Source organism: Prionailurus bengalensis, chromosome B2, assembly GCF_016509475.1.
Source record: "Prionailurus bengalensis isolate Pbe53 chromosome B2, Fcat_Pben_1.1_paternal_pri, whole genome shotgun sequence".
Lineage (NCBI taxonomy): Eukaryota > Metazoa > Chordata > Mammalia > Carnivora > Felidae > Prionailurus > Prionailurus bengalensis.
In genome coordinates, this window is record NC_057349.1 from 51,989,729 (window position 1) to 52,230,672 (window position 240,944).

Consider the following 240,944-nt stretch of genomic DNA (forward strand, 5'->3'; position numbering starts at 1 on the left):
CATGAGCTTGTTCTCATGGAGCTTATGGTATAATGAGAGAGACAGTTACAGAGTGGTAAGTGATAGAAAAGAGAGATGATTTCAAGAGATTTTGTAATGAGGAAGTCTTACCAGAAACCTAAGTTTATATAAAAATATTTATAAGTTAGATTAACTCATATTGCTTTTAGAACATGGTGTCACCATGACGAGTGAGAAAAGGGATCTGTTAAAGACCAAGTTCAATGTTTTTAATGAGAGGTTACTAACAGTATAGGTAATTGTCATTTTGAATACAGTACAATAAATTAACAGTAATTTGGTCTTCATTTGTCATTTACCTGTGTATCTGTATAGGTATGTACATGTGTATGTGTGTATATTTAGTGGTGCTTCATTTACTACAGAACCTCTCAGCCCATCTTCTCTTGTCTAGCATTTCTCTGAGTAAGAAAAAAAAATCTTCAACAATTCCCTGTGCCTGTATAATATGTGTTCTCCCTTCTCTGACCCTTTTGAGAAATTATTTGTAAAATGGGGCTTCCTCACCCATGTCATCAGAGTTTACAGTTCTTTTTTTTTATTTTCAGATTTTTAAAAATCTTTATTTATTTTTGAGAGAGACAGAAACAGAGCGAGAGCATGGGAGAGGCAGAGAGAGAGAGGGAGACACAGAATCTGAAGCAGGCTCCAGACTCTGAGCTGCCAGCACAGAGCCTGATGTGGGGCTCGAACCCACGGACCATGAGATCATGACCTGAGACGAAGTCGGAGGCTTAACCAACAGAGCCACCCAGGCACCCCAGACTTTACATTTCTAAGCTAATGACTTAGCGTGGATCTGTGTAGTTTAACATTGTCTCCCTGAGTTAAAGCTTCAGTATTAATTTTATGCTAGATTGCTCCACATAAGTGGGATCCTTTGGAGACCTTAAACTGAAAATACCTGAAACTGGACTTATTACTATTCCTGATTGCTCCGTTTCTCCATGTATTCCAGCTCTTGGTGAATGTCATTGCCATTCATCTTGATACCCAGATCAGCGTTGTGGAGGCTATGCTACAGTCCTTTCTTTTCTTCTTCACTTTATATTCAAATACATTTTAAGTTTATTTATTTATTTTGAGAGAGAGAGGGAGAGGGCACATGTGTGCCAGCAGGGGAGGGGCAGAGAGAGAGGGAAAGAGAGAATCCCAAGCCGACTCTACACTGTCAGCATGGAGCCCAATGTAGGGCTTGATCTCAAGAAACGTGAGATCATGATCTGAGCCAAAATCAAGAGTCAGACACATGAACACTGAGTCACCCAGGAGCCCATATATTCAATTTGTGAACAAGTCCTGTCAATATCCTCTGTAATTTTATCTTATTCTCTATTCTCACAGCTTCTGCCTTGGGTTGGCTCTAAATCTTCTCTCACCTACACTGATTCACGAGTGTTCTAACTTTTCCCCTCCTCCAATTCAGTTAGCTCTCCATGTTGTCCTCCATATTAGACCAAACTTCTTCATTTTCAACATCCATGTTGTTTTCATTCCCCATTTTGAAGCCCTCTGACTTACTTGCCATTGCTATTCCCAGCACTGTTTTGTCCTAGTGATTTCAGGTGTTTGTTTTGTTTTGTTTTTTTCTTGTTTCATGACCTTGGGTAATTTCTTCTTATGCATGTGCAGATTACTACTCCAGTAAGAGTCCTAGAGAACCTGCTCCTGCCTCTGAAATTCTTTGTGTATCTCCTATTATTCTGCCTCATAAATTCTAGCTGCTTTGGCCCTTCTGAAATTGAATTTCTTTGTTTTTATTTCTTGAAATTCAAATTAGTTAACATATAGTATAGTATTGACTTCAGGAATAGAATTTAGTGATTCATGACTTATATACAACACCCAGTGCTCATCTCAACAAGTGCCCTCCTTAATTCCCATCACCCATTTAGCCCATCCCCCCACCCAATACCCCTCCAGCAACCCTCAGTTTCTTCTCTGTATTTAAGGGTCTCTTATGGTTTGCCTCCTTCTCTGTTTTTATCTTATTTTTCCTTTCATTCCCCTATGTTCTTCTGTTTTGTTTCTTAAATTCCACATATAAGTGAAATCACACGATGTTGGTCTTTCTCTGACTGACTTACTTCACTTAACATAACACACTCTAGTTTGCTCCTATCTCAAATCTGTGAGACTGCCATACTCTGGATTTCCCTGCTCCGAACTGTAGCAGGGAAACTGCCCCCTGGTGGAAAGCAGAGGAAATCACTGGGCTCCTCTCTCTTAGCTTGTCCCACGATCACAAGACCACGCTTCTAATGTCTGCTGTCTTCCAATGTTTGCCAATGTCTAAAAATTATTGTTATCATATATTTTATCCAGTATTCTATATGTTTAAAATCCAGGAGGTTGAATACATTTTTTGTTAATCCATCATGCTCAGAAACAGCAATTCAGAAATACGAAATTTCAAAAAGAAAAGTAATGAGTTTACATTGATATTGCCAATTCATATTTAAGGATATGGTGTCTTTTAAAAAAAATTTAGCTTTCATCATTTACATAATTATTTATCATTCAATATTAATATAATTTCAAAGTAATATTATACAACAAAATATACATTTTCTTAGCATATGTCCCATTGACCAGGATTTAAGTCAGATGAGATTATTCTTTACTCCTCTGCACAGACATGCAGACATTTTGCAATAGATCTGACCAAAATTGTCAAGGTGATAAAAAACAAGAAAGTCTGAGAAACTTGCACAACCTGGAGGATATTAAAGAGACATGATTACTAAATGTAATGGGATGGGATTGTGGAATACAAAAAAGATAATAGGTTAAACTAAGGAAATCTAAATTATGGATGTTAGGTAATAATATGAGTGTTGGCTCACCAATTGTAACAAATGTGCCATACTCATGTAGTATCTTAACAATAAGGGAAATCATGTAAATGGAAGGGGCACATATAAAAACTCCAATATCTCCTCAATTTTTCTGTAATTCTAAAACCTTTTAAAAACAGTCTGTCATTTTTTTGAAAGACATTTTAAAAAGTATTAGCTGTTAGCAGTCATGGGTTTGTGATTTTCTCTTGTCTCATCAAATTGTTGCCTAATTTGAGATAATTCAAATGAAGGTGGTGCATATATTAATTTCAGAGTAAATTTGTTATTTATGCATAAAAATGAATTTGTGTACATTTGATTTTTCAAAATCTGTAATAGTGGGGTGAGGGTAGTTAAAGCATTTTAAATATCAAAACAACTATATATTCCATCCACTAATTGAGATGCCTTTTTTTTTTTTAAGTATAAAAATTTCCATGTGTTCTTTGGTCTCCTTTTTGGACTTTCTATTCTCTTTTTGCTTTGTTCATCTCAATATCATACTGTTTTAATAATTTGGGTTTTTTATATGTTTTCTTATTTTATTTCCATGGTAGCTTTTCAACAAAATTTTCTAGCCAGGAGAAAGGGTGGCAGAGAGACCCCTCAGTAATTTTAATGACATTACATTAAATTACAAATTAATTTAGGAGAACTAGCATATTTGTGATGTTGAATTATTCTATCAGGGAGCATAAAAATTTTGTATATACACATACATTCATTTGTTCATACCCAAAGTTAGGTCCTACAGGAGTAATTTAAAGTTTTACCTCATAAATTACATCTTAGTATTCTGTCTTTCTTGTTGCTGTTACAAATTAGATTACCTCTTTCATTATATTTTGCTTTATAAGTAGCTTAATAACTTCAATATGTTAAATTAAAAACCCAGTGTGTTCCTAAATTTCCTTATTATTTGAGTAGTTTCAGCATTCACTTTTTTGGGACAGTTCAGATATAAAATCGCATTATCAGAATATAGAAATAATTTTAATTTTTATGCCTCTGCTATCATTTATCTAAATGTGGTTGGCTAAAACTTGATTAAGACATTAAATAGTAGTTGTGATAGTGTACATTAACAAAAACTTATTCCTGGTTGCCTGTTTCCTCTCTTTTTCTCTCTCTCAATGACATGATTTGGGGAAAGTAAGATAAAATTGCCTGCACTACATGTTTCAGTCCCTTGACCTTACACAGATTTATCTACGTTTCTCTTTCTTTTTCTTAAATTCCAACTTCATGAGTATGAAGTAAAACTTGAAGCAAGGACCATGTCTACTGTATCTCTATGTTTCCATCACCCAACAATATTGTCAAAACAGAGATATGTTTGTGTGCTTTAACATCTAGCAAAGTCCTTAAAATATCAGTTACTGAATACATGCTAATTGAAAGCATAAGGCATAAAAGACCCAATTCTAATTTATTAAACTCAAATATTCCAGTTATTTAAAATAAGCTACATTTCGGGGCGCCTGGGTGGCGCAGTCGGTTAAGCGTCCGACTTCAGCCAGGTCACGATCTTGCGGTCCGTGAGTTCGAGCCCCGCATCGGGCTCTGGGCTGATGGCTCAGAGCCTGGAGCCTGTTTCCGATTCTGTGTCTCCCTCTCTCTCTGCCCCTCCCCCGTTCATGTTCTGTCTCTCTCTGTCCCCCAAAAAATAAATAAACGTTGAAAAAAAAATAAAAAATAAATAAAAATAAAATAAGCTACATTTCTATTTACCAATTTTACAAAGCAGAAATGGACTTATAAAGATGCAAATATTATGAAGTCCTGACAATAAACTTTGACTTCATTTGTTATAATTTTATAATTTTTTAAACTAAAATAGTGTTGCCCTTCTAATTTTCAAGATTTTGGACAATACAGTGACTCAAACTTATTTTTAAAAATTATTTTTGGTAAATATTAACCTTGTGAAATATACCCAGTGCTTGAATAGAGGTGCAACATGTCTGTCATTCTGTGTTCTAACACCATAGCACAAATGTAGCATAGGTCTAAATTGTTAATAAGTAGCAAAACCAAATTTAGTTAAAAAAACAAAGTGGAGTAGACTCAGTACACAATGAAAAAAAAATTTTAATCTTAATGCTCTTAAATGTACTCATTTCATTAGAGTCCAACTCCGCCCCAACATAATCTGTGTTTCTGCAATAAAGATGATTACGGGACGAAAGAGATACATAGAAGTGTATCAGAAGACATGCATTGTTCATGGAAGGTATTTATGAAGGCCTAATATTTTTACAATATTCTTTAGGACTCTTAGGGAGTAGTGGATACTTTGGTGTGGGTGAAGTAGAGGCTGGAGAATATTTAGAATTTAATTTCAAAAATAAAACTGACACTAAACAGCACAAGGTCATATATTTTATATTAAGGAATTCCTTTAAGGTGTGTTAGGAGAGCCATTAAAGCCTGTGAGCTAGAAGCATGGAATTTTCAGATGCATAATTTGTAGAAGCAGTTTATCTTTCACTGTGATCTACCAGACCTCCTAAATGAGAGCCATGCCTGGAAATAGAAAGACCTGTTGAAAGGCAGGAATATGGGAAGATAGCTGGATGCATGGCATTGCTAGTGGGATAAAAAGGAGACGACTGCTAAAAGTATTTTTGAGGTAAAAGAAAAATAAAAAATAAAAAAAGGGCCCTGACCAACAGCAATTTGTCATCTAATAATCAACTTAAGAAACATACGAATCTAGTGATGAACCAGAGGAGTATGTTTAGAGTTGCATTTATGATTGTAGAATGCTTTTTCATTCTTGCAAAACATCAGGGAGGAAGTAGTAGGAGCTAGAGAATGATATATTTGGCTACTTGTTGTTACTCTCTTTTTACTAGTATCATTTCCTGTAAGATTTATGTTGTTAATATCTAATAATCAAAAGGCATTTGGTGCTTGCTGCCAACAAACACAAAAACATTGATATTTAAGGACTGTGGTGTCTTTATACAAAGTTGTGTTCTTATGAGCCAGAATTATATATACGTCAGTTGATGCTGAAACTGTCGACTTAGAAAGAAGAATTCAGCATTATTGAAACAAAACTTATTTCTTGAAAAACTTGGCACTTAACACATCTTCGATGCCCAATGTATTACTGAAGCATTTATTTTTAGTTTAATATTTACAATGGCTGTATTTGAGTTCTCTACAAAGGAAATTCTGTCATTCATGTGAGTTTGTTGACACATTTAACTATTAAAATATCTTGATATCCAGTCTCAACTAGATGGGTGTAAAATTGCAAGTCACTTTATAAAGGCTGTCTCATTAAGTGGATATCACATTTTTACATTGTGAAATAAAGTGTTACTAGCTTGGAGAAAAGTCTCCACTCATCCTTAAATTGAGTAATACAACTAACATTATTAACGTAGTTTCTCATGCTGTAAGCTTGCCTGCTATAGGACTTGCATCACATATGATCAAATAAAGTACATTCAAGAAGATCATCTTGAGTATCGAGGCTCAGAATGAAAAAGAAGTTGAGGGAATAGCTCTCTGAGCTGGGGATAAATGGATTTGTAGCAGCTGTTGATAGCTATTAAGATGTTAGCTGTGCCTTTGGAATATTAAAGTGCAAGCCTCACATTCTTGGTGAATATTAAAAAGTTTTCGAGTAAATTAATGGTGCAAATGTATTTAGCAATTAGCAATGCTGAACATGTATCACTGTTTCTTCTGTGTTGTGTATTTTACGGTAAAGTTTTAAATTTTAGCACCAAGGTTATTCATATTTTAACTTACCTTAGGCAGACGCAGCAGTTTTTTGGAATACATAGCCTCCTTCTGGTTGTATAATAACCTTTCACTGATACCAGCCAGACTAGATTTTTACCAAGCTTCTGTTACTGAATTTCAGAAATTTTAGGTCTTGCTATGTTCATGTTTTCCTTTAATTTATTCATAGTTGCCTTCCACTGTTCATTTAACGAAAATATAAGCCAGCTGGAAGTCCTTAGTGTTTCTCTCCTTCGAAAAATCAGCATCATGGGTGGACTGGTATGGGAAGGAATATATTCTTCCAGAACTATTTCAGCATAATTGGAGGACATATACATAGACTGTAATCTGGTATAATTAAATTGGCACCTGATTCAGTGTATTAATAAACAGCAAAAGCCAAATCAATTACAGAGTGGAAGAAGAGGCACAAGAGGGACCAAAGGTGGTTTGAGAAGAATGCATCTGAAAGATGCTCCTGCCCTCGTCATCTTCACTGATTCCTGAGGTGTGCCTTTTCCAGCTCTAAACTCTAAACTGTAGACTCTAAACTCATTATTTTGCTCTGGGTTGCTGTAATGAGCCAGTGAGGTGACCAGACAGCAGATGGAATGAATAAACAATTACACACCTCCTTAACAAATCTGTCCCCTCTGCCTCTTGAGTAAGAATTTTAGCGGAGGTGAGATAATGATTGAGGTGGAAAATGTTTGCTCCATGCTATCCACATCATTAGCTGACCCTCTGGCCCCGCCAGTGAGCCAAGTACAGTGACCTATCTGAGCTCTGTCCTTTTTGTCCAGCATGAAATAAAAACTTAATTAACAACTTTGTGTTTAATTTTGTGACCTGGATGCAAAAGTGTTTCGTAGATTTTTTTTATAGTACTGATAACATAGAAAAGGACACTAAGTACTTTGTAAATATTAAATCTGACATGCTCGTTGTTTAAAATATCAGTGTGAGTATACTCACTGAAAGATTATGCTGTATTAAAGACAGTTACTGCCAAAGAAAAGTTGGCCTTTGTTATAGTTCCTAGATTTGCCACCCCCTTCAAAATTTACTATGATATCTAAAACTTTAGAATTACTATTTAAATAAATATTTATGTTTAAATACTTAAATATTTTTTAATTAAATATAAAGCATTTATTAAAACATATACAATAAATGTCTAGTATATCTAATATAAAGCTTTTATTAAATAGATAATGATTTAATTTATTTATATAAATTAAATAAGATTTATGGGGCACCTGGGTGGCTCAGTCGGCTAAGTGTCCAACTTAGGCTTAGGTCACGATCTCACATTTTATGGGTTCGAACCCTGCGTTGAGCTCTGTGTTGACAGCTCAGCTCAGAGCTCCTTCTGTCAGCTCAGCTCCCTCTGTCACTGCCCCTCCCCTGTTCACACTCTGTGTCCATCTCTCTCTGAAAAAATGAATAAATGTTAAAAATTTATTTAAAAAATACATTTTTAAATACATTTATTTAAATATATAATTTTTATTAAAATTTAAATAGAGTAACATTTAATTATATAGCAAGTTAAGTGTCTCTCAGTGATACTTGTTTCAGGGTCTAGGTGGTCACATATTGGCAGGTAACAGGAGACACTCATTGCCTTTATACTCCAAAAATTGCAGGTACTAATACATTGAAAAATATGTTACATTTTCATAAGCAGTAGATTCATGGACCCAGTTTATTGAATTAAAAATCCCAAAACACTAAGTTTTCTTGTATCTACTGTATACTTTTTTAAAATTACTTTTTATGTAGTTTTCAATGAAATATTTACATTAAAATTTCCACATTGTTTTCTTGCAGCCAGATTATAACTAAATCTCACATGCAATCAGGCAAGGAAGAAAATTTTCTATACACACAATAAAATACTTGACAATAAACTGAATCTTAGCTAGTCTGTGTATATATATATATATATAGTTACTACAAGTCACTGGGTAATGATTAGCAGTTTACCTTCTTGTGCAAGAAAGAAGAAATGTTTAAATTATTTCTGTGAAATACATAACATATTTAAGGACTTTGCGTTGATAAAAATCTGAAGGAAAAAAACAGAATTATCAGAAATTATGTGTCCCCTGCATAGAAATCTAGAGTGCTGGAGATAAAGCCCTTTTTCTTGGTCCAGAGTGCAACAGATTTAGAGAAAACCTTTGTAGACTCTTTGTCACATACCAAACTTGGAACTGGTAAATACTCCTATCTACAAAGGTCAGTGTGCAATGAGACTAAGAACTCTCTCTGGTAACTAAAATGGAGAAAAGAAAAATAACACAGAGCAAGCATATTGTCATCAAACCAATTGTGTTGAGGAACAGTTGTGATCCACACCTTTAATGGAGTCTGATGTGCATTTTCTGTATGCGATGTAGACCGATGGTTATAAAAGAAGTGAGCTATAGATTTTGTGCTCAAGAAGTCAAGATCTGTTTGTACAGTGTCCCTCACACCTGATTGCACCATGCATATATGGTGAGCATTCTCAAATTACCATCTCCAGTCTAGAGATCTTTCCTGAACTTTAGACTCAGTATCTGTCTACTTGACACTTGAGGGTTTAATGGCCCTAATTAATGTCTTCATATTCCCTTCAGGACCTTCACCTTGAGACTTCCCCATATCGATTGATGGCAACTCCATCTCTCTAGCTGTCTCAAGCCAAGAACTTTGCAGTCATTCATGACCTCTCCCTTTCTCTCACACTGCACATCCAGTCCATCAGATTTCCTTTGACATTAGTGCCTCTGAGTGAGATTATTCTGATAGCCTTCTAAGTGTCATGACTGCTTCCATCGATACTGCCCACCCCCAGCAGTCTTTTCTCAACACAGCACTAAGAAGGATTCTTTAAAAATAATTATTGCATTATGCTATACTTCAACTCAGAATCCTCAACATGCTTCCATGTTACTTGGAGTAACTGCTAAATTCTTTAAAATGGCCCCAGGTCGTACAAAATGTGTCTCCCCATTTCTTCTTTTAAAATTTAGTACAAGAGGGGCGCCTGGGTGGCGCAGTCGGTTAAGCGTCCGACTTCAGCCAGGTCACGATCTCGCAGTCTGTGAGTTCGAGCCCCACATCGGGCTCTGGGCTGATGGCTCAGAGCCTGGAGCCTGTTTCCGATTCTGTGTCTCCCTCTCTCTCTGCCCCTCCCCCGTTCATGCTTTGTCTCTCTCTGTCCCAAAAATAAATAAACGTTGAAAAAAAAAATTTTAAATTTAGTACAAGAGTGTCCATATACACCCCCCCAAACACACACAGTTTCCTTTAGTGTTAACACATTACTATGTGTACATTTGTTACAATTAATTTACTAACATTGATGCAGTATTACTAGTTGAGTCTATATTTTACTCAAATTTCCTTACTTTTTACCTCATGTTCTTCTGTTCCAGGATCTTATCCAGCATACCACAATTACATTTATTTGCAGTACATTTATTTGCTTAAATTCTTCTGGCTGTGAGAGTTTTTTCAGAATTTCCCTGCTTTTGATAACAAAAGTTTCGGTTTTGAACAGTTTTGTATGTATATCTTGTGGAATGTTTCTCAATTGGGATTTGTCTGATGTCTCTCTCAGGGTTAGGCTAGAGTTCTGGGTTTGCGGGAAGAGGATCACAGAGGGGATGTCTAACACTTCTTATCAGTGATATATGTTATCAGCATCATATCACTACTGATGGTAAACTTAATCTCAGAGGTAGTGTTTGTTGTATTTACTCACCACAAAATTAATGTTTTGAACTTCTTTCGATACTATATTTTTGGAAGGAACCTAATATGTGCAAGCCACAACTAAGAAATGGGAAATTATGCTTCCCTACCATGAGGGCAGAAATCTATGTCATTTACTTGGAATTCATCTACAGGGAGTTTTCATCTCTTCTCTCTCATTTGTTCATTAAATAACTTCTATCTGTGGATTCTTGGATGTTTGTTTCATATATTGGATTATAATTCATTATTTCTTTATTTTATCACTTGCATTGTTTCAGCTTTGTCCTTTGGGTGCTCTTTCAGTTGACTCCTATTCCCCTTCGATGTACCCCTTTCACTGTGTGTGTGTGTATGTGTGTGTGTTAGTGTTTTCTTATGTTCTGGACACTACAGATTTCTCCAGTATCATGTATTTATTCACTTCTCTAGCTCTAGAATCAACTGTTTCTCTAAAAAACTCTGATACTTTTCATTAGAGAGTTGTATTAGAAAACAGTATCTGGGTTCTGGGTGTGCTCATTACTATTGGGGTGGCATTGCTTCTAGTCCCAGTCTCGGCTGACAGAGCAAGGCAACTGTGTGTACTAACCGTTGTCTATACACATACTTATCAACATTTCTATAGGTATCTATATGTATTTATATTAAGCTAAACAGAAGTTCATATTAAGGTCTTAAACTCTAATCCATCACCACATGGATCACTCTAACCTTTCCAAGTGCTTCTCTATAAATTCCTACTCTTACTCCCTATCGTTTACTTAATTGCTCAGTTCTAGTATATATGCATAGCAGTAACAGAGTTGTTGAGTTGACCTCTACTCCCCTGAGAACTTTATCAACCAGAATAAAGGCTTGTGTGTACTTTCTTTTACATTTAGTAACATTGTCAAGTGAAAATAAAAAAAACAACCTCAAGTTAGGTTATCAAGTGGTTTATCCATTGTCTACTGATATTGCTCTGAAGAACTGCTTTGAAGCTAGTTAACTACAGGAGATAATATATACAGAGAGGGTAGAGGGGTGCACCCACCTACAAGCACTTCTCCAAATATTTGCACATCACAAGGTATAATGTGTCCACTTATAAAAAATTATGGTGTTCTGATTTCCACATAGACATAAGGAAGACCCTTATGTCATCTTAATACATTATGTTTCTGTCATATCTGATTGTTTAAAAATAATGCTTTCATGACTTCACTTAACTGGTTTTCTGGTTCTTTATGTTCCTGATTTCTCTTTGAGCTCAGTTGAAATGGTTATATAAGGCTGACATCAGTCACCTACTGCAGTTTTAGTGCAAAACACAGACTCCACTCATTTTCTTTTCTCTTTTTTTTAAATAATGTTTGTTTATTTTTGAAAGAGAGAATAAGAGCAGGGGAGGGGCAGAGAGAGAGAGGGAGACACAGAATCCGAAGCAGGCTCCTGTCTCTGAGCTGTCAGCACAGAGCCCGATGTAGGGCTCGAACTCACAAATCACAAGATCATGACCTGAGCTGAGGTCAAACGCTTAACGGATTGAGCCACCCAGGCGCCCTTCCACTCATTTTCAAAGTTACTTAGGTCAGTGGCTTCCCCCCACATCATCCCTTTCATTGAGGTTATTTCTGTATATTTTAAATACAGCTAGTGTTCTCATAGTGTGTACTTTTTTCTCATAGTGTGTACTTCATTCTGGGGATCACCAGACTTCCCAAATTATTATTATTTTGAATTGGTCTACTCTTTGTGCTGTACATTTCCATCACTGTGGACAAATGCAGAGTGTCAGGTATCTTGCATGACAGTCTTGGACTTAGTAGTTTCACTGCCTCAAAACCCTCTGTGCTTCCTTTGCTCTATCCTCCCAAATTTCTGGCAACCACTGATCAAGTTACTCTCACCACTATTACCATAGTTCTGCCATTTCCAGATTGTTACATAAATGGAATTATGCAGCCTTAGCCATTTTCACGCTGTGTTCATTGAACCGTGTGCATTTGATACTAGTCCATGTGTTGTTATAGCATAATAAGGGCTCATTCATTGTTATCACCAAATAGTGTTCCATTGTACGTATGCACCACAGTTTGCCTATTCACAGCGAAAGAAAATGTGTGTTACTTCCAGTTTCGGGTGATGATGAGAAAAGCTGCTCTGAGCATTCTTACGCAGGCTTTGTGTGGGTATACGTTTTTGTATCATTTGGGTAAAAACCTAGGAGTGTGACTGCTGGATCGTAGGGTGAGACTATTTTTACTTTTGAAAGCAACTGCCACATCGCCTTCCACATGGGCTGTGGCATTTTGGGTTCCCATCAGCAGGGCGTGAGAGTGCGTATTGTTCTGCCTCACGCCAGTTAATCTTTTGGACCCCAGCCATTCCAATAGGTGTCAGGTGGCATCTTATTTTCATTGGTGTTTCCCTAATCACGTATGATTTTGTTCATCTTTGCCCATGCTTATTTGCCATCTGTATATCATCTTTGATGAGGTGCTCGTTCAGATTTTTTGCCTACCTTTTAAGTTGGTTTATTTTTCTCAGTTATTTTTAAGTGTTCTTTGTGTGTTTTGGATTCAGGTCCTTTATCACATATGTGGTTTGCGAATATTTTATCCCAGTCTGACTTGTCTTTCTCTTGTCCCAAAACTGTCTTTTTTCGGAGGAAATGTTTTAATTTTAATGGAGTCCAGTTTATCAGTTTTATCAATTTTCTTGCACCATGCTTTTAATGTTGTATATAAAAGCTAATCACCACACTCATGATTTTAAAGCTTCCTTTTTAAATTTTCATGAGCTCTGTATTAAGGATATTAAGTATTTATTTTATAGTTGATACGAACATGTTTCCAATTTTGTTCCTTGCCTTTTAGTTTATGATCATTTGACAAGAAGCAGTAAATTATGTCAGTCCTTTCTGCTGTAATGTCTTATACACTTTCCATTGTTTTTAAGCTTAATATGGTTTTATCCAACGTTACCCATCACTTGTATTTTCTTAGCTTTTTAAAAGTAGCCTATCAAATAGCCTCTATAAAAATAGATTTTTGTATTTTTAAATCAAAATTTATTCTAAGGTAAAGATTTAAGTTTTTAAAGTAAATATTTAACCTGGTATCTGAGCAGTATTTATGGAATAAATGTCAAATTTTATATATGTGTCCATGAATGTGTGTGTGTGTATATATCACTATTCTAGTCCATTAATTTGCCTGTTCATTTTCATATTGCTACTATGTTGTATTAGTTATTATAACTTCATAAAGTAATATATTTTAATATATGATAGGTCACGATTCCCGTACTCTTTTTCTTTTGGTACATTTTAGCATTCTTACCTATTATTCATATGGATGAATATAGATGATATTTACAGTTATTTAATCATCTCATATGATGTATCATACTGATATTTAAATGGGAAATGTGTATTCTAAGTGGGTAAGAAAGCTTTTTTTTTATTTTTGCTTATTCATTTGTTTATTCATAAAATACATTTATACCAAGCACCTGTTGTGCATGTATGCATGGAGAACCCATCAATTAAGATTACAGATAGTTTTTGCAGTCATGAAGCTGACAGTCTAATGGGTTATATCTTTCAGTTTATCCAGGTTTTTATTAGTATTTAAGAATGATAATTGTAATTTATTCTTATAGGTACCTCATGTTTGATAGTAATATTCTTTTGTGCCTTTAAGGTGTAAGCTATAGTGTAATTGATAACAATTGTAAGTTACCTTTTTCCACTTTATCTTTATATAGTAATTATTTTCAACCTTTTCCATTATTTTCTAGTTTTTGGCATGTGAACTGTAGAGTAGGTTTCGTTTACTTTAATTTATTATAGTGGTTTAGAAGTTGTTTATTTTCAATTTGTCACCTTTTTTAAAAAAATGTGCACTTTGTCTGGAAATGGGGATTTGCTACAGTTTTATTTTCTCCATTAATCATGACCCTGGCAGCTCATGTTTATTTTTATGCTTTCTATGAATCTTCACACTGTTGGCAATTTACCCTCAGTTTGCCTTAGCTTCGGTGTGATTTATTCACTTATCCAGTCTTTGACCAGGCAGGAAATATGTAGACTGAGTTTGCTAACAGATTGAGTTCATGATATTTTGGAAAGATTGTCTTTGAGATATTAATTTTGTCTTTGTTTCAGTGTTGTAAGTGACTTTAAAAAGAGAAATAGGTTGTATTTTGCTCTGTCTGACTCTGGAGTTGTTGATTGGTTTCTGGGTTTCATAGGTAAAGTGAAACCTGTGGAGAATACCAACTCCAAAGAGAGCTGTTCAGAGGTCTAGTACTACTGAAAAAGGTAGAGTCTATGAACTCAGGAGGATGTAGCCATGTCCCAAAGTGGGGAATGGATGGTGTTTTGCTTTTCATAATTATGTAAGCATATGGCATTTCATAGATATGTAAACACCTATATCCATGTTTATCTAACTTAGTTGTGATATAATAAAATAATATTTGAGGAGCCCCTGAGTGGTTGAGTCAGTTAAGCATCCGATTCTGGATTTCAGCTCAGGTCCTGATTTCACGATTGCTGAGTTCGAGCCCTACATCAGGCTGTGCCCTAATGGAGTTTAAAAATAAACTTAACGAAATAATACTGACATAAAATTTTCCCATTAAAATGGATCTGCACATTATTCTCATGAGAAATATGATCCTAAATGTTCTGAAGACAAAGTTTGAAAACACACATATTGTTTGTCTTTTCTGTGTCAAGTGGGATATTTTTCTACTTACAAGTCCAGATTCTCCTTATCCTGAGGGATTCCATCTATTTGAGTGTATTGGCTGCTGTATACTCTGTTTGTCTGATCTCTGTTCTCTGGTTCTTGTAGGATCCTAAGGGCTGGAGAAATGTGGGTTGGCGGGGATGAATGGGAGGAGGAAGGAAGAAGCAAGGAAGCACTTGAGCAGTGATGTGACTTCTTCCTATTTTCCTAATGAATAAATATATTTGGATCAATGAGTCAAGAGACAACAAAAAAACAACAAAAAATAACAAAACCCACTTTTCCTCTCTTTTAGTAATTAAGATTTCTCTTTTGCATGTTAATACTTAATATTTGTACTCTTATTTATATACACATTTTCAACTTCTATTGATGAAATAGTATCCTATTTCATATATTTGTGTAGTTATACATTTATATATATGCATAAATGTACATAAAGATGTATATTTCCATACAGCTATGTATATGTATAAATAAGAATATTTTATCTTAAATAGATATATATTTTTATAAGGAAGAGTTCATATTGGCACCTGCCAATACAAGATGAAGTCACACTGTTACTCTATTACAAATAAAATTACTTATGTAAAAATACTCTGATAAAGTATGGAAAAAAGCTCTGAGATTTGTGAGTTTCATAAAAACAAAAGCCCCAGGGAGATCTAGTCCACTGGTCTGAAAACTATTGAGAAAAATGAAATGGAGGCATGAATGATAAAGAATAAGTGATAGAACTAAAAAAAATATTTAAATTCTATAAATTTATGGAAGATTTTTAAAAACATTCCAAATATAATAACTGTCTTACAGCAGACTTTTTTCCTGAATCTCTGGTCTACAAAGTTGCATCATAGGCTTTTGGATTTTTTTTTTCTTTTAAAAATAAAACTATGTGAGTCAGTATAATGGTAGTTGTCAGTAAAACCAAAATCAGTTTCACAATGACAATTAATGAGCACCTTTTATATGCATGGGTATTTCTAGAAGTTGGTGACACAAATATAATGAAGAGATGGTGTCCACATTAAAAAGTCTTACAGTTTAGTTGAGAAAACAAGCACATGTGAGGAAGTCAAAACACTATAAATATGGCCCTTCTGATCACTTGAACTGGAACAGATTATTCCTTGGAGGCTGGAGGAAACTTTTACTCTTAAAACTCAACATATATCAGCCTGTACTGAATATTTATACTGAAGTAACTGATGAAGTAATCTCCTTTCATGCTTCTTTCTCATTTTCTTCAGTTACTGAGTCTTGCTTTAATCTAAAATTTCCTTTCTAGCTGTTGCCATCATTTTATCTCTCTGAAGTTTCTTTCAGCCTTTCCTTCCTTATCAGGACCACATATGTCAGTCTTGGCCTTCCTCTGCGTTTCTTCCCCTCCAAACTGGCTTTTCATATTTGCCTCTTTGTTCTGCATATGCTTTCAAAGGAAAAGCTTTAATATGTAATTGTTGCCTGCATTTTCTCCATTTGTTTCATTGTCATTTCATACCTATTTTCCTGTTACTTCTTATAGCCCACGGGCATCCCTAATTTCAGCTGTGATCACGTCACATACACCCTTACATCAATGATTCATTTCTATTCATTACAGAAGGATGAAGGACTGAGCTCTCTCTTGACCTTACCTGCTGTGCTTGATTGGGTGTGTCCCCTGTCTCCTGGGAGAAGACCCAGAGAGGTGTGAGGAACAATGCACAGGGACTCTTTGTTCTAGTTCTGGCTTTGCCACAAATTCATAGTTGAATCTCTCTTTCTCTTGCTCCCTTTCTAGTCTCTCTTTCCATTAGTTTTTCTGGCTTAGATTTTTTTTTTTAATATAAAAAAACAGTTAATGAACACTTTCTGTAATAGTAAACTAGCATTGAGATTTATAAGAAGTAAGTTAATAATCATTTCTATCCCACCCCTACCTCACTTAAATTGATTTTTCACTTGTATGCCCATCTGAAAATATTGCTATATTTATGCAAACCTAGACACACGTAAGTATACACTCATAAGGCTTATCTTTTGCTATGTTTTTCTTAATTGAAATGTCCTCTTTATTTGTAAGTAGTCCTTTTGTTAAAGAAATAATAAAAAAAACTTTGATATCCCATCATGGCAGTAAATAGAAGTCCATTTTGCTTTAAAAAATATCTTAATTTTATTTAGGATGTATGCACCATAGCTACTATTTCCAATTGATCATGTTTAGGTGGGTTTTAGCTTTTTACCATCTATATAATGTATAATACTTTATAGCCTCAAATGTTTTCCTTGTTAGAAGACAGATAAGAATAAAAGATTTAGTATCTATTTTAATAAATTAAAATAAAATTAAATACACAAAAACAAATATATATATATATATATATGGGAAGATGTTGCTAATAGAACCTGAAGTGATTGAAAAAGAAAAAAAAAGTAGAATAAATGAATGCAGAAGTGGAATTATAAAAAACCCAGCCAACAACAATACTTAGGAATAAGTAGCAACAATGACCTAAGCTCTTAATGAAGAGCATGGTAAATCAGTGGAAAGTACCAGGTCACTGGATGGGAAAACTTAATGGCAAAAATTAAATAATTTCATATTATATACATAAATTTAATAAATTATAATTGCAATCCAAAACAGTATCTTGGAAAAAATCGAAAAACATTAACTGATAATTCTTGTGGAAAAATGAATTAAATCAACTATGTGTTGTCTTATAAATAGATGTACATACCATTGGAACAGAATATAGAGAAATGGTATTCATTATACCAGGGAATCTAATGTACAACTATGTACGTGTGTGTGTGTGTGTGTGTGTGTGTGTGTGTATAATTTCAGTGAGTAAGAGATTGAAGAATGGCATAATCTGATGCTAGGTTTATCTAGATCATTTGACAGCTTTGGAACCAAGAATGCCTGGTTGGAGCCATAAGTATAATGCAGACTTCATGCATTTTTGGCATTATCCATGTTTTTTCATTACTAGAATTAGGGTATATGTGGAGACACAAAGTTGTTTGGGAAACTGAGATCTGGATCAGGAAAACGTTACTTCTAGAGAATGAAATATCCTCTGTGGTAAAAACCATCTATATTAGATGGAGAGAATTAGTTAATGTGTTGCTATGGACACTTAAGAAACATTATTCCCAGTCAAGCTGGACTCATTATAGGTCAGCACTAAAAGAAAATTTGTAATAGTTGTATATGAATTATTATTGTACCCTTTCTTGCTGAAGAAAGAATTACTTGGATTTTCTTCAGAGAGTAGAGATACAAAGAAACCAATCTTCAACTTTTTGCTTTATTTCTAAGACTGTGAGAGAGCAAGGGCCCTAAGAAATTATGATAACATATACAGTATGCATATGCAGAGTAGTGGCATTGATCTAGGTGTTAGTGTGACAGATTTGAGTTTCTTTCTTTGTTTTAAAATAAACTTTATAGAGGTATAGTTTTTAAACAATAAAATGCACTCATATGAAGTTTAGAATATCACGAGTCTCGTTTTTTAATGTTGATTTGAGAGAGAGAGAGAGAGAGAGAGAGCGAGCATGCATGCAAGCAGGGAAGGGGCAATGAGAGAGGCAGAGAGAGAATCCCAAGCAGGCTCCATGATGTCAGCACAGAGCCCAACACAGGGCTTGATCTCATAAACTATGAGATTATGACCTGAGCCAAAATCAAGAGTCTGGCACTCAACCAACTGAACCACCCAGCTGCCACTAGAATATAATGAGTCTTGAGGAATGTATGTGCCCTTGTAATTATTACCACAGTCAAGATACAGAATATTTCCCTTACCCCAAAAGGTGCCCTTGTGGTCCTTCTCTGTCCCCACTATCAGCCTCAGCTTTAGGCAACCATTAATCTGCTCTCTGTCACTAAATATTAGATTTGTCTTTTCTAAACAAATCAGATAACATACGAGAGGTTAAAACTTTAGTACACACTAGCTTTTCAATAATGTGTATTCATTTCTTATTGTATTCAATATGTTGGCCTACTAGTTTAACAACCAGTCTGTTGAGGTTGGAGAATTTGAATCAGTCCCTCTGTCGTTAATTGCTTTAAGGGAATTGTGTTATAAGTCTCTTAAAGAGCACTGAGGAGGTCTCATTCATTCATTCAGTAAATTTTTTCAACACGTATTTATCAGGCACCTCTATATATCAAACAACATTTAATTGTTTGAGACATAAAGAAACAGAGAGGGCAAAAGTTCCTGGTTTTTTATTAAGCTTATGTTATGATGCAGGTAGACAATAAACATAATAGTAAAAGAAAATTGTTAGATTTTTGAAGGTGATAGTACTATTGGAAAAATGAAGCAGAATAAAAAGGAATTGGTGGTAGTGGTGGGGGAGAAAACTGGATTATAAATAGGGTGGTCAGGGTAGTCTTCTCTGAGAAGACAACATTTGAGAAAATCCTGTAGATTAGGGAGGGAGCCGTGAAAATATTTGGGAGAAGGTTATTACAAGAAAAACTTGACACAGACACAGGAATGAAGAAGAAACCACAACCCCCAAATGCATACTGACTTGTAAAATGGAAGAGCATGGTAAATTGGCCTATAACACAAAACTAAGTTCTGATTGTTTGAACATCAATTAGTTCAGACTCATACATTCCAAGAGAAAATCATAGACAAGCTGATTTAACAGGATTTACACGTTCCAAAGTCCACTGGTTGGTAGGCAACTCTCCTAGTTTACAAATTTTCATGTATCTCTGACCTTTGCCCTAAAACCTGTGTATGACTACCCCCAGCCTCCACATCCCTGACTTTCCCATTTAGAGACATTTCTGAGACTCTGTCAAGGGAGTACTTATGCACATTCAGCAAGTTTAATAAATCCAGCTTCCTGAGATCAACAGATACCACTGATGATCTTTCTATGGAGGTGTCCAAAAGCCTGAGGCAGGAAGTCGCCTGGAATTTTAAAGCCACAAGTTGTTCAGTGGCTGATGCTTAGCGAGTGAAAAGGAATATAGTGAGAAATGATGTGAGAGAGGCTAGAGGGCCACAGCCTGGGGCGGGGGGTTGGGGGACGGCTAGTGGCAATTCTGAGGATTTGATGTTACTCTAGATGATAAGTGACACACTAAAACTTTTGAAAGGAGGAGTGATATGACCTGACTTCATTTTAAAAGTTCTCACTCTGCTGTGTTGAGAGTATAGGAGGGCAACCTTGGGAGCAAGGTGTTCGATTAGGAAGCTATCAAAATAATCAAAGCAAGTGATCTTGTTAGCTTGGCCTGCCTGATAGCAGTAGAGATAGTGAGAAAAGATTGGATAATGGATATATTTTGCAAGTGGAGCCAATGGCAGTTACTAATGGATTGGATATGGAGAAAGTAAAGAAAGAAAAGTCAGGGATAATTCCAAAGATGCAGCAGTTAGAAGGATGAAATTTTTGATTCCCAATTGATAAAGACTTGCATCATACAGGCCTGTGGGGAGGTCTGAGTGCTTCAGTTTTTGGACCTTGCTTACGGGATGAATTGTGTCCCCTCCAAATATGGTATAGACACATAGAAGGGAAGACCATGAGAAGACACAGGGAGAACATGACTATATACTAAGGCCAAGAGGCCTGAGAAGAAACCGAGCCTGTTAACACCCTAATCTTGGACCCGAAGCATCTAGAATTGTGAGAAAATAAGTTTCTGGTGTTATGATAGCCCTAGAAACCGATCCTGTTAACACCCTAATCTTGGACCCGAAGCATCTAGAATTGTGAGAAAATAAGTTTCTGGTGTTATGATAGCCCTAGAAAACTAATACGGAAATGTTAGGTTTGGTGATGTCTATCAGACATTCATTGGAGATTTAAATTTATGAACAAAATCTACACTGGAGTTACAAACCTGGGAGTCATGTAGCTGTACTTAAGAATATTAAACTGTGTGGGGGTGCCTGGGTGGCTCAGTCGGTTAAGCATCTGACTTCGACTCAGGTCATAATCTCCCGGTTTGTGGGTTCAAGCCCCGAGTTGGCTCTGTGCTGACAGCACGGAGCCTGGAGCCTGCTTTGGATTCTGTGTCTCCCTCTCTCTCTGCCCCTCCCATGCTCACACTCTCTCTCTCAAAAATAAACATTAATAAAACAATTTTTAAAAAAAGAATATTAAACTATGTGAGATCATCCAGAAAGTGACTTTAAATAAAAAGCAGAAGGGATCCAAGAAACAAGGAAATCCCACTTTTAGAGGTGGGAGATAACAGGAACAAAAGAGTGACCAGTCAGAAAATGACGAATGTAATATCCTGGAAGTGAAGCCAAGAAATTAGAGTAATTAGTTATGCAAATACCCCTGATAGGTCCAGTATATTGAAGATTGAAAATTATCCACTGTGTTCAGCAACTTGGAGCTCATTAGTGACATCATCAAGAGAAGTTTGGATTCTATTGGGAAGGAGGTAAAAGTTTGATTGGAACAAGTTTAAGAATGGGAGATGAGGAACTGAAACATATACATCTTTTTCTGTGTATGTTTGTGTCTGGCATGGAAGAAGGCACACTGAATCTGTTTGTTATATATTTTTCGAATAAATAAAGGATTAAATTCAATTTCCAGGTCTTCAAAGTTAAAGCACAAACTTTAATGAAAGTCATTTCCCGGGGCGCCTGGGTGGCGCAGTCGGTTAAGCGTCCGACTTCAGCCAGGTCCCGATCTCGCGGTCCGTGTGTTCGAGCCCCGCGTCGGGCTCTGGGCTGATGGCTCAGAGCCTGGAGCCTGTTTCCGATTCTGTGTCTCCCTCTCTCTCTGCCCCTCCCCCGTTCATGCTCTGTCTCTCTCTGTCCCCAAAATAAATAAATGTTGAAAAAAAAATTAAAAAAAAAAGTCATTTCCCAAAGTACCCTAAGAAGTTTTCTTTATTCCTCTTTTTTTTTTAATTTTTTTTTGACGTTTATTTTATTTTTGAGACAGAGAGAGACAGAGCATGAACGGGGTAGGGGCAGAGAGAGAGGGAGACACAGAATCGGAAGCAGGCTCCAGGCCTTGAGCCATCAGCCCAGAGCCCGACGCGGGGCTCGAACTCACAGACCGTGAGATCGTGACCTGAGCTGAAGTCGGACGCCCAACCGACTGAGCCACCCAGGCGCCCCTCTTTATTCCTCTTAAAAGTCTCTCAAAATTCTAGTCATGATACAGTTTTTATAGATATATGTATAGAACATCAACTCCATCAATACTATAATCTAAGGACATGGATCTAAAATTCACATACCATAAAGCAGAAATAATTTATTCAGAGAGCTATTTATATTTTTTGTTTGACACTATAATGGATTTTATCAGAAATTAAGATTTTACATTAAATAATTTCAACTGAATAGTTGTTTTTATAAATTACTAGTGAAATGAATCAGTGTACTCTTTTATATCAAGACATAAGGACATTATTTTAGAGATACAACTTTTAAAAAGAATGAAAATGTTTTATAAAGGCATAGAGAACTTTTCTGTAACCCATCTGACTTAACTGTGTATTATGTTGAAACAACTGATTATTTAAGGCATACGAATACCAATCTGAACAGTGAGGTTTTGGTTAATACAATTTGGGGCTAATAAAAAGTAACTGATTTTTGGTTTATTTTTGTTTCTTAGAGGTTATAATCAACTCAAGACATGGATACAAACTGAGGACTTATTAATATTTAAGGGAGGGATGAGGCTATGTGGTAGATGTTACTATTTTATCTTAAAGATTATCTTTTTATTCAACATGTTTTAGTAGGTGGTTATTCTAGGTCCTATACTGTGCTAACTATTGGAGATAAATAGGTGAATCAAACAGACATGGTGCCTGCTTTGTAAAATGAAAAAGGCAATACAAAGTAAACATACCATTAAAATTTGTCATAAGCTCTACCATGATACTGGTATTAAGAATGCAATTTCTAAGGTTATATGATAAACATAATGATACAGTTGCTATTATGAAAACATGTATGAAAGACTATAAAGAAAATACTGTATTTATATTAAAAAAAAGGAATACTTTAGACAGCACAGTCAAGAAAGAACAGGTGGTAATTAATGTGAGATTTGAGTGATAAGAGGAAGTCCCCCAAGCGAAGAGCTGGAGGAAGAATGTTCCCCACAAAAGTTCTCATCAGAAAAAAGATTAGAGCTAAGATAAGGATAGTGTGGCTGCAGCTGAGTAAAAGCACGGGTGGTTTGAAATAAAATTATGGAGACCGGAAGCAGGATCTGACTCGTCTTTGGAGGATTTCTTGCTGAGTACAATGAGAGGCCCTCTCAGGACTTTATGTAAAAGAGAATAGTGTTGCAGAAAGGGCATTCTGCTTTCTGTGTGGAGAATGAATGGGAGAGTATAATCAAGGAGACTGGTTAGAAGTCTCCAGAAATGGTCCAAAGAAAGAAATGGTTTTGTGGAGGAAATGATGGTAGGGTTTAGTAATGGGATGAGTGATTTTTAATGTTAGAATTAAAAGGACTTAGTGATTAATTAGACATGGGGAATAAAGTTACATTAGGAATTACAGAACCTTCCCCTGAAGATTCCCATAGTTTGTGCGCTCTTCCAGTTCCCTGTTCTTTTGGAATCTGTCCAAATAAATGATACTTCGGATGCTAGTGCCTTGATCTTCAGTTGTCATTTGCTCACATTCAAAACCTCTTAAAACATTAAGAAGTGAATTCAGTATCTAGCTGAGAAAGAAGCATTTATCCAATTAGTCAAAAAGGGAATGAATGCTGGAAAGAGCTCTATTAAAAAAAAAGCCTTTAGAATGCTTCCTTAAATTTTTATTTTCGCTTTTAAGAAATATACTAACTCAACATTAGAATTTATTTCATGATTAATTCAGCATAGTGTCCCAAAGTCATATTCTATTTATAAACAGGGTCATAACTAAAAATTTCTTCTTGGATCTCATATATGTTCCTAATTAGTTTATGTATTATCAAAAGCTTAGATCCATACTGTTGTACAATTGACTCTTGACCCATGCAAGGGTTAGAGACAATGACCCCCATAGTGTTAAAAATCCATGTACAACTTTTGGCTTCTCCAAAGCTTAACTACTAATAGCCTACTGTTGACTGGAAGCCTTACCAATAGTCTAAACAATTAGCACATATTCTGCATATTATTTCTTTTATATACTATATTCTTACAATAATACCTTTTCCTTAACTTTTTTGGCATTTTTAGGCTATGCTGTTTATCTGTGAGTTTTTTCAAGTTGTCAAAAATCTTCAAAACATTTTATAATGTATTTATTGAAAAAACTCCCAAGTATATGTGGACTCAAGCATATCAAACCACTGTTCTCCAAGGGTCAATTGTATTATGATGAGAAATATTATTCCTTATCAACTTTGGATTTCACTTGACTTAACAGACCACCTAAGTAAAACCTTAGAGAAAGTTTTACTTAGTCAACAAAACTGCATATCAACTTTTTCCTTCAGGCATTTTATTTTTACCTAAGACTGAAAATCATGAATTTTGAATTACCTCGTTTTTCTCCATCTTTGAAAGAAAATAAAAAGAAACATCCTTTTCTAAGAAAAGAATGTAGAATAGGCAGAACAAATATAACCATTGCTGTTCTCTTTCCTTTTGTCTTCAAATTTAACTCTTACCCAGTTCCAGGGGAGATAATCTCCCTAGAAATCTAAGGACTGCATTAATAGTTTTTATCCAGATTTTATAACTCTTCCTACATGTCTCACCCCACAGAGAATCTAGTTTCTGTCTTTTTAAAAAATGGATTGTATTGAAATTAGTTTTAAATTCATTCTTAATTTTTCATTCTCTATTCAACCGAGCCACAATATACATCAGTTGAAGATGCAAGAGATTTTAAAATATGGAGAAATGGGTGTTTACTCTAGAAATTTTGGTGCATATTTCAAATACCAGAAATAATTTGTGGGAGAAGTCAAGAAAGGAGGGGGGGGCACCTTAATTCTGATTGTGGAAATAATTATTCAAATTTTCATAAAGATAGACATCATCAGGCTGTAATGGCATTTTTATTCTTCCTCATTTTTACCTTGGCTGGAAAATAAACAAAAGAATAGTTAAAAAAGAGCTGAAGAACAGAAAATTTGAAAGAACAGATTAGGTATCCTTTCTTTTGAAACTTCTTTGAAAGGCAGCTATAGCTCTTTAGCTGAGGGAAGGTAGATGGGTGTGAGGGACAGGGGTAAGTTAAAGCCTGAAGTAGAAGACACACAATCAAGGCTTTTTATGTCAAACTCCATCCAAGCTCTAAAGTTGAAATGTCATACCTCATCAATACTCCACAAGGTCATGGCAAGAAAAAGTATCATTGAGCTCTAGTGGCTGTGATTTCCAGTAGGACTATCAAGATGGTGTAGGTGTCACTGAGTTGATCATAGTTTGGAAGATTAGTGTCACAATGAGGTAGCCAGACACAAATCTAGGTAGGATACTAAGAAGTTTGGATTTAAAAATAGTTCAAGCATACTATATATGTACAAATTCTCAAGCTCTGCAATGCTCCCAAGGCACTTAGGTAAAAATTAGGCCAGCCCAGGAGTAAGTCCATCTCAATTTCAATGTTGCTTCTTAGAGTAGCTCTGGTTCCCCAGTGTCAGAAGGCAGATTCTTATCTTGCAGGTTACTCAATCATCATCAATAGTGTCCTCTTGGCACATGTTGGGAATACAAATTCTTTTTTTTTTTTTTTTTAATTAAAAAAAAAATTTTTTTTTCAACGTTTATTTATTTTTTTGGGACAGAGAGAGACAGAGCATGAACGGGGGAGGGGCAGAGAGAGAGGGAGACACAGAATCGGAAACAGGCTCCAGGCTCTGAGCCATCAGCCCAGAGCCTGACGCGGGGCTCAACTCATGGACCGCGAGATCGTGACCTGGTTGAAGTCGGACACTTAACTGACTGCGCCACCCAGGCGCCCCGGGAATACAAATTCTTGAGCCCCAGCCCTACCTGAATCAGAAACTCTGGGGCTGCGGGGCCCAGTAACCTGTTGTTTTAAGAAACCACCGTAGTGATTCTAATCAAGCTAAAGTTTGAGAAATAATTACACAGAAATTTTTTTCAACCCTGACAGCCTTAAAAAAAAGAAAACAAACAAACAAAAAAAACCCAACACTTATTCGTAGATCCTACCATTAGTGATTTTTATTTCATTGTTCTTGTGTGCTACCTGAGCCCTGACTTCTTTTTTACATTTATTTATTATTATTATTATTATTTTTTGAGAGACATAGAGCACAAGTTGGGGAGGGGCAGAGAGAGAAGGAGACACAGAATCTGAAAGAGGTTCCAGGCTCCAAGCTGTCAGAACAGAGCCCGACACGGGGCTGGAACTCAAAAACCATGAGATCATGACCTGAGCCGAAGTCGGATGCTTAACCGACTGAGCCACCCAGGCACCCGAGCCTTGACTTTTCTTTAAATCTTCTGAAAGATTTTTAGTGTTCAACAGGGGTTAAGAATCATTGACTTAAGGAAGACTTGGGTTTTCTAGGGACCATATCACCTTAATGGAGCTGGCCCCATAAATCACTGTAATAACTAAAAGAATAACCATCCTCTATCCGAACATCCCCACACAAGCCCAATTTTCACCACTTTGGAAACACTATTTGTATAAAGCTGAAAAATGTAACTCTTTGAAATGTTCTGTAGTTTTTTCAAACCCAAACGAGAAAGGTGCCTGCAAATGTCACGAGTCTTCAGGACTCTTTCTGAGTCAGTGCATTCCCTTCTCCCTGGTACCTTTTCCATTACAACTTGATGTGACTCAATCCTGAGTCTATTCTTGGTGTCCAAGTTCAAGTGTGTTAATAGGTTTTCTCACATGGTGGCTTTGTGGCTTTCTGAACTATAGGGAGTCACTTTTCAGTTATATTCTATTTTATATCTAGAAAATCTGGCACTAGATAAGATGATTCATCCTTCTAAGTTTTAGTTAAAATATTAAATTACACCGCAGTCAATGGTATTCTGTGACACTCTTTTCCTCTTAGAGGTTACTCTCAGTTTTCACATCCTTTGTCTTTGCCCATACTGTCCAATTTATATACATATATATGTTTTTTCAATTGTCCATGGTTCTACTTATAATGCTTCTTTCCTTCATTTGATGAAAATCACCAGGATTTATCAATCATTTCTCACATGAATGACTCAGCTATTTATACAGATACATTTGCTTCATTTAAAAAACACTTGTGGAAATGTCACTTTAATAGAATGATGAGGTGGCAGCAGATAAATGGAGATGTGATGGACATAGCCTCTTCTTTGTCCTCTGAAATTTCCAATGGAGGTTTTGAGAATATGTAGAAAATAGATAGAGGTTAGCTGGGAATGACTATTCTCCTTAAAATGTCAGTTCACTTAAAAAATACATACATACATATATATATATATGTATATTTTATAATGTATAAAATTTTATATGTATAAAATATGTATAAAAATACACACACACACACACACACACACAATTTAGCAGTAAAGAGTGTAGATTTAGAGCCAAACTGAATGAGTGGGAGTTTGAAACCAAAGTGTGTCATTTACTATTTACGTGACCTTAGATAAAATATTTATCTTATATTGCCTTTTATTTTTCATTTGTAAATGATTGTTGAAAATTGTATTCTTTCTTATGACACTGTTATACATTAAACCAGTTAATGTATATAAGACACTTAGAACAAGGCTTTTCACCTACTAAGATCTCAATAAATGTCCTAGTGTGTGTAAAGATCTTGCTGTCCTCATTTTCAGATTCACTAATCTAATCTTTTAAAAGTTATCACTAAATAATATGATGAGGCTAAATAGGAGCTCAAATTAGATTACAATCATTTTGATATCTTTGAGAACGTAAAAAACTAGTGGAATAAAAAAATACTGGTTTTAACTGATGCATTCATACATGGCTTGCTTGTTCTTGTGTTGGACTAGTCACTGCATGGTTTCCTCCATGCTCTTCCCTAATTCCCAGACAGGAGTGAAACACCCTCCTGTGTGGCAGCAGGGAAGGAAAGAGCTGATAAAAGTGTACAGTTCTGCCTCTGATTTTAAGCACTTATTATGGAAAGAGTAATTACTATAATAGAAATTTAAATACCAATGGTAACAGCTGAGAATCACCTGTTCAACAAGAGTAGAAATTCGTAGCTGAAATTATATGCAAAGTATTAAGCTGATATAATTATATGGAGTGCTAAAAAATGAGAACACATTTCTTGCATGGATTACAGCTCATAAAATATTCGTATAATAATAATAATTTTACTTTTTGATTATACTGTGTTGTATAAATTATTTTCATAGGTATTTCATTTAATCACCCCAGCAGCAATGTGAGGATAGAAATACTTATATCCATGGGGCTCCTGGGTGGCTCCACCGGTTAACTGTCTGACTTCAGCTCAAGTCATGACCTCACGGTTTGGTTTGTGAGTCGAGCCCCATGTTGGGTTCTGGGCTGACAGTTCAGAGCCTGGAACCTGCTTCAAATTCTGTGTCTCCTTCTCTCTCTGCCCCTCCCCCACTCATGCTCTGTCTCTCTCAAAAATAAATAAACATTAAAAAAAAGTAAAGACACCCACAACAAAGGCAGCACCAGGACTAAGCTTTAGCAACTATATGTTGTAGTCATCTTTTTCAGTCAGTGCATCAATGTTATCAGTACTGGCAGTTCAGAAAATATGTAAAGATTTCAGGATATCTGATTAGCATTAGCATTAATAGTTTTGTATTATGCAACATACATATTTATAATTTGCTATTAAATGATGTATTTAAAATTTTTTGATAGTATGAGCCCTTCTGAAAAGTCAAGAACACGATTTGTATCATAGAAAGGGAATTCTTAGCTTTTGTTTCTAATTCTTTTGAAATGTCTTCAGTGATACATAAACTTTGGAGGAGAGAAACACGAATCTTATGGGCGAAATGTCCAAAACTTAAAAAAGGGTAACAACACAAATGACTAGTTTTGTTTTCAGAGATCTAAGTGAATTTTAACTATATCCGTACACACAGATATGTATCCTAAGATATTTCTTAGATATTTAAACCTGGGTGTTATTACTTTAGCTTACTCCTCTTAAAGAAGAGGAGTAACAACCTTCTAACAACCTATGGTTGGATTTTCAGTGGATTTCATATTGGTTTGTGATCATGTATAGCATTTAAAGAGACAGTAAAGGAAGAGTGATTATTTCCCTTAGGGCCATGTGTGAAGGAAAAAAAAATACATAACCAAAGAAAAGACTAGGAACATGTATCATATATGATGCTATTTTTGTGATTGATTAGTCAGATCTAAAGGACCAGATCACATCCGTGTGTGGCTATGGGAAAGGAATAGAGCTACCCAAAAAGAACAAATTTTTTACTTTCACTCCTACTGGGAAGAGGTTAAATGTGGGGCAGGATTAAGGTAAACAGAATTTAGACTGAGAGTCAAGAAAATAAGTGGGGGAAAAAAATAATACTTTTGGCTGAAGAAAGCATTACTCATATCAGGAGCTGAAAGATCTAATGTCATTGGTGATAGTGGTGAGTTTCTCTTGGTTATGCAGGGAAGCCAGGGTACAAGGCAGGAAGCTATTGAGCTTAAGACAGCCTATGAAGGCCTTGGGTCCTAGTCAAGTAACAGTGATGGTCACCAGAAAAAGAGAGATTTAATGAACAGAAACAAAGTTATCAGCATGGCAGCAAGATGTCAAAATGGTACCAAAACACTGAGGGGCTTACTGCTGAGCTCATGAAAGAAAAATCTCTGGGAAACCCCATAATTAGCTTAAATGCACTTTGGTGGGGACTAATTTTTGTAGTTAGGGTGTTTCTGTGAAATTTGGGCATAAAGAAGAATTAACTTTGTGTTCATGGGTTTGTAGGCCTGTGCCATAGAGGCTGTGGAATGATGGAGTCACTCTTTCCAGAAGAAACAGAGGAACAACCCATCTCACTTCAAATGATCTTGCAAGTCTGGCAGAGCACACATCATTTTTTAGGTGTTGTGTCTAGAATGCAGGGTGTGGACTGTACATGAACGTTTTCTCCACTCGTGGAGTGACTAACAAAAAATACAACATATATACTCCTCCACAACTTACCTTTAGTATTTTTGCATATTTGTTATAACAACAAAAGACTGAAAAATGAGAATTCAAAGCCTGGAAATATTACTTATTCAAGGTTTCAGATTAGTTAAGATAAATGTTAACAAAAATACTTTATCTTAGATAAAGGGATATAAAGAATTTATTATCTGATTTTTAGATTCTTCACTAACATTATAAAATCATTAATTTTCAATTAGTCATTAGGACATTGTCTCATACTTAAATAGGTAATTAGTCCAGTTTACATTTTTCAGGTGGAAATGTGTCCAAAGGTAAGAAAATAAATCTTTTAAATAAACCTTAGTTTTATTTTCTGTAGACTTAGGCTAGGGAAAGGAAATCAGGACCATTATTATCTGGAGCAGGCAGGAGGATGAGTGGATGAGCTTTTGGCCTGTTACAGTCCAGAATTCTTCTAGGAGATCCTCGCCTACGCTGCGGTATCTGCACAACTGAGTCCCCTCTAAGCCTCATAATGTATTTTCAGAAGGTCTGGGGCAAATTGAACATCTGAAGAATAGCACAAATTCATGAGAGAAACTTAACCACAATCTGATTGGTTTTCTGGTCTCCCCCAAATGCTAAAGAAATCTGTTATCTGCCAATAGCACTCTTGCATGCACTATGCTCTTTCTCTCTTTCTGTCTCCACTCCTTCCCCCCTCTCTTCTTCCCAGTTTTCTTCTCTTTGTTATTAAGAAGGAGGTTGACAACAAGTACAACCCCAATTGGCACTGTATCCTGGGAAGACATTTTGGTAGTTATGTGACATGAGAAACCAAATATTGTATCTACTTCTACCTAAACTAAGTGGCCAGTCTCCTATTCATATATGGTTAGAAGCATATATGCCCCAAGGACTGTAGCTTAAGTGCCAAATACAGGGGACTCAATCTTTAGGCTTGCTTAAGGGAACATCTCAATCTTTGAACTTTTATTTATTCTTATGTACTGATTTGCTGTGGTTATGAAACAAGTAGCAAAACAACTTACATTTGTATTTATTTTCTATTCTGAATTTCTCTGCCCCCAGAAACTTGGGGGGTGGGTTCCAACACCAACTTAAAATGCCAATAATTTGACAGAATGTCTCTGTATTCTTGGAGGAGACCATTTCTTCGTGCCTCTCTATTTCTTTTCTCCTTCCTAGATTCAACAAATATTTATTGGGTAATACTATACATAAAGTATTGAATTCAGTATTTAGTCTCCTCACCCAGAAGAAATAGAAAATTACTTTACATTATTATCCTGGTTCTTCCAAGTGTGAACAAGGTTTGATCTGTTTTGGTCCTGTTTGGTACAAATTTGGGATGACTCCCTTTTCCCAAAGAGATCTCTTCTGGAATATTCTGTCTCAAATCACTGTATAATGTGTGGATATAATCAACTTCAGCCTTCTTCCTTTTGCCCACTGATCACCAGCTAGAAGAATTTTTAGTTGGTGTGTTTTTAAGCCATTGTTTCATTTTATAGCTTTCTGAAATGAGTCCTTCCCTCTAGTATATCTCTTTGGGGCATGGAGCAAATAACTCTTTTCTTCTTTTGTTACTTCTTTTACCCTTACTGTTCAAATTTTTCCTAAACCCACCAGAGAAGTGTGGAAGTATACATTTTGGTCTTTGCTGATGATTTCTCACATGTGCAGATAAAGCTTCTTTTTGCACATATAGCAACTACTACTGGCTATATGCTAATCACTTGGAACACACTAGCTGCTCTAAATGCTTTTTATTGTAAATATTTAAAAATTTCAGGAAATCAAATAAGTCATTTTCGTGCTCTTAATATTTATTTTTAGTTTTTAAGAGTCTGTCTGCTTTGTCCCATGCTGAACGTGAGGAAATTCATTAGTTTTCTAGCACAATTTTATTTAGTGATTTCTTCACACGACACTTGTCTACAAATCCTCCCACGTTGCCTTTCAGCATCTGGTTCAGAAGGAGTTGTTATCCACTGGTCATGTAGAAAAGTTAAGTATTCAAGGCAAAATATATTTGCAATTTCAGAAAGTTGTCCTGAAATATACTTCTGAGACTTTTCTATTTTAGAGTCACAAAACAGGGCTTCTGCTCCATCTACCATATGGACATAGGACATTGTATCAACCTCCCCAGTGTGTCTTGCCAGTGCTCTTGCCTGCCATGCTTAGCGTCGAATGACTGGACGACATGTCAGATAATGAGGTCCTGGAGCTGTCAATCTGTTCACTGGCATCTCAGGTAGGCTCATTGGAGCTTGGATTCACTGTGTGCTGCTCTTGAGAGGAGGAACAATGACAACAAACAGCAGCTGTAGACATAACTAGGGTGGAATCATCCAAGAGAAAATGGAAGTGGTATTATATGTAAATACTGATGCTCAATTTCATGTACTGCTGTTGAGTGACAGTCATGGAAAATATGTTGTCATAAGGGAACTAGAGACGGGGAGGCTAAATCTGAGTGAAACTTAAAAGCTATAGGGGGTAACATTTTTAAATGGCAGAGAGCTTTAGTAGCTTTACCAAGGACCAGCACAAGTTGTGTCCAAAGTTAGAGAACCCTGAGACAATTAAATGTGGAAAGCACTTCTAGACTTCAACTTGAGAAAAAAAAAATACTTTCAGCACCTGTAAAGGTGTGTGTGTGTGTGTGTGTGTGTGTGTGTGTGTGTGTGTGTGTGTGTGTAGGAGGTTTAGTTGACTGTTTCTGGAGGTAGTTTGGGCAGTGATTGTATCCAAGGTCAAAGCCAAATGCATAGTCATTTAATTTGACAAGTGCTTAAAATTACTCACTGGCTTTTTAGTTACATTTGTACTTGTAATGTTCAACCCAAACTACATTTGAGGCCTCTGGGTGAATACTGCAGGTCAGTCCATGAAAAATTTCAGTGGTCATGCAAGGAAGAGAGTCAGACAAAAAGCAACACCTAATATTCTAGACTTGGCAGAGGCGGGAGGACAGGTGGCAGAAATCTTTCATGCTGAAAAGCAGTCTGAAAGGTGACATTGAACATGGGTAATAGAGAAAGGTTTAACAGTCCAATTCCCCAATTTAGAAATGCCACTGAGAACCCAATGTTCCATAGAACAAGGATCAAAACCCTCAGTTAACGGTGGTTTTGTATGTAAAAAAAAAAAAAGGTCATTGCTATAAATATCAGGTGGTTTATTGCATGTCATGCCAGAGGGAAGATAATGAGAGCAGTATCATATTCTGTAAGGGTGAAAATGAATCTGGGGTACATAACTCTCCCAGAATGCCAGAAGTCTGGGTGTTAAAACATAAATGTGGGGTCTTTAGCGTTTTACAAGTGTAATTACCTTTACAATTCAGACACACTGTATAGTACTAATAACAGAAATGTATAATACAGGGAGAAAAATGGTCAGATTTTAGGACACTCTTGGTGACCTTCTTCTGAGCTTCCTGTAGGTGATTTTGTTACTTAAGAACCTTGAAAAGATAGCTAAGAAAACTTAAAAAGAGAGAAAGCAAAAGAATTGGCAACAGTGATCTGGAATAGGAAGGAGGATTACAGAAAATTCAAGGTACAGAGTCAAACAGCCAACCCAGTAGTCGTCAGGGGGAGCAGAATAGACTTCTAGGATGTGTAGACTAAAGAAAGGTAAGACGGAGGAATCAGAGTCTCCTAGGGCTGGAGCTGTAAGAATCCATCCAAAATACCAGACTGGAGGTCCCCAGTGCCAGAAGAGGCAGAAACAGGAGCTCTGGATTATATTCAAATGCTGCCAGATAGCCACTGACTGACGTGACGTTTATTTTTCTTCAGTCTGGCTCCTTTTTATGTCTGGATTCTATTTTATTCCCCCCATAACTTGAGATGATTTAGGATTTTACACCCTACCCCCCCCCCCCCCAAACTCCATTGTCACTTATTTTTCTTCTGTTCCCTTTATAGTTTCTCAGCCCTCGGTCTAAATAAACATCCTAGGACCACTTCTACTCTTTGGTGCTCAAGCAGCTTCCAATTCTGCAAGTGTTATTTAAATTTTTGTAATTTCTTTTTTTTTTTAATTAATGTTTATATAGTTCTGAGAGAGAAAGACTGTGAATAGGGAAAGAGCAGAGAGAGGGGGAGACAGAATCCAAAGCAGGCTCCAGGCTTTGAGGTGTCAGCACAGAGTCCAATGTGGGGCTCAAACTCATGAACTGCAAGATTATGACCAGAGCCAAAATTGGACATTTAACCAACTGAGCCACCCAGGTGTCCCTAGATTTCTGTGATTTCTGCTCCAAGACATTTCATTTAAAATGCTAAGAAGCCACCAAGTGCCCTCTCTTGCCTGGACCCCTGGACCTTTTGCTTCGCCTACACTGTGATGCCCTCACCACATTACCATGGCTCTTCCTTAGCCCAAGTGAAGAACCCAGAGATTGGTAACTGTCTTCTTCAGGAATTCTGTTCCAGGCCTACTGATGATGTCCTTTATTCTGGTCACCTCCCCCTCCCTCTAGTGTTCAGCCCTTTGGTGGTTACAAACTGCCTTGTTCCTTCCATTCACTTATTTGGGATCCAGTTTCTTTTAAACATTTGTTTTTTATTTTTTTTTTCAACATTTATTTATTTTTGGGACAGAGAGAGAGCATGAACGGGGGAGGGGCAGAGAGAGAGGGAGACACAGAATCGGAAACAGGCTCCAGGCTCTGAGCCATCAGCCCAGAGCCTGACGCGGGGCTCAAACTCACGGACTGCAAGATCGTGACCTGGCTGAAATCGGAAGCTTAACCGACTGCGCCACCCAGGCTCCCCTTAAAAATTTTTTTAATGTTTATTTATTTTTGAGAGACAGAGAGAGACACAGCATGAGCAGGGGAGGAGCAGAGAGAGAGGGAGACACAGAACCCAAAGCAGGCTCCAGGCTCTGAGCAGTTAGCACAGAGCCCGACGCGGGGCTCGAACCCACGAGCCATGAGATCATGACCTGAGGTGAAGTCGGATGCTTAACCGACTGAACCACCCAGGTGCCCCTATCTGGGATCTAGTTTCTTAACATCAACAAATAACAGCAGTAACAAACAGTAACAAACCACCACATAGATTGTCAAGTGGTTATGAACAACACACAGAAAAATCTCTTCTATTACGGAACTTACCCTAAATTATATATCCTCTCACATCAAGATAACTGGTAACATGGAGAATGGTTAAAGTAGGGAAGGACGTTAATGTCCAGGAGGTTAAAGTGCATGGAGTAGGTAGTGTCGGCCTCTCTGAGGAGGTGACTTTTGAATACAGATATGAGGAAGTGAGGATCCCGCGATGTGGCTGTCTTAGGAAGAAGCATTCCAGACAGAGGACAGCAAAGGCTCTGAGTTGGTGGCAAGCCTGTTCAAGGAACAGGAGGGAAACCAGTGTCACAGGAAGAAGCAATAGTGAAGGTTTCGAGCAGTAGGAGAGGATTTTAGTGTGAACACGGGGACCAGAGCATAGGGCTTGCTTGGTCACAGTACACACGTTCGCTTTGATTCTGCAAGAAGTGGGAAGCCACTGGAGGGTTCTGGGGAAAGTTCTGTTACATTTTAACAGACCTGGTCTTGTTGCCTTACAGAAAATATAATGTGATTTAGGGATATGAACAGACTTCCTTAACATTCTGAGACTTAAAACCCAGGTGCCTAACCAAAAAGGTATCTAAGTATACTATTCAGGTGGGTCACAAAAATGGTTTAACCCGGGCCTGTGGGTAAGACCTGTGGATTTTATAGAATAATTGTGCTCCTTAAAGTATTGGAAGAAACTTTATTTATTTTTTTTAATTTTTAATTTTAATTTTTTGGTTTTTAGAGAGAGCGCATGAGTGGGTGAGGGGCAGAGAGAGAGGGGTAGAGAGGTTCCGAAGCAGGCTCTGTGTTGACAGCAGAGAGCCCCATGGAGGGCTCGGACTGACGAACTGTGAGATCATGACCTAAGTCAAAGTCCAGTGCTTAACCAACCAGGTCACCCAGGCTTTAAGAAGCTTTAAACATGCAACTTAAACTCAGAGGTTCAAGTAGAATGAATGAGCCAGGTCAGGTCTTTCTTAGAAGTAATGCCACTGTAGTAGCAGTACTCAAGCTTTTTGATCTTGGGACTTAGGACTATTTGATATTCTTAAAACTTACTGAAGCCTTCAAAGAGCCTTTTGTTTATGTGGGTTAAATCTATTGATATTTGCTATAATGGAGATTAAGATACTTTAAAAATATTTCTGTATTTATTCATTTAAAATGACAAAATATCTGTTGATATGTTCATACAAATAGGACATTTTTATAGAATGGCTGTATTTTCCAAATAAAAACTTGAGTGAGAAGAGCGGAATTGTTTTAAACGTCTGAAAATCTCTTCAGTGTCTGGCTTACTAGAAAACAGTTAATTTCTTGTATCTGCTTTAGAATTTCATCTGTTGAAATACCACACACGAGGTGGCTTCTGGAGATGAGGCTGTATGATCATGAGAGTATGAAGTGAAAAACATAGCATCGTTTTCTTTTTGTTAAATTATTTTTGATTTTGTGAAATTAGTGAAAATAGGTCTTTAGATCACAATTTTAGAGCCTCTGTTGCAGAAAAAAGATACACTGTGTAGATAAGGATCCCCTTGCTTCCTTAAGCCTAGGCCAATGTCTTTAGTTACAAGGGTAAGATGTACCACTTTACATCTAAGTAAAACGGTATGAATATAGTAAAATTATGCTTGAAAATGTACCCTAATCATGGGCAAGTCCAAATTACCTTACAAATTATCTTTAGTTTTATACATTCTTTTTCTCAAAGTGTGATATTTCTGGTAGCAGATAGGGAGAGAAAGGGAAATTATGAAAAAGTCAAAAAGATCTGGGTAAAGGCCAGTTCCCTGGGGATAATCATAGATGAAAGATATATATATATTTTCCCGCTTTTATCCACGACTTAGAAACAAAAGTTTAGCTGAGAAGGTGGTACTTCCTATACTTCAGTGGATATGATGAAGTCCCTAAACAATTTCTATTAGACCTCTGGGTTCTGGCTTAAAGTCATATTCTGAGGTCTCACACCAATGACAAAAATCTGATCTTTAATTCTACCTCTATGAATTTTTGAGGTAAATTTCAGCAAATATCCTGTAATTAAAAAAATAAGTATGATGCTGCTTTAAAAATAAGTTTATGGAGGTGCCTGGGTGACTCAGTCAGTTGAGCACTGGACTCTTGGTTTCGGCTCAGGTCATGATCTCGTAGTTTGAGAGATCGAGCCCCATATCACCCTCTGTACTGACAGCGTGGAGCCTGCTTAGGATTCTCTCTCCCTCTCTCCCTATCCCACCCCCTTGCCCCCTCTCCCTCTCCCTCTCTTCCCCCCCCCCCCCGCCCTTCCCCACTTGTGTACCTGCCAAATCTCTTTAAAAATAACTTTTTAAATAAGAAATATATAAGAAAAATTCTTCTACTTCAGAGAAAAAAAAGAGCTGCTATTGTAGAACGATCTTTAGTATATCAAGTTTCAAGGTATGTTTTCATTTAGAAAGAACATTTTTATTATTTTTTGTAATATTAGAACTATTTCTACTTTATAAAATATTTTTTGTTTATTTATTTATTTTGAGAGATAGAGTGAGAGTAGGGTCATGGGCAGAGAAAGAGAGGAGAGAGAGGGTTGACAACACAGATCGTGACATGGGACTTGATCGATCATCATGAAATCCTGACCTGAGTCGAAGTCAAGAATTGGATGCTTAACCTACTGAGCCCCCCAGGTGCTCCTATTACTACTTTTCATTGTAAAAGTTTTAAAACAGTAACTATAATTTTTCAAAATTATAAAAATGACTAATATTTAAATATGTAAGATAATCAGAAGATAGTCAAAATTAGATCATGTTTATAATTTTTGTATCACATAGTGGCTCTCCCCACACAACTTGATTGACATGGAAGTTAGTTTAATGCTTACTTGGAGTTTATACTAATTACTTTTAATTCTTTGGTTTTATATTATATAGGATATATAAGCAGATTATGCATTGTTTAATATTGAGGCAATATTGTAATAAAAATAGTTGAATTTAGCATTGGAGAGAAATTTGTCTTACAATATGACAGATCACTGTAGAGCTTATTTCTTTAAGCACATGCCAGCACATGACATGATGTACACATATGTAGCCTCACATGGGTCTTTTAAAAAAAAAATGATGTTTATTTTTGAGAGAGAGCTCAAACTAGGGCAGGGTAGAGAGAAAGGGAGAAATAGAATCCAAAACAGGCTCCAGGCTCTGAGCTATCAGCACATACCCAATGCAGGGCTCAAACTCACAAACTATGAGATCATGACTTGAGCTGAAGTTGGATGCATAACTGACTGAGCCATCCAAGCGCCTCTGTATGTATCTTTATTCATCATCCTCCCAAATCTTTGTCACTCATCCTTCCACACTTCGTGTTTCCTTGTTCTTACAGGTTGGGATAATAATAACAGCATTACTGTAGACCATGTTACTTTCTGAGAAGCCAAAAGGAAATCACAATGGTGATCAGCAGGCATTTTAGCAAGAAGAAGGGATACTTGGAGTAGAAATGCCTTTGCATGTCAGAGCTGGGTCTTAGGAAGAGGAAGACAGCAGAAGAATAAAAGCTGAGGGTGGATATTCAGAGGAATTGATCCCTTATCACAGTGACTGTGACAGAGAGATTTGATTACAGTGATGTCTGGCTGGCTCAGTCAGTAGAGCATGTGGTTCTTGATCTTTGGATTGTAAATTCAAGTCTCATTTTAGGTGTAGAGGTCACTTAAAAAATCCTTTAAAAAATTCATTACAGTGCTTGACTTGAGTACATTTTGAATTTATCAGGAAATGACTTGGCTCTGTCATATGTGAGTCTGTTCGACCTACCCTACCCTCAGTCCTCAAACACTTAGGATCTTTTCCTGATATCTTGAAATACTGTTTTGTGTTTAAGAATCCATTGCTCTTTTTTTTCCATATTTCAAATATAGAATCCTTATCTGTTTTTGTTTTATTGTTATTGTTCTTGTTATTATATTTTTTAATTTAATTTTTATGTAGGCTTCATGGTCAGCATGGAGCCCAGTATGGGGCTTGAACTCATGACCTTGAGAACAAGACCTGAGCTGAGATTGAGAGTTGGATGCTTAACTGAGCCACCCAGGTGCTCCTGTTGTTGTTTTAAAATCCAAATGTTTAAGTAAATCAATTAGATTAATGATTTTATTTCTACACCATTAAGATGTAATAAAAACATGGACTTCTGGGTTTTGCTCTAGTGTTTAAGGAACTTACAAGTAGCCACTCTGTTCCAGATGATATATGCAAAAAAAAAAAATCAAAACACCAACACCAAACCAAACCAACAATCTGAAAGAATCAGAAAACAACACCAACCAACCAACCAAAACAAACAAACAAAAAAATCCCTGTAATTAGCAAGAAATCATAGCAAGTTTGCAGGACACAAAGTTAATGTATAAAAATCAGTTGCTTTTACATATGCCAACAATGAAAAAATGGAATTTGAAATTAAAAATACAATACTATTTATATTAGCACCCCCTGGAATGAAATTATTAGGTATAAATTAGATTATGTATAAGATCTATATGAGAAAAATGTAGAACTCATGAAAGAAATCAAAGAACTAAATGGAGAGCTATTTTATGTTCATGGATAGAAAAACTCAGTATTGTCAAGATATTGATTCTTCCCAATTTACAGATTCAATGCAATACCGATCAAATTCCCAGCTAGTTTTTCTGTGAATATTGACAAACTGATTTTACAGTTTATATGGAGACAAAAGACAAGGAATAGCCAACATAATATTGAAAGAGCAAAAAAAAATCTGGAGCACTGACCGTACCAAACTTGAAGACTTACTGTAAAGCTACAGTGATAAAGACAGTGATGTATTGGTGAACGAATAGGTAAATATATTCATACCCTTTACAAAAATTAACTCAAAATTTATCATAGATATAAATATAAAATGCAAACTAATATAACTCCTAGAAGATAATAGATTAGATGACATAGATGACCATGGGTATGGTCCAGCTATCATGCTTCTTGTTATTTGCCCAAAGAGGTTGAAAACACTTTGTCCACACAAAAACCTGCACATTGATGCTTCTAGCGGCTTTATTCACAATTGCTAAAACTTGCAGGCATTCACAACGTCATTCAAGTAGGTAGGGTAAATAAAGTGTGGTATATCCAAACAATGGAATATTATTCAGTGCTAAAAAGAAATGAGCTTAGAAAAGCTTTGTAAAGACATGAAAGAAACTAAACTATGTATCCTAAGTAAAAGAAGCCTGTCAGAAAAGGCCATGAACTACACGATTTCAACTGCAAGACGTTTTGGAAAAGGCAAAAACTATGGAGAGTAAAAGCGTAAGTGGTTACAAGGTATTAGAGAAGGGACAGGTGAATAGGCAGAGCATAGAGGATTGTTGAGTGAAATGATTTCTTTGATGCTGTGATGGGAGAACATATCCCTGTACATTTGTCCAGACTCATAGAACGCACATCAACAGAAGTGGACCATACAGTAAACTATGGACTTTGGCTTTTGATGATGTGTCAGTGCAGGTTTATCAGTTGTAACAAATATACTAATCTGTAGGATGTGGTTAATGAGGGAGGAATATATGTGTGTGGGGCTGGGGACATGTGGGAAACCTCTGTAGCTTCCACTCAGGTTTGCTGTGAACCTAAAACTGGTCTAAGAAATAAAACCAAAAATTTAAAAAAATTATGATAATTCTACATGAAAATATCCTAACATCCTTTGCTGAGCTCCGTGTCACAGATTTCCCAAGAGACCCACAGTCCACACTGAAAACTCCACCCAAGAAAGCTGAGTTGGGAATCTGTACCTGCTATATGAGATCTGCCATCATACTACTCTGCTTTCTATTCGATTCCAAAACTAGCTTTCCTATGTACTCAGTCCTATCATGTTAGGAAAGACTTTTCTTCTAGGTATACCAGTAGAATACTTGACTGCTAGCAAAGTTTCCATGGAAGGTCTTATGAAGTCTTGGCTAAGGAGACCAGAGGCTTAACCTTCTCTTGATAGGATGAGTGAGGCATTGTTGATGATGACAGAACTTAACATAGCATCTGTAGCTCATGGGTTATAGATGCAGTGTTTTCCTCCCATAAAATACTGAGACCTCTCTCTGTCTCTGTCTCCATCTCTCTCTCTCTCTCTCTCTCTCTCTCTGTTCTGTTAAGGTTGAAAGCATATGTGACATTACCTTGTTTTCTCAGCATGTAGATGACCACAACATATTTTTGTCAAGTTCTCAGAAATGGTTCGCTCTGGGTTCCAGTTTAAATGGTTCCAGTTTAAAGAGTTAATGCAGGTCTCCAGGGCATGTTGTCAATTTAGGGAAATTAAGGCAGGCAAACAAAGAAGGCTGCATTAAAATTGTACCTACTAGACTATAAGTTTGGTGAGAACCAAAAAGATGTTTATCTTATTCTCCTGAAGTATGTATCTGGAATAGTGTCAAGAACATATTAGCTCCCAGTAAGTTGGTACTGAGTATATGTATGGTTGATTAGGCAACCAATAATAATTATAGTTTTTTGTTTGTGTACTTTTTTACCACCCTCTTGCACGAAAGAAATAAGGCAACTAAGTACATAACATGGACTTTAGCAAATTAGAGCTTTAGTATCCTAGAAGTTGGAATATTTGCTCTCATCATAGTTTCATACTACTTGCTGGGTTGGAGTAGACTAGGTCCACAGGTAATAAATGTAGATAAAGGGTTCTCTAAGGAATGTCAATAGTAGTTGAATCAGACAAAGTTGCAGAAACACAGTAATCAAAAGCAGAATAAAGAATGTTGAATGACAGAACCTAAACATATTTGTGATAATAAACTGTTTTATTATAGCTACTCTTTGGTGGTTCTTATGGCCCATTGGCTTTATTTCTCATTATGGAATTTACATCATGTCATATCATTATTCCAAACCCAATAGGCAAAATAAGATGAGCTTAAATAGCACCAAAATGTTCTGAGACAAAAAAATTAGGTGGTGGCTAGACACCTATTTAAATGTTTGTGCCTGGAGACTGATACTATATTGAATTTAAATGGCACATGAGAAAAAAAGAAAAAAAAAAACCTAAGGGGATTTTAATGACAAGTGATACTTGTTTGAAAATTTAAAGCAAAACACCTCTTTAATTAAAACATTTCCTCCAAATACAAATAGCATGTGAGTTTAGTAAATTATATATAATTTCTAAAACTAATGAAATGTAATTACAATGCTTCTCTTTTGTGTAATACTTCTCACTTTGCAGATTTACTTATTACACACTTAATAATCTTTCCAGAAAGGCTGTTTTTTATTATTCATCTTTATTGAGGTATAGTTAGTATACAGAACACTGTACATAAATTAATGTTTACAATTTGATGAGTTTAGATATATGTATATATTTGTGTGAATGAACATCCATTACCTCCAAAAGTTTTTTTGTCTCCCTTTTTGTTTTTCTTAAAGTTTATTTATTTTGAGTGATAAAGAGAGACAGCGAGCAGGGGAGAGGCAGAGAGACAGGGAGAGAGAGAATCCCAAGCAGGCTCTGTGCTATTAGCACAGGGCCCAACGTGGGGCTCTAACTCACAAACCATGAGATCACGACCTGAGCCAAAGTCAAGAGTTGGATACTTAACCGACTGAGCCACCCCGGTGCCCCTTTGTGCCCCCCCTTTTGTATAAAATGAAAGAACATGTATACATACACACCACACACACACACACACACACATACACACATACACACACACCTTGGTTCCGGGTACAGGGCCTAAAAACCCTTGTAATTTCCTAAACGATAAAGAACGCTAGGAACATCTTTTTGTTCTTTTTGCTCTTTGAGCCTGGTTCCTGACACAGACTCTGAAATCTTTGGGACTTCTTAGATGATAGGAGCACCTTTTGTTATAATGAGGTGACTCTTGGTGGGCTCTAGGACAGGTACACGGGATATGGGCTGGTAACTGGAAAGACCAAGCCACAATTAAAAGGTTGAACCTTTCAGCCCTACCCCTATCCTCTGGGAAGGGAGAGGGGCTGTAGATTGAGTTAATAGTCAATTGTGCTTACTTAACAAAGGTTCCATAAATATCCCAAAATTATGGGATTCAGAGAGCTTTGGATTGGTAAACACATCCATGTGCTGGGAGAGTGGTGAGTTCCAACTCCATAGGGACAGAAGCTCTTGGGCTAGGGACCCTTCTGGCTTTGCCATATGTATCTTGTTATCTAGCTGTTCCTCTGTATCTTATTATATAATAAATAAGTAAACATAAATGTTTCCCAGAGTTTTGTAAGCAGTTCTAGCAAATGTTCAAACCTAAGGAGGGGGTCCTGGGAATCTCCTCGATTTATAGCTGATTGGTCAGAAGCATGGATGACAACCTGGAATGCGATTAGGCTTTTGGGGCTGGGGAGGGGAGTCTAATGGAACTGAACCCTTAACCTGGGAGGTATGCACTCACTAGTGTCAGAATTAAATTGAACCTTAGGACACCTAGCTGATAACAGAGAATTGCTTGCTGTAGAAAACCCACACATAAAAGTGTTGCAAATGTGAGTAAAAGAAAAGCATGGAGTTTTTCTTAGATGATGAGATCTACCCTCTTAACACCTTTTGAGTGCTCAAAACCTTATTGCTAACTAGGCACTATATTGTATAGCAGATGCCTGGAAATTTCTCATCTTATGGTACTAAGTTTATACCCATTGAACAACTCCCCGTATACCCTTTCCCCCATTGACTGGTAACCATCATTCTATGCCTAGAATGCCTCATTAGGAGGAATCACGTAGTATTTATCCTTCTGTGACTGGCTTATATCATCTTTCATATCTTCCAGGCTCATCCATGCTATCACATATTGCAGATTTCCTTCTTTTTTTCCAGACTGGATAGTATTCCATTGCATGTACATACCACATTTTCTTTATTCATTCATCTCTTGATGGACATCTGAGTTGTTTCCGTACCTTAGCTATTGCAAATATTGCTTCCAGGAACATCAGAATGAAGATATCTCGTTGAGATCCTGTTTGCACATATTCTGGATGTATATCCAGAAATGGTATTGCTGGATTATGTGGCAATTTTATTTTTAATTTTTTGAGGAGCTTTTCATAGGAGCTGAATTATTTTACAGTCCCACTAATAGTTTACGAGTGTTTCCTTTTCTCCCCACCCCCAGCAACACTTTTATCTTTCTTTTTTAATAGATATCCTAACAGGTATAAGGTAACACCTCATTGTGGATTTGATTTGCAATTTCCTGATGATTAGCAGTAATGAGCCTCTTTTCATATATCATTTGGCTGTTTATATGTCTTCTTTGGAGATATGTCCATATAAGTTCTTTATCTGCTTTTAAAATTTGGTCATTTTTTTTTGCTTTTGATTTGTAGAAGTTTCTTATACATTTTGAAAATTAACCTCTTTTCAGATAAATGGTGTGTAACTATTTTCTCTCATTGTTTTATTTTGTTTTGCATCTCTTTTATAAATTTGTGCTCCTTGTGACTGTTCTTAGAAATTTATTTATAACTTTTTTTGGTATATTTGAGTTATTTTTTTTTTACTCACTGATATAAAGATTTTCTCCCTCCTCCACTGTCATTGATGTTCTGCCCACCATCTCTCTCTTCCTCTGCATCTTTTTTTCCCTCCTCCTCCGTTTTTTCTTCATAGGCTTTATTTTCTTTTTTCTTCCTCTTCTATTGTGGCTATTGGCAATTTTTGGTGTTCCTTGACTTGTAGCTGAACACCTCCAATCTTTGCTCTTTTTTTTTTTTTCACATCGCCTCCTACTGTGTTTCCCTGTGTGTCACATCTGTCTCTTTTTTTTTCTTTAAGGGCAGCAGTCACTGAGTTAGGGCCTAGTGTTGGTTCACAACCCTCCTGAGCTTCCCTGGTGTAATCTGAAACCTGCCTTATTTTGAAGTCTGACTCAGAGGGATGGGGCCAGTATAATCAGTATTTCAATGCCTCACTGGTTGGGAACTCCAGTGGATGGCCTCAGGTTCTTTTGGCCATTGTGTAAGGCAGTGTTTAGAACACACCGGGCATGATAGGACTGCATTATCTGAGTTACTATACTTCATAAGGACAAGTAAGCATCCTTGGCAATTTGCCATCTACTGGGCATAGTGGTAGCCATTCTTTCTACGCACCCAATCTTCTGTATCTATTGAAGGGTGTACTAAGGCTTATACCTGAGCTAAGGCATCAGATCGTTTATCATCAGGACATCTCTTATAAACTGATACATAAAAAACAGGGAGTATTGCTTTATGTTCTTGCAGACAGACTCAAATGTCTTTCCATTTACATTCTGACCCCCCCATGGGCTTATTCTTGATCATCCACACCTCAGTTTCCCATTGTCTGAGACAAAGTACAAATCCCTCTAGAACAGCCCAACTGTAACTGCAAAGGGTTAATGTCCAGTGCTCATGAGTAGTCATCAGCCAGCCTATTCTGAGCTCAGCTCACTGGCTGTTGCACTGGCTGCTGTGTGAGAGGCTTTCCCTGAAAGAGTGCTGGTATACACTATTAGGAGTTCTTGCTCTATGGAGGTATGTCAAGGTTCTGCCCCCTTCCAGAGCTGGGGCCAAAATCCTAGGACACTCTCCTCTTTTGTTGGCTCTGCCACAGTGCCCGACTCCTGACCTTCCAGAGTCATGGACAGATCTAACTCAAATGGTAGCCCTACTTAGGAGATGCCCAGAGCTTTAATCTGCTTCTCTAGTATTTTTGCCTTCCCAAAGATCGCTTGTTGCTCTGATTCACAGGACCACATATGCCCTTTTTTTACCAGGCAGTATAAGGGATGCAGGCACTGAGCCAGATGAGCATTAAAAGTCCCCCCAAACCCCAAAATACCTACAAAGGTTTGCACCTCCTTCACATTCTTAGGGATTGCATAGGTTTGTACCTTCTGAATTACAGCATTTGAGCCAACATGAATCTTACCTAACCAGACAACCCTAAAACTTTGCAGCAATGCCTGGGCCTTGAATTTTCTGTGGATTCACTGTCCATTGTCTCCATCACAGATGTTCCAGTAAAGCCTGGAGGCTGTCCTGAAGCAGAGGCAAATCTTCACATGTTAGTGTTACATCATCAATGTAATGGGTCCATTTTGTCCATGGGAAGGAGAACAGGAACAGCTCTCAGGCTGCTACTTCAGAACATATTGTGGGACTCTGCAGGTAGCCTTAGGAAAGTACTTGAAAGGTTTATTAGTAACCCTCCCACATGAAGGCAAATTGATCTTAATTATCAGAAACCTGCACTTGTCTTTTCCATGAATCTCCTTGAAGATGAAGCACTTTTGCAGGACCTTATTTTTTGCCAAACCTTCAGAGTGAAACAATACCCATCTGCAAATGACAAAAGACTTTAAAGTCGCCATGGTGAAGGATCTGATGAGAGTTCATTATACTGCAATTGACCAGAGAATTTGGTTATTTCTTTGAAATACATTTTCAAATGATGACTGATAATAGGACACCAGGACATAACAGGTTTTAAGGAATTTTGTACAAATACAATCTAAAGAAAGTTTGACATTATTTCATATTTGGCAATGCTTCCCATGAAATGTAATATATACAAAGGTCACATAGTTGTAAAAAAACTCAGCTCTTTTAATAGAGAAGACTCAGTTCCTTAGGTAATCAAAGACCCAATGAAGACAAACACAGAATCTTTGTTTCCTAGGCAGATTGCATTAAAAGTAAAGAAAGCGTTTGTTTATAATTTCTTATAAGAGCAGTCCAATAATCTAAAAAAATACTTTTTAACAGAAAGAAAACCAAATTCTAATTTTGTAAGAGTGTGCATTTGATATTAAAACCCTTTTTATCTTTTTTTTTTTAATTTTTTTTTTCAACGTTTATTTATTTTTGGGACAGAGAGAGACAGAGCATGAACGGGGGAGGGGCAGAGAGAGAAGGAGACACAGAATCGGAAACAGGCTCCAGGCTCTGAGCCATCAGCCCAGAGCCTGACGCGGGGCTCGAACTCACAGACCGCGAGATCGTGACCTGGCTGAAGTCGTATGCTTAACCGCTTAACCGACTGCTCCACCCAGGCGCCCCACCCTTTTTTTTCTTTTTAACTTGTATAAATCCATTCCCATCTTGACTTAAAGTCACATAAAATCTTTTTCTCAGTACTTCTTTTCTACAGACTTTCTGTAACCTCAGCTCTCCTTTCTTTTCTTTAAAAAAATTTAATGCTTATTTATTATTGAGAAATGGAGACAAAGCATAAGCATGGGAGGGGCAGAGAGAAGGGGAGACACAGAATCTGAACCAGGCTCCAGGCTCTGAGCCATCAGTACAGAGCCCGACACAAGGCTCGGACTCACAAACCGCGAGATCATGACCTGAGCCAAAGTTGGATGGTCAGCTGGCTAAGCCACCCAGGCGCCTCAGTTCTTGCAACTTTCTAATTTGCGCTTCAGCCTCTAGTTGGGCATCAGTGTCTACGTGAATAGCCCACAGTAGAAGCCAACCCACTGCAGCTACCATGTGCTGCTTTGCTGCTGAAGTGACTCCGTGTAGTTTCTCCAACATGTGCATTAGACTGGCTGACATTTTCAGATGTCTTTGTATTCACTAAGTGGTCCACAATATTGCACATATGGGCCACCCTCCCCATATAAACAGCCATGGCCAGTTTGGGATTTCCCTTTTGGATGCCCTTTCCCAAGGCCAATTTTTTAAAAATTGTTTATTTTTGGGGGGTGGGGGAGGGAGGGAGGGAGGGAGAGAGAGAGAGAGAGAGAGAGAGAGAATGAATATGAATCCCAAACAGGTTTCATGCTGTCAGCACAGACCCCAATGTAGGGCTTGATCTCATGGACTGTGAAATGATGATCTGAGCCGTAATCAAAAGTTGGATGCTTAACTGACTGAGCCACCCAGGCACCCCACAAGGCCAACTTTTTTAGTCTCCTGCCTGGATCACCAATTACTGGTTTGTAACCCTCTCAGGAGCTTCATGGGCATACAGTGTGAAACCTTTCCCTGTACTCAGAGGGCAGAGACAGACAGGGGAAGGAGGCAGACCACTCCAGGTTTGTAGGTGGTAGTTTTAATAAGCAAAGGAAACTTGCCTATGAGATCTAGGGTGGTTGCAAGAAGAATGGATTCTCCCACCCACCTGCCAAGTCTTAAAAGGTTATAAAGAGACCTTAACTGGGTTCAGTCACATACCACTGTGCAGGTGTTCTCAACACCACATCACTGTCTTCTTGGAGCAGCCTCTGGGAGCAGGACAGGCCAGAGGAACCCACTTTCCAAGATGGGGGGGGGGTGGTAAAAAGCCTCTGAGTACCTGAGTCCATGTCACAGGTCAACTGGTAGTCATGTCTTGTTTTGTTTTGTTTTTTATGTTTGTTTATTTATTTTGAGAGAGAGAGAGAGTATGAATAGGGAAGGGGAAGAGAGAGAAGGAGAGAGAGAATCCCAAGCAGGCTCTGTGCTGTTAGCACAGAATCTAACACAGGGCTTCATCTCATGAAACAGAGATCATGTCCCGGGCTGATATCAAGAGTCGACACTTAACAGACTGAGCCGCCCAGGCACCCTGGTAATCATGTCTTTTCACTGATCTGCAACACCTACCCTAAATCGAGAATAGTTTCATTCCATTATCCTTAATTATATATGCAAAGGCCTGTTTCCAAATAAGGTCACATTCACAGATATCAAGATTAGGATTTGAGCATATAATTTGAAGGAATACTATTCAATTCACTACACACGTGTAAACCCTTATTATTACTATTATTATTAGATTATTTTATTCCCATAGGTCAGTACTAATTCAAAACATGTATCACTCAGTCTATATTGGATTTTCTTGCTACATGATGTAATATTAGTCTACATATGCAGATTCTGCTTTAATTCAGAAAAACATTGTTCCATCATTGTGCTGAGTATTTTTCTCTTCTGATTGCTTTTTCAGAAAAAGTACCAATTATGTGTTTGTCAGATACCTTTTCACTTTTATACTGTTTTTTTCTTCCTGTCCTCTATTTTATTGACTTAATTGCCAACTATGTATTTTATGTGTTTACCTACTCCTAATGATGTTTGTTTGTTCATTAAAATTTACTAATGTGTAGTTATGTACATTAACATGAGCACATGTGTTGTTTTTTTCATGTCTTTTTTTTCACAAATATATACACCTGTATGGCCATCACAGTCAAGATATAGGACATCTCCATCAACAAAATTTCCCTTTTGCTCTTTGCTAATCAATCCCCATCTTTCAGTGCCCATTCTTTCCCCATATAAACACTGATATACTTTCTATTACTCTAAATTAGATTTATCTTTTCTAGAGTTTCATGGTTTTGTGTTTGACTTCTTTTAGTCAGCCTAATATTATTGTGCTCATCATGTTGTCCATCAGAAGTTTGTTCTTTGAGGGGCTCCTGGGTGGCTCAGTCAGTTAAGCATCCAGCTCTTGGTTTTGGCTCAGATCATGATCTCAATGGGTTTGTGGGATCAAGTCCCACATTGGGCTCTGTGCAGAGTGTGTAGGCTTCTTGGGATTCTCTCTCTTTGTCTCTCTTTCTGTGCCCCCACCCCCTCTCTCTCATACACACACAAAATAAATAAATAAGCTTTGAAAAAAAGTTTCTTCTTTGATACTGGTGAATATATTCCATTGCATTGATATGCTGCATTTTAAAAACCCAGTCCAGTTTTGGGTCATTATGAATAAAGCTTTTATAAACATTTGTGTTCAAGTCTTTGCACGAACACAGTTTCTCATTTCTTTTGAATAAAATCTAGAAGTGAAATTGCTGAGTCATAAGCTAAGTGGATTTTTAATTTTATAAGATTTTGCCTATACTGACGTTGTATAGTTATTCTATGTTTTCTTCTAAAATTCTACTTTTTAAGTTACAGCATATAGGTTTATAATCCACTTGGTGTAATTTTGGCGTATGGTGTGAGATAACTGTTGTGGTTCCTTTTTTTTTTTTTCATTTGAAAATCCACTTAATCTAGCATCATTTGTTGAAGACTGTCTTTCGACATAGAATTATCTTCGCAACTTTGTTAAAAATTAGTTGACCATATTTGTGTGAGTGCATTTCTGAACTCTGTGCTTCCCATTGTTTTCTTATGTCTATGCCACTTTACACTGTCTTGATTACTGTAGCATTGTAATAAATTTTGACTTCAAGTAGTTTCTTGAAGGTGATTCTTCTTAAAGTGTTTTGGCTCTTCTTGTCCCCCTACATTTCTAGATACATTTTATAAATAGTTTGTCTTTTGGGAAACAAACAAACAAAGTGCTTGCTTTTTGAACGGGTTTCTATTGAATCTGGAGAGGAGGTTTAACATCTTAACAGTTCGAAGTGTCTGACCCATGATTATTCATTAAGTCTTATTAATTTTTCTCATCAGTGTTCTTTTGCTTTCAGTGGATAATAATTACATCTGTCCTGTTAACATTTTCCTAAAGTTTTATGAATATGAAGATTCTGTGATAGTTCGATTTTTAACTGCTGTTATTTGTGTGTGTGTATATATATATATATACACACACACATATATGCATATATATGTATACACACATATACATATATATATATACATATATATATGATTTTATACATTATTCTTGGGTCGTGTTACATTTGAAACTTCCCTTAATTGTAGTTGCTTTTTAAAAGATAACTTAGGATTTTCTATATACATAGTCATGTTGTCTTTGAATAAAGACAGATTTTACCTCTGTGTTTTCAAGTTATATGTCTTTCATTTATTTTCCTTGCCTTACTGTACTGATGAGGTCCTTTAACAAAATTTTGGATCAAAATGAGGAGACTTTACATCTCTATGCCTTGTCAACAGTCTTAAGGGAAAAGGAATTCAGTGTTTGGCCATGTAATATTTTTTTCTTGTAATGTCTTTGCCTGATTTTGTTATCAGAGTAATATTGGCATAGTAAAAGGTATTGAGAAGTGTTTCTTCCCCTTTTTTACTGAAAGAGTTTGTAGAGGATCAGCATGATTTATTTCTTATATGTTTGAAAGAATTCACTAATGGAGCAGTCTGACACTAATTAATTCATGGTAGGAAGATGTTCCATTATGAACTGAATTATTTTCTTTGACACAGATGCATAGATTTTCTATTTTTCTTGAACTAATTTTGATAGGTTGTCTTTTACATAATTTGTTCATTTCATCTTAGTTGTGAGATTTATTGGCATAAAGTTCATAATATTTCTTTATTATCCTTTTAATACCTTTAGAATGTGCAGCAATATATTGGTAATTTCTTTTTTCTTTTATATTGGTAATTTGTAGTTCTGTTTGTTTTTATTTTTTAATGAACAATCTTTCCAACAGTTCATTAATTTTATTGATCTTTTCTGAAGACCACTTTTCAGTTTCATTAGTTTTCTCTAGTGTTTTTGTTTTCCATTTTGTTGGTTTCTGCTCTTATCTATATTATTTACTTTGTTCTACATACTTTGTGTTTAGTTTGCTCTGACTTCTTAACGTTGAAGTTGAAGACATTGATGTTCTTTTTAAAATAGTTATTTAAATCTACAAATTTTCCTTTGAATGCTCCTTTAGCTGTATACCACATTTTTGAAAGTTTTTTTAAATCTATATTTACAGTATTTTCTTATTTTCCTTATGATTCCTTTTTAATCAAGTTCCTATTTTGAAGTGTGCTGTTTCATGTCCACATATTTTGGGGTTTTTTTCCCAGATATTTTTATGCTATTCATTTCTAATTTAGTTTTACTTTGGGGCAAACATGTTTGGTGTGATTGCAGTTGTTATTAAATTTACTAAGACTTGTCTCATGGCCTAGGATACGGTATGTCTTGGTGAATGTTCTGTATGAACTAGAGCACAATGTGCATCCTCCTAGCATTGGACTGTCCTACAAATGTTGTCTGGGTCAAGTTGGCTGAGGGAGGATTACTAAGGTTTTCTATATCCTTAGAAACTTTTTGTCCACTTGTTCACTAAATGACTGACAGGGAAGTGTTGATGTGTCCAAACAGCTTTGTGGATTTATATATTTCTCCTTTCAGCTCTGGCAGTTTTTGCTTTATGTATTTTGAAGCTGTTTTTTGGTTAGATACCTATTTCAGATTTCTTCCTGTTAATAAATTGACATTGCAACAATTATGAAATTTTTCTTACTCTTGGTAATATTTTTGATTTTGAAATCTATTTTGTTGATATCATCCTTCTTAGGATTAGTGTTGGTATGTTACATACTTTTTCTTTCTTTCCCTCAATATCTATCATTATGTTTGGAGTAGATTTCTTACAGATACAGTTTTATATCTGTGAGTTCATAAATCATATCAAATTTGGAAAGTATTTATTGCTTTTTCAATCTTTTTCCTACTCAAACCCTACATTTAAAAAAATGCTTATTTATTTTTGAGAGAGAGAAATAGCTAGAAGGGGAGAGGGAGAGAGAGAGAATGCAGAGCCCAATGTGGGGCTTGAACTCACCAACCACAAGATCATGACCTGAGCGGAAACCAAGAGTCAGATGCTTAACCAACTGAGCCACCCAGGCACCCCCTCAAACCCTACTTTTTGATCTCCAATTACAAATATATTAGATCATGTGAGAATGTTCCATAAGTCACTATTACTATTTTTAAATGTTTTTTTCCTGTGCTTTATTTTTAATAGTTTATATTGCTATGTTTAAAGTTCACTGAACTTTTTCCCCCAGTAGTATCCTATCTGTTGTTAATCTTACCCAGAGATTTTTTGTTTCAGATATTATCTTTGCCATCCTAGAGATTACATATATATCTTTTATATCTTTCATTTCTATCCTCACTGTGTTCATGCTTTCCTTACCATACTTAAACATAGTTATAATAGCTGTGCTAATATCCTTCTATGTTAATTTCATCATATTTCTGAGTCTGTTTTTTTTAAATTTTTAAAAATTTTTTAATTTATTTTGAGACAGAGAGGGAGCATGAGCAGGGGAGGGTCAGAGAAAGAGGGAGACACAGAATCCGAAGCAGGCTCCAGGCTCTGAGCTCTCAGCACAGAGCCCAATGTGGGGCTTGAACTCATGGACTGTGAGCTCATGACCTGAGCTGAAGTCGGATGCTCAACTGACTGAGCCACCCAGGCGCCCCTCTGAGTCTGTTTTTATAACTATTCTCTTGTGTATGGATCACATTAAAAAAAATTAATGTTTATTTTTGATAGAGAGAGAGTGAGCACAATAAGGGGAGGGGTGGAGAGAGAGAGGGAGACACAGAATCCAAAGCAGGCTCCAGGTTCTGAGCTGTCAGCACATAGCTTCACGTGGGGCTTGAACTCATGAGCTACGAGATCATGACCTGAGCCGAAGTTGGATGCTTAGTCAACAGAGCTACCCAGGGGCTCCTGGATCACATTTTTATGCTTCTTAATATGCACATTAGTTTTGATTGAATGCTGGGCATTACAGATTTTATGCTGTTGAGTGTCTGGTTTTGTGATCTTATTTTCAGAGACTTGGCCGGTTACCTGGTTGATGATTTGTTGTTCAGTTTGAGCCTTTTGAATCCTATTTCAAATTTTGTTCAGAGTAAGTCTAGACTAGTTTTCTGCACCAGGGATAGGTTAGATGCTCTGATAGGTGTGCTCTGAGTGATCCACAGAATCATTTCAATCTAGTTGATGGGAATTCAAATGATTCTGGTTCTGTGTGAGTTGTGTGGATTATTCACCTTGAAGATCAGTAGTTGCCCATTGTCTGACCTTATAGAGTTGAACCCATATATGTATTAATTTTGATACAACAGGAATTCTATGGGGTTCCATGAAGATTTATGGGGTTCATTTTTTGTTTACCTCCTTCCAATCTGGAATTTAGTTTTGCAGTTTTCAGCTGCATCACATTTCCTGAAATCTGATCTACATCCACTCTACTCAGTGAGACCAACATGCTCTGCAGTGTGAAATTTGCTTTCAGGCAGAAAGTTGGAGTGATTGTAGGTCTGTTTTTATTTTCCTTCTTTTAGAGATCACATTTCTGCATTGGTTGTTATCCAACAGATAAAAACTGTTATTTCATTGATTTTGTCTAGTTTTCTGTTTAAGATTAGACAGTATATTCATTCCTTGTTATCTCATCATGGCTGGATATAGAAAACCCTAGTGTCTCTGTTGCAGATGCTCAACTTTTATTTCTTTCTTTAATTTTACTGTAAATTTTTCAAATTCTATACATGTTTAATTTTGTCTTTTATCTCTGAGTTTTCAACTTATTTGAACTTGTGTTTTCTTCAGAAAACCTTTCACTAAAACACAATTTATTTGTCTCGTTATTTCTTTCTACTTTTTTTGTGTGTGTGTGAGAGGGTAGGCAGATGGTGTAGTATTTAAGCTTTTATTTTATATCAAATGTTTCTGTTTGTAATTAATAAAAGATAAAAGAGATTCTGTTTGGCATGTCTATGTTTTTTAATGCGGACTTGTATAATGATGATAAGAGGTATGATGTGGGATAGCAGTGAACTTGCTTATTTAGTCTTGAAACAACACTCTTTTTTTTTTTTTAATTTTTTTTTCAACGTTTATTTTTATTTTTGGGACAGAGAGAGACAGAGCATGAACGGGGGAGGGGCAGAGAGAGAGGGAGACACAGAATCGGAAACAGGCTCCAGGCTCTGAGCCATCAGCCCAGAGCCTGACGCGGGGCTCGAACTCACGGACTGCGAGATTGTGACCTGGCTGAAGTCGGACGCTTAACCGACTGCGCCACCCAGGCGCCCCTGTTTTTTTTTTTTTTTTTTTAATTTTTTTTTTTTTTTGAAACAACACTCTTACTAACTTTGCCATGTTCTCTGGTTTGGGGTTCACTTCTTGCTGCATTTCACTTTATGTGTTTTGATGTATGTGTTAGCAAATCTCACAGGTAGTGAGTTCGCAGTGAAACTTATGTCTTACAAATTATGGGTGTTTAGTTTGCAGTTTGTTCATTTCTGTTCAACTCACATTGCTCATTAGTTGCAAAGCTAATTTCCTCTCATTTTGATTCTCCACCCAATTTAGAGGCATCCAGCTTATCTGATTTACCTGTCCAGACTGAAAAATCTATTCAACGAAATGGTAAGATAAAGACTTAACCTCCTTTCCCTGTCCTCCATTCCTACCTGCCATAGATTCTTCAATCAGGTAACTTACTCACTTTTCCCATGGATTACTTGTTATATGTCTTTTTACTCTGAATTAAAAGATTATTGGTTGGGGTTCTCAGTTATTGCTTGCTTCATTAATAAAAGCTAAATCCTATTGAGATTTGGAGAGGTGAGTACAAATTTTTCTTTCCTTTCGCGTAGTTGGAAGTCTTTTATTTCTGTGGCCTATGGAGATATATATATCTATATATATGTATCTTGATTATATCTTGATATAATCCTGAGGGGTATGTGTGTGTAGGTATATGTATATACTTTAGATATATAATTATATATTATATATTAAAAATAAACATTATAATGTATAATACAGATATAATGATATATCTGTAGAAGTCAAATATTGAATTTTTGTTTGCTTGTTTCTTTGGGTTATATCTTTTAATCTTTGACATTTATTCCATGTTAGGACAAATGTGAGGTTATATGTTTGTACCACAAACTGCTGTGTGTATAATAGATGAGAAAAATCAAGCTAGATATAGAATATCTTTAAAATATGACTTATTTTACTTTTATCAGATAATCTTTTCTGAGCCACATAAATTGGTAGACACATGCAGAAAGTGAAGTTAACTGCTTTTCTTGATTCTGAGATATTATCTTAACAAGGGCAAAGCTGTACTTGAATTTATCTTTAAAAAAATATTTAATGTTAATTTTTAAGAGAGAGAGAGAGAGAGAGAGAGAGAGAGAGAGAGAGAGAGAAAGAAACAGAACATGAGTGTGGGAGGGGCAGAGAGAGAGAGGGGGAGACACAGAATCCGAAGCAGGCTCCAGGCTGCTGAGTGGTCAGCACAGAGCCCGACACCAGGCTCAAACCCACGAACTGTGAGATCATGACCTGAGCCAAAGTCAGACTCTTAACTGGCTGAGCCACCCAGGTGCCCCAAGCTGTACTTTTAAATGAATACTGTATTTGCGTGTGTATGATTAAGAATAAGAGGGGCTCCTGGGTGGATCAGTCTGTTAAGCCTCTGATTCTTGGTTTTGGCTCAGGTCATGGTCTTGTGGTCATGGGTTCGAGCCCCACATGAGGCTCTGCGCTGACAGAGTGATGCCTGCTTGGGATTCTTTCTCCCCGTCTCTCTCTGCCCCTTCCCCACTTGTGCTCTTCTCTCTCAAAATAAATAAACATTTTTTAAAAAGGCTAAGAAGTGGGGGGTGGAAATTGCCTCAACTGCATTAGGGAACTTGTGAGTAGGGCTGCCCTTTAAGGCCTGTGGTTCTTATTTGTAGTAGTATCACAGGCTGTGAATCCACTCTGATATGTTGTTTTGAGACATGACAGAGTCACATTTTCTGTTGTATACTGTAACAACCTCTTTAGCATGTATTAAGCATGCTGCCTCTGTCTAGGAGGACTGAGTTTCTTGTACCCTCAACTCTTGGGGTCTCTTCAGAGAATATCATGGGACTCACAGGTTATTTAGGTGTCAGAATCTTAGGACTGTTTATTATCCAATAAAATATCTGCATGCCCTCATTGAGGGGATTTGTCCTCATCTGGCATTACTCACTTCCAAGGGACTTTTTCTTTTTTACTTCTGAAAAGGCCTTGGTCAGCCGTGTTGGTGACTATACATCCTATATCTCAAATCATAAATTACCTAGATTCTGTAGTTGAGGTAAGAGAAGCTTCTATTCTTCTATTCCATTTATATATTTGTTCCCAAAAGAAGCTAAACGGTCTCTAATTGATATATCTTCCAATGGGAGTTTTATAATGGAAGCTGTTGGGTAAACAAAGAGAACTGGAAAGGAGAGAATATCCATTATGCTAATGCCTAGCAATGCATAGCCAGCCCACATTAAGGATCTTGAGCAATGGCCAGGGGAAGCAAGTTGGAAAGAGATTTTGCTAGTGTTTGAATTCCCTTGCAATTTTGTTTTAACTTTCAGCATATTCATATTTACTGTCATGCCTAGGTTTAGAGTGAACAAAATTTAAACGATCTGTTACTAGTGTTCCACAATTAGATACAAGTGATGGATTAACGGTGGATGATTTCTGTTTGAATGTAGAATACAGTATAATACCGAATGTAGAAAGGGGTTCCGAGGAAGAAGGAAAACAAGGAAAAGGGAAATGTAGAGGGGCAAGATTCTCATCTTCCACAGGAGGATTGAGAAACGACTAACCAAGTTGATTGAATAGGGGCCCTTTGGTGGCTCAGTCGTTTAAGTGTCCAACTCTTGATCTCACTTCAGGTCATGATCTCATTCATGGTCATGAGATTGAGCCCCATGTGGGTCTCTGCACTGAGTGTGGAGCCTGCTTGGGATTCTCTCTCTCCCTCTCTCTGCCCCTCCCCTGCTCATGCCCCTCACATGCTGTCTGTATCTCTGTCTCTGTCTCTCTCTCAAAATAAGTAAACCTTTGAAAAAAAAAAGTTGGGGCACCTGGGTGAGTCATTTGCTTAAGCATCAGACTTCAGCTCAGGTCATGATCTCATGGTTTGTGGAGTTGAACCCTTCACTGGGCTCTGCATTGACAGTGTGGAGCCTGCTTGGGATTCTTTCTTTTTCCTTCCCCCACTTGTGCTGTTTCTCTCAAAATAAATAAATAAACTTTAAAAAAATGAAGTTGATGGAACAAAAATAGAGCTATAAGAATACAATTTAAATACAGTTAAAAGAATAGCTATATATATTACAGATACATAATCCCTATATACCTGGAGAATGATAGGTTAAGAATGTAGTAAGAGAAATTCCTCAGATTTTCTAATGGAGAATCAGTGACCTGTTTTAAATTTGATGACTTAAAACAAACACACGCACACATACACATACACACACTTAAATGATGGGACCAATTGTTTCAGTCTCTGAGAGTGAGATTTTTTAAATTTGGTGACATTTTGTTTATTAACCTTGTTAATATATTATTTTAATAAAACTTATAAATTGACTGTGATTTTACATTTTTAACATTAATGTGTGCTGTTTATAGAGTTGGCATTTTAAGTCATATATGAAGATAGAAAAAGATACAATCCCTACCTCTAGATTAAGAATACATTTATAAATATAAATATACATATTTGCATCAAAATATTTACCATCAAAAGTATCAAATGTGAAGAGAGGAATTAGGTGATTTTGTCAACATAATTTTACCAGATGGAGAAAACAAATATTTTGAAAAATTGAAAACAAAATTAAAAAATTGCTGCTAATATGTTAGATTGCCATTCTGTAAATCCATGCTAAAGGAATAAACTAAGTCATGAAGAAGCCCTCCCAAATCTCCAGTGTGCACTTTATTTTGAAATCTTAAATATCTCTCTGTGTTTTCATGAGTGCATTTATTTAAGTACAGGTTGAATGATTAACTTTGGCTTTTGATGTAAAAATTAGAAACTATGAGATCAGACTACATCAACAAAATATATTTGCAGAATTTTATAAACCCAATGGCCCCCCTTAAGAGAGAAAACATATGTAGCACATTGCCTGAAATATGTTTTATTTATTAGGATGTAAGTTTGGTATTATAGAAATAGTGTAGGTGATGGATTAAACTGATTTGAGCTCAAATACCAACTGAAAAACTTGGTATAGCTACCTCATGGTGTCATCCTGGGGATTAAAGGAGATGTTTCATTTAGATGTCCGGCTTGGTGTCACAAAGGTAGCAATTAACATTAGATCTCTTCACCCAAAATACAAAGCAGCACATAGTAAAGGAATCCAGTTGGATGAGAATCTCATTTATTTTTTTATTTATTTTTTTTTTTAAATGTTTATTTATTTTTGAGAGAGACAGAGATAGGATGGAGTGGGTTAGGGGCAGAGAGACGGGGAGACAGAATCAGAAGCAGGCTCCAGGCTCTGAGCTGTCAGCACAGAGCCCGATGCAGGGCTTGAACCCACGAGCTGTGAGATCATGACCTGAGCCGAAGTTGCACGTTCAACCGACTGAGCCACCCAGGCGCCCCGAGAATGTCTTATTTAAATGCAGATAAAAATAAATTGTATAGTCTCCTGGAGATCAACTTTTGGAAAACAAGATGTATATTAATATTTTGCCATGATGCAAAAGCAATTATGAAAAATGCAAAAACTTAAGTCAACAAAAACAAAGTGAGAGGAAAATAAGAGGTACATCTTTTTCTCTTTTTCTAAAATACAATTTAATGTGAATGAAGATAGGATATCTATTTGAATATATTTTGTTGCTTTTGATGAGAAATTTTATATAAGAATTTAAGAAAATAAAATATTCAAATATGTTCCTTTTTGTTTTCAGTACTGAAATTATGTTTTGTTTGTGTCTCATTTTATTTGAAGAATTATATCTAAAGGCACAGTTGGAAAGAAATTTGATATTTTTACTTTGAGGATGTTGAGTTTAACATGATGGATGGGTGTATACATTTGCAAGTGTCCTTTTGACAGAAATAGGGAGCTGAACCAAAGTCAGGGAGAACTAGAGGTGGGGGGGGGCGGTGAAGTATGCACAGCTTTGAATAGAATCTTGTGGCTCATAGAACCTGAAGGCAAAAAACAAAACAAAACACACACACACACACACACACACAAACCAAAAAACAAAAAACAAAACAGAGAAATGAAGTGTCAACAGTGCAGGAGAAGCAGAAAAGCTTAGAGTCATAGAAACTGAAGGGAGAAACTTTCTCCAAGTGGTAGAAAAGAATGTGAATGTGTTATTCAGGAGCCCAATAGCTAAGAAAAGTCTATAGTTAATAGGCAATCACAAATCCTTACAAAAGTTCTTTGACATTGGAGACTTTGAGACTTAATCCAGTAAGCCACACTCTACTAATGTGTTGTCCCTCTTGGAAATATCAAGCTCTAAAATAAAGGAAAATGTAAGTAGCTTCCATTGGTATGCTTACATACAATTTTGTCCATTTCCCATGTCATCAGACTAATGGAAATGTGTTTAAAGAAAGCATCGCATTGTTGATGAAATTGACCAGATCTAGGTCCTGGTTATTCAGTCTATTTTAAAATCATTCTGCGTTTAGCATGACTTCTTGGAAAAGTGTTGCAGATATGACAGAGTTTCGATACTACTTAAGAATATCACTTGTTACTGAATGAACTCACCGAGTTCATCATTTCAGAATCAATAGAGAGTGATTGACAAACCCAACAAAGACCAGAGCCATGTAGCAGCAGCCTGCCATGAGAATGCCTATATATAGAATGAATCCAGAAGTGTCATCGGGTTCTGCCACCTGGGGAGCACACTACTTCAGAGCTGTGCTTAGAGACAAAAAAAATAGAAAATAAAATTGTGAACACCATCTGTGCTTTGGAAATCTATGGCTCGACATTTTTATACCATGTTTATGACAGAGTTTTGGTGACAAAATAAATTGCTACAAATATTCTACTTTTCATTTCTCATTCTTCATCAGAAAAAATTCAACAAACATGTGTAAGTCTTGCATGTGTCAGTCTTCTCACGTGTACCTAATACATTAGAGTCTAGCTGTTTTCACTAAATGCTAAGAATGACTTTATATCTTTTTAAATTCAGTTTTATATAGTATATTGTTCTGTCTTTTTCTAATTATCTTCATACCATGCTGGTTTTAGGATTTTGTAGTTTTCAGTGACAGAAATCCAAATTCCCACTTAGCTATTCTTTGTGCTGGGTTAGCTTTTTAAGCTTGTTCTTTTTGTGCTATGGAAAAGATGCCCCAGCTTGGACTTGCATGATCCTTAGCATCGGCTTCCCCCCAAGAAGAAAGAACTTTTTCTTGGCATCAATATCAGCCCCTCATAAAGGACTGGTTTGCCATGTTTATTTAATAATATAATTAGGTGCATTATTCACTCCAGGGCCAATATAGTGATGAGAAAGGTGGCTAATCTGAGCATCTCACCCCAGGAAAGGAAGAATAACTTTAGATTCAAGCACAACATTTAGATTAGGAACAAGAATGGGATGTCCCAAAAGAGAGCAAGGACTAAATTAAAAATATACTCACTATGTATGAATCACCATGCTAGTGTCTCTACCCATCTCTTCACATCCAGTTTTTCTCTTACCTGATCATTTTCCAAGAAAAAGTCATGGTGACTATTATCTAAAAATAAAAACAAACCCCAACAAACCTCAAAAGACCACAATAAAAATTAATATGACCACATTATTCCCATATTTGAAGTCCTTGAGTGGTTTCCTATTATCCTTAATGATCATATCTGAAATCCTGAATGTATTTAAAAGGCTTTTATGATGTAGCCTCTGCCTCTTTAGTTTTTCTGTGTGCAACTCCTCCGGTCCAGGCTTCCATTCAGCCATGCTGGTCTTATTTCTGTAGTGTCATATTCTACCAAGCATCTTCGTGTTCACTTTCAGAAACATTCTTCTAAATCCATCTCATTCTTCCATTCCCATGTCTATTCTTTTCTCTCCACTCCTCTCCCCACTTTGCCCGTTAGCCTGGTCAACATGTGTTGATTTTCAGGTCTTAGAATAAAAATCACTTTCTCAGGAAAGCTATATTAGTCAGCGTTCTCTAAAGAAACAGAGCCAATAGGATATATACAAATATAGAAAAAGAGATTTATTATAAGAGATTGGCTTACCACAATTATGGATGCTGAGAAGTCCCACCAATGTCCATCTGGAAACTAAAGACCCAGGAAAGCTGAAGGTATAGTTCCATTACAAACCTGAAGCCACAAATAATTGGGGACAGTGTGAGTCCCAGGTGCAGTCTGAAGTCTTAAAAACCAGGAGCACTGATATCTGAGGGCAGCAAGAGATGGATGTCCTGGCTCAAGCAGAGAGAGCAAAGTCACTCTTCCTTTTCCTTTGTGTTCCAATGAGGCCCTGGATAGATTGGATGATATCCATCAGCACTGGGGAGAGCAATCTTCTTTACTCAGTTTACTGATTCAAATGCTAAGCTCTTCTGGAAACACCTTCACAGATACACCCAGAAATAATGTTTTATCAGCTATCTGTGCATACCTTAGCTTTATCAAGTTGAAACACAAAATTAACTATCACAGAACCCCTTTCCTTCTGTTACATTCTCTGGCTATGTTACCATGCTACTGTGAATTTCTTCTTTCTAATGCTCATATTTGTTATTATTTTTAAATGTCTGTCTCTATTTTACCAGATTATTAACCCCATGAGGTTAGGAACTATGTCTAGTTTTTCTCACTACAGTATCTTCACTGTCTAGCATAGTGCTGAGTGCAGACTAGGACATGGAAAAATATTTATTTGATAAATGAATATGTGAATCAATTTTAATTCTCCTCCTTATGGGTAGTTAGTCCACTCTTTTTTGAAGATGCTTTTACTTCTTTGCCTATAAAACTTAGCTCTGTGATGAGTTCTATTTGAATGACCTTACTTTGGTTTCCTTTTCTGAAATACAATTCTAATAAGGTACTCCGTGTATGCCCAGTGCTATCTGTCCTCAGGTAGTGTAAATGGCATGTTAAATAGGTAAATCTGTTTCATTCTTGCGACACCTTTGGGAGGTTGCTATGATATTCTCAATTGCTATTTTCAGCTTAGAGCTGAGGACTGTGGCATTCTATCCTTAAAGAATTTGATTCTGATCTCACAGTTAGGTGGTGGTAGGGATCCAAATCTTGGTGTGTTGCTGGTTCCTTCCCCTGTTTAAAGATTCTTTATCTTGATTAAAAATTAGACTATACAAGGTTGGTATTTTGATTTATACAATTCACTTCATTTAAAAAAATATGTTTATAAAATATCATGTCCTGCCCACCACATTGCTGAATATACAGAAGAAAACATAGTTCATACCATGGAAAGGTCTATGATCTATGAGGAGACAGAGAATTAAAGCTGGAAAAATAAAAGCTTAGAGGAAATAATTAGTATTGTGTCATTAGATAATCAGCACTAAAGGATCTTGAAAAAGGGAGATGTCATTGGTCATTGAGGGCAAAGGAAAACCCCAGGTCTTCCAAAAACCCCAGGGGGGAAAAAGAGACCCAAAATGTGTTACGGTTCTATGGATACCCTGACAAGACTAATAGATATGTGTTAGTAAATAAAAAGGTAAATTTAGGAAAATTAAGTTGGGGCTTATTATGCAGAGAGAGAGAGAGTCAGGAACTAAGCTAGGAGTCTACTCACAGCTATGTGGGCAGAAAGTCTTAGGTCCTAGATGAGGTCAGTAGTAGTATGTCTTATGGACATTTAGACTCTGACTGATTGGAGATGAATAAAAGATATAAATAGGTTGGAAAAAAAAAGACTGAGAAATTATTTGAGCTTAAACTATGGAAATAGGCATTCCGTGAACAAAAATATGAAAATTGGATGGTAGAACTTGAGGAAAGGCAAGAGTTGTAAATTCAATGCCTGTAGGAACCAGGCAAAAAATAGACAGAAGTAAAGCAGTCTGGGAAGAAGGCATAAAGAGGACAGTGGGGAGCTTACAGAGGCAGTTGCTATTTAATGGCAACAGCCCAATGGAGGATCAGAGTTACCAGATCACCTAATGGCCCAAGAAAACCTGAAATATCAGAAATGTCCTCATTTTAAATGTTGATAAACAATTCCTTTTTTTTTTAAAAAAAGCCAACACTGTGTAGTCTAAATAAGTTATTTCCATAGGTTTCCACAAGCTTCGGGGAATAGTTAACAATGTCTGGCATAGAGAATAAAGTCTTTTCTCTAGGATTCTATGGTGCTACTACTAGTTCAGTGGTTTTTAGGCGTGGCTCCTGACAGCCTCATGAGTTCCTATTTCACAACTCAAGGAAACAAGAACAAAGGAAAACAAAGCCATTTATATGCTTTTTCCTTGTCCTTTGAAGTTCTACAATGTGTTGAGTGGTTTTCCAAGCCTTTGTGTATAATCTCAAATGGAATATATTATACAACCTAAGCTTCTGAGATCTTTTTTTTTTTTTTGTATTTTTGACACAATTTCAGTAACGGCTTTGATATGTATGGTTTGTGTTGATCTGCCATATATATTTAGTGTGTGTTCTTTAATTATCTCAAAATAATAATCCTATGGTGTGAGGAATGCTTTTCTGTTGATGATTAAGTAGAAACAAGTAAAAGGACATGCTCAGGAAAAAAGCTTCTTGACTAAGTAAACATTTACTTCATAGAAAGGAGGATGAAAAGGCCATGAGGTTTTTGTGTTAAAAGAAATGCCTTCTTATTTTTCTGTAATAATGGTACATCTGAAAGGCATGAATTTGAGGGAAGGATGGCTTTTACTTTATATAAAGTATCATTGTATGTTCTTAGTACATGCTCTTACATATTTATACTACCTTTTAAATGCAGCTCAGACTCGAGGTTCATATGGTAAACTCACGTATGACACGTATTTTCACATACCCCATGAAATTATCCATGTCTTGATACCCTCCTCCAAATTTGAGATGGGTCGGAAAGGAAGATAAAAGATAGTTAATAATCATGCAAGTAGCAGTGCTTCTCAATCTTTTTACTGAAGTGCTAGACTGCAGAGTAGAAACCACGCATATCCCTCAATATTTTTCTAAGGCTTCACATTTTATCATAGAACTTGTAGTATTTTGTAATCTCCACAATAGGACTTTTAAAAAATTTAAGGGAACACCTGGGTGCCTCAGTTGGTTGAGCATCCACTTCGGCTCAGGTCATGATCTCAAGGTTCGTGATTTTGAGCCCCACATCCGGCTCTCTGTGGTCAGCTTGTCAGTGCGGAGCCCGCTGGAGATCCTCTGTCTCCCTCTCTCTGCCCCTCCCCGGCTTGTGCTCTCCCCCAAAATAGATATTTTTAAAGATTAAGTAATAAAAATTAAGAATTTGAGCAAAAATCAACTGGAATTGGGCAGCAGCAAACCAGAACTGGTTAGGAGTATTCTGCCATCAGGAGCTCAGGGAATTTTATAGAGGAATTTTATACAGAAGTAAGGACATTATTGGTTGGCTATAAAGTCTAGTTGGCTGTGGTTAGTTGTCTTTGTATTTTGATTCTGAAGTCTTGGGGCATTTACAGGACTAGGTTTTGGTTTGCTTACTTAGGCTGCGGTGGCATTATAGCCATATCAGTCTAATGGATTCCTTGTTTAATTAATTTAACAATTCGGGCTTTTGGTCACCCTCTCATGGATGGCAAAACGTGTACATGACAGGAAGACTAAAAATTTGGTATCAGCACCACTTGCAGTCATTAAAGGTAGGTTGCTCTTGTCTCATTGCGAAACTCATAGGTTATGATGTCAGATATGTGGAAGAATTGTTCTTTCTACTCATCTCATTGCTCATCTTGTTTCTGATTCTCCTAACACAGTGAAGCCATCTGATGTACTGCCAGTGGCTTTGACAGTGAATTTAAGACCTTTGAGAGGATATTGGATACTGAAGAGGCTATAACAACTATTAGCATAATCCCAAGAGACTGAAATAAAGTCCTTAGCCAGGACCCCATGAGTAAAACCAGCTGGTATCAATTAAGCCAAATAACACACCTAAAAGGAGATCAACTCTTTTTTTAGCCAAATGGCTCATTTGTTAATGTGCTGTGTTCACTACAATACCAGAGGTGTTGTAGCATAGACTCCTCCTTGTTAAGCTAATATGTAATCTTAAACAGCTCTGTTATTGAAAACCACTTTAGCAGGAGAGCAACTATGGCCTTCACAGTAGATTCAGCTGATAGTCCTCAGGGCTAAGAAGCATCCTCTTCCCATGCACTCAGGGAAGAAGCAAGTAGTAAAAAGGCAAAAGGAATAAAGGTTTCATGTTGGAGATGAAGATCTTGATCTGTGATCTTGAGAGAGAGCTGTCCACCTCAAGATGCCATCTGCTTCTGGGGACGAACCTCCTTGGTCAATCGTAATTTTAGATCTCCAGCTGGTAAGCAGTGCCCAGAGTCTAGATGAGCCTTTTTTAACAGAGCAATGTGGACCCATGATTCAAGGCCCTGAGGTTTGACTGCAACTAAGTATGAGGAGGACCTGGTGTGGTCTTTTCCAAGGAGGCTCAAGGACAGTCTTTGTTCTTAGTGATTGAAATCAGAAGAGGGAGAAAATTGGAAGCATTAGTCTGGAGAGCTGTAGCCTAATATTTGAGGAAAATAGAAGAATTCAGGGTCCAGTTCAGTTTATAGATATTTAACAAAACCACAAAGACAATGAACAGGACTAGAATCATATATTCATAAGGCTGTGTTATGATTTTCTACTGAAACATTATTTCCTCTACAATTACCCTCATTTTTATCAAAGATAATCACAGTAAGGCTAATTTGTTTGCAAAATAAATCTAACTGCATTAAACTTGGACTGATTACTTATATAATGTGATCTTTTCCAATTGGATTGGGGCCTGAGGTGTGAGTAGTGAAAGAATTTGCCCAAGGCAGAACAAAGGAGATAGAAGTTTATTGAATACATTGCAAGGGAGCAGCCTGTAGGACAGGAAAGGAGAGACTGTCTGGCAAGAGACAGTGGGGAGGGGCTATAGGTATAGGGTGGAGTGAGGAAGTATGGGAACATAGGGAATTTTCCCTTTTTTGGTAAAGGTGCCTGGTTGTAAGTAGCCCACTGGTGAGTTAGGGCCTATGGCTATTTCGAGGTAGGTCTGCTTAATGGGTCTGTTTGCATTCAGCGCTAGAGTCCCTGTGGGCCCTTTTGCCTTGCTCAAGTTTCTATTGTTCAAGACTGTTATGCAAAAGCAGCCTCTACACATAAGTGTAGCAAGAATAGTGATTGACCACTTGGATTCTTTTAAGTCTGCTTTGCAGACAACCCTTCATAAGAAACCTTAGCTTGAGTTTTTAAAAGCCTATCCATCTCCAGGTTAAGAAGACAGTCCAAGAACTCACCATCAGACTTCATCTGCAGTACATATAGATTTGGGTGAGTTACTCTTTTCTTGAGAGTCACAAGACTGAGGCTTCTGGGCCTACCAGGAAGTGACCTTCCTTACTTACCTGGTAAGGCTGCTCAGAACCTCTTAAGCAAGTTTCCAGGCTGTTTTCTTCCAAAGGGATTCTATTCGCTCTGTAAAATCAGCCTTAGTTCCTTAAAACTATCTGGTCATATCTGATTTTACTCAGATTCTCAGATATGACCAGTCAAAAGCCTTGGTTATCTAATGTCAAATATTCTAGTCAAAGCCTTGATAATATAACTGATGTTCCCATTTCTGTCCTTTTACAGAGGAACATGTTTTTATTGAACTTATGCAATAATTGTATTGCCATGAAAATAATAATAGTAAGTTTCCAAATTCCAGAGGGATCAGGTAGGGAGAAAAAGTAAATGTTTCAGTTCTGTTGACAGAGGTATACTTTACAAAATAACTGTAAGTCACGATAGCTTAAGAAAAAAAAAGTTATCCTTAAATCTGGAAAAATAAAACACTAAGGAACTAGCAATGTTTCAAAGGAAAGGTTGTAAAAAACTGTTAATCATCTTCATTAGTTTGTTCAATCCCACCATATCATTATTAATCTTTTTTTCTACTTGAATCTAGTTTTTCCACTTATTCTGGAAATTCTTACCCAGTTCAGTTTTATGTTCTTAAAGTTATCAGAAATTTATATATTGGTAAGACACAAAATTTTTGTTCCCCAGGTATATTACCCAAAACGTAAAACAAACAAACTGCTTTCACGATATCAAAAGAAAACTAACAGTTTAAGAAAACTTTGTCCTTTTAACAGAGAGAAAATAAAATTCTTTTTTTTTTTTAATTTTTTTTTCAACGTTTTTTATTTATTTTTGGGACAGAGAGAGACAGAGCATGAACGGGGGAGGGGCAGAGAGAGAGGGAGACACAGAATCGGAAACAGGCTCCAGGCTCTGAGCCATCAGCCCAGAGCCTGATACGGGGCTCCAACTCACGGACCGCGAGATCGTGACCTGGCTGACGTCGGACGCTTAACCGACTGCGCCACCCAGGCGCCCGGAGAAAATAAAATTCTAATTCTGCACCAGTATACTTTTAATATTAAAACCCATTCTTTAAAAACTTAAATAAATCCATTCCAGTTTTAGGCCACTTGACTATGCATAAAATTACTTTTCTAAGATTCCATTTCCGCAAACTTTGTACAACTTTATAAGTGTATATCTATTCAGGTTTGTGCTATGAGAATCACCGCCCTGAAGTTTGCACTGAAGTACAAGACATAGCCCTTGGGCCCTAGAAAAAATCGGGAGAATATCTACATCTCATAACCAGAGAGAAATGATTTAAGTTTGTCCAGAAGGGCTGTGTCCCAAATCCAGATATTTTATAATACCTGCTTACCTTTTGAGATGAATAGGAGAGGTTTGGGGATTGGCAAAAAGGATAGTTGGAATTGTTTCTAGAGTCACATTTCTGTTCTTGTAAAAACTTCTTTTGTAAGACAAATAGCATTTGTTTTAATTCCTCAGAGAATTGAGTTGCAACCTAAATGATCAGGAGACTGACCAAGCCATTCAACTACGTGATTTGGTTTATTTCTTTATATCAGGGATAAGAATTTCAACTAAGATGCAAATCAAAAGATCACTTTGTTCCAGATTTAGAGCTGCATGTCTGACATATTTTAGTAAATTCTTCCACAATGGCTTCAGAATGTTTTTTCTTTCCATCTGGGTACATAGTTTTATTTTAGCTTGGAGGAGAAGACCTAGAAAAAAGTTTGTATCAGTCTCTGAATATCAGTTTCTAATTTAGCCAACTTCTGACCATAGAGCTGCTTAAGAAAAATCCTTTTTTATATCTTGTCAGGTTTCAGTCAGGACAAACAATAAATATTCCTGGCAGCATTGAACAACCCCATGGACATAAGAGGAGTCTTCAGAGAAGATGCAAAACATGTAACCCTTCCAAGATTTAGAGCAACTCCCAAAGATAACCAAAAGAAAGAAAGACCTTTAAAGCCCTGACAACCGGCAACAGTCAGTAGGACTCTACCTGTAAATGGAGTAGAATCCACAGTTCTGTGTAGCCATATCTGACCATAAATGGAAAGTAACCCCCAGTTCTGTTACAGGGGCAGAAAATTGTTCTCTTTTTCTCTTCTTCCCTTTTAGGTTTTTTGGCTGGTCTAATAGTTGAATTGAGTTAAGACAGATTAACAGAGTCAAATTTTGTAAATACGGTAGTCCCATAAGTATATGAGACTCCAACGGCAGCCAGGTAACATGATGTATATAACATCCTGAGCTAAGAAAAGGTGTAGTGTGTAGGTGTATGTGTAGGTGTAGGTGTATGGTGATAGAAAGGGAAGAAAGGCCATTGACAAAAAGGCAAGAGATGTTTGGAAAACAAAGGTTAACCTGTTAGGCAGATAAAGTCTTAGGTAAAAAGGTATCTCTAGTAATAGCTCTTTTGCTAATATAGGCCCCCTTTCCAATGTGATCTTAGGTAGTTGAAGGTGAGAGAAAGAGCTTTTCCTGAATCTGTTGGGTTTTGCGTGTTTTTAGCTCAAAAGAATCCTAATGCTAAAGAGACCTATTTTGAGGTGACGATATCTGGTCCCCTTTACTGCCTGGCCACATTTTGAGGGCCCCCAACCTGACAGTTATCAAGTCATGCTCTCAAGACACAAATGAGACAAACAAGAAGGCATGCATGAGCTATTCCTAAGAGAGAAAAAAAGGTCAATAACTAATGTTGTTTTCTTGCCAGTCTGAATTTTGAAAGGGCTGTTATAAAATGTTACCCTTCACTATCAACTAGGCACAATAGGTAGAGATCTGGGAGAGCAGACTTTGGTAAAAATTCTTACCCTTTGCTGGCTTTTCCCAGGATACTGTCTGCAGGCTCCAGAGCTAGTGTATCGTGCTGGAGGGTCTCACCCTGGTCACTAGAATCTATAGAGGAGGAAAAACAATTTTCCCTTTACCCTTTGTGATGAGTGCCTGGCTGAGATGCTTTTTTTCTCCAAGGTACTTTGTAAATGCATATGTTTATCTAATAGGGTTAAAAGTTCTCTACTGTGGCTACAGAAATTCAGGATTACTTCGATAAGTTTAAGGTTAACCTACCTGTTCGGTCTTAAAACTTCATTTACCTGCAGTCCTACACTGGCCCCAGTCTAGTTTGTGAGTTGGACCCAGTCTGACACAGACATAGTTGGGTTTCTAAGTCATACCCGGGACCCAGTGGACACTGACTGGCTCCTGGATACTGTCCAGAAAAAGAGATGCTCAAATTAAGTCTGAAAGCTCATAACACAAAACCTGGGGAGCTAGGATCCAGGATCCTACAGGGACTTATCCACCACCTCCAGAGGCAGTGAGGAAACAGAGAGCTTAAATGGCCCAACAATTAATGGTGTCTGGCTGCTTGTTGCTCCTAGGGGTTGCCTGTGGGGGCAGAAGGGTCTCCTTTGGTTCTCCTTTCTGACACAGGAACTGTTAAAAATAAACTGAGGCATATTTAAAATTTTAAGAAATTTTTTGAGCCAAAATCAATTCCAATTGGACAGCACCAAACCAGAAGGGGTTAGGAATGCTTCTTTATTAAGAAATCCTTGTCTTAAATTATTTACCATCAGAGCAAAGAGTTTCCTATCTACCTCAAGGGTTTACAGAGTTGCAGGGTTTATAGTGGTTAGAATAGGTAGTGAAATTTCCTTGGTTCAAATTTAGGCAAGTCACTTATATGATGGGGGGTTAAATAGTATGCATTACATAGTGTTGCTTTTGCTCATGGAATTGGGAGGAAATGAGCATTTACTACATAGTAAGTGTTGCTTTCAACTTTGAATGGAATGCCACATGCAAATACCTAGCACACTGTCTAAAACATTGTTGAATCCCCCTTAGAATCAAGTAATATTTCATATGCAGATAACTGAGCCTTCATCACATGTCAGATGCTGCCTCTTGCAAACTCCTATTATCTGCCTTGGTGTCATAGTATTTTAAGAATTCTGATGCATATAAATGTATGGATTCAAATGATATTTTCCACTGATGTATGAGTATATCATAGTAATCACTGTTCAGAATGGCATGTACCAAAGAATAAAGCAGTGGTTTTAGGCAGTTGTTGAAAATGTCATTAAAAATATGCTCCTGTTGAGAAAAAATCACATATATATAACAGAGTAAAATGGTATTTGAGCAGCCGGTTAGCCTTTTCTATTGGTACAGAGAAATCCCAGTCCAAGTGTTTTTCTCAACTAAGTCACATTACTAATTATGCTGTTTTTTAGTGTGCGAATTAAAACAAATTACTTATAGCACCACAAAGAGCATTCTAGATCTAAAGCTAAAGTTTTATTTTCATTGGTGTGATCTTGTTAAGTGTAGATTAAAAAGAAGAAAAGAGAAAAAAATATTATAGTGCCTTGTAGTGTCGATGGAAATTTAGTACTAAAAATAAATCTGCTGAGTTTGTCAACTCTGGGCCACTCTTTATTCTTAAAATGTATGGAGTTCCTAACCCCTCAAAGCTCTTATCTCTTTTCACTGGTTATTTCCTTCAGGGAGATAGATAACAATTCAACCTTGAGTTGAAAACTCTTACCAGCACCTTCTCCCATGAAGCCAGAGCAAAGTGAGATTTCAAGGTCCCTGTTCATGTAAAGTACAAAAGAGCTCATTAAATATAACAAAAGTTACTGTCTAACCATTCTTTTTGACTCACTGGAAAAACAACAACAACAACAACAACATCAACAACAAGATACCAAGCAAGGTCCAATAAAACAACACCAGGTGAAAGTCAGCCCTCTATTGTATTGCACACATGTCCCTCGCACACATTCAGATGCCCCTTTTGCTGGCATCATTCTAATTAAGGCATTAAAAGAGCCTGTGTTCAGTTTGGTGATTAAAAAGAAACCTGATTTTTTTTCCCCAGTCCAAAACAGATTTGACCCTTTTCACAGCTCAGGGAGTCATCAAAGTACCTTTTATAGTACTCATTTTTCCTTGGAAGGTGATCATGCAAATGACTGAAAAGAGCACTTAAAATTATTGATTGTTGGCTTACTTGTTTTGGTCATTATCTTGCTTTCAGTATAGATGTCTTGACTGTAGGTACAAAAATGCTTCTGGTGAGCTTTCTTCAAAATTTTATGATTTTGTTTATGTGTATGGTTTTATTTATTATTGTTGAAATGGAAATTAGCATGATTTCTAGAATGTTTGAACACTATAAAAGGATATACATATGATGCAAAGTGTCCATCTCACCTGACTTGCCTCCCAATTTTCTCTCCAACACAACTGTTGTTACTAACTTCTTAGTTTTTGTTGCAGAAATTATACATCTGTGAACACACAAATTTCTCTCTTTGTCACTCTTTTTCCATACATAAGAGGGGTATACGTAAGTAGATACATAGATATATATGTAGATACATACATACATATATAAACTGCATGAATATATTTATTACTTCTTTTCCAGGAGGTACCAATGCAGAGTAATGTATGCTCTTTCCCCCTTCATTTTTTTTTTCACTGAGAAATATACCTTAAAAGGGCTAATTAAAAAATAATATTATAGGGGCGCCTGGGTGGCGCAGTCGGTTAAGCGTCCGACTTCAGCCAGGTCACGATCTCGCGGTCCGTGAGTTCGAGCCCCGCGTCAGGCTCTGGGCTGATGGCTCAGAGCCTGGAGCCTGTTTCCGATTCTGTGTCTCCCTCTATCTCTGCCCCTCCCCCGTTCATGCTCTGTCTCTCTCTGTCCCAAAAATAAATACGTTGAAAAAAAAATTTAAAAAAAAATAATAATATTATAGATTAGTGTTATTGAAGGAGGATAGCTTTACAAAATTTTTGCTTTGTTTCAGATTTCTCTTTAAGATCTCGAATTTTATGTGCATTTGAAATTTACAATAATGAAACCAATATTTTAAATATTCGTTTTGGTATGTCCTTGACTTTCTAAATTTACTGTTGATTTTTAATAAGTACCTGCTCATTGTGGTTAGGAAAGTACTTCCATCTTTTTATTATGCACATGGTTTTTGCAACATTCCATGGGTTTTTCTGAATCTCCTTTATGATTTTTGTGCATTTCCATTTATTCAAATCTATGCTTAAAATTTCCTATTTTAAGCCACCTATCCATATTTTCAGTTGAAAATATAATTTTAAATAATTTTGCCTAAAACATAAATGCTAAATAACACTAAAGCCAAAAGTGAAAAAAAGTAGATTGATGTAAACGTTTACATTATTATCAAAAAATCCATGATGATGAGAGGTAAAATTAAATGTAGTTGCATTTAAAAATACGATTTGCGGAAAATTGCTATATGAAATCAAACTACTTCATGGCAGTCAGTAGTTTTATTTTGAGGGCAGCATTTTTTAAATTGCTTTACAAAATGATAATCTTATTTTTCTAAGTTTTTAAATTTTAATTCCAGTGTAATTAACACACAACGTTATATTCGTTTTAGGCATACAATATAGTGATTTAGCAATTCTGTACATGATGCAGTGCTCATCATGACAAATGTACTCTTTAATCCCCTTCACCTATTTCACCCATCCCCCCACCCAACTCCTCTCTTGTAATCATCAGTTCTGTGTAGCTAAGAGTCTGTGTCTTGGTTTCTCCCTCTCTTTTTTCTTTACTCACTTGTTTTATTTCTTAAATTCCACAGGTGAGTGAAGTCATACGGTATTTGTCTTTCTCTATTTCACTGACCATTATGCTCTCTAGCCCCTCCCATGTTGCTGCAAATGCCAAGATTTTATTCATCCCTACGGCCGAATAATATTCCATTGTATATATACCACATCTTCTTTATCCATTCATCTCTCCATGGACACTTGGACCACTTCTGTAATTTGGCTATTGTAAAATAATGCTGCTATATACATAGGAGTGAATGTATCCTTTGGAATTAGTGTTTTTGTATTTTTGAGGTAAATAACCAATGATGTGATTACTGGATCATTGGATAGTTCTATTTTTAACTTTTTGAAGAACCTCTATACTATTTTCCACAGTGGCTGCACCAGTTTGCATTCCTACCAAGAGTGCAAGTAGCTTCCCTTTCTCCACATCCTTGCCAACATTTGTTGTTTCTTACATTTTCAATTTGAGCCACTCTGACAGATGTGAGGCGATACCTCATGGAAGGTTTGATTTCCATTTCCCTGATGATTAGTGATGAGCATCTTTTCATGTGTCTCTTGGCCATTTGGATGTCTTCTTTAGAGAAATGCCTGTTCATGTTTTCTGCCAATTTGGGTGTTGAGTTGTATTAGTTCTTTACATATTTTGACTACCAACCTTTTATTGGATTTGTCACTTGGAAATCTCTTCTCCCATTCACTAGGTTTCTTTTTAGTTCTTTTTAACTGTTTCCTTTGCTGTACAGAAGCTTTTTATTTTGATGTAGGATAAACTTAGTTTTTCAAAAAATTCAAATCATACCAAAATAACCACCTAGCTAAGTGCACTGCAAGCACTCCCTCACACGCTCATAAATCCCTTTTACCCCTGGTGACTTCGTGTTAGTTAATGATTTTTTGGCATGTTAGCAGTACTCTCTCCTCAGTAGTGATCCCTGATCACTGTGATTTGGTTACTGATCAGAAGACAGTGCTTTCACCAAATCTCAGGTTATCCAAACATTGAGAACCCACTCAACATTTTTACTCTCTTTATTCACAACACCCGATGCACAAACAAACAAACAAATGGATGTGGAAAAGGAAAATACCATTGGTTTTATTGTGCATAAATAAAATCTTTAAAATGATTTCTAATTTATTTTCCCAAATCTGTAAATGATGATGGCAAAGTGGTGGTGTTATGAGGGGCACTCCACATTCCATTAAGGGAGAGTTGATTCCTTCATACTTTGACCTGTTGGATGGTTTCGTATAGGCTGGATGTATAATACAGAAACACAAGACCTGCTCTGCAGAGAGTGCAAGATATCCATCCACTCAGGGTACAGAATATAGGGGTCAACTCAACTGTTCATCAGAGAATGATGGGTAGGGGACAGTAAGGCTTTCACAACCTAAAGGACCATCTTTTCCAATGACAATGATGCATTTTCAGAGGCAATAGCCTTACAAATTAGAAATGTGCATGTCACAGCCTTTGAACTGTAGTTAGATGGCAGAAGTAAGAGCTATGAGTGAGAATTCTCCACTAGTGTCTGCAGAACTAAGGTTTACTCTATCAGTATACTGCCTCCTGCCTTCTGGCTATATACCTTATCATGTAAAATTTTCTATGTTGCATTTATCTACATATACTTTATTGATTTTATTGGCTTATGAATATGTAGCCTGCCTGCTCAATTTTGAGTGTGAATGGCTTGAACACAAGATCTAGGTGTTCATCATTTCCATAGTCTTAGTTCCTAGTACAAGGTAGCAACTTTTTTTTGTTTAAAAGAATAATCAGACAAGCCAGTGTTCAAATCAATTTAATCATTTTTTCTGACCTCAGCTTAGTTACCTGTAGCGTAAAGATAGTAACATCAAGCTCATTGTGTTGATGAAATGTGTGTGTGTGGGTAGTAGGTGAATTGCCTTGGAATCACGCCAGTCATATTCTCTAAAATGGTAGCTGTCATTTTTGTTAGTGTTGTTATTATTCAGTAATCGTTACTAAATTAGATGGAAAGTAATTGATATATCAACCTTGTTTATATGTAAATTTTAGTAGATTTATATATACTTCAGCTGTTGCTTAATCTGAAAAAGGTAACTAAAGTCAAGAGAGCATAGAGCATAAACAATAAATAGATTTTGATTGAAAATATTATTCTAACTTCAAACTCCGCTCTTTACATTTTCAGTTTAATTTTAGGCCAATATTGATCGTTTCTGTGAGGTGTAATTATTATATTTTTTAGGTCTGTGTTCCCATACAGCTTCAAAATGTCTCAGATGCCCAAAAAGCTTTTTTAACCTACTCATATTCTAATTTAAAGCGATACATATTTTTTGTCTCCAGACGTGTTTCCATTTTTTTTTTTTTTTAACTTTTAGTAAATGTTGACAGTGTGCTTGTGCTGTGGTAATGGAGATGTACTGATTTCGGAGAGAAATGAAGTACCAAGGGAAGCTTGAGAAACTCGAGACTCTTTCCTCCTCCACCATCTATTGTTTGAATGCAGGGGTTCTTCTATTTATGTGAAATGGTCAGTGAAACAGATAGAATAGAATGTGTAGTTCACTGGGACATAGAGACTCAGATTATTTTGTTGATGCAAATTATTTTCCTTATAAATCTGACAACTTTTAAGTCTGCATTATCTTGAAAATACATGATGCATTTACATTTAACTACAGGGAGTAAATATTTTTTAATGTTGGTCCTTCATTAAAAAAAGTTTAAAGGGTTAAAAGGCCTCTGAAAGGAGAGAGAAAAGAGAAGAAAGAGTGGAGGGGGGAGAGGAGAGAAAAAAAAAAGAGCAAGGAGCAAAAAGAGAAGAAGCAGGAAGAGAAGAAAAAAAGATGAAGAGAAAGAGAATAAAAGAGAAGTGGAGCGAAAAGGAGAGGAGATAAGGGAAAGGGAGAAAACTCCCAGTTTGTGATTACAATTGAGATTATTACCCAGAATGCAACTGATCTGAAAGGAATTCATAGTGCTATATTCAATTAGAACTGGACATCTCCTAAATCAATTATATCAAAAACTGTAATTATTCCAAGTACTACTATAAAGAGCAAAAAGTTAAGCTCTTCTTCCAGTGGCACTGGTTTAGAAACTCAAAGGTCATAATTATGAAAGGTATTAACAGTCGAAGTGATATGATTTCCAAGTGATTAAGTTGGTTCACAAACCTCTCAGAACTATAATTCTGTGAAAAAAGGAAAGTGTGAAGAAGTCACAGGCCATAAAGAGCAGATTCCCATCATTGCTAAATGGGTTTTCCTTGCTCATGAGACATGGAGCTTTAAATGAAACACCTGACAGACAAAGACTGGGACACTACATCTACACTTGAATATAAAGGACAGATAGAATCAAGGAAAAAAAAAAAAACTACATTTACAGTATGATGTCAGCTGATCAAATAACAATCACATTAAATGCACTGAGATAAGCTAAGTCATGGTAATTATTTGAACTTGAACACCAGATGATGTCCGGAGTATGGACCCATATTGTAAAAATGCCGGAGGTTATAAACCAATAGAAATATAAATCTGATTAATAACATATTTAAATACAAGTTTATGATCATTTAAAAGCCCTTTTGAGCACATTGCTATATTTGACATTTAACACAGAGAAATTAAACAGAAAAGTGTCATGTTAGCCATTTTTTTTCATAGAATAATGCAATGACTTGAAGGGGTTGAATCAAACAGATCTAAATTAGTGATCCACAGATTAGAATTGGGTCTCCTGAATCTCACATAAAGGCTCTTTTCAATGATGAAGAAGTTGAACCTGTTATAATCATTCTCTGCATACTCTCCATACACAGGGGTCCATTTCCTGGTTCTTGTAGAAGGTGGAGTTTCTATTGGGGTTTTAGCTGTGCCGCTCTATGACTAGTGCCTGTGCAGTGGGATAAAGCCTGAAAACAAGAAATGTAAAACTCACTCGCTTGTCACTGCTTCTCCAAATGTTGACTCCCTCTCACAATCTGCCTGTTTTTATTGTTCAACTACCTAGGTAGTAGATGTTTTGATTTTTTTAACAGATTTTTTGTAGTTGTAATCCACAGGTGGGATAGGACGTGCTGGGTTTACACCAGGATAGCATACTAGAACTCCCCATCATTGATTTAACAGAATAATATCATAATAAAAACATTTAGAAACGTCCAAAAAGACAAGATATGTCAGGTGTCCTCCGCCCTCATTCTTTCAAGGCCATTGCTTCTCTTCTGCATCTGACACTCTTGACTTCACGTTCCTGGAAAATTTTTGTTTTTCCAGGGCTGTCTTCAACAGCTCTGATTTTTGTTTCATTTTGTTTTTATTTTGTCATCTCTTTGTCAGCCTAACCCTTAAAATCCCTTATAAATTGTCTTTTACTCATGCTCTCTTGATGCTAGTTCTATAGTTCCATCACCTCTCTTACTTTTGAAAACTGTTTATATGCTAATGACTCATAAATATGTCTCTCCAACCCAAACCATGTCCTAAGTTTACTCACTCAAGTATCACAATATTGGCTACCCATTAACCCTTGATTGTACCATATTCATCTCAAAATCATCATGTCCAAAATGGAAACCCCACCTCATATGTTCCAAACTCTATAAATGGCACCATAATCTGCTTAATTGTCAAAACTAAAGACCTATAAGTCACGCCACAGTCTCTTCCTGTCACTCCCCATACCCTGACATGCAGTATCCTGTTTTGTGAGTATTTTTCAGTCTGTTTTCTATTCCAATATATCCCTTCTTTCAGTATGTTGTCCAGATGAGTTCAGTAGATGCTTCTCAGGTTTTCCTCATTCCACTCTTTGGCTCTTAAATACATCCTTGAGGTGCCCATCAGTGTCATGCATCTTTCTCAGCCAATATTCTTCAATCACTCCACTTTGCCTGCAAGATGGCATTCAGACTCCCACACGAGTTGTCTTTGTGAGCAAGTTCTCTTCAACTTTAACTCATTAATCTCCTTACCCACATCTAGTTTTAGTCCTTTTCCCTCACTTTGTATTTTCATAATGCTAACCCACATGTATTTTGCTTGACCCATCATGGAGTTTCATGCTACCATGTCTTCATTTGATTAACTCTTACAAATGTTTCAAAGCCTGTTTAAGGTGTCAAACAGAGTTCAGATGCAAGTAGGGTTTAATCATAACCATCAGGATTTAACCAAGCCTAGGTACTAGGGGAAACTGGAAAGTACTAGTGCTAGCTCTATTTCAAAATGCAAAATAAAATTCCAAAGGGTGAGTTTAAGCTGAGGATTCAGAAGGGGTGGGGTTACCCGAAGCAACTAGCACCATACCATTAATCAACAAGGTTTAAGGGATAGTCTATAATATATCTAATGGTATGTCAGCATTTTATGCATCTAAAAATCTCTACTTTGATAAGGTCAAGAAATCTATGCCTTTATGGATGGTCTGTAAGCAATTTTATAGTATTATTGATAATAAATACATAGTAATTCACCTTTTATAAGATTCTGACTTTTCAGATTTTTTCTGTTATGGAAATATATTTGGGTTGTAAAGAGAAGAGTGAATGTAATCTATTTAAAATATTTATTTTATTAAAAATTCAAGTTCTAAACACTTCTCAGAAGGCTCAAAGATGATTTAATTAATTTGAAATTGGTTTTGAACTCATTCAAAGAAACTTTTAAGTTCACATTGTTGTGTATGATAACCTTTACAGCCTCCTACGTCAATATAATTACTTTTACAGTTTAAGGATTATAGCTATTAAACACTAATTTCACAATTTAAACTAATTACTAGCAATACATTGACTGTTTAAAGAATGAGCACAGGTCAATTTCTGTAATATTGTAAAAAAAAAAAACAAAGTGGGGGGGTGATTTTCCTAAGGTCAAATATACATTTGAAAATAGGCATTGCACAAAATTTCACTGGGATTAGAAAATTAAAATGCTATCAAAGTGCTAAGAATAGAATTAATTTCATGACAGCAGAGTAATATAAGACTACTGGTTAAAAAATATATTATGCATTCAATCAGTTATTTATTATACAAACAGTTGTCACACCATTATTATGTGGAAAAATTTAATAGTGTGCTGACAATACAAAGAGAAGTGAGGCTCTCCTGCTTCTAAGGAGCTAGTCAGTGAAACAGGAAAGGAAGCAATTAGAAAGCAATGTGGCAAGTGTTATAATCAAGCTAAGTACAACCCATTTGGGAAACATAAAATAAAGCATGTTGCCTTAAAGCTGTACTCTGGTAGTTTTTGGTTTTTTTTTTTCTGTAGACTAAGTTGTTACTTTTTGCACCTGTATTTATGGCTATTAAAAACATATATATATATATCCTTAATATCATAATATATGTATCCTTAATATCATTATATATGTATATATATATATATCATCCTTAATATCATGATTATCCATTTCATAATATTCATTTCATAATATTCAATTCATTTCATAATATTTTTGAGTAAACATGAACAAGAGTCAATGCCTGTCATAAGAATGAGCCTGTACGATAATTATATAGATACATACATATATATATACATATGTAGTTAACTTAATAAGGATAACTTATAAAAATAAATTTGAGATCCATCATTACTTCTCCTGAACTTTTATAACACATGTGTCTTAAAGAGAATGAGTAACCCAGGAGTAGCAAGTAGGTTTTAGCCATAATTAACTGTTGAAGACTATCTGAAGTTCAATGAGGTAAGAATTCCAGAGATGTCTAGACTCAGTAGGAAAGAATGTGGCTATTGATTATATGTGCTGTGGGCACAGAAAAGGGGAATGTTGGCTCACTGCATGCCATCCCTGGAGTGGGTTAACAACAGAGATACTAAATGATTAGCATTAGAACAAGGAAGACGAGGGAATGTAGCACATTAAAATTAAATGCTGCTAGGAAAATTAGGTGTGAACAGTCATTCACAGATGAGGTACTCTGATAAGACACCTGCTACCAGCTAGAATCAGCTCTCCTGGCTGAGGGAAGGAAAAAATGATTGAGGGACAATGGAAGGGGTCAGTGGAACTCTGCTGCAGACTATCTCCATTTTTCACTCATTTGTGTTCAATTTACAAATCATGAGGAAAAACAAGAGCGTTTGGAATGCATTGTTTTATATTTGGTTGAGGTTGATTTTCAAGAGTCATGCTTGTGGGGAAGGGGGAGTTTTTCACCTGGAAACAACATATTAATGACAATAACTTTTAAGGCGCCAGAGACTTTTGGGCAGCACTAAGCCACAGATAGTGTATTATGTAGTTAAATTCGTACAATTCTTTAAATACTTCCCTGAAAGACAATCACAGATTAAGAGCTTTGAGATACTCAGCTCAGTGAACAACAAAAGTCTTAGCTTGATAGAATAACAATCTAGATTTAATCGCTGATAGAATATTCCTGCTGAATATAAAATCAAATTAACACCAGCAGGTTAAATGGTAGGACTTATTTTTAGAGTAAGTCTTTTCCCTCAGCATAACCTATCAAGCTTGACATTTCCTGTCCCTTTGCTCCTACGTTTTCATCCCCTTGTCTCATGCATTTTTATCTATACAAAATTGAAGCTGACAAGCACATTTCTCCCCCTTGTTTGCTCTCTATAAGTGTGTGTGTGTGTGTGTGTGTGTGTGTGTGTGCGTGTGTGTGTGTGTAGGTAATGTGGAGGCCCTTATAAAATTCAGAAAGGGAATGCATCAAGTCAAATAACAAATGTCCAATGTAAAAATATGATACCCATTTCAAAGCTTTCTTCAAATGTATAGTAATCTGAAACTCAGGAATTTCTTACTGGATCTGAATTCATGACTCACATCCATTTTCATGCTAGCATAGATACCCATCTATTGGTGAAGAATCATTGTGCCTTCTAAGAAGGAAGACATTAAAATGTATATCGTGCGCATATATATATATATACACACACACAAAACAATGCCACATTATATATACAAATATATATACATATGTATATGTACATATGTGTGTATGAGTGTGTGGCCATTCAATTTATATGCAGTATATATAAAATGGAACATTGCTATTGTTATAAATTCATATGTGGCTTACTATATTGGGCAAAAAACCTACCACTTCATTACTTTAATGATTTCTTCCTTAAATAATTTAATACTCTTTGTGGTAGAAATGAGCCCAAATGTCTATTTTTTCAAAACTATATCTTTGAAGAGAAATATAAGACTAGCTCTTCTATCCACTCTAGCAAGGGCGAGGTGAAAGTCACTGATAGCAGAATGTGTGGTAGAAAGCCCAGAGCATTAAGGCAGTGGGAAGATGAGGGCTTGGATTTGTGAATGGCGACAAAAAGGAAGTGGAAGAGACTCTATTGTGACAATATTTGACCAGTTTGGGCTACTGGTTGGGTTTGAAAGGAGATGTAGGTGCAGCATCAAAAGCAAAAACCAACCAACCAACAACAACAACAAAACCCACATCACATAGAGTTCTCCTATTTGAGTAACAAGAAGAAAAGACTTTTACCAGAAATAAGGAAGGATAATTTTGTAGCAGATTACATTTCAATTTAGACATAAACCATAATTGGTCCACTTAAATGTGGTATTCCGTAGAAAGAAACACAGATTTGGACCCATTAACTCTTAAACCTACTGTGTGAGTTATGTGCTATTTTTATATCACGTTTATAGATGAAAAACAGGTATAAACAAGTTGCATGCTCAAGGTAATTCAGTAATCAGTGGAGCCAGCTTCAGAGAGCCTACTTTTAGCCGTTACCTAGAACATCTAATGATTGCACTGTCTTTGCTTATTCAATGGAGAGATTAGGTGATAACGTCACGTCACACCATATTCCCATCATCTTTTATGTGGGCAGAACACAAAGCGTGGTCAGATTTCATAGTGCAAAATGTAGAAAGCTAATTGTATGTTGGTTTCTCTTCTTAGTTTTGCCCATTCAGTGAGTAAAGGAGATGTTCAGTCAATGCCTACTAGTTTTCTTGGTCTCTTTGTTTTGTTGGACTGGGCAATCTGATTTAGGAATTCAAGAACTAGTGCTCACTTTGGCAGCACATATACCAAAACTGGGGCAACACAGAGAAGATTAGCACGGCCCCTGAGCCAAGATGACACTCAGATTCGTGAAGCGTTCCATATTTTTTGTGCTCAATAAATAATTTAAAGCATAAAAAAAGAATGTAAGAAATAAGAGAAACTGGTTTGATGCTCTTTGAACACATAGTTTACTTCGTACTCCAACTTGTGCTAAAAGAAATCGAAGACAGGGTCTTGGTTTTCTGATGCTCAAAAGTAAAGAGGAAAGCATATAGACAAATTTGAAACAGCTGGATGTCATGAACTTGAATCTGGAATACTTAACTCTAAGAAATCTTGAATTTAATTATCAGAGCCACAGTATGCCTGTAATAGATTAAAACAAATAAAGAATGGCATCTTGTTCATTCCTATACTCTAACTTTGGTCTTCTTATCTACTTTTTCTATGGATATGGAATGTAGGTGATTAGGAAAAGAAAGTCCCTTAATCAGAAAATCACAATATCAAAGAAATCAAAATTGTGTCACCACATTTATGAATATATATTGTAGAGTGACTCAACGTACACTATGCAATTTGATCTTCGTAGTCACTCTTTCAAGTAGATACAGAATATTTTTTATCATCTCTATTTTAGAAAGGAAGCATAAGAAACTCAACAAATTTAAGGGACTTACCCAGGTTGACAGAGCTATTAAGTTGGATGTCAACCAAATCGTCTGAATCCAATTCCTATGTTCTTTTGATTCTTAGCGTTTTTAATTAAGATAGGCAGCAACAAAACACCCCCAAATCTCAGCTTACCCCCAAAAGTTTTTCATTCTTGCTTACATGGCCCACATAGTTTCGCAGGGTGTCGTCTACATGGGGACCCTGGCTATAAAGCTTCTGTATCTTGTAGCTACACCATCTGGAACTTGATGTCTCCTGAGTTGCTGAGTCATAGGAAAGAGTACAGAAGGGTCTCACATCAACAATTAAATGCTTCATCATTTCTTCTCGCAGACCATTATCCAAACATAGTCACATGGTAGGAAGTCTCAGCCTTGTGTGAACCCAGAAGGGGAAAAGAATTAGATGTGACTCAGCACTGGAAGTCTTGTGATATGGTGACCTTGGATAACTAATATTCACAGGTAGGAAAATGAGCTTTAAAAACAATAATGAAACAATTTCCCATACCAGGGGTTTCTGCAATTTCTATTTCTATAAATGACAGAATGAAAAAATAATATCCCTTTAAATTAAATCCAAAACACATCATGTATGCTAGCCGCATTTTAAAGTGCCAACAGTCTGAGAGGCAGCCAGCTACAACATTCCTTACACTCTGTGAAAAAAGCAGCCTGTATTGTCCTGATTACTGTCACGTCTTGTTTAGGAACTTAAATCTTAGGGGGATACAACCTAATGTAAAAATGAGAGAAGAAATAAATAAAGCAGCAGATTTGCTTATTAATTATTTTTTTTTATTCATAGCAATGTATGAAAAACTCCCAAGATATGCTATATTACTTCACAGAGGTAGAGTTGTGATATGTTTTTTATAGCTAGAGGTCTCTGACAATTATAGGGAAGCATAATCATTCAATATTGCTCTGAACTCAGGAAGCCTGAGAGAATAGCGAGGTAAATGACCAGAGCAATTTTATATCTTAGAAATAAAAGAAACAGCATGATTTAATGGAAAAGAGAGTGAGCTGCTGAGTCAAATGTCCTTGCTTTGGTTTTTGATCATACCATTCATTGAGACTCAAGCTTGTTGACTGCAAAAATGATACAAATATTAACACCTGCCTTACTGGGTAATTGTGAGGAACCAATGGGACAGTCTTTTATGACAGCAGTCTCTAAACTGTAAAGCACTGAAATCAAACTTAGTTGTTACTGAAAATTTGTTGGGTTGATACAGAGGAAATGAAAGACCAAATTCTGTGGCACCTAAGAACCAGGGCTGGGCCATTGAAAATGTAGCCAGAGGAACTTTCTGCTCTCAACTTTCTTCCTTTGCTAACTCTTACTGCTGATGATCTAAGCATGGTATACTCTGTTCTTTCTTCCTCCATGAAGGTACAAGAAACTTAGAGCTCTTTTTATTGTTAGAAACAGTCATCATTTTTAAAGCCTTTTTTTTTCTAAATCCATTTTACATGATCAGTAGAAAAGCATGCGTGTAGAAAAAAAACAAGCCTTAAATTTTCAAGCATGCTGAAAAGATGAATTTTTTTCCTAAAACATTTTCCAGTTAACATATTGCATATGATCAGTATAATGAGACTTAATCCACTTAAGCAAGATTGCATATTTGTCTCCAAATAACACATGCCCGTTTACACGAAATATATGTGGATGAAATGCTACAATTTAAACTGTAAAGTTAAAATTGATCAAATAAATGAATACCTTAAATAAGTGAAGAAACTGATCATTAAAATTTAATTTCCACTGGATAAAATGTGTGACCAGTGTTGCAAAGCAATATGCTTATGCTACCATAGTACTAGTATTTTAGTTCAAGCTAGCGTGTTGAACACCTGATGTTGAAAAATGGTGCTTTTTGGTTATAGACACTACTTGATATGAACTAATTTCTTCTGAAATATAATCCTCATCTTTAATTTTTTTTCTAGTACCAGAGTTTTAACCTGTCTAAATTTAACTGTCTAAATAACCACATAGAAATCTCCTGGGAAGAAAGTGCTTCAAAAGCAGGGGCACCTGGGTGGTGCAGTTCAGTGAGCATCCGACTCTAGATTTCAGCTCAGATGGTGATTCTAGTGTTGTGGGACCAGCTCTGATCAGGCTTGTGCTGAATGTGGAGCTTGCTGAGATTCTCTCTCTCTCTCTCTCTCTCTCTCTCTCTCTCTCTCTCTCTTCCCTGCCTCTGCCCCTCTCCCCTGCTCACGCTTGTGCTCTCTTCTCTCTCTTAAATAAAATTTTAAAAATTTCAAAAGCAGGTGGTTCCTCATATCTCTACTATACTTATGAATATTTTCTTATAAACAGCCTACTATGGATAAAAACCCAATCTTGCTATATCTCTTCCCTTTCACCTGGATGCATCCATGTATTTATTCTTTTTTTCATTTAACATATATTTGCTGAGAGTTATTATTGACAAGCACACTTCCATGTGCCTGGAAGACAGACGGTAAGAACAAAGAAGGTGAGTGTGGGTGTGGGATGCTCTTTAGATTTAATCTCTCTGAGGGTGAAAGTAAGCAGAGACCTGAATCAGTTAGCCATACAGAGTTGGACAAATTTGGAAGCACAAATTGTATTCGTGTCTGGAAGGAGAGCATTGCATACAAAAGCCTGAGGTTATAGAGTATCATTGGTGTTCTTTCCATTTGGGAAAGAAGCACATGTGGCTACCTTTGCATGAGGAGTTAAAAGAAAAGTCCTTGAAGCTAGATCCTGGATGGCTTCATAAGTCAGAATGAGAAGTATAGATTTGCATTTGGCAGAATGGCAGCTGTTGGAGATTCTGGGTTAGGAGGGAAGGACATGATTCAATTTGTGTTTTAAGGACTTCCCTGGCCACAGTCTGGAGACTAGTCTACACAGGCTTAGTGTGCAAGCAGAAAAACCACTTGGGACATCTACAGCAAGCCAGATGCTCACCTCCATGTACCAAACATGTCATGATTGTCATTTAAAGAGCAAATTAATATACAAAATTAAAGACTGGAAGTCCAGTTCCGATATGGCTGAATTTTGTGATTGTTGTGGCTGGTTTAATACTTCTTGATGAAGTTGACAAGTTCTGAACTCTTTAAAGTCTCAGTTCCACTTATCAGTAAAATAGAATGATACCTGACTTCCCCTCCACATGTAGTGGGGGCAGGATCAAAGGAGATAATGTGTGTTGAAAGCACTGAGAAAACCATGAACTTCAAAGCATGGTACTCTACAAATGCTGGGTATTGTTATGCATAATTATTGGTCCTGATTTGATTTAGCAAAGGACTGTTTGTTTTCTCTAAATTGGTCAAAGAGGAACCACGCTTCATTCTAAACTACAGGTAAATCTAGTTGTACCCCAAGTAAATTAAGTGGAATCTAAAGATAATCATTTAAGATTTTTTATTTAGAAATGGAGTTTTTCCTTGAAATTCGGGTGCCCACAATTGACAAACTTGAAATACTTAAAGCTGGTAGGGTCCCTTTTAAAAAATATCTGGGCACCTGGGTGGCTGAGTTGGTTAAGCATCTAACTTTGGCTCAGGTCATGATCACATGGTTCGTGCGTTTGAGCCCCGTGTAGGGCTCTGTGCTGGCAGCTCAGGACCTGGAACCTGCTTCAGATACTGTGTTTCCCTCTCTCTCTGTCCCTCCCCTCCCTCTCAAAAATAAACGTTAAAAAAGAATTAAAAAATATATCTCTGTGAAGGGGTGCCTGGGTGGCTCGGTCGGTTAAGCATCTGACTCTTGGTTTCAGCTCAGGTCATAATCTCACTGTTTGCTAGTTCTAGCCCCACATTGGGCTCTGCACTGTCAGTGCAGAGCCTGCTTGGGATTCTCTCTCTGTCCCTGCCTCTCTGCCCCTCCCTCCCCCCCTCCCCTCTCTCTCTCTCTCTTTCTCTCTCTCTCTCTCTCAGAATAAATAAATAAACTTAAAAAAAAACTCTATCCAATGTCATTGTTAACATTATGAAAATAAGCCATCGTGGTTTAATCAGCCGTATTGAAGTTTATAGCTGTATCTCAGGACACTTAGACACCTGTCTATATCTGGGGAAGCTAATGTCTTGTTCAGGCAAATCACAAAGCAGAATGAAGGAGTCCTCCTGATTTTGTAGATTTAATCTAACTCTTTTGGAGTGACAGGAGAAGCAACAGGATACCTCCCCCAATCTTTCCATCCTTTTATCCATCTTACTTGTCTGTTCTTTTTTTGTCCTTATATTGAAAATATTAAGGCCTATAAAAAAGTTACCATGACTGATTAAGGAGTTCAAGCTTGTTTTTGAAAAGTTTTTGTCTTCATTCTAACCTACATCATTTGTCTATCTTGACATATTTGACTAATTTCTCCCTCCCAATTCAATTCAGTCCTTTTTCTTAGCCCCTCACTCAGATCTTCTTGCCATGGTTCTCTGGGACATGACTTCACAATCAAAAGCCTTTCTTTTCAGGAAGAGACAGAGGATAGAGGTAGGGAAAGGAAAAAAGAGAAAACCACTTTTTAAAATGTTGCCCTTCCTTCCCATCAAGTCTTTTTTTCGATAACATCGCAACACATTATTTGTGATCACAACTAGTATTTATAGACATCTAGATTTTACAAAATGCTTTTTGTATATTATGTGTTAAAAAAACATGTACACACACAGACACACATAGTGTGAGAAAGCTAGCAGCACTTTATGGGGCAGAAACTGAAGCATGTATGCAAAAGCACATTCTGGAGCAAAGGAATTGACCAATGTCTTTTCAATTTTAATTTCACTTTTCTTCTCTCAATTCAGAGTTGCCTAAAAAAAGTATGTGAGTGTAGTTTTGCAATATATACTCACAAGGACTCTTATATGTTAAATCAGAAACGAATGTATCTGTCCTGACGGGTTAGGAGCACAGAGGAAAGGAGGGTTTTAGAAGATGGACCCTTGTAGGTTGCATTTCTCACTAGCTTGTTTTTTAGTAAGTGCCCATTTAGTCAGCAAGTATTTATTGATTTATCAAGTGATGGGCACTGTGACAGAAATATGAGAAAACCGGGAGAGAGAAGCAAATGACCTACATTTACAAAGTGAATGTGGGAGAAAGAAGTACTCCTGAATTCCAGTTTAATTCTCTACACATTATGTCATACTGTGTTCCAACGGCTAATAAATATACTGATTTTGTTTAAAGAATATGACTTTTGTAAAAACTACTTCTGTAGAAGAGGTTTTTGTTTCTCTAAAGGAAGATAGAATTCATGTGGGTAAAATAGCTTATGAGATGTTTGGATCAAGCTGTTGGATGTTTAAAAATCTATCATACCAGGGTGCCTGGGTGGCTCAGTCAGTTAAGTGTCTGACTTCGACTCAGGTCATGATCTCATGGTCAGTAACTTCGAACTCTGCGTTGGGCTCTGTGCTCTCAGCTCAGAATCTGGAGCCTGCTTCAGATTCTGCGTCTCCCTCTCTTTTTGCCCCTCCCCTGTTTGCGCTCTGTCTCTCTCTTTCTCAAAAATAAATACATCGTAAAAACATTTTTTTTAATATAAAAAAGATATAAAAATCTATAACACCTATTTCTAAACAACCACTAGTTGACTGAAATTGGACAAATAAGGAAATAAAAAAGATTTTAACAGATAGTGGTAACTATGAACTTATACATACATCTTTAGAACATGACAAATGTGAGATAGGTACAAAGAAACTATTGCCAAAAACAAGAGTAAAAGCTATCAAAAAACATACAAAATACAAGTTTTTTTCTTCACAACTTATAAGGAATAAAATAACAAGCATGGAAATAATTGTATTGTACAATTATGTCAGTGAAACATTTCACATTATAATCATCAGAGAAAGGACAGAAAAATCTAGTGTGGTTAACTAAAGAGTAAGATGTAAAAACAGATTTATTTTCATGAAATCTCAAATAATTTAACAAAAAGAATTAAATAACCTTTTTTTTTAAATTTTTTTTCAACGTTTTTTATTTATTTTTGGGACAGAGAGAGACAGAGCATGAATGGGGGAGGGGCAGAGAGAGAGGGAGACACAGAATCGGAAACAGGCTCCAGGCTCCGAGCCATCAGCCCAGAGCCCAACGCGGGGCTCGAACTCACGGACCGCGAGATCGTGACCTGGCTGAAGTCGGACGCTTAACCGACTGCGCCACCCAGGCGCCCCAAGAATTAAATAACCTTTAAGAGAAATGATGGCATGTATTAGAGTACATTTCAGTTCACTATTTTTTTTTTCAGTGACGTGAATGGCATATTTATTTTCTTGAACAAAACCTATGTGTCAAGGACTTTTAAAAACATCAATATATAAGTAGTTGATAGAGGATGAATACGTCATTTTTTTCTTGTTTTTTGCAGCATAATTCTCCAGTTATTAGGTTTTGCATTTTTTAAATTAAAGAAGTAGCACCAAGCTAAAATGGACACACCAAGATTTAATAATTATATTTTTCCAACTGTGCACATTACCAGACCCATCATTCTGAGTCATCCACATTTTTCCTACTCAAGGAAGCACCTATGATTCAAGCCCATTAAAAGCGGTCAACAGAAAGAGTATTTTGAGGTATGGAGATGATATTTTGAAATACACATCTATTCCTATAACATCTCAGAACCTGGCATAATTTATAAATAAATAGAGGCAGATGATAGATAAGTAGATAGGAAGGTAGGTAGGTGGATAGAGGAATAAAGACATCCTTGCATTGTATGTAAATGTTACATATGAAAAACTATTAGGCAAAATGTGCCACTTTAAAATTAATTTTTTAAGTTAGGAAACTAGCAGTTTCCAGTATTTAGTAATTACCATCTAACTAAAGGATGTGCTAAATTGCTTGAAAGTTCATCTCATAAATTCTCTTGAAAAACCAGCTATATTGAGGTACTATTGATTACAAAAACCGTACATGTCTCATGTGTACAACTTGATGAGTTTGGGTTTCTTGACTTCAGTGTGTTGAGGACATTTGGTCTTTGCAGTTTAGATACTCTGCCATTTTTATCTACCAAGTCTTCTTCGGCATTTTTCCTTAGAAGGCAGAATAAAATTCTCTCATCCAGTTTCTGTAATTATTTTGGAAGACACAGACTCACCATGTGGGCCCTGGTATTGACACTGCTGTGATATTTCTGCCTCTCCGAATGCAAGGTTAAAAAATAATAATAATTAGTTCAAAAAGGAGGGTTTGCCAGAAACTTACCAACTTACCGACTTGCTTAACAAATGCCTTTTTTTTTTTTTTTGGCTTGTTCAGAATTGTTTCCTTGACTGATACCACCTTGGGATATCCTAGCCAAGCTAAAGAACATTTTGTTTAACAGCTACCAGTGATTTAATGCCTATGTTTTGTGCCAATTCTTTTCAAATGTTTGGAGTTTAGCATCTCATTTAATCCACACAATACTTGTATGGGGCTGGGAAGCAATCATATTCATTTAACATGGGAAAAGGGGTCATACAGAGAGGTAGGTTCCATACTCAGGATCACTTACACCGACTGGGGAGAGCCAAGCCAAGAATACAGGTAGCCAATCTTCGCGCCTAACAACCTCACTCTACCCATCCTGTGACGTGGAGTAAACCCAAGCTTAGGCAGCATGTAAGTCATTAGCACTTGAGTCAGTCATTAACAGTTTTGGTTACATCTAGACTCTTGTATTTGATTTAAGTAATTTTCAGTCCCTTCAGAAAGGAAAAAACTCACGTATTAGTCATGTATCATGTTGGAAAAACTGAACAGCAACAGATCTTGACTAGAACCCATTTCCTCTGAGTTGTCTTCTAAAAATTCACTTGTGACATTACTCTGTCCTCTCTCACTTCATCGCAGCTCCTTCTCAATATCATCTGTAGAATCCTTTTCTTCCACATGCTCTCCAAATATTGATGGTCTATAGGATTTTAGACTCAGTCTCCTTTCTATCAATTTCTGAGTGATATGAGCCATTCAGCATGAGTGACCACCTGTGTGTGTGTGAATAACTTCCGAATCCTCTCGGCTAGGCCATGTTTTCTGTGTACTCTGGATTAGTATACACCATTGTCTCCTTAAGAGCTATGCTAAGATTTTCCAAAGGGATAAAATGTCAGTTAAACTCACCAATGTCCTTTTTACTCAAATGCCTTTCCCCCCTATTTTTATGTATTGTTAACATCATCATGAGCCACAAAGAGAAGCCACCAATGTATTCTGGTGCCTATCTCATGCTCTCTCCCTTTCATATTCTCCCAGTCACTAAGTCCTGTAGATTTTATTTCCCAAATGCTGTTTAAATGTGCTTCCTCCTTCCCATTTCTTTTATTGATAATGTACTTTACATGTTTATATTCTGACTTATAGGCTGTTATGATAAACCCCTACTTGGTCTTCATTGATTTTTTTCATCCTGCTCCATTTACCACTTTAAAACCCAGTATTCTTTCCAAAAAACACACTCTCTTGATGTTGCTTACATGTTACAACCTTTGACAATTCCACACACCAGTGGAAAATGGCTGGCTCCGTAATGTATTATATAAGGTCTCATAACAATATATTTTTCTAATTTTTTTAATGTTTATTTGTTTTGAGAGAGAGAGAGAGAGAGAGAGAGAGAGAGAGAGAGAGAGAGAGAGAGAGAGAACAGGGCAGGGGCAAAGAGGGAGGAGGGAGACAAAGAATTTGAAGAAGGTTCCAGGCTCTGAGCTGTCAGCACAGAGCCTGATGCGGGGTTCAAACCCATGAACTGTGAGATCATGACCTGAGTCAAAGTCAGACATTTAACTGGCTGAGCCACCCTGGCGCCTCAAGGGTTTCATAACAATCTTGCCCGCTGTCCTTTCCTGCCTCTTTTATTACCTATTTTCACACTATACTATAGCCACCCCAAACTTTTTTCTTTCCCCAGACATATCTTTTCCTCATTAAAAACAAAACAAAATAAAAACTGGTATTCATTCTCTCTGAGCTCTCTCCCTTGGTTACTTAAACCAGAGTAATCCTACATCTTTCATCCATGATATAAATTGCAACCATTTCATAGAAGAATAGCCATTGGTAGGGAAATCATTCCCTCTCTCTGTTTGATAACACTCTTCTTATATCTACTCTTGTGTTGGCATGCTAATTTTTTTTTTTTTTAGTTTATTTATTTTGAGAGAGACAGAGCACAAGTGGGGGAGAGGCAGACAGAGAGGGAGACAGAGAATCCTAAGCAGGCTCCATGCTGTCATTGCAGAGCCCCATATGAGGCTCCAACTAATGAAACTGTGAGATCACGACCTGAGCTGAAATGAAGGGTCACATGCTTAACTTACTGAGCCACCCAGGCACCCCTGAATTTTATTGTTCTTAATAGTTTTCCAACCTAAATTTCTTTCTTTCTTTCCTTTTTTTTGGTCTATATTTATCATGGATATTGGCATGTAATTTTCTTTTCTTATAGTGTCGTCTGTTTTTGGTATCAGGGTAATGCTAGCCTCATAAAATGAATTTGGAAGTGTTCCTTCCTCTTCTCTTTTTTTTTTGAAAAGTTTGGAAAGAACTGGTATTATTTCTTCTTTAAATATTTGGTAGAACTCACCAGTGAAGCCATCTGGTACTGGTCTTTTATTTGTTGGTAGGTGTTTGATTATTAACTCAGTCTTCTTACTAATAATGTCTGTTTCTTCATGATTCAGCCTTGGTAGGTTGCATATCTCTAGGAATTTATCCATTTGTTGTTGTTGTTGTTTTTTTTTAGGTTGTCCAAATTGTTGTCCTATAATAGTTCATAAGATTATATTTCTTATGACCCTTTGTATTTGTATGCTTTCCAGCAATTACAGTACTAGGTATTTACACAGAGAACACAAAAACACTAATTCAAAGGGATACATGCACTCTGACATTTATAGCAGCAGCACCTACAATAGCCTAATTATGGAAACAGCCCAAGTGCCCATTAATTGATGAATGGATAAAGAAGATGTGATATATTTGTATGATGGAACATTACTTATCCATAAAAAGGAATGAAATCTTAACATTTGTAACAACATGGATGGAACTAGAGAATATTATTCGAAGTGAAATAAATACATCAAAGACAAATAGCATACACTTTCACTCATATGTGGAGCTTAAGAAAAAAACAATTCATTTCTGATTTTATTCAAGTTCTCTTTTTATGGTGAGTTTGTCAAAATAGACTTCCTCTATATTGTTTATATTTTAAAAAAGATCTTAGCTTCAGTGATCTTTTCTATTCTCTTTTAGTCTCTATTTAATTTATTTGTACTCTATATATACAACTTTCCCTATATTAACTTTGGGTTTACTTGTTATTTTTTTCCTAGTTCCTTGAGGTATAAAATTAGGTTGTGTATTTGAGATCTTTCTTGATTCTTAATGTGGGCATCTATCACTACAAAGTTCCCTCTTAAAACTACTTTTTCTGCATCCCATAAGTTTTAGTATATTTCCATTTTCCTTTGTCTCAAGATATTATTACATTTATTTTCTAATTTATTCTTCAACTCATTGGTTGCTCATTAGTATGTTGTTTAATTTCTGTGATTTGTAAGTTTTCCAGTTTCCTTCTTATGATTAACTTTTAGTTTTATACCATTGTGGTTGGAAAAGATGCATGGTATGATATCAGCCTTCTTAAATTTATTAAGACTTGTTTTATGACCTAACACATAATCTATCCTGGGGGGGAGTTTCATGAGTGCTTCAGAAGCATATGTATTCTGCTACTTTTGGAAAGAACATCTATAAATGTCTGTCAGGTCCATCTGGTTTAACATGTCGATTAAGTCCATTGTTTCTTCATTGATTTTCTGTCTGGATGATGTATCCATTGATGAAAATGGGGGTACTAAAGTTCCCTAATATTATTGCATTGCTGTCTATTTCTCCTTTTTAGGTCTGTTCATATTTGCTTTATATAAACCCAATTTCAAGATGAATAGCATACGATATTAGTTGTACAGACTTTATAAAAATGTCCCCTGTAAAATGTTTTGGTACATAGTAGACAAACAGCAAATATTGCCAAGCTAATAAATGATTGAAGAGTAGAGAATAACTATGAAATTTGTTTGGAATTGAAAAATATTCAATATTTATCTTAGAAAGCAAAAACATACAACATAAGATGTCTAGTGTGAATGCCATACAACCTGAAAGAAGGATACTTGCATTAATGTAAAGCCATGATTTATTCACATAATAGCAAAAGTATCACATTGTTACAAAATTCTTATTACTACACTGAAAAAGACTTTCAGACATTAATTTTCACAATACAGATCTGTAACAAAACTGACATTTCAAGGTCAAAAATGCTAATTGAGTCTTGGGCAAATGTAAAATGGCTTATTGGAAAGAAGTTGGAATAATTAATCTTGGAGATGATAAAGTATCTGACATTTGATTAATAAAATCATAATATCAGGTTAGGTTAAAGGTTACTAAAAAAAAATGAAGGCTTTTCTTTTCTCCTTAACATTACTTTACAGACAATTTTGATGCCAGTAATTTTGCCCATACTGTTTCTACATATATTATTCTGCTCAGGAATTTTGTTCAATTTATCTTTTAAATTTCAAACACTATTTTTCAAACTTCAGCATGCATATGAATAACCTAGAGATATTGGTAATGTAGGCTCAGATGAAGTGGGTCTGGGGTAAAGCCCATGTTTCTATAATGCTAGAAAGCTCAATTTCAGTGCTGCTGGTCAGAGTACTATACTTTGAGACAGTATTTATGACAGTGTCTCAAAATGTTGTTGCACAGTGGTATTATCAGAAGACCATTGATTATCAGGGAAACAGAAATACAAAACTACAATGAGATATCACCTCACACCTGTCAGAATGGCTAAAATCAACAATACAAGATACAACAGGTGTTGGTGAGGATACGAAGAAAGGGGAACCCTCTTGCACTGTTGGTGGGAATGAAAACTGGTGCAGCCACCCTGGAAAACAGTATGGAGGTTGCTCAAAAAGTTAAAAATATAATTACCCTACGATCCAGAAATTACAGTACTAGGTATTTATACAGAGAATACAAAAACACTAAATCAAAGCGATACATGCGCTCCAGTGTTTATAGCAGCATCATGTACAATAGCCTAATTATGGAAACTGTCCAAGTGTCCACTGACTGATGAATGGTTAAAGAATATGTGGTATATTTATATAATGGGATATTACTTGGTCAAAAAAAGAATGAAATCTTACCATTTGTAACAATATGGATGGAACTAGAGAGTATTATACTAAGTGAAATACATCAGAGAAAGACAAATACCATATGCTTTCACTTATATGTGGAGCTTAAGAAACAAAACAAATGGGCAAAGGAAAAATAAAAGAGGCAAACCAAAGAGAACACCAAAATGACAACAAGCACATGAAAAGATGTTCAATATCACTAATCTTCAGGGAAATGTAAATAATAACCTTAATGAGATATCACCTCTTACCTATTAGAATGATTATCACCAAGAAGACAAAAGACAATAGGAACTGGTGATGATATGGCGAAAAATTTATACATTATTGGTGGGGATGTAAATTGGTCCAAGAAATATGGAAAATAATATGGAGATTCCTTAGAAAGTTAAAAATAGAACCACCATACCATCCAGCAATTTCTCTGTTGGGTACAGGCATCCATTGCTTTATTGGGCTTTACTTTATTGAACGTTGAGGATATTGTGTTGTTTACAAATCAAAGGTTTGTGGCAACCCTCAGTCAAGCACATCTGTCATCCCCATTTTTCTAAAAACATTTGTTTTTGGAAGAAAACATTTGTTCACTTTGTATCTGTGTCACATTTTGGTGATTTTTGCAATATTTCAAACTTTCTCAGCATTATCTTATAAGGTATGGTGATCTCTGATCAGTGGTCTTTGATGTTACCATTGTAATTATTTTGGGGTGCCAAAAACCACACCCATATAAGATGGTAAACTTAATCCATAAATGTTAATGTGTGTTCTGACTGCTCCACCAAGGGCCACTGCCTCATCTTTCTCCATTTTCTCAGGCCCCCCTATTACCTGAGAGAGGTAAATAGGCCATTTAATAGTTCTAGAGTGGCCTCTAAGTGTTCAGATGAAAGGAAGGGTTGTGTATCTTTCACTTTAAATTGAAAGCTAGGAATGATTAAGCTTTGTGAGGAAGGCATGTGGAAGCCAAGATAGCCTGAAAACTAGGCCTCTTGGGTCAAGTTTGAATGAACGCAAAGGAAAAGTTCTTGAAAGAAATGAAAAGTGCTACTCCAGTGAACAAATGCATGATAAAGCAAATAGTCTTGTTGCTAATATAAAGAAAGTTTTTGTAGTCTGGCCAGAAGATCAAACCAGTCACAAAATTCCTTTAAACCAAAATTTAATCCAGAGCAAGGTCCTGATTCTGTTTAATTCTATGAAGGCTGAGAGAGGTGAGGAAGCTGCAGAAGAAAAGTTTGAAGCCAGCAGAGGTTGGTTCATGAGGTTTTAGGAAAGAAGCCATATTCATAACATAAAATCACAAGGGGAAGCAGCAGGTGCTGATGTAGAAGCTGTAGCAAGTTACCCAGAAGATCTAGCTAAGAGAATTCATGAAGGTCAGACTCAGTAGCAGATTTTCATTGTAGACAAAACAGCCTTATACTGGAAGGAGATGCCATCTAGGACTTTCATAGCCAGAGAGGAGAAGTCACTGCCTGGACTCAAAGCTTCCAAGGATAGGCTGACACTCTTGTTAACAGCTAATGCAGCTGGTGAGTTTAAATTGAAGCCACTTTTCACTTACCATTTCAAAATTTCTAGGGCCCTTAAGAATTATGCTAAGCTGACTTTACTTGTTCTCTCTATATAACACAAAGCCTGGATGACAGCACATCTGATTACGACATGGTTTACTGCATATTTTAAACCCACAGGAGCCCTACTGCTGAAAAAAAATCCTTGAAAATATTACTGCTCATTGACAGTACATCTGGTACCCCAAGTGCTCTGATGGAGATGGACAAGATTAATACTGTTTTCATGTCTGCTAACCCAACATCCATTCTGTAGCCTATAGATCAAGGAGTAATTTTGACTTATGAATCTAACTTAGAATGTAAGAAATACACTTCCTAAGTCTATGCCTGCCATAAAGAGTGATTCCTCTGATGGAATTGGCTAAAGCTGAAAACCTTCTGGAAAGGATTCACTATTCTAGATGCCATTCAGAATAGCTGATTTATGGGAAGAGGTCAAAATATCAACACTAACAGGAGTTGGGAAGAAGTTGAATCCAACCTTCATGGATAACTTTGAGAGGTTCAAGACTTCATAGAGGCAAGATGTGGTAGAAATAGTGAGAGATTTAGAATTAGAAGTGGAGACTGAAGATGTGACTGAATTGCTGTAATCTCATGATTAAACTTACATGGATGGAGAGTTGCTTCTTACAGATGAACACAGAAGTTGGTTTCTTGAGATGAATCTACTCCTAGTGAAGATGCTGGGAAGATTGTTGAAATGACAACAAAAGATTTAGAATATTAAATAATTTAGTTGAGAAAGCAGTGGCAAGAGTTGAGTGCATAGACTCCTTTTTTGAAAGAAGTTCTATGGTGGGTAAAGTGCTATCACATAGCATCACATGCTACAAATTGTTCATGAAGGATAGAGCCGATTGTCATGGCAAACTTCAGTGTTGTCTCATTTTAAGAAATTGTCATAGCACCTCAGCCTTCAGCAATTACCACCTTGATCAGTCAGTCACATCAGTATCAAGGCCAGACCCTTCACTGGCCAGAAGATAATGACTTGCTGAAAGCTCAGATGATGTTTAGCATTAAGCATTTTTAATTAATGTATGTACATTTTTTTTAAGAATTAATGCTTGGGTAGGGGTATACTGTAATCAACCTCATAGTCTTTTAATTGCCTATCCAGTAAGCTTATATTTCATGAAACATTTGTTACTCAGATTAAGATACTCTTAGAACCTAAAGTAGTAGCTGATGGCTATCTGTGGAAAAAAATTTTTTTTAACTTGAAGTACATTGTCTAAAATAGGCATCCTCATCTGTAGTATCCAGAACCTCGCTCATGGTCGTGTACATCACAAGTTGCAATTTGGAAAACCTGCTGTATTAAAATTCTTCCAGGACATAGTTCTTTGAATACAGATGTTCTCTTCCATACACTGATTACTGCAACAGCACTTATCATGTATAAAAGAAGAAAGGTCACTAAGGCCTAAGAGTTTTAAAAATCAGCAAAGCTTATTTTAATTTAACATACTGTTTTCTCTTCAATATGTGATGGCACAGGAATGTTGTTAAACGAAGGGGTAGCAGTAAGGGGAGCATTTAAATTGCAGAAGTAAAAGAGCTGTTAGATTTATAATTTTGATGCGTTTACTTTTATAGAGAAGATACTTCTTCCCTACAATTATTTCTGGAATGTCAAATCACTTCCATTATTAAAAGGCAATATTATTTAAAAAAACTTAATGCTCTTGCACATTTAATTAAAAGACTACAGTATGTAATATGAACAGAACCTTCATATGTACTGGAAAACTGAAAAATTCACTTGGCTTGCTTTATTGCAATATTTGCTATATTGCAGTGGTCTGGAATCAAACCCATAATATCTCTGAGGTACCCCTGTATCATATTCATTCAGAAAATGAGGGAAAGTAATAGCATTGGGGTGCCTGGGTGGCTCAGTCTGTTAAGTGTCTGACTCTTGATTTCAGCTCAGGTCATGATCTCATGGTTCGTGAGTTCAAGCCCTGCGTTGGGGTCTGCGCTGACAGTGCAGAGCCTGCTTGGGATTCTCCTTCCCTCTCCTCTCTCTGACCCTCTCTTGCTCATCCTTTCTATGTCCCTCAAAATAAATAAATACACTTAAAAAATAACAGCATCTTCATTTTGATGGAATGAGGAGTAAGTAAGTAAACAAATATCGGGCAATATGCACTCATTATATACACTATTAATATATCATTTTACCATTATAGTTATTATTACTATAAATGTGGTTATCATAACACAAATAGAATAAATTTAACTTATTTTATGGATGCTGTAATCAAAACCAATAGAACTAATCAGTATATAATCCTAGTTAAGTTACATATTTCTAGTTCAACCCTTCCACACACTGCTGGTATTCTTAATTCCTACACCAGCATTTCTTATACAGTTTGTATTCTTACAGTATTTTTATTGTCATTGACAGTTTACAAAACACACACAATAAGTTCATTTAACTCTCACAACAATTTGTGTGGAATTATCATTAACCCAGAGATGAGGATTCTAAAGCTTTAAGTTGTTTAGCAACTACCTCAGTTTCAAACAGCTGGTAAATAGTAAAACTGAAGTCAAAACCAGAGTCTCTCCATAAGGCTGGTGTTACTCTGATATCCGGACAAAAATATCACAAGAAAGAAAACATAGACCAATATCTATTATGAATGTAGATGCAAAACTCCTCAAGAAAATGTCAGCAATTTATTAAGAGTATTATATACTGTGAACAAGTGAGATTTATGCCGTGAACACGAGATAGGCTAAACTTAACCAATACAGTACACCATAGTGATAGCACAAAGAGGAAACAAAATAAAACAAAAAGCATCACACATAATTATCTCAATACATGTAGAAAAAAGTTGACAAAATCTGACACATTTTCATGATAAAAATACTCTGTGATCTAGGAATAGAAGGGAACTTACTCAATTTGACAGCGAATGTCTTTGAAAACCCACTGCTAACATGGTACTTAATGGTGAAAAACTAAAAGCTTCCCCCCTAAAGTCAGGAAAAAGACAAGGAGGTAGACTCTCACTTATTCTCTTCAACATTGTACAGGAAGTTCTAGCCAATTAGGCAAGAAAAACATAAGGCATCTAGATTTGAAAGGAGGAAGCAAAACTATCTGTGCAGATGATATGATCTTATATATAGAAAAATGCAAAGATTGCACACACACAAGACTACCAGAGTTAATAATGAGTTCTGCAGAGTTTTAGACTAGAAGTCAATATGCAAAAAGTAGCTGATTTCTATACACTAGCAACGAAAAATCCAAACATGGAATTAACAAAACAATTCCATTTACAATAACACCAGAAAGAATAAAATGCTTAGGAATTAGTTTAACCAAGTAATTGCAAGTTTTATACAATGAAAAAATAAAATATTGTTGAAAGTAATTCAACCTAAACAAGCTGAAAGACATGCCATGTTTGTAGATTGGAAGACAATATTAAGATGGCAACACTCTTCAAAATGATCTACAAATTCAATTCAATCTCTGTCAAAATTCCAAAACTGCCTTTTTTTCAATCTTTTTTTTTTTAATGTACAGGTTGATCCTAAAATTTACATAACTCCAAGGGATTCCAGATAGCTGAAATAATCTTTTTATTTTTTTTTCAATGTTTATTTATTTTTTTGGGGACAGAGAGAGACAGAGCATGAACGGGCGAGGGGCAGAGAGAGAGGGAGACACAGAATCGGAAACAGGCTCCAGGCTCTGAGCCATCAGCCCAGAGCCCGACGCGGGGCTCGAACTCACGGACCGCGAGATCGTGACCTGGCTGAAGTCGGACGCCTAACCGACTGCGCCACCCAGGCGCCCCTGAAATAATCTTTTTAAAAAGGAGAACAGAATTTGTGGACTCACGCTTCTCAATCTCAAAACATACTTCAAAGCTACAGTAATCAAAACACCACTATTCTGGTATGAGAACAGATTTATAGATCAATGAAAGAGAATTCTGAGTCCAAAAATGAACCCATCATCTATGGTTAATTGATTTTTGAGGGTACCTAGACCATTCAATGGGGAAAAAAAGTTTTTTGTTTGTTTTTTGTCTTTTTTTTTTTAACCACTGGTACTGGGACAACTGGATATGCACATTTAAAAAAACAACTTTGAACCTCTTTATCACACTGCATATGAAAATTAACTCAAAATAGATCAAAGACCTAAATGTAAGTGCTAAAACAATAAAAAAAATTAAAAAGAAACAGGTGTAAATCTTTGTGACCTTGAATTAGGCAGTGGCTTCTTAAATATAATACCAAAAACAAAAATAACAAAACCTAGATAAATTGAACTTCATTAAAATTAAAATCTATTTTTTTTGCATTGAAGGACACTATTAAAAATATAAAAATATAATTGATAAAGAGTTGCAAATCAAGTGTTTGATAAAGTTCTAGTGACCAGACTATATTTTTAAAAATGTTTACAAGTTAAAAAAAATACCAAAAAATATTTAAGAGGTAAACAATTTGAATAGCTATATCTCTAAAGAAGATATGCAAGTGACCAAAAAGAATGTGAAAGGGTGTTCAGCATCATTAATCATTAGAGGGATTGAAAGTTAACTCACAGTGAGATACCACTTAACATCCATGAGGATAGCTAGTATTTAAAAAAAAAAAAAGGAAATTACAAATATTGGTAAGCATGTGGGGAAATTGGAAAACTTGTACATCGCTAGTCGTATTGTACAAGGGTATAGCCATTTTGGAAAGCAGTTTGGCAGTTTCTTAAAAAATAGGGTCACCATATGAAACAGTAGTTCTGCTAGGTATATAGCTAATATAACTGAAAACATAAGTTCACACTAAAACTTGTACATGGATGTTTATGGTAGCATTATTTATACTAACCAAAAAGTGGAAACAACCCCAAAGTCCATCAACTTCTGAACTGATAAATAAAAGTTATATATCTGTACAGAATATATTCAGTCATAAAAAAAAATACTGGCATAGGCTATAACATGAATGAACCTTAAAATATTATGCTTAATACAAGATGCCAGAAAAAAAAGCCCACATGTATACTATGATTCCATTTATGGGAAATTTCCAGAATAATTAAATCCAGTTTCCAGCATGTAAGAGGATAGATGAATGGGAAGGTATGGGGTTTTTCTTTGGGGTGATGGAAATATTCTGGAATTAGGTAGTGGTGATGGTTACATATTATAAATGTATTTAAAACCACTGAGTTATGTACTGTAAAATTTTTAAAATGGTGACCTTTATGTTATGTGAATTTTATCCCAATTAGAAAATAAGAAATAAACAATAACAACAAAGGAGATTCTCACTCAATGCAGGTTTTCACAATGGCACTATGCTATTCAATGACTGCATTTTTACCTGAGTAAAAGCTTGTAGAGTTGCTTTTAACATTGGAATTCAATACACAAGTATCTTTTACCATCACTATATAGAGTCATACCATGTATATTTGTTGAAATAGCATTCTCTACAATCTCTTTCAGAGAATAAAAGCATAGAAAACATGTCCTACCTCATTGTGTGAGGCCAGCATTACCCAAATTAAAAAACTAGACAAAGATATTACTAGGAAAGAAAATAACAGACTAATGTTTCTCATGAACTTAGATGCAAAAGTACTAAAAAAAATAGTGAATTAAATACAAAAAGTATTTTAAAAATATGCTACAAATAAGTGGGGTTTGTCCCAGGTATGCAAGGCTGGTTCAATATTCCAAAATTCAATTAATGTAACCCATCACATCAACAGTCTAAAAACAAACAAAAATCACATGGTCATATCTATAGATGCAGAAAAAACATTTGATGAAATCCAACATCCATTCATGAAAAAAACCCTCAGTAAACTAGGAATAGAGAGGAAATACTTTAATTTAGGACTGCCTATAAAAAAAAAAAAACTTAGCACCTAACATATTCAATGGTGAGAAACTTGAAGCTTTTTCTCTAAGATCAGGTACAAGGCAAGGATGTTCCCTGTCACTTCTCCTTTTCAGCATTGCAATACAAGTCCTTGCTAACGTAATCAGACAAGGTAAGGAAATAGAATGTATACAGATTGGGAAGGAAGAAACAAACTGTTACTGTTCACTAATGTTCATAGATGACTTTGTCTACATAGAAAATGCAAAAGAATCAACAACAACAAAAAAACCCATGGAACTAATAAGCAACTACGGCACAGCTTCAGTATATGAGTTTAATATTCAAAAGTGATTACTTTCCTATATGTCAACAATAAACAAGTAGAATTTGAAATTAAAAACATAATTACGTTTATATTAGCCCTCAAAAAATGAAATATATATATATTAGCCCTCAAAAAATGAAATGAAATATATATATATATACATATATATATATATAACAAAATTTGTACAAGATTTATATAAGGAAAACTACAAAACTCTGATAAATGGAATCAGAGAACTAAATAAATGACATTCCTTGTTTATGGAAATGAACCCAATTGGGGAAATGAACCAATATTGGGGAAAACCCAATATTGTCAAGATGTCAGTTCTGCTCGACTGGATCTCTACATTCAATGCAATCCCAATTAAAATCCTGGCAAATTATTTTATGGATGTCAAAAAAAACTGATTCTAAAGTTATAGAGAGGCATAAAGGGAAGTATATCCAATGTAATATTGAATAAAAGAACAAAGTTGGAGGACTGATACTACCTGAATTCAAGAATTACTCTAAAACTACAGTCATTAAGACAGTGTGCTATTGTTGAAATAGTAGAATCATGGAACAAAATAGCCCAGAAACACCCTTTGATCTTTGACAAAGGAGCCAAGGTGAAACTTTGAAACAAAGACAGTTTCTTCAACAAATGATACTCAACAACTGGACATTCACACGCAACACAAGACCAAAAAAAAAAAAAAATGGATCTAGACACAGGCCTTACACCTTTCACTTAAAATTAACTCAGAAATCTATCACAGATCTAAATATAAAATTTAGATCCATTAAACTTGTAGCAGATAACAGCAGAAAACCTAGATGACTTTGGTTGTATCTATGACTTTTGGGATACAGTACCAAAGGCATGATGCATGAAAGAAATAGTTGATAGACTGCATTTTGCTAAAATTAGTTACTTCTACTCTGTGAAAGACAATATCAAAAGAATGAGAAGCCACAGACTGGGAAAAAATATTTGCAAAAGACACATTTGATAAAGGACTGCTATTCAAAATATACAAAAAATTCCTAAAACTCGACAAGGTGTAATAACATGATGACAGATGGCTCTGTGTTTATTGTGGTGAGTATCGAGTAATGTATAGAATCGTCAAATTACTATGATGTACACCTAAAACTAATATAATAACATATGCCAACTATACTTCAATAATATAAAAGAGTAAACACATAAACCTGGTGGGGGAGGGTGGGGATTGCAGGAAAAAACAAAACAAAACTCAACAAAACAACATGCAACCTGATTAAAAAATAGCCCAAACAACTTATCAGACAGTACACCAAAGACAATATACAGATGGCAAAAAAAAAACATATGAAAGGATGGCCCACATCATATGTTATTAGTGAATTGTGTATTAAAATAATTAAATATCACTACCCACCTATTAGAATGGCCACATTCTAGAATACTGATAACACCTAATCCTGGTGAGGATGTGGAACAACAGGAAATCTCATTCATTGTTGGTGGGAATACAAAATGGTACAGCCACTCTAGAAGAAAGTTTAGTGATTTTTGTAAAACTAAACATAGTCCTACTATATGATCCATCAGTTTTGCTGCTTGGTTCTTACCCAAAGGAGTTGAAAACATATGACCACAGAAACACCTGCACACAGATGTTTGTAGCAACTTTATTCAAAATTGCCCAAACTTGAAAGGCAAACAACATGCCATTAAATAGGTAAATAGGTAAATGAACTGTGGTACATCTGGACAATTGAATATTTTCCAGTGCTAAAAAAATAAGTTACCAAGGCATAAAAAGACGTGAAAGAACCTTAAATACATATTCCTAAATGAAAAAAAAAAGTCATAGTATATGATTCCAACCACAAGGTATTCTGAAAACCACAAAACTATGAAGAAAGAAACTGAATTAAAGAAGACCTGTGGTTTCCAGGAATTAGGGGTAGAGAAGGATGAATAAGTAGAGCACAGAGGATGTTTAGGGTAGTGCAAATACTCTATATTATGGTATATTATGGAATAATGATGGATACAGGTCATTATACATTTGTCCAAACCCATAGAATTTACAATGCCAAGAGGGAGCCCTAATGTAAGCTATGGATTTTGAATGATTATGATATATCAGTGTAGGTTTCTCAACTGTAAATAATGTACCTCTTTGGTGGAGGATATTGATAAGAGAGGATGCGCATGTGTAAGGGGACAGAGTATAGAAATGTTCTGTACTTTCAGTTGTGCTGTGAACTTAGAACTACTTTAAAAAAATGAAGTCTTTAAAAATAAATAATCAAATTAATTTTGTGACACAGTAAAATGGATAATGTATTTTATATAGAAAATCAGATCACGTGCCTTAATGATTACATGCTAAATCCACTGCTTACCGAAGAGTACATTTCCACTATTTCAGCCAAGTATTATTATTTTTAAGGAAAAGAAGCCCAGTCAAATGAGCTCAAGAAAAAAAATAACATTCAGTGAAAGAACATAGGGATATTTCAATGAACTCAAGCCCAAGAGTGAGATCTCATGTAGCCCAGCGACTGATGTTTGGAAAGGCGGGTATTGCACTAGTGCTCTCATTCTTCATAGGCCATCTTTCAGAGTGACTGAGAGTAGTGTGGTTCTCAGTGAAGGATGCCTAGATTGGGCAAGCACCCCAAAAGTTATAGTCTGTACTTTATTATAGGATTGCATTGAAACTCATTATCTTTCTCTACTCCCTATTTTTCTGTTTTAGCCATTTGCTACTGTAAAGAGGAAAAATAACCTTTAGGTTATGGAAAGAAGTGAATTAATAGTGTAGTACAATAGACAAAATGATTATGTCCTTTCTAAGCTAAAGATTTAGTAACAGGCAACAATATACTTATGTCTTCAGGAATTTCCATTGTTTTCCATAAACCAAGATGACACATATGCATAATTTTTCATAAAAATCACTTTTTTTGTAAAGGACTCTCTTCTACAATTCAGTTCAGTCCTGATCAACTGGTAGTGATTGACCAATAACTACATGAAAAGTGCTGTTCTAGGTTCTAGGTACAAAAAATGAATTAGACAACATTTATGCCTTTAAGTGTGTAGTAAGAACATTATGTATAGCATTCATACTTAAGAGCACATAAAAGAATATTGATTTTCTTTGGGAAAGATAACACCTTGAAGGGTATAACAATTTCCATTCAATTCTGCTCTTACACTGCTTAAAAATATAATCGGAATTTTTAAAATATATGAAGTATATGTAATTTTACAAATATGTTCTTTAAGAATCAAAATTTTATAGTATTATTACTAGTAACAAAGGAAAGAGTTGCCCATACTGAAAAGTTTTTGGTTCTTTACTGTGGGAAAAAAATAGAGTAATGGTAAAAAAATGAATGCATATTTCTAGAATTGGATCATGACCATTCTGCTCAAGGATTCTGCCATTTTCTAGCTTTGTGACCATGGGAAAGTTAACTTAACTTCTCCATGTCTCACTTTCTTCGCCTGAAAAATTGGTGTGATAACTAATAAGACCTACCTTATAGAGTTGTAAATATCAACTGAGTTAATACTTGTAATGTGCTTGGTACAGGGCTTAGCTCACTTAAGCACGCATCAAATGTTGACTCTTAGTGTTGTCTCACCAACAAGTTACTTGCTTCCATTCTGTTACCAACTCTCACAACCCTTCCACTGGAGGCTATCACTCTCCATTCTTCAGTTCTGAGCTTAGATAACATCCTCCTTCGCTGACCCCACTTTGACAGAGTAGATGTCTCTTCCTGCACTTTCAGACTATTTTAGATGTACACATAAGGGCATTTGCTTTACTGAATTGAATTACTTGCTTAGTCCTCTATGCTTTTCATGTGATAAAAACTGAATAAGAGAACGGTGTTTGTCTATGGTCAACATGAGATAGGAATAGAGCGTGACTTCCATAGATTGTTGAATAAAAGAACCATGAAGGGAACATACCCGATATGATCATACAGGTTAGGAGGCAAGAAGGGACAGAGAGAACCTAGTCTAAAATAAGACATAAGTAAATAAATGAGGGAGTAATAAAAGGATGGGAAGAAAAACAGTCAGAAAAGTTTTGGGTAATTTGCATCATGTAGTTTTGATTATTAATGTCTGAGTCGTCTAGGCATCTGAGTTTCATCTCAGTAACCCACTCAAGAGTTTCTCCTAAGAGGAACATGTTATCAGAAATACATTTCCCCCTTACTTCCTGAAAAATAGATTTCTAGCCCTTTCCATGATTCAAAGACTTTTCCAGAAAGATTTAGCAAGGCCATCTTAGAAGAAAATGTAGTGTTTGGAGTTGAGAGATGTCAGATAACTTCCTGCAAAACTATTGCATTTATTTGGGGAATATGTAAGCTCAGTACAGTCATTACCGAGAGTGCTTAGACTTGATTTTGTTTTCATTCCGACAGAAAAGAAGGAAGGAAAACAACTTTTTTTCAGATACCTGAAAAGTCAACACAGGGACACCTTTCTATTCCTTTCTTCAATTTATTCTTCAATCTACACAGCAAAATAGAGAAATAAACTTTAAACATACTATTACCATGTATTCAGCCTTCTTCAAGAAAGTAATAAAATTTCTGCCTTCTGGATGATGTCTGTTCAAACCATCATTTTTTTTTTTAATGACACCCATCTCCTCTCAATCCTTACAACTGTTGCCTGCCTTCTGACAAAAGGATCTTTATACTAGTCTCCTATGTGGTACCCTATCCTCAGTCTTAATCATTCTGTACTCCCATTTTCCACATCATTGCCAGAGATGTTGTGAAAGTCTGACCTTGTTCACTTCACCTTGCTTTTGTCTGTGCACTACCTGATTTCTCCTGTTTCCAAGTTCATGAAATGCTGCCCACCCCGCCACCCCCCACCTGAATACCTCCCATTCCTAACCATCTAGTAATCTTCTCTTTCTCTTCAAGGAGTCAGCACAAGAGTGACTTTCCCTGTGGGGAGCCATTCATTTTGGTTTTCTCCAGCCTGAATTAGGTGTTTTTTCATGTTCTTGTGACACTCTGCATCCTTCTACCCTAGAAACTCACAGAGTGATTCTATAATCATAACACTGCTAATTTCGCTGGTGCACTATGCAATCATTGAGGCTAGACTATGTCTTATTGATCTTGATGCCTCCAGCTCTTAACTAAACTCCTGGGAACATAGGGAATACTCAGAAATATTTAATGAACGAATTCATAAAGTTATTATAGGCTTCAAAAAGTGTGGTCTGGCATCAGGAATAAGAATATAAAAACTGGGACAGCCAATGTAATCTGTGATCTCCGAGCAACTTAACTACAACTGCTGAGGTGGGGGGGATCTGTTTTGGGGTTTTATTTTCCTTTTCGTTCTCATTTTTAATATATTCAGAGAGTTAGTCGGAGAGTTAAAAGTGACAGAAAAAAACTTAAGATAGGTAGTTAAACAGAATTACTTAGACTATTGTGAGCCACATTACTTTTTCTAAATATATATTAACACTTAGAGGAATTGATATGTAAAGCAAATAATATTCACACCAGGAGACCACATCATTCTAAATCTTATTCAACATTTTCAAATCCCTTCTGTATACCAGAGACTTTCTAAAAATATTAATTCATTTAATTCTTATAACAACCTTAAGAGGTCATCACTAGACAAATTTAGAACTTTCTATACTGTCTTGTGATATTGAGCTGACTCCTTTTCTCTTCATGTAGCAGAAAGATTCTGAATTGAAGAAAACAATATCTTCAGATCTAAACATTCTTTTCAAATGTCCTAAAATATATCAGAGGATCTAAGGAAAGGTATCACATCAAAATGAGTACTGCAATATTTATCCTCTCTAACGTGCTTGTAACAAAATAAAATAATAATTTGAAGGTTCGAGTGGAATTTTTGTATGGCAACAGAGTACCACATATTTAAAATAAATCACCTATAAATTATGGACAGAAAAACTGGAACGCTTTTCAAGGTAAATCCAGGCTTGTCACAACATAAAGCACACATCAGAACAAGATAGGTTTTCATTTCTCCTTATTTACACTTCTAGTAAAGAGTGATGATTAATTGCAGGTAGAAAATTTAAAAAGAGTGGATTGAAGTATAGGTGAGTTGAAATATCACACACGCAAAAACACTGAGTACTTAGAAAACAGCATCCAGGGTCCTTATTTGTGTTTTGTCAATGACAAAAAATTTGAAGATATCACAGAATATAGATTGCAACTAAAGTAGCAACAGCCTTTCCCATTTTGAAAATAATAGTACATGGAAGAGGAAAACAACATACATTAATCAGAGGGACACATTATGCCACAGAATAAAGTTAGCACATTTGTATCGGAGAACATGACTGAAACCACAGAAGGCCTGCTTGTCAAATTCACTGATGACAAGAGGTCTGGTGAAATGGCTAATTCTTTGGATAATAGCATCAGTATTTAAGATCTGGTGAAACCTCAAATTAGAAAAATTAAATTAATATGTGCATACATCATGGGAGTATCCTACTTACATGTTACCTCTTCGCACAGGCCTTTTGACCATCTGTTTCTAACATGGCCTTTGGGACTCTCCACTCACCATCACTTCACTGGATTTTGTTTGAAAACATAAGATTTATCCCTTCCTAATATTCTTCTTATGTATTTATTAGTCAATTTGTTTCCTTTCCGTCTTCCCTAGAAAGTAAAGTGCATGAAAGCAGTAACCTTGTTTAACTTGTATCACTGACAATAGAATAGAAAAATTAAGTAAATATTTGTCAGGCGTATCAAATGCCCATTTATTTTTCTTCTCTGAAGTGACTAGTGCAGACTGGGAAAATATAATAATAGTATTTCTTGTGAAATATGACATCTGTAGAATAACGGAAACCCCAAGCTGGGATCAGAAGAACAGAAAGGTCTTGCTGCAGATTAGTCACTTGACCTTTGGTAAATCGTTTAACTTCACCAGAACCGTTTCCTCGGCTGTAAAACAGGGCTAATCATAGTCAACTCCTCAGTGGTTTTAAAATAATGTGTATGAGGGAATTTTGTCAGATGTAAATTAGAAAACAGATGTGAAGAATTATGACTATGGTAGAGTCAGGAGGATTGACTTAACACTAAATGTGAACTAACAGTGTCTTGTGACATTTGAATAAACAAATTAATGATAGGCGTTGGTTGCATCCACATGATAATGTACATTTTGTACCAGCAAAACCCATCCAAATTACTGTATCTCCTAGTTTACTATTATGCAAGGCATTGACAACTGCCTAAAGGAAGACCAAATGACCGGAGGTCGTGGGGTAGTGTCATTTGAAAAACAGTGGAAATAATTAGAGGAAAAGTGGAGGAAAGGGAACGGGGCTGTTATACTTATTTTGAGTATGTGAAGGATTGGCATATGGGAGATTTATTCCATGTAGCACCAAGATGCAAACTAGGAATTGAGAGTAAAAGACTAAGAAAGTTGTATATTGGTTTAAAATCTTATCGTAATGTAACGAAGAGTTCTCTAAACCTTAGAACAGCCCCACGATGGTGGAAGTCAGAAACTGAGGTGGTCCATCCAAACTAGGTGGGAGAACATCAGCAAAGTTATTAGAAGGCTTTTAATATTAAGCTAAAGTTCAGGCTAGATGCTGTCTGAGGTCCTTCCCATGTACAAAATTATAATCAAATGCAGTATTCCTATCACAGTTATTGAGAACGAAAGGGTCCTGAACTCATACTACGACAAATCCCAAAATACTATTCTTAGAGACAAAATCAGTTTCATTAGAGAGTGGCAGGTGACATCAGTCCTGGGTCAATAGGAAGAAAGACCAGTGGGGTGTGGTATTAACCAGAGAGCATTTGTGTGCACACCACTACATCCTTCTAAGAAGTTCCTTTCACCCTGTTTGATCTGTAACGTTGCTTGAACAACATCAACTATGAGCACACATATGACCCTAGCGTCCTTCAAGGAATCGCTGCTGTTTTTCCTGTGACACTTGGTAGTGCAAGTACAATGCCAGCTAACTATATCCTTCCATTCAAAAATGGTCTCCTTCTCCACTTTGGAGAATGGGGAGAGGAGGTGCTATGTTCAAGTTTCAGCAAGTGCTAAGCTGGCAAAGCCAAACAAACGTTACAGTGTTTGCCTGAGATGACTTTTGCATGGACCTACTTGAGGAACACAGTGCCCCCCCCATTCCTTTTATGTTTACATTAAAAAGACAAATCCTATATTAACAACAAATCCTATATTAGCCATGTGTTCACATGACTGTCATGTCAATAGACCTACACGTGTCTGTGTATGGGTCATGGGAACTGCACGTGAGAAATGGAGGAGAAAAGTAGAAAAGGGGGAGAAACAGGTTAAAAAGATTTTCAGGACTACCCCCACCCCCACCCCCACCCCCCCCAGCTTCGGCTCTCCCTCAGCGCGGGCGGAGGCTGTGGGCTGCGGACTCAGTGCTGGAATGAGGAGTAATTGAGCCTGAGCCGAGCCCGAGGTAGCTGTCTCCTCCCGGTGTCATTGCTGCAGCCTCCAGTGCCGGGTCCCCAGTTCCTCAGCCGCCTCTCTTCAAAATCGTCTGCAAAGACAGCGAAGCCGCCGCAGAAGTTGCCGGGCACAAGACTCCGGAGGCATTGGCTCAGTAACTTTTCACGTCATTTTCTGCTCCGAAGCCCCTTCTCGCGTCTCCGCGCCGCCTTTCCCACCGCAAATCACAGGGCTCATGGGGCAGGGGAAGAGCGGCTTGCGGCACTGAGCGGAACCGGACTCGAGCCCGTGATGTCCGGTACCAAACTGGAGGACTCCCCCCCTTGTCGCAACTGGTCATCTGCTTCGGAGCTGAATGAAACTCAAGAGCCTTTTTTAAACCCCACCGACTATGACGACGAGGAATTCCTGCGGTACCTGTGGAGGGAATACCTACACCCGAAAGAATATGAGTGGGTCCTGATCGCCGGCTACATCATCGTGTTCGTGGTGGCTCTCATTGGGAACGTCCTGGGTGAGTCTCGTCCAGGGCAGCCCTCCAGAGGGCTGTCACGTCCCCTCCACCCCTGGCTGCAAAGGCTCAGGAGACCCCTCCCTCCCCTTGGGATGCAAACAAAGAGGTCGCTGCTCTCTGGGTGGGGTTTGGTTTTTAAAAAGAGAAAAAGAAAAAAAAAAGAAAAGAAAGAAAGAAAGAAAGAAAGAAAAAAGTTTTCTGATTTTAGGAACCAGGACCCAGCCCTGGAGTCGTAATTCCTTTTTGCATCTGCAGGGAGAAGCAGGGAAGCGTGTTTCCTTTGCAAACACCTAGGTTATAAGCCCCAAGAGAGGGGCAGCGACTGGGTCTCAGGTGGATTTTGTTGAGTATGGGGAAATTAGTCATCCTTTTGTGTAACGTAGCCGGCTGTTTGGGGGCTTTCCGGAGAGGTGAAGCTGGCAAAATGCAAAGCTCTGCTCCTGAGGAGCAAGCTGTCTTTGGCCGTTGGAGTCACAAAGCATTTGTGAGCTAGGTAGAGTGCCCTTCCTTTGGCGCGGAGGCTTCGGCTCTGTCTAGAGGTGGTAATGAAAGGGCAGTGAGTGGAGACAGAGGCAAAACATAGAGATGCACTCACACGCTGAAGCTGAATTAAACAGAAACCCTGCCAGGAGCAAGCAAGAAGGAGGGGCATCTGAGAAAAGTACCAAAGAGATCGCATTCATCCACCTATCCATTCATTCATTCATCCACTCAACCTGTGTGTGTGTGTGCGTGTGCATGTGCGTGTGTGTGTGTGTGTGTGTGTGTGTATATATATATATATATTCCCCCCCCCCCCCCCCCCAGAACATGCTTGTTGTCAGGCTTGGAAAAAAAAATGTAATTTTTTTTTTTCCCCTTTTGAGAGGAGATAGTGAGCTTAATGCTAAGCTCTATTTTTTCCTGTCTGGGTTCGTATGCAGACATAGATTTCCTCGCCCATTTCCCACCTTAGCGTAATTTCTGAATGTTGCAGGGGGAGGGGGGTGGGGTCGTGGGGGTGGGAGGTGCAGTGCTGTATGAGACTGGTGGTGGAGTTTATTAGGGCAGCTGGGGAATCCACTTAAAGAAAAGGAGCTTTGGAAGGGAGGGACGACTTAACATAAATTGTGAATGGAAGGAGCATGTACCTTGATGAATGGAGAGTGGGAGGCGTTTCAAATGCAGAGGGCAGTGTGGAGGCAATCTCTGTTGAAAATGACAGGAGCAGATGGGGGAGGCTACAAGATTGCTGCTCTTGATTTTCAGTTATAAAAAGGGAAGAAGACAGGGTGAGGTGAGATAGGTTGAGTGGCTTTGAAGTCCAAAGCAAAGAATTTGTAGCTGCAAGGGAGGATGATAAGGAACTTATCAGGCTTTTAGTATTAATCTGATTTTTACCTTCTCTCCCCAAGTGTGTCATTCTGGGTAGGAAGCATTCAAAGTAGTCTCTCACCAATTCAAAAGACAGAGTAGTTGCTAAGTATGTGGCTGAGAAGCATTCTGGAGAGGGTTGGTAAAATGTTATTTTTGAAGGGAGATAAGAATCCTCTGAAAACTTTGTAGTTGTTTTTTTTAATGCTTACTGTGTTATTTTCAGGCTACTCTCCTTTTGTTGATTTTTAAAAAGGTAAACATAAGGGGAATCTTTGGGTGATGCAAATAAGGTGGATGAGGGTGAAAATACACACACTTGGGGTACTTTGCTATAAGGATAAGTCTGTTAATAATGATGCCTTTCTTGTTTCCCTTTTTGACATCCCTTCTTAGAGTTTACAGCTATTAAAACATCTGGCCACTAGCATAGAAACCTATCACTGTATTATGCCAATGCTTAATGAAAAGTAAATAATCTAAATTGAACATCCATTGAGTACCTACCAGTATGCCAGACCTCTCTGCCTACATCCTCATTTAAACCTCAAAGTAACCCACATTTGACAGGAGGAGAAACAAGACTTAGAGAAATGAAATGACCAATTAAAGAACACTATTCAGATTCAACTCCATTTCATCTGATCTCAGATCCAGAATTCTCCATTGATATTCCACTCTAGAGCTAGAAAGCATAGAGAGAATAAATTCTCTGCTCTTTGCTGTCTGCAAGCCTATTAAATGTACTTCCTGTTCTCTCTTGCATCTATGTCCACTGTTAATAAATTACCATGAAGGGTTAATGGCTCTGTCATTGTCTGAAGCAAAATCCTATCCAGAGAGGAATGTTATTGCATTGCAGTAAAAATTTGACCTGTTTTGCAGGAATAGCTGCAAATCATAACTAATTCCCTTCCTTAATATTTATTTCACACTTAATCTCTGTGATAAAATTTGTTTCCCTTTGCTGTTACTTCATTCTGACTTTACACAGGATGTTGATACATAGTCTCCATATTCTAATTGCATAGTTTAGGAGTATAGGTTTGTTAGCCTGGATAATGTTTTAGTTTCCAAAAGGAAACACCTCTACAGTAAGACTATGTGTTTCATAATACAAGGAAGAGAACACTGTCCACAACCCCAAGTGCTGAAATGGCCAATTCCATTCAGCTTAAAAAGAAAATTTTACTCAAAGCATTATGCTCTCAAGATACTAACAGCTATTTTCTTCAGGACTAAATAACGCTGAAATCCTCTCTGGCTGAACGGAAACCCATTCTTTATGGACATATTCCCTGAAAGTTGACGAAGTTTGACATTTAAACAAATGATCAGTGTCATTACTCACAGACAACTTCCTGCTCTTTAATGTCACTGTCAAATTTGCAAAACGGATTAGATTGAGAATTGCTTTTTTGCCCCTTTAGTGTAAGTAATTGTATGCATAGAGTGGCAGGACAAGGAATCACATTATTCATGTAAGATAAAGAGGTAACATTAGGCATGAAGGTGAAAGACCACAGTGTTGGCAGCAGATGTAATCCCTGACCCTTTGGGTCCATTCACCATTTTCACTTTTATGTAACTGACTACTTGGAAAATCTCAACCTTGTTGAACTTACAAATATAATGTGATCAGTTAGAAGTCATTTCTCCCACACTGTCATTTTGTGAAGTGATGTAACAGGATATGCCCTGAGCAGAATGACAAATTCTTGATCATCTCTACCTCTTTTTCTTCTCTCCACAGCCCATCTCTTTCATTGTGTCCCTTCTCCCATATGTATCAGATATTTCTTCCCTGTGATGGAAAGTAGTTTTCTGGAAAAAAAATGCAACACAAGTCATTCAAACTAAGACAAAAGTTACTCTACATTAAATTTCATGAGTATATGCATTCTAATAAAAGACATGTGCATGTCTACTTATAGAATTTTAGGTCATAGGAAGAAAGGTAGGACAGAGTTCTTTTTGGAAGCAGTGTTTTTCCAGTATCTTCAAAATTATGCCATATATAACCTATTCCTAAGTATGTCTTGTACTATAGCCAAGTAGATGCATTCAATTATTTGACCAGTACATTTTGAGCAATGTTTTTAAAATTAATGTGTGTTGAGGGGAGGGCTCTTAGGGACACTCAAAGTAATATAGTTGATGTTATACTTATTTCTTTTCTCTTGAGTTGAAACTGGGTGGAGTGATGGTTTCTGGTCAATTGAAACATTAAACATCTGGAGGAAATGAGCAAATCTCTGCCTCCCTTAATTTTGCATTCAAAGATATGATTTTTCACCTGGAATGCTTCTATCTTCCCTGTTGCTGTCTCCATGTGAAAGATGACGAGAACATTCAACACATGACATCATTCCAGCTGTGCTTCTTGCTTCTTGTGTGATCATTAGCAGGTTATTGAACTCTATGTCTGTTTTTTCTAATCGAAAATTAAGGTTAATACTACCTGCCTTGTAGAAATCTTATGAGAACATCACATATACAGGGGTATATACACACACACGTGTGTGTGTGTGTGTGTGTGTGTGTGTGTGTGTATTTTACCTGACATATAGTAGACAATAAATGCCAATTTCTATCTCTTCATTCCCACTATTGAGATCTACCTCTGATGTAGTTTACAGCCTTCCTCTGCCTACACAGCCAGTCTGTAGCTTACAGAGCTCTTTATGACCTCTGCTCTAGCCTTTTTATCATTTGAGAGGTTTCCTAAAAGCTATTAGTAAAATGGAGTTTGCACATGTTGTTCTCCTTGTCCATACCAGTTCCACCCACTCACCCTAACAGGTGTTTAGTGCGCTTATATTAACTATTTAACATTGCCTTCTCAACTCTCAGTGAAGGGCATTGCTAACTATTATGATAATTTTCTGTCTTTTAGTTTAAATTTGCTTGTATTGGGTCCCATTTAGTGAGTTATGGGTTGTAGTTGGGTTGTTTTGGTCTATTAATGTTTTACATAGCATGTGTGTGTGCGTGCATGTGCACGCACGCGCACACACACACACACACACACACACACACACACACACAGAGGTAATATGTTGATTTAACTTAGTTGAAGCACAGTGCCTATTACAAAATTTACCCAGTAACAGTTAAGCTAATTTGGGTGGATAGATGGACGGATATCTGTAATGGGTTGCTTCTTACAGAGCTAATCATATGTCCCAGAGATGGAACTGGCAGAGTTACAAGTTCCCACTACTCTTAAGCCTAAGAAACATTTCTTTCCTGCTTCTCCTAATGCCCAGTTCACATTCATGGGTGTTTCTAAACCCACCCTTTCCTTCACAGGAGACAGAATAGGTTAGAGATAATACATTACTCATTTCTTCCAAGACCTGATAAGAAGTCATGAATGATGCGTACAAAAGCTTATACTAGCCACTGAGCTTTAAACTTGTGTGTTTTTAGTTACAGAATGTAAAATATGCTTATCTGAATATGAATTAGACAGATGCCTCCACACTTTTACTAAACTCATAACTACCGAGTTTTATTGGGTAAAATAAATCATGTTTTTGATTTGAACAAAATCCCAGTGATGACTTTTTAAATGGCTATTTCATAGACAACAGCAACATTTATCATGTAAAGAAATAATGAGATAACATGTGCTACTGATAATTTAAATGTAATGAATTCTTCCTATATTTGAAAAAAAATGAAGAAAATTAAATAATGAAAATACCCATTTTCAAAAGAGGTGAAATCTAACACTCAAATAAAAATAGAATATTCTAGTTTTTACAATTTTTATTGGTTTAACTAGGACATATATATTTTATATCTTTACACTAATTTTCATCATTTTATATTCTAGAATATATTTGCAAATCCTCATGTACTACAGCTATGTTAGCAGTTCAAAGTTCCTGAATTCTCATTCGGCTCCCCAGAGTATCCATTGCTTGTGTTATTTTATAGGTGAAAGAAGATTTTGCCATCTTTCTTCTTATAGCATTATGACATAGCCCACTCCCATAGGCATGCAGGTTCTGTTAAGTAGTGGCTCATTAATAGGAGTCAGTCAGTGACCTGTGTTGGGGGAAGATGAGGATTCATCTCTAGTTCCCTTTCTCACTGCAAAGAAAAATGAAGAATATTTATTGAGTACTATATGCCAGGTTCTGAATACTAAGCTCCGCAACAAATGTATGTATTTTATTGATGCCTCATAACAAACTTGTAAGGAGAAGATTAATAGCTTCACTTTACAAATGAGTAAAATGAAATTCAAAAGCTATTTTAACTTGTTCCAAAGTATATTCAGACAATAAGTGGCAGCGCTAAGTTTCAAATCTGGATTGAGCAGGTCCCATGGCCCACCTGTTTTCCATTACTTCATCCTGTCTCCCTTACTTCTAATCCTGACTCAGAAACACAGACGAAAAAAGAGTGGAAATGATGCTTAGATGTGCCCTCTAGACGATTTACAGAGTTGTTCTGGCATGTTGCCATGCCATATCTCTGGTAGACTACAGTTCTTCAGCTATGGGGATGAGCTCATTTGATAAGCTAATCAAGGTCAGGCTAGGGTTACTTTACAAGAGAAATTTTCAAGGTAAACTAGGTGATGCCAAAAACACTTTTGCCTGTTCAGGGTGTGTGTATGTGTGTGTGTGGGTGGGGGGGTGATTCACTGGATAAATGTTAGATAATTGTAGCCAAGGATTATTTAGTTATTGGGTGTGCTGTCTTTAGACACACACACATTCGGTCTTAAGACAGAATCTAAATATTTAATGTGTCAAATAATCTAATTTTTTTTTCTTTTTTGGTTTTCAAACCTACTCATGTATTTTATTTTTTATTTTTCTGATATAACTGTTACTTTTTTAAAAATCATACACTTCTACTGATTTAACTGAATAGGTCAATCTTTATGTCAAATAATGATGTTCCTAGAGCATAATGGTGTTATATATGTCCAAAGAACATTGCCCTTCACACCAGGCATGAAATGACCTTTAAACACAGACAATAGAACACTTGGAGATGCTACTGGATAAGACACATGAAATATATGTCCAGTGTTGAATTGCTGACTCTTTGGGCTGCTTTTATTCATTTTACTTTTGTTCTCAATGAGACGTTATCTTTTAACCAAGTAAATGGATATAGGATATATATTTTAAATAGCATTAAGTTTGTTTACAACAGAATATGTATTTTATTCTTAAAAATATTTTGAGTTTATCATCACTGAGCTTTTTCTAGTAATGTTCTTTAAATATATAATATATATGAACAATGTTTAACAATCATATAGTATTTTACTCTTCAGAAGACATTGTTACATTTATGTATTGTCTGATTTATTCTCCACAACATTATGAGGTATGTCTTACTTAGTGGATCAAGTACTTGAAGTGAGTTATAATTACTTTAAAAGAAAAGTTTGCATACATGGAAATATCAAGGGGTCATGTGCCAGCTTGGGAAAAGCTTGCCAGTCTTGTATTCCAAGATCCCAGGATAAGACATGCTAACTAACTTTGTCTGACTTTCAGCTATGATGTCTTTAATATCTGATTTTGTCAGTTTTCTGAATAAAGATTAGCCAAATTCATGAGCCTGGCAAAAAGAAAGAAAGGAAAGAATTCCTGTGTTTTGATTTAAAATAAGAACTTAAATTTACAAATCTTAGAATATTTGAAGTCCTTTGAATCATCATAGTCTCTTTCAATAGTCATATATACAGAAAGAGCTTTATTGGTTGGAATAGCTAGGCTATGCCAAAGTAGCAAATAAACCCTGGATTTTCATTGGGTTATTGTCACAGAAGTTTATTTATTGTTTGTTTAACATTTGATATGGATGGGAGAGTCTGTTTCATACAATGACTCCTGGTTGAGGGGTCCTTCATGTTTCATGCACCACTTTGACATGTGGCCTCCGTTGTGACCAGCCTCTAAAATGGTTCCCAATGTTCCCCCATCAACTGATCAACTACAACCCTGTGTAGCTCCCTTTCACATTGTGCAAGAATTGATCTGGGTGACCAACAACATACAGCAGAAGTGATTGTATATCGCTTTGAATATTATAAAAGGTTGCAGCTCCTGCCTTGAATTCCCATTCTCTCTCATTCTTGTATATTTTGCACCCTGGAGAAAATAAGCTGCCTTGTTATAAGCAACCCACATGGTGGGAAATTAAAATATCCATCCAAAAACTGTACAGTAAATATGCCCTGCAAACAACCACATGAACTTGGAGACAAATCCTTCAGCCAGAGTCTGAGATAACATAATAGCATCCTCCCCCAATCCCCTAGCTTGACCGAAACTTACTGACATGCTCTGAGACAGATCTCACTAAACTCTTCATAGACCCTTTAGAGGCTGCGAGATAATAAAATTACCTTGTTTAAAATTTTTCAATTCATGTATGAGTTATTAGGTGGCATATAAAGTATCTAGCACCCTCATGGTAGGAGAAGAGTGAATTGGAAAAATATACTGGCTCTAAACTACCTTTGCCTAATGTCAACACATGTCAGTTATGCCTTATGATCATTTGGCCAAAACCAATCAAATTTTGTCAACCTAACTCCAACTAGTACTGGAAAGGGTAAAGAAACACTGTCTCTGTTACAGAAACCATGCAATGGTTAAAAATATATTTAATGCACATAGACTGAGAATAAGGAAAATTAGAGGAATCAAATACCTATTGGCATAAGCCTAAGAGAAGCTGATAGGTATATCCATTTCATATTGTGGATCTCTGCCAGTGGAAATAACACAATATTGGGAGACTTTGTGCCAATTACTGTGCTAAGAATCTAGGGTACAAAGATAATAGAAACCAAGGAACCTACACTTCAGCTAAAGACAGACCTATTAACAGATAATCTCAATATAATGTGACAAGTGCTTGATAGATGGGTTACAGGATACAGTGGAAGCATACAAGAAGGACACTTAGTTCCATTTGGGGGATTACAGAAAGATTCAGGAGGAGATGTCACCCACACTGAGTATTAATGCATGAATTCAAGTTGCACAGGTGAAGAAAAGTGGGTAAGGATGTTCTAAGCAGAGGAAACAACACGAGCAAAATCAAAGAGGCGTGAAATAGCATGGGCTATGAAAAGAATGCTAAGTAATTGAGTAACTCCAGTGTAAGTGCAGATGAGGAGAGTCTAGGGATAAAGCTGAACAGTCGATGGGGATTGTGTACCATACTGAAGATCTCAGCTAGTTTTGACACCGCAGTTTAGAGGGAGCCCTTTGAAGATTTAAGGAGAGCACCATCTTAGTTGGCATTTTTCATCAGAGTATTGCAGGGATAATGTAAAGAATAAAACCAAAGGGGGAGATATTTGTGAAGGTTTTCACAGTGGGATTTCTGTCCTTTTTGTGTCTCATTTAATGAAGCTTCCTTTAATGAAAACAAAAATTGATAATAAAAGACGTGATCAATATTTTCTAGATAATTACTTCTAGGTGACTAGAAATGCCACTTTCAAGATCATGTTCCAAAACATTACAGCTCCTGTCTTGAGTTCCCATTCTCTCTCTTATTCTTGGATTTCTTGCTGTTATGTTGCATAAGGAAAGAAAAGGGAAAAGGAGAGAGTGAGAAATGAAGAAACAAATAAAGGGAAAAGGAAGAAGACTAAAATATAGCAACTGTTGCTATGTTTGCTTTGTAGAATATTTCAATTTGAGAAGTATTTCTCTTTAAAATAATTTTCATGTCTTTTCTGAAATCAGTACTTATGATTCTTTTTTTTTTGTACCTTATGACTCTTACATGCCATAGCACTATTAGCATTTTCCAGTATTCTGTATAGCTTTTCACTAAAATAATGTTTGTAATAACTTATTTTTGAGATTTTGGTTGGTTGCTGTACTCCCAGCTATCCATCTTTTTGGACTTTAAATCATGTTTTGACCTCACACTGAGGTCAAAAGATAAAAAATTAGGAACATAATGAAAATGTTTTATATTTTCCAGCTAAAACCTCCAAGTTTTACTCTAAGTTAGTTGCAACTTTCTTAAGATGTTCATTTGAAATTTTATCTTAAATGGGCGTTTTTGTCATTCAAATAATCAAAGATGATAATACACTGACCCCAGGGGAGCCCTTACGGAATTACAGGGAATATTTTTCCACAAGTTGACATGGTAACATTTCAAAATTTTTAAAACTGTGGTTAGTTTAAAACCTTTTATTTGCTATTCCTAGCTCCACAATGGGAATACGGCAGTGATTATAAATTATAATATCCTTTCCTAGATTTTCAGTGAGTTTTCATTACTACTCAGTGACTATATAAGATGAATTTATAAAGCACACGGGTTACAACCATGTGGGGCTTTGATTTTATCACTACATTGCTAGAAATGGGGTCAGAAAGCCATTGTCTATAATAATTTATTTTATCAATTTAGAATGAATTTAATGAGTCATCCACTTTGGTAGAGAACCATGTTCCTCATAAATATCATTTTGAAGCCAATTTGTCTTTCTTAAAATGTTCAGATTGTGCTAATCTTTCAGAGACAGAAGTAGAGAGATATGGTTAAGTGCTTATGAAACAGTTTTGTCATTGGGTGAAACTAAGTCAATTTTTGGTTATAAAAGAACAGCTAAAAATCTAGTCTCTCTGATGAAAATACTTACTATAAAAGTTTCCCAGTCTTAGAAAGCTCAAAAAAAAAAATACATTAACAAATTTCACCAGCTGGTGCAGGAAAAAAAGACTTCATAATTATTGGAACATTTTATGTACTTGGGCTTGATTTATATTTTAGACATAGGAAAGCCTAGAAAGACCTTGTTCTTTGAAGTCATCAGAGATGGTGATGGTGACTCATAGATTCCTGAAAGTAAATAACAGTACCTAGTATATGAATCTATGTGTGTTTTTTTTCCCCCAGACATAATGAATTTTGCAACTGGTCACTGACAGGAAGCAAAACTATCTCAGTGGAAAAGGGGAAAATAAGAATTTAAGAACTTAAAAATACATACAAATTAAAAAAACCACATAAATCAAAAATAAAAACACTTGTATATACACACACAGGTATTTGCATTATATGACTAATATGATTTCAATACACCCTAGTTTTTTCATGCAGGATTAAGAAGCTACCTTTGAAATGTGAAGAATTCTAAAAACTTTGTATAAGGCCTTTACTTTGACAAAGTTAAGAGATACTTTCAACTACCCCATGAGTAATTGAACTAGCCTTTAGGGAAGCAAAAAGAATAAATACACAGACATGAGTAAGTCCTTGAATGAACATTCATGTAAGAAGGAATATCCCTTGGGTGATTGATCATTGTAGCATAATTTCTTTTCCTTGAACTGATTCAGGTTATTCTTGCTTTAGAGTCTTCTCAATTTCCAGCCCCCTGTGACCCTCTCACAGCTGGCTCCTGCTAAGTTCACCTGTCACATCTTCAGAGAAGGCTGTAAGAATGCCCATTCTATATCACTCTGAATCCCTCTTCATATTATGATACCGTCCCCTTTTATTTTTGTCATAGAATTTACTACTATTTGAAATTATAGTGTTGGTTTGTCAATTTTTCCATTGTTTCCCTCAAGTAACATCTAAGTTCCATGAGAGTATTTCTTTTTTTTTTTTTTTCTTTTTTTTTTGCAAGTACATGATCAGTTTCTAGAACAGTGCCAAGCATATGATTTTTGGCTACCAATTAAAGTATTAGATTTCTATCAGGAGAAACACTTTACATATAAGTGTATATATGCTTTGTAAATTAAACATTGCAGGTTTTAATTTATTTTATATAAAATTAAAATTAAAAACCTTAATAATTTGAGTTTTCAAATATCTTAAGGAGCATACACATTAAAATAAATATATAATTATGAAATTAATGATTATGAGAGACCAGTGATAAAATTTCTCCCCAACACTGGAATCACCTTGATATCACAATGAAACTATTTTGCTCTTCCCATGAAAAGCAAATGAGATTTACAAACTGTGGCAGGTTTGTTCATTTTTTCTCAAGGTAGTTGTATCAAGATCCTTCCAAATAACATGCTATATTTCTGTGATAACTGAGAAGAACTTGTAATATACAAAATCCTTACTTAAGCTGTGTTTGTTTCAAAGTAACTTTTAGTTATTTTTATATTTAATGAAAGTCTAAGGAAACATTTGACCATTTGCACCCCAGATGAAGTAAGAGAGCTGTGACTGAATGTTATCTTGATTCCATATTTTCTGCTATTAAAAGGACCAAGCATATCCCCATCTGAGCCCAGGATACTTGGGAAATGCCCACGAGGTCTCAGGTTTAGGAATCCTTTGTCATTCTCTTCCATTGCCAGTGACTTATGCCAATTCTGGTACACTCTCCTGTCCAGACAATTTAAAAAAACAACAATTTATAGTTTTCGGTGGAGTGCAAAAGCATTGTTGGGAATAGCTGGATAGTTCTAGATATTTCATTTAATAGGGGAGTAAGGGCAACAATAAACCCTTTGGACCAACTTCAGTCTTCAGTTTCCTGAACTAGCCATCAAATTACACATTGTAAAAGATCGAAGTTCAGTCTTGCCCGAAGTTGGGAGGTATTGCTCTTCTAGCAAACCCTTGACCTTTTGAACTGACTTTATTAATATTTCTCATGAATGAAGTGAATTGCAGTAGAATTCACATTTTAGGCTTTTTGGAATTGTCATATTGCCCTAGTTACATAACTCTTCCACAAAAGTATTTGCTATCCATTCTCTTAGTTAATGCTACAACAACCTGTGCGATAGGGTTACTATTTGCTCCTATTTCCCAGATAGTGAAGTTTAGTATTAGAGAGCTATCATGTTAGTTGTTTGAATAGCTTTATGTATTATCGCTTGGCTTGCCCACTTCTGAACAGCAGGTAAATACAAATCTTTTCTCTATTTCTATTCCTCCTTTTATAGCACAGCTCTGCCAGTATGCATACCAAGTTGAAGATAGGTGCATAATATAAGGAAAATGAAAATTCTCATGTACGTTATTTTGTAAAGTCAACTGAAGTTTCAATGTCTAATCAGCACTGCCTTAGTGATCTATAATTCGTTGTCAGTACCTGGCCACAGACACTAGAGGGGAAGAAGAGCAATAGCAAGTCAAGCTTGGCATAGATTTTCTCTCCTGGAGTTTACTTAGCCTCTCTAAGTGCTGAGTCACCATCGGCAACAATGGCAGTATCTACAGACAGTTAGTTTGAAGTCACACAAATACATCTTTATGATCCAAATGGAGGTAAAAGCAGCATAGAAAATCCGTGGTCTCAGTCCAACTATAGCTGCAAAAGTTACATACACCAAAAAATAAAGCCTCCTAAGCCAACACACTGGTTTTCTAAGGCTTATCTAATTTGAAGCTATTTCCTTTTCTTATTTCATTCAGCAAATATTTATTGAACATCCACAACGTGTAATCTGTTCTATTACATTCTGTGGAGGAAATACAGAAGTGAATGAGGTATGGTCCTTACCTACAAGGAATTCCTAATCTTGTAGGAAAGACTAACATGTAAGCAATAGACTATGAGTGTTACTGAAGAGGCATATGTTAAATGTTAGAACGTAGAAAATAAAAGTTGGATCTTACTTGGGATAGGAGGTACACCTTCACTGAGGAGGTAGAATTTGAGGTATTTTTGACATGTGAGCATAATTTAGAAAATTCCAAAGGATTAAAAGGAAGTTGGGGCACCTGGGTGGCTCAGTCGGTTGAGTGTCCGACTTCAGCTCAGGTCATGGTCTCACAGCTCGTGAGTTCGAGTCCTGTGTCGGGCTCTGTGCTAACAAATAGCTCAGAGCCTGGAGCCTGCTTCGGATTCTGTATCTCTGTCTCTCTCTCCGTCTCCTGCTCATTCTCTGCCTCTCTCTGTCTCTCAAAAATAAATAAATGTTAAAAAAAATTAAAAAAAAAGAAAATACACCTAAGTTGATGATGTAGTAAGAGTAAATTTATGATTGCTTATAGATATATAAATAGCTGTGCTGAAATGTCATTCAGGGAATTCCATTAAAACACAGGGTTTCATGAACTTTTCTGGGTGGTTTCAAAAAATAGAAACTTTAAGTAATCTCCTTTGATGCTTTGCATTACTTACATGGTCTTCTTTATTTGGTACGTATCTGCCACAGTCTTACCTGCAGTGTTATATCATGCTGAATTAGATTTAAAAGTGTGAAAGCTCCAAAGTTACTTGAAAACAAGTTCTAATATGTCAGAGCTTCCTGAAAGAAAACTAACCTGGGGCAATGGTAAGAATGGGTTGAAGATATGAAAGACCAGATACTAGGAAGATAGAAGTCTGTTGAGACTTTTCAGGAAAGTGGTTATGAGGGTAAAACCAAGGCAGTAGAATTGAATATGGGAGAAAAAGGAAACAAATCTGAAAGACATTCTGGAGATAGAAATTAGCAACTCATCAGATGCAGAGGTTGATAGGAACAAAAAAGAATCTTCTGATTAATAGAAGTTTTTAGTTAAAGAAAGTACAGCGATTGGGGCACCTGGATGACTCAGTCAGTTAAGCATCTGACTTACGCTCAGGTCACAATATCACGGTTTGTGGGTTCGAGCCCTACCTTGGGCTCTCTGATGACATCTCATAGCCTGGAGTCTGCTTTGGATTCTGTGTCTCCCTCTCTATCTACCCCTCCCCCCACTTGCACTCTGTCTCTCACTCTCTCTCTCTCAAAAATAAATAAACATTTTTAAAAAGTACACTGATTATCCTATTTGTCTTTTTCTTAACATAGAATATGTGGAAAGAAATTCAAGTGTCTTTAGTGAGAGGACATGATGAATTTGGCAAAAGCAGGTCTGAGTTTGAATTGCTAGAGGAGTATTCACGTATAGCTGTTCAATAGGAAGTAGGGCTTCCTCCCCCACATGCCATTCACAATTAGTTTACTACTCTGAGTGCTGTTTTTCTTTGTGCTATGCAAGCAATGTGTACAGTTTATGTGAGAATTTCTTAGACAATGTCTTCTGGAATAATAAAAGTAATAATATGCTTTTAATAAAATATGCTTTTAAATAAATGCCTTTAAAAATAATAGTATGCTTTTAATAAAAGCATACACAGAATATAAACTTCTCAAAGGGTATATTGAGTGATAAGACCTTTTTTGCAATACTAGTTAAATTCACTGGTTCAAAAAATATTTATTGTGTGCCTATAGCAACAAACAAAATAGACAAAGCTGCTTCTCTTAGGAAACTTACATTCTAGTGGTGATATTTAGGGTATATATTGATAATAAAATCAACAGGATTTGCTGAGGGATTGCATATGAGAGTGAGTGAAAGAGAGGAGTCAACATTTTCATATCACGATGGAGGATGGTACTATTTATTGAGATATGGAACCCTAGGGGAAGGGGCAGTTTTAAAGCAGGGAAGGAGAATCAAAAGTTTGGTGCCACACATTCTAAGTTTGAGGTAATAAAGCTAGGTATATGATGAGCACTTGAATATGAAGTCAGGAGGTTAAGTAAGTCAAGCCAGGTGAGATAAACCTGAGATTTATAACCAATATAATTTTTTATGCCCATATCTTTTTACATATTCCCCATAGATATGAAAGACTATGGAAGGAACTGCATTAGGGAATAAAAATTATGTTTTACAGATTATTTTACTCTTGGCTTCCTCTTATTTGAAATCATCACAGCTGTGTTTTCTGAAATCTTGAAAAGGATCACTTTGAATCATGCATCAAAAAACAAAACCAACAAACAAAAATGGGTACATGGTAAAAAATTTTTATTTTAAAATCTGTGTCTGACTTATTAAGTCAGAATTTCAGGGGGTGGAGACTCTAGAATCTACATTTTAAATAGGATTCCAGTACACTGAATATGAGAATGCTTGCCATGGAAAAGGTGAAGGTAAGCTTCCTATTATTTGAGGCCTCCTATTTTTGGAAGCCAACTCGAAAGCCAGGTGCATATACAGTTGACACAAATATCTCTATAAAGAGATATCAGAGGAGAGAAGATTAAAAGACCTGCTTTGAAATGAGATTAAGCAGAAAGACAAGAAAATGTAGCTTGATGGCCAATAAGAGGAATTAGAGGAGAAAAAGGAAGGGTTAAATGTGCCAGAGCCTTCCAAATTCTGTCAGTGAAAACTTTGAAATTGTAGGGGTGGAAAACATTTCCCTTCCCCCCTTTTAAGTTCTTCAGCTGTTCTAATAATTAATATCACATAAAACAGATTAATAAGAGAAAAGCAAATTTAACTTCTTATGTATGAGAGCCCCAAATATACGTGACCCAAGGGCATGTTGGGCAATTGAGGCTTGTATGCTGTCCTGAACTAAGGAATGGGATAGGGGCCCGAGGCTTCACAGGGGAAGAGGGTGACTCACAGGGCAATAAGAAGAACAGATGTCTGGAAATTAGATGTTTTTGCTGCCATACAGATAGGCCTTTCAAATAAAAATTTATCTCTGGTCATAGATCTCTTTCTGAGCCTAGCCCCCTATCCAAATTCTTTTAGGTATTTAAGGAAGAGGTAAAAAGTTTTTACGAGTCTTCCGTGTCTTGATTGTCTTTAGCTCAAAAGAATCCACATGCTAGTAGTAGCCACATATTTGGGGCTACATATTCTGCTCCTCCTCAAAGTGATATTTAGTAATGTAACATTTTAAGCAGAGATATTAGTGGGTACACTGGCTTAATTTATTATTATAGTAGTTAGTATGCAATTTTTGTTATACAGCTTTTCCAAACAAGAACATATCAGAAATCTGGCATGTTGAGCAGAATTCACTACATATAGAATTAGTAATGCAAAGTTCTGGAAAATATCTAAAGAAAGAATTAGTAATGCAAATTCTTTTCTGTAGTTTCTAATTTATGATTTTCTATATGAAGTCATTGCTTCAGGATTAAAATGAAATTTATTTTCTCCTGCTGTGTGTCCCTTGAATCATTAAACAAAATCCTCACAAATATTGTTAAATATAAGAAAGGTAGTTAATCAATTATGTCATGGAAAGAACTGGAGGGTTGCTATGAGAATAAAAGGTGTTTGACCATGCAAATGCATTCAGCAAACTGGCTCTGATTTAGATCTAGTGGTGCTGATTTTTAAATAATAAATACCAGGAATTGCTCGTCACTGAATAGATACTAGGATTATGTGAAATTCTAAAATCATCAAAAACATTTTGGCAGTAATATCAAAGATATGGAAATACTGGATGGATATGGATTAAGTCAAGGAAGAAAAACTCCCCTCCAAGGACTTGTCCATACGGTGGTTTTAGAAATACAGTTTTTCACTGAGATATCCTTAATCATCTGAATGGAGACAACGAGTAAACCTAAGACTCTAGCAAGCTCTGTCTATCCATTGTAGCCAGATGCTTCCTACCTTTTCCTACAATATTCTAGTTTATAGAGATCCCACCTCCAAAGAATAGGTGTCACAAATATTGGAAAAAATTTATAAGACTTGAGACATATTTGGCTATAGTAGGTTAGAAAAGAGACATTTTTTTTGCACTATAATAATTCAGATTTGGAATATGTAAGTCTAATTTTTTTCATGTAATTGCGTATGTATTATATATATACATAAAAACTTGTGTACCCTAATATGTATTTTGAAGCGTTATTGATGTCATTAGTTGCAGATAATTTGATTCTCCCTTATATTCAGCTCAAGTAACTCAATTTTAAAGCTTCCACTTTCATTTCAAGAAAATATTTTGGATCTTTTTAAAAAAAAACTATCTTGACTTTATCAAAGAAGGAGAAGGAGAAGCAGAAGAAGCAGAAACAGAAGCAGAAGAAGAAAAGAAAAACAGATAAAAAGAGAAAATTTTCTGCAACTGGGTTCCAAGTTATTATTTTGTGGTTACTTAGAGTATTGATAAGTAAGATAAGTACAGATTGATAGAACATCTTAAATTCATTCTTTAAAAAATCTAGTTGTCCTCCTCTTTTGTAGGTAATCTCTAAGTATTATATAGTCATCTATATACCCTGAATATAACACAGGAACGGGATATATGTTTTAGTATTAAGCTCATTTTTCTATTTAGAATTAAGTGCCAAAAGTTCTATTTTTAGCATTGTGTGAATATAAGAGAATATAATCTGTCCCCGTATTTAAAAAGTGAAGAATTTACTGAAGGCTTCTGGGTAATGATTGCAAGTTCATAAGGGCTAATTCCTTTGGAAGGTCATGGACTACCATTTTCTCAAAAGAAAATGTCAGTATCCTACAGCCTGGATACCCATGTTCTCCAGAGATCTAATCTGGGTGGTATGCTACTGTTGAAAGAGTATAATTAAATCTGAATAACGAGAGAATATTCATTCATTTGGTCATGAAATAATTATTGAGCATCTGTTTGTTACCAGTCATTCTCCTTGACACTAGAAGGAACAAAAATTAAAAAAAAAATACTATTATGTTCCTCAGAGTTAATGGTCTCCTAGAAAGGACAGAAATGCAGTATATTACATAAAAACACAAGTGTTATGTCCTATTAAAGAGATATGAATAATGTACTGAAATATAGAAGCATATGTATAAAATTAACTTAACGGATAGGAAGGAAACAATAACACAGAAGACGGGGCATCAAGAAGTAAATAGCGGAATGACAAAAGATGAAGCAAAAAGTGCTATAGAGAGACAGCACAAACAAGCAAACCTCTAGCAACCTTTAGCCTTTAGTGTCCTCAAAAACACCCTTGTCCTTGAGAATTTTTTAAATTAGTTTATTTAAATTCAAGTTAGTTAACATGCAGTGTAGTATTGGTTTCAGGAGTAGAACCCAGTGATTCATCACTTACATATAACACCCGGTGCTCATCCCAACAAGTGCCCTCCTTAAGACCCATCACCTATTTAGCCCATCACCCCCCACCTCTCCTCCAGCAACCCCCAGTTCTCTGTATTTATGAGTCTCATATGGTTTACCTCTCTATCTGGTTTTATCTTATTTTCCCTTCCCTTCCCCTATGTTCATCTGTTGTGTTTCTTAAATTCCACAAATCACGAATAAGTGAAATCATATGGTATTGATCTTTCTCTGACTTTTTTATTTACCATAATACCTTTCAGTTCCATCCATTTTGTGGCAAAGGGCAAGATTTCATTGATTTTGGAGAATTTTTTCCCCTTCCACCCCAAGTGGTATATCCCGGGATTTAATTACCTCTCAGGCAAACCACAGTCTATGGAGGAATTCACACTGTCCCTATCCTATCTTCCTGTTTACCCATGAGACTTGATCCAAGTATCAGTGTCTCCAAATTTCTCAAACTATGACTAAAATGAAACAGTTTGGTTGTTTTATTATAACTTTTTTAAAACTTGTTTTTTTTTAAAATAAGTCATTCAGAATTAGTATCACTAATGTTATCAATGTAGGCCTGCAGTAGTACAAAGGTAATTCCTTTAATGGATACATTAATACCATTTGTTTTCTGACTTTTGCATGTCCTTTCCTTCTCTATTGCTATCTTAATATGGGTTCTCAGCTTGTTATCACATCAGCAATGGAACATAAGTGAGTGCAACATCTCAAATTGATTGTCTGCCCCTGTAACACTGGTAAAGTTTTACTTTTTTCATAACAAAATTTAAAATAGTGTCATAAAATTTTTATTTTATTTTCTAAATTCCCTTTGTTTTTCATGGTCATAGAGAGTTGAGCTAAAAGGACAATATCTCCTACGTTTGTTATTAGTAACAACATTAGTAAAGGGAAGTAAAATCTCACAAATCTTAAAATGGGTGTCTCTATAGCTAGCTTAAATGAATAGATTTTCCTTCTTTGCAGTAACTTTAGGAATCACATGACGTTATTGGAGACATTGGCCATTTGCAAGTTCATTTAATTGAAATTCGAGTAGGAAAAATATGTTGCTAAGTTTTAAGTCACTCTGTGACTTCTCTTTAAAATCAAATAATGCTTTATATTTGAACAATAATAGTAAAAGAAGTAGAACTTGTTTTAAACATGTACTTTTATATCCTAATGCATTCTGTTTAAAAAATAATGAGTATGTCATGTGAAGACCCTACTCATGTAGTGGAATTTTGAAAATTATTCAATATATAATTAAATAGGGACGTTCATTTTCAAGTTTCAATTATAAAATATATCTGAGATGATAACTCTACTATCAACACTATAAATCTTAAAATATTAATATTAGAATCTAATTTTATAATAACCACGTTGAACAAAGTCAGAAATAAACTTGAGATTTACTTTGGGAGATTCTGTTCTGTTCAACTTCATAATATTCAGTTTCTGAAAGTTTGGTATTTAATTATGTGTCTGTGTCACTGAGTGGGCTGAAATGTGACTTTTGGGACACCAAAACAATGAGATATTAATGACAGTTCTTTATCATTGAATCTGGGTCCTTTTTAATGAAAGAGACATTGCTCTCTTGAATTTCTATAAAACTAAAAATTTTATTGCATTTAATGAAAATGTAATCATCTGGGAAGACAAAATTAGATTAAAAACAAACATGGAGTGATTCATGTGAAATATTTTAAAATTTAATAATGCAGAGACACATTGTTTCTAGCAGTCTTGTTTTCCAGTAAAATTATCACCAAAAGCACTGTGAAAATGGAAAGTTTGAAGTCATTAACTTTCAGAATAAATGGAAGGAAAAGAAAAGAATGAATGAAGAAGATACCCAGTAACAATATAGAACAGAAAGGGTAAATGAAGAGAAAACAAAAAATCAATAGGATATTGACTTAAAAAAAAAAAAACAAAACAGAAACATCACAATATAAAACACCTCAGGGAGGGAAACACACACACACACACACACACACACACACACACACACACAGAAAATGAAAGGGAAAACATACCAAAATGACTTGAAGACTAGCTTAAAACTTTTAAAATGTATTTAGGTAAAGATATCATAGAAAAACGTGTCAAGTTGTTCTAGGTACCTAATGAAGATGAAACAAGAGGAAATCCCTTAAATTAAAATCAGAGAGAATGAAAGTAGTGGAAATAGGCATAGAAAGAATATTGAAGTTAAAAAAGGAACACAGTCCTATGTATCTCAACAATGCCTAAAATGGCAAAATTTTTAAATTTTACCGTATCATAGGGATCTTTACTTCGCTTTTTGTAATAGCAAAAGATATTAGCTGCTTTTTGTCTTCACAATAACCACATTTGCCCTTTATTGACATATCAATATTACTCCTTCCTTTCAGAAACTGTCCTTCTTCTGTTTCATGTAAATGTGGTGGGGAGAGGGAAGAAACTGTCAAAGTACTACCCGGCCCTCAAGATCAGAGAAGGAATGGGCTAATCATTTCTCATCCCCCAACTACAGTGCTTCGCAAAGGAATGATAATTTGATCCAAATGGAAACAGAATTTGTCTGTTGGACTTTGCATGTCACTTATGAGAGATAAATGAACTTTTTTTTACCTAAGATTTTGCTACTTGGGATGATTAGACCTAGAGATGCCTAAGATCTTCCCTTTTGCCACATAGAAAAAAAATTATCTACAGTTGGACAGTTAGGCTATCTTCCAGAGATAGAGACCAGGAAATGGAGAGAACCCTAATGATGTTGTTGGAATTCCTAGAACTAGTGAGACCACTCCTTCCCAGGTATATGAGTTTCATTTTGTTTATATTCATTAGAATTGGATAATCAGGACTGGAAAGTACTGATTAAAACAGGAACCAACCTGCATTATATTAGTAAGTGAGAAGGAAGAAGGAGAGAGAAAATGAAAGTAAAAGGAGAAAAAAAAGGAAAAAATGGAGAAGGAAGGTGAGAAGCCGTGATGGCCTTTATTCTCTGACAGTTTATACTCCTCAGAGATTGTTCTTCTCTGAGTTTCTGTAGAAGGATGAAAATGATACATGTGCTTGTAGCTTGGGTGGTCCTCCAAGGAGTCCTGACTGTGTCAAGGAGTATGTTGTTTCTTCAGGAACCTCAAATCTGCCTTTAAACCTAACCATACTGTAACATTAACAATTAACCTGAACCTTCCTGTATACCTATCTGTATCGTAGTGTTAACAATCCTACCTCTAAGTGTAACCTAGCATTAAACCCCAAACTAATCCTGATTCTGATTATAGCCATAACCCCATCCTAACTGTAACCCCAAAACCACCTATAAAATTAAACCCAACCTTATGTCTAAAGCTAAACCTGAAAATAACCACAAATCTACCTCTGTACCCAGTCATAAAACTGGCCCCAACCATATCTCTTACCCAAACCCTAACATCACCCCCATACCTATCTCTTAACTTACCACTAACCATAACCCTCATATTAACCCCAAACCTACCTAACACAAGCTCTAACCCTAACTACAATCTTGACCCCAAACTTACCTTTGATTCTAATTATAACTCAAACTCCAACCTTAGTTATTGGCTCAAAGAACTATAAAATCCAGGATTGCATTTCACAGATACCTGGATTCAGAGGTCCCAATGCTGCCATCAGGAACTGGTCTGTCTCCAACTCCAGACTCTTCTCTCTTCTCTTTGGCTTCATTTCCACGTTCCCCGTGACAAGATGGCTGCCAACAACTCCAGTCCCATAACATAGTAGGATCAACTCCAGTGGAAAAGTCTTCCTCTTCTTCTGGTTGCTCAAGCTTAAATCCCAGGATTGGTTTAGACAGAACCTAGTTGACTTTACTTGGGTCAAGGTGCAATCCTTAATTAATGAAGACTAAGTTGAAATGATGCTGTGATTGGCCAGCTCTAAATCACATGTCCACTTCCAGAGATAGGAACAGAGAGAAGCAATGCCACTGGATCCAGTTAGTTAAAGAGGGAGGAGTGTGAGGGGTTCCCCCAAAAGAAAAATCAAGTCACTGTTCATAGGAGAAGGGGAAATGGATACTGGATAGCAAAAAGCATGAATGTCCAATACAAATTTTGAGAAAAAATGTCCCTTCATTATCATTCAGCCTAACTTTCTAGTTTTAGGAATGAGGATATTGTATGTTTTACCTTTTTTTTTTTTTTTTTTAATGCAATGTGCCGCAAAGTTAGGGATGGATCAGCATCTTCCAAATGTAAAGACTGCTAACTAAAGATTTTTAGAAAGGGAAACATTGAATACATTTAGGAATGTGAACCTTCTATCTTGGGCAACACGGATGTTTGCTAGGAAAAACTGATTGATGACTTTGTTTTGTTTCTAGCTCTTTAATACTAGTTATGATTTTAAGTCTGTAAAGCTATCTCCTTTTTGTCCTAATATATCTACGCTGAGTACACATATCCAAATTAATATATTCAATTGATTTTTCTAATAATATATTGCATCTTAAAAAAAGGCAATGGGAAGAAAATACAAAATGCAGTTATGCATTTAAGGATAATAGTGTCAAATGCCTCTTATGTGCAGTTTAAAATAATTACATTTGTCTTATTTTGGAAAAAAAAATTAGCAGGAACATGTAATTTGGCTATAATTTAAACTATGAAAAAAACATTCAGGATAATTGATGATGTGGGAAAAATACTAAAATTTCAGGTTTCTCCCATTTGTGTGGATGAAGTGAAAAATTCGTAAGGGAAGGATTTAATCAGTCAGTCAAAAATCTAAAACCATCAAAATGTTATTCACTGCATACTCTCAATGTGTTCAGGACTTGAATGAATACATTAAAAAATCTACATTCTGAGTCGTGAATGTGAATGAGTACGGCATAAGAGTTAAGGTTGGTCTTAGGTACCTGGTAAACATGGGCTCTGGCACTTACTGCTACAGGTGAGCATTTCCATCCATCTGATTTTTCCACCTGGAAGAGCCACTTTGATTGCGGCAATCAAGATGAAAATGCATATAATTTAAGGTAGTTTTGTAAAAAATTTTAGCTTAATCTAGGTGTTCTTTTACTATTTATTCCTCTCTACTTAAGACGTCTTTTTCCCTAATTTTACTGTATATGTTTTTTATGCTTGTTTATTTTCTTGTTTTTAAAAAAAAAATTAGTGATTTGAAAGCAGGTCTCACAAGCTTAATTCTACAATGGTTATTTTTAAGTCTATCAATTGTTGAATTAGTAAAGCCATTCACTGTTTCCTCTCCTTCTTCCCTGCTTATAATTTTTCATGATTCCGTATACTTCTTTATGATTTCCTTGATCCTGTTCTCAAAATTAAAATCTACAGAATAATTTTTAATTTTTGCCATTCATGACTAGACATGAAGTACAATTTTGATTCTTCTTGTCTGCAATTACAGGCTTACTATATTTTATACAATATTATTTTATATTCCATAAGTCTTATTTTATGCAGTAGTTTTCATTTTCTTTTATGTATTTATTTTCATTTTTTTAATACTTATTTTCAAGAGAGAGAGAGAGAGACAAAGTCCAAGCTGGGGAGAGGCAGAGATAAAGGGAGACACAGAATCTGAAGCAGACTCCAGGCTCTGAGCTGTCAGCACAGAGCCTGACACGGGGCTCAAACTCACGAACCGTGAGATCATGAGCTGAGTCAAAGTGTACAGTTAACCAACTGAGCCACCCAAGCACTCCTAGTTTCTTTTAAATTCTGTATACATTTTTATAAATTATTTGTTATTCTATGATATAATTGGTTTCAATATTCAGGTTTAGTTATTCATACTTTGTTTTTCGAGTGTTGATGTCTTGATTTTAATATCTGTATCAGTTTTATGAATCCAAATTCTCCTTTCCCTGCAGAGCATAATTTCACTAGCTTTGCAGATGAACATAAAAAATTGATCAGGCATAAAGTTTTAAAATCTAATTGTATATACATTTTTCCAAAGGTCTTTGCATGTTAGTTCTGTGAAGAAATAATTTTAGTCAAGTCCTAATCATTTTTCTTTTTGAGATGCAATATGTTTTCTTCCCTCCCTGGTAACCACTCATATCTGAAATCATAGGGACATATTTCATCTGATTTCATTTTTATACTTAGAAAATGTATGTATTATTTCATATATTCTATATGTTTATTCTTGAATTTTCTTCAGTAGTATATACAATTCTTAAACTGTTTATCTGTTCTATTTATTATCTTGTCTTATATAGGTTTTGTTTTTCTTTTGAATTTTGGGATGTTTCTTTGCACCGTGTTGGTTCTAGTTTCCAGTACCTCTTGCTTTTGAAGTCTTCCACTGAATTTCAAATTTCATTGCACTATTTTATTTTTAATTCATCTACATTTTGTTCAACCTATTTGTGAGCCCTTTCTCTTCTTCCAAAGAGGCCACCGTACTTTTCCGTTTTGGGAAAAATTCAAGCAAAATGTTTCTCAAGATTTTCTTCTGCTTCTTGGAATAACTCTTAACTAAGCTCTGATTTTGGTCTTCAGTCCATCTTTACTCATGTACTCCCCCCTGCCCCCACATACACCCTTGTCATTCATTTTTAATTTTGAGGAGTGATATCCAATTCCCCCCAGTGGTGAGTTCCAGACGAGTGCTATCTCCCCTTCCTGCCCACTTGAGTGCTGGCAGCTCTTCTTTCTCAGATTCAATCTATAGTGTCAAGTTTATTAACACAGTAACCATCTAAATCTAGGCAATACATAATGCCGATTTGGGGGGGATAGTATTGAAATTTTTTCTCTACAGTCTATGACATATTCTAACTCAAGTAACATTAGTTATAGTTTTTAACTCTTGAAATAAATTTGAGCCTAAAAGATAAAAGAGATTAAATCACCCAGCAAACATTGATTCTACTTTACTCTTCTTTGCTCTATACCTATTTGCAATTTTTTACTTCCGTAAATAAGAATCCTATCTTCCTTCTGCTTGCTTACATGCTGTGTGTTTGCATGGACATAGAAAGAGTTGAGCTGATGACAGGAGCAATTAAGGTAGATGTTTGGTGAGTTTTCCCAAATTTTAGAGGATGACCATCTTCATTTCCTTCTTGGTCATTGAAGCTCCTTGTATATTGGAATTAGATGCAGGCAGAACAGCCCTATCAGACTTTCTCTGTCTTCCTTGGTGTCATTTGTTCTTTGTTTCTGCTTAGGTCATACTAGTAATTATGGAAACCCTGAACAGAAAACTAGAAAGGTGCATCAAAATACACATACGTTCATTTCTAAAACACATATGTGTGAAATTCTAAAAGTAAATTTCAGTGACACAATTCTAATTTACAATGGAAAAAATGAGATGATTTTTTGGTGCATTTCTAAATACATTTTTTAATTATAGATATAATTCATAAATTATCCTTTTTCTTTTTTAGCTGCACTGATTTATTAGTAGCAAGGAAAAAGCCACACAAAACTAATTTTTGAAGAGAATAAATAAACCCCTATACAGCACATACACTGTTTAGGCAGAATTTACATAAGTCTAAGAGTTACATTTCACCTTCTACCTAACAAGAATTTAAGTTAATATCCTATACCTTGGGAAAATTTTGGGTAGAACCTAGGGTTTGCAGACTATTTAGATCCACATACCACAAACACATTTTTTAGCAAGTATTAAAAAATTAAGCTAGAAACGCCTACTAACATCTGCTTATATTGTTCAAATTTACGATATGATTACTGTTTCCATTGATTTCAAAATGTTTCTTGACTACATATCTAAATAATAAATTTATTCAAGAAGCAATTTTAAGAATCAAATATTAGAAAATAACTTGAAATAAAACAAAATTAAAAAAGTAATTGAATGTCCCTGCAATTACAACAGGGGTGAGTTCAAGGTTATATGAAAGCCCATAGGCACTCATATTTGGAAAGAAGAGTAAACTTTTCAAATCAAATAACATATTAATTAAATTTTAAAGAAAAGCTTTGATAATCTGGATAATTTTCTTTTTCATTTCTATGTTTGCTTTTAGGCAAGAAATGATAGCTACTAGATACTTAGATTGGTTTCTTTTCTTTCTACCATTAATTCTTGCTAATTCTTTTTTGCCTTTTCACAAAATTAAATATCACTGGAAATAGTTATTGAATATTCATAAGTAAGATACCTCTTTTTTGTGGAGGTGATAGACCTCATTAAAGGAACAATCAATCTGAATCCTAGACTTCATGATCTTTGCCTTATATATGTCTAACTTTGGGAGCTGATCCATCTTCCTAGACTGACTTTTTCTTTGGATTATGGCCCTGTCAAAAACATGGTGAGGAAATATAGTATGGAAGGCAACATCCCTATACACACTCAAACATCAAAGTTGCTTAAAATATATTTGAATTTCTTTAAAATGTGAAAACAACTGGTTTAGAAGGAATAGTTACCTTTTATTATTCAGAATTCTCCAGGTTTTAGTGGTATGTCAAAATCAGAACCAGGAGGGGCACCTGGGTGGCTCAGTCACTTGAGCATCTGACTTTGGTTCAGGTCACGATCTCACCGTCTGTGAGTTTGAGCCCCACATAAGTCTCTGTGCCAACAACTCAGAGCCTGGATCCTGTTTCAGTTTCTGTGTCTACCTCTTCTCTTTCTTCCCCTCCCCTGCTCATGCTCTGTCTCTCTTGCTCTCAAAAATAAATAAAACATAAAATTTTTTTTAAAAAATCAGAACTAGGAAAGCAACATAATTAGATCAAGGTATGCTAAACCCTCCTCTAAAATCATCTCTATAAAGGGGTGCCTGGGTGCTCAGTCAGTTGAGCATCCAACTTCAGCTCAGGTCATGATCTCGTGGTCTGTGAGTTTGAGCCCTGCGTTGGGCTCTGTGCTGACAGCTCAGAGCCTGGAGCCTGGAGCCTGCCTCATATTCTGTGTCTCCCTCTCTCTCTTTGCCCCTCCCCTGCTCATGCTCTGTCTCTCTGTCTCTGTCTCTGTCTCTCTCTCTCTCTGTCAAAAATAAACATTAAAAAAGGTTTTTTTTAAAGTTGCCTCTATAAAGAGATAAACTATGTGCCCTAAGCTTTATGAAGATAATATCTATATGAGTGTATAATATAAAATTTTTCTCAAGGATGGAATTTTTCCCTGTCGTGTGTGTGTGTGTGTGTGTGTGTGTGTGTGTATACACAAAAACCCTTTGACAAATAACCTGCATAGTTCACACTTGAGAAATATTTCATTTTTCTTGATTATTGGCTATCTCTCTTATTAAACAATGATATTCAATAGTATTCAATACTGTAGTCATGGTTGAGGGTTTTTGTTTTGTTTTTATTTATGTCATGGTGGATCTATTATGTGCCCAGTTGTATTAGAAGTGTGGGGAGTAGAGAAATGAGCTAGACAAAATAGTTGCTGTCCTTGTGGAACTCATTTCTTTTGAGAGTTGAGAGAACATCAACAAATGTGATAAGTAAAATATGTACATTAAAATTTTAGATGCAGTTAAGTTCTATGGAAATAAAGAAAATGGGAGAAAGTTTAGGGAATACATAGGAAGGTATGGGCTCCCTTCAAGATTGGGTGGCCAGAAAAGTTCTCTCTGAAAAGTAACATTTGAGCAAAGATTTTCAAAAGCGAGTGAGAACCTATGAAGATATCCTAGGAAAGAACATTACCAACAAAGGACACATCTGTTGTAAAAAGCCCTGATGTTGAATCAGGTTATAAGGGTAATATGAGGAAGACTAAGGAGTTAGTGGCAGGGAAAAGAGAGTTAGTTTGGAAACAGATGGAATATCTGATAAGAACTTACAAGGCATTGTAAAGACCTAAGATTTTTTTTCTCCAGGTAAGATAGGAATCCATTAGAAGAATTTGAGCAGAAAAGTGAAGGATCTTATTTACCTTTCCCAGGATCACTCGGTGGCTGGGTTGAAAATATACTTTGAGGACATGTAACAGATGCTGTATTGACTCTACTTTTGTCTGTTCAATGCTTAACTCCCAAACCTGACTTTCAATTCCTATGATGTTTTGCATAAAGGCTTTTTCTTCGTTCTCTCATAAAGGCTGTAGGAGCCTAAACTCCCCACATATCTAGTAGATACATGGTATCTTACTCCATGTCATAATTTTTAATTAATTTTCCTCTTTCCAACTCTACCTCTTTATCTCTCAACAGTTTTTCTGGGGAATATGTCCCAAATAAACTAAATGTGTTTGATTTCTTTTCTTAGAATCTTCTAGGGAAACCTGAGCTATGACTAGGGCCAGGAGTGGTAGCAGAGAAATATTTTGTAGGCTTTTGGAATGATATAGGAAAAAGCATGTTAGCTTAAACGAAGGTGGGAGCAATGGACATGGAGATAGTGAGAATTATCATACTGGACATATTTTGAAGGCAGAGCCAACAATATTTGTTGACAAATGGATGGTAGAAAATGATTTAAAAAGAAAGAAAGAGAATTAAGAATGTTACCAAAGTTGTTGTCATAAGCAAGTGGAAGTTTGGATTTGGGAGAGCTCTGATCAAAAATACTAAAATTTTATCTTCACATATTTGAGTTTGAGATGTGTATTAGCTATCCAACTGGAGAACCCGAGTAGGTACTTAAATGTATGAGCATGGAATGTGGTAGAGAAGTACAAGTTGAAGATATTTTTAGGGAAATATCAGCAGGCACTTGGTATTTAAAGTGGCGAGCTTGGATGATGAGATCACTAGGTGAATATAAAGCAAAGAAAACATGTCAGGACTGAGATAGGAAATATTCCAAAAAATGTTAGAAAAACAAGGAAACTTTGAGAGGAGACTGAGAAGAATGGTCAGTGAAGAAGAAATCCAGGGGAACCAAGATCTTTAACTATTTTAAGGAGAGAGTAATTGGCTGTTTTAAGTGCTACTGATAAGTCAAATGAGATGGGAGAAGAGAATGAACCATGAGTTTCATTGATGACCTTCAGGAGAATGTTTTTGGTGCATCATGGGGTAAGGAGGAGGATAGGTAGAGTGGATTTAAGAGAGAATAGAAGAGAAATTAGAGGTATTGATATAGAAAATTCCTGTAAGTTTTACAATTAAAGAAAATAAAATAAGAAATAAGAGGTGCTTGCAGAGCAGAACACCCTCAAGAGTGATTTCTTGATTTGTTGTTGGTGGTGGTGGTGGTGGTAGTGGTGGTGGTGGTTGGTTCATATGTTTGATTTTTAAGTAGGAGAAATATCATCATTTGTATTCTCATCCATGTGCTTATCCTTGCTTTGGCTGCCTGGTATAACACATCTCTATTGTTCATCTGTTGTCGTTTACTTAGCCTGAATTTTCTCATATACTTATTATTATATTTGCATTTTCAATTTTAAAAAAATATGGCCTTTTTATATTTGCTAAGTAAATATAGCAATATGAGTGTTGCCTAGGTGGCTCCATCGGTTAAGCATCTGGACTCTTGATTTCGGTTCAGGTCATGGTCTCACAGTTTGTGAGTTCAAACCCCTCATCTGGCTCCACGCTGTCAGTGCAGAACCTGCTTGGGATTCTCTTTCTCTTCTTCTCTTTCTGCCCCTCCCTGCTTACTCACTCTCTCAAAATAAATAAACATTAAAAAAAAGACTTTGAGGGGCGCCTGGGTGGCGCAGTCGGTTAAGCGTCCGACTTCAGCCAGGTCACGATCTCGCGGTCCGGGAGTTCGAGCCCCGCGTCAGGCTCTGGGCTGATGGCTCAGAGCCTGGAGCCTGTTTTCGATTCTGTATCTCCCTCTCTCTCTGCCCCTCCCCCGTTCATGCTCTGTCTCTCTCTGTCCCAAAAAAAACGTTGAAAAAAAAATTAAAAAAAGACTTTGAGAAGTGCTTAATAAGGCTAAAAGAAGGCCATGTATTGGTTGAAGAAAATTACAGATATTTTGATGGTAGTAAGGACTAAGTTATGGCTCACACCATTTTAATACAAAGATGGGTGTAGTTATACAAATTAACAATTAGTTTTTATAAAGAAAATATTTGAATTCATAATATTTGAAACAATTTGAAAATTAGAAAATCACTATGAATAATTATAATTATGTAAAATTGCAAGATAATTATACACAAGAAATGATCTCTTTACTGAGGTTACACCTGAACATTTTCTTCATCTTTGAAAGAAAAATATTTAATCTCCTATTTATATTTATTTTATGAGCTAAGGTAGAGTGTGGGAAAAAATACAGATTTTCAAACAGAAATTGGAGGTTATGGAAACTCTGTGAAGCTATTAAGAATTTAATAAGCATTTGATATATTTTAAAAGAAAAATGAACACAAGGAATATGCTGAAAAGTAACATCTACCTATCAGGATTTGCAAAGCCACTGATGTTTTTAAAATAGCAACAAACTGAGAGTTAAGTTTCATGTCCTTGCCTCGTCATAATTATACTAAAAATAATGGCTGCAAAAATATGATATGTAACATTTACTGAAAACATGAAAGGTTTTATATGCATTATTATGTCAGAAAGATTTTATCATTTAATTAATTTCAGAAACTTTTAACATGACCTATTCCTCTTAAAAAGATCACATCAGAAAAGGCAAAAATAATTGAATGATTATTATAAAATAAATTTTGTATGTGTGAGAATTATCATTGACTTGGGATAATATTTCAAGTTCAGGATTTGTCATGCAGTAAGAAAAAAAATCTGGTTGAAAAGACAGGAGATTTCATGGTATTCCTGTCTTTAACAACTAATGGATGTGTGATCGTATATAATATGCTTCACTTTCTTGGCCTTGGTTTGCTTTTCTATAAAATGGGAGAACCGAAGGTAACTTCCAAAGTATCTCATAAGTCAAATAACCTTTGCATTTAAATATAGAAATTTGTAGTGGCACCTGACTGGCTTAGTTGATTAAGTGTCAGACTCTTGATTTAGGTTCAGCTCATGATCTTACAGTTCATGGATCTAGCCCAGCATCAGGCTCTGTACTGGCAGCACAGAGCCTACTTGGGATTCTCTCTTCTCTCTCTGCCCCTTCCACATTCTCTCTCTCTCTAACTAAATTTAAAATCTATTAAATATAGAAATTTTTAGATTATGAATTAAGTCCTCTTACCAGATTTTATAGCAGTGTTGAAAATTAGTTCCGAATTCTCTCCAAATTACATTCGTGAATAAATAAATACATTTCACTAATAACATAGGGACAGATGATTTTACAAGGATGTGCTCGTAGTCTGTAAAATAAAAACACTCAATTTCAAAGCATTTGTTGGCATTCTTAATGAAATATATATAAAACAAAATGTTTTCTTTGCCTTGAACTCAGTTAAATGTAGAAATTAATAAGTTAAGGATTTGATTTTCCATGAATTTAATGGTTCTCTCTCTCTCTCTCTCTCTCTCTCTCTCCCTCTGTCTAATGTTTTCCATATCAAGTCTAAAACATATGCAGGTGATTTCTTTTAAACTTGACATTTGCGGGTGCCTGGATGGCTCAGTCTGTTGAGTGTCTGACTTCGGCTCAGGTCATGATCTCACAGCTTGTGAGTTCGAGCCCCACGTCAGGCTCTGTGCTGACAGCTCAGAGCCCGGAGCCTGCTTCTGCTTCTGTGTCTGTCTCTCTCTCTGCCCCTAATCCACTCACATTCTGTCTCTGTCTCTCTCAAAAATAAATAAACATTAAAAAAATTTAAAAAATAAACTTGACATTTGAAATAAACCTAAAAGTCTTATTAGATTATGAGATGTAGGAAACAAGGACCATATTAATACTCTTGTGGAATTGTAGTAGGACAAAAGGGAGAAAATTTTAGCTTACAATAGAGAAGAACATATAAGAATTGATGATATTGATAGAATAGTTTGAAATGATGACATCATTTCCTAAACACTTAAAATGTTTAAACAAGTCACTGTAATAGGGCTCTTGGACTAAAGATTTTTGTCTTGAGTGGAGGTCAGACCAGGTAACCTATCAAGTTTCTTGTAACAGTAAAATAGCACAACTCACTTTTTTTTTCTATCCTCTAAAAGTATCTACTATTAAGAGAGAGCATGCAATAAACTATTGCTGAATGTCTCTCTGTATTCATTTAAAAAATATGCTATAACTCCAGGTATTAAAAGCAATAGTTTGTAATCTGTGTGATCTTAGAACAAATACAGCTTTTAAAATCATGCTACCCTTTCTTGTTTTAATGTATCTTCCTTGGATCTAGGTGAGCTTTAATGGCATTATCTTGGGATATGGCTTAAGATTTATATTTGGAAAACCTGTGAACAACCATGGACTGCTACCTTAATGAGGTGACATTCAATCTCTTTAACAAGAGCTATTTTTTGTTTAACACCCCCCATTTAAGAATGTATTACTCATAAATTTGCCTCATTGTTGATAGAACTGATCCTGCAGAGATATGTATTTTGATGGAAACAGTAAGGTTATTCCAGGGTGTTATCCATGTCATCTCTTGATTTCTGCTCTGATTCATATGGATGAAGTTGCACCTCACATTTTAAGCTGGTAGCAGTCTTGCCATTTTCTGCTGTGATGTGCCTTTCAGGACCTCCAGATTAAATCTGCAATGGAATTCAGCCGTGATAAATATGTATAGGTGTTTTTAGATGGACTCAGTGATGAGCTGTGTTTTAATCAACATCAGACTTAGATGAACTACGTAAATGAAAGAATCATGCATTAAATTGTCATTTGTGCAAAAGCATTACTTGCTAGGGTCCTCAATGAGCTAAGCAGCGTACTTAGAATACAAGACTATGTTGAATTACACGTCATTTTAATCATGTCTTTTGGGCCTTGACTCAAAGCCCCAAAACAGGTACTGCTACTGAAGCATGTCTCAGCAAAAAGATGTGAAGTACTGAAAAATATTTGCAAATTGAAAAATTGTTTTTATGTTACTCACCATGATTCTTTTATTATAGATGTATTTTTGAAGTTAACTCTTTGCATATTAAGTTTTGTGCTGTGCTAACATAATCATAACATACATCAGACTGTTTTCTAAATCTATTACAGTAGAGCCCCCCCTCAGGGAGTTCTAAACAATTATATTCTTCAATATGTCATTGGCATGCTTCATGAGATAATGATTTAATCTCTAGGCTACCTGAATTTATGTACTAATGAGTCAGATAATAAAGGATACTTCATCATGTTATTTAACTGCCAGTGAAAAAGGTTTAGTGATCAAGAAAATTGACTTAGAGAAAGATTATAGAATACCTTATTGAATGTAGCAGTTCTCCCACAAATGTCCTTTGGTTTATCTTTCAGCATGGCAACTTTCAAAACTATCTAACTCAGGATAGCTTCTCTTATTTTAACAAGTAACATACATAGATACAGAGGATTATTAGAAATATGTTGTATCGTAGGCAGGTATTATCATAGGTATAGTATGGCTACATAATTTAAATTATTAATGTAATTAATAAAACAGTTATTAGAATATGAGAAGTCTTTAGTCTGTTAATGCTATAATATAATTTTGTTTTGTTTAATTCCTAGCTCAAAATGACATATTTTGGGGGGACTTCTTCCCCAAAACTGTAGGCCCTGGATGGCCAGCAGATATCAACTCTGTAGCCCTGTAGTTCTGATCTTCACTGAATAGACCAGGGGTGAACATCTGCCATGGGGCCACTCAGATGGTTTCTTCTTAAAATTTATCATATGAACTGAGAAGCTGTAGCTTGTCTCTGACATCAGTTATATTAGAATAAGACAGGTACTCATATTCCGTTGTTGCAGGGGGGATCTGAAAAACCCAGTCCACAGAGAGAACAAAGAGAAGAATAAAATAGTTAAGTAAGAACTGGGTAGAGAATAAGATATGCAGAGATAGCCCTGATGGTTTTCCATTTTCTGAATACAGTCCCTCTTGGTGGCCAGATATGAACATGTCTCTGGATTCTGTATGACATGCTTGCATTCTTACAACACATCTCTACTTCTTTTCATATGCTAGAATTGGTTTCCTTTATTTACAACATAAAGACCTTGACTGGTAAAACCTGATTTTGCCACATTCTTCTGCATTTGAGAGACCTCTTTAACATTGATTGACATTGTTTTTTTACTTCTTAAGAATATTATTATCTATTTTATTTTATAGAATTTTATCAGGAAGTCATAAAAATAAATAAAAATTTTGAAGGTATTTTAAATTTCAAACTATGAATATCCTGGGCCTTCAATTTCACGAGTATCTTGCAAGTGATTATAATTCATATCACTGCTAAAATGCCTGCAAGTAATACCCTGCTTGTTTCTGGAAAAGACATATTGTCTAAATATTGATAGAAAAGATGGACCATTTTTTTTTCCTATTCCTACAATCTTCATTTGGCTCAGTGGTTCATTTAATTCAAGGCCTATGTGTTGCCTGTCCCTTTCTTTTGTAGGTGGGGACCAATTACAAGTGCCTTGTTATTTTTGAAAGCCCTTCACGATCTAGTCCCATCTTTTATGACTTTCCTTTCCAACTCTTCCATCCAGCTTTATCTGGTTTCCCTCAGATCCTTGAATGCACCATTTTCCCCTGATGTTAAGCCTTTGCACATACAACGTTCTTGATGTAGAGCTGCTTGGCCAACTCCTATTTCTTCCTTAGGTCTCAAATTGAATATAACTTACTCTGAGAAGCTTTTTTTTAAATGTTTATTTATTTTTGAGAGACAGAGACATGGCATGAGTGGGGGAGGGGCAGAGAGAGAGGGAGACACAGAATCTGAAGCAGGCTCCAGGCTCTGAGCTGTCAGCACAGAGCCCGACGTGGGGCTTGAACTCACGGACAGTGAGATCATGACCTGAGCTGAAGTTGGACACTTTACTGACTGAGCCACCCAGGTGCCCCTGTGGGAAGCTTTGGTAATCCCCCAAGGTACTGGGATGTGTACTCACACAGCATGCTGAACTGTGTACCACAACAACACCTACTTTATTTTATTGTTATTATTTGTTCAATGATATCACCTGGCCCATGAGTACTGTGAGAGTAGAAACCATGGTTATCTTATCTCCTTTTAGTACAAGTTCTCTCTATAAGTACTTAACAACAAGAACAACAAACAACAACAACAACAACAACATGTTAAATTAATCCCTGACACAGAGAAATACCTGTCTTTACAGGTATGTCTATGCTAAATGTCCATCATTTGATCATAAATTCCTATGCCAGTACTGAGGATGGAAGATGAATATGACATGTTGTAAGAAGTTCTCAGTTCCTGCAGTTCTATCTTGATTATAAAGTTTGCTTCTAATGTGAATGGAGAAATTTTGACCCCTCAAAGCAATACATGTCTGGAAATGACACTGAGGTGGACTTGGGTAGATAACTACTCATGTCATTCCCCATTTTTCCTTACTATAGATAGGCATCCCAACTTTGTTCAAGTAGCAGTACACTCAGTTTTGGTGATGAGTCATGAGTTTTCTAAAGTAACCATATAAATCCTGTTTCCCTTTCCTGATGATAGGTATGGAGGTGGACATGACAATAACTTTTAGCTAATGGGATTTAAATTTTGGAGATTGTATTAAAGGTTTTCCTCTCTAACAAAAAGCAAAAGCAGCACCAGGAGATGATCCCTTTTTTAATGCTCTTCTCTTTCTGGCTTGGCTGCAGTTATAAGAGAATATGATACCAAGATTTGAGATAGGTATTTTATAATTATCCGATGACTAAGTTTAGGATAAAAGCCATATGCTGAAATGGTAGAGTGGAAGAATAGAAAGACACTGGGTCCTTTTTACTTTACAAAGTGTTGGCCCAACCCTGAGACAGAATTTGTCTGGATCCTTGTTAAATAATAAGTGTCCTTGTGCTTTAAGCTATTCTCTCCTAACAAACATCATAACTGACACTATATTTCCTTGGCCTAGTCAAAATTACCTGAGAAAGGATTACCTAGTTTAAAAGTTCAACTATTTAGGCATCTTAAATAAAGTCAGTTCCTCAAAAAGATACTACAAACATGCTCATTTGTTCAATGGGGATAAGTTTTCATGCTCTTTCATTGTCATTATAACTGTGAATCTTGGTTTTCATTACAGTCTGGATCAGATTATACCTGGGTGATTATCAGGGCAGAGAAGAAAATTAAAGTACAAGAAAGGAAACAGAGGTAGGAGGAGAGAGGGCAGACAAGAAAAAAGAACAGCAGAATATGGTCAGACCCTGGGTAGGAACAAGAAGGTGCCAGTATAGTACACAAAAGCCTGATATATTGGAGAACTTGGGAAGGTAAAATAGAATAAAGAAGAAAGAACATGAAATGACAACATGTGGAGTCTTGGAAGATACAAAGGGTACTAGCTGCTTATTAAAGGTCAGATTTCATTACAGTGATAATCTTATGACATCTTAAGATTTTTAACATAGAAAGAAAACATTGGTTATTAAATTTTTTTGCCGAGTGTTGCTACTTACTAAAAATGTGAGGAGAATTTGATATGAATGATTAACTGTATGGTGACATCAGCAGGTTGTAAAATAGAAAGCCCCAGACCCTCCTTCTTCATCCTACAGACATACCAACTCAACAACAACACATGGACCAATTCCCTTTGTGAGAAATTCAGAGACCTGTTAAAAGACTCCTGCATCCCAGACAATCATGAAATGAGTCACATCAATACTGATAGGAAAATTTGTGGCACTCACTGACCATAGCCCATCTTCACAGTATGCCACAGAGCAATTGGAAAATAAATTTCTTGTTCAAGACTTTTCTTTGGGAGAAAAAAGGAGACTAAAATATATGTCTAACATTCATACTTCAGGAGCCTGCTCCTTCAGGAGCAAGGGACATGTTTCTGTCTTGCCTAAATCTAAGCACGGACAGGAAATGGCACCAGGTTGAGGGCCACTGAAAAAATAGACAATGTTTGGACTAGCATCCACTTACTCACCAGAGTCCCTCCCCGTGGTTTAGTGTGGAATGAGCAGGAGAAAATTTCAAGCACCCAGTTTCTCCCTGAGGAAAGAAAGAGTTGGGGCATGTGTATAAAGTTCCAGATTCTCTGGGGACTGCTAGAGGCACTAGTTTTTGCCTCACTTGTCTAAGAGCACTGATGGAGCCCCACATACTCTAGATGCCTAGGGATCACTGAGAACAAAAGAGAGGTGTCAGCCTGCTACTGCTCCAAAATACCCAGAGTACCATAGATAGGCACCAGAAAGAATAAGAGATTCCAGTCACCTGAAATAAAAGCGGGTTGGATGGGGGGGAGGGAGGCAACTATTTCTAATCAGGAATTTACACACAAAGTCCAGAGAAGACTCATACATATGCAAGGTTTAAGAGGTCCCCAGAGTCTCCAGTTTGACTGATGGGTGAAGGCCATTTCCTGTACAGAGCCAGTCCATAAAGATTGGATGAGATGGATTGTTTTTTGTTTGGTTTTGGTTTTGGTTTGTTTTAATGTGTGGATGCCAACACAAATTTACAAGACATGAAGATACATGGAAACTTGGTCCAACCAAGGGTTTTAAATAAATTTCCAGAAACTGACCTTAAGGAACCAGAGGCATATGATTTATCAGAAAAAGAATTCAAAGTAACCATCAGAAAGATGCTCAATGAGCACAGGAAAACCATGCATAAAAAATGATAATATAAAAAAAGGGTTAAACTTTTAAAAGAACCAAACAAATTCCAGAGATGAAGAAACAATAATTTAATTAAAAATTGTTAGAGGTGTTCAGTAATGAACTCAATCAAGCAGAAGAAAACGCTAGTGAACTTGAAGACAGGTCATTTGAAATTATCTAATCAGAAGAGCAAAAAGAAAGAATAATGAAAAAGAGTAAAGAAAGCCTAAGGGATTTATGGGGCACCATCAGACAGATCAGTATATGAAAATGGAAATCCTGGAGGGAGCAGAGAAAGAGACAGGCAGAAAGCTAATTTAAAAAAAAAAAATGATAGCTTCAAACTTCCCAAACTTCACTTTCCTCTGGGGAAGAAAATGAACGTCCATATTCATTATGCCTAAAGGATTTTAAATAGGAGAACCCAGAGAAGATAACACTAAGAAACATTAAACTGTCAAGTCAAAGGCAAAGAATTTCAAAAGGATCAAGAGAAAAGTAACTCATCATGTAGAAGAAAGCCCCCATAAGACCATCAGTGGATTGCTCAGGAGAAATCTTGCAGTCCAGAAGAGTGTGATAATGTATTCAAAGTATAGAAAGATAAAAACTACCAAGAAAAAATGTTATACCTGGCAAAACTGTTCTCCAAAAATGAAGGAGAGATAAAGACTCCCAGAGAACCAAAGACTGAGGGAGATCTTCACCACTAGACACACCTTACAAGAAATGCTAAGAGAAGTTCTACAAGTTGAAAGAGCATTAGACAACATCACAAAAGTATGTATAAACATAAAACTCACTAGAAAAGATATATAAGTAGGCAAAATGAATAATTCAATACTGCAGTAGTAGATTGTAAATCATATTAATTCTAAGTTAAAAGATAAAAATAATAATAAATATAACTACAAAATATGATAATGGATACATGATGTAAAAAAGATGTGTAATATCAACAGCAGAAAGTGTGTGTCGGAGGGGAGAAGTAAAAATATAGAGTTTTTGCAGGCAGTTGAAGCCATTATCAGCTTAAGATGGACTTTAATAACCATAAGCTGTTTTGTGTAAGCTTTATAGTAATTGCAAAGAAAATACCTAAAGAAGATACATAAAAGAAAAACAAAAAGGAATCACAATATATCACTACCAAAAAAAATCAACAAATCAAAAAGGAAGTCAGAAAGAGAGAAAACAGATAAATAAACCCTATAAGACAGAAAAAAATAATCATAAAATAGTAGTAGTAAGTCCTTCCCTATAGCAGTTACTTTAAATATAAATGGATTAAACTCCCAACAGAAAGACTAGCTGAATGGATTAGGAAAAAAACAAGATGTCTACAAAAGACTCAATTTATATTCACAGATACACATAGAAATGAAAGTAAAGGATGGGAAAAGATATTACATGCAAATGTTAACCAAGAGATCCTGTGTAGCCATACTTATATCAGACAAGGGGCTTTCAGTCAAAAACTGAAGACAAAGGACGTATAATGATAAAAGGGTGAATTCAACAGGAATATGTAACAATTATAAATATGTATAAACCCAATATCAAAAATAAAAATATATGAAAGCAAACAATGACAGAAATAAAAGGAGAAATAGATAGCAACATAATAGGGTATTTCAGTACCTCATTTCAATAGAAGTAGAACATGAATAGAACATCCATAGAGAAGATCAAATAATAAAGCAGAAGACTTGAACAACACCATAGATCAAACGCACCTAACAGACATATACAAACAATTTCCCTGACATAGCAGATCACATATTCCTCTCAAACACAATTTGGAACATTCTCCAGGAGAGAGCACGTGTTAGTCCACAAAGCATGTCTTAACAAATATGAGATTGAAATCATACCTAGTATCTTTTCTGACCATGGTGGAATAAAGCACAAAATCTAGAAGAGATATTTGTGCTCACATTTTTATTGCAGGATTATTCTCAATATTTGCAGCATTTATTCTCAATAGCCAAGAGGTAGAAGACATTTAACTGTCCATTGATGGGTGAATGAATAAAGAAAACGTGAATTATATATACATTCATTCATCCAACAATGTTCGAGGAGCTGGTAATGCCAACACAGTATGTTATGATTCCATAACGCATGTATTTTTCAGATGAATGAAGAATGATGCTGTAATAAAAAAAAAAAAACTGTAACTGCATTTAAACATTTTAGCACAATTAAATTGAAATTATAATTATTTTCTTAATCAACAGAAACTAAAATATAATTTCTCTTAAGTATAATGACTTAAGTATAACTACTATTAAATGCTTTTGACATTCTTTGCCTGATATAAGAGTTTTTATACTCAAAATGCTTGGTGAGCCCTACTTCGTCTGCTTATCATTAACGAAACATTTTCATTTGGTGCCTACCACACTGAGAGAGAGACAGGCCAGACTGTTTTGTCATTACTTAATTGTGCCTCAGTGTGTAATGAGAAGGGTAAACAAGATGATTTTAAGTTCAGGGACATTGAGTTATGGGATCCTTGGGAGATTTATAAGAGCAGCAGTTATCAAATGTCACCATGCATATATCTTCAGAGACTGTGCTGATCCTGTGCCTCCTCCCTTTATCTGGATTTTCTCCTTTCTTATTCTCCTCCTTTTTCTTTTTTCCTCTGTAGTTTCATAAGCGTCACTAAGCCCATATTACAATATAAGATGAATTAAAGTGCTCTAAAGTGCTTTCTATTTGTTCAGGATGGAGTCAGAAAGAAAAAAAAAAAGATCGATATGCATAAGGGAAGTTTAAGGACACCTAAACTCATTGTACTTATGTTGAGTCTCTGAGCTATATGAGCATATTGGGTGATATCAAATCCCAGAAGACTGTGTGCAGTAGCAAAGAACTCATGAAAACAGGATGTATCTATTACTGAAGCATTTTTTTCATTTTAAGAGCATTAAAAAATGAGCTCTTATTTCAAATTTAATGTATCTATTTTATAAAAGTGATAGAATTTAGATTTTAATTATGGGTGAAGTAAAATAAGGAAAAATTATCATAATCTAATAATAATTATAATTGATGTTTACAGAGTATTTCTTTTAGATACCAGGCATTGTTCTCTTATTTGGATTTCCTCATGTAGCCCTAACAGCATTCTATGAGGTCAGTCCTATTTTTATCCCAGGGTTACCTTTAGTGCTTAAGAGATTTAAATGATATGGTAAGATTATACACTAGTAATAAGTGGTTGATAACCACTCAGCTGGCAAATATTTATTGACTGTTTACTGGGAGTCAGGCCCATGGAGATATCAACAGGTGTTATATCCATTAATTTTTATATTAATTCTATGTGGTTGGAATTGGTGGCCCCACTAGTTTTAGCTCTTTGAAATATGTTGATTGAAGTCACAGAGATTACATATTGGAATCAGAATTGGAATTCAGTTCTGTCTGATTCTAGTTTCTCTCTCCCGTTTCTTGAGTGTGTGTGTGTGTGTGTGTGTGTGTGTGTGCATGCACACACGTAAAACCCAGCCCAATTTTCTGTAACATAAAAAGCATTAATGTTCTAAGATGTGTGTTTGGATTGGGAATTTGATACTGCATGGAAAGCTGTTCTTGTACAATATATGTAGCCAGTCACACAGAACTAAATATTTGAATATTGATTGTATGTTTCTATAATTGTTTTCTATTCCTATGGAAACTGGGTTATTCTTAGGACAGGTACTGCATCATATGCATCTCTAGTTTCTCCGTGGTGCATATTACTTGGTTCAAAACACACGCTCTTAGTTATACTTGGTGACAAAAAATGGAGGAATTAAAACTGGAGCGTCAATTTCTATTGTGAACAAGGAAAGGAGAAAAAGGAAAGATGAACAGAATTAAAATTAAGTTGAGATTTAGGAGGATTGATAAATCCATATAATGAAGATATCAATGTCAGACCGTGAGTTCAGAGAAGATATATAAAGGTGGACATAACAATTATTATTTATCTAAATAAGTAATAACTTGATAACTGGAAGACAGGAGGTTATTTAGTCGCTGGTTAGAGTCTGGAAGAGGTTTCAGTAGGTTAGTTTGTTTGGGCCTAAGGCACTGTGGTGCAAAGAGACAGTGAGGGAGGGGTCAGTTAAGACTTAGAACAAGTGCAGAAGTCATGGTTGAAATAGAGGATTATCAGGACAGTGATGAATAACAGAATTATAGCAGAAAGAGCATGTGGACATGTAGCATAAAATGAGTAATGATAGACCAGGGGAAGGTAAGACAAGCAGAATGGGGGCAAAGGCAAGGTTTGAAATTTGTATGTAAGAGTCCAAAGAAGTTAAAGCCTGGAAAATGAGAATTTTTTACTTTCAATTTGGAAAGAAAATAAGAGAGTTTAATTGGCAAAAATCAAAATGCGGAAGTTCGATATATGTGATATTGTAGGGTTTGGCCACCCTTAGCTTGTGAATTCAGTTCGTGATGCTGTTTAAAGCATCTTTAGCTTGAGGTGTAGATTGAAATATAAGACTTCCCACGTTGTATAGTCTGTGACTGTTGACAAGTCAGGGCCATAACATTCATGACATCCATTATTTTTTCATCAAAACCTCAATGATTTCTTCAGTACACCACTAGTTATAATGTTGATAGACATTATAAGTGAACCAAAAATTTTTCCAGTAACATGTCCTGATATTCTCCTGCAAACAAATAGCCCTGAGGCCGCATCTACATTCCACTTTCTATTTGAGATCTCATTCAATTTGCTTTATCAAGTAAAAACAAATTTATTACACACTAAGTTCATTTGTATTATTAAACCTTTTTAGATTTAATAATTTAATTTCTTCATCTTTATCCTAAAGTGACACCTTTAACAACAAAACAGCTAAAACTTTTTCAATATCTCTCCATTCCACTTTAAATTCTGTAGGATAGATCTAGATATAACAAACAACTCAGATTTGACCAATGGCCATAAATTTCATAATTTATAAATAATATATTAGTGCAATATTATTGTAATAATAACAATGGCAACAACAAGGAAGAGTTTGAGATGACAGGATCCTAAGAGCTTCACTGCTCACAGTCTAGGTCATATAGACCAGCAGCAGTCATGACTTAATGCAGAAGTTTCAAGAATTTTTTCAAAATTCATAAAATAAAGATGAGTTTATGCATGAATTTAAAGGGAATTCATTTAAAAGAACTAAAATGAATTTAACATTTACAAGATAGTTTACAGAGATGAGTTAGAGAAATTATATTAGTTTTCCTGAATTGAACTATCCCAGCATGTGCAGGGGGAAGGAAGTATTGAAGGAATGGCATCAGAACATTTTCACCAGCACCCGTCATAGTGCCTAACACATAATAGTTACTCTATAAATCTTCACTTAATATGAATGTATGCACAAATTCTTGAAAACAGATTAAAAGAATTCAAGCCACAGTACATAGTTTTGTATTTTCCACAAAACGAATGATCATATGGCAAAACATGTGTAGATTATTTCTGCACACCGAAGTATTATCTTTAATAAATACATGCTGAAATAATGAATTAATGAATAAGAATTCAAGCAAAAACTCCAGTATAGTGCAATCATCTGAATGCTATTACCCAGGGAAGTAGTTCAAAGACTTCCTTTCTAGTTCATTTTTAGCCAACAGGACCAAGGCCCATACCACATATTAGCCTCTGTATCTTTTCCTTTTTCAGAACCAATCACTCCCTCTTACTCTAGCCTATGTCTGGAATGGCAGAGAATTTGCTTCAGTCCTGTGCATACCCTGTACTGGGGACTGTGAGTTGGTGAGAGAGATCAGGTAATCTCATATTTCCATGATTAGTCCAGGCAATTTCTACTTCTGCATCTAGGTTCTTTCCCATGACACTTCTAGACTATAGTGTCATTCAGAGATGTGGTATAGGGAAGCCCTGAGAAAAAGACACAGTTTTGTTGAAAAACATAGTTTCCTCAATGGTCTACTTATAGTGTCTACACACATTTCAGTAACTAAGCAAAATGCATGAAATTATAAATAGCACTCACTTATAATAACTGGCATAGACTTAGGTGTTCTATAAGTGCCCTTTTAATCTTTGACCATCAGAAATTTCAATATCCATTTTCATTTTTTAAAGTAACTGTAATGAAATTAAACGTGTGGAGAAAATACTCTGTTGTAAGAAGAGATGCAAGAACAAAGTATCCGTATGAAATTATACACTGGATCCTTCTCTTAGTTTTAATGGAGAACAGAATTAAAAGAAACACCCACTTTAACAATTAAAAGTGTCAAGGTTGTTGGTTTAAAATTTAAACTATGGAACTTACACTTTTTTAAGTAAAGGAAGTAAGAATTTGTAATGACAAATGTCTATTTCGTGTCTTTTCAAATTAGAAATGTACGACCCTAATATAGCAGGTTCAGTTATTATGAAGTATTATTTGACCAAAAAAAAAAAAGAAAGAAAAGGAAAGAAAAAAAGAAAGGAAAAGAAGAAAAACCAATAAACTCAGGCATTAAAAGGAAAAGATGGCCAAGGCGTGCAAAATTATGAGGTGGGGAACGACAAACTGTGAGACAAGACATTGTGGGCTTATTTTGACAAGGCTTCCGTGTAATAAACGTTGTATCATCTTAGGTGACTCTATCTTCAAACACTTTTTGTTTGTTGTTGCTCTAAATTTAACTACACCACAGCACATTTCCTGATGGATGATCCTTCCGCACATCAAATTTAACGTTTTCAAAATGAAACTCATGATCTTCTCACCTCTACCCTGCTCCTCCTACTGTGATTACTTTCTCCATCTTTGTTAATTGTCCGCCATCTTCCACAGAACAGATATGTCCTAACCCATTTCACTAAACATATTTTTGTGTATCACATTATTTCCTTTCTATATTTTCAAAGTTCCATTCTGACAGAAACATTTAGTTTCAGCATATAATTAAAAACTTAACAATACTAATAGTTGCTTCAAAGAGTATCCTCTCTTCGTCAATGTGCAACTATTTACATTAATTTGCATGTAATTCACTTTCATATCCATTCACTGGGGTATGAATATTACTTAGTCAAATGAACAATTAATTAATTAATACACTCTTTACATATTCACTTATTAAAATGCACCACACAGTTCTCATTTTCGTGGGAGTTCTCCCCGAATCCATGGGATGTGAATTTGGAACAGCTGCAGGCATTTATGCCATTGTTCTTGTCTAGAGGAGCCAGGTCGACATTCTTTTTTTTTTTTTTTTTCTCACATTGAGTTAAAATAAAAAAGAACTTTATCTGACATGCTGTCTAAAAGTATGTCATCTCACCTTACCCGGTGTAAGCTCTAATACTAGGAAATGTTTACCGATCACTGATTACAGGTCAAGTTTTATCTCCTCAGTAAAGAGTAGATTCTCTAATGAAAATTTAAAAATACCCAGTGTTAGAAGTCTTTGTTTTTGGATAACAGAGATAATTTGGGGAGAATTTTATTAAGCTTCCCTCTACTGAAAACCATCTAATTTTTAGTGAACATCTATTGTGCATTTATGTTGTAAGCTCTGTGCCAAGTACATTCATGTTCATTAAAATAATCCTATGAGATAGAGAAAAGTATCTCAATCTTACATATGTCAAAACTGAAGCACAAAGAGGTTGAAAACTTGCCAAAGGTTAAAAGGCATTGAAGCTGGGATTTGAATTAGGTGTTTTAATTCTAAAATGTGTGACCTTACCTTCATAACAGTATTTTTGTTTGAAGAGAATAATTTCAATACAAATAGACTGATTATTTAAAAAATAGGCTATTTTCTTTCAAAAACAGTATTTTATACCACACCAGACTTTTAGCAGGGATTTGGATAATTCAGTGTCTTATGATCGAAGAAAAGTGAGATACATTTTATATAGCCAAGTGGGCGACAAAGATACATTCTTGAGTATTAATAAATCTGTTCTTTTTTTCAAAAAGTTATTATACAATATTGTCAAACTTCATCTGAATGTCATAATCTGGGACAAGCAGAAAATTAGTAATACTTGAAAAAGATGCAAATAGTCCTTCTTTCCACTTCTTTGCTTAGTTATTGCGGCTATATTCAGTGGTGGCAAGTGAAATATGGTTTTAAATTATTCAGTAAAGTTAAATATATAGTAATAAGTAGCAGATCTACATATGTTCGTTAAATAAAAATTACTATAAAGTACAAATCAGTATGCTTATAGCAGAGAATGGCCTTTTTATAATTATAATGTATCTATGCCTCAACAGAAAGATTTTCCTTCCGTCACTAGCTTAGGTGAAAACATAGTTAATGTAGTCCACCCTGTTATCCAGAAGGTCATTCTATTGTTTTCAGTCTCCATCTAAGACACTCTCAGACGCTAACTCTTCCAGGGATTTATGTGAGCAGAATGAGTGTCAAAGTAGAAGTGCCAAAGTGTAAGTAGGTACTATGATTTACCTATATTGAGTTCTTTTTCTTAATATCCTCTTCCATTTTCAAATAGCCAATAAACAGATAAAAATGTATTACACCTGACCCAATGGACATCTAACATGAAAAAAGACTGACAGTACCAAGTGTTGGTGAACATGTAAAACAACTGAGACATTCACACCTGCTGGTAAGAGTAAAAACTGGTACTGCAACAAGCATTTGGGAGAACTCTTGGGAAATTATGTGGTAATGGTGGTTATATATATGCATATTCTATGATTGCAATTTCACTCTTAGATATGTAACTGACAGAAACCCATATGTATGTCTGTCAAAAGGTATATACAAGAATGTTAATAGAAGCCTGCTTTATAATAACCCTGAATTAGAACCAACCAAAATATCCATCAATAATAGAGAAGGTAAATGATAACCTAATTATGCATTGGAATACCATACAGTAATGAAAATTATATAGATATAGTTACACATACAATATGAATGAACTTGCAAACATAATGGTGAGTGAAAGAAGTAAGACAAAATATAACACATGCCTCTTGATTCCATTTTAATCAAGTTAAAAACAGGTAAAATTATTCTCTGGTATTACAAATCTTTTTGGTTGCAGGGGCATAGTGGTAGAGAGGAAATGTGAATAGAGCTTCTGGGATTTGAGTCTGAGTAGTAGTTACAAGGGCATGTACAATTTGTCTTGTGATATATTTACAGTTTGTTCATTTGCATATTTTAAGACGTGATAGTTCAATAAAATATATATTACAAGCAACAACAAAAACAGAAGCAACAAGAGACCTCATTAACAACAAGGAATAATGAGGGGCGCCTGGGTGGCGCAGTCGGTTAAGCGTCCGACTTCAGCCAGGTCACGATCTCGTGGTCCGGGAGTTCGAGCCCCGCGTCAGGCTCTGGGCTGATGGCTCAGAGCCTGGAGCCTGTTTCCGATTCTGTGTCTCCCTCTCTCTCTGCCCCTCCCCCGTTCATGCTCTGTCTCTCTCTGTCCCAAAAATAAATAAACGTTGAAAAAAAAAATTAAAAAAAAAAACAAAAAAAAAAAACAAGGGATAATGATACAAATTGACCTTTTACAATTAAATGAATTGGAAATGTCCACTCTTACTTTGTGGCTCTTTATGCTCTTTTGAGCATAAAGGGTTGTTTAGCTGATCAAACTTTTCCTTTATGTTTAATATTTTTAAGAGAACCTTTTCAGGACATGCTTATCTATCTCAAGCTCATAATGATGGGAGATTTGTTAGTCTTCAACAAAAAATGATGAGATTTTGATAGGAGTGCATTTCAACTATACAAGTTTAGGGAGAATTGACATCCTTATAATAGTTATTCTTCTATGAATATGGTTTTATCCTCCATTCATTTGTTTTTCAGTCATTCTCATGATATTTTATGATTTTTTGTAGAAGTTGTATGTATCTCTCACTAAATCTTTCCTAGATTTTCAATACTTTTATGCTACTATAAATGTTTTCTTTTTACATTGCATTTTCTAGTTGTGGGTGATTTATAGAAACAAAATTTATTTCTCTCTATATGTTTTGTATGTTGATTTACTATATTTTATGTATTACTTCATGCCCAAATGTGATAAATTCATTTAGTAAGATTATTAGTTTATCTTCTGATTCTTCTACCCTTTTACTTATAAAATTATGCCCTCTGTAGATAACAGTAGGCTTTATTGCATCCTTTCTAAATTGTATGCCTTTTATTTCTTTTTACTACTTTATTGTACTTGCTCCAGCACAAAGCTGAATTGATATGGCCATTGGAAGGAATTATTTACTTATTCCTGATTTGGGGGAAAGCCTATGAGAATTAGTAAATTTTGTTGTTGTTGTTGATGGTATTTTTCCGATTGAGGGAGAGCCCTTCTATTCCTACTGTGCTAAGAATGTATTTATTAGTGGATGCTGAATTATAGTAAATGCTTTTCCTGCATTTATTGAAAGATCATATAAATTCTGTGCATTTTTTCTATTAATATAGTGAATTACATTGATTGAATTTTGTTCATTAAGCCAAATTTATATTCCTGCAGTAAGCCCATAATTGGTAGTAATGGATTATTCTTCTTACACATATCACTAGATTTGTTCTGTTGGTATTGTGTTCACAATCTTAAAATTTATTTTCAAAGGATTTCATGAGCTCATGACTTTCTTTCCTTGAAATATCTTTTTCAGGTATGTAGTACCAAGATTTTATTAGCCTCATAAAATATGAGGCTTTAATTTCAAAATATTTAATTTATACTTTTAATGTTTAAAAGAATTCATCAGTGAAGCCAAAGGGAGTTTTCCTTATGGAAAGTTCTTTTTTTTCTCATTATAGATTCAATTTTTTCAAATTGATAGGTCACCTCAGATTTTCTTTCTTTTTGTGTCAGTTATGATGGGCTGTATTTTTAGGGAAAGTATCTAATTGATCTAAATTTTTAATGACATATTTTTCTTACATTTTCTATACTTTAATGCTCATAATAAGTATAGTAAAGTCACATTTTTTTAAACCCTGATTTTATTATTTCTGACTTATTTCTTTTTATTCACCTTGATATGAAACTTTTAATTTTACTAGTTTCCAAAAAGAGCCACTTTTGGCTTTTGGTTCTAGTTCTTGTATATTTATTCTATAATTGATTATTTCAGTTCTTTTTTTTCTACTGTCTTTGGCTTTAGTTTTCTGTTTTCCTTTCCCATTTTGAAATGGACACTTATATCATTGACTTTCAGCTTTTGTTTTCTAATAGATTCATTTAAGGTTATTAATATCCATTCCATGGATTTTGATAGTTTGTACAGTATTATTCAGTTAAAAATATTTTAATTTTATTTTGATTTAGTTTATGTCTCATGCATTATGTAGAAATTCAATATCTAAAATTCAAATATCTGTTTTTTTTCAAATTTTTGTTTTTGAGTTTTAGTTTAATTTTACTAAGTTCAAATATGATATCCGTTATGATTTTCATTCTTTGAAGTGTGTTGAGACTTACTTTATAGTCACAAATATGAAAAATTTTGGTTCAGATATAATTCATACTTTAAAATAATGCATATTCTTCAGTGTTGAGATATAGTATTACAGATTGAGATTGTGATTGAAATTTATAGATATATTAAGTCAAGTTTGGTATTTATTTTTTTATTTAAAAACAATTTTTATTATTTTTTTAAATGTTTTTATTTATTTTTTAGAGAGAGAGAGAGAGAGAGAGAGTGTGTGTTTGTGACCAGGGGAGGCACAGAGAGAGAGAGAGAGGGAGACACAGAATCTGAAGCAGGCTACAGGCTCTGAGCTGGCAGTGCAGAGTCTGATGCAGGCCTCACACTCATCAACCATGAGATCATGACCTGAGCGAAAAGTCGGCACTTAACAGACTGAGCCACCCAGGAATCCCCCAAGCTCAGTATTGAAATGAATCTGAAATGGATTTTGTTTTGTTCTATCAGTTACTTAGAAAGATATTTTGTAACATCCCTGAGTCCCACTTTGGCTATATTATCTTTAGCTTTTATATATCTTTGAAGTTATGATAGTGGAAATGTTGTATCTTTCTGGTGGATTGACTCATTATTATAAAACTTTCCCTCTTTCGTAATTCTTCTTGTCTTAAAATCTATTTTGTTCAAAATTGATTTAGCTACATCACCATTATTTAAGTTAATATTTGTAAAGTAAATGCTCTCCCCCATTGCATTTCCAGTTTTGTTGCTTCCCTTTATTAAAAGTGTGTTTCTTGGGGCGCCTGGGTGGCGCAGTCGGTTAAGCGTCCGACTTCAGCCAGGTCACGATCTCGCGGTCCAGGAGTTCGAGCCCCGCGTCAGGCTCTGGGCTGATGGCTCGGAGCCTGGAGCCTGTTTCCGATTCTGTGTCTCCCTCTCTCTCTGCCCCTCCCCCGTTCATGCTCTGTCTCTCTCTGTCCCAAAAATAAATAAAAAACGTTGAAAAAAATTTTTTTTTAAAAAAGTGTGTTTCTTATAAGCAGCAGATGGTTGAGTTTTCTTTTTATCCTCTTTAATAATCTTTGTCCTATAACTGGAGTTTCAGATCCATTTATATTTAGTGTAATTACTGGTATATTTGGATTCAAATCTATCATCCTATTCTTTGTTTTCTCTTTGTCCCATGTGTTCAATTTGTTTGGTTGACTTTTACCATTAAAAATTAATTTTCTCCCATTTAACTTGTTAGTTATATATTCATTTGTTACTCTTTTAGAGATTTCCTAAAGATGACAACACTGTCACTGATAATACGTTTAATATAAATTAGTACTTTTAAAAATTATTAAACACTGCAATAAACTTGGAACACTCACCTAACTTCATTTACCCCTGCTTCTTTTATCCTTTGTTATTAAAACTTCACAAAACATGATGATGATGATGTGATGTTTATTATTATTTTATATAGTCAATCATGATTAATGTTTATTCACATATTTATCACTTCCGTTATTCTTAATTGCTTTCTGTGTTTTTATATCTCCACCTGAGATGATTTTTCTCCTCACTCCCTTTAGTTTTCTTCTTTGATTTCAGAATGTAGTTCACAAATTCTTTCAGCTTTTCTTTGCCTGAAAACAATTTTATTTCACCTTCATTTACTAAGTATATGTTCATTGAATATACAATTTTAGTTTTAGTTTTTTTTTTACTTTGCACATGCTGATGATGACATTTTATTGTCTTTAGCTTCTTATTTTTTTCTTTTGAGAATTTAGCTGTTGATATAATTATAATGAATTGATGATGATGCATTTATTTCCCTTGAATTAAGATTTTTCCCTTTGTTGCTGTTTTCAGCAGTGTTGCTATAACTGTGTGTACTTTAATATTTACTGTGTTTGAGCTTTGTAGTACTTCTGATATCTATGGATAGATGTCTTTAGTATTTCTTTTCTTTCTGGGAAAATACAATGTACCTAAAATGGCTTTTTGAACATAAATTCGGGACTAGTTATTTCCATGATAGCTCATATTAAGTTTTCCCCATTATTCCACCCTGACAGGAACTTTTGAGTCATGTGGAATCCAAAATATTAATTATCTCTCCCAGATTTGTGCCATCTTATGTCATTTTTTAAGTAACTGTTTAAAAGATTGAACAATAAGATAGTGTAATATTGATTAATTACTAATTTAAATCTTGAATGAGATCTCTAGTGATGTGTCCCAAAACTCTACCTTTGACTTTTAATTAGTTTTTTTTTTTTTTAAATAATATTTTCTTGGATAATTATTTTGTACATGCTTCACCTTACTTCTCTTTTCACATATTGAAAACCCAATTACATTGTTGTAGAATTTGCCCTATGAATTACTCATACTTTCCTGTATTTTCATTTTTCTCTAGTTTTTAGTTTGGATATTTTTCTGTTAGATTTAGTTTGGATAGTCCTATTAGGTAGCTCTGTGTATCTAATCTTCTGTTAAATCCATTATCAGTTAATGTATTTTTTAAGTTCTTCAGGTCCCTTTGAACATTTTCCCAATTCTTTATTAATATTCTATACAATATCATGTAATTTCTTGAACTTATTATTTCAATTCTTTTAAAATTTCTGGAAAATTTATCATTTACTTATTTTTGTATAGACTTGGGTCAAGTGGTATTGCCTTCTTGCATGCCTGATGATTTTTTTTTTATTAAATGAGTAACATTTTATATGAAAACTTATAGAAATGATTGGATGTTATAGATAATATTTTCTTCTTCCATAGGGAATTTGCTTTTTTGCTTTGGCAGGCTGTTAGTGTTGGAACAAAAAAAAAACTTCTATCTGGTCAGTAAATGAAGACATTTGAAGTTAGGCCTCATTCTTTAAGAGAGCTTATCTCCTTGAGGTTCATCCAGAGTAGAGTTTGCACTTTGGGGTTGTGTCTGAAGGTCAGAGTTGTTTACCTAGTTGATAGACTGAGCTCCAATGTTGCTGTCTGTTTAGAGGACTATTCAAGTTCCTGCTCAACTTCTCTTATTATTGGTTGCTGCTTTTTCTTCTGTACTTAGCTAGTGGTTGCAAATTGCCAAAGGCTTTGAAAAGAAAAGACATGCTAAATGTAAGGGGAACATCTGTCCTCTTTTGTCTGGGATATTGTCCCTTCAACTCCTTATTGCAAAGGTAGTGTCCAAAGTCTTAAAGGCATGTTGGTTGTTTTAGAGGAGAGGTTTGGTCTACAGCGAGGTTATCTGTCATTATCAGAAATGTGAACTATTTTGTAATAGTAAAACCAGTGTTTTCTTCACTATTATATTTAGTACTTAAGAGGAGAACTGACACTTCCTGGATATTTGCCATCCAAGAATATGTGGCTAAAATTGCATAGTCTCTAGACATGACTTAGGCCCTTCCCTTCTTATTCTAGTTCAATCCTTGATTGATCTTATTTACTCATTTGGCTTTTATTGCTATCTCTATCCTGATTAATTCCAAATATTTATAACTGAAATAGATCTCCTGAAATATAGACCCGCACATCCAAATGCAAAATGGATATTGACAATGGGATAGCTCACAAGTGTTTTAAACTCACATATATAAAAGGGAATTCCTCATGTTTTATCCATACTTCCAGGTGTATCCACCTTATTTTCCTTTATTCCATAGCTCAGCGAACAGGATGATCTGCCCCCTAACCAACCAGTGTACCTACCTGGTTATCATCCTCAGTTTTTCTCACTCCATCATCCTCATGCCTAATCCCTCATGAAGGCCTTATATTTCAACTTCATTATTGTTTCTTGAACTCATTCATTTTCTCCTCATTCTTTCACTGCCACCTTGTTTCCTTAGAATTCTAAAACAGTCTCAAAATTGGTCCCCCTGCTTCCAGTTTAAAGAGAAGAAGAAGAAGAAAAAAAAAAAGAGGTTAGAGAGGGAGAGAGCCAAAGCATAAGAGACTCTTAAAAACTGAGAACAAACTGAGGGTTGATGGGGGGGGGGGAGGGAGGAGAGGGTGGGTGATAGGTATTGAGGAGGGCACCTGTTGGGATGAGCACTGGGTGTTGTATGGAAACCAATTTGACAATAAATTTCATAATAAAAAAATAAAGGCATGAATAATTTCCACAATCTAAGTCATCTTTGAAAAAGATGGGTTCTTCTCTTGCACTGTTGGTGGGAATGCAAACTGGTGCAGCCACTCTGGAAAACAGTGTGGAGGTTCCTCAGAAAATTAAAAATAGACCTACCCTATGACCCAGCAATAGCACTGCTAGGAATTTACCCAAGGGATACAGGAGTACTGATACATAGGGGCACTTGTACCCCAATGTTTATAGCAGCACTCTCAACAATAGCCAAAATGTGGAAAGAGCCTAAATGTCCATCAACTGATGAATGAATAAAGAAATTGTGGTTTATATACACAATGGAGTACTATGTGGCAATGAGAAAGAACGAAATATGGCCCTTTGTAGCAACGTGGATGGAACTGGAGAGTGTGATGCTAAGTGAAATAAGCCATACAGAGAAGGACAGATACCATATGTTTTCACTCTTATGTGGATCCTGAGAAACTTAACAGAAACCCATGGCGGATGGGAAGGGAAAAAAAAAAGAGGTTAGAGTGAGAGAGAGCCAAAGCATAAGAGACCCTTAAAAACTGAGAACAAACTGAGGGTTGATGCGGGGTGGAAGGGAGGGGAGGGTGGGTGATGGGTATTGAGGAGGGCACCTTTTGGGATGAGCACTGGGTGTTGTATGGAAACCAATTTGACAATAAATTTCATATATTGAAAAAAAAAGATGGGTTCTTGCCATCTTTTGCCCCCTTGCTTAAAATCCTTCTGTGATCCTCCATAATCTGCAAGACAATGCCCATATGCTTTAATGTGAGGTAAAGATGGAAAAACTAGAAGATAAAAAATGTTATTAGAAATTCTAATATGAAATGCAAAAGAGAGCCAAGAACTAGAATCATAACTTTGGGAATTAGTCTCCTAGAAATGAGAATTAATCTTGTGATAGTAAATAACTACAAAAGTGGAAGGAACATGGGGGAAAAACACAAGAGGGTTGAAGATATATATGATGTAAAAGAAGGAAAAGAGTTCTGCAAAGAAGACCCAAAAATAAGTTCATTGTAGGCATTGAGATAGACATAAGTCACACATCATGGGAAGGATAGGTTGCTTGTGTGTTAAGTGGTGCAAAGGGGCCAAAGACAAGTTCTGAGGACAAGGTAGAGATCCTGATGGAATTCTGAGAGTCTGCACTGGGGACAGGAGCTTCTTCTAGTGATTTACCTGTAAAGAGTAAAAAGACATGGATAACAATGAATTTGTTATATCCCCCCAAAAGAAATTCCACCGAAGTGAAGTTACAGCTATCAAATATAGTCATTATTAAAAACGCAGATGCCAAGACAATGTTGTCTTCCACCCTTGTAACCTTCCTCTAGGGCAGTCATAAAGGCTTAGCAATATCTATTGATAGCAGCATTGTTTTGGTCTCTGGCACCTTCCGTACAAAGCCTTGGTGTCACTTTGTGGTTGAGCTTCTCCCTGAAAAAAAAGTCATATCATTCACACACAGCTGAGAAGTCAAACCTAGTTTCCCACTTTCCTCTCTGTTCCTCTCTGAAGAATTTCTTTTGGACTTGATTCCTGTAAATTATTATGTCCTTTGTCTTTCTGTTTTATAACATTCTCCTATATACAGTTCCTTTCTGCACTTTTGTGTTTGCGAAGATACAGTCTTTCTAAATCTCTTCCCAAGCAAATTATTAATTGTGGTTTCTTAATTATTTCCCACACTGCCTCACTGGTATCAGCACCACAGTGACATCATCAGTATCCATGAGAATTACGCTGCCTGTGTTAACATAGTGAGCAGGTGCCAGTGAGAACCTATTTGTCAACTTACAGACTTTTATATTTTCTTGAGTAAAGAATAAAAGAAATACATTTTAAACATATTGTTATATATGCATATATAGTAACTTTTTTTTTGAAAATTTGCTCCTAATTAATATTAGATAACCTTTTGGGTGGCACATTTCATACCACAGATGTACTTCTTGGCAGTGTCCCGTCTGTCAGACTTGCAGAAAAAGAAGTGGCACATTGGCATCCTGGTCTTCTGAGTACAGACAAAGAGATTTATAGACAACCTGGCCAAGGTGTGGAGGTGGAGAATGGGAGATTGAGGTAGGTATATTGACACATGGGCCCAGGAAGAGAAGAAGGCAAAACTAACAGTAGGAAGGAGGGTCATTACCAGAGTGGTGAAGTGCAGTGAAGGTGAGATAAACCTCAGGATTTCATGGACTTTTTTTTTTTTTTTACCCTCATAGGATCATGCCAATGATCAGTGTCCCTGCTTCTTAAATTTATACTCTGTAATGATTCTGGATGACCCTATTCCATGGCCTGCTTTCATGATAGATTCCTTATGGAAATTAAATATTGACTATTTTCCATGTGTATTCAATTCCTTTTTTTTGTTTTTGTTTTCGTTTAGAAAAATGGTTTTATTTCACCTAACACATTTATTTGTATGTTGTTTAAAAGATGTTGGGTATTTTATCCTTTCTTAAAAATTCTTTTTGGACTAGGAAATCCCAGTTGAAATAAATATATATGTATATCTACATGATAAAGAATTTTGTAGAGATCTTAACATTTAAAAACCCCAAGTAATAGGGCAAGCCACTTCAAGGGCTTTCACTGACACTTTGTGGCAAAGAGTGGAACTACAATATTTTTTAAGGTTTTCTGAAATGCTTACAATCTTCTATGTATTTAATGTAGTCAAGGAATTGTCTTCTTACATACCCATGTATATTAAATAAATAAACTACCAAGAAACTAACAGTATTTCATTAAGATAGTATCTAAATTATAATATCACAACTCCTATAAATAATACTTTGGTTTTACAAACAAATAATAAAAAATCTTACATAAAACCATGTGATTATAGTCTTTAACACTGCCATTAATATATTAGAACTACAATATTTGTGAATAATTGTGTTTTCGCTATTGAGCTCTTCGTTTTAAAAATGTATAAAATGAATAACCAAGATTGTTCCCTGGCATTTTCTTTCTGTGTTCAAGAATTTTTTAAAGTTTATTTATTTATTTTGAGAGAGAGAGAGAGAGACAGAGAGAAAGAGAGAGAGAGAGAGAGAGAGAGAACGAACGATCGGGGGAAGGACAAAGAGAGAACGGGAGAGAGAGAATCTCAAGCAGGCCCTGCGTTGTCAGTGCAGAGATCATGAAGCTGGATCCCAAGAACCGGGAGATCATGACAAACTGAAATCAAGAGCCGGACGCTTAACAGACTGAGTCACCCAAGCACCCTGTGTTTAAGATTTTTGACGGACATCATTATGGTTCAAAAGTTTATTTTACATTTTATGGCCTCCTTTATCATGGAAAATTTTTGAATTTTGGTTAATTATACATAACTTAAAGTTGACCATTTGAGTCAGTTTTAGGTATGCAGTTCAGTGGCATTAAGTATATTCACACTGTTGTACAATAATCATCACCATCTCCAGAATATGTACATCTTGCAAACAGAAACTCTCTTCCCCTTAAAAATAATACTCTATTCTCCCTTCTTCCCAGCATCTGGAAATCACCATTCTACTTTCTGTCTCAATAAATTTGACTACTTTATGTACTTCCTATTAGGAGGAATCATACAATTACTGGCCTTTTGTGTCTGGCTTATTTCAATTAACATAATGTCTATACCTTGTTTTAATGTTACAAAAATTAAAATTGAAAATGCTTAAAGGGAAGTTGCTCTAAGTTGTACAGGTCTTTGCAAGGTCCTCAGTAACACACTATTATACATTATGCACAGTCACCTCTTAATATCATAATACCAGCTGTTAGTTGATATTTCAAGGCCCAAGTGTATGTTCAATTAGAGATGTGATCTAATTTATATGGTTTACATATTCTTAATCAGGTCATATCAACATCAAATTAACAGTATATCAATTCAGTTTAATATTTTTCAAGTGTAAGTACTGATGTACAAGAGAAAATAACTTTATCCATGTATGTGCCTGATCAAGATATTGAAAGCCAGTTTATTACGAGTGCAGATTAAAATGGCAAAGTCCTTATTTAAACTAATATTTTATTTTCTCATTTGAAAGTGAGTTTAATTTTGGCCTATATAATAGCATGCAAATATCTCAGGTTATTTCTAAAGACTATATATTATTTTAAAAATTCATCTAGCATCACAAGCTGCAGATGTCCCATACAGCTTGAATCACTTTCCATCCGTCCGTCCTGTAGACAATAATTGGGAGCCATATATCATCAGATTCTTACAGAGGTGGAGTTTCACTGAATCCTCATTCTTGCTTTCTGTTATTCCTTCTATTTTATTCCTCTATGCTCAACTCTTACTCACTTGTTCCTGGTTAATGGAGACAAACATATAACTGCAAACTAGCTATAATGGACTTTAATATTGGTGTATCATGATCATTCAGGGAACTGATCTAAAAAATAGTACCAAGTTCATGTCTAGGGACCTACCAAAGTTAATAAGAAGGTAATGGATCAAGAGAATACATTATTCTGCTATTGGGTCCCCCCCTTTTAAGGGGGCTTATTGGTAAATGTACCATACCAATGGCAGCCACGTACTATAAGTTTATGAACAACTCAGTTATATGAATATTTATTCTTTGTAAAATATGTTTTAGGAAATATTTGTGTTAGAATAAAAGCTATAAAAACCAAGGAGAGTAAGAGAAAGGAAAAGTCCAGCTCAAAATGATAAAGAGCCTTTGTACCGGTAGACGGAAATAAAAAAAAAATACAAATACCCACCGTAATGCATAATAATTTTAGAATGTGATTTACAACAGGAAAAGAAAATGTGTGATAGGGTTTCAAAAAAGAAAGAAAGAATGTTGAACTAGGTTAATTATGAGAGACTTTGTGAAACAGAAATTTTGTGTGGTTGGTTTTGAGTAGAATTTAGTGGTTTCAAAAAGGGATTCAAATGCAATATGGGCATTTTTCAGACAGAGGAATGGCATGAGCAATGGGGTAGGGGATTGGGCATAGATATAAAATGAGATACCAAACTTATCCTGGAACTATGAGTATTTGATATGCAACATTGCAAAATATAGAGGGGGGATGTTCAACTGGAAGTCATTGGTAAAATAGCCTTCTGAGGATTTTCTACTTAATCTAGATGAAAAGAAGAGCCCCTGTTGAAATGAAAGACTTAATATAACTGGAGTGAATGAAGTGTTGATGGATAAAATGTATAGAAGTAAAGATAGGCAGGTGAACTATTACAAAGTTACTGCAACACTCTAGCTAATGTTTTCTACAGTATGACATCAGGCATTTGCAATAGGGATAGAAAGAAAATGATAGAGGTAGGACATATTTGGGGAGTTTCAAACACAAGTTACTGGAGATATAAAGGAAGGATATTATACTTCAGAGAAATATAAAGTCCAGAATGAAAATATAAGAAAAGATGGTGAGTGTAACTTTGCATAAATTTGATGCACTATCAGAAGATAGTGTTTACTTTATGCTTTTAATACTTTCAGTGGGTGAATGAATGAATAAATATATATTTGTTCAACACAAATGTAGAAGACATGCACTTAAAGATGTGTAGGCAGTTCCGGATAGCTCCTTTGGAGATATGTACTGATAATCTGCAACACTTTCAGAGTAAAGAGACCACGGTGATCATAGGGAAAGTCCTGCTCTTACATATGGTTGCTCTGGTGGTGTTCAGCCCAGAGAAGTAAAGTCTTGGGAAATAGACATAACCACAGTCGTTATTATTTGAATGTACATAATGTGAGCACCATACTTAAGGGGTTTTAAAATGACAAAGTAACATTATATAACATAAAGCCCAAATCCAGATTTATCCAGTTGTCTTAATAGTAAATTGGATAAATTTCTTTTTTTTTTCCTTTTTTCCTTCCCAAGATTCAAATGTAAAGATTTAATCTAATATCCACACAAGAGAACACGTTTCCAGTAATTATGCACCTGTATAATCCAAAAAAGTGACATGGCTGTTAAGAAAGCTAACAAAGTTTAGGCTTTCTAAGTAATGGCCCAGCCAATCATCCTGTTTTTTGCTGCCTTGGTTAGACTGCACCTGGGAACATGTGAGCAGTTACAGATGGCTCATTTAGAGCCATTGCTGATAATCTGGAGAATGTTCAGAATAAGGGATCAAGCAGATATGAGATGCAAAACCCTGCAGTTGCATATGAGGTTCTAGAGATTTTAGATTGTGTAAGAAGGGCTTGGGGAATGGTTAGAGCAAAAGTCTTCAAATATTTGAATGAGTACTGTTATGGGTTGAACTGCATCCTCACAAAAAAGATACAATGAAATCCTAACCCTGGAACCTCAGAATTTCAATGTATTTGGAAATAGGACAATTGCAGATATAATTAGTTAACATAAAGTCATACAGGGGTAGGTTGGGTCACTAATCCAATGTGACTGATGTTCTTATAATATAGCTATTCGAAGATATAGATCCAGGGTAACGCCATGTGATGATGAAGGCAGAGATTGGTGTTGTGTAGTTGCAAACCAAGGGACACGAAAGATTGCTAGAAAACCAGAGAAGCTAGGAAGAGGCAAGGAAAGATTTCCCTGCAGGTTTAGAGAGAAGGGCCAGCACCTGGGGTTGGTTGACTGGTTGGGACTACCATCCTCCTAAGCTGGGGAGACAGAGCATCAGGCCACAGAGAATTGTTCTTTAGTCTTAAAACCTAATGGAATTTGCCCTGCTCAATTGCAAACTTGCCTTAGCCCAGTGACCCTTTTCTTGTTTCCAATTTCTCCCTTTTAGGATGGGACTGTTTAACCTATGCCTGTCCCATCATTACATTTTGTAAGTACATAACCTGTATTCTAGGTTTCACTGGTCCACAGATGGAGAAATTAGCCTCAGCAAGGAACATACCCTGAATCTCATCCATAGTTGATTTAGATGAAATGTAGAAGGGATTTTGAATTTAGAGTTGATGCTGGAATGGGTTAAGAATTTGTGGCATGTTGTGATGGATTGAATATGTTTTGCATGTGGGAAAGATGAAGTTTTAGGGGCCAGAGGGCAGATTACTATGGGTGGAATTATGTCTTCCTCAAAAAAGATGTTGAAGTTCCTTGGAATTTTACTTCATTTGGAAATAGGGTAATGGCAGATTTAATTAGTTAAGGTGAATCATACTGGAGTAGAATGGAGCCCTACTCAAACATGACTGGTCTCCTCATAAGAAGACAGCCATGTGAAGACAGAGACACAGAAGAACACAATGTGATAATGAAGGCAGAGATTGGAGTTACGCAGATGCAAACAAAGGATTGTCAAAGTTTACCAGCACACCACCAGAAGCTAGGCAACAGTCAAGGAAGGATGACTCTACAGGTTTCAGAGGGAGCTTGGCCCTGTTGATTCCTTGATTTTGGAACTTTAGAATCCAGAACTGTGAACAGCAAATTTAGGTTGCATTAAGATATACAATTTGTAGTACTTTGTTACACCAGCCCTAGGAAACAAATACAGGTACAATGTAGAAAAAAATAGATAAGGGTTATTTCTTGAGTTCTAGGAAAGAATTACGAAACCATGAAAATGAAACAGAATCAGATATCAACTTAACATGAGCAAGAACTTCCTATAGCTAAAACCGCCACAAAAAGAGCTCAAGGGCTACAGCAAGCTGTGAATTCCCCACTATTAAAAATGTTCAAGTGGAATGGGTGCAGAGGTGATTTATCCATCAGATGTCAAGTTAGACTGAATGATCTCCAACTCCAAAATTCCATGGACTTATGTTAAAACCCTATCAGTGATGTGACAGCTTCCTTTTCAACTTCTGTTTCAAAGATATATTAAGATGGTTGCTTCCATATCTTGCTACTGCTAATAATGCTGCAGTAAACATAGGGGTGTGTATATCTTTTTTGAGTTAGTGTTTTCATTTTATTTGGGAAATACCCAATAGTGGAATTGTTGGATCATATGGTGTTTCTATTTTAAGTTTTTTGAGAAACCCCCATACTATTTTTAATTGTGGCTGTACCAATTTACATTTTCACTAACCATGCATGAGGATTCCTTTATCTCTGAATCCTCGCCAACACAAATGTCTTGCTTTTTTTTCTTTTGGCTTAAGTTTTTATTTTAATTCCAATTGGTTACCATATCATGTTATATAAGTTCCAAGTATACAATATAGTTACTAACACTTACATCACCCAGGGCTCATCACAAGTGCACTCTTTAATCCTCATCACCTATTTCACCCATTCCCCCACCACCCTCCCCTCTGGTCATCATCAGTTTGTTCTCTATAATTAAGAGTGTGTTTCTTGATTTGTCTGTCCTTTTTTTTTGCCTTTGCTCATTTGTTTCTTAAATTCCACAGATGAATGAAATCATATGGTATTTGTCTTTCTCTGACCTTTTTCACTTAGCATTATACTCTCTAGCTCCATCCATGTCATTGAAAATGGCAAGATTTCATTCTTTATGGCTGAATAATATTCTCACACACACACACACACACACACACACACACACACACACCACATCTTCTTTATCTATTTATCAATCAATGGGAACTCGGGTTGCTTCAACAATTTGGCTCTTATAAATAATTCTGCTATAAACATAGATGTGCATGTATCTCTTTGAATTAGTGTTTTTGTGTTCTTTGGGTTAATACCCAGTAGTGTGATTGCTGGATCATAGTTCTATTTTTAACTTTTTGAGCAACCTAAATACTGTTTTCCCCAGTGGCAACACTAGTTTGCATTCCCACCAATGCCTGAGTGATCCTTTTTGTCCAAATTCTCACTAACATCTGTTGTTTCTTGTGTTGTTGATTTTAGTTGTTCTGGCAAATGTGAGGTGAAATCTTATTGTAGTTTTGATTTTCATTTTCCCTGACGGGAAATGATGATAATCATTTTTTCATGTGTTTCTTGGCCATCTGTATATCTTCTTTGCGTAAATGTCTGTTCATGTCTTCTGCCCATTTGTTAATTAAGTTATTTGTTTTGGGGATATTGAGTTTGATAAATTAATTGAAACTTGTTTTTAAGTTCATTTATTTACTTTTTAGAGAGAAAAAGAGCTAATGGGAGAGGGAGAGAGAGAATCCCAAGCAGGCTCTGCCCTGCCAGCGTGGAGCCTGGTGTGGAGCTCAAGCTCCTCCAACACATGAACCATGAGATCATGATCTGAACGCAAACCAAGAGTCAGAGACTTAATTGATTGAGCCACCAAAATGCCTGAGTTTGACAAGTTCTTTATAGATTTTGTATACTGTTTGTTATATATTCATTTGCATATATCCACACCCATTCTGTAGGTTGCTTCTTAGTTTTGTTGATTGTTTCCTTCACTGTGCAGAAGCTTTTGATTTTGATGTAGTCCCCAATAGTTTTTGTTTGTTTGTTTTTGCTTTTGTTTCTCTTGCCTCAAGAGGTATACCTAGAAAAAAGTTGCTACAGCTGATGTCAAAGAAGTTACTGTCTGTATTCTCTTCTAGGATTTTTTATGGTTGCACGTCTCATATTTAGGTCTTTAATCCATTTTGATTTATTTTTGTATATGTTGTAGAAAGTGGTCTAATTTCTTTCTTTTTGCTGTTGGTCTCCAGTTTTCCCAGAAACATTTGTTGAAGAGACTTTTTTCCCATTGGACATTGTTTTCTGTTTGTTAAAGACTAATTGATCATATAGTTGTGGGTTCATTTCTAGATTTTCTAGTCTGTTCTATTGATCTTTGTTTATTTTTGTGCCAGTGCCATACTGTTTTGATTACTACAATTTCATAACTTGAAGTCCAGAATTGTGATCCCTCCAGCTTTGCTTTTCTTTTCACGATTACTTTGCCTACTCAGATTCTTTTGTGGTTCCATACAAATTTTAGATTTGTTTATTCTAGTTCTGTGAAAAATGCTATTGGTATTTTGATAGGGTTGCATTAAATGTGTTGATTGCTTTGGGTAGTATAGACATTTTAGCAATATTTGTTCTTCCAATCTATGGAACGTCTTTCCATTTCTTTATGCTGTCTTAACTTTCTTTCATCAATGTTTTATACTTTTCAGACTATAGGTCTTATCTCTTTGGTTAGGTTTCTTCCTAGGTATCCTATTATTTTTGGTGCAATTTTAAATGGGATTGTTTTCTTAATTTCTCTTTTAACTGATTAATTATTATTGTAGAAATGCAACTGATTTCTGTACATTGATATTGTATCCAGTGACTTTACTGAATTTATCTATCACTTCTATCAATTTGGGGGTCGTATCTTTTGGGTTTCTATTTTTGTATCATGTCAGCTGCAAATAGTGAAAGTTTGACATTTTCCTTGCTGATTTGGATGCCTTTGATTTCTTTTTGTTGTCTTATTGCTGAGGCTGGGACTACAAGTACTATGTTCGATAAGATTGATTAGAATGGACATCCTTGTCTTGTTCCTGACCTTAGGGGAAAGGCTGTCAGTTTTTCCCCATTGAGGATAATGTTGGCTGTGGGGTTTTCATATATGGCCTTTATTATGTTGAGGTATGTTCCCTCTAAACCTACTTTGTTGAGGGGTTTAATCATAATGGAGCGTATAATTTATTAAATGTTTTTTCTACATCTAGTGAAATGATCATATGGTTCTTATTCTTTCTCTTACTGATGTGGTGTATCACGTTGATTGACTTGTGAATATTGAAACACCCTTGCAACCCAGGAGAAATTCTACTTGGGGCATCTGGGTGGTTCAGACAGTGAAATATCCAACTCTGGGTTTTGGCTCAGGCCATGATCTCATGGTTCATGAGATCAAGCCCTGCACTGGGCTCTGTGCTGACAGCAAAAAGCCTGGTTGGGATTCTCCATCTCCCTCTCTCTGCCCCTTTCCTGCTTGTGCATGTACTCTCTCAAAATATAATAAATAAACTTTTTAAAAAAATGTCAGTTGATCATGGTGCATGACTTTTTAAATGTATTGTTGGATTCAGTTTGCTAGTATTTTGTTAAAGATTTTTGCATCTATGTTTACCAGGGATATTGGCCTGTAGTTCTCTTTTATAATGGTGTCTTTATCCGATTTCGGTATCAGGATAATGCTAGCCTCATAGAATGAATTTGGAAGTTTTCCTTCATTTTCTGTTTTTTTTAGAATAGTTTGAGAAGAATAGGTATTGACTTGTATTTAAATGTGTGATAGAATTTTCCTGTGAAACCATCTGGTCCCAGATTATAGTTTGCTGGGAGTTTTTTGATTACTGATTCAATACAAAAAAAATTTAATGTTTATTATTTTTGAGACAGAGAGACAGAGAGCAAGCAGGGAAGGGGAAGAGAGAGGGAGACACAGAATCAGAAGCAGACTCCAGGCTCTGAGTTCTCAGCACAGAGCCCTATGCAGGGCTTGAACTCACAAACCAACAGATCATGACCTGAGCATAAGTCAGCAGCCCAACCAACTGAACCACCCAGGTGCCCTGGTAATTGGTCTTTTCAATTTTCTATTTCTTAACGTTTCATTTTGGTAGTTTATACGTTTCTGGGAATTTATCCATTTCTTCTTGTTGTACAATTTGTTGGCATACAGTTTTTCATAATATTTTCTTATATTTGTTTATATTTCCCTGGTGTTGGTTGTTATTTCTCTTCTTTAATTTGTGATTTTGTTTATTTGGGTCCTTTCCATTTTTTTCTTGATAGGTCTGGCTAGAGGTGTATCAATTTTATTGATTTTTTTCAAAGAACCAGCTCCTGATTTCATCGATCTGCTCTGTTGTGTTTTTTTTTTAAGCTTCTATATCCTTTATTTCTGCTGTTATCTTTATTAGTTCTTTCCTTTTGATGGTTTTAGGTTTTGTGTGTTGTTGTTTTTCTAGTTCCTTTAAATGTAAGGTCATGTTGTTTACTGGAAATTTTTCTTACTTTTTGAGGCAGGCCTGTGTGACTATAAACTTCCCTCTTAAAACCACTTTTGCTACATCCCAAAGGTTTTGGACCATTGTGTTTTCATTTTAATTTGTTTCTATGTACATTCCTATTTCTTCTTTTATTTCCTGGTTGACTCATTAATTGTTTAGTAACATGTTATTTAACCTCCATCTATTTGTGGTCTCTTCAGATCTTCTCTTGTGATTGACTTTTAGTTTCATAGCATTGTGGTCAGAAAAGATGCATGGTATGACTGTGATCTTTTTGAATTTGTGGAGGCTTGTTTTGTGGGCTACTATGTGATCTATTCTGGAGAATGTTCCATTAGAACTTGAAAAGAATGTGTATTCTGCTGTTTTAGCATGGAATGTTCTGAATATATCTATTATATCCATATGTTCCAATGTGTCATTCAAAGCCAATGTTTCCTTGTTGATGTTCTGTTTAGAAGACCTGTCCGTTGATCTAAGTATGGTGTTAAAGTCTCTTACTATTATAAGTATTATTATAAATTAGTTATTTTATGTTTGTTATTGTTTAATGTATTTGGGTTCTCCTATGTTTGGTACTTACATTGTTACATATTTACAATTGTGATATCTTCTTCTTGGAGTGTCCCCTTTGTTATTATATACCAACCTTCTTTGTCTCTTATTACAGTCTTTGTTTCAAAGTCTATTTTGACTGATATAACTATTGCTACTCTGGCTTTATTTTGACAACCATTTGCATGGTAGATGTTTCTCTATCTCCTCACTTTGAATCTGCAGGTGTCTTTAGGTCTAAAACGAGTCTCTTGTATACATATTTTATTACTTGTTTGTGGTTGTTTCTGAAGATTTTCTCTGATTCTTTTTTGTCTTTTTTCATGGTTTGCTGATTTTCTTCAGTGATATATTTGGATTTATTTCTCTTTATTCTACATATGTTTATTACTGGTTTTTGATATATGGTTACCTTTAGGTTTGTATCTCCTGCATAGAACAGTCTATATTAAGTTGATGTTCATTTAAGTTTAAGTCCATTCTTTACTCTTGCCCTCCCCATGTTTTAGATACATAATTTTATGTTTTACATCCTTTAATTTTGTGAGTTATTTGATTTTTTAGAGAAATATTTATTTTAACTGTTTTGTATTTCCTTCCTTTGTACTTTCACTCTTGGTCTCTCCTTTCCACTCAAAGAGTCCCCTTTAATATTTCTTGCAGGACTGGTTAATTGGTCATGAACTACTTTAGTTTTTGCCTGTCTGGGATTCTCCTTCTCTCTCCTTCTATTCTGGATGGTAGCCTTGCTGGATAGAATATTCTTGGATGCAGATTTTTCCCATTCAGCACTTTGAATATATCGTGCCACTCCCCTCTGGCTTGGATAGTTGCACTTGTACCCCAATGTTTATAGCAGCACTTTCAACAATAGTCAAATTATGGAAAGAACCAATGTCCACCAACTGACAAATGGATACAGAAGATGTGATTTATATATACAATGGAATACTACTTGGCAATGAGAAAGAATGAAATCTGGCCATTTGTAGCAACATAGATGGAAGTGGAGAGTATTATGCCAAGTGAAATAAGTCAGGCAAAGAAAGACAGATACCATATGTTTTCACTCATATGTGGATCCTGAGAAACTTATCAGAAGACCATGGGGGAGGGGAAGGGGGAAAAATAGTTACAGAGAAGGAAGGAGGCAAACCATAAGAGACTCTTAAATACTGAGAACAAACTGAGGGTTGATGGGAGGTGGGGGAAAGGGGAAAGTGGTTGGTGGGCACTGAGGAGGGCACCTGTTGGGATGAGCACTGGGTGTTGTATGGAAACCAATTTGACAATATATATATATATATACACACACACACTATATATATATATATATATATATATATATATATATATATATATATTGAGTTAAGCTTAAAAATAAAAAAAAAAAAGAAAATCCTCTGCTAGCCTTCTGGGTTTTCTCTTGAAAGTTGCTGACTTCTTTTTGTCTTGCTGCTTTGAAATTTTTTATCACTGTATTTTGCCAATTTAATTGCCATCTGTCTTGGTGTGGATCTGCTCTTGTTGGTTTTGATGGGAGTTCTTTGTGCCTCCCAGATATGGATATCTATTTTTCCCCAAAATTAGGGAAGTTTTCAGCTATTCAATGAGTTCAATGAGCATCCTGTGATCATTACTTTATGTTCTCTATCAGGCAGTTACTTGTTTCTGTTTTGCTAAGATCTCCAGCTGTGGCCTTGTCCTATTCTTTAATTTGGGATACACTTCTCTGTATTCCCATTTTGTATAAGTCTCTGTGCCCTTTTCTCTGTGTTAGAAAAGTCAGCTACATCTCCAATTCTTGAAGGTAATTCCCTTATGAAAAAGAGATCATGTGGTGCCATGCTGTGTAATGTCCCCTGTTCTCTAAGGCCTAGTACTTCCAGGAGTGTCTCCATTCTGTGCTGCTTGTGCTCTGCTATTTTGTCCTGGCACCTGATCCTTCAGGCCTGTCATCTGCAAAGGTTCTCTTTGCCCATTAAGGACAGGGCTTGGTACCTGGCCTGAATGTGGCATGTTTTAACCAGGTGTGCTCTGGTCTGTTTGTGAAATGAGACCTATCACTGTGGCATCTGGAACTGAGGCTCTGCAAAACTCCTACATTGGGAGATGTAGTGTGAGCCAGTCTTCTGGGAGAGGAGAACTACTACAATGGGTCTGAGGCAAGCATGATTGGGAGGGGCATTTCCACTGGAGTGTGGTGGGTCTTAGCATAAGCAAGTTAGGTAGTGAGTGTAGACATTGCACTGGTTCCCTGTAAAGTAAGCGTAACCCTGTACTTTTGCTGAGGTATGGGTAAGGGAAAGGCCCTGGCCAGTTCCTCTGTTCCCAGAGAGGTCTTTCCATTAACACTGCCTCTCTGGGACATGCTCTGAGGTGAGTGAATGACCTCCCCAATATGTGTCCCAGACACTCTTCAGATTGCTCTTTCCATGCTGTATGTCCACAGGCTATTTGCCCTTGCTTTTCTCCAAGAGCAGCCCCAGTGTCCTCTTGGCTGTATCTTCGTCAAATGTCCTGCCCTTAAAACTTCAGACTTTAAGCCCTGTTGTTTGCAAGAACTAACAAAATCCAGTTTCTCTTGCTTTCCAACCCAATTTCTGTGGGAGATTGTTTTCCACGTACACTCCCCTGTGTGCTAGTTTGTCTGTAGCCCTTCGTGACTGTGGCTCTCTCCCCAGCACAACTACCATGATCTATTTCTCTCCAAAACTGCATCTCTGCATTTCCTATCTTCTTTGATGTGGCCTCTTCCCTACCTTTAGTTATGGAGTTTTTTCCTCCAGTCTTTAGGTTGATTTATGGGATATGTAGGATGATTTGATAATTATCTAGTTGTATTTTTGGGACAAAGTGAGCCTAGGATCCTCCTACTCCACTGTCATCTTCCAACCTCTACCTCTTGCATTTTTTACATTAGCCATTCTAACAGGTATAAGACAATATATCACTGTGGTTGTTCTTTTTATTTCACTGACAATTAGTGATGTTGAGCATGTTTTCATGTGTCTTTTGGCCATTTGTACGTCTTCTTTGTAAAAATATCTATTCAGGTATTCTGCCCATTTTTTAATCAGATTGTTTATTGTTTTGGTGATGAGTTGTATAAGTTCTTTATATATTTTAGATATTAACCCCTTATAAGATATAACAGGCCTCCAGTTATGGAATGAGTAAGTCATGGGAATAAAAGGAAAAGCATAAGGAATATTCAATGGCTGAAAAATGATACCAGCTGAAAGTATACTTTTCTCATATTGGCTAGTCATAATTCATCAATACTGTCTTTCCATCTTTGTCTCACCTTCAAAATATAGATACTTGGGAGTAAATCTAGAACTGGTTGTATTTTTTTAAGTCTTATTTTCTTTCCTAGATCCAAAATTGCACCATTTGAGTCATTTCTTGACCAAGTATTAACAGTGTGATACTTATATCAATTTCCTTATAACAAGTTATGATAACATGTTACTCAAATACTAGTGTGCCTTTGTGTATGTGTGTATGTTTGTATGTCTTCAAGTGTTTCTGGGGAAAAATCATTCAGTTGTATCACTTTCAAATAATAATGATTACAGTTTACCTTAATAAAATTCATCTGGATTTTTGGATACTAGTGTACTGGAATTAGAGAAAGATGTGAAGTTTTGAAAATTCAGTCCTCAGGAATTCAGGTATTTTATTAACTTAGCATCTGTTGGTGACTTAAAGGTAATTTAAGCTTCAGGAGCGACTGAAAACATTTTCAGCATATGAAACTCTTAATAAATTGTATAAAATTGTCCAAAAGAAATCCTTATTTAGTGACTTAAATTTAACAAAATGTGCTTTTATTTATTCACTACATAAGGTTACTAATTACTGCATCATTTGGGTGCATAGGTGACAGCTCTGACAGTTTAATGATACCCAAGGCAAATTCAGTTACTTTTAGTGAAGCAAACTGTCAATAGATGTGGGTAGCAGTGCTTACACCTATATAGTTCTTGAGTCAGTGGTTATGTAACTTTTGGATACACCACACAGAGGAGGACAGAGAATTGAGGAACTGGATGTTCTTTTCATAAAGAGCAACTTAATAATATAAGAACAGCTTTTAAAAATGAAGATGCACTGAAAAGCAATGAGGAAGGCTCGACTCTGAGAGTATTGAAAAATGTGTTTAATAGAAGGTGATGTTTAGAAGCCATCAAGAGTAACAGCAAGGAAAGAGGATTGAGTCTCTGGAAGTTATACGTACTTTGCTATAACCCATTCATTTTTACAAATAAAGAAAAAGGCATGGTGAAAAGACCAAGATTCCTCACTTGGTGTTGAATCCCAGCTGCAGTTGTAGTTCTGTGCTTTATGATCCATTTGTCCCTAACCGAGCTCCACAAATTCCCTATGTCTCAATTGCTTCATGTAAAAAATGATGGTAACAATGTCTTCCCTTGTGATTGTCAAGATTAAATGACCTAAGCCTTTTATATATGAACCATATAGCTCGTTGTTTGCCAATAATAGGGGTTGAATAATTGTTGGCTTTTGTCTTTTAAACCTCTTCATCTATTAAAAGTTCTAAATGCAGAGTTTGGGAGCAGATAGGATAAATGTCATGGCTGAGGCATGAGCTAGTTCATTGAAAATAGCTAGCTCCTAATTCATCTCACTTCGGTAAATATTTCTTGAGTCTCTACTACATGCTGAGCACTAAGGGAATAGAAAGAAGAATCAAAGATTGTTCTTTAACTTCTGGGAATCGTGATTCAAAATCAAGTAAGAATGAATGTAGTATTATCCATTGAGAAACAAATGAACTGATTTTAAGCATGGATTCAGAATTCACATTAAGTTGACTGATTCAACGAAAATAGTACATTCCTTTTTCAATGTTTACTTGTGGACCTTACAGGAGTATTAATTAGCTTGGCAGTATTTCCTCATCAGTACCTGTTTTCTTTGTATTATTACTGTCTTAGTCTTTTTGGGCTGCTGTAACAGAATACCATAAACTAGATGGCTTATGAACCACATGCATTTATTTCTCACAGTTCTGAAATCTGAGAAGTCCAAGATCAAAGCTGTAGCAGATTTAATGTCTGGTAAGGGCCAATCTCCTGGTTCATAGACAACAGCTTTTCACTGTGTCCTCATATGGTGGTAGGGGCAAGGAATGTCTCTGGGGTCCCTTTTATAAGGCACTAATCCCATTATTGAGGGATCTGCCACCATGATCTATTCATCTCCTGAAGGCCCATTTCCTAACACCATCACACAACGTGTTAGGATTTCAACGTAGGAATTTTGTGAGGACAAAAATATTTAGTCCTTAACGGTAACTATTCTTTTTTTTTTTTTTTTTCCAAATTAGTTTGTGTGGCAGTGTGGAAAAACCACCACATGAGGACAGTAACCAACTACTTTATAGTCAACCTTTCTCTGGCTGATGTGCTCGTGACCATTACCTGCCTCCCAGCCACATTGGTTGTGGATATCACCGAGACCTGGTTCTTTGGACAGTCCCTCTGTAAAGTTATTCCTTATTTACAGGTAATTTTTTTCCATACTTCTATCTATTCAAACACAGAAGCTACTGAAAAAGTATTTTCAGTTAAGTATTGGAAGTATTTTCAGTTATGGTCTTCTGGTAAATTAACTAGTGAGCTAAGAGAAATATACTTGCTTAAGAAATTAACAAACTTAAAAAAATAATACTTGATACTTTCTGGGTAAATAAGTTCTGGGTGAAAAATAAAACAGTAGAATCCTCAAGTCATCATTAGATGCTGAGAAAACTTCTTATTTCTTTGATCTCTAATTTTCCCATTGTAAAATAAGGAAATTGAACAAATTAATGATTGAGCCTCTCCTAGCTCAAATAAGCAAGGTCTGTTTGTTTTTATTTTTGTTAAGTGATTTTGTTTCACAATGAGAAGTTAAAGTTATGTGATCAAATTAGTACAGTGAATATATTTCAGTGTTGGTTCTGAATCAAACTACCAGGTTTGGAATCTCTATTCTGCTATTTACTTAGTGTATGCTCTTGATCCAAATACATAAGCTCTTTGTGATTCACTTATTATAGAAAGATAATAATTTTTATTATAGCTCACTCCTATGGTTGTGATGAAATTTTACTAAGATAATTTATATAAATTACATGGAATAGTGATTGCCCTCTGGAAGAAAATGATCTTACAAAAATATAGTATGTTCTCAATAAACATCAGTAATCATCATCATCATCATCATCATCATTAGACATTTTATTGTTCTGTGTGGAAGTAGTTTTTTCTACAATGAATTGCCCTAGAATAAATTGAGAATAAACACTTTCAGGGAATAATTTTGTGATGGGTATTCTGACAGTTCTAAAAATATGGCCACAGCCACAGCCCTTAAAGAGGTGGATTCCCTTTAGCAATCGGAAAGTGAATGAGATCATGGCAATTCTCTGCTTATCTTCTTGTAACCCTCCCTTACTCCTCAGTCCCTACTCCATCCAGTCTCCCAGATGGTGATCATATTATTTGGAAAGGATGAAAATGTACTCCCAGTGATGAAATATTGGTGCAGGTAGGACAATTGGACATGCAAAAAAAATCTAGACACTTCACAAAAATTAACTCAGAATGGATTATAGACCTGAATATAACATGTAAAAGTATAAAACTCCTAGAAGATAAGATAGAAAAAAGCCTAGATGATCTTGAGTATGTTGATGACTTTTTAGGTGCAATACCAAACGTATGATCCTGAAAGGAATAATTGATAACTTGACTTCACTAATATTAAAAACTTATGCTCTGTGAAAGACAATGACAAGAGAAAGGGAAGACAAGCCACAGACCTGGAGAAAATATTTCCAAAAAGATGCTTATTATAAAGGATTGATACCCAAAATATACACAGAACTCTGAAAACTCAACAGTAAGGAAACAAATAACCCAATTAAAAAATGGGCCAGAAACACCTCACTAATTATGATATACAGGTGGCAAAGAAGCTATGACAAGATGCTCTTTATCCTATATCATCGGCAAAATGCAAATTAAAACAACAATGAAATACCACTATACACCTCTTAGTATGGCCAAATTCTGGAACACTGACAGCACCAAATGCTGGTGAGGATGTGGAACAATAGGAATTCTCATTTATGGTCGATGTACAGGCACTTTGAAACACACTCTGCTTGTTTATTGTAAAACTAAACATCTGTTCATATGACCCAGTAGTTGCATTCCTTGGTATTTACCCAAAGGAGTTGAAAACTTATGTCTACCCAAAAACTTGCACGCAAATGTTTATAGCAGCTTTCTTCATAATCACCAAAACTTGGATGCAACCAAGATGTCCTTCAGTAGGTAAATGGATAAACTGTGGTACATCCAGACAATAGAATATTATGTAGTACTACAATGAAATGGACTATTAAGCCATGCAAAGACATGGAAGAAAGAAGAAACTTAAATGCTTATTATTAAGTGAAAGAAGCCAATCTGAGAAGGCTATACATTGTATGATTTCAATAATATGACATTCTGGAAAAGGCAAAACTAGAGAGACGATAAAAAGATAAATGGTTGCCAGAGGTGGGAAGGAATGAGCACAGAAAATAATGATAATAAAATGGTGGATATATGCCATTATACATATTTCCAAACACATAGAATGTATAGCACCAAGATTGAACCATAATGTAAACTATGGACTTTCAGTGATTATGATGTGTCAGTGTAGGTTCATCAATTGTAACAGATGTACCACTCTGGTGGGGGGATGGTGATATTGAGAGAGACAGGGAGTAAATGGGAAATCTCTGTAACTTCTCCTCAATTTTCATGTGATCTTAAAAGTATCCCCAGAATAAAGTTTTAATAAGAACAAAAGTTGGGGGAGATCACAAACAGCCCATTGCTAGAAAATATATTGATAAGGCTTTTAGATGTTAAGTGTTAGGAAGAGATATTTAGCTCAGTAGTTCTACAGTAAACTTATAAGAAGTGATAATTTCTTAAATTAGACACCACTGATAGAATAGTAAGTGTAAAATGCCATGGACATTATAAACTTTACTGCAAACATTAGCTATAAGGTTAGTTTGTGTCTGTCAGATGAAAACCATGAATGGGTCACAAAAATAAAATTCAGTATTTTTTGTTTGCTTGTTTTGAGATTAATAGTACATTGAGCAACAGAGAAAAATATCCTCATTGGGAGAAGAAAACAGTAATAAAGGGGTCATATGGTTTTGCATGAAGACACTGGGGAGATTATAAATAGCACAGAATTATAATATTTTACCATCTCTTGGTTTTATAAACCACCCAGGGAAAAATTTGAGGGGTTCTCTTAAGTTTCAAGATGGCTTCACTGGTCCAGAATCTTCTTTTGGCTGAGTGAGAAAATTTCATGCTTTCTCTGCAAACAGAAGATTCCTGAGCGAACACTGGAATGATAAGAGAGGGATATGTCACCCTATAGTTGGTACAGTCCTTCTCTAATACACAGTGATAACTTCTTTTTTTTTTTTAATTTTTTTTCAACGTTTTTTATTTATTTTTGGGACAGAGAGAGACAGAGCATGAACGGGGGAGGGGCAGAGAGAGAGGGAGACACAGAATCGGACAGGCTCCAGGCTCTGAGCCATCAGCCCAGAGCCAGACGCGGGGCTCGAACTCTCGGACCGCGAGATCATGACCTGGCTGAAGTCGGACGCTTAACCGACTGCACCACCCAGGCGCCCCACAGTGATAACTTCTTATAGACCAGGTATTTCAGACTCTTCTGTGAACATGAAAGAACAAATTGGATGCAGTGTGTACCTAGTGAGTGATGCAGGGCATGGGTCTCTTATAAAGTTATTGACAGTACTATTTCATACAGCACAATTTATTAGCAAATCCTACAGTGATGGAACATTTTCATTTCCTGAGAGAATCTGTCTGCTTCTCTATCAACACTGCCCAGTCTAGTCAAGACCTCAGCTTATTCTCTCCTCTCCTCATTCAGCATTGGTTCTTTATGAAAAGTTATAAATGCACAAAAATATTGGTGTACTGGTAAAACTACTATCTTCAAATTTTCTCAGCATTTATTTCCCATTTTCCATAGAATTTCCCCAAATGGTATGAATAGTATCAATGGGCAATAAGCCATTCATTCAGTCTTGAGTAGTTGTTTTTCCTTAGTTGTGATATACTGAAACTGGTGGCTTTGTCCTTTATATGAAACTTGCATCCTACTTAAAGTTTAAAAACATATTACAAAAAACAGCCAGATTTTAAGGTTATTCAGTCATTCAGTTTAAGATTCTTTGGATATATATATACACTAATTTTCTATGACTTACATGTTATTTTTCTTCTAATTAGAATAGAGTATAATACAATACAACCTTTAGGCTTATGACCAATAAACAATAACACTTTGGAAAATGCACAAAAATCTTAAAAAGCTCACAAATGTAATAAAGCTTAGCTGAATAATTCAAGTGACCCTTTTGTATCTTTAATAATTCTATAAATCCAAGACCACTAACATTTACTGGGCTATTTAGTGAATAATTAACATAGATTTCTTAGAGAATTATAACATATTTAATTCTCATACTTATAGGAGCAGTTGACTACTTTTTCAGAGTGACTTTTTTTTTTTAACTGCAGAAGAAGGTCTGCACAGGACATGTCAGGAAAAGAACAAAGCCAACTGAAATGGAAGTGGTGGTGGGATAGTCTCCCCCAATCTCTTTGTCACACTTTTCTACTTTCCAGTCTATTAGCTCCTGTATCCAAATATGCAGTGTGGCAAAATTTCCAAGTCTTTTTTTTTTAATTTTTAAAAATTTTAAAGTAATCTCTATACCAATATGGGGCTCGAATCACAACCTTGAGATCAAGAGTCACATGCTCTATCTACTGAACCAGCCAGGCGTCCCCAAATTTCCACTTCTACTTGCCATGGATCTCTGATGTCTTTTTGTCATATCTATATGCTAGCATGGAACAGATTCATCATCTACGAAAGCAAGTCTCCAGCATTGCCCTGACCACAGGGTACCCATAGTATGGGTGAAAGATCAAGCACTTAACAGCGGAAGTTCACATCATCTTATCTCACTTCCTTTCCAACATTTATAATCTTCACTGGATTCATTCTCAAATGATTTGCTATCAGGTTGATTTAAGCTCATATCAAAGTCTAAATGAAAAAGGTACCCAGACGTGCCCTCCTAGAAGTGAAAGCAGCAACACAACTCTCATTTGTAATCACTTACGATAAGATGCAATTTTATACCTCCCGCCAAGAAAGTGTTGTTAATGGGATGCTAGTGTGTATTATGCACCAATAAATACAGTACTCTGTGCTGATGGAGTCTGCTTTGGGTTGTGACTCTGCACCACCCCCACTCTGTCTCTCTGTCTCTCAAAATGAGACAAGACTCTCTGTCTCTCAAAAATGAATAAATGTTAAAAAAAATTTTTTTTAAGCATCACTTGTAGTGGTGTTAATTATACGGAAATCTGGACTAGGTGAACCTATTTGAGTTTGAGAGGCCGGTTGCTCATACCACCAATAAGAGAACTATGGTGAGGAGTCCCATACAGGATTCTCTTCTAACATAACTCTTGCCTTTGCATGCAACATGCTAGACATGAACCGATGCACAAATAGCCTTTGTTATTTGAAAATATGTACCACAGCATCCATAATTTAAAAAATCCTAGTTAAATGCAATTACAATCAGATTTCTATATATTTTAAAAGCTAAACATGTCATTGTCTCTCTAAGTGAGAGTTTTCTAGTTCAAACTAAACATATATGTTCTATTTTGTTTTTTGAAAGTATTTTTCCCCTGCCAATGCAAAGTTGCAAGATAAAATGATGACAGTAATTACTCAAAGAATGCCATATTACAAATTAAAATATTTAGCATAAAATGATTGCAGCCTTTTCATATCACCTTTTTCATGTTTCACAGGAAATATGTTTTTTTCTCTGATACATTTTAAATGGTACTATTATATTTTTTTTAGGGAAAAAACTAGCATGAAATGTTTTGTCACCACTTTGAGTCCGATTATCTGCACGGCCCTTTCTAATGTGATAAGGATATAAAGAATGGATCCATTTAACACCAAGTGCTTCTCTTGTCCTATGTTCTTTCTCTCTCCAGACCGTGTCAGTGTCTGTGTCTGTTCTCACACTGAGCTGCATTGCCTTGGATCGATGGTATGCAATCTGTCACCCTTTGATGTTTAAGAGCACAGCCAAGAGGGCCAGGAATAGCATTGTCATCATCTGGATTGTCTCCTGCATTATAATGATTCCTCAGGCCATAGTCATGGAATGCAGCACCATGCTCCCTGGCTTAGCCAATAAAACCACTCTCTTTACTGTGTGTGATGAGCGCTGGGGTGGTAAGTACATTATGGGCCACAGGCTGACATTTATATGACAGCTGAAAACTAAAATTTTGATTTGCATAGTCATTGTGAAGCTGACCTTGTATGTTTTATTGGCATCTGTTAATAAAGTATTGCAAAACCACGAAACCCAAGTAGGAACCCAAAACAGTTTCACAGAATAGCTCCACCTACCTCTGTCTTTTGGAAACGTTGATGCACGGTTATCTAGTTTTCATATTTTACAGGTAGATAATGAATGAAAGGACTTTCCCTAAAGTTTATATTTAATTATGCCAGCTTTTATTAAATTCTCTAAAATAATAAAAACTCATTTATACAATCCAAATACATATTCCAGAGTGATTAACATTTTACAAGATAGTACAATGTTATATTGCCTCAAGTGCTAAGTTCTCTAATGGGCTTCAGATACAACTGGGAATTTTCATTTTAAAACCATGTCCTGCCTGGAAACGTGACTGGAGTTGAGTATGTAGACTTATGCTCTTCTCTAAGTCAAATTATCTAAATTTGCTGTGTTTATTCATAAAATATTAAATTGATAAATTATCACATAATTTTTTCTGATTTAAGAATTATCTTAATTATGTGGGCACCTGGGTAACTCAGTTGGTTAAGCGTTCGTTTCTTCATTTTAGCTCAGATCATGATCTCACAGTTTGAGGTATTGAGTCCTGTGTGGAGCTCTGTGCTGACAGTGCAGAGCCTTCTTGGGATTCTCTCCCTCCCTCTCTCTCTGCCCCTCCCCTGTTTGTGTGCACACATGCACATGTGCACAATCCCTTTCTCTCTCAAAAGAAACATTTAAAAAAATTAATTATGAATCCTTTTGGTTTCCAATCTGATATATATGGCAGTTAAATTTATAATTTTTTAAAAATTTGTATTAATTTTTGACAGAGAGAAACAGAGCATGAGCAGGGGAGGGGCAGAGAGAGAGGGAGACACAGAATCTGAAACAGGTTCCAGGCTCTGAACTGTCAGCACAGAGCCTAACCCGGGGCTCAAACCCGTGAACTGTGAGATCATGACTTGAGCCAAAGTCAGATGCTTAACTGACTGAGCCACCCAGGCACCCCAATCTGATATGTGTGGCAGTTAACTTTAAACAAGCAGAAGTTTGAAGACCTTATACTCTTTTGGTTCAAAACTCTCAGTGAGAGCCTTTAAGGTTTTTCTGTAATAGTGGAAACACTTCTATCAATACCTGATGATGGCACAAACCTGGACACAGCAAGGAAATCAAACAATACTGCGTTTTAGTATAGCATGTACTAGTTACAAAATTATTACATTAAATTTGAGGAAAACAATCTGTTATCTTCTGGGTAAGTATATAACAATGGCTCATACTTAGGAAGTTTAAACATTAGGAAGGAATTTGTTTATTAGACAGATGTACATTTATGAATATTAGAAAATGTATCAACGAAAACAGTGTACCCCATGGATTGCTTATGGGTCTGGTATTTTAAAGTATTTGAATCTTTGAATTTATATTATTTCCTACCTTAATACTTTGATTGGAACACTGAAAAGAAAAAAGTCAGGAACTAAAAATTTAGGCATATGCTTTCACTCTAACAGGATAAAAATTAAAAGGCACTGGGATTACTTTTCATATATTATCCAAAGACCCATATTAACTAAAATTGCACAGTCCGTGGTGTCTATTGTCCCAAATATTAACTAGCCATTTTTGAAATTGAGGTTTTCCCTTCCTTTCTAACATTGTAATTCATTTGCTATATTTTCTCTGAATCATCTTCATTTTCCCCCAAATTTCCTTATTAACGATGAAGACAAAAACAAAATGAATGGAAAATTCCAAAAGGGTAAGTCTATTTCTTTAGAGTCTTAAGTCCCATTTATTTAATGTTCAAACAACATCTTGAGTACTTAGGATATGCCAGGAATTATGCCAACCTGGAGAGAAATAGACTGCCTATGGGAACACATTGCAGGGAGTGAGACTGAAAACCAAACAAACAAATGTTTATAATGTAATTAGTATTTCAGTATACTTGTATACAAAGTGCTAGGAACACAAATGAGAGAACAGACTCAGCCCTGGCCATTTGAACAAATGTTTACAAAGGAGCCGCTAACATTTCAGTGAAGAATTGGAGGAGAGATTCTCCAAACAGGGAAAATGGGAAAGGGTGTCCCGGAAGGGAGAAAACTCACACTATGAGAACTATCCCTGAAAGAAGAAAAGAGGGTACTGGACCTGTAGTTTCTGCAGTGGAAGGATAAACACAATCTAAAGAACTGTGTTTGGAAAGACTGGTTTGGCAACCAATTGTGACATGTCTCTTAGGCAATTTTTATACAATGAGTTATATTTGGAAATCAGTCTAAGATCTCTTGATCAGAATGCTTTTGTTAATTAATGAAGAAATTGAGCCATAAATTATTTGCAGATTATGAAGCAAAGAAGTACATATAAATTTAAGCTTCCAACTCAAAAGTTGGATTCTTTAAGCTTGTGAAAATGGCACAAAGATTAAAATACCTACCTTTAATCTAACGTGTCAGTAGTATTTTCTCTAAAATATTTTAGTAATTAGTTTATACATTTGTAGACTGCTTTGATAAGATTTTATTTCTTTTTTTAATGTTGCCCTGAATAATCAAGCAGCGTTCACTTTCATTGACAAAAAGATTCTGGAGCTAGGGAATCCTGTCATTAATTCTGATTAAATAAATAGCCACATCATTTTATAATTACTTTGAGTAAAAAATATCAATATCTAAAACTCATTTCAACCTTTAGCGTTTATTATCTAGCTCTAACAGAGACATTTTACTAAAAAACAGCAACTGCTATTGAATATTTAAAATTCTAAAAGGCTTCAAAAGTAATTTAGGGAAACTATTTGAAAAATGATTTTGTATTAGTCCACAATTACTTAACATGATTATAAAGGCTTAAGTTAAGCCATACAAAATTGAGTTTACCATCCACAAAATCAAAAAATACAATTTATGAAATTAACCTTTTGAATATTAAATGAAATTTTAAATCACTTAGTGTTTTCAAGAAGAATATGAAAGAATCAGTGAGCTCTTATCATTTTGATCATTAGACATCTCTTTCACTATAATAATTTTTACATAGCATGACCTCTTTATATAGGCTCTTTAGAAGTCCATGGTCAACTTAAAATGTTAAAACTCAGACACATGTGTGATAATAGCCGGCTAAAAAGACCATAGGAAATTACATTTTATAGTGTTGGCTCTCTAAAGTTCAAACATCTTTAAAGTCTGAAAACATTTAGTCCAATTTACAAAAAATTGTTATGAAATATCTTCTATTTTAGATTAATTCGTGAACTGTATTTCTTTTTTTTATCTAAAGTTTAATCAATAACATAGGTATAAAATCAGACAGTGATATCATAATTGTCCTACACCCAATATATTACAGCATAGAAAGAACCAGTGAACAGTGTGATCACTTGATCCATATCTATCAAATCACTTTTAGGAAAGTCTTGCAAATGCTATGTCACTCGTGGTGCAGAATAACTGAGAACTCTCTGTCTCAGTATTACTGAAAATATTACCATAAATATTTAATATTTTTGGATAAGTTATTTCTGCAACTCATTATATGTATTATTGCCGATGGCTTGTACCAAAAAAAACAAAACAAAACAAATCCAATAACCCACAAGCCATAACTTCTGGAAGGCACACTCAGTACTCAAAACAAATATATTAATATTTATTTAAATAATCTTTAAAATATGTCTTTGTATATGTTACATTCATTCACACTTCTAAAATTATTCCAGAATTATATACATCGTTTCTTGATTGCTTGATTTGTAAATGCAGTTTCACAGAACATATTCTATTGGAAGGAAACTAACTTCTTTTGTGCACTCAAAGATATAATTGGCTCACCATTCATCCAACACTTAATGAGTATGTCTTGTTTGCCAAACATTTTGTAGACCTTGGGGGATTCATAATTTCTCTTTTCTTGGATCTCACTGCCAAATTCTTGTTTGGTGGTCTGAAAGAAAATAATAATGGAGTCCTTCTTTACAGTCAAATTAATTATAGCACCTTGCCTATTGTAAGATTTTGAAAAAAAATATATATATATATTGAATTTCAGTGTACATATATGTTCTCTCTCTTTTTTTTCTCTCTCTATATATACATATATGTGTATATGTATCTCTCTATATATATATACATATACATATATATACATATATACGTATACATATATACACACATATATATACATACATACATATATACATATATATACATACATATATATACATATATATACACACACATATAACATTTTATTAGAGAGAATATAATAAAATAAAGATTCAAGTAAACTTTATTAGATTCATAAACTTTGAAAAGACAGTCTATATGGAATATTTGGGAACTTTAATTTATTGGTCCATTGAGTCCCTGATAGGTATAACATGAAGGACAAAGTGTTTGTAGATTATAGATAATTAGATTAGCATGTTGGCTCAATAATACACCTTAACTCACTGAGATTAAGTCTTGCCTTGTTAACATAGGACATTATTCTTTGATCTCTGATTTTGGGGACTAAATAAAGATTCACATTTGCTCCGTAATTATTGGTTTGATATATATGCAAGAATTTATTCAGATTGTACCTATTTATTATTTGAGGAGAGACACTAATTTTGAATGGTTGCCAATCTTTAAGATGTTGTTTTATAATATGAGTGCTTGAGTGCAACAAATTTCATGTAACTACATTCTAGGTTATATATAAATGTCTTGAATACATAGAAGACATTGTTCATCAAGTGCAGAGAGACTTCAGAGAAAGTTTCAACCCATTCAACTTAAAATTCCAATGGCATTTATAAGTTTTCAATTAGCTTAGACTCTAAGTACGGAATGAAGAATGTTAAGACTACCATGTTTCTCCAATTATCTATAATAATATTTTTATTAAAACAATCACTCCCAGCTGGCAAGTGTAATTTCACCTGATCAACTTTTCTCTGTGTGGGTGTTCATTATCATACTATGCATTTACCAGCCAATTACATATTTTACCAACTATTTATAAATATACCCACTACAGAATGAGCTTTCTCTCCCATCTGTTTAAAACCCAAACTGTTATCACATAAGCTGATGGTATCCATAGCTGCAATTAAAAAAGAAAAATATTACCTCTCAAATCTACTCTTCTTCACTCAGGTTAGCTGGAGGTAGACCTCAAACGTCTGTCAGCTTCAAAGCTGGGAGCCCATGTGACACCTTCAAAACAAATAAAAGTTCAAAGGCACTCAGGTGCCTGGGAAGTGTCCAGGTCATCCTCACTCCTCTGAAATGGGCTTACCAAATACTGTGCTGGTTGTGGCACTTCAAAGGGCATGGCTGTTATTCCTCCAGTCACTGCTCAGATTCTATCACTTTTTATGTAACTGGCCTGTTTTATGGGATAAACTTAAAAGGAAGTTAGAAACACATGAGTAGGTGTGAGCCAGTTGGGCCACAGAAGAGCTAAAAATGACACCCCAAATCAGTCTCTTGATTGCTCTCTACCAGAAGCACAGGCACCCCGCTGTCCCCTGTGAAGATTACAGTGGAGAAAAACATCTACCTGAGAAGATGGAGTTTAGAAAGAAAAATAAGGAGACTGTTAAACTCAGCCAACTCTAGAAGACAAGGTGATGGACTCAAGATTGTGGAGAATAGTCAACTCATAGATATATTTAAAACATATTCAGTAACAATGAAATGAATGATTGTTCAATGAATATTATCAATTATTGTGTTCATCTTCATAGTTACTGTTGGTTAATCCTGACTGTAAATTGTCCTTACCACATTTGATCACAGAACTGACTCTTCATGCTTCTACGTGCCCTTTCTGAAGCTATGGGGAAAAAAAGTGCATAGAGGTGATAGCATTATCCCTCAATAATAGTATGGAACTAACCTCATTGCCAATATCAAAGCCAAATAAAGCTGCTTAATTTTTAGAAATGAAAAAAATTAAATTTGTATTTTGTTATCATTGAATTAGAATTATATCTAATTACTGCATTTAGTATCCATGGAATCCATGTAGGATGCATTCTATTTCCTGTTTTCCATTTAAGTAAAAGTAACTGGATCACTGTGATATATTCAAATACAAGTATGGGAAAAATATCCTTCAAAGCATTTAAAAAGTCAGTAGAGACTCCTGGCTGGCTCCATTGGTGCAGCATGTGACTCCTGATCTCGGGGTTGTGAATTCAAGCCCCATGTTGGGTGTAGAGATTAAAAATCAAATTTTTAAAAAAATAAATAAAACAATTAAAAGTCAGTAATAAATATATTTAGAAAAGCTAAAAATATATATTAAAGCACAATGTTATTTATTAATTGAATAATTGACTCTTTAATAAAGGCCCAATCTGTGATATGTATCGCCTGTGTACCTAGACTTAATGGCAAGAAATCACTACAATCCTAGAGGTGCTCATGACTAAATCAATGAGATAAATATTAAAAAAATTGTTTAAATATTAAGTAAAAAAACCTTAAGAATATCATTTTTATTAAAAGTGCATTGCATACATATATATACATACAAACAAATACTGAGAGAGAAATTTTATATTGTTCTGATAATCAACAAAAAGAATCATTAAATGTTTGCTGTGTTTATTTTTCGAAAAATTTTCCACCTTCGTACATGGGGGTACAACTGGAATAGCTTCCCATTTCTCCAGAAACTTATAATGAGAAAGAATCACTTGTCTTGTTTCCTATTGCGAATTTAAGTATAGCGCATTCCAAGTTAATTTTCGTTAATTAGCCTAGATAACTTATTTTTGATAAATGAATGCTTGACTTTGGATAGCCAGTGTTAACACACAGTAAGAAATTGTTAGTTGTTATTCCTTTCTGAGTACATTAAATGAAATTAAGACTTTACATTGTGTGTGTGTGTGTGTGTGTGTGTGTGTGTGTGACATGCCTGTGAAGTCATATAGAAGTTAAATGTGTACTTGGAAGGCAAAACATTGACAGACATACCTTTAAAAAATATGTGAATTATAAAACCAGATTTCATTATTTTGGCTTTCATTTCAGGTGAAATTTACCCCAAGATGTATCACATCTGTTTCTTCCTGGTCACGTATATGGCACCACTGTGCCTTATGGTGTTGGCCTATCTGCAAATATTTCGTAAACTCTGGTGTCGACAGGTACGTGATTTCAAATGATTTCTTTATGCTTTGCTTAGGATGTGCTCAAAAGTAAAAGTGAAGAGTACACTGAACCAACATAATATGCCTACTGAAGGACTGTATTCTAAAATGTTGAGGCCCTAACCATGGAAATATGCCTAGGCAATTTTTTAGGTTGATATTTAGGGAATGTGTTTATGAACTGCCTTAATGATTTTAAATTTTAAAACACTGTGATGAATTGATTTGATTTTTATCTAGGATTCATATAAGTTTTACTTTGTCAAATAAATAACGAAAAATTCTTTAAAGTTTCCTGAGACTGTATGTAAAGAATGTTGTCGTCTTTATGAGATTTATGTAGTACATTTTTATTATATGGGTTAAATCTCCAACTTCAAAGATCTTATTATTATTAATATTATTTTAGCACAGTAGAGAGTCAGGCAGAATTTAGAATTTTAGAAACTGTTTATAATACTGATTGGGGATTATTGTAATTTGTTAGGTAATTTTGCTCTCCCAGTGAGTATATTCATTCTCTGTCGCTCATTCATCATTTATTGTATCATATTTCTTTTGCACACATATCTGATAAAAAGCTAAAAGCCCCTGTCCACATCACCGATGAATTCATAGACTAGAGGAGGGAAAGAGTCAGATGCAGAGTGAAAATCATCTTCATAAAGATAAGCCAGATGATCAGAGGAAGGCTTGGTGGATGGGTATGGTATCTAATTCAAAGCAGGAAACGCTTAAGCGGAACCTTGATGATTCAAAGTAAATCAGCAACAGATACATGTAATGGTTTATAAAAGTTTAGACAATGGGTATAGCTTATCCTCTTATACATTTTACCTTAAAATGCCACACCTCTTGGAAATGTATCTCTCTCTTTCTCTAAACTTATTGCCAGCACTGAGAGCTCATCAGGCTTGTGGAAAGCCATGCTGTTAGTCTGTTTGCTCTTATGTATTTTATCCACTGGGAAGAATTTACTGGACCACACTAATTCATTAAAAGGATTCCACAAAGCTTTTCTTTGGTCTTTGAGGGTGAGTCTTAATTTGAGTCTCCTTTAAATTTTGTTAGTCAAAGCAATTTTTCAAGATATCTTTTACTGGTTGAATATGAGTCATGGTTGCATTTTTCCACCCTGTGTCTTATAATTCCAACTTTTTTTTCTTTTCCTCTATTTGTGCAAAGAAACAATTTCTTTTATAATCTTAAAAAATGTAGCTGTTAACAATATTTACGATCATTCTGACCTCTAATTTTTCAACTAAAGTAACAAATGTGTACCCCTGTATAACATGAGTGTTGTTTTATAGGTCCCAGTGATGGTTTCCTCAACACTCTCCACCTGGCCGTGATATCACACATTTTAGGGTGCTTGTTGCTATCGTGCCCACTTCTTGGTAACTGTTATTATACTAGTCAGTATTTGCTACATTATTCTGCTGTTAAAACACAACCTTAAAATATGTGGCTTTGCAGCAAGTTTGTCTCATTGACGTTCCATGGCAATAGTGAGGATGGGCTATGGCTGTGTTCTCCTTGTCGTCTCATTTCGGAACTCAGTCTAAAGGAACAGCACTTCCTGGGACATGCCATTCTGGAACTGAGGGAAAGGGCAAGGAATCTGGAAGAAATATGTACTGTGTCTTAAATCTTTGCTTTGAACTGGCATGTGTTAAGTCTCCTCATATTTCATTTGCCAAAACAAGTCTTGTGATTAACTGGACCATGGAGAAGGGAAGTATCCTACTCTCACAGAAAGACACTGCAAGTGAAAAGGCAGTAGGAATCTTCTTACAAGCTGAGTGAATAATTGGAATGATACAGTACAGAGAATTCAAAACCACAGACTCAGGGTCGGGACTACATGAGTTTAAATCCTGAGTCTGCAACTTAATACATGCATGCATTTTGTCAATTTTTTTAAATTTCTCTGCCTCTCTTTCATGATCTTTAGAGTGGGGTTGCATAGCATCTACCTCTCAGAGTTGTTACACTTATTTGATGAGTTAATTCAAGTGCCTAGAGCACAGAAAGTGCTCATCAATTAAAATACCTTAATGGTATATACTGTTAATCGTCCTTTCAACGGAATCTGCTTATATATCTAAAATAACAAGCCTGTGTTGAATCCATGTATACGATGACTTTCTTAAATAGATCTCTTTCACAGTGCTTTTCAACGTTTATTTATTTTTGGGACAGAGAGAGACAGAGCATGAACGGGGGAGGGGCAGAGAGAGAGGGAGACACAGAATCGGAAACAGGCCCCAGGCTCTGAGCCATCAGCCCAGAGCCCCGACGCGGGGCTCGAACTCACAGACCGCGAGATTGTGACCTGGCTGAAGTCGGACGCTTAACCGACTGCGCCACCCAGGCGCCCCTCTTTCACAGTGCTTTTAAATAACATTAGAATGACATTTTTTTTGTCTATCTGCTCTACTCTACAGATGAAGTTAGTACACTCTAGTCTTTATCTTATATCCCACCAATTTGTAATATACATAGAACGTATCTGTTGCTGAATAAATACTTTGTAAGAAAAAAGTGAGTAGAAAAATAAGAGGAAGTTCTGGGAATATTTAGAAAGAAGAGAACATTGGGGAATTCATTGCCCAGTTGTTCATAGAACAATTCATGGAAAAATTGGAATTTGAAATTTTTCTTGAAAGAGAAAACACTTTTAATGAGTATGTAGGAGTAAAGATATTTTAGATTTCCATTGAGATTCTTGACTAGAAATATTCAGTGTTAAGAGCATTCCCTACTTCCATATTTTTTCTAGTAATGTGCATTACATATAATAGATGCTTATATTGGCTTATTCATTTATTTCCAGATTGACATGACTTTAAAACTCCGTGGGGTACCTAAATCGGTATTGTTCATCATTGAATCCCAAACACTTAATGGTATGGTATCTTGCACAAAGAAAGTAATCCAAAAAATGTTGAATAGATAACTACCAAACTCCAACCAGTTTATTTCTCCATTATTAAAGCTTATAGTTCTTCATTTCTCAAACACTAAAGTGAGTTCAAAATTGTATTGCAGGTTTAGAAATAACCTACATTCTTTTGATGAATTGTTCTGGTTAGCACAAACCACATGGTCTAGGAGATTTGCAGTAAAATGCTTGGGCTGTGAAACTAAAAACATTTACAAAACAGATTGGAATGGAAAATGACAAGTTCAGCTGAGCTCACTTTAGGAGCCACAATAAAGTAAATTAACCCCAAATGGGTGATTATGTAGAATTCTGCTTGAGCAACTCTGAGTTTCCAACTGTTAATGTCTATAAACTGAGTTCCAAGGCATTATGTGTGCCATAGGCTACATCAAGTGAGCCATCAAATGGAGGGCCTATCTTATTTGCTTAACATTACAGATGCATGGAATCTGTTACATACTTTGGAATTTCTAAGTGTAAGATTATTAATGAGTAAAGCATGCGACCTTGTCTGACTTTCTCAAGAACTTCAATCTTCATTAAATGAATTAACTAATGCTTTGCTATAATCAATGACTTAAATTCTTTCTTGATAATGTGACTCAGGAAATTCATTCAGTCTGGAGATTCTACAGAGGCTTCTCTAAGCCTCTTCTTTCTAAGACCTGTTTAATCTTAGCTTATATGACTCTATCAGTGTTCTTACTAGTTCTAGGCTGCGATAATTCAACACTTAAATTATAATCATCATGTGAACTCATGTTAACTCATTCCAAAAATATTTATTAAGCACCCACTATATTACTGGTACTGTGGGATGAACTGGGGATGAATCATACCTGATCTTTGAGTCTGAACTGAATTTCAACTTACCAAGGAATATAACTTTGAAAAAATTTTCCTGTCCTAATTTTTATCACAGTCTTTTCTACTACTCTTTGTTATTCAACATTCGTCTAACAAAACTTAAAATAATTAATATTAGGGGATGATAACTCAGTCCCGTGTGAGAAAATAGACAGCAAATTGTAATTGAGGAGGCAGAATCAAAAGGTGATACCTCAAGTCCACACAGAGAAATAAAGAGCACTAATGAAAGTAACCACATAGGTAAATACAAAAGAAAGTATAAATATTTCTGTTTGTAATACTTTTATTCTCCTACTTGACTTAAGACACAATAGCATAAAGCAATAATTATAAAACTGTATAGATTCAGCTTATAATGTAAAGTATAATTCAAAGGAAAGAGAAGGGAATGAAGCTAGATTGGATCAAAGTTTTTATACACTATTGAAATCAAATTTCCATTAATCCAAATATTGTTTAGGTTGCTAATTGTACTCTCAGGGCAACAACTAAGAAAATAACTCAGAAGACTGTTGTGAAAAAAAGGAAGCAAGATCATTAAAATGGTATACTAGAAAATATCTATTTAACATAAAGCAGCAATGGAGGAATAGAGGAACAAAATAGACTTGATACATACAGAAACAAACAGCAAACTGACGGATACAAATTATTCCTTTTCAATAACTAAGTTAATGTAAATGAATAAAACATGCCAGAGATTTACAGAATAAAAAAACAAACATAAAACGATACAACTCCATGCAATCTACAAAAGACACATCTCATATTCAAAGACACAGATAGTTAAATATAAAATAGTAGGAAAAAACATACTATGGAAACAGTAACCAAAATAAAGCTGAAGTAGCTATAGTAATATTAAAGGAAACTTTAACAAAAACTGTGACTATAGGGATGCCTGGCTGGCTGTCAGTAAAGCATGTGATTCTTGACCTCGAGTTTGTGAGTTTGTGCCTCAAACTGGGTGTAGATATAACTTAAAAATAAAAATCTTCCAAAAAAAATTGTGACTGGGGGTGCTGGGTGGCTCAGTCAGCTGAGTGTCTGGCTCTTGATCTTGGCTCAGGTTGTGATCCCAGGGTCATGAGAGTGAGCCCCACATTGAGCTCCACACTCTGGAGATTCTCTCCATACTAAGATTCTCTCTCTCCCTCTCCCTCTCCCTCTCCCTCTCCCTCTCCCTCTCCCTCTCTCTTCCTCTCCCTGTCCCTCTCCCTCTCTCTTTGTGTGTGTGTGTCCCCCTGCTCTGTCCCTCTCTCCTGCTCTTGCTCTCTGTCTCTAAAGTTAAAAAAATTAACTGTAGATAAATAAGGATATTTCAAAATAATAAGTCGATCTATCAGGAAGTTATGAAAATTATAAACTTGGGGTGCCTGGGTGGCTCAGTTGGTTCTGCATTTGACTCTTGATTTTGGCTCAGGTCATCACCTCATGGTTCATGAATTCAAGCCTTGCCTCAGGCTCTGCTTGGAATTCTGTCTCCCCTGCCTCTGTCTCTCCCCCATTCACACACATTTTCTCTCTCTCTCTCTCTCTCTCTCTCTCTCTCTCTCTCTCTCTCTCTCTCAAAAATAAATAAGTAAAATTTAAAAATTTTTCTAAAAGAATTATAAACTTAGCAAATGAAATCCACAATACATGAAGCAAAAACAGAATTGAAAGGCAAAATCCACAATTCAACAGTAATAGTTGAAAACTTTAGTACTCCTCTTTCAGTAATGGATAGAAAATCTAGGCAGAATATTAACAAGGAAATAGAAGACTGGCACAAAACTATCAACCAACTAGACCTAACAAGTGTCTACAGAACATTCCTTCAAAAACAGCAGAATGCGCATTCATCAAAAGTGCACATGGACTCTTCTCCAGACTAGATCCAATGATAAGCCATAAAGCAAGTATCAGAACACTTAAAATAATGGAAATCATAAAAACTGCATTCTTCTATAATTGAATTATATTGGACATTAACCAAAGACAGAAAATGGGAAATTCATTCACAAGTATATGGAATTTAAACCTTTCACTTTTAAATAACCAAAAGGTAGGGGCACCTGGGTGGCTGAGTCAGGCTTCTGATTTCGGCTCAAGTCATGATCTCATGGTTCATGAGTTCGAGTCCTGTGTCAGTCTCTGTGCTGACACCTCAGAGCCTGAAGCCTGCTTTGGATTCTGTGTCTCCCTCTCTCTCTACCCCTCCCCTGCTTATGCTCTGTCTTTCTCTGTCTCTCAAAAATGAATAAATGTTAAAAAAAAAAATAAGTGTCCTGACCATTATAAATAAATAAATAAATAAATAAATAATCAAATGGTAAAAGAAGAAATTACAAAAGAGCTTAAAATACTTTGAAATAAATAAAAATGAAAACAATACATCAAAACTTATGAAATTCAGCAAAAGAACTGTTTGGAGAGAAATTGATAGTTATATCACCTATGTTCAAAAGAAGAAAGATCTCATATAAATAAACCGACATTCCACTTTTAGAAGTTAGAAATAGAAGAAAACATTAAAGACCAAAGCAAATAGTAGGAAGGAAATAATAAAGCGTAGAGTGTAAGGAAATAGAATATGGAAAATAATAGATAAAAATCAATTAAACTGAAAATCGGTTCTTTGAAAGATACTGACAAGAAAAAAACAAGAAAAGATTCAGATCACTAAAATCACTAGTAAAAGAGGAACATCACCACAAATGTTACAGAAATAGAAAGGGTAAGGGAATGCTATGAATAATTGCATGCCAGAAAAGATAGTAAAAAGATAGATAGCATAAAGTTGACAAATTCATAAAAAGACACAAACTACTAAAATCATCTAAAGGAGAATTAGAAAATCTGAATAGACCTATTATAAATCAAGAGATTAAATTAGTAATAAGAAATTTCCCACAGAAAAAGCCCACTGGCTTCACTGTTGAATTCTACCAAATATTTAAAGGACAATTAATACCAAACTTCCACACTCTTCCAAAAAGTAGAGGAGAGAACACACCCCACATCATTCCATAAGGCCAGAATTACACTGCTATTAAAAGTAGACAAAGATATCACAAGAAAACTACAGACTAATATACTTAAGAATACAGAGTAGTATACTCAACAAAATACTAGCAAACCATACCCGATATGTAAAAAAGGTAATACAGGATGATGAAGCAGGATTTGAAAATCAATCAATGTAATACTACATTAACAGAAGACAAAATCCACATGATCATCTCAGTAAATGCACCAAGAATTTGACAAAAAAATCCCTTTCAAGATAAAAGCACTCCATCAACTAGGAAAAAAAAATAGACTTCAATTTGATAAAAGGTATCTATAAAATCCTACAGCTAACATTATATCTTACAGTGAAAGACTGAATATTCCCCTGCTAAGATCAGGAACATGACAAGGATATCTGATCTTAGCAGTTCTATTTAATCTATTCAATATTGAATAGAACTATATTCTACCCAGGTCAGTTAGTCAAGAAATAATAATAATAATAATAATAAAAATCATCAAGATTGAAAAGTAAGAAGTAAGCTCTCCTTCTTCATAGAGTACATGAATTTGTACATAGAAAATCCTAAAGAATCCACATGCAAAAAATTAATAAACAAGTTCAGTAAGTTTTGAAAATAATAGATCAGTAAATAAAAATTAGTTTCACGTCTATAAACTAGTAAAGAACAACCTAAAACTGGAATTAACAAAATAATTCCACATAAAATAGCACCAAAAAAGTAAAACAGTTATAAATTTAATAGAATAAATGAATAACATATAAAAACATGCAGGATCATTTAAAAATTAAAGAAGGACTACATAAACTACATAAATGAAATGACATTCCATATTCATGGAATGGAATACTTAATATTGGTAAGATAGAAAAATTCTCAAACCAATCCACGGATTCATCACAATCCCTATCATACACCCAGCTGCCTTGTGGATTTTTGTTAGTTTTTTTGTTTTTCCACAAATTGGCAAACTGTAATAAAATCAATGTGGAAATGAAAGATACCAGGAATTGCCAAAATAATCTTCAAAAAGACAAAGTTGGAAAAGTCACTTTTCAATGTCCAATCTTATAAAACTTAAGTAATCAAGATAGTGTAGTATTTGCATACAGATAGTCATATAGGTCAGTGAAATAGAATTCAAAGTCTGCAAAAAACCTTATGTATTTTGTTTTGTTTTGTTTTAATACGAAATTTATTGTCAAATTGGTTTTCATACAACACCCAGTGCTCATCCCAACAGGTACCCTCCTCAGTGCCCATCACCCACCCTCCCCTCCCTCCCACCCTCCATCAACCCTCAGTTTATTCTCAGTTTTTAAGAGTCTCTTATGGTTTGGCTCTCTCCCTCTCTAACTTTTTTTTTTCCCTTCCCCTCCCCCATGGTGTTCTGTTAAGTTTCTCAGTTTCCACATAAGAGTGAAAACATATGGTATCTGTCTTTCTCTGTATGACTTATTTCACTTAGTATAACACTCTCCAGTTACATCCACGTTGCTACAAAAGGCCATATTTCATTCTTTCTCATTGCCAAGTAGTATTCCATTGTATATATAAACCACAACTTCTTTACCTATTCATCAGTTGATGGTCATTTAGGCTCTTTCCATAATTTGGCTATTGTTGAAAGTGCTGCTATAAACATTGGGGTACAAGTGCTCCTATGCATCAGTACTCCTGTATCCCTTGGGTAAATTCCTAGCAGTGCTATTGCTGGGTCATAGGGTAGGTCTATTTTTAATTTTTTGAGGAACCTCCACACTGTTTTCCAGAGCGACTGCACCAGTTTGCATTCCCACCAACAGTGCAAGAGGGTTCCCGTTTCTCCACATCCTCTCCAGCATCCATAGTCTCCTGATTTGTTCATTTTAGCCAGTCTGACTGGCATGAGGTGAGATCTCAGTGTGGTTTTGATTTGTATTTCCCTGATGAGGAGTGACATTGAACATCTTTTCATGTGCCTGTTGGCCATCTGGATGTCTTCTTTAGAGAAGTGTCTATTCATGTCTTTTGCCCATTTCTTCACTGGATTATCTGTTTTTTGGGTGTGCAGTTTGGTGAATTCTTTATAGGTTTTGGACACTAGCCTTTGGTCCGATATGTCATTTGAAAATATCTTTTCCAATTCTGCCGGTTGCCTTTTAGTTTTGTTGATGGTTTCCTTTTCAGTGCAGAAGCTTTTTATCTTGATGAGGTCCCAATAGTTCATTTTTGCTTTTAATTCCCATGCCTTTGGAGATGTGCCAAGTAAGAAATTGCTGCAGCTGACGTCAGAGAGGTTTTTTCCTGCTTTCTTCTCTAGGGTTTTGATGGTTTCCTGTCTCACATTCAAGTCCTTTATCCATTTTGAGTTTATTTTTGTGAATGATGTAAGAAAGTGGTCTAGTTTCATTCTTCTGCATGTTGCTGTCCAGTTCTCCCAGCACCATTTGTTAGAGACTGCCTTCTTTCCATTGGATATTCTTTCCTGCTTTGTCAAAGATTAGTTGGCCATACTTTTGTGGGTCCAATTCTGTAGTTGTGTTCTATTCCATTGGTCTATGTGTCTGTTTTTGTGCCAATACCATGCTGTCTTGATGATTACAGCTTTGTAGTAGAGGCTAAAGTCTGGGATTGTGATGCCTCCCTCTTTGGTCTTCTTCAAAATTACTTTGACTATTCGGGGCCTTTTGTGGTTCCATATGAATTTTAGGATAGCTTGTTCTAGCTTCGAGAAGAATGCTGGTGCAATTTTGATTGAAAAAACCCTTATGTTTATGGTTAATTAATTATTAACAAAAGTGTCTCACAATTCAATGGGGAAAATCATAGTCTTGTCAGCAAATCCTGCTGGGACGACTTTATATACTCAAAATAATGGAATTAACATCACCTTTCACCATATATAAAATTTAACTCAGAGTAGATTGTAGACTTAAATATGAGAGTTAATACAGATCTTCCTCAATGTACAGTGGGGTTACATCCCAATAATGCCATCATAAGTTGAAAATAACCTAGGTCAAAAATTCATTTAATACACCTGACCTGTGTAAAATGTCATCACTTAGCCTACCCTAATTTAAATGTGTGAAGAACACATATATTAACCTACATTTGGGCAAAATAATCTAACATAAAACCTATTCTATAGTAAAGTGTTGGCAGGCGCCGGGGTTAAGCACCCGACTCTTGATCTCAGCTCAGGTCATCATCTCACGGTTGGTGGGATGGAGACTTATGGGCTCTGAGCTAACAGAGTAGAACCTGCTTGGGATTCTCTCTCTCTCTCTCTCTCTCTCTCTCTCTCTCTCTGCCCTTAGCCGGCTGGCTCATGCAGACACGCCCTCTCTCAAAATAAATAAATAAATTGAAAAAAATAAAGTGTTGAATATTTTATGCATTTATTAAATACTGTACTGAAAGTAAAACACAGAATAGGTTTAAATGTATCAGTTGTTTACCTTCATGACTATATGGCTGACTGGGTGCTCGCTGCCACTTCCTGGAATCATGAGAGAATATTTTACCACATATTAATAGCTCAGGGAAATATCAAATTTCAAATTTCAAAGAACAATTTCTACTGAATGTGTATTACTTTTGTACCATTATAAAGTTAAAAAAATCATAGGCCAAACCATTGTAAGTCAGGGGCCATCTCAAAATCTTAGAGGACAACAGATTCATTGTAAGACTGAGGTCAGGCACTATTATGACCTTGTTTTAGACTAATGATTTAAATTACGCCTAACCACAAGCAAAAAAATTTTAAAAATAGATAAACTGGATGCTATTGGAATAAAAACATTCGCACTTCAGAGTATACCATGAGGAAAGTGAAGAGGTGACCCACAGAATCGGAGAAAAAGTTTGCAAATCAAATATATGATAAAAGAAATATAAAAAATATATAAAGAACTCTTATGATTCAACAATAAAAATAACACATTAAAAGTGGGCAATGATTTTAATAACATTTTCTTCAAAGAAAATAAAGAAATGGCCAATAAATACATCAAAAGATGCTCAACAATGTTAGTTATTAGGAAAATGCAAATCAAAGCCACAGTAAGATGTCTCTTCACACTCAATATGGTGGCTAAAATAATTTTTTTAGGATAACAATTATTGGTGAGAATGCAGAGAAATTAGTACTCTCATTATACGGCTGGTAAAAATGGAAACTGATGCAGCTACTTTGGAAAATGGTTTGGCCATTCCTCAAAATCTTAAAGGATTACCATGTGGTAGCAATTTAATCCCTAACTATATACCCAAGAGAATTGAAAACATGTCCACATAAAAACTTATACATTGTTGTGCATAGCAACAGCATCAATAGCAGTCCAAAAGTGGAAACAAATCAATGTCCATCAATGGATGAATTAATAAACTAATTGTGGTATAGGTGTACAATAGAATATTATTTAGCTATAAAAAATAATGAAATATTGAAATATTACAATATGGGTGAATCTTGAAATTATTATTAAGTGAAAATAGCCTGACACAAAAAACTACATATTGTATGATTCTGTTTACATGAAATGTAGAGAATAGGAAATTTTATAAAGCCAGAATGGTTTGTGTTTGCAGCGGGTAGTAGGATGGGGAGATAGGAAGTGACTGCTAAAGGGTTTGGAGTTTTATTTCACGGTGATGAAAATACTCTGGAAGTAGACAGTGATGGGGTGATAATTGCACAACTTTGCGAATACACTAAAACCTACTTAACTGTACCCCTTAAAAGGGAATTTATGACATATAAATTATGTCTCAATAAATATGTTAAAAAAAAAACAAAAAAACAAGAGTTTGTGAGTTTGAGCCCCGTGTCAGGCAGGCTCTGTGCTGACAGCTCAGAGCCTGGAGCATGCTTCAGATTCTGTGTCTCCCCCCTCTCTCTGCCCACCCCCCCCTTCACACTGTTTCTTTCTCTCTCTCTCAAAAATAAACACTAAAAAATAAAAATAACAAAAAGTGATTTTTTAAAGTAACTAAATATGGAGGGAATTCTTTTACAAATTCTTCTGCTCAAACTCTGGAGAAGGAAAAAAGGTTAAACACACAACTCAACATGTTGATGCAATGAGAATATGTAATGGGAATTATCCAAAGGTTGTTTGTGACTAAGATTTTAAGGTCCATAGAAGTATGGAAGCATGAAAGGACCTATTCAGTGAAAACCATTTGTTGGATTGCAGGAAGGGAAGGGGAAGCCAGTTTCTACAAAGAGCTAATTGGGTGATGGAGTCATGTTGAGAGACAACACATCTGGGGATGGACAAAGGACAAGAGCCTTGAGTTCTAGGGTTGGGTGAGAGAATCAGGGACAACAATTATAGCTGCTGTTGTCTGTTCCAGGGTCATCTGTAGAATCTGCAAGTAGATCTATTTATTGCAAGATTGAGAATGAAGTCAAGAGAGGGACAGATTCTTATGAGGAATTAGCATATACATCTAATCTCTAGAAAGGCTGTGCTTTGGGCAGCCTGGGTAGCTCAGTCAGTTAAGCTTTCAACTTTAGCTCATGTCATGATCTCATGGTTTGTGGGTTCGGGCCCTGCATTGGGCTATGTGGAGCCTGGAGCCTACTTCAGATTCTGTGCCTCCCTTCTCTGCCACTCCTCTGCTTGTTCTCTCTCTCTCTCTCTCTCTCTCTCAAAAATAAACATTTAAAAATAAATAAAAGAGCTGTAGTAGGATTAAAAAAAAAGTCATGGAGTTATATGGAAAAAAATGTCTTGTGGGTCTTAGAGCCAAATCATTTTCAAATGGTAATGTAAAAAATAAGAAAAAAATTCCATTGTTTTTGCCAGACACACAGAGGAAGATAGAGATTATTGCTTTATATGAGATAGCATCTACCAAGCATCAGTTGTACTCTATTATGATAAAATGGGTAATGAGCTAAAGGATAGAGGAAAGGTAAAGAAGAGTGTCCTCCTGGAGTGGGCATTTTTCTCTCATCCTAACTCTCAGACTCTTCCAGATGTTAACTTAACCCTTTGCTCCTCCTGCTAGCTAAAATGCATGACATTTTTATTTGTTGACTCCTTTTTCTTACCACCTTCCACTCCCACTGATCTCTCAGCCCACTTTATTCTTATTCAAATCCTATCACTCCACTGAAACATCTCTCAATGAAGTCACCAATGATTTCCAAAAAATGTTTCCTTAAGGATTTCTTGCTTGAGCATTTGCCAGCATTGGGCGGTGTTGTTCGTGGCCTGTTTATGTACCACCATTTCATGGCCCTCCTCTCTGCCTTTCTCCTTCTCTGATTTGAGTAGTTATACTCCCTTTCCTGGCCGTTAAGTGACTCTGTACTGGGTTCCTTCATAACTGCACAGCATTTCATAAACATTTTGCAAATCTGTGTTTCACCTTTCTCAAGAAAATTGCTGCTTTTTTGAATGGGATTGATTGCATTTAATCTATGGATCACTTGGAGGAAAATTGACATATTAATAACTTTAAGTTCCAATTCATTGACATGGTGTGTCTCCCCATTTATTTGTCTTTTTTGATAGTTCTTAACAACTTATATAATTTTATGTATACATATTTTGTCCATGTATTGTTGAAGAATAAGATTACTTGTTCTTTCCATTGAAACTCATGTTATTTTGTAATCGAATTTTCCAGTTGTTTACTACTGGTTTATAGAAGTTCTTTTAGGTTTCCCAGACCTAATTCTAATGTTTAGGGTGTGGTGTTCTGGTACACACAACACCAATGTCAGCAATTCTGACACTATCTACTTGACGACAGATTCCACGTGTTTTAGGGTTCAAGTCCTACAAGACTGCTCTCCCACTTATCACTAATTTTTTTAAGTTTATTTATTTATTTTGAGAGACAGAAAGAGTGAGCAGCAGCAGAGAGAGGGAGAGAGAGAATCCCAAGCAGGCTCCGTGCTGTTAGCATGGAGCCCAATGAGGGGCTTGAACCCACGAACCATGAGATCATGACCTGAGCCAAAACCAAGAGGCGGATGCTTAACTGACTGAGCCACCCCAGCACCCCTGCCCCACTTCCCACTGTAGATGCCAGTCACAAGCCCCAGGCTGTGACCTGTGCTTCTGACAGACCAACCACAGATTGGGGATTCCAATGACCTCCTCTTCAGATTGTTTTAATTTGCTAAAGTGGCTCATTTTTGAAACACTTGTGTTTACTAGTTTATTAAAGTATATGCTAAAGGATACAAATCAACAGGCAGATGAAGAGATACCCAGGGTAAGGAGCTTCCAGGCTCCCTCCTGGTAAACCTCTCACCCGCATCTCCTTACATTCACCAGCCGGGAAGCTCTCTGAAACCCATTGTCCTTTTGGGTTTTTATAGAGGTTTCATTATGTAGTCATAATTGACTAAGTCATTGGCTTTGGCTGATTCAAACTCCAGCCCTCTTTCTTACCCAGAGGTCAGGGAGTGGGACTGAAAGTTACAACCCTTTAATGGTTTATCCTCCTGGCAACTAGCTTTTGACTTTAGGTTCCCTTCTTTAAAACAAGATACCCATCTCACCTTTATGGCACTGAAGTACTTACAGGAATGGTAGATGAAGATCTAGTATATTTTGGTCATCTGAATGATACAATGTATATATATATATATATATATATATATATATATATATGTGTGTGTGTGTGTGTATACTTTATAGATTTCTATAGTAAATCATATCACAGAAATACAACTGATTGTTTTTTGATTTTGGATCCTGCATATTGCTAATTTCATGTAACAATTCTAGTGGAGTTTTGGAGATTCCCTAGGATTTACTTCGTAAGCAATAATGTCCTCAATAAAATCAATCTATATACCTTTTATCTATTTTTTCTTGTCTTCTTGTACTGGTTGGGACCTCCAGTATAATGTTGAGTAGAAGTAGTGAGAAAAGACTTATTACTGCTGTCAGCACAGAGGCTGCTTCAGATCCTGTCCCCTCTCTTTCTACCCCTCCCCACTTGTACTCTCTCTCTCTCTCAAAAAATACTTACAAAAATTTTAATGGTTTCTTAAAATTTATTTTTGAGAAGGAGAGAGACAGAGTATGAGTGAGGGAGGGGCAGAGAGAGAGGGAGGCACAGAATCGGAAGCAGGCTCCAGGCTCCGAGCCATCAGCAGAGTCCCACTTGGGGGGGCTTGAACCCTTGAGCCATGAAATCATCACTGAGCTGAAGTCTGATGCTCAACTGAGCCACCCAGGAGCCCCATCAAAAATAAATCTTTTTTAAAAAAAACACTCATCTTTTTCCATTAGGTAAGATGCCCTTTATCAGGTTGATTAGGTTTCTTTATATTACTAGTTTACAAGTTTACTGAGACTTGTATCATGAAAATGTGTTGAATTTTTCAAATGCTTTTCCTTTATTTTTTGAAATGTCATATTATTTCTCTTATTCTGTTAATATGAAAATTACATTGATTAAACTTTGAATGTTTAATCAACACTGCATTGCTGGAATCAGTCTGATTTATTGAGTGAATTTTATTATCCTTTTTGTATATTGCTGAATGCAATTTGATAATATATTTTCAGGAATTTTTCATCTCTACTCATGAGAGATATTTTGTCAACTGTTTTCTTTTGTTGTCATGTTTTTTACTTTTAGGATAACTGTGGTCTTATAAAATTAGTCAGAAAGTATAATTGTTTCTTTGAATTCAGAAAGAGTCTGAATCAGATTGGTAGTGTTTATTTTTACTGTTCAATCGAATTGATCGATCAGGAACAATGATCCTATCTGGGTCTGGAAGGTTTTGTGTTTTTTTTTTTTTGTAGCAAGGTTTGGAATTATAGTGTTAGTTTCAGTAATCTTTATTTTTTTTAAGGTATTTATCCATCTCATTTAAGATTGCAAATGTATTGGTTGTTCATAATATTCTCTATTCTTTTAATGTATGCCACACATTTGCCTTTTCTTGTGACTTAATCCTGGTCACAAATACTTTAAGAAAGGGCAGGGTTCAAGGTCCATCATTTACATGATATTTCCAATTCATAATTGTGGTAATATCTCTTCCAGGATATATTTTCATATCAAAGATGATTTTAAAGTTTATTGAAAATAATGGAATAAATGTGTGTGTGTGTGTGTGTGTGTGTGCGTGTGTCCAGGAACTTTCCACAGTCAGATGGTTGAGACTTTCCTAAGATGGCAGGGGAAGACCTTCCTCCATGGACAGCCTACCAGGCTGGATTTCTCAATTGCCCTTTTGTATGATTATTTATTCCACGTAACTAGGCATAAAAATTTACTGACTTCCATAATACATTGTGTTGAAGGTTATAAATGGAAACGATGGGAAAAAAGGTAGAGTCTGTAGTGAGACAGGACTGAATGCTAATTCTGACTTGTTAGATGGAGACATGGGTATTTTATTTAACCCGTCTCAATGTCTGCTCGATCATGTATAAGTGGGATTTGGAATTATCTGCTTTTAGGAACGCATTAATGATTACTCAAGACTATACATAGTTTGTGATGCTCAGTTATTATAGGCATTTTCTAATATTGTTACGTGGACTTTCTCTAGACATATGACTTATCAGTGGAGACTCATCCTCAAGATGAGTTCAGGATTAAACATATTCTATCCTTATTCAGATCATCAGCTAAAAGAGAGCATTATCACTGGTTTTGTTTGTTTTTAATTCTGATGGCAGAGACCATAGCCATTTTCCCTGTGGCAGTTTCTCTTTATGGGAAATATGTTTCTGACGGTTGAGGAAGTTATCAGCTGCAGGATATTGTTTCTTTCCTTCAGGGAAGCACTCAATAATAGAATTGCTAAAGTTTAAATGATCTCTAAGAGATCATTTAGAAAACAGTTCAAGATCATTTAGCAGACATTTATAGGGTTACTCATGCTAGAGTTTTTCTGGAACTTTCCAATATCCATTGCACTTTCTCCTCAATTATTTAAAAGAAAGACTGTTTAAAAAGAGACTCACAGAGGAGAAAGGATTCTCAGTGCCTACCCCCACAACCAATAATATAGATAAGAAGATTTTTAGGACCACCACTGTGTGAAAAGGTCAAGTCTACATGACAGAACATACAGAGCCAGAAGAGAAATAATTTATCAAATGTATTTCTATTTAAGGGCAATTTTTCATTAACTTCATGTGTTTCTTTTTGAGAGGGAATAGTTATTGGTCAACAGAAGCTCTGTGTGGAAATCAAAAATTTTCAACTGTGTTGAAAACAGTAAAATTCTGCTTTCAACGATTATCTAACACACTTGGATCTTGTGATGTATAAAAATAGAGTCCGTACGACGTCCATTCTGATAGAGCACAGGCACACATTGGTCTGTCTTGGCTTGCAGCACAGAGATAAAAGCAACAAATGAATAATCTTAACAGAACTAAGGTGACCAAAGAGTGAGTCTTCGTGAGAATGAGACACGGCTATGGTGTGTTAGCGCATTTTCCTCTTAAAAAATTATGCATGCTGAATTTTATTGTTTTGCTCACTAAACCCTATCAATCTTCATGAGTTTGTAATTAAGAAAATATTATACTTGGAAGGACTCCCTGCCATTATCAAATAACTTTGAAAAGAAATGGAAAAGTACAAGTTGTATAATTATTGTTACAAATTCCAGCTATTTGAAATGTTAATATAAGACCACAAGGGATTCTCACTATTTTTGTGTGCATTTTAAAGAACCAGACTGGAGCATGAAATTGGTTTCAAGCAATTTCATAACAATACGTACTAAACAATGGAGAACAGTTTATTTTTCTCGTCCCTTCATTCAAGGTTTGCACTGGCCAAACCTGAAAAACAAAGTCTAATAAAAAGCACTAGGCAGTTAAGTCCTATCTGTCTATCTGTCCATCTGACAGCAGATGGCAGTAGCGACGCATGAAAAAAAATCCATTCAGGTTTCTTTTGCAATTACCTATTAGGTTTTCCCTGTCTTTACACTGAGGTATCTGAACAGAACTGGGAATTCCTCATGAGAGAATATGGTTGTCATTCTTTTACGTCTCTTTTTTGGCCAGTTTTTATTTCTCTTGCATTTTAATTAAGACTTGTTTGCTGGTTTTGTTTTTAACAGCAGTTTCAGGTTCACAGCAAAATTGTGTTGGAAGATACAGAGGTTTCTCTGCCTCCTACCTTCACTCATAAAGTGCCTCCCTGTTATCCATATCCCTCATTTAAGTGATATATATATATATATATATATATATATATATATATATATTACAGCTGATAAACCTACACTGATTTACTAAACCCAAAGTCCAGAATTTACCTAAGAGTTCACCTTTGATATTGTACCTTCTATGGGTTTGGACTGTGTATCCAAATACATTGTATAATGTATATTGTATAATGACATGTATCCATCATTATGGCATCATATAGAGTATTTTTACTGCTCCAAGAATCCTCTGTTCTCTGCTTAGTAACCCCCCATCCCACCCCACCTCCAGCCCCTGGGAACCATTGATCTTTTTGCTGTGTCTCTGATTTTACCATTTCTAAGATGTCATATAGTTGTAGCCTTTTCAGATTGGATTCTTTTACTTAGTAATACACAATTAAGTTCCCTAAGATTTTTCATGGCTTAATATCTCACTTCTTTTTAGCCCTGAATGATATTCCATTGTCTGGATATACAACTTCTCTGTTTATAAAGAGATAGCTTTTCAATTTGAGCTCTCTTTAGACCTTAATAAAAATGGGATATTTCAGGGGCATCTGAGTGGCTCAGTCTGTTAAGTGTCCGACATGGGCTCAGATCGTGATCTCACAGTCTGTGGGTTTGGAACCCGTGTCGGACTGTAGGCTGACAGCTCAGAGCCTAGAGCCTGCTTCCCATTCTGTCTCCCTCTCTCTGCCGTTCACCACCTCCTCCCCTTTCTCTCTCTCAAAAATAAATAAACGTTAAAAATTTATTTTTAAAAATGGGATGTTTCAATTTTCTTTTCCACCACAAATCCTATTTGACACTCCACTGTATTACTCAAGAACATACTTAACTCAGCAAACATTCTGGGGGAAACAAGCCTTTAACCTCCCTGGACCACAGGCATCCAGAATACTCTCCTTCTTATATCTTTGGGTTACTTCTCCAAAGTGGAACATCCCTGAGTCAGATGGCAATAAAGAGTTTTCGCTCCTTTCAGATCCCTGGAACATCATCTGTAGTTCAGAGAAAATGGAAGCCCCTGCAGCCTACTTCACAGCCTCGAGGGTCGGGACAGCAGACCAAGTCCAGGATTAGTGCTGTGGCCGCTGAAATAAAGCAGATCCGAGCCAGACGGAAAACAGCCCGGATGCTAATGGTTGTGCTTTTGGTGTTTGCAATTTGCTATCTACCGATTAGCATCCTCAACGTGCTAAAGAGGTAAAGTTCACCCATTATTTCAAAACAAAGTGGCTGTCATTTCTTGGTTCTTAATTAAGTTCTTTTTTTTTTTTTCTTTCTTCTTAAGCCAGAGAAAAATCTAAGCCCTTTGCCTAGATAGTTGTCAGGCCAGATAACTGAATGTGTTGTGACTATCAGGTAAGGCAGACAGCCTTTTTAGTATGCTCAGATTCTATAAGCTCTTGTCCATGGAAATTCTCTGTTGAGTGGAAGACATAAAACAGAGGTTCCCCTGACCTCTTTGAGCTAATTGCTGAGCCTGAGATGCAAAAAAAGTTCTAATGCAAAAAACAAAACAAAACAAACAAAAGAAACAAAACAAAACCCCCCCCCAAAAAAAGCAACAACAACAAACATTGACAGCTTGGAGTTCTTTTTTGATCAGAACAAATGGGCTTTCCAAAACTTTGTTCTCATACATAGGGAATTATGACAGGATTCTATCGAAAAAATAAAAGGAGATAAGAATGTTTTGTTAGCATCCTAATTATACTTAAAAGTGCATTTGTGAGCACCCACAAAAAAATGGAATCAGGACTCATACTGTGTTCTAAATGTTTAAATGAAAAAAAAAAAAAGAAAGAATATGTATTTGCTGAAGTCACTGAATTAAGCTCAAGGTGACTATTAATAAAAACACACAACTTTTCAGCGAGAGAAAGTATGTTATTTGTTAGGCCGCAGATACACTGTTAAGTGAAAACAATTGACCAACATGAACAGCCAGTACAGGGGCCATGGTACACATGAACTTCACAGCCAGCCAACTTTATTGGGAATTATCATAACTGTTGCAAACGGACTGGCCCCAAGGTAATAGTAATTTTGTTTATAATAGGCTTCGAACTTAAACTGGGGTTGCTCCTCTCAGTTTTCCCTGATTCAGAGTCCATATCATATTCCTCACAGCTGGAGACTCTGGAGAGCGGCAACTTTGGCTGGAGTCACACACACTGAAGGTGGTAGAGCCAGCTGCAGAAATTTCTCATTCTCCTTGGCCCTTGTTTTTAAGGGCTTAATAACTTTTTCGATGGAAAGTGAACTTTTTGCTCAGTAATATTATTTAGTATAGATGCAGCCTTAAGGTGTAAGCTTTTTGGTAGCATGGAACGTATACTGACTCATGAGAAGACAAAAGCGACTTTGCCCTCCATAGCTTTTCATAATGCCTCTCTTATTTTTCTTGACCACAGAAATCCCAAACAAATTTATTCTGATCTCTGGATAGACGATCTTTTCTATTCCTAAGAGCTTTATAAACACAATATGCTACTGAATGATTTTCTCCTTTTTAAAAAAAATTTTTTGGATTTTGTCATCTAAATTCGATGAGAATGGGATTTACTGCTCTCAGGATTGCTTGTTTGGATTTCCTGAATCTTAGCATTTGTACCTGTCTTTTAGCTAGTTCCAAATATCTACTCGTCTGTCATATTTTTTCTTATTTTTCTACCTTTAACATCTCCCTTTCCAAGGAAAAATGGCTAAGAAGAAAGTCTATGTAAAATTTAAAATATTTTCGATTTTTTTGAGCATTCTGCTCTTTTCCATAAAACTTGAAAAACAAAAAAACCAAATACTTCAAGTTACCCTGAAGATTGTTTTGCTCTTTACTACACACATTTTCTTCAACTGCTTATTTCTTTGTTTGTTCTCGTAGATCATGCTTGTGTTTTCTTTCTCTCACCAATGAATTTCTAAATCCTTTTTCCTGGAAACAATTTTTGCCCAACTAGTCGAAACCTGCTTCTTTAAAGTAGTTCTAGTTTGTCTAGGATTTCAAAGATATATTATGGTAGAGGGTCATAACAGACCATTAATTCCATAACAGACCATTAATTGTCCATGTTATTTCACTCCATATTGTATTTTTGTAAAACTCAAGTACTCCACAGAACATCACTTTATTGCAGAAAGGCATTTGTATCATAGGCACCATCATGTGTAATCAAATTACACAATCAATGATGGAGTCTCTGGCAGGGAATGAATTATCTTCAGCCTATAAGATTAATTATTGGGTAGTTACAAGTTACCTACTGTTGGCTAGTGAATACAATTTGATAGATGAGATATTTCTGAATATGAAACAAATCTTAAAAATGATGTTTAAGGATAAAATAAATATTTTTCAGAGTTTAAAATAATGAAGGTTTTTCTTTTCTTTTCTTTTCTTTTTTCTTTTTTTTTTTACTTATTTTGAGAGAGAGAGAGAGAGAGAGAGAGAGAGAGAATCCCAAGCAGGCTCAGCACTGTTACTGCAGAGCCAGATAAGGGGCTCAAACTCATGAACTGTGAAATCATGACCTGAGCCGAGATCAAGAGATGTTCAACTGACTGAGCCACCTGGCACCCCCAGAGTTTAAAATAATAAATAAAACACTAAAACTCATGAATTTTAAGAAGTTACCAGATGGCACAAAAACAGACACATAGACCAATGGAATAGAATAGAAACCCCAGAACTAGACCCACAAACGTATGGCCAACTCATCTTTGACAAAGCAGGAAAGAACATCCAATGGAAAAAAGACAGCCTCTTTAACAAATGGTGCTGGGAGAACTGGACAGCAACATGCAGAAGGTTGAAACTAGACCACTTTCTCACACCATTCACAAAAATAAACTCAAAATGGATAAAGGACCTCAATGTGAGACAGGAAACCATCAAAACCTTAGAGGAGAAAGCAGGAAAAGACCTCTCTGACCTCAGCCGTAGCAATCTCTTACTCGACACATCCCCAAAGGCAAGGGAATTAAAAGCAAAAGTGAATTACTGGGACCTTATGAAGATAAAAAGCTTCTGCACAGCAAAGGAAACAACCAACAAAACTAAAAGGCAACCAACGGAATGGGAAAAGATATTCGCAAATGACATATCGGACAAAGGGCTAGTATCCAAAATCTATAAAGAGCTCACCAAACTCCACACCCGAAAAACAAATAACCCAGTGAAGAAATGGGCAGAAAACATGAATAGACACTTCTCTAAAGAAGACATCTGGATGGCCAACAGGCACATGAAAAGATGTTCAGCGTCGCTCCTTATCAGGGAAATACAAATCAAAACCACACTCAGGTATCACCTCACACCAGTCAGAGTGGCCAACATGAACAAATCAGGAGACTATAGATGCTGGAGAGGATGTGGAGAAACGGGAACCCTCTTGCACTGTTGGTGGGAATGCAAACTGGTGCAGCCGCTCTGGAAAACAGTGTGGAGGTTCCTCAGAAAATTAAAAATAGACCTACCCTATGACCCAGCAATAGCACTGCTAGGAATTTACCCAAGGGATACAGGAGTACTGATGCATAGGGCCACTTGTACCCCAATGTTCATAGCAGCACTCTCAACAATAGCCAAATTATGGAAAGAGCCTAAATGTCCATCAACTGATGAATGGATAAAGAAATTGTGGTTTATATACACAATGGAATATTACGTGGCAATGAGAAAAAATGAAATATGGCCTTTTGTAGCAACGTGGATGGAACTGGAGAGTGTGATGCTAAGTGAAATAAGCCATACAGAGAAAGACAGATACCATATGGTTTCACTCTTATGTGGATCCTGAGAAACTTAACAGGAACCCATGGGGGAGGGGAAGGAAAAAAAAAAAGAGGTTAGAATGGGAGAGAGCCAAAGCATAAGAGACTGTTAAAAACTGAGAACAAACTGAGGGTTGATGGGGGGTGGGAGGGAGGAGAGGGTGGGTGATGGGTATTGAGGAGGGCACCTTTTGGGATGAGCACTGGGTGTTGTATGGAAACCAATTTGTCAATAAATTTCATAAAAAAATAAATAAAATAAAATAAAATAAAATAAAAATGGGCAGAAGACATGTATAGACATTTTTCCAAAGAAGACAGACAGGTGTCCAACAGACACATAAAAAGATGCTCAACATCACTGATCATCAGGAAAATGGAAATCAAAACAAAATTAGCTATCACTTCAGACCTGTCAGAATGGCTCAAATCAACAATACTGGCAAGGATGTGAAAAAAGAGGAACACTTTTGCACTGTTGGTGAGAATGCAAGCTGGTGCAACCACTCTGGAAAAAGTATGCAATTTCCTAAGGAAAAAAAAGTTAAAAATAGAACTATGCTATGACCCAGCAATTGCACTACTAGTTATTTACCCAAAGAATACAAAAATACTAATGTAGAGGGACACATTTACCCCAATGTGTATAGCAGCATTATCTACAATAGCCAAATTACAGACTACAGCAGCCAAAAACAGACTAAGAGTCCATACATTGATGAATGTATAAAGATGTGGTATATATATATACAATGGAATATTACTTAGTCATAAAAAAAGAATGAAATCTTACCATTTGCAAAGACATGGATGGAACTAGCGAGTATTATGTTAAGCGAAATAAGTCAGTCAGAGAAAGACAAATACCATATGATTTCACTCATATGTGTAATTTAACAAACAAACAAACAAGCAAAGGGAAAAAAGAGAGAGGGAAACCAAAAGACAGACTTTTAATTAGAGAGAACAGACTGATGATTACCAAAAGGGAGGTAGGTGGGGGATGGGTTAAATAGGTGATGGGGATTAAGTAGTGCCCTTGTCATCATGAGCACCAGGTGATGTGTGGAAGTGTTGAATCACTGTATTGTACACCTGGAACTAATATTACAGTATATGTTAACTAATTGGAATTTAAATAAAAATTTCAAAATACATAAAAAAAAAAAAGAAGTTACCAGAATTTTGCCTACTGAAAACTAGTTCCTCTATGGCCATAATGAATTCCCAGAAGACAAATTTCAACAAGGCTGGGGAGATTGTAGTTGAAAAATGGAGAAACTTTGATCAGTGCACAAATGTAGAAAGGAAGAAGTACTCAGAGACTACAGTTTAAGGGTGCTTTTTAAATGATGCCCCAAACGGCATATTAGCAAACATTGATCAATTGTATTTAGAAACAATATGAAAGAAGGAACATAGATATATATTTGACTTCTGTACACTTACCCACCAGAAAGAGTATTGCATTTACTATTTATGGGAGAGAAAGATCCTTCTCTGATCCGATTTGGCTTTTGATTTACTAATTGTGCCATGGAAATTTTGTTCAGGTTCTGAGGTTTTTCTAAACTCATGATGGTAGCATAAACCAATGCCCACTGCAGAGGAGAACAGGGGTTAAGCAGCTTCTATCAAGGGCTATGTTCACACTTGAATTTCATTATTTGAAAGGTACTTTTCAAAATCACATTGGATTTTCTGTCACTGTTTTTTGGTTTGGTTTGTTTTTCCTACAGAGTATTTGGGATGTTTACCCACACAGAAGACAGAGAGACTGTATATGCCTGGTTTACATTTTCACACTGGCTTGTATATGCCAATAGTGCTGCGAACCCAATTATTTACAATTTTCTCAGTGGTGAGTTTTCAACTGTTTCTTCCATGCAAACCACAATTCTAACCAAGGGCAAGGGATTAATGACAAGCAGGGTGTTGAACACTCTTGAAATGTGTAAAGAGCTCAAGTGCCATGTAATGAGAATTTTTTTCCCCCGATGTAATTTGTCTTGAGTTTTTCTTCCCCTTATGAGAAGGAGCACGTCTTACCTAACTCATCAGAGGAAATCACGTAAGCAATTTTCCCCATAAAATTTAAAAGAAATGTTGAAATAGGAAAGTGAAAATTGTAAGAACTGAATAACACAGAATCTTGCTTGCCATACATTAAACTTATGATTTACCAAAATGTAAAACAAATTTATCTGAAAATAAAACAGGCTTGCTATATTATTTCCTTTGACAACACTGAGATTGCCTAATTGAGGTTGAATTAGAACCCTTCCACTTTTAAGTAGGTTTCTGTATTTGCATTTCTCTTATCAGTAACATCTCTTGGGTTTATCTCAAGATTTCTCAATGACCACCAAAAAATGATATTACTCCTAAATAACGCACAAACTAAATCACACATACACACACACACACACACACACTCACATCTGTAATTGATTTAATCTGTCTCTGTTTATGGAACCAACATAATTATAAAAATCAATTAACTAATTGTTTTATTTACAAACATTTTTCCTGGATGACTTCTATAACTGTGTTGTAATTAGTTACATTTTTACATTGTCTTCTTCTCTATCCAGTTGGTTATTTCTTTCTCATTGCTATCCCTAAATATATGATCATTTTATGTGGAAGAAAAAGCAATTCATTTTATGACATACTTAATAAAAAATGTGTATTTTCCAACTTCATCTTTAGCCTTGTGGGTTGTACGGGTTGTTAAAAAAAAGACAATCAATTAGATTTTTTTCAGCAACTTTTCTTGTTGTTTTTTTCTTGATCATGGCATATACCGTATATAAACCTGCTTTATTTCATCTTTCAGAGAATCAGGTGGTGTATATGTGAGCTTTATTTTGTATTCGGTTGTCCCTTTTCATGCTTTCCCCTTCTACATCCAACCCCTCTCTCTAAAATAAAGATGGCATTAGGTCTTAGATAACCAGATACAACTCACTGCTCATGTGCTGTGTTTGAAGAGCTAAGGGGCCATGTGGAGCTCTGTCTTGGAAAGCAGTGAAGAACCACTGCCTTGAGGTTAGGAAATGACTAAGGGCCTGACCCTTGCACTAAGCAGATAAAACCCACTAAGAGGTTGTAAGGAGAAGTATTTGAAGACAAGGCCACAGAACCAAGTCAAAGTCAGAGGGTTGAGTGAGGCAGGGGAGGTGCTGATAACCACTGGGGACTTGGCTGGTGCCTCCTATTTTGCTACACCCTTGAACCTTCCCTTGTTGTGTTGTCACTCAATCACCCAGTTTGGTAATTGAGTCTCAGAGAGAACACTAATGACTCCCAGTGCTGTTCTGTTCGTTTTTCCTTTAAATATGATTATTTCATTTTCATACTTCTCCAGTTTCATGTCAGTAATTTAAAGGCAAGAAATAACTTCCTTCAGTTTTTTGTTCTGCTTTATGCCGAATTATAAAGCTTTAGAAATTTTCTACATATTTTAAGAATTTTTTTATAGATTCTTTGTTGAACTCAGTGTGCCAGTAGAACAGTTTCTTCAGAGGACAATAAAGGGATAATTTCTGTATAGTCATGGCTGTATACAATACAGCTTTCATCATTTTTGAAGTTATTAAATAACTCTGGACATCCTACTAATGATCACTTTTATTATAGTTAATCTAAATAACCCACACTCGCAAATACAGAAGGTTTAACCCTGAAGGAATAAATCAAACTCCAAGCATCACACATGAAAAGCAGTTACATTATTTTAGGGAAATACCTTATTGTTTCAGGAGTCTACCCAGCTTCTAATAACACAACTTCCTCTTCCTATTTCCCACTTTTCCCAAAATGTTGCACCTCATTGTTAGTTTGGCTCAAGGCAGCAGCTTATTTGTACCCTACTCATGGATTTGTTGAAACATGTTTATGCTTATTTCTTTTTCCTTTCATTCTCCCCGATTTGGCAGGAAAGTTTCGAGAGGAATTTAAAGCTGCATTTTCTTGCTGTTGCCTTGGAGTTCACCATCGCCAGGAGGACCGGCTCACCCGGGGCCGGACCAGCACAGAGAGCCGGAAGTCTTTGACCACCCAAATCAGCAACTTTGACAACATATCAAAACTCTCCGAGCAAGTTGTCCTCACCAGCATAAGCACACTCCCAACAGCCAATGGAGCGGGGCCACTTCAAAACTGGTAGAATCTTCTTTCATATGACAGGGATATCTGAGTAAAACTATTCTTTTTTAAAAATGTCTGTACACACAGATTTTATTATCCTAACGATCTGAAGCTAAAATTACTTTGTGGCTCTTTCTTTCTTTCTTTCTTTCTTTCTTTCTTTCTTTCTTTCATTTTCATCTATTGCTCTTTGGAAATAAAAAACAAAGTCAGTTTAAAATAATTTCTCCACTTTTGATTTAAACATGGTAGAAGTCTGACCTTCAACTGAATTTATTTCAGGCTATTTCAGTTTTAGTTTCATGTATTATGATTTATGTCAATTAAATGTTTGAATATTTTTAATTCTAATTGTTATTTTAATCTCTCACCTTCAGATCGATTGCAAAAAATTACCAAAAGTTATCCGATGATTTTCTTTGGTTTACTAAAAGAAGTAGCAATTGCTAACTCTGCATTAACAACAGACATGTTAGTTGATTTCATAGTTTTAAAAAAATCACAAAAGACTCATTATGATGTGCCATCTGAGAGAATATTTATATACAAAATAGCATATTATATTAGATAACTCTCAAAAGCTATCTTTCAAAACTATCTAAAAATATATACTATTAAACCTTTTTTTCCATGAATCTTATCACCCATTTACACACTTTTCTCAGGTCTGTAACCTTACCATTGCTAACGTTTGTCATCTCAACATATGGCCAGTAAGACTGTATTAAAATAACAATTTTGGAGTAACTACAGATACATAATGATCTCCGTATCTAAGAAAAGACTTCAGCATTTGAGAATCAGATAGGATTCTTCTAACCAATGAAAATGATACAGTTGGCCTTGCAGGATTAGATTAAGAATACAATTTACAAAGGAAAGGGGTAGAGGACTACCAAGCCACAGCTGGGTCCCATATGGGAGAGTTACTACTGCCATGGAGATTCCTTGGTAAATATTTGCGTTTATTTACATTTCATAAACATTTATCAAATATTTATGGAAGCGCACCCACTGTGCTAGGTGCTAGGGAATGAGGTAGGGGTGGATGTACACGTGCCTTCAAAATTGCTCTAGGTTACTGAGGGGGACATGTTGATAGAGTTTGCAGGGCAGCCAACTTCTCTGGGGGACAGATTTGAACATGGGTGGAGCAGCGGAGCAACCCACGTGGGACGTACACAGTAGAGTTGTGCTGTTTCCCATTCATTCAGTGACACAGTCTATGTCTGCAGACTCCATGTAGACCAACAGGTGGATAGAATGTAAGTGCTGGCTCTTAGCTCGCACCCAAATGAGGAGTCGCCCAGCATATTTTGTACAAATGTGAGATCTGCAATTCAAAGCACTGGATATTTTAAACTTGTCCCTCTTCAAAATCTCTCTCATTCAAATATTCACTTTAAAATTGAATTAAAAGTAAAAGATATTCATGAAAGCTGCTCTTCTCCTCATGTGATAGCAGGTGTCCTTATTTTACTGAAATACAAGATGTGGAGAACAATATTTAAGAAAGATTTTTATAGAAGGTAACAAATAATCTTGTTCATCTCTATTTCCCAACTCATCGCTTTCTGAAAGAAGTAACACAGCCAGATTATCCACAAGTTGTTTTCCTGTTTTAGAGTGTGTGACGACCGTGTGCTTTTTGCTACTCAACGCCAAAACGACTCTCACATACAAGGTTTATTGAAATTCACTTGTTAATTATGAGAAAGATATCCAACAAAAGCGAAATGTTATAACTCTCTCCTTTCTTCCCTTTGTACATTGGAGAACTTTCTTAATTATGCTGCATGAAAGGAGGGTTGTAATTTTCTGATTGTCATAGGAGCTAGCATTTTAAATAGTTTGAGGGTACTTCAAGTAATACTGATAATATGCCTTAATGCCTAAGTAGTGTCTCAGAATAAGAGCTAAGTTATTTAGATTGTAATATATCTAGTTCTTTATCATTTAAGAAAGAGAGGGATTGGGAGAGGTAGAGCAAGCCAGAGGGAGTGGGAAATGGAGAGAGAAAGAGGCTCAGAGAAGCAGCAGTTGTATGATCGCCTATTAAGGACAAACTCAGAAGTCAAGATTCCTTTGCTGTAAATCAGTGATTCTCAAAATGTGGTTTCTGAACCATCAACATCAGCATCACCTAAGAACTTACTAGGCATGCACATTTCCACCCTATCTCAGATCTGCTGAATCAGAAACTTTGGAGGTGGCAGCCAGAAATCCGCGTGTTAACAAGCCCTACAGGTGATTCTGAAACACCTTAACATTTGAGAACCACTGCTCCAATTCCCACCTGACACCTGCTAAATAGCCCACGTGAAGTGTTTTACTGCACAGCTGTCTACAACGGGCACGATCGTCATCACTACTGTCAGCCTGGCCAAAGGTCTGAAAGAAGAGGTTGAGTATCAATGATGAATGTCACTCACTGTCATCCTACTCAAAGAAATAGTGGTTTACAAAACAGTGGCCCCTGTGTTATAAGTGCAGGGTCAAAGAAGGCTGGTTTTAAAGCACGTGTGTACTTTATGGATACTTGGATGACTTGAGTTCCTAACTAAAACTTTTTAAATCTCCACCGTCACTTACGCTTACTAAAGGCTGTTTTGTGGAAGCAGACAGTTTCTAAGAATGATCATTGCCTGGAAGGAAAACAAGCAAAAAACCACCAGTACCTACCAGAAACCGTGGTAATGGAGTAGCTGACTGTGCAGGTTGCTTCCAATGTGTTGATACAGGAATCCTTCGAAGAGGTCTGGATTTAGAGTGGTTACCTTACTAGGACAAATGGTAAAGAAAGAGATGTTCCCCAAACCTGCCAATCTTATGGAACAAAGGGTCAACTACTCACCTCATTATGTGCTAAATAACACAAATGAGAGACTTCTTATGAAAAGAATGTGTTGCAACTGTTTTATGCTATACATAGACTATCGCTCTTTTTTGCTATGTTTCAAGATTTAATGTAAAATGTCATTAGTGTTACTGAAATTTTGTTATCAACAAGGATGTGATGATTTTATCTAGCACAGAATGCATTTGAACTTCATTATTTCTGAATTTCTACAAACCCATGATATTTGATATTTGAATTCGTTCATTCTTGGGAAGGGACAGCTCCCAGTTTCTGAGGAAAATGATGTATATTCTCCAAGCCTTAGAGTGTTTCTTGGATATTAAATGTTACAAACTATTGATGAGTTAATTGCAAAAGTGTTAGGCATAATGATATTGAATTTCACTCCCAGTGTACATTATTTTAGCAAAGATACAGCTAAATATGCTTATAAAATGTAGCCTGAATATACATAAGCCTGAAATATCAGAATGACAAACACCCAAACATGCTTGTGGGCACAGATTGTGAGGAGGGCTATCATTGTTTTAATACCAGTGTAATAATAATAAAATCTTTCACACTTGATATAAATCACAATCATAATCAACTGCATTTCAAAACAAATCTGGTTAGTCATTGCAATTTAGAAAGTTTTTCAATTCCAGTTAATTTTACAACAACTTTTCTACTTTCTACAAGTTGCAAGTCAAAAAAAAGGAAATTCCATTAGTTATGTACAATTAGTTTTCAAATGGCATGAAGCAAAATAATTGACTTTTTAGAGATAATATGTAAACAAAAAATATTGTTAAAGCCTATTCTACTACTTTATGTACCTCAGAAAATGAAGTGCAAAGGCATGGAAAACACTGTTATCTTCCCAAATTCAAAGAGGATTGTTTTCTAGAATACTGCTGCAATTAAATTGGGAGCAAAAAAAAAACTCCCTCCCATTTGCCACGTATTTCTATTCTCTTAAATTTTCTTTCTCAGCTTTGGGGTTAGAATGTCTTTGAAGTTTTTCATGAAATGTATTTCTATAACTGTTGTATCCCATGTGTGTGAAATCATGTCACTTGTTTAACAATTATCTTATACATTTAAAGTTCTTTATGTCTGATTTACTGTGTCTTCATGAAGAAATTTCTTATCAAATCCATTGAGATTACATACCAACTATGAAAGATGCTCACTATGCAGTTTTTCTTAATTTTTTTTTAATGTTTATTTATTTTTGAGAGAGACAGAGACAGAGACAGAGACAGAATGTGAGCAAGGGAGGAGGGGCAGAGAGAGAGGAAGACACAGAATTCGAAGCAGGCTCCAGGCTCCGAGCTGTCAGCACAGAGCTCAACACGGGGCTTGAACTCATGAACTGTGAGATCATGGCCATGACCGCTTAACCAACTGAGCCATCCAGGTGCCCCTCATTATGCAGTTTTTCAGTAAAAACTATATTGAGAGTTGTATAATCACATTCACACTGACCTCTCTATTGTATGAAAAATCTTGTTGTCGGTTGGATATGCTGGATATTCACTCATAACTAGTGTCAAATCTTTGCAGTTAAGGATTAAATTAAGCCCTCTGGTGCAGTGCTTAATGACCCAAATATTTTTCCCAATAAGTTTACATAACCGGGGATAATCATGATAGAAAAGGTGTTTAATGTTGTTTTGGAGAGCAGGTACTAAAATAAGGATGGTTAAGATTCAAACAGAAATGTTTCATAAAAATTATTGAAAACTATTTACAAATATCATTAAATTTTGGAACTTTTATCAGAGTCAAGAGATTGAATCTTGTTTTGATTGAGAGAAAATGATGCCCTTGTGATTTTCAATTTATCATGAGACTAATAAGTATGGCTTGCCCATCATTAAGAATTTTTTTCATTGGTCATCGTATCTAGAACTTTTAGGGCTCTTTTAAGTTAGTGATACATTTAAAAATGTATATTTTCTGTTTTTCACTTCCTAAATGATTCTGATACATGACAGAATCAACTGCCAAGGACTTTTATTTAAAAATCCGTTTCTAGGGGCACCTGGGTGGCGCAGTCGGTTAAGGGTCCGACTTCAGCCAGGTCACGATCTCGCGGTCCGTGAGTTCGAGCCCCGCGTCGGGCTCTGGGCTGATGGCTCAGAGCCTGGAGCCTGTTTCCAATTCTGTGTCTCCCTCTCTCTCTGCCCCTCCCCCGTTCATGCTCTGTCTCTCTCTGTCCCAAAAATAAATAAACGTTGAAAAAAAAATTTAAAAATCCGTTTCTACTCAGCATTGTTTATTCTAACTGGTATCGAAAATGCAGCCGCGGTAAGTGGACAAGATAAGTCGTTGGCTCCATCTAGGCACATGCGATTTGAGTATGAGGTGGTTTCTAAAGACCAAGTGAAACTCTCAGGGTAGAATCTCAAGACTAGTTACCTCAGGGGTAAGGGTGTTTTGCTTTGAGTAATCCGTTATTACAGCCTAGGTACTTGGCCACTCCTCTCTGAGTCAGCCCTGAAGAGAGGTTAACTCATCCCTGCTTTCATCTAGGCCAGTGGCCGTGAAGGGGAAATGGGTAACAGAGGAAAGTTTCTTGAAGCACCCCTTTGTTCTTGCTTTGCTTTTACTATTTCTTCACTCCCCAGCTGTGGCCCTTATCCCAGCCTCCCCAAAGCTAAGCATGAGCACACCTCCCCCTACAGCCTGCCTTGCTCTACACAGTACCCTGTCCTTTGTACCGCCCAGTCCCAGAGGTTCTTGGTATCTCTGGAGGTGAACCTTGGCAAATGGTTAAGTTCAGAACAAATGAAGCGGAGCACCAGGAAAAAGAAAAAAGAAATTGTGCTTTTATGTCCAAAAATTATACTTTTACATCCTCCCAAAGCAAGCCCTTTCTTTTCTTTCCAGAATATCTATGTTTCTCGGTGGCCTTTAGGAGCCGTGTCAGCTTCCACTGCCTAAGCTTGCTGCCTCAACTTGGAAGGGAACCCAGCTTTGGAACACTCAGGCCAAGGGAAGGGCATGGCAGGTCACCAAGGATATATGCCTGAGGAGGCAATGCTTGTGTCGTCTTTGGAAACAAAACATCTGTTTCATCCTTTGGCTTTTTATAAGTCCAGCTGCTATGCAATAGCAGAAAGATAATACTCAACTAAAAAGAAACTATTGTTTCTTATGTCATCAATTTCTTTTTTTAAAAAAAAATATTTATTTTGAGGGAGGGAGAGAGTGAGCGCAAGCAGGGGAGGGGCAGAGAGAGAAAGGGAGTCAGAGAATCCCAAGCCATCAGCACAAAGCCCAATGTGGGGACCGAACTCATAAACTGTGAGATCATACCTGAGCTGAAACCATAAGTTGGACACTGAACTGACTGAGCCACCCAGGCACCCCTGTAATCAATTTCTAATTAATTTCACAGCATTGGCGTTAACATGATAATTTCCAAAGGGAGAAGGGTATAAACAAAATGTTTGTGGGGCAGGGAAATCTTAACAGTGTGTGGGATCATAAAGCTTAATTTGTTGCAGTTGTGATAATAAGATCATGTCTGGAAAGAAGTGATGCTCTGTCACAGGGACACAGATTAAAAAGTTCTATTTATATGGTTGAGGAAGAGGAAGTGGAGAACTGGCTTATAAAGCCATTTCGAGATCATGCAGAATATCCCCTAAAGAATGGGAAAAGATGTCATTTTAGAGTATTACCAACACATCAACACATATATACGTATGTACATATGTGTGTATAACAGTGATTATATATATACACATATGTATATGTGTATGTGTGTGTATAGATAGATAGATATTTAGTGTGAGAATATCCCCCAAAGCGTGCTAATTTCATACCCCAGCCTTTTAAAGATTTCCCATCATCTTCCTTCATCTGGTTTACTCCTCTCTTAGATTATATCTTTTAGACTGTTGGCTAGTTTTCCTCTCTTATACAAATAACTAGCTTTCGTATTTCTGCTATTATGGACAGCATTTTCCCTAAAAAGCATCTTTCTTTCTTTCTTTCTTTCCTCCTTCTTTCCTTCCTTCCTTCATTCCTTTCTTCATCTATTTATTTAACTAGTATTTATACAGTTATAACAATTAGGGACAAGTAAAAAAAAAGTCTATAAACTGCCTATCTCCTCCAAAGTTCCATATAAATAATCAGTTGGAATTTAGATTCTTGATGCCCCAAGACCTTCTCTGTCATTTACTGCTATATCCCTGGTGCCTAGAATGATGCCTGGCAATAGAAGTTACTTGTTAAATACCTCTTGAATTAATGAATAATCACATGGCAATTCTTTCCCTAACTCATCTTTTTGTTTCAGTTTTGCGCAATTCTTTCCATGTGCTTTCTGAAACTCCTTTTCCGCTGAGAACAAAATGCCCTATATTCCCAGAGTCTACACTGCTCAGAACCTTTTGTGGTTTTTTTAAGCCAAAATTAAACCATATTTTGAGAACACTGACTTCCAGTCTCTATCAAATAGGGACATAGCACCAGCATTCTCCTAGTCACCTATCCTAGGTCCAGAAGACAACTTTCCCATTTTTGAGTAAAACCGGACCCTTCCGAGGGCTTTATCATCACTGACCTCTCTCTTTCACCGGCATTGTCAGCCTCTCGATGTCTCCTCTTCCCATTTCAAACGTATTAGCTACTGGCTTGAAGTCACACTTTCCAGCCCCAGGTCCCTGTAGATGATGCACCCAGTGTCCAGCTCTACACTGCCTTGGGCTCCTTAATGTGAAATACAGATTTCTGCTGTTCTGCACCAAACCACTCCTAGTTTTGCTTAGTGCAGCTCATAGGTTGTACCTTGGGCCTTAGGATTCCATATGACAACATACCCTCCTCTGAAATGCAAAACTCTGACAGCTTATTCTGAGCCAACGATTTATTGTGCTTTCGGCTCATACTCGGGTCCCTACTATAACTTCCCTCAAACCCAAAGGGACTACTGGATTCTTCACCCTTTTATTTTATCCCAGTGTATTAGTCACATCTTGGAGTTACCTTCTTCGCCATCCAGAGAAAAACAAGATCATCAGACACTATTGCACTCATTACTTGACATTATTGACTTAGAAAAGAATTCTTACCTTTTGCTTTAATGAAAATCACATTTCTCATACAACAGTGTGTCTGCTCACCTATAGTATTGAAAATAGATAATTCGAGCAAGGCATAAAAGCCTTACCGAGTTAAATTGTCAGGACATCACAGCCAGACACTCTTCTCTGATTTGGGATTACACACCAGAGACTTACATCTCTGGATGGGAAGTCACCCTTGGTAGTAACGACATTATTTACTTCACCCGATCTCTGCTACCGGGAGCCCTTATTATTTCTTCTCCTGTGTCAGAAGTTGTTCTGAAAATAATTTCATTATTTACACATTATTGTTAAGACTTTACACATTTGCTTTATCTGATCTTGTAGAGATCAAATTCTTATTGTCCAGTCGTCTCTCTTAATTTTTTTTTATGTTTATTTTTGAGAGAGACAGAGACAGAATGCGAGTGGGTTAGGGGCAGAGAGAGAGGGAGACACAGAAGCAGAAGCAGGCTCCAGGCTCTGAGCTGTCAGCACAGAGCCCGAGGCAGGGCTCGAACTCATGAGCTGTGACATCATGACCTGAGACGAAGTCAGACTCAACCGACTGAGCCACACCCCGCCCCAAGTCTTCTCTCTTAACTGCCCTCCTGTTTGGGGGCAGGAATAGGACTTCTCACTTTTTTTTTCTTGGCTAGCTATTAATGATTTTCTTATTTAAAACAAGTGTTTTAGGGGCGCCTGGGTGGCTCAGTCGGTTAAGCGTCCGACTTCAGCTCAGGTCACGATCTCACGGTCTTTGAGTTCGAGCCCTGCGTCGGGCTCTGGGCTGAGGTCCCAGAGCCTCGAGCCTGCTTCTGATTCTGTGTCTCCCTCTCTCTCTACCCCTCCCCCATTCATGCTCTGTCTCTCTCTGTCTCAAAAATAAATAAACGTTAAAAACAATTGTTTTAGTGTTTATTCTTGAGAGAGAGAGAGAACACAAGCGGGGTAGGGGAAGAGAGAGAGGGAGACACAAAATCTGAAACAGGCTTCAGACTCAGAACTGTCAGCCCAGAGCCCAATGTGGGCTCGAACCCACGAACTGTGAGATCGTGACCTGAGCTGAAGTTGGCAGCTTAACCCACTGAGCCTCACTGGCACCCCAATAATTTTCTTATTGATTAATCTTTTAAAAATGATAAGCTATCCATTTTGAATATATATGCAGGTGAGAGGCCCTTTTACTTTATAGTTCCTATGGGTTATACCTTCTGTTAAGAGCTGTTACAATAGAACTCCCCTTCCCACAGGCTGGCACCATGAAAAGGCAGCTGAGCTCCCTGATTGGATTATAAAACTAACCACATTGCTTTCCTACTCTGAGAGGAAAATTCCCTCTCTGTCAAACATTTTGGCTCTTAAGAATTGGCTTAACTGGGGTGCCTGTGTGGCTCAGTTTAGCATCTGACTCTTGATTTCAGCTCAGGTGATGTCACAGTTTGCGAGGGCATGGGACACTGCTCTGACTGCTAAGCCTCCTAGGGATTTTCTTTCTCTCTCTCTTTCTCTCTTTTCCCCTCCCCTGCTCTTGCTCTCTCTCAAAATAAATAAATAGACTTAAAAAAGAAAAAAAAATTGACAACTAATTTAAATATTTCTTATTAGAAAACAGTACTTTCTCTTTATAAAGTATGTATCCTCCCTTGCATCTGTGTTTTATCACATTTATTTAAAAATGCCAAATATGTTTAAATCCTTTTCCAACTGGTAGGTTTTAACTCCTCATGAACATCTTAGCTATGATTTTCTTAATACTGAAAACGTGAACTTTAAAAAAAAATTAACATTTATTCATTTTTGAATAAGAGACAGAGCATGAGTGGGGGAGGGGCAGAGAGAGAGGGAGATGCAGAATCCGACGCAGGCTCCAGGCTCCGAACTGTCAGCACAGAGCCCAACCTGGGGCTCCAACTCACTGAGCTGGAGATCGTGACCTGAGCAGAAGTTGGATGCTCAACCGACTGAGCCACCCAAGTGCCCCAAAAGGTAAACATTTTTAAAGAAGTATAAACTGTCCTTTCAGAAATTATTAATTCAGTAATGTACTCAAAATTCTTTCCAAATCCTGCGGTATCAGTTATTCTCTCAATAAATTACAAATTTGGATCTTTTGATTTGGGCATTTTCTTCCCTGTTAGCACATAAATTATTGGAGGGCAGGAACTAGGCTGTATTCATAAGATTTTTGTGTCAGCCCCTGGGCCTAGCACAGTGTGCCTCATAAGATACAAGCACTCAATGAAACTTTGTTGGCTAAATTAATAAATGAGGATACCCCCCGCCCCATCTGATACTGCATTTTATTTCACTCAATTCTGAAAAGTGTTAGGAGCAAGATGAGACATTGTTCAGGAAGAAAATATATTGAGTGTTTAGGACTTACCTGAACACTATATTAAGAAGGCTTATGCAGATGAAAAAAACTCAAATCCTGCCCACATTAAGCTAACCTTTTTGTAAGGAGGAATGTAAACAAAGTAAAAAAAAAAAAATCAGTTGTTAGGTGAGAAACAGAGGGGATGAAATTTGTTGGCTCTGCCTAAAGAAAGGTAGCTTTGGAAGAAAAAGGCTTTGCTTGAATTTGAAGGCAGAGATGAGGAGGAGCTTCTGGGCAGAGAGGACAGATCCACAATGTCATAGGGCAAGTGGGGAAGTGCAAAGGCATGACCCCTTCAGGATGTGTACCCAGTTTAAAGGGAAAATGGGGGTCAGTGGTTAAAAAATGACATTAAACATTGGGAAGGGGTAGATGGTAAAAAAAAAATTATAATATTTAAGGATATTTAAAACTTGTGTTATGTAATGGAGAATAACTTAGGCATTCTACCCAGAGGAGTGATGTGATTACATTTGGGTTCTGGAGAGTAGATTAATGGCTCTGTAGCTGGTGAATTTGAGAGCTGGACATTGTAAGTTTAGATCTCAGATAAGTTTTTATGGAACTATTCATCCTCAAGAATAACGGCTGGATCCAAGCCAAGGCAGTGGCAATGAGGCTGGAAAATAAACATTAGATTTAACATCTAGATGAAGATTTGGGGAATCAGTGAAGTCACATTAACGTCTAATTCTATTTACAATGGAGCTAAGCCACCATCCACTTTAACAGAGGGAGTGCTGTTCTGTAGCTGAGGTGCTTGTCTTTCTCTTGTTAACATGTTTTTTTTCTGACTGTGTGTGTTTATGGGAGAGGCAAAGTTGGATAGATGTTCACTCGGTGAGCTGTCCTCTTTCTCTTTTACTTCAAACCGATGACGCCTACCCCTCCTTCTGGCATATGTTGCCTCAGGCACCCAAACACTGCTGCCAGTTTGCTAGTCTTAGAGCCAAGAATCTGTCACCACCTTGAACACCACAGCTTGCTCTGCTAGCTGCTCCCCTGCTTATGGTGGCCTTGGGGTACAAGCATGGGTATTGGAGATTCTCTTCTCTCTCCCTCTACCTTTGAGTGCCTGTTCGTGATTGTGTGTTTGAGAGCGTGGGTGTGTCTACTGTGAATAGAAGAGAGCAGGCCACATTTTCTCCTCTTGTGTTATGAACGTCAAAACCTGTCCCAGGTCCAAGTCTTAGAGGCTCTTTCGTGGCACAACTTTTGGGCTGCTATTTCTCAAGGTTGCCACCTGCTGTCAAATGAATTTGAAAATCCCATTTCAGTGCCCCCAGCCTGTAGTCCTCAGAAATTCTTGAGTTCTTTGCATGGGCAGGAGCTGAAGTTAGCAAACATGGTAGTCAATGGTGAAAGGTTGAAAGCTTTTCCTGTAAGATCAGGAACAAGACAAAGGTGTCCACTCCCACTGCTCCTATTCAGTATAGTACCGGAAGTCCTAGTTAGACCAGTCAGGCAAAACAAAGAAATAAAAGGCATCCAAATTGAAAAGGGTGAAGTAAAATTGTTGTTATCAGCTGATGGCATAATCTTACAGATAGAAAATCTTAAAGCTCCACAAAAACAAATGTTGAGACTCATCGATGAATTCAGTAAAACTGCAGGAAATAAAATCAGTGTACAGAAATCAGTTGCATTTCTATGTGCTAACAATGCAAATTCGAAAAAGAAAGAAATGAAACTATTCCATTCACAATAGCATCAAAAAATTAAAATATTAAGATTAAATTTAACCAAAAAATGAAAGATCTGCATTATGAAAACTATGAGACCCTAATGAAAGGCATTGAAGAAGACACAAATAAATGGGAAGACATATCATGTTCATGGATAAGGATTATTGTTCAAATGTCCATACCTACCCAAAGCCATGTATATGTTCAACACAATCCCTATCAACGTTCCATTGGCATTTTTCACATAAAAAAGAGAAAAAAAGAAAGTCCTAAAGTTTGTATGGAGCTACATCAAACCTCAAATAGCCAAGGAAACTCTGAGAAAGAAGAAAAAGGCTGGAGGCATCACATTTCCTAATTTCAAACTGTATTAATGTATTGTAATAATCAGTACAGTATGACACAAAAATAGACACATAGATCGTTGGAACAAAATAGGGAACCCGGAAATAAACCCACACATATATGATCAACTAATAAGGATAAGGTAACCAAGAATACTCAATGGAAAATAGTCTCTTCAACAAATAGTGTTAGGAAAACTGGATAGCCACATGCAGAAAAATTAAATTAGATTTCTTTCTTACACCATCCCAAAATTAACTTGAAATGAATTAAAGGCTAAGTATAAGACCTACTACCATAAAATTCCTAGAAGAAAATTGGGAAAGAAGCTTCTTGACATTGTATGTAGCAATGGTTTTTCAGATATAACACCAAAGCACAAGCAACAAAAAGAAAAACTCAACAACTGGGATTACACCAAACTAAAAAGCTTCTGCACAACAAACGAAACAGTGAAGAAAAAAAAAAAAAAAAAAAGAAAGAAAGAAAAGAAAAGGCAACCTATGGAATAGGAAAAAAAAAAATATTTGCAAACCACATATTGGATAAGGGGTTAATATCCAAACTATTTAAGGCACTATTACAACTTAATAAAACAAAGCCAGAAACAAAACAAAACAAAGAAAAAAACAAAACAAAACAAAACAAAAAACTATGCACCCGGATTTAAAAAAAAAACGGGGGGGGGGGGTGCAGAGTAACTGGCATTTTTCCAAAGAAGTTATCCAAATGGCCAACTGATACAGCATCTGGGAAATGTAAATCAAAACCTCAAAACCACTGTGAGATATCACCTCACACCTATTAGAATGGCTAGACAAGAGATGAATGCTGGTGAGAATATGGAGAAAAGGGAGTGCTTGTGCACGATTGGTACGAATGTAAATTGGTACAACCACTATGGAAAACAATACAGAAGTTCGTCAAAAAATTAAAAATAGAGGGGCCCCTGGGTGACTCAGTAAATTAAGCATCCTGTTCTTTTTTTTTTTTTAACTTTATTTATTTTTGAGAGAGAGAGAGAGCACACAAGTGAGGGAGAAGCAGAATCCAAAGCAGGCTCTAGGCTCTGAGGTTTCAGCACAGTCCAATGTGGGGCTGAACCCATAAACTGTGAGATCATGACCTGAGCCGAAGTCAGATGCTCAACTGACTGAGCCACCAAGGCATCCCACATTATCTGCCTGATTTCAGCTCATGTCATGATCTCACAGTTGTGAGATCGAGCCCTGCGTCAGGCTCTGTGTACTGAGCATGGAGCCCGCTTAAGATTCTCTCTCTCCCTCTTTATATGCCCCCCTTAAAAAAATTTAAAAAGTTAAAAAATAGAACTATCATATGATCCAGCAATTCCATCGTTTGCTATATCCAAAGAAAATGAAAATAGGATATCAGATATCTGCATTCCCATGTTTACTGAAATAATGTTATAATAACCGAGATATAATGTCACTGTAACTAAGATTTGAAAACAACCTAAATGTCCATCAAAAAAGTGAATGGATAAAGAAGATGTGGCATATATATATATATGTATATATATATATAATGGAATATTCTTCATGCATGAGAAAGAAGGAAAATCTCCTATTTACAACATGGTTGGGTCTTGAAGGCTAAATGGAAATAACATCATTCAGGAAAAGACAAATACTGTATGATGTCACTAATATGTGGAAACTAAAAAAGCTGAACTCTCAGAAACTCTCTAGAATGGTAGTTACCAGGAGCTGGGAGGTGGGGCAATTGGGAAGATATTGATCAAAGTATACAAAATTGCAAATAGAAGACCAATGAGCTCTGGAGATCCAATGCACAGCATAGGATTGTAGTCAGCAATACTGTATTATACATTTCAATGTGTGTAAGAGACTAGAACTTTTATGTTCTCACCATAAAAAAATGATAATTATGTGAAAGAATAGAGGTGTTAGCTAATGCTACAGTGGCAATTGTATTACAATATATAAATGTGTCAAATCAACACATTGTATACCATAAACCTACACAATTTACATGCCAATTATAATTCAAAACTATATATGAGCAAAATACAGACAGTATAAAAATTAAAAATGATAAGATTCAGTTTATCAGGCAATATTAATATATTTATTGCAGGAAGTATTATATCAAACAAAAATAAAAATACAGTGAGTACATATATTTAAAGCATACATCTTATACTCTTTGTATTCTGAAAAATATGAATATAAATTAAGACACTAGAACATTTGAAATAATTGAAAATGTAAAAAAAAAAAAGAAAGTTGAAAATGTATTTGGCCACACAGAAAACCTTTTTTTTTTTTTTTTATGTTTAGTGATTTTTATTTTGAGGGAGACAGAGAGTAAAATCTGGGGAGGAGAGAGAGAAAGAGGGAGGGACAGAATCCCAAGAAGGCTCTGTACTGTCAGTGCAGAACCCAAAGTGGGGCTCCATCTCACAAACCACGAGATCATGATCTGAGCCAAAATCGAGTCAGAGGTTCAACTGACTGAGTCACCCAAGCGCCCTATCTCCACTCAGAAAACTGTAATAAACATAGGAGTGTAGAGATACCATAAGATAATCTAATAATAATTTGATAACATTAGGCATGAATTGAAGGAATGTTCTATAGTGGTTGTAAATAAAAACTGGACAGTTAGCCTAGACTTGTGGCAGAAAACTTGGAAAGTTACTTATCTTCTCTTTACCTCAGTTTAATTATCATAATGTTAGGTTAATAATAGTCTCTACAGTTTAGGGTTCTTTTGAGGATCAAATGATTCATCATGTATAAAACACTTAAAATCATTATTGGCATCTGTATATGCTAAATATATATTAGCACACAAAATTAAGAAACATACACTTATTTAATACTTGATTTAAAATAAAATTAAAACTTAAATGATATTATTAACTCAAAAATATTAAAGAGAACACTTAAACAGTAGATGTGAAACAGCTGTATCTTTTTTTTAAATTTTTTTAAACATTTATTTATTATTGAGAGACAGACACAGAGCGTGAGCAGGGTAGGGGTAGAGAGAGGGGGAGACACAGAATCCGAAGCAGGCTCCAGGCTCCGAGCTGTCAGCACAGAGCACGATGAGGGGCTCGAACTCACAAACTGCAAGATCATGACCTGAGCCGAAGTCATTGGCCCAACCAACTGAGCCACCCAGGGGCCCCATCAGCTGTATCTTTAAAAAAAGAAAAAAAAATAGACTATTACATGTTATTTTTCACAACAAAAATAAATGAACTAATTTTCAATTTTTAGAAATTAAATGTTAAGGAATTAAAATAGAAAATAAGAGAAATTTTTGTTTGGAGTATACCAAAATTTCTGCTGATAGGAAATAGTTGTAAAAGGGTACATTTTATAAACATGGTAAATGTTTGCCACAGCCATCTCTGAGAGTGGGGGATATTTTTCGATAGTTGGCAGAATGCTGCTTGCCACTGTAAAGTATTTCGGTTGAGGATGGAAAATGATGACAATGATACCACCAAGAAAAATAGTAATACAGTTTTCTCCAGTGTCAGTCAGCGAAGGCAGAACTCATTTATTTGATTTGGGGATTGACAGCTGTTGTGTCTCTAAGGCTCATAAGTAGAAGCATCTGAGGGCATTAAAGAGTGTGAAGAAATTTCTTAACAGGTTTCTGGATAGAAGGCAAGGGAGTGAAGCCAGGAGAGTAATGAGAGAATAAAAAAATAAATTGTGCAACACTGGAGATTATGTTGAGGTATCAGAACATAATCTTGTTGGAAGAGAAACAAGATTGGAAAAGGAAAGAGACTGGCGTGCTTGAGAGGTGTGGAGATTGTAATCTTTCAGACTGCACCCATGTATATCCAATCCCACATGCTAGTTTTACAACGCTAGCTTGATATTCCTCCATTAGGAGATGACGGTTCTATTTCTCCTTCCCTTGAAACCAACGAACACTTTGTAATGCCTGGACCGATAGCACGCAGTGGAAGTGATGCTGCATAAACTCAGAAACTCACAAAAGGTATTAATGGCTTCCATTTGGCTTTCTCTTGAGACATACCCTGTGGGAGCCCTGAACTGACACATAGGAAGCTCAGCTATCACGAAGTTACCATGCTGGAGTGACCACGTGGAGAAACTGCATAAAGACAGAGACTTGTCCAAGGAGTCCAGCTGTTCAAGGCTTGCCAGTTCAGGTGCCAGATAAGTGATGAATACGCTTTTGAGTTTTTCCTTCTGAAAAAGCTTTGACTACAAACTGAGGAAAATCCTGAGCCAGAACCACACAGCCAAGCCTCTCCCAAATTCCAGACCCACAGAAACAGTGATTATTAAATGAATAAATTAATTAAACAAACAATGATTAAATAAATAATTACTCTTTAAAGACACTGATTTGGGGATAATTTTTACATTGCATAGATAAAACAAAACAGATGAATTGGAAAGGTGGAGAACAAAAAAGCAAAGTAGGAGAAAATGGGGAGAAATAAAAGAGGTAAATA

At 36.0% G+C, this 240,944-nt stretch overlaps 1 protein-coding gene and 1 non-coding gene across 3 annotated transcripts; both read left to right on the forward strand.

Annotated features, from left to right (window-relative positions):
- Positions 1-83,079: 83,079 nt before the first annotated feature.
- LOC122490641 lies at positions 83,080-83,186 on the forward strand. Its single transcript, XR_006299186.1, has one exon. It is a non-coding gene; the product is annotated as a U6 spliceosomal RNA (small nuclear RNA).
- Positions 83,187-112,225: 29,039 nt separating this feature from the next.
- On the forward strand, positions 112,226-228,075 carry HCRTR2 (hypocretin receptor 2). Of its 2 annotated transcripts, none has more exons than XM_043591671.1 (7): positions 112,226-112,780; positions 183,903-184,081; positions 189,712-189,955; positions 197,081-197,196; positions 216,171-216,391; positions 221,701-221,822; positions 223,903-224,132. In XM_043591671.1, exons 1-7 carry the CDS (start codon positions 112,558-112,560, stop codon positions 224,130-224,132), a joined length of 1,335 nt encoding a protein of 444 aa, XP_043447606.1. In that variant the 5' UTR covers positions 112,226-112,557. The 2 variants fall into 2 exon arrangements, with proteins under 2 accessions (XP_043447606.1, XP_043447605.1); XM_043591670.1 differs by lacking the exon at positions 112,226-112,780 and adding an exon at positions 226,298-228,075 and having other exon boundaries at positions 183,908-184,081; positions 223,903-224,128.
- Positions 228,076-240,944: the final 12,869 nt, after the last annotated feature.

Bases quoted from the DNA above. Each gene is read 5' to 3' on its own strand.
- HCRTR2 (XM_043591671.1), top strand. From the start codon at position 112,558: ATGTCCGGTACCAAACTGGAGGACTCCCCCCCTTGTCGCAACTGGTCA. The intron at 189,956-197,080 runs GTAAGTACATTA...CTTTCATTTCAG, and splicing joins GTGTGATGAGCGCTGGGGTG to GTGAAATTTACCCCAAGATG. The intron at 221,823-223,902 runs GTGAGTTTTCAA...CCGATTTGGCAG, and splicing joins TATTTACAATTTTCTCAGTG to GAAAGTTTCGAGAGGAATTT.